The sequence below is a fragment of the Pimephales promelas genome, chromosome 5, assembly GCF_988280905.1.
Source record: "Pimephales promelas chromosome 5, fPimPro1.hap1.1, whole genome shotgun sequence".
Lineage (NCBI taxonomy): Eukaryota > Metazoa > Chordata > Actinopteri > Cypriniformes > Leuciscidae > Pimephales > Pimephales promelas.
The window spans coordinates 6,821,472-7,049,837 of NC_142773.1; the positions used below are offsets into that span (position 1 = coordinate 6,821,472).

Genomic DNA, 228,366 nt, shown 5'->3' on the forward strand with positions numbered 1-228,366 from the left:
GCAGTAATCAATAATAACGAATATGTATTGGTTTTGGTGGTCAGTCTTCACCAATTTACCCATAAAGTCTATTCCAACCATTTCAAATGGACATTTGGTCTGTCAACGGACAAGAACAAAAATCAGTTCAAAAACAAATATATAGCACTTCACAATACATAAAGACGTGGTTTTCACAGACAGGGCTTATACTAATGTAGAGAATGAACACATGAATGTATACTGACTCGACCTTTATGGCCTTCTTGTTTTTCTGGCAGACTGAACACTCGGATACCTGGAAATGTATATGAATTGATTGTACAACTTATAACAGTTAAGCAATTACTTTGGAAATGTAAAGAAAAAGGAATTGGCCCAAAATGCTCAAAGCAGTTAATTGCCTACACTTATGCTACGTTCACACCGGACGCAAATCGCGCGTCAAATTCGCGCCTGACGTGTCTAGTTTGACGCTTGACCACTTTGTGTCAAGAGCGAAACTGGCGTGCGTAAAAACAAGATTGAAGTGAAATTTACACGCGTCAGAATCGAAATCCGTTGGCGGCCATTGTTTTTATGTCGACCGAGCATTCATCAAGAGAGTTACCGCTCTGTATTTACTCTGGAGAGCAGAACAGCGGCGTGGGGATCATAGTCGCCGTATATTTGTCCACCGGACCCTTCGGAGCCGAACCGTTTGGCGAGTTTCACCATTTGCTCGCTCCAGGAGCAGCGCTGGATGACGGCCGCTGTCAGTGGTACTTCCGCCTATCAGCCAACTATTTCTATAATAATAAAAAAGTCCTGAGTGTTATTAAATAAGTCATTCATGTGTGCATATATATGTATGATCTATAAGTTATACTCCTCATTTTTCCAAACTTGACGCATGTCCTGTCAGGTCATACCCAGGGGTGTGTTTCCCGAAAGCATCGTTAGCCAACTATGGTCGCAAGTTCCGTCGTTATCAGCATAGTTTAACGAGTCTGTGTTTCCCAAAACCATCGTTCCAACAAACATGCAAACAGCATCGCAAAGTTGTGTGGTTTGAACGACAGCTCTCGACCTGTGGTTAGAGGCATCGTTTCGATATTGCATGACATTTGTAAGTAATAAATCCTTATCTTGAGCAAAATAAGCAAGCTGACATTCATTACAACCGGTGCCTTTTATTTAGAATACATAGAAATGTAATTTACGTCTTTCAGTCAAAAGATTTAAAGTACAGATTTTGAAGAGTGCGCATGTACGAACGTGCTCTACTATGTAAGAACGAGCCAAATATTGAGTCTGGTAATAAAGCAAAATAACTGAGAACAATTTGAAATAGTCCTCAGTTGATATGTCTGTAATTTATATTAACAAATCTACCATTAATTGGATCTCAAACAGTTTAATTAAAAGTAGTTATTACTCCACCATGTGCGAAACCAACGTGGTTGAACGATACGGTTTCAGGAAACAGTCGCAACTAGCTAGTTTATTTCTCCAATGATGCAACGATGTTTGGTGCCCAGTAAAGTGCATTATATGGAGAAAAATCCTGGAATGTTTTCATCAAAAATCTTAAAGGGGGGAGTTGACTGTTTTTTTTCTTTGCATGATTGTGTTTATGGGGTGCAATATAACATGTATTCGTGGTTTTTCTTTTTTAAAAAGTCTTATTTTTCATAAACTTCACCTTTATTGTAAGCCACGCTCTCCTCTGTCCTCGAACGACTGGTTGACTTCCTGAGTCTATGAAACCACTCCCTCAGAAACAGGCAGTGGGCTCAGATTGGTTAGTTTGGGCTGGTGTGTGGTGATTGGCTAAACTGTCGGTCACGTTGTCCGGAAGGTTAACGCCCATTACTTTTATGGGTGAAATGTGCCTGTGCTCCATTCCAGAAAATCAGACCAAGAAAGCGGCAATCAAGAGAGGCAAGCAGAACCTCACTACACACGGCTCTTACTAAACGTTTCTGAATGATAATTTGCTAGATTTTTTTACTTTATACACGTTTAATAGCATCTGACTGGCAACAATAGCAACTGACTGGCTACTAATGTTATACTCAAACAGCATTGGCATTAGTTGATGTTCTTGATCAAATCGAAAATAACGTCATAAAGCATATATACATGAAAAATACGTTTACAACATTATTACTTATACAAAATTCAGGTCCAAGTCAAGTCAAGTCACATTTATTTATATAGCGCTTTTTACAATACAGATTGTATCAAAGCAGCTTCACAGTGATAACATGAAAGTAATACAACACAGATCAATAATATTGTTGAATTTTAAATGTCCCCAACTAAGCAAGCCAAAAGCAAGGCAACAGTGGCAAGGAACCAAAACTCCATCAGGTGATTGGATGGAGAAAAAAAAAACCTTGGGAGAACCCAGGCTCAGTCGGGGGCCAGTTCTCCTCTGGCTAACATACATATTGTTTCAAAGCAGCTTTACAGTAAGCGCATGTCAGAAAAGTAGATGGAAAAAATACATTTAGTTAATCATGTAATATCAAGGGCATAACATATCGCCGGCGTTGAGTCGTCTCTTCACAGGTGTTGAGTCGTCTCTTCACAGGCGTTGGTCTTCTCATCACAGTCGTTGGGGCATCTGAAGTCTCTGTGAGAGGCTGGATACCAAACTGGAGCTGAACGCCATTTTTCTCGGGACAAGCATCCCGAGATAACAGCAGAAAGGCAGATGGGAAATAATTAGCACAGCTGATGTTCATAATGATTTCATGAGATCCATAATGTTTGTACGCGTTTGTCGTTGTTACGTGTTTAAAGATGTAAAAGGGGATGATTACATAACATTTATGCCAGACACTGTTGCTGTGTGTGGACGCAGGAAAGACTACTAGAAAACATCATTTAAACATTAAGGAAAATGTTTATTCTCTTGAATGAATGGCTTAAACATGTTCACTTAAATTATATAACAAATTCGTTAGAAGAAAAATAAATAAAATACACGAGAGAGAAAAGAAATTAGGAAAAACAAGAGTGTCGCCAAATTAATAATAAGCAAAACATAACTGATATCTAATTTTAAGAATACCCACTAACTGCCACAAAAGGAAAATGTAGAAAGAAAATCGAATTCTTCAGCGGAATAACGCCGCCTTAATTAAACTACACTAAAAAAAAACGAAAATACAATAATGGCGAACACTCCACGCATAACTAACACACAATGATTCCTACCTCCTGTTCTATGATTTCGCAACAGAGAGCTCAATGCTTAAAGGATTAGTTCACTTTTGAAAAAACCTTTGCTGATAATTTACTCACCCCCATGTCATCCAAGATGTCCATGTCTTTCTTTCCTCAGTCGAAAAGAAATTAAGGTTTTTAATGAAAACATTCCAGGATTTTTCTCCTTATAATGGACTTCCATGGGAACCAGGTCCAACCGCGGTCCAAACGACAGTTAATAACAGTTTCAGATGCAGCTTCAATTGTCTTTAAACGACACCAGACGATGAATAAGGGTCTTGGTTGCGCAGATGGTGACACCACCCACAATCACGTCATGTACCCGCAAACAGCCAATGTTCGGTCACCACCTGAAATCAATGAATGGAGACAGAACAGAAGCACAAACAAAAAAAATACACGTGGAACGTAACAGTCCTAGACACAAAATACCATAACTAGTAGCTTAGTGGCTATAAAGCCAGCGCTGGCATTTGAAAAAAATAAGTCTATATATAATATGTCTGCAATTATACATGCAAATACATTTAAAATGATTAAGTCTTAGCCTACTTACAGGTTGTGGCCCAACAACTGCTGCCTCTTGTTTTAAAGTTGGAACTGCTTCATGTTTTAGTTACAGTTTCTTGTTGAATCCGGTGTTGAACTCGTGGAGATTCTGGAAGCTGTCTTCCGTAAAATGCGCAGCACAGAGAGCTAGATTACGATCGTCATTTTCAGGAACATAATCAAAAATAAATTGTATCCATTGTTGACGAAGTACAGCGTCCGTGGGAAGATCGAAAACAGAAGACCTGGTAGCTGTGTGAACACAACTCACTCGACGAGCCGCAGAAATATGTGCATGCCCTTTTTTGCATATTCCGGAGGGAGTGGTTGATGTAAATGTATGGGTTAGTGACATCTAAAACCCAGCTGTAGTCCCAATCGAGTCGTTTTTGTAGGCAATACTTCCTGATTTTTAAAAGACGATATCTCTGCTTACAATAACTTTGCAGATACTGTTCATGCACCAACAGCAACATTACACACTATTTAAAATCAAAAAAGTGACATCGCAATCAACCCCCCCCTTTAATTTCTTTTCGACTGAAGAAAGAAAGACATGGACATCTTGGATGACAGGGGGGTGAGTAAATTATCAGCAAAAGTTTTTTTTAAAAGTGAACTACTCCTTTAAGAGTCTGTTTTCTTTTATAAATTGCAGCTGAACAGTAATATCTGCAAAGTGCTAAATTTTAAAAGGTTCTTGTGCACACCCTACCACCCACAGACAAACAGCCTTGTGGAACGGATGAATGCGACAATACAGAGGTAACAATAATTTAATTCTAGTTCTCTTCACACTAACAAAAATTTTGCAAAGAACTAGCCATTTATGTATTGAATTACAGCATGATGATAGAAATGCTAAATTCCTTGGTTCAGTTCCTATAAAACGCACGTAATGAATATGTAGACACTGAATACACTATTATTTAAATGCGATACAGATGATTGTAAATGCTCCTTCCTGACTGCTTTGAACCTGAAAATAATTATATTACCAGATCCCTTTGAAAGCTTGTCAAGACAAGCCCAATGAATGGGACAAACACCTAGATGCCGTAATGTTTGGGCTTTGGACAAAGCAGGTGACAACTAAGTACTCACCGTACTTTTTAATGTTTGGAAGAGAGGCCCGTTACCCATCCGAAATACCTGAGCACTTTCGGGTAACTTCAGATTGTTATAATTTTCAATTAAAAATCATTAATTACAAACAGGTAGCACTTTTTTAACAGTATGTCCTGCACTTTTTGATAGATTGACAAGAGTGTGGAGGACACAATGTCAGTTGAAGAATTGACGGAATCGACTATTGCCATGAGTGAGGTTTTAACCGAGGCTCATATGAATACTAGAGCGTCACAAGAAAGGGTTAGGCGCCAAACAAAACAAAAGAAAGCCTTGAACAAGTTCAAAGTGAGGGACAGAGTGTGGAGGCAAAATATAAGGAATCAACAAAGAAAGGGTGGCAAACTGGAGGCAAACTTTCTTGGCCCCTATACTATCACTTTATTGGAAGGGAAAAGTGCAGACCTGGAAGGTGGAATTCATTTTCCCAAGAATAAATGTAGATCATTTGAGGCTAAATGTTGAGGAGCAACCCCGCATCCCACATAAAATAAAGTCTTCATCACCATCAGCTTCAGTTCCTGTGGTCTTTGCATCACCCTTCTCACCAGCATCTCCACCCCCAGTGCCATCACCGGCATCTCCTCCACCAGTCCATGTGGTCTCTTCAGGCCCCTCACCGACATCTCCACCACCAGTCCATGCCACAGCATCCCCAGGAGTTGTGATTTTGTCAGATATAGAATCACGTATGTACTTAAACATCAATTTAGACAGTTATAATAATAATACATATTACAGTAGTAACACTTGGATTCACCAGTTGTGATTAAAACCATTGTATAATTTAAGATAGACATGTAACCTCAATTGTGATTTTGTGTGATGTATATGGCTTTCCACTTTTATCTTTCATAACTAAGTACATAAGTAATATATATGTCACAGCTTGGCAGATGAAACAGACAGATGAAGGTCATGAGGAGATAAGTTTTAATGTTTGTGTGTGCATGTCATTGCTGTTTCAGTCTGTTAACCTGCTTGTTACATTAACCTAAAAGAGCCCAAACTGAGTTGGAGGAAGATAAACTAATTAAAGGGACTAACAAGAACAGGTGCTGACTTGACAGAACATAATTGTGACAATATACACAATTAATATTTAAAAGAAAACTTTTAAAGTCAAGAGAAAAAATTCAAACATGTTCAAAAGTTAGCATTGAGAATTGGTTTAGCTTTATTTATGTTTATCTGAGTTCAGACTGAATTCACCATTATGTTGTTTAGTATTTATTTTAAATTGGCCTCTTGTCTCTTGAGTTTTTTTTTTTTATCTAGCCAGTATAATAATGTGTTTCCCGAAATGGTTTGGGTTTTCTTATTGGTTTCCACAGTGTACAGAACACATCTCATAAGTGTGTTAATGAAATCCAACAGTTTGTGAATGAAGCCACTTCATTTCAAACTGTTTCAACATTTCATTAGTTTTCAAAAATAATGTAAAAAAATAAAAATAAATAAATAAATGTAAAAACACATTATGTCCAAAGAAAAACTCCAAAGTTCAAAATGAAATTGTCCATCTAAAGTAGACATTAGACATTATTAAACGGATGAACTCTGTGAATATTTTTTCTTATGGGAATCTAATATGCCTTCATTCATTCCTGTCAGGTCATGAATGCTAAATATGTACCTTTTGGTCAAGAAATACAACAAGTATTCAATGAACAAGGCTGTGTGCATTGATTCATACGAAATGAGTGACATCTGGAAGCATAAAAAACCAAAGGTCAAGGTTAGTACACAATTTTTTGTACACTGCAATATAAATGTAATTAACATGGATGTAACTGATCTTCACACAGTCATCAGTTGTGTATTATATCATACAACAGACAATGGAGGTAATGCAAGTTTTGGTCCCACGTACGCTTGTGTGTGTCTGTGTGTGGGTCAAGTAATATCTCCCTGCTTTTACCTTGGGTCACCAGTCATGGAGTCGCCTTGACAATATAAATGATCCAATTTGTAGAGCCTCTTACTGCATTGTCAACACAAGGAAGACACAGTTGTAACAAAATATAATTGATTTAAAAAATATATACAAGAAAACTAACAACACTATTAAAAGATTGTAAAATGCTAAAGGTCAGTGTAATTTAAAGTAAAGTGGAGAGAATAGGGGATTATCACGCTGATACGTAGTACTTCTGGATTCTGTGATCTTTGTGCACTGCCACTTCCGTTGAATCACCGATCTCGCGCTGGCGAACTGATGAAGGACGACACTAAGTTTATTTATACGGCATCCCTGGTAAATTAGTCTGATTCACTAAAGTGCTGCAAACAAACGTGCTACCTTGTTTTATTTTAAAGTTTTAATCCACTTCTTCCTTATAGTCAATTCAGTCGGGAATCCATGAAAACTTACGTAGGGTTGGCGTTGTTGGTTAGATTTACAAAGTGGAACAGAGCAGTGACATAAATAGCCTTCGTCTCAGGCATTGTTGAACTGCGTCGGAAGTGACTATATGTAATATAGTGCACATATTTAGCAAAATACTCACTATTTATCTAGTTTGCTAATGTGCTGGTCATTAAATAGCTTTTCTGAGGTAAATGTACCGTTCTGTGACACAATTCGGTAAGTTGTACTGTATCTTTAAATAAAAAGTAACAGATGATTTTTTTATTTGAACTGAGGCGCAGCAGTGATCTTTCACAATGCACAGAATATAAGAGCTGATTTTTTTTTTGTCATATCAAAAGTAATCTGCTCTGTCTAGTATGTTGGTGTCAGTGCCCTCTTTGCTCTGCGATTTTTCTCTGCGTTAGAGCATGTGAAAAGTGTCAATTGCATAAAGCGCCTTCCAGACAGGACGCGGAACGGGCGGTGCTGGCCGTTGGGTTCAATGCTATCCTTCAGATACAACGCGATTTGCTATTTTGCAAATAAAAAGTTGAACTATTTTGAACATTGACCCCGGCCTGCTATGGTCGACGCAGCAACAAAACGTGTCGTCAGCGTTCCTCCTTCCGCCATGCTTCTACTTTTAAGTGTGGATTGTTTACATTAGAGTGCGCACGTGTTTTGCGCATACGCATTGTTTAAGCGGTTGATGGAAAATAAGCTAATGCATGTTCTAAAAGTCTAAATTCTAATCTATGATTTTTCACGGTATTTTGAAGTGCCCGCAATAACATGATCGAGCATATTCATTACCGCGATTTATCGCATTACCGAATACCGGCACATGTATAGTTTCCAGACATGATAACAGTAGTTTTATACTTGTGATTATGCGATATAACGATTTTTGATCGTGGATGATTTATGTCTCCACGATCTTCTTTTGAAGAAATATGGTAGTATAGTATCCTGCTATAGTGCACATTCTATCAGCTGCAGTTCTGGCTCCTTAAGCTTGGTTTAAAGGGGTGGTAAAGTAGGATTTCACTTTTCTAACTTAGTTAGTGTGTAATGTTGCTATTTGAGCATAAACAACATTATCAAAGTTACAACGCTCAAAGTTCAAAGCAAAGGAAGATATTTGCTTTTAAAGAAAAGGACTACAACAAACGGCTGGTAGGGACGACATTCCTCCTGGGTTAGTGACATCAACTGCCCCAAAATGTACATAAACCCCGCACCCAGGAACACACAGTCCATGTTGAGAAGAGGAAAAGTTGTTGTATAAGACAAAGAGTACATTTTTGAGTCATTTTTTCACATGCAATGGAAAGTCACTCTGTGTGCATCTCACAACAGGTCCTAAATGAGCGATTTATATATTATCCTGACAGAATAACCTAATTGAAGATAGTTAACTCCAATCAGCAACAAATTCATCAACTAACCATTCAGAGACATCCTGTTGCATTCTACTCTACTATGTTCTATGTTGTCACTTCTTCTTGAATATCTCCATCTTTGACTCACTCCTTTATAACATTAAAGGGAGAACATTTTCTGTTATTTTAGTGTGTCTGTTGCAGCAGCTAACACACACAAGCTCTTTAAACCCCACCCACTGCAGCAGCTCATTTGCATTTAAAGCAGTGTTGCCAACTCCTCAGTAAGGAAAGTAGCTATTGGCTGTCTTAAAATTAGCTAGAAGGCGCTAGATGACGTCATCGTCTAATTTTCATAACTGACCGTGGATATGAGGGACGTTTGTAGAGAGAAATAACCATAACCTCTGTGGGAGTAATGTCACTGGAGAGACAAAAGGTTAGTAAAAACCACCCTGGATGTGTTTAGAACCACAAATTAACTTTCTAATTCTTGATTTCTTTTTTCTTTTTTTTTCTTCTTTTTTACAATTCCTCTTTGTTTTTAACCTGGTCTAGAGGTGTGCGATACCACTAGATTTGGTATCGATCCGATACCAAGTAAATACAGAGCCAGTATCGCCGATACCGATACCAATACCAATACTTTTTAATAACTAAGGTGGATACCTCTTCAACCTAATGCCTTGTCCACACGGACACAGGTATTTTTATAACCGGAGTTTTTCCCTCCTGCGTTTAAAAAAAAAACCTCTGTCCACATGAAAACGCAAAAACACGCTTTCAAGCGCTGTCAAGAGCATGCAACACCAGCAGGTGGCGATATAAACCTAACCGTAAAGCCACGTTAGCCAATCAGAACCCGTCAGCGCTGCAAAAACTCCGGTTTCACTGTCTACACGACAACGCAGCAACCGGCGTTTCAGAAAATACTCACCCTGGCAGGGGTTTTCAAAAATGTTCGGTTTCAGTATCCTGATACTGCGTTTCCGTGTGGACGAACGGCCGAACCGCGTAAAAAAGTCACGGTTATAAAAATACCCGTGTGGACATGGCCTGAATCTAAATGAATTTTCATGACTTTTGTTTTTGTGATTTGCATTTTGGGTTATTAATCAGTTATCATTAATCAATTCAAATATACCTACCTTTGAATATCAAAACAAACTCGGTTGAAGCACTGAAAAAATGTTTACATGAAGTAAAAGACTGGATGTCATTGAATTTTTTAAACCTAAATGACAAAAAAACTGAAGTTGTAATTTTTGGGGAGTCCGATGTCTCTGGTTTTAACAGGAGTCTTGAACAAATACTCCCAAACTGCTGTCCGTTAGTAAAAAGTCTTGGTGTTTTTATTGACAGTTCTTTTAAACTTGATAAACAAATTAGCTCTGTGGTTAAAACAAGCTTCTTTCAGCTTAGACTGCTGGGGAAGGTCAAGCCCTACCTGCCCCACAGCCAACTGGAAAAAGTTGTGCTCTGATCACAAATCGCCTAGACTATTGTAATTCGCTGTACTATGGCCTTGATCAGTCTTCGGTTCGCCGATTACAACTAGTTCAAAATGCGGCTGCACGCATGTTGACAGGGAAAAGGCGCAGAAACCACATCACCCCGGTATTGTCATCTCTCCACTGGCTGCCTGTCATTTTTAGAATCCATTTTAAGATCTTATTGTTTGTTTTTAAATCTTTAAATGGGTTGGCTCCGTCATATTTATCTGACATGTTGACTTTGCACGCTCCAGTTAGAGCACTTAGGTCCTCTGACCAGCTACTTTTAGACTGTCCACGGTCCAGACTGAAAACTAGAGGGGACAGAGCTTTTTCTGTAGCAGGCCCTAAGCTCTGGAACGCTCTTCCTCTCAATATTAGAGCAGCTACCTCTACGGAGAGTTTTAAATCGCTTTTAAAAACACATCTTTTTGCACTGGCTTTTAATACAAGCTGAGCTGTGTCATATTTTTGGTTACTTATTTATGCTTTATTGTATGTTGTTTATGTTTCTGTACAGCAGAAACAGTCTTTTCTGTATCTGTACAGCACTTTGGGGCAGTAGTGACTGTTTGTAAACGTGCTTTTATAAATAAACTTGACCTAGTTAAAATCAGTACTACAAAAGCTTTTGTTCAGAAACAACTTTTGGTTACTTCTGTTAAGCAAAGTTACAAAATTATTACTTCACAAATATAAAAAAATGTAAAAACAAATTCTCTTTTCAAGTAGCATGTCAACAAAAAAAAATGTTTCTCTTCTTTAGTGCACTTCATTTCAGGATTTTTTTCTTAAATAAACAAAGTCACAAGTTCTCCGTCTCTGGTTGTGCTGCTGTAGAGTAGAAATGCGCGGCTGCGCGCGCCTGACTGGTGGTAGTCCTGGAGCGCGCTAGTGGTGAGTCACGTGACGGTACAACACAGGAGAGGGGGACGAGAGCACCCCTAGGATTACAGAGAGCTTGCTCTGCTCTGTGACCGCTGCAGCATTTTGACAAACACGGTCAGGTCGCAAAACGAGAGAAACTGAAACTTAAGTATCGATATTTTCACGTTGGTATCGATATTATCGATATTAGTATCGATCTGCCCACCTCTGGTAGAGGTGTGCAATACCGCTAGATTTGGTATCGATCCGATACCAAGTAAATACAGGGTCAGTATCGCCGATACCGATACTTTCTAATAATTAAGGTGGATGCGTCTTCAGCCTAAATCTAAATTAAATTTCATGACTTTTAATTTGTTTTTGTGATTTGCATTTTGGGTTATTAATAAGTTACAAAAACAGTACTACAAAAGCTTTTGTTCAGAAACAACTTTTGGTTCTGTTTTATTTAAATAAACAAAGTTACAAAATTATTACTTCACAAATAGAACTATAAAACTCAACAAATAAACAAATAAAACTCTTTTCAACTATCATATTAACAAAATGTTTCTCCTCTTTAGTGCACTTTTCTGGATTTTTTTTTCGTAAATAAACAAAGTCACAAAGATCTACTTCAAAATAAATATAAAAAATGTAAAACAAATTCTCCTTGTAATAAGATATAATGAGAATAAAACAAAGTTTCTCCTCTTTAGTGCACTTCTTTTCGGGATTTGAAAAAAAAAACATAAATAAAAACAATTACTGTAAATATAAAATGTAAAAATTAAACGACACTCAAAGCCTTCAGTTCAAAGAAATACTCCCAGAATCCCCTGTGATCCCTGTTCCCCTGTGCAGAAAAGAGGTTTTGGTTAGAGGTGTGAACAGAATCATGTTCACATTTTTTGCTTTTATTGCACATCGCCTGTGACTAATTAACTGTCCTGCTTTTGAAAAAATCCTCTCAGCTGGCACTGATGTTTCAACCACTCCCAGGCTTTTCTTCGCAAGTTTGCTAAAAGAGGGGAATGTTTGTGTGTTGTTTTTCCACCAAAGTAGTGCATCCTGATTACGAGGAATTGGCCTCTCTTCTGAGTACCTGCGCAGTTCAATTAGTGCATCTGTGCTAGTTGTCCGATGCCGCTGAGATGCAAGGACCTGAGAGTCAAAATTTTCCCATATCACAGCTTTTGCTGCAGGTGGGGATGCAGCAGCCCCTGCAGACAAGCTTGAACTAGTTGTAGAGGCTGAAGCAGAGCTGGTGGCAGAGCTTAATCCAGATGTTGAAGGTGCTGAGATCTCACTCATTGACTGCATTTCTGTAATGAGTCGAGCTTTTACAGACTCAAGATTTGCAGAGTCACGGAATCCCAGGTTTTTAAATCGAATGTCCAGATAGGTGCTGACAGCAAGACCATAAAATGTCTCAATAGCCCTGAAACGATGTTGGCATTGTGCTGATAGCTCAGCAGCTAGCTTGCTACCTTGTCGCTCAGAAGCTGAAGCAGATCTCAGGAGCACTGAAACCAGGGGAATCACCTTCGAAACTGAAACATGTTTTTCAGTAGATACCTCCCTGGTTGCTTCTTCAAATGGTCTCAGTGCGTCAATAGAGAGACTGAGAGCTTGAATGAGAGAGCTCCTCATTCAAGCAAAACGAGCTCTTGCCAAGTAGACAGAGGGCTGTGGTAACTGCCTCTTTTTGCTCCAACAATCTCTCCCACATGTAGAAGATAGAGTTCCACCTTGTCTCAACTGCTTGAAGAAGTTTATGTTCAGGGAACTTCTGCTGCTTTTGGATTTCTTTTAGCTTGTCTGCAGCTCTAGTGCTGTGGTGAAAGTAACTAACTATAGCACTACTTCTCTCTCGGAGTTCTAGTATGTCAGGGTGAGCCTTGATAGAGTCTTTCACCACCAAATTTAAAGTGTGTGCAAAACATGGGTAGTGTGACCAACCTGCTTTACGCACAGCAGCAACCATGTTGGCGCCATTGTCTGTTACTACAGCCTGAATCTTTTCTGAAATGCTCCATTCTTCCGCAATTCTGGTTAACTGTGAACAGTGTGTCTGCAGTGTGTTGTCCAGAAACAGAGCACGTTTCAAGCACGTATGCCAGCATTTGCCAGTTTTCATCTATGATGTGGCATGAGACCGTTAAATATGCCTCTGTCGCTGTTGATGTCCACATGTCAGTTGTCAGCACAACATTGTCCACACTGCTTAATGCCTTTCTGACCTTAGAGGAGCAGTCTTCGTAAAGTGCAGGTAGTTTCCCCTCCATCAGAGTTTTTCTACTTGGAATTTTGTACCGTGGCTCAAGTGTCTTTACAAAATTCCTGAAGCCGACATCTTCCACTATGGAAAGAGGCTGCAGGTCCTTTACAATCATTTCTGCTAGGCGCCTTGTAATCTCCACTGCTCTTGGAGAATCAGCTTAGAGAAATAATAAAAATAATTAAGTCTGGTGCCCATCTATGTGTAGTTTAAATATAGAAACTAGTATCCCTTTCACAGATAACACAAAACGGGTAATTATATTCAAATATCAAATATGACCTACATTATATTCAGTGTTCAGGGATTTCTCTCCTCCTCTCTCCGTTTCTGCAGCTCTGCATTCTCTGGTCTGTGATTTTTCATATGCTTGTACAAATTAGTTGTATTGCCACTGTATTTTATAGACTTTCGACAAATAGTACAAGTCGCTGTTGTCTCATTTTCGGCCTGAAAATACAGCCATACAACACTCCTTTTTCTCTCTGCTGCCATTCTCCGTCTCTGACTGTGCTGTGGAAATGCGCGCGCCTGACTGACGTAGCGGTAGGGGTGGGATTAGTCATGAGTAGCGCGCTAGTGGTGAGTCACGTGACGGCACAACACAGGAGAGGGGGACGAGAGCAGCACCAAAGGCAGCACTATGGGAGGAGGATTACAGAGAGCTTGCGCTGCTCTGTGACAGCAGCAGCATTTTGACAAACACAGTCAGGTCGCAAAACGAGAGAAACTGAAACTTAAGTATCGATGTTTTCACGTTGGTATCGATCAATACCGATACCAACATTGGTATCGATATTATCGATATTAGTATCGATCTGCCCACATTAGGAATCTACAACAATTCACAGTAAAACATTAACATCTTTAACCATAATATATATATATATATATATATATATATATATACAATATAGATTAACAATTTAAATGGACCAACAAAAAAATGTGAAAGAAAATAAGAGATACCTATTTCTCTTATAAGAACTAGTCTGGCACTTTTTTGTAAAGTGTTTTATTTTGATTTTTTTTTTTAAACATACCTGAGGGAGCTGACTTAAGTGAGTAAGCAGCTGATGTGCCAAAAAGCTGCAAAACATGATCAGGGAGCTGGTGCTCATACCAAGCCTTACCTGACAGCTTCAGTACATATCGGATGTACAGGACGGAGTTAAGGGTCTGCAAGGACATCCGATTTCTGAGCTTGCTTTTTACCAAACTCATCTGGCTGAATACTCTCTCGACTTCAGCATTCGAGTGTGGTAAGGACAACACAGACACAGCAGCCATGACAAGTTCTTGAAATGGGTTGATGTCAGCTGCACCTCTGAACTTCCTAATCTCACTCCAGAAACTCAGTGTGTTTTTTGTCTCATTCCATTTACTAAGGTGGATGGCACGCCTTTGCTGGACAATCTTATCTATGTCTGCAGGGGAGTAGCTGAGGAGCTTGGCTATTTTTTCAATTTCTCCAGGGCTCTTATTGTGTTTTAAAGTTTCCTCCACATTAAAAACTGACATGTACTGCAATGCTTCGATGTTGTCTGGCAGTCTCACCCTCAACTCATTAGTGAGAGAGAAGGCTACACACCGCTTTCGGACATTGATTTCATCCTCTGGCACAAGATGGAGCTCAGCTGCCTTTGACTCAAAAAGTTAACCAAGGTACGGTTTGGGACTGATGTATCCATCTATTGGCCCTTTAAGAGCATCAATATTTGCCAGTGGATTCAGGACCCTGCTGCTCACAGACTTGATCAGGCTAACCAAGCTGTCAAGTAGCTTAAGAGGATCTACTTGCTCACCCTCAAAAGCCTTAATGGCCAACTGTACCTCACCCAGCACTGACTTCAAAAACGTCAGATACAAAATGTTTTGAGGATCACTATACATGGAATATAACACCTCAGCCATGTAGCAGTGTTCACTGGACTTGGTGACTGAGAAATGCAGCCTAAGCTCCTCCCACTGGTCCAAAATGCGTGAAACCGCAGGGGGATGGTGTCATTGGAAGCATGACTTACAGCAAGCTGCAGAGAGTGGCACACACAGCGAATAAGAACAAGCTCTTTAAAGCCATACTCTTCCTTCAGAACTTTATGGACCCCATTGTTAATCCCCGTCATCACAGAGGCATTGTCAGTCCCTATCCCCAGGAGTTTCTCTTTTTTTTTAGACCACACTTCTCGAGGAAAGCCACAACAGCACAGGCTATAGATCTTGCATCTCCTCCCTCCAATTCGACAAGCCCCAGAAATGTTGAAACAATTGCCTGCTTGGTGTCATTAAAGTACCTTATCACAACCCCCAGGTATTTAGAAACACTTATATCTCATCGAGGAGGAGGCTGAAACGTTGGTGACCCACATCTGCAACCAACTTTTTTAGAAAGTATGGTGCTAGAACACCATTAATCATCTCTGTGCACTTTGTCCTGTGCATTTTGAAATGGGTAGCAGCATTTGAGTCTGAGAAAGCAGCTCTACATGCTTCTCCAATATGATCACACGCCAGCATGGAACAGTGTTCAGCGATAGCTAATGCCATGGTTGCCTCAGCCTTTTTAGCAGTCAATTTCTTGAACCATAAATGACAGTTTTTTTTTTTTGGGTGGATCTATCATAAGGCTTTGCCTTTTGAGTGTGTTTTTGAGTTGTCATGTGTTTTTTGACATCACTAAGTTTGGCATAGAAATCAGCCTTACAATACGACCTTGTATTATCTCCAATAAATGGCTTTAACCATCCTTTGAATTCGGGGTTTGATTCCCACTCCTTCCTTTATTTTTGTGTGTACAGTTTTGACATTATGAGCTAGCCAGCTAGTTTAGCTTATATCACGGAGAGGCACAAACACACAGTGGACTAGAGTAAGTGACTGAGGCTGTGTGAGTCAAAAGAAATACAGCGATTTATTTTTGTTAAGTGATTTAATTATTTTAGACAAAGTACATTTTCCATTTTGAATCCCGTGCCGAATGGGCGGGATCAGCCAGCGCCGCGCTTCACGCACATGATAAGCGATTCATTTACAGTCAGGACGCGGAGAGGTGAACATCTCTCAGTCTCCGCGGCGCGCTACTGCAGCTGGGGGAGGGGCTGGCGCGCGAGGCTGCCTGTGAGTGCTTTGCAAGGGGGGTGGTGGGTCAAGCAGGGCGCTTGTTGAGAAGAGTAAGAGCAAATGTGGTTTCATGTCAGAGTCTCCAAAAGTCTCCAATAACACCAGAAAAAGTCGTTAGATTTGTCGCTAGTCGCTTTTTTGAAAATGTGTCGCTAGAGGGGTCTGAATACTCGCTAAATATAGCGACAAAAGCACTAAGTTGGCAACACTGATTTAAAGGGCCATGCGCTAGTGTTGCACGGTGCACCGATACTTCAAAAGTGTCGCGATACTCGGAAATGAAAAACCTCATGATACCTACATTTATTAGTATCAATACTTTTATGAATGACCGCGTTCCAGATTTGTAAGAGACGTATTTCATGTGTGTGTGTGTGTGTGTGTGTGCAACGCACGCTTCCAGTCCCTCCCTATGGACATCTGTGTTTGTCCTCACGCATGCAGCAAAGAAGCGGCATCTGTCATGAGACAAACACTACAGCTAGACGGCTGCATGTGCGATCACAAGTGATACTGTGGCCGCCGGTCAGTAGCAGAGTGGCAATCCGGAGAGTTTTCCTGGTGGGCCACGAGTGTTTCGAGGCCGCGAGGGCCGGGCAACCTCGACATCGCTTTGAAAGCCCTTTTCCCTCATAAGACCCTTCCATCTGGGAAAAGTCACACCGATGTAGATTCGCAATTTTTGTCTACGATTCTGCCTTATTTTTCTAGCTTCATCATACTTTCTCTTCTTTGAAGCAGATTTACCCGATTTCGGATCTTTACCTGAACAAATAGTGCTCCATCATTCTTCCGTAAATTCTGCCGCGTCTTTTTCTGCTGCTTCCTATTCCGGTTAGATACGAAACGCGCTCTGTAACGATGTTTGTCCGCTGTCGGCTACTGTAGAAATATGACGTCACAACATGGCTACCTTCATAGAAGGGGATTCCCACACCTATGTAGATATAAATGACTCATTCTAAGGTAATACAAACTTTACGGTTCATTAAGTAAGGTCTTTATACACCACTTAACACATAGTTATGGATTTTATATTGCATTTCTGTCAATAGATCCACAGAAATATTACACATTGCACCTTTAGATTAAGAAATTAGTAGGCTATATTCAGAGACTCACTGTTCCACAGAATCCCTCAACCTGCTCTCCCGCAAGAAGTTTGTTGCTGCTACCACCATATCATATCTGTCTTCTAAGGTCTGTATACCGCAGTGACCCCAACATTGCCAGTTCGTCAGCAGCTCCCGTGATGGCCTTCTGTGTGTCAGCAACATTCTGTGCCAATTAGATCTAAATCATAAGGCATTTAAGATAGAGTAAGTGTATGGATTCACACAATGGTCCCTAGGAATGGAGTTAAGAAACTGCTTACTTCTTTGTCAAGCTATCAGAGTTCTCTCTTCATCATAGTTTAAACAAAGCTATATTGTCGACATAATTCTGCAATTACTGAAACACTATTTGGTACTAACAAATAGGGTGTATGGGTGAACATGATATGTATGTGAGGAAAAAAGTGCAGAAAAGAAAGACAATGGGCAGGTTGGGTGTGGATATTTAAATCAGAGAAATCTGTAGGTGCATGGGGTTTGCAGGTGGTGGACGATTTATTTTTAACAGCAAATTCAGGTGATGTTACAGCTGATCTCCGCATCTTTACAGTGCAATGACTACTGAAACAACTTCTTGACACAGAAACAAAATTATGAATTTACACGACAAATAGCACAAAATGCCTTTGATATGAGCATTGTGGCAGGAGGCCCTCTAGGGGAGCGAGCTCCACATATGCACGACTACGCCACCCTGCTGAACAGGGAACTATTGATACTCATGAATTTAATATTTCCACAAAAAGGACACAGGAACGTTCTTTTCGAGGAAGGGCCGGAGACATGGATATGAAAATAATTTTATTATAGTCAACAACAGTCATAATACAACATGAAAAGACCAGGGGCCTGATGTATAAACGTTGCGTACGCACAAAATGGGCATAGAAATATGCGTACGCATTTTTCCACGGACATATCGGGATTTATAAAAAATAAACTTGGCGTAAATAAGTGCGCACCGTAAGGATGCTTTTGACCGTGCGTACGCATTCTTTTAGAAGAGTCTGTGTTTTGGCAACACTGATAGTGAGCTGTAGTTAAATGTCTTTTTGGTCACTATTAGACAGAGAACCTAAAGAAAATTATACATCTACAGAAATATAATTTAAATATAATTTCACAAACCTATCATCACTTGAAGCAAACATCCATCCCTTCTTAAATGACCGCGCCAGCACGCGCGTTGGGCCGTTTACTGAAACTGACGCACATATAGCCTATAATCTAACGGCAGATGGAGTAAAACCATAAATCTTCATTATGAGTCCTAATCATAAATAGAGTGCATGTTCTCAATAACAGTTTAAATAAATAAAAGAATGATTTAAACTATGTTTTACTTCTGATATAAACATTTAGATTAAGTATGCCATTCTCATTAAAGCAGTTAAACACTTAAACTACATGAAATCATTACTGAGAAGTTACAAAAAAATTATATTCAATAAATAGAAATAGACCTATTTGTTGTTGATGCAATGCTTTTGAACACTTTTCCTCTGTCATGCTGTGTTTTTATGTTTTACCTGATAGCAGATTGTCAGAGAAAATTGTTTTGTTCAAATAATGCACAACCATGTCTGTTTCCATTTTTGAGGCTTAAAAACGCAAAAAAAGTGAAACCACCCTCCAGAGTGGAAATCTTAAAAACGCTCCACCGCCGCGTTCCCGTGTAAAGGGTAAAAATGCAAAAGTCTGCTTGACAGTAAAGGTTGTACGCAGGCGGGCGTACTTGGTGTTGTTGTAGTATTCGCACGCGGATTTCCCACACAAAACGCTCGTCTAAACGCAGAATAAAAAGTGATGACGCAACACCACTTTTGCGTTCTCTCTTCAGAATGGTTTCCGTGTAAACATAGCCTAATGCTAAGTTCACACTACAGGATTTTAAGCCCGAATTATGCCCGATTTGCAAATCGTTGAGCTCGCCGACAGGTCAGGATGTTATCACATGCAAATCGCGGGGGATTCGATGAACGCTTGCCAATCTGTTAGTATGAAAGAGCCAACAACACAGCGGAAACGCTCGCAGATGCATCGCCGAACCCAGAAAAATATCTAGCCTGCTAGATATCCAGAGCCGCCGCGCGACTCAAACAGAGTGATGTCATGAATACAGCCAATCATAGCAACGCATGTGTTGAGGACACCAGGTAAATCTTAGTTTTTCTTTTTTTTTTTTCTTTTTTTTTCCTCAGAGCAAATCGTCACGCAAACAGTGTGCAGCACTAGTTTCTGTCTGATGTCCATATTCACGTGTTGTGTTCTCTTCTTCGCTGGGTATTGGCGCAATATTTATTTATTTATTTATTGCGTGTTTTTTCATGACAAAACGTGGTTTGTAGACAAGATAGAATCGTTGGGTGACAGAGTTGTTGTCAACTAGTTATTTATTTGATTATTTTCAGGATTTATACCGTATTATAGTACTGAAACAGCTCTCATTGAGTCACAAATGATTTGCTCTTATCAGCCGATCGTGGTTGTATCTCCATGTAGTGCGTTGTCAACTCGTGTAGTGAGTTACCTCCTGTTGTGGATCAATCACGTTGTGTCGTGTGTGTGAACAGCTAAAGAACTTGAACACTCCTGATTTCACTGCGAGCAAGTCATGTAGTGTGAACCGCACAGTTCAGCCCGACGTTTTAAAATCATGTAGTGTGAACAAGGCTTAAGTTGGAGTAACAGCCCGAGTGCTGATTGAACTGGTAATTACCTAATTCAATTCAGGTGCACTATAGGTGCGGGAGCACGCTTAAAGATTTCTGTGTTTAGGAAGCGTGTTGGCTGTTGTAAGCTCTGTTGCACCTTTCCCGAGCTGCTCTCGTATGGGGATTCTGAAGCTGAGTCGCGCATCCATTTGGGTACGTTATCAGAGATAGAGAAATATTGTTATTCGTGGTGAGCTGTTGGCTGTATATATGCGCTTTGTGCTTTTAGTATGCATGACGGGCTGTGTTTCGCGGCTTGACAGTGGGAAGACTGATTTGCGGAAAATCAGGTGGGTAAACTAGTATTGACTTCATGGGAGAATATTCGCGAAAAGACATCGTTTATGTTGTGTTCCTCCTCTGTTCTAGTGGACGAGCGAGTAATGTCGGCATGGGTGCAGCGAGCTGATTGGGACCGTGACCTGGCTTCCTCTTCTCTTTTCCTTATTTATTTCTTCCCCTTGGGGTTTCGTTGTTCTTCGTCCCGTCCCCTTGCCGTGTGCTGCTTTGCCTTGCTTTTTCTGTGCCTGTGACTGGACCGTATCCAGTGGACTCGACGCTGGGGAGCGCAAGACTTGTGCAGCCTATTCTCATTGGTTGCTGCTGACCACCCTGCACTGTTTCAACTGGACGAGCGTTTGTGGAATTCGTGTGGTGTGTGAATGAACCCATAAGATGGTGCGAGTTGGGTGAGTGTTTGTCGGTTGTGTGTGTGCATGTGTGCAAGTGCCCTTGCGAGAAACACGTATTGGCGCTGGTGCTCTTAAGGAATGAGTGGTGCGTGTGTATGTATGTATGTGTGCATGTGTATGGTTTATGGATCAAGAGTAATCTGACTTATATTTGTTATTTTGGTGTTGAAATTTGTATTTTTCTTTTGAGTTGAAATACAAATTGATTGTATTTTCTTTCTTTTGTTTGATTGATCTATGATGTGATTGTATTTTCTTTTCATTTTTTTGTTTACTTGTGATTAATCTGTGAGTTTTGTTGGATTGGTTGCTGACTGCTCAGGTCCAAACTAATGGGTACCCTTGTTCACTAAGTGATTTAATTTTTTGAAGTTGTTTGTCACTGAAATGCACGTGTGATTGTGATGAAATGGGTACATTAAACATACGGTTGAAGTGCTTGTAGTGAAGTGGAATTGAATAAGTTTGTTACCTCTGTTGCCATCTGACCTGTCGCCTCGGATTGCTTGATTGGTTTAGTTGATGTTCTTTATTTTGATTTGAAGTCATATTAATCTGTGTGTAGCTTTGATTCTAGCATAATAAAGTATTATTATTTTACAAGTTCACGTCTCTGCTCTATCTTGTGGAAACGAACCTGTGTCTTTATCGGACCATTATTTCCCTGGGTGAAATTCCCAGGGCGGCGTAGTCGGTGCTGTAATTATAGTTGAGTCCGTAGCAATGAAATCCATGTAGCGTTGTGGCATACGAAGAGAGACTCAATAGAACTAACAATGGTTTGACCACACTTCTAACAGAAGTGACAATATAATACGATCGACTACGCCACCCCGGAAAACCAGGGAAATAGCCCTAAGGGCACACAGGTTCGTTTTGCATGGATGGGTGAAAAGACATGAGTCGTATCAAATGGAAAAGTTTATATTTGTTTGTCGATATCTCCGCAACTCCATGCTACTGCCAGAGAGAACGCCGGCTCCCGGGGGAAGCGCCGCCCCACAGCTTCTCCCAGAGGAACACCGCATCTAACTGTCTCTTTACTTCTCTTTTATGTGGTCCAGTTGTCTGCAAATCCTCCACACCTGTCACTGATCTCTAATCAGCATCCGCTGCCATGGAGACAGACAACTGCTCCAATTTGTCACCTGGTGACACTTACTTCTGTTGATAGTGATCACAAAAGAAAATAAACACAATAAAGCAAAGAAAAAGAAAAAAAACAAATAATCAACCATCCACACTTATGGATCAATGGGATTCATGACGACAGTCAGTTTAGACAAAGCTCGCAAAAATGCTTAGATGCACCGTTAGCTCCGATCGGCGGCGACCAGTAGAGACAGGCCTTCCACAAAGTCAAACAAATGCACAATCTTCGCAAACGGCATGCGATAGAATTACAACAGTAAAAATAGTTTCCATCACTTGGGTTGAGGCAAAACAGCGACGCAGGGTCAATGCGAGCACTTTAATCAAATGAAAAGGTAATCCAGGTAAACAAAGAAACTCAAATTAACAGGTAATCCAGGGTAGACAAAGAAACTAAGAACAAAAACTCAAAAAGGTTATCCAGGGTAAAACAAAGAAACTCAGAACAAGAACTAAGAATAAAGCTACATGCAACAACAACCGACACCCAACAACTGAAGCACAGAGGTTTAAATACACAGACAAACAAGGGAACAAGGGGGCGTGGCTAATCAGAAACACCTGGGGGAACTCATCAACAAGAAAAACTACAAAGGACTACAAAACATGGCACGAAACAGGAAATAACTAAAGTCCACACAATACAAGGAAAACACAAGACAGGAATCGTGACACTCATCAGCTGCCCCCTCTGCAGTATCATCAGCATGTCTAAAAACGACATCGAGTTTCTTCTTCGGGTCAAACCGCTGACGCCGAAAAGCACGAATGGCACTTCCCAGGATGTTGTCTCGTGTGGCATTGATTTAATTCGATATTGGTGTTGATGTGAAGTCCAGTCTTTTCTGCATGTTACGCAGCAATGAATTGAGGTCAATGCTGAAAAGAGAAAATAAAAAAATATGACAATTTTGTTTTACTGCATGTAAATTAAAAAAATATTTAAATCAAGTAAGTTCATCTAAAATATATTCATTCTCCACTGACTCTGGTGTGGAGACTAATGCAGCTGATGGTGATGCCACGGGAGAAGGCAGAGGTGAAGGCTCTGCATAAGACAAAGTTGAATGTTCTGGAGAAGACGGCGTTGAATGTTCTGGAGAATGCGGCGTTGAATGTTCTGGAGAAGCTAAGCGGCGTTGAACGTTCTGGAGAAGCTAGGCGGCGTTGAATGTTCTGGAGAAGACGGCGTGGAATGTTCTGGAGAAGACGGCGTTGAATGTTCTGGAGAAGCTAGGCGGCGTTGAATGTTCTGGAGAAGACGGCGTGGAATATTCTGGAGAAGACGGCGTGGAATGTTCTGGAGAAGACGGCGTTGAATGTTCTGGAGAATGCGGCGTGGAATGTTCTGGAGAATGCGGCGTGGAATGTTCTGGAGAAGCTAGGCGGCGTTGAATGTTCTGGAGAAGACGGCGTGGAATGTTCTGGAGAAGACGGAGTGGAATGTTTTGGAGAAGCTAGGCGGCGTTTAATGTTCTGGAGAAGCTAGGTGGGGTTGAATGTTCTGGAGAAGCTAGGCGGCGTTGAATGTTCTGGAGAAGACAGCGTGGAATGTTCTGGAGAGGCTAGGCGGCGTTGAATGTTCTGGAGAGGACGGCGTGGAATGTTCTGGAGAAGCTAGGCGGCGTTGAATGTTCTGGAGAAGACGGCGTGGAATGTTCTGGAGAAGACGGCGTTGAATGTTCTGGAGAAGCTAGGCGGCGTTGAATGTTCTGGAGAAGACGGCGTGGAATATTCTGGAGAAGACGGCGTGGAATGTTCTGGAGAAGACGGCGTTGAATGTTCTGGAGAATGCGGCGTGGAATGTTCTGGAGAATGCGGCGTGGAATGTTCTGGAGAAGCTAGGCGGCGTTGAATGTTTTGGAGAATGCGGCGTTGAATGTTCTGGAGAAGCTAGGCGGCGTTGAATGTTCTGGAGAAGACGGCGTGGAATGTTCTGGAGAAGACGGAGTGGAATGTTTTGGAGAAGCTAGGCGGCGTTTAATGTTCTGGAGAAGCTAGGTGGGGTTGAATGTTCTGGAGAAGCTAGGCGGCGTTGAATGTTCTGGAGAAGACAGCGTGGAATGTTCTGGAGAGGCTAGGCGGCGTTGAATGTTCTGGAGAGGACGGCGTGGAATGTTCTGGAGAAGCTAGGCGGCGTTGAATGTTCTGGAGAAGCTAGGCGGCGTTGAATGTTCTGGAGAAGACGGCGTGGAATGTTCTGGAGAAGCTAGGCGGCGTTGAATGTTCTGGAGAAGCTAGGTGGCGTTGAATGTTCTGGAGAAGCTAGGCGGCGTTGAATGTTCTGGAGAAGACGGCGTTGAATGTTCTGAATGCTTTAGTGAGTAGAAGAGACTTCTTTTAAAAACATAAAAAAATCTTTGGACATCATCAAAAATGTATGGACCGGTAGTGTAAACTACTGTACTATATAACATGTTATTTAATGGTACCTTATTGTACAGTGTTACCCAAGTACTTTTTGACCCATTTAATGTGCTTCTTAAATGCATTCAAAACGAAGCTGACAGTCAGAAATATGAATGAGGCTATTTTCACCTGAATATCTTCCATGTGCATCCATTGAACATGAATATTCAATGGATAAGTTATGTTGTGGTCCAGAAGTGTTCCTGTGGCAGTGTTCATAACTGACAGGGCTGATGTAATTTTTCTGTTGCACAGGTATGGGATCCAACATAGTCAAAGAGGACCTGAAAACCCAAAAACGTTTACCTCTAAAAATATGGAAATGTACCGGTCATAGAAAATAAATTTCACACTAATACAACAATGTTGCATAAGGTTTTATCTGGTTTACTGCATTGAATAAATGTCAATTATACCACGCTCTGAATCGCTACATTATATTTCTCAGCAACTAGGGGGTTATATTGCTATTTCTATTTCTATGCTGAACAGACACAGGTACGCATCTCTCATCTCTATACATTCATTCAAATAAATTTAATCTAACGCTAGACCTAACGTTCTGTAACTGACAAAAATAACCATAAAGCCGTGGATTATCCCTTACGTATTAAACCGTTCTTACCTGCATAAGATCAGATCGTTGAAGTCTTCTAATTTTGATGGAATCATATGGAAAATTGAACCTGAAAAGTCCCCCTGTGTTGAAAATCATTTTCTAATGTTGTGTATGTCTAGTAGTGTTTTTAATATACTTTAAGACAAACCATGTTCAAAATTCAACATCAACACAATTGCTATTTAAACTGGAATCTGAAAAATACAACATTATGATAAAGCTAATACAAAAGTCCTACCTTTAAACGTTTCTGTTCATTTTCTTCTTCTTCATGGATCCTCTGATCCCGTTGTTATAGGGAAAATGACACTGGATTTAAGAAACATGTAATGAATGTTTAGAGACCTGTTTCAAAAGAGTGTTGCTTGTAATGACACCTCTTATGAGCAATTATGGAGACTATTATAATAAATGAATAAATAAGTAACAAACTCAGTGTTTTATGATCACTTTTGATGCAATTGTTTGGATGCAAACATTACCGAGGTCAAGAAATAAATTAAAAAGTCATGTCGTACATTCAATACTAATTAATCAATAATGATTGAGTTGTTAATATTACATTAAATGCCCTCTAAAAAATAAACATACCTTCTCTTGAACAGTTCTCAGGGACAGAGCATATTCTTCATCTTGTTGTTGTCGTAAATCCCTCCATTCCTAAAACAATTCCAAAAGCATTCAAAGTAATATCAAAAGAACTTCATGTTTTAACATTTTAACAAAGTGTACGGGACATGACAACAACCTGTAAGGCATCACTGTCCTCATGGCTCACCGTCTGGTCCTCCTTAAAAGAGAAAGTTGCATGTTCGACAGAATGTTTCACAATATTGAACCTTTTAAAAATCACTACCATTTAATTGTACCTTAAAGGGATAGTTCACACGCAGCCTCACTATTGGCCAACGCTGGTCATGTGTATGATTCATGTGATGTTCAACACACAAGCACTACGCTGTTACACTACGTGAACTATCACAAGGCCAAGAGAGAAGGAAATGAATACACATTGTGAAATTTATAAAACAAACCTGCAACATTGCTCTCTGGTTCTGAATCAATGTCCTCAAGGTCAACCTTAAATCACAATAACGGTTTGTAAAATAAACAACACTTTATTACCTGTTTGATTACATATTCAATCCAATATTATGTGTGTAATCATGACATACTACATTGTATATGATGCAGAAGAGTGATGCAGAAAACACATTATCATTTTGATATATGGACTTGTAGACAAGCCTATAGGAGAAATATACTGTATGTTTCAATTCTCATGGTCAGAAAATTTAACAAATGCTGTATGATACTACGCCAACAACAACTTAAATCACAAACCATGATACAGTAACCTAACAAAGTGATACAATCCAACTGTAAAACAACAATAGGCCTACATGATCAAGTGCCTTCGTCACAATTCTCACTTAGTCACATTTATTATATAGTACTTTTTACAATACAGATTGTTTCAAAAAATAATTCAACAATCAGGCGCGCTTTCATGATCTCCGTGAACTGAAGCGCGAGAACTAGAGCTGTCGCGATAGTCAATATATTGACTTATCGCACGATATATGTAAATGAGCGCGATCATTTTTGGTGCCGCGATATATTGCAACAGATAATTTGTTTTATTATTAAAATTAGATTCATTTTTACATTAAAATGAATGTCATCAACATTTTAGTTGATCGCGCTGCCTCTGTCATCTTGTCTGCACTCTGTGTCGGAGGCAGGACTCAGGCAGCGTCTCGAGAGAGGGAGAGCGGACACCGTCAGGTGAAGAGAAGGCGTGAACCAACTGCATTTTAAAGTGTTCTATTTCGTGACATCTACATCGAGCCAGTTAGGAAGAACGAGTCCAACATGGAATTCTTCAGCTCCGGTGTGGGAACATAACATAGAGATAGATAATTAACGTGAACGAGCCGGTATGTCGACTGTGTTTTAAAACTGTAGCAACGAAACGAGGCAACACAACAAACTTAAAATCGCACCTAAAGCATAACCATCCCACCCAGTTTTTCAACCTGGGAACAACAACTGCAGCTGGAGTTGAGAGGGGCCTTCTTCCAGACAGTTATCTGTTGCAGATGCTTTTTCCCGAAAGTGCAAATAACGTGACAGCGCGAAATGGCGCACACTCACAGATAGCGTAACTCAGGGTTGGGAAAGTTTACTTTCTACACGAACTAGTTCAAAGTTCAGTTCACACATTTTAAAATTAACTAGTTCAGTTTATAGCTCATACTTCAAAAACTTAACTAGTTCATTTATAGTTATTTTTGTCCATATGTTGTGAGTTTTTTTTTATTAGGCTACTAATTGCCACAGCCCATATACAACCACAGACAACAATTATTTTATCAACGGGCAGTTTGCACAGAAATGTAAGATTTTTCCCATCCTCACCGACCTCGTCATAAAATCCGTTTGAATGATCAATACATCTCACGCGCTGCTTTGTTGACGGCGGCCGCGGCACGACACTGCTGGCTGGTGTTGCCAGATTGGGTGTTTTTTCGCAACATATTAAGGCCTGTTTACGTGTGTTTTATCCGTTTTTTCGCCTGGATAAAAGGCTCTTTACAAATCTGGCACCCTATTGTACACAGTTAAGAGATAAACTGAGAGAGCGTGCGTTCACAGACACCAGAAGGAACGCGTTCACAGTAACGTTCATCAGGCAGTAATATAGTACGTTCAGTTCACCCAAATATGAACGCGTTCATGAAAGCCACAATATGTATTTTTTCTGCTTTAAAAATAGCAAAAATAACTGTATCTATGTTATATATTTCTATTAGATGTGTACTTACATTATCCCGACAGTTTCCACCAACTTTCAAATACGGAGAAATTTATAGTTTAATTCGAAGACACGGGACGTTTCTTTATTTCCGTTTCGTCGCCCATCTATGGCGTCATATAACCTTTGACTCCTCTATTTTCTCTAACTTCCTCGCGGAACCCGGCGAAACCACCAAACACAAAGGGGAACACTGGACTACCGCCAATAAAGCAAAGAAAATGACGAAGTAAAAAAAGTAAGTACGTATTTTTATGTGTGTAAATCACGTGCCCGCTCACGAGCGCTCACTCTTAACAGACACCCCGGTGCTGCTCGCGCATATAAAGCGCTCCCCGTTCACATTAACTGGGTAGTCTCATTCAAATCAGCCAACTGTTGCAGTTAGCGAGCCGCACACATTGAATACTCATATGAGTCAGGCTGCGAAAGTTACGTGCCCGCTTCAGCTCTCTCATGCTTACTAAATAAACGCCTCACCTCCGGCGCCGCGCACTCGCTACATTCCCTTTAGCCTTTAGCACATCTAGTGGATGCATAACGCGAACTCAGTCAAACGTTTGACTTTATCTTATGTGCTTTATAATCCGGTATGACCTATTTAGAACATTTTTTATATATAGGGCGTTCATTGAAGGAGCGTAATATAAATATTTATATCCGTCTGTATTATAGTTATGGACCACGATTACGCTTTGCCTGCACGTTCTGCTGCTACAGCCAGCTCAGTAAAGCTCAAACGTATAGGTGAAAAATTTGACCTAAGCAGGGTTTGGGACAGGAGAAGCATGACACAGGTAAACATTGGGGTTGCATTTAAAGCTTCTTGACAAGCTAAATCTACAGAGAGATGCTGTATATCCGTATATTTATTGAAACGATGATGTCATGTCATGAGCTGAGCTGGTTGTCATTGACAGCGACAACAACTCCCGTGAGCCCATGCTCTTTCCCGACGTCATCAAAGTACGTCTTTTGTTATTATTTTAAATAAGTGACCCCTGGTGGCCAAAAATCGCATACTGTACGTTGAACTACCGTTCATTGAACGCGTTCAGGCACAACAGATGCAGCCATTATGCACGGTCGAAAAACCAGCATTTAAAAATATGAAATGTCCTGTTGATGCATCTGTGCCTTTGTGTGAGACACTTTAAAAGTTTAAATTGACATATTAGCCTACTTTGTTTTGATCTAGTTCTTGATACCTTGCACTTTTTTGTTAACGAATGTGTATTTATTTACTTGTTTTATTTATTTTGGATATATTTTTTCACATTTCACAATGTCTAAATATTGAATAGAAATAAGAATAAATGTTCTTAGTTCTTTGAAACAGTGTACTTGCATTATTATGCTATTATATTGTCATTAGGTAATCAGTGGCATAAAATGGTCTGAAAATTACAATAATATCGTTTATCGCAATTAATTTTGGTGCAATATATCGCACAACAAAAAGTAGTTATCGTGACAGCTCTAGCGAGAACCGAAACAAAATATAGCCCATGTAGGCAAAACCTTGAAATGTCCACTTTAAAATGAACAAATTAGAATTGAAAACTAATATCTTCTGATTATGTAATCCGTATGAAAGGTGCATTTCTCTCTATAAAGGTGCATCCGCCTTATATGGCCCACTTCTGGCATCAGACTGGCGCTGTCACTGCACACTGCTATGACGTATGTGTTACGGAAGCAGACGGACAACAAGGTAAGTAGTGAAGATATCGTCTTTAATTAAACAGCAGAGTATCAGCAACACTCAATGGATAGAAATGGATGAGTAGCAGAGTTCAGATCAGGATAATTCTTGAAAGCAGTCCGTGAATGAATAAGAGATATTTTCCTTTTGTAGAATCGGCAGGACGAGATTCCCAGAGCGGATACACACCGTTGCATGAGACTGACAGACTAATGGCACACACTCACGCACCACTTGAAAGGACTGAATGGCTTACGGCTTGCACACCACTGAAGAGTAGTTCTGGTCAGACTGGAATAGGCACAGAGATCTGGTAAGTGAGCCTTATCGCACGGACTCTGTGCAAGATCAAGGAGGACGAGGAGCCCAATATTGGCCCACCAAGACCTGGTTCTCCGAACTGATACACCTCGCGACAGCACCTCCTTGGCAGGAAGGACCTCCTTGAGGAAGGACCTCCTCTCTCAGAGACGGGGCACCCTCTGGCACACGTATGGCTCCTGGACGGGACGAGGCAGGTTTGAGTACCCTGCCACCTGCGGTGGTGGCTACCATCACTTCCGCTAGAGCGTCATCCACTAGACACATCTATGCGTTGAAGTGGAATCTCTTCGTCAACTGGTGCTCTTCTCGCTGAGAAGCCCCCGGAGATGCTTGTTTCCTTCTTGCAAAAAGGGTTGGAGCGAAGGCTGTCTCCCTCCACCCTGAAGGTCTATGTGGCTGCCATTGCCGCATATCATGAAGCAGTTGAAGGTAAGTCCTTGGGAAAGCACAACCTGATCATCAGGTTCCTGAGGGGAGCGAGGAGACTAAATCCTCCTCGCCCTCCTCTCGTACCCTCTTGGGACCTCTCAGTGGTTTTAAGTGCCTTGCAGAGGCCTCCCTTCGAGCCTCTGCAGTCAGTTGAGATTAAATTCCTGTCAATGAAGACAGCGCTCCTGGTTGCACTGGCCTCCATCAAGAGGGTAGGGGACCTGCACGCATTCTCCGTTGACGAAGAGTGCCTGGAGTTCGGGCCGGCTTACTCTCACGTGATCCTGAGACCCCGGCCTGGACACGTGCCCAAGGTTCCTACCACTCCCTTCTGGGATCAGGTAGTGAACCTGCAAGCGCTGCCCCTGGAGGAGGCAGACCCAGCCTTGGCACTGCTCTGTCCAGTACGTGCCCTCCGGGCTTACGTTGACAGAACGCGGTGTTTCAGGACCTCAGATCAGCTCTTTGTTTGTTATGGTGGGAGACAGAAGGGAAGGGCTCTCTCAAAGCAGAGATTGTCTCACTGGATAGTGGACACCATCGCTTTGGCTTACCAGCAGCAAGGTCGACCGTGCCCCCTTGGTGTGACAGCCCACTCCACCCGGAGTGTGGCTTCCTCTTGGGCTCTAGCGCATAGCGCCTCCCTAGCAGACATCTGCAGAGCTGCAGGCTGGGCGACACCCAACACATTCACCAGATTTTATAATCTCCGAGTGGAGCCTGTGTCCTCTCTTGTTCTCGCTCACCCGGCCAGTACTGGACCCGCTCAGGTGTCTTCGCTTGCTCGCTATTGTACTCCACGTACTGGATAAGTGCAATTATTCCTCAGCTGAGCCTTCTATTGAAGCCCTGAGTTCCTCCAGCACTGTTGATGCTGGCGCCAGTGTCTGTTGCCTGGACGTCGGCTAGGTGCCTCCGTGTGCATGGTTCCTGCTAGTAACCTCCACATGTGTATTTTCCACTGTAAGCCTCTCTGAGCATGTGTCTTCCCTCGGCAAGCCACCTTGCCACCCCTGGAGTTAAATTTCTAGCCACCCTATGGGTTGGTGACTCCAGTGTTCCTTCATATGAAGCCCCTTGGGCCATATGTGTATTCTTAGTCCTCCCTACGGGTAGGCATACTGCGGCATATTTCCTCTGAGATATGCTCCCCAGTGTACCTTGGTATTCCTGTGCTAAGTAGGACTCCTCGTCCGTGCTAAGTTTTCAGACTTTCGCAGGGCACTGGAAGACAGCTGTGAAGGTGGCGTGATTACACGGGGGACCCCCATTCTCCGTCATCCAATGTAACTCGGAGTGACTACGAAAGGGAACGTCTCGGTTACGTATGTAACCCTCGTCCCCTGAGTAGGGAACGGAGACATTGCATCTCCCTGCCACTTCCGCTGTACCGCTGGGTAGACGCCTGAGTTCAGTCTCGGCTCCTCAGCGAAGACATAATGCAGTTGCGTCCGCTTCCTCCTTTTATACTCACGGAGTGAGGCGGAGTTACGCTATGCAAATTCCGCAGACCCATGGCATTTTCTTGCCATTGGCTCGTTTTTTAATACTCAAAGAGGATTGGCTTTCTAGGCGAAACCACCATTCTCCGTCATCCGACGTAACGTCTCTGTTCCCTACTCAGGGAACGAGGGTTACATACGTAACCGAGAAGTTTTATACTTGTGCTTATGCGCTATCATGGTTTTTGATTGTGGATGATTTAGGTCTCCACGATCTGCTTTTGAAGAAATATAGTAGTATAGTATCCTGCTACAGCGCACATTCTATCAGCTGCAGTTCTGGCGCCTCAAGCTTGGTTTAAAGGGGTGGTAAAGTAGGATTTCACTTTTCTAACTTAGTGTGTAATGTTGCTGTTTGAGCATAAACAACATTATCAATGTTGCAATGCTCAAAGTTCAAAGCAAAGGAAGATATTTGCTTTTAAAGAAAAGGACTACCATAAACGGCTGGGAGGGACGATATTCCTCCCGGGTTAATGACATCACCTGCCCCAAAATGTACATAAACCCCGCACCCAGGGAACATGCAGTCCATGTTGAGAAGAGGAAAAGTTGTTGTATAAGAGTAAATTTTTGAGTCAGCTCAAACTTTAGCATCCATTTTTTCACATGCAATGGAAAGTCACTCTGTGTGCATCTCACAACAGTTCCTATACGAGCGATTTACAGATTATCCTGACAGAATATCCTAATTGAAGATAGTTAACTCCACATCAGCAACAAATTCATAAACTAACCATTCAGAGACGTCCTGTTGCATTCTACATGTTGTCACTTCTTCTTGAGTCTCTCCATCTTTGACTGACTCCATTTTAACATCAAAGGGAGAACAGTTTCTGTCATTTTAATTTGTCTGTCCAGCTCTTGAAACCCCGCCCACTGCAGCAGCTCACTTGCATTTAAAGGACCATGCACTAGTGTTGCACGGTGCACTGATACTTCAAAAGTATCGTGATACTCGGAAATTAAAAACCTCACAATACCTACATTTATTAGTATCTATATTTTTTTGAATGACCAGATTTCCAGATTGTCCAGATTTTTAAGAGACGTATTTCATGTTGGTGTGTGTGCAACGCACGCTTCCAGTCCCTCCCTGTGGACATCTGTGTTTCTCCTCACACAGCAAAGAAGTGGCACCTGTCATGAGACAAACACTACAGCGAGATGACTGCATGTGCGATCACAAGTGATACTGTGGCCGCCGGTCAGTAGCAGAGTGTCAATCTGGAGAGTCAGGACTTTTCCCTGTGGGCCGGTAGTGTTTCGAGGCCGCGAGGGCCGGTCGGATAGCTGTACTTTGAAGCGCCCGTCCGAGTGAAGATGCTGCGCGACTGCGCGAGCCGCAGAAGATACTGTATCCATGCAACTGATAGCAGCGAAAAACAGCGCTCCGCTTTATTTAAAAAAAACAACAGATTTTAGCGCTAGATCTCTTATATAATAACAAACTAAATGAATACTCTGCTAATTGGAAATGTTTTATTTATTTTTGTATTAGGTGTACAACTTTCCCCCCAACTTTCATAGATAGCATAAATAATTTGCAAGTTAAAATAAAGCATACAAAACATCAGCTAAAATTATCTATAGGCTATATGATTATAATCAGAGCATGTGCATGTTTGTCAGTGATTTATTGAGGTTATTACAGCATTAATAAGAGCACAGACCTACGCAAAGGAAGTGCATGTGAAACGACCTTATAAGAAATACTTTCCTTTTCAGGAAAAGTATCGAAATCGCACTTCTTGACTTGGTATCGGTATTGAAACAATAATTTTGGTATCGTGACAACACTACCATGTACAAAACAGTGTGTTTTTGCAAACCCTCAAATTTTTACCACCCCTTTAAACAAAAAATGTTTAAAAGAAGAAATATTGATTTGAATAATACTTAGGCAATTTAATTTAATTAATTTATTTTTATTCAAAAAAGACCACCGCCACACCCATGCAATGGAGTGTTACAATCAGCATTTAGATGAGATGCATCCTTTCAATAACAACACTACTGTTTCCAATACCAACATTTGAATTGTATTCTTTTACAATGGTTTTTGAATCAATTATGGCACCATGATATTAAGCACTACAACAGATATGCAATTAAAATGTTTTAATTATGAAAATAACAACAGCGCAGTAGACGGTTAAAGTAGCTTGATAGCTGACAAAATAACAGCGCTGGTTCCAAATATCTCCCAGTAAAATGTGTGTCTCAGGTACTCTTCATCTCTGGACACAAAAAAAAAAATACAAAACAGAACACTGAGTTTGCTGTTAAGACAAAACAATGTTTTAATGCCGTTTTAATGGTGATAAAAATTAACCAACCTACTAACAGCTACGCCATGATTTGGAGCTGCTACATATTTTGTGTGGCACTGCATGAGCTCAACAGCACGTCTCCTGTGGAAGAGTAAGTACTCAGGTCCTCTGCTCTGTAAAGAGATTCAGGTCTGCAAACACACACACACATACAAATAAACATAAGAGCTGACACATTACACATTTTTCCTGATTTAAACCCAGAGATAATGTAATGTTTATGCAAGTGAATTTAGAAAGAAATTTAGGCAAGGGTTGAAATTTTCCAGTGCAGAAATAATAGATAGGTTCAATAAGTGTTAGAAATAGTGACCTCCTAAGATAAAGGTTGGAGATGCAGCCCTCAAAGGTGTCCTTGCCCAGGAGTACGCTAGAGGAATACTGGACGAGCGAAGGGTCCCTCTCTCTCTGTCCAACATCCTCTTCATCAACACGAAGTTCAAGTCTAAAACAAAGGTGAATATTAATATATATATATATATATATATATATATTTTAAGAGACTCATGTTTATCAGTATTTACTGTATATCTACACATGAACCATTCATTTGGCACACTTCTCATAGCTGAGGTGTCAGAATATAATTTATAGAAAGCGAACCCTCCTTACAAAAGTTACAATAGCTAAGTTTCCATACCGATTTTGGTATATCACAAAAATTGATGTCAAAACCAAATGAATCTTACCGTTGACCCTGCCCGAAAACAGTGAGATAATGCCATTCACCATCCTGGTACTGTTTAGTAGATTTCCACATGTTGCCTTGGAATTTCAGGACCACATATCCCTTCTCCATGGAAAGTTCAATGTTATTATTCTGCAGAAAAATCACAGTGACAATGTTAATTCATAATGAGAAGTTCTGTGTGATTTCATACAGTTTGTAAATTGCGAATGAAAAGTAAGACTGATTGCCCACTTAGTCAGACTAGTTCTTAAGACACATATTGGCTTGGTTTATACAACTGGCCAAAGTTTTGTTCGTGTCAGATTTAGTACCGCAGGTTTCGGAGAATAAATCAAATGCTAAGCCATTCTGAAATTCAAGTGAATTTTTTTTACATAAAATCATAATTAATTGTATGACATTGCATAAATTACTTGAATAGCCAAAACCATTAAACGGATAATTCAGGATTTAGCATTAAGCTTTGTATTAGTAGGAAACCTGTAGTATTTTACTATAGGTTTATTTTACTGAGACAAGATATTTATGTATTTTTTGTCTGGAAAAAATCCTCCGATGACGCAAAAATCGCCATTTTGTGTCATCGGAGGATTTTTTGGCCAGAGGCTAAAGACTACAGTCAGTAGTAGGGGCTGTCCCGCATGTTCTCAACCCGCCCATAGAGGGTGGGATCTCAGCCATCTTTTTTTGGAAGCTAAGCTAGCAGGCTCTTGTTCTGTGGAGAAAGCTGAGTAGTAGCGGTTACCATCCTCTTTTTCCATGACATGTCCAGCTGTCCAGCTTTCTGCAGTCGCTATTCATTGTTCACACCTTTTGTTTCAATCTAACTGAATTTATTCTGATTGGTGAATCTGAATGTAGTGTTTACATGAACACTAAACAAGTGATCGGTTGATGTGCGTTTTAACATCGCTAAGAAAATTCCCGCTCCTCCGTGAGAGATATGAGACCGGTGCGTCTCACAGCTGTCGCTCATCGGTAATCACGCCACCGGCCTCACGCCATTCTCCCACGGCCCTCACTTGTCCTGCTCGCCACAGTAAACATAATGAATGATGACTGTAGAACGCAAAAGCAGAATCCCGGACAATTTTGGGCGATCTTGCAACACATTTTCGGGCAGACTCATCGCGGAGACTCACTAGTAGCTTAGACTTGTTGTTTAACTAGTGCGCTCTATTACCGGTAGGCGTGGCCTCCTAGGGCAGCGAAGCAAGTGCATTCTGGGAGTTGTTGTCTTTCATCCACATAAGCCAAAAATACATTTTCTAGCTTTTCTCAGTCTAAAAAGCTCCAAATTCAAAAAATAATGTCACATTTCTTCTACATAAATGACCCATTTTAAATACACATTCATCTTTCCAGAAGTGAAGTATCCCTTTAATCAGAAGAGTGTACACATGCATTTGACCATATAGTGTGTGTAATTGTAGAGGGGATGTACATTTTTGCTGTTCTGCAGCAGGACACCATCTGGTTTTGTACTCTTGAAGCCGAGTGAAAGGTTCACATCGTCTAAGCTGAAGTCTTCACGGAGTTTCCCCAATGCACTGCCTAGACTGAACTCAGCTTTCCTGATCATCTGGAAAAGAGCATGATGGTTAAGAAATGATTTATTTTTGCCCATTTGGGTCATGTTGATCAAATCAAGCAAGCGTATCTCATTTAAATGCACTATGCAAATAATGAAATATGAACTTGATTACCAGTAAGTCATCAGAGCATCCTCTGCCAATCCCCACTCTCTCCAGAACGTCTGGCACTATATTACCAGCAGTGCCGATTTTCACACACCCTTGCAGAGGAGGGGTAGTGATATTGTATCTAGAGTACAATAATTCAGAATTAGTAAACCATTAGCAATAGTTTAGCTGAATCACTTGGTTAATCACAATAGGTTAAAGGGAAGACATGAAGACACCGACCTCTCACGCAAAACATTAGGTATGCCACCGATGTAGAAGTGCTTGAACTTTTGTGGAATGACGTCCGTCCTTTTGACCTCGGTGTCCCCTATTCGGACCTTAAACTCCTTCCCTGCAATAATGTAGACTTTCACATCTATCACCTGAAATACGGAAGAAAAAAGGGCAAGTTCATTTTCACTGCCATGATTATGACGTACAGTATATTAGAGAAACAGTTAGCCTCATTCTTTCTTACCGGAAAAAGGCTTGGTTTATCCACACTTATGACGGGCTCAAAAATAGTATCTTTGTCCCGGCCACGTAGAACAATGTAACCTCTCTCAAGAGAGACACTGTAGTAAAAGTCCTAATAGGGTATGAAGCAAATAAATAAATGAAAGGTCTCAAAAACGGTATACAAGACACAACAGAAAAAGGTTCAATAGGTGTGAACAAATTCTCACATCATTCTCATCTCCTAAAAAGAGCAAAAGAGCATCCTTAGCTCGGGTTTGCACTTTCTGCTGGATCAGTAGATTGTTGATGAATCTTTCAAGCAGGACTTTGGCGTAACCAGTGCCTTGAAAGTAATCTGTCTCTGACACTGTGAGTTGTCTGAGCAAACAAAAAGGGAAGCAAAGTTTTTTTTTTTGTTGATACGTTATTAATTAGTACATAAGCGTCAAACCATTCACACGTTGAGAGCTTACCTCTTGCAAGGGGTTTCTGTGTTGATGTTAACCGCATTCTGAAAGTTGTACAGACTAACAAATCTGTCATTAAAGGTGGAGAACTCAATGCAGCCATTGTATTTGGGATAGTTGAGTGAGACTGGTGGCTAAAAAAGGAAAATACAAATGAAATTAATAAATATGTAAATGAACCAAGAATTAAAGAGCTCATCACACAAAATCCAATGACACTAGGAGAAAAAAAAGGCATATTTACTGTGAAGTCATCTGGATAACCTCCTACATAGAAGACCACATTATCTGGACTGAGATCCAGCAGGTTACGCGTCAGCTGTCCCATCTTTCCCATCGTCTGCGGAGGCTTCGGATTGATGGACGTGAACTGCTGTGTGTGAACGACTTGTGCATCTTGATAAATTCTAGGTGGGCAACAAATAAAAAAGAAGTGGACATAGTAGATAAAAAATAATGGAAAACTTGTACAATGAGATTAACTACTTTAGTAAAAAATAACTGGAAAATGGTTCCAACGCATAATAGTCATAGTCTAGTTATTAAAATCAAAAATATACCTGTTAATATTATGCAATGGACCATGAACTAGCAATGAACAGTTGTATTTTATCAACTAACATTAAAAAAGATGAATAAATATTGTAAAAAATGTACTTTTTAGTGTTAGTTAATGCTTATTAACTAATGGGATCCCATTGAATCAACCAATATAATGCAAGTTCAACATTTCAGCTGTGATAGTATTTGTAGTTCTAACTTGTATAAACATATGAACATATGAAAGGACAAATCAACATATTTTATTTATTTAGAGCATTCTTAATGGCAGCTATTTGTGACTCAACATCAAACTCTTTTATATTTGCTACTCTTTTAAACTTGCTATATTTGTATTGGATTTTTTCTTTGGAGATGTGTAAGTAAAACCTGATAGACACTGCAGGAGATAATAACAGATACCTCTTGGGTCCCCCAAAAACTAAATTTTCCCCTATGGCTGTTTTCCTGGTTGCATTCGCACTGCTAGTAGGACCTCTGAAGTGGCGTTAGCTTGCCGACAATGACGTCATTTAACAATCGGAGTTGTGTTTTTGATGTGCGTCGTGGGTTTAATAATAAACCACAATGGAATGCGACTGAAAGAGCAAAAAGGAGGGCTAAGAGACGAAATCGCACAGTACATATCATCGAGGCTGAGAAAGGAACACCATGCCACAGACAAAGGAGTTAATATTAGCTTTCTTTATATTTCTATGCCGACAACTGTCTATATGTTAGTTTGGGGAGTAAGAAAACTGTGTGTTTACGAAAAAACGTCTTTTTAAAAAAGGCGGTGCCGATGTTCCCTATGGCATGCTTTCGGCCTTGTAGTTCCTATTACGCCGGGTTAGACACGACTCTGAAGTAGGAGCTAAATTAGTTCCTCCAAAAGGCGTTCCTAGAACTAAAATCCTTCCCAGTTCCTGTGATCGAACACGAAAACGGGCACTTCCACCAATAGTTACAGGAACTATTAAAGTGTTCCTCTGCTGCGGAAGCCCATTTACATCCGGAACTTTAAAAAGTACTGCATTTTTTTCAGACGTAGTACAAATATGTTATACTGGACGTGTTAATACTGCAGCGATTTTTACAGCATCACAATGTCTCACTTACTCTGCAAATCTAAAAACTGAAGATTTATAGACGGTAATAAAATCGATAGCTTTCAGGAACTAACGTGGCTACACTGGGATTGAGTTACAGCGTTGACTGGATTTAAACCAAACCACATGAATAACTGTTTCTGCCTATATGAAACAAACTGAATATATACCAATGGTTCTTTTTTAATTGGTGCCGCATGTTACTATACCTGTAAAGGTCGATTTTGTCAAAGAAAGCCAGGCTAGATGAGGACTCGGTGATCTTGGTTGTCTCAACATCATACTCCTGTCCATTGAGTTTATAAATGACATGCAGGGTATTAGCTCGAAGAGCCATGCCGATGAAGTCTCCGGATGCCTGTGAGAACGTTCAGTTAATGCAGTAATGAGAGTAACAATTAGTAGCCTCGAGCTAATATGAGCTTGTATCCGGACACAATTGACAGGACAGGTAGGCTAATCACACTCACGTCTTTTTTCCCGAGGTATAGCACAAACAGATCGTCTTCGCCCTTCTGGGTCTGGCGACGACGCCGCCTGGTGCCGTCCCCTCGAACGGGGGGTTTCTCGGGTCTCTGGAGGGAGAGGGTGAGAGAGGTGTACGCCCGCAGGTCATCCAAATCTCTCGGGGGACGCATCTCCACATAACCATTGCCAGTGAATTTCATAGGGACGACGATCTGCAACAGATTTAAAACGTCAAGAGGACCATGCAACATTATGCAAAAGCTTTCAATAGGTAAAAGAGTTATGGGTCATGAAAACTAGACCGGTCTTATAACCTTTAGAAAGTACAACCTTTCAAAGACAGACTCCTTTTCATTTTTTGTCGAATTACATTAGATGTATTATCTACCCTGACAATAGTGAAAAATTCTTTACCATACTGAACAACACTCCATGAGTTGGTCAACCACATGAGGTTTTCCTGATGTATTGCTAAAGGCAGTTGAAATTCAGGGAGATTAAACTCTGGTCCTGTATAACTTTCTGAACCATTGAAGAAATAACTGCATTCATAGAGCAAACAAGGTTCAATTTTAAAAGGAGTGTATATATACGCTAAGGAGGAGAAGAAAAAAATGACTTTGTTTCTTTGTTTCAATCTATTTATCTTGTCATTTGGTAACACTTTATTGTGATGCTCCCCAATATACATTCTACTGAAAACAAGTAACTTTGTTACTACATGTCAACCAGAGATGTTCACAAGTCATTTTATGGAAGTCCAAGTCAAGTCTCAAGTCTTTGAGGGGCAAGCTCAAGTTAAGTCTCAAGTCTTTTGCCACGTGTCCAAGTCAAGTCTCAGGTCTTATATTATTAGGCATTGTCTAATTAAATATGTGCGAATTTGCATATATATATATATATATATAAAAAAGAAATCTGAGTAGCCTATTACGTAGATAAAGCCAGGTTTAAAATATTTTTTTCATTGTGTTCACATAATAGATGGGGGAAAAATAGATATTTATGGATATCTATATATCAAGCTAGGAATAATGTATTTACAAATCCATCTGTAATTAGAATAAAATATAGAATTCAATAGAATAGAATTAAATTTATTGTCATTGCATGCGCAACTTGAGACTTTTGGTGATGGAACTTGGTGATGGTTTTGAATTACTTGACATTTGGAATCGCTTCAAAAGTAGAACGCAAGTCCGTCAAATAGACTACATAAAACTATACTGAGAACATTATAGTTGTGTGCTTGGGACATGGCTTTTAATGGTGAGACTTTTTTGTAATCAGGCTCTAAAAATTTATATAAAAATTCAGATTTAGATTTATCGGGCAATATCGGCTATTGGCTTTTTCCAAAAATAAAGAATTATCGGTTATCGGCCAAAATGTTCATATCGGTGCATCCCTACTATCAGTTGTTAGAGCATTAGTAGACTGTTTGCTCAAAGTCTAAAGAATTTCTCGACTAATTCAATTCAGATGTGGTTGGAAAATACCTATTTTATGCCAATGTTCTATTTCAATGAGTAGGATATAAAAATTAATTTTCTTACTCTGTTAGCAGCCTCACGCGCTTGCTCAATCAGTTCCTTTATCTTATTGATATTTTCAGACACATTGTTCCCGGAGCCAATCTGAGAATTCAGCTCTTCTATTTTATCCAGCAGGGACGGGACGGAGCCGCTCAGGTTTTTGACTGTGAGATGGAAAGCGTGGAGAAAGTGAGAAAACAATACAAAAGCTGGTGAAGAAAATGATTGAAAACAACACCTACACCCCATTAAAGGTGCAGTACTTACCAGTCATCTCCACATTATTGAGAACACTGTCAATATTGGAAACTGAAGGACTAATCGAGATGTTGGTAATTTCCGCTTTGATGTCATTAAGCTGGTCCATTGTGTCACTTGTGCTGCGATTGGCTTCCGCCGCCGCTTTCTTAGCAGCGTCGATGATCTTACCAATGTCATCTGTGATCAGACAAAATGAAAACATATTTTGCAAGCATATTCATAACCCAAATAGTCTCAAAAGCTCTAAGTTGACAGCTAATCTGCACCCATTGATCAGACTAAGCTGGGATGCGTTTCCCGGAAGCATCGTGGTCGCAAGTTTCGTCGTTATCAGCAGTTCAACGAGTCGGTGTTTCCCGAAACAATCGTTCCAACGAACATTCGCAAACAGCATCGCAGAGTTGTGTGTTTGAGCGACAGCTCTCGAGCTGCAGTTAGAAGCAGTTTCTAGATTCCATGACATGTGGATTTAATAAATCCTTATCTTGAGCATAATAAGCAAGCTGACATTCAGTAAAATCTGTCTTTTATTTAGAATACATATAAAAATGTAATTTACATCTTTTAGTTTGTAAAGAGATTTAAAGTACCGTTTTTGAGGAGTGCGCATGTGCGAACATGCTCTACTATGTAAGAACGAGTCTATGATTGAATCTGGAAATAAAGCGAAATAAGTGAGAACATTTTTAAATATTCCTCAGATGCCATATCTATAATTTAAATCAAAACATCTATCATTAATTCGATCTCAAACAGTTTCATTAAAATAAGTGATTACTCCACCATCCACGTGACTTCATAAACCAACATGGTTGAACGACCACTTTGCGACAATATAGTTTCGGGAACAACTAGCTAGTGGATTTCTTCAACAATGCACCGTACTATGGTAGTAAAGCAGCGAGTTACATCATTGTACGGGAAACACCCCTCAGGTTTGGACTAGTTGTCCATTTTGTCCCCAGCAAAGAAAACTACATAAGATACAATGAGTGGAAATCAAACATGCCAGTACCCGTCCTTTCATAAAGCCTCTGTAAACAAACGTCTCAATGAACTCCGCTACCAAAAGCATCGGGTTATATGAAGGCGTCTCGTGTAGGGAATGGGCTTAATTGTTTCAAACAATGGTCTTTTTCTTACCTCGCTGAATTCCTCTCAACCCATCCTGGGCTGTGAGCAGATCCTTCTCTAGTGCTTTCTTTTTCTCCTCAGCATCTCGCAAACGGTCCCTCTGATTATTGAGGTCTTTGGTTGCTCCTGAGAAAGACGTAATAACAGTTAAGCAACCAATGATTGATTAAATGAAATCAAGTTCGATATGTAGATTGATCTTTGTAGTTAAGTTTTTATTTTAAATTCACCTTTTAGATCTTTAGCTGCGTTTTTGGCATCTTTAAGTAGGTTAGTGCCATTGTTTTTCAGATTTTTTGCCCTGTTGATTAAGTCCCCTTGAATGACATCCTGAAAAGAAAAATCAACAAAAGTCGCTCTTAAAAATATATTACTGACAAAATATCGAAATTAAGTCAGTTCCCATAGATGTAATTGATCACACTATGGACATGTTCAGCTATTATTTCACAAATACACTTTTTGTCATTTTACAACACTAAATCTTTTGTTTTAATCATTTTTAACTTTACAAGACAACAATGTATTAAAATAAAAACTAATTTTTTCCTTTGTGTTTTTCATGTATAGACGACAATGTTGAAAAACGTCAAAACGATCTCCATTCACACGAATTCGCAAAAACAACCAAAAACGCTGTATTCTGCTGCCCGGCCAGTAGTTGGCGATGTCACAAGAAACGCTACGCGCCTATAGACTGAACACGTAATACACATACATTGCTTTTTAAGGTACCCAAAACACTGTTGTCATGTAAATAAACAGCCAAAACGCTTGACGTTTTCCGTTCTTAGTTAAAAATGGTGTGGTGAAAGTTAAAAATCCAGCTTTTAATGTTGTTATATGTCTATGTGGTGTTTTTAATATGCTTTAAGACAAACCATGTGTAAAATTTCTGACGTCGCAAACAACGTTGTAACCAATCAGATCAACGTGTGATCGTCAGCGACTGGATCTCTGAGCTGAGTGAGTGAGTGGCTCATTTGCATATTCATAGACCACATATACTAAATAAGGCAAGGGTGTCGAGTTACATTCAAGCTATTTTAAGGCATGAATAAGTTTTTGTCAAGAAAAAAAATGTAAATATGTAATTTTGGTGGTCAAAAATGAGTTTTAATGTATAAAATGTTTGACTACAGGGGGAGTTTAAACTTCTTTTTGTGAAATGCTTGGCTTGAAAAGTGCGTTTCCTTTTATGTTTTATATAAATCATTGGCATTCTGAAGTGTCCAAATACTTTTTGGGGCAATGTATGTATCCTAACTTTGAGATGTATGTTAATTAGAGAAGGTCTCCTACAATGAGTGCTTTGTCTGCCGCCTCTTTGGCCTTCTTTGCAGCCTCCTCTGCAGCATTGATAGCGTCTGTGATGTTTTTGTACGCCTCTATCCCAGAGAGAGCAGTCTGCACACCAGAGCGCCCACTCACATTCTGCACAGCCCTGTCCGAGAGAAAAGATCACTGCTATTCACATCAACAAGGAGAAAAATCACGTGGAAGATATACATGTATGAGGAAACATGCCATTAAAATAAAAAAAATGACTGAGAAGGGGTGTGAAGGTTAGGCATGATTTATCTGATTGAGTGACACGGGAAGATTTGTGGTAACACGAGAGGCACTCATGATCTCAGGTGTCAGTAAACTCATAAAACCTCTTACTCTTGGAGGTCTTTGGCCAGTTTGTACATGTTCTCCGCATGTTCTTCTGCCTGTTTCACAATTTTCTCTTTGGCTGCAGCTTGTGAGATAACTTGGACTTTATCCTTGAGTTCAGTCTTTGCGCCATTAAGTTGCGCGGCAAGCTGTTCGTACTCCTGTGGGAAAATAAGAGGATGTGTCACCAGTGAAATCACTGAAACTGTAACTGATAAATAACTGATCTGTAACTGGAAGCTATTAGAAAAAGCCAATTAATGAATTCATTCTAAAACATATTAGCCTAAATATAAATATTCATGAAAAAATATATATTGGTATAGGCAGCATACATTTATGGAAGCTTGTTTCCACGACAGATTGCAAAATAAAAAGGGTAATTGCGACTTTTTTATCTCACAGTTGTTTTTTTCTCTCACAATTGCGAGTTTACATCTCGCAATTCTGACTTTATTTCCCAGAATTGCAAGATATAAAGTCAGACTTGTGTGATATAAGGTCGCAGCTGCATGTTATGACGTCAGAATTGAGTGATATAAACTTGAGGGGAAAAAAAAGTTGTCCTTGTGAGTTTATATCTCACAATTCTGAGAAAAGATGTCAGAATTTTGAGATATAAACTCGCAATTATGTGTTTTAAAGTCAGAATTGTGAGATAAAAAGTCTCAATTCTGAATTTTTTTCTCACAATTGCGACTTTATTTCTCATAATTGCGACTTTATCTCGCAATTGCGACTTTATTTCTCACAATTCTGACTTCACATCTTGCAATTGTGAGATAAAAAGTCACAATTATTTATTTATTTTATTCAGTGGCGGAAACAAGCTTCCATATAAATTTAATCCAAAAACAATAATACTATGAAATATTATTACAGTTTCAAATAACTGTTTTCTATATTTTAATCGAATGTGTTTCTGTGATCAAAGCTGAATTTCAGCATCATTCCTCCAGTCTTCAGTGTCACATGATCCTTCAGAAATCATTCTAATATGATGATTTGATGCTCAAGAAACATTTATGATAATTATCAATGTTGAAAACAGTTTATTTTGCATAATTTATTTTTGCTGGAATCTTTAAATAATAGAAAGTTCTAAAGAACAGCATTTATCTCAAATAGAAGCTTTAGTGCAATTATACACTACTATTCGAATGTTAGTTGTCAGTAAGATGTTTTCTTTTAATAAGAAATTAATACTTAGTAAGGAGGATGCATTAAATTGATCAAAAGTTACAGTAAAGGCATGTATAATGTTACAAAATGTTCTATTTCAGATCAATTCTGTTCTTTTAAACCTTCAATTATAATTATTATATGTAGAGTTTTTTTTTTTTTAGCATTGTGTTATTACGGGGGAAATGCACACTGCAAAAAAACAACAACAAAGCTTTAAATAATAGTTTCTAAAAATGTTTTTTAATCTGTCCAAATCCTCTGTAGTTTCTTAAACTAAGCAGTGTTGGGAACATTACTTTAAAAAAGTAATTAGTTATAGTTACTCACTACTTGTTCCAAAAAGTAACTGAGTAGTAACTAAATTATTCTATAATAAAAGTAACTCGTTACCAGGGAAAGTAACTATTTGCGTTACTGTAAAAAAAAAAAAAAGTTGCAATATGTCAAAGAATTTGGATTTTTTTTTTAGCAGTTTCACAAGTTAACCTAACTCCGTTATTTTAAACTGCGTTATTCCAAACACAAATATTAAGCACATTTTTCTGAAAAGTTTACCGTTTTACTGTCGTTGAACATATTCAAGAGGTCCTTGGTGTCTTTGAGCTGGTTCACTGCAAGAGCAATCTGATTCCCAACAATGTTTCTCTCGCGCTCCAAATCTTTCACTCGATTCTAAAACAAAAAAAAGGAAAAACCTTATAGACCTTAAAACCTTAACCTAAAATCATTCCCTCTTGATAGAACGTGTTTTGAGGATTTTAAAGCACTTGATGCTTACCAGAATGTCTTTAAGGCCTTCAGCATTGATGTCATTCTGATTGCTGGCTTTCTTCACAGTGCTATCAGCCTGTTTAAGCAAACCCTCCAACTCTTTCAGCTTGGCCTCATAGTTGCTCAGCAGGCTATCAACACGCTTGGCTGCCACTTCATTCTCATCGCATTGCTTTATGATGTTTTTAACATCCTCTAAAACTGTATGGAAAACATAAAAGTCATACAACCACACATTAATGTAGCCAGTGCCTATAACTATTAGCCTACATGTTAGCATAGGCAGCTTAGACGTTCACAGACTAAATCAATAGTTTGATTAGGGAATAAATACATTTGTTTGCTTCCGCTTGCTCTTTCTTGGCTGAATCTTTCTGTGTTGTGAAGCTTCGCATCTCCATTTCCTTCACCATGTTCTCGGACTGTTCCAGAAGTTTGGCTAGATCCGCGGAGGGAAGAGATGCTCCACTGCTGTTGGAGTCCGCGAGCTGTTTCAGGAGCTCTGAACAACACATCGAGGATTTAGAATTCAAATACATCACATAAATTGTTACTTTAAGTGAAAATCCAGCTTTTAATGTTGTTTATGTGTCTATCTGGTGTTTTTAAAATGCTTTAAAACAAACCATGTGTAAATTCATAAGCAGCTAAGTATTTTCTCCTTAAAACTGCAGTAAACCAAAGACGGTCTCAAAAACACGGTTTGAAATCGCTGGTGTTTCTGACGTCACCAACGACCTTGTGACCCAATCTGGGCTGCGTTTCCCAAAACCATAGTTGCTAACCTGTTAGCAACCTAGTTGGTTGGCAATGGGAAACACAAAGTTGCTAACTAGTTAGCAACTATGGTTTTGGGAAACGCACCCCAGATCAAGGTGTGATCGTCAACTAGTGGATCTCGCTGTGCGAGTGAGTGGAGGCGGGGCAAATTTGCATATTCATTGAACCACACATACTAAATGAGGCAAGGGTGTTGAGTTCAAGATATTTTAAGGCATGAAGACATTTTTTTCAAGGAAAAAACTAAAATATGTCATTATGTCAGATTTAAGGGATACAATTATTGACTACGGGGGACTCTAATCACTTTTGTGCACTTAGAAGATTTTTTTTTAAAATGTATATTCTAAACTTTCTTCAAAAAATTCTTAAAATTTTAATAAAAAAAAAAGACAACCCATGTACTGTGGGGTGTTTAAAATAAAGGAGCTGTGGCTGGGAACATTCATAGGGTCAGTGCATTATGGGATTGTTTACAGGATCTGTCAGCACAGGCCTAGTACACAAGAGGATTGATTCGGCATACAAACTGCACACCTGGGGGGACTTTTCAACTCAGGACACAAAAGGAGCGCTGCTAATGCAGTTTGCCAAGTTAACTCCATGTGAACTTTTATGTTTTTTTTTTAACCTTTTGGTTTATTAACCAATTCGCTGTCCTCATTCTCAAATAGAATTACAGGTCGATTCTTATTAGCAAAACACCCTTTGCGTGTTTACCTTTTATTTTTGCAAGGAGATTCTGTGCCTCAGTGTCCAGATCTTTTGCCCTTTGGTGGCTGTTTTCAGCATTAGCAAGAGCTTTCTGAGAGTCGTCTGATCGCTTCTGGACCTGGAGATATAAAGACTTGGTGGATTATTTGATTCCTGCAGCAGGTTCAATGAAAATAGACAGATTTAGACACACTAAATTTACAACTATTCATTTATCTGACGCTTTTATCCAAAGCGACTTACAATTGCTATATATGTCAGAGGTCACACGCCTCTGGAGCAACTAGGGGTTAAGTGTCTTGCTCAGGGACACAGTGGATTCGAACCCAGGTCTCTCACTCCATGAGAGTGCCATCACCACCTTAAATCAATTCTAACTTGCTGAAACGCAGTCTTCTCCATGAAATCTGCATTTGTTTATCAGAGAAAAGTCTCCGTACCTGTTCTTTTAGATTGTCCATATCATCGCCCATACTGATCACATCTTGTTCCAGTTGGTTAACTTTAGGCTTCTGATTGTTGACTGTGAAGCTGAATGTATCCACCAGATTCTGAAAAAAAGGCATTAATATTAAGAGTTTGTGTTTATTAGCCTATTCATGTTATTATTCATTTATGTTATTTGAAACGTATTGTTATATATCGTTTAGTTAATGTGTATTGAGTTTGGGAAAGGTTTTAAAACATTAACCCTCAGGTGCTCTTCGGTCATTTCTGACCGAAAAATTTTCTGTTTTGAAATTTTAAAAATCACAGCTTCATCGGAATGTTACGAAACTTGGTGACTTTTATGGCATTGGGTATGTGAACACAAAAAAAATTGAGGTCATGATCCGAGCAGGCTAAGTGGTGGTAAAAAAATAGTCACACTTGTGCTCTTCGGTCAAAAATGACCGACCATAGGAAATGAATGGGAAATTGACAAAAACTTTGAGAATTTTTGTGTGTACAATCTACAAATCGGCCACGATGCAGAAAAAAAGTGCTCAGCATTGAAGGGCTGACACTCTAAAACATCAAGAGTCCAAAACAAACATACTGAGCATGCTAAGTGGTCTTAATAGTCACACTTGTGGTCTTTGGTCAAAAATGACCCCCATAGGAAATGAATGGGAAATTGTAAAAAAAAAAAAAAAATAGTCAATTTTTGTTTTTTGTCATTTTTTTAAAAAAATAAGAAATAGTTTTTGAGATTGTTTCAACTATATATTCAAATCCACCAACAAAAAAAAAAATGTGTTCATAAACAGCTGGGGAATTCACATGCCTCTCCATAGAGAGCTGTACATGCCTTCTAGTGGTTACACTATGATTCTACGCTTTTTCTCTATACTGTAACAAGATGGTGCTAATTTTCTTAAAAAGATATTTTTTTTCCGAAGGCCTTGACTCTATATTAAACTAAAATACTGCATTAATATTTTTTTGAAAAAAATAATATATATATAGAAAAATATTTTTTTTTTCCATGGCAAAAATAAACCATAAATATTGCATAAATATGAATAAATTCAATTAAATTGTCTCAAAATACTAAATTAAAAAGAATAAATATTATAGAACAAAAATAAATTGCATTGGTTTTACTGGGATGGAGAAAGTTTCATTTTTAGGTGTCCGGTCACTTTTTTTACCGGGAAGATAACAAGTGTGACTCCGAAACGATGAGCACCTGATGGTTAAAGTGTAGTCATTCACTACATTGTCTAAAGGGCAGTTCAAAGGGGTTTTTAAATAAGAATAAATCTTTACTATTAAAATTACTATTAAAGAGATTACGGAAATTTGTCAATTGGGGCAGATTTATGAAATACAAATATGTTACACTTGCACATTTGTTTTCATCAAGTTATTGGAATTTTCTGACTGTCAGCTAGTTTGATTTAAAAATTCCCAAAAAGTCATAAAATGTAAGAAAAAAATGCTTTTGCAAAAAATTTGCTTTGCTTTTGCCTTAGTGGTTGAAACACGTTTCCAAGTACAATGACTGTTCTGTCATGTCTGAAATTTTAGCTGAATCACCAAATTACCCACTGAATGTTCCAGAACACATGTTCCTTATGATCATTAGATGGATGTGGGTTCTGAGGTAAATAATAATCACTATGATCTTTGAGGCACCCACTTATTTTAATGCAATAACCTTTCCGAAAAAGAACAGCAGTGTGTGTGATAGACTATTCACGTTAACATGATCACACTTGTTCTCTGTGCAATTTGCCTTTACTAGGAAGAAAAAAGGACAGAACACTGAGGAATAAAAAGGGAAACTACAGAAGGAGATACCGTTGTGGCGGTTATGGCGTCTTCAAGTTTTCTCAGATGTTCTTTAGATGAAGGTCTGAGAGAGTCTGAATCCATTTGATCTTTGATTCTTCTCAGCTCAACATCAAGCTTTTCCAGATCGCTCAGCAATGTCTGAGCACAGTTATCACACTCTGAAAAATGACATACGGCGTTACAAAAGAACATAAGGAAATACTGAAAATAATGGATTTCCAGTAATATCCTTTACCTTCACACTGTTCTTCTGTGTTTGTGTCTTGGAGCTCTAGAGAATTCCTGCACACTGTGAAAGAACAAGACATGTTGAGAGTATTTCAACACACAATTTCAATATTAGTATAAACAACTATTGTGTTACTACATTACAAATCTACAGCAGACAAACATATATTTTTGTAGTACAGTAATGAGAAAATGAGTTAGTTTGAGGGTGAAATGGGAAAGGTTAAAAAACTTTATGGTGCTATGTTTGTATTATTTTAAGTTGAAATGTGACATTCACCCTTGAAATGCACAAACTAAACCAATAAATCCAAACCTCCAGTCTTCGAGTCGCACAAGTTTCCAGCACAGTTGCACAGACGACAGCGCCCACCGTAAACCAGAGGATCACCGTAATATCCTGAGGAACATCTGAGGAAACATGGCCAGAAACGCTTCATTACAGATACTTCTCCAATATATCAGCAGACCGATGTCACGAGATGATCGTATGTGGTAATTCACAATGTGTTGACTTCTCTGAACATCCAGCTTCAGTAGAAAAAACAGGTTAATACCAGTGTCTAATCAGCATAAAGCAGCCTGGAAAAGCTAGTCTTTTCATGAGTAGTCATAGATGATATGAGTTTGAGTTTTTACATAAACACTGCATATGTAAAGCACACAGGGATAATTTATGGAAAGATCACTCACCGCTCACATCTTTCGCCTGTGTGACCCTCTTTACACACACACTGGAATCTGCCGCGTGTTTCAGAGCAGCTCACTGCAAAACTGCAGAAAGATATGCCACATCATAAATGCATCATTTCATTGGGTACAATTGAAATAAAAAGATTTACAACATGGCACAATATCCTTTAAAACTGTCAGTGAACTTAAAGAGGACCTATTATGCTCTTTACAAAGTCTTGATGTGGTTTTTGGGCTATGGAGGCGTTTCAGGAGTTCAGAAACACTGACGCTGATATAGAGAATAACTCCCGCTGGAGGGACTTTGCAGAGCTTTTTCATGCCCGAACAGCAAAAAAATTACACACTAAAAAGCAAAATAGGTCCTCTTTAAATGTACAACAATTGTACATTTGTTGTGAAAATCTATTTGCACATGCCTTTGGTAATTATAAAACGCTATAGTCAAGATTGGTTAAATTTCTTAAAAAGTACCATTTTGTCAAGAAAAAAAGTCAATATGTTGACAAATTGTCCGTAAATATGACATTTTTCGTACATGCTTGAATTCTCCAAGATGTCTGAACTACTTTCAAGTTGTCAAACTGAGTAACGAATACTCTCAATTTCTGGCTACCAATACTAACACACAACCTATTTATACAAAGATTGTATGTAATCTACCCAAAAAGGATGATTTTTGTTTTCTAAGTAAACTCAACGTACATTGTATTTTTTTCCTCACACATGTGAGACTTACTTGTTGGCTCCATTGCTGAGAGGACATTGGCACTCCATGCATTTCCTCTGAGCTGCGTTAAAGTAATATCCCTCTCTACAGCGCTCACAACGCTCGCCCGCAGTGTCATCTTGGCAGTTCTGTTCAACAGAGTGTTTGGGTTAAAGATGAATGTGCACATGCTAACAGAATGCATTATTGCAGGTCAGTGCAGCACTCACTAGACATCGGCCGGTGGTCTGCTCACACTCATTCGAGTGGCCGTTGCAGGAACAGGGAACACAGCGAGAAAACTGACCTCTTCTGTCCAGATACTGACCCGCTCCACATCTCTGATAAGAGACAAACACACATGCACTGTAGAACAAGGAGTGTCGGAAAAGAAATAAAAAGACTGCACTTTATTTTAAAGGGTTATTTCACCCAAAAATGAAAATTCTGTCAGTATTGACTCACCCTCTTGTTATTCCAAACCTCAAACAGATCTCATTCCCCATTGACTACCATAGTAGGAAAAATACATACTATGGTAGTCAATGGGGAATGAGATCTGTTTGATTAAAACATTCTTCCAAATATCTTCCTTTATGTTCAGCAGAACAAATAAACACATGAGAGTGAGTAAATACTGACAGAATTTTCATTTTTGGGTGAACTAACCCTTTAAGGAGTCATTGTTACAGTGTATTTCCATATTTAAGTACTAAGTTGTATTAATTACATGTACTGTAGGGTTACAGTTAGGGTTTGGTTGAGGGTTGCATGTAATAATGCGTAATTTACTGTTATTACTATGGCAAGTATACATGTAGCGTGTGTAACAAGGACACTGTAAAATAAATGGTTACCAATACAACTGATCCCTTTTCAAAGCTTTTAATTGCAGGGTAAAACAAAACACAAAATAAAAAAGTGAAAAAATTAGGCAAATGAGAAGCATATGTCACCCCGAAAAGATTGTAGACTCAAAGCAGAGACATGTTCCATTTAACTCATATTTTACTGATGTCATTCACCATTATCCTTCTTTTTTTTAAGTGGACATTGTTACAGTGCTTCACAAAAGAAATATATAGAGTTGGTGAAAAAGTCTCACCAAGTTATCTTTAATGACAAATGGATTTCAATTTACAAGTTTTTGCTTTACAGGTTAAACAAAGCAAAACCGCAAGGAAACAAGGAAAGCACACACCCCTGCTTGCGAATCACTGCATTATAAGGCATTAACACAAACTGCAAACAAATGCCGTTCAGAATTGTGAAACTCGCAATTGTGAGAAAAAAGTACAAATTGCGAGGAAAAAATTATCTTTTCAGTGGCTATCTCACGGTTCTGACCTTTTTGCGAGTTACAAAGTCACAGTTGCGAGATGAAATTCTGTTAGTCATTTTTCCCTTCAGAAATGGACTTTATAAGTCACAATTTTGAGTTTATATCTCACAATTTAGAGAAAATAAGTCGGAATTTTGAAATATAAACTTGTAATTGCAAGAAAAAAAATAAGAATTGTAAGGGAAAAAAAGTCAGAATTGCAAGCGGAAAAAAGTCAGAAAAAAGGCACAATTATATTTTAAATAGTTTTATTACGTGGCTTTTTACATCACAGTTCTGGTCATTTTGTCGCAATTGTGTGCTATAAACTTGCAATTGCTAGGTTTCAACAACCCAATTATACTAAATGCGTCCCTATAGCACGCAATGTGTTTATCGTGCAATTTATACGCGAAAATGATTAGTAGTGGTGTCCGTGTGTATTATACGTTTGGCGTTTGGGTAGAATTAGTGGTGTGGGGTGCGTGTGTATTACACGCAAATGAACTGCGAATGAAATGCACATGAAAACTGCGTATCATGTGCACATAAAAACTAATTTTCGCGTATAAATTGCACAATAATACACAATGGATGCTATAGAGACGCATTTACGTGAGAACAGGCTGGCTTCAAAGTCAAAATTGCGAGATTGACTTTATAACAAGTTTATGTCCCACAATTCAGAGAAAAGAATTGAGAATTGCAAGATAAAAATGCAATTGTGAATATAAAAGCTAACTGCGAGAAAAAAAGTCAGTATTGTGAGATAAAAAGCCGCAATTTTCTTTTAAATGCATTCAGCAACATCTACAACTAACATATTGCTTTAGTATCTCTTTACTATCACAACTTATGCTGAAAAAATGTCACGGGCTATAAAAGTGCTGAGTATAATTTGATTTAAAACTCAGAGTAAAAATTTGGATATATTTCATGTCATGACTTTGGTTCTCTGTAATTCTAAATTGAAGAGTAGCAAGTATCGCTCATGTAATAAGTACTTCACACCCCTGGATACACTATAGAAATTAAACAATTCTGTCCTGGCAATTCTGAAAAAACACTATCATAAACAAATTTCAATGACAAAGCAATACTTGTGAATAATAATATTCCTCTTTACCTGATATGCATCCTCCACTGAGGGGAACTGGACCCGCTGTGTGTCATGGATGGAAGGGTATTGGACTCGCTGAGCATCATGTAATGCTGGATACTGAACTCTTTGAGTCCACTCTGCCTGTTCTCTCTGAGGACGGTCTGGGTTCCTGCGTTCGGGTCGGGGCCCTCCAGACCCCAGCGCTAGCAGGGCCGCGAACACAACGGCCCTCAGTGCTGCACTCCTCCATGCCGTCGACTCTGACATTCCTCTCCGGCTGATGTGTGTATAATAATCGTATCGCTCTCAGGTACGGTCTTCTTAAAGAGGAGTAAAACGCCCCAGACAAACTCTCATACGTGAATCAGTCGTGGACACGCTGCCGCAAATGAACCAGGAAACTGAGTCACACTTAGGTATGTGAGTGAGGAGAGATGTGTCCTGTACTCAACACCTGGAGAAATAACGTTCACTCAAAAGTAAACAAGACAGGAACTAAAAGACCCAGAAAAAATGCCCCGGCACTTCATCAGTACATGGGATAGCTGTTGTGGTATTCATTTATTTTTAATATCTTTCCTCAAGAACCTCTTATGTTTGCTATTGTGTTGCTATTCCACTATTTCTTCATTGTCTGTGTTTTATCATTGTTTGTAACTATGACAAGTCATGAGTGTTTAAGACACATCTCCACATTAATCAGAATGACTCACAGCAACAGTTTGTTTTGTCAGCTCTTCCACACCCAGTCTAGAGAAGTCCACACACGCCCTGTACCTGTGAGAAAACAGGCCCTCCGGTTACAGACTTCACAGGTCTTCCCTTGCCTTTATAGGCATGTCCCGAAAACAAAATGTATTTAGGGTGTGGTGGGAAAGATATGGCTAGAGAAAGGATTCTGGAAATGTAATGGGAAAGAGTTTTATTCTTTAACAATCCAGCTAATTCGATAGTCCACTTTAGACATTCTATTAACTATATAGTCCAGTCATTTTATGAAAAAAGGTTGAACAAATTGCAACAGAAGCAAACTCAACTCATTTTGTATCCTTAATATGTCCTGAGTAAGGAAAAGAGTAATAAATTTTTTGTTTGTCTTGATGTAAGTAATCAACCCAGATAGCAAACTGACATTGAATCAACGTGGAAACGACGTCTCTCATGACATTGAAACAACGTTGATTTGCTCATCGAATTAACGTTGAACCAACGTCAGACGCGGCATTCTTCAAAGCTAAATGAAATCGAAAATTGGTTTGCTTTCATAACGTTGAAACAACGCGTTGATTTCAAGTTGATTTTCCGTTAGTTTTGAAAGAATGACGTTGGTTCAACGTTAATTCGATGAGCAAAACAATGTCAGATCAACGTTGTTTCGATGTCATATTTCCACGATGATTCAATGTCAGTTTGCTATCTGGGAACTCAGTGATTTTCATGATGATATCTAAAGGTTAAAATTTTTACCCTATTCACATGAGAAAAAGAATTAATATGCGTATGAATGGGATATATTTGGGTCTTTTTCTAAACTTTCCCCTAATGGGATTCTTCGGGGCTTTTTTTCCTTACTCAGGACATATTGAGGATACAAAATCTGTTGAGTTTGCTTCTGTTGCAATTTGTTCCCCCATTTTGGCTTAAAATGACTGGACTAATAAGTACTGTAACTTTTCAACTGCATGTCAACTAACTGTCATTAGAGTATTAGTAGACTGTCAGCTTAATATCTGCTAACACTTTTGTTAGTTGGTCCCCCAACAGACATTCAACTGACTATAAGTAACTTGTTGACTACAGGTCAACTTATTCTCCTAACCTAAAGCCTAACACCTAACTATAACCTAACAGTCTACTGACAGTCTACTCTAATATACTAATACTCTAATGACAGTTTCTTGACATGTAGTTGAAAAGTTACTTATAATTAGTAGAATGTCTAAAGTGACTATCGAAATAAAGTGTAACCAAAAATACACATTCTGCTGTGTTGCAAAGTCAATTTAAAGCATATCAAAATGAGATTGTTCCACTCCAATATTATGCATGGAATGATATAAATTATCTTCAAAGGTACATGAATTAATCATGTTAAACAAATTGTTGGTCTTTTATTCTCTAAAAATAAAATGGGTAAAAATAAGATTCATGTGTGCATTCATTTTTTAAAAGCATGATTCATATAGGTGTAACATGACCATGATGAGGTAAATCCTTCCTGAAGGCAGTATAGCAAAGTTTAAATCAATAGTTCCACAAAATTAAGCATGTGTAACCCCCCTTTATTTGATTAGACATGAAAATGCACATTTCAAACTTAAATGGCTGCAATTTAAGAGTGCTTTGGTCTTGTTTTAAAGAAGACATTTGTCAGATTTTTGTAGAAATGAAAGAAATTAAGAAAATGAAACAGAAAAGTTAGTAAAAGTTATAGAAGTTTGAGTTTATGGAAATGTACAATGTAAAAAAAATATTCATATGTTATATAAAATATATATTTTCAAAACCTGGGCTACTCTAAAATTGCTGAAAAATCGAAGCCAAAAATCTGAACAAGTTTCAAATATTAGGTTGATATCTTTTAGCCCATATTTACCCCTTCCGGCAATTTTAAGGATGCTCTAATTATCGCATATAATGATCTGATCAAATATTCCTGCCATGTGTGGTTTGTTAAGACTGCTCTCATCTGCTTGGAAGGACATCAGGAGCGCTCTGATCTCAAATCGGGGATATTATATATATATATATATATATCGGGGATATATATTTTTAGCACGATTTCTCCTTGTGTGTGGTGTCCCCTGGGGACAACTGAGCACTCAGCCTGTGGATTGTGGCGTGTAACCAATCAGAAAGCGAGATGACGAGGCGCAGGGGAAGCACCGGGAAACTAAATCAAAACAGCAGGCTGTCTCCACTCCAATGTAAGGGTATTAGGTCCCCCTGTGTTAGGCGGCCCATCCCAGGCAAAAGACTTCCCACAGGTCCCCGTTCAGTTCAGGTAGCTGGGGATTTTATTATTGTAAACAGGCTCGCAACAGTGACCACGTCATTACAAACAAACACTGTTTACACGGCGAATCAAATAAAGTACAAAAAAAGAGTATGTTTCACAAGCACAACACAGGGTCCCCCTTCACTAGGCAGCCCCTACCCTGTTGTAACACTGATGTAACCCGTTTGCCTGTACAGTCAGTCAAACACTCAATGTATGCACAAATCACATTATAAGGGTATCAGGTCCCCCTATGTTAGGCAGCCCCCAATCAGTACGTCAATCCCTAGCCACACAGGATCTAGCGATGTGTCGAGTTGGGTCATAAACACTAAAACTGGGGCTACTCGCTCCAATTCCTACGCAGACCCCCAAAGTTTCAGGTGGTTATCGGGACCCCGGTGAGAAGCGTCGTGGGTCACGTTCTTCACACCAAAGAGCAGACTTTATTAGCAAAAGGTGCGATAGAATTAGTCCCCCCTGCAGTAAAACAGGGTTTTCACAGCCGTTATTTTCTGATTCTAAAAAGAGACGTCGAAAAACAACACCGTCTGGCCCAACCGTCCCCTGTATGCTTTGCCCCATCTTGATGATTCCTCAAGTCATCAAACGGGTCAGAGAGAGCGAGTGCCCAGTCCTTCTGGTGGCTCCTCTCTGGAAATCCAGACCGTGGTTTCCGGAGCTGGTTCAGTTATCGGACACAGCTCCATGGTCTATCCCGATGAGGAAAGACCTCCTCACTCAGGCAAAGGGAACGATGTGGCATCCACGGCCCAATTTATTGGCCCTCCATGTGTGGCCCCTAAACTGCTATCCTGGGGCCTTTCCTGTGAAGGTGTTGAACACTATATCTCAGGGGTTCTCAACTGGTGGGTCGCGACTCAAGAGTGGGTCGCAGACCTGTTTTAGATGGGTCTCGGTAAGCTGGTAAAAAAAAAAATATGCGCGTCTTTATAATTTGTTTTTTACTATGGTAGCCATGGTAACAATCGCCACGGTAACATCCTGTCTTTACGTTGTTTTGACATTCAGATTTGAGATGGGGAAGCACAAATATGACCCAGACTAAAAGGGATAAAAAGGGACCGAAACCGCAGACAGAAACAGCAGTGTGTGCTTTGTAGTGAAGTGCTTGCCAATGAGAGCATGAAACCGTCCAAACTGAAGCGCCATTTAGAAACCAAACATCGATCCCGCATCGAGAAACAAGCCGGTGGATTTTTTCAAAGACACCTCCAGGAGCTGAGGATATTACAAAAGTGTCTGACAGCGTCTTGCTCTTGCTCAAGAACAAGCTCTTTGGGCATCTTACCTAGTAGCTCACCACATTGCAAAGGCCAAGAAACCCCACACAGTAGAGAGGTGCTGGATCAGTCGGCAGCAGATAAACTGAAAACCATATCACTTTCCAATGATACCGTAGCTCGGCGGATTGAAGACATGTCTGTTAACATAAAACAACAAACCACAGCCCGCATCTAGGAAAGCCTTTACTACGCCTTACAGATGGACGAATCGACAAATAACCATGCCAGTTTATTGGTTTATGTGAGGGATGTGTAGGACGGTGATTTTCAAGAACAATTTCTCTGTGGCAGAGACCTCCCTACCATTGTATTTGTGCTCACTGGGCCTCAGTTGGGAATATTGTGTGGGAATCACCACTGATGGAGCTGCCTCTATGAAAGGGAAACATTTGGGTGTGGTGAAGCGAATTCTGGAGAGGGCACCTAACGCGACATGGAACCACTACTTTTTGCACCGAGAAGCGCTGGCGGCTAAGAATATGGTACCTTTACTTGATGAAGCTTTAACAAATGTCATCAAAGTGGTGAACCACATAAAAGTGCAAAAAGTAGCCGTTGCTTTTCACATCTGTGTAAAGACCTGGGCTCTGAGCACATGCAGGTGCTGTATCACTCAGAAGTCCGCTGGCTGTCGAGGGGCAAGGTGTTGTCACGCTTTTATGAACTTAAAACAGAAATCGCCATATTCCTCTCAGAGACTAACTCAGAACTGTTTGACAACGAAATGTGGCTTGCAAGAGTTGCATGTCTTGCTGATATTTTTGAGCACCTCAACACATTAAATGTATCGATGCAAGGGAGAGGGCACAATATATTTGAACAGTCAGACAAAATTGCTGCATTTAAGAATAAGATCTCACTGTGGCTAAATCATCTATCCAAAGACAGACTGGACATGTTTCCCAACTCTTGCCATGAAGCACAGCAGCTGGACAGTGCGTCCAAAAATAACTTGAAACAAACATCTCAATAAACTTCAAGCGCGACCCCTTTGGTATCAATGTGGAAAACATCACGTTGCCAAGCAACGAAGAGCATCAGCTGGTTGACCTGTCATGTGACCTGACGCTGAAAAAGAGATTTGGTGAGGTAAGCCTTTCCCACTTCTGGTGCAGCGATGTGATGACTCAGTTTCCATCCCTCGCCACTTTAGCAGTCAAAACGATCTTACCATTCAGCACAACCTATTTGTGTGAAAGTGGCTTCTCTACCTTGGTCCAGCTCAAGTCAAAGCTGAGAAACAGGTTGGACACTGAGCATGATCTGAGAGTAGCTCTGTCTACTGTCACCCCAGACTTTGAAACTCTTATCAAGAGTAGAGCACATCCCCAATTGTCTCATTAACTTCCACACATGACCTGGTGAAAACTTTATTTTGAGTGATTTTGACTTTGATTTTATTCACTTTTGTGCATGCAGTTTTCATGGTCCTCCTTAGTTTCTTAATAATTTGCTCATAATGCAGTGAAAATATCTTGTTTTGTGGGCTTATTTATTTTGAGTGATTTTGACATTGATTTTATTCACTTTTGACCATGGGAAATGACCATGGGAAAATGTGGGTCCCAGGGTGGGACCAGTTGAGAACCCCTGCTATATCTGAAGCTAGGACCCCGTGGACTCGGCGCCTCTATGCTTCGAAATTGGTGGGTTTTTTTCCAGCTGGTGCTCAAAAAACCATATAGACCCAGACTCACGTGAAATATCAGTGGTTCTCTCAGTCCTACTGAAGCTGTAGAACTCGGGCCGCTCCCCGTCCACGCTCAACGTGTATATGGCAGCCATTGCAGCACTCCATGTTCTGGTGGCTGGCCAATCAATGGGAAGAAATGACCTGGTCGTGAGATTTCTGAAGGGTGCTAGAAGGATCAACCCCTCCAGATCTCCCTCTGTGCCACCATGGGACCTCTCCACGGTCCTGGGGGGCTTTGAGGGGTCCACCTTTTGAACCACTCCTGTCGGTTGATCTTAAATCTCTCTCGCTGAAGACCGCACTCCTGTTGGTATTGGCATCTATCAAGTGGGGGGGGGGGGGGGTTTGGCATGTCTGGAGTTTGCTCAGGATAACTCTAAGGTTATCCTCAAGCCAAGAAGTGACCGTTCGAAAGGGAACTGGCTACTCACGTAACCTCAGTTCCCTGAGTTAGGGAACAAAGTATTGCGTAGCCGGCTGCACTGTACTAATTGGTTAGTTGCTTCTGTCGTATAAACCTGCTGTAATTGTGAATTCAGCGACTAGGCTGAGGCCACGCCCCTTGATGGGCCCTGACGTGTAATGACAAAAAGTGATCTCATTGGTCGAACGTCAGAGGCGCCCGCGCCATTGGATGTGAAGCTGCTGCAGCACTGAGTGAGCCAAACGCTCAATGGGCTAGCTATGCAGCATATATATATACACAGCTGTGCAGCTGCAAATGTGTTTTACATAAGTTTCAGTAAATCGAGAAAAGGATTTTTCCCACTGCGTATAGCTACGCAATACTTCATTCCCTAACTCAGGGAACTGAGGTTATGTGAATAAACAATTCGTTTTTTTTCCCAGTTAAAAACAAACTACAAACTATCGCCACTGCATCCTCTTCGTCCGCCATGATTTTTTACTCTGCAGTCACGTTTGATATCGAGGGATTTTGCGGTTCATTTGTGATGAGTTGATTTTGCTGTGTGGCTGCGCACCACACACTGTACAAACAAAAGTTAAACCAGTGGTTTTTTATCGCCGTGTGTGGAGTCTCGCAGGATTGAAAAAATTTGCCGACAATTTCAAAATCGTCCCGTGTGAACCAGGCTTAAGATTTTGTTTGAGCACAGTACCAAACTTTTTCACTAGGTCACAACCATACTCCATTACTGAAAATATAAGGGAGCCACCTAACCTGGGTTTCCCCATTCTGCCTTGCCGCAGCGTGATTTAATTCACTCTACTAGGGAGTCTGGATACCATGTACCAAATTTTCCCCTGAAAAAGGGAACCAATCACAGAACGGGGAGGGAGCACAGGCGCATTTGATAGACATACAGGCGCATTTGATAGACATTTGAAGCACCCAATAATACAGCTCTGGGCATTCGTAAACCACGCCTCAAATACGAGAAATGGAACGTGTGGTTTCCAGACCACGTTTCATTCTCAATGATACGTGGTCAGGCGTTAGCCAGGCTAGGAGCCACCATTTCCATATGTGTTTTGAGAGATCTGAACCATTATTTCCACAATTTTCATAGAGGTTTCAAGTAGAGGTTTAGCAGATTTTGAAGTAGATTGATGAAGTAGAAGTTTGGCAGATTTTGATATGAATTTGAACCTCTAAGAAACACAAACAAACACGCATGTGTCATAGCTCGCTGCCACATCACAAATGGTGAATTTATAATGTTTTTCTTTATATTTAAATCATTTTACCTTTTTTTATATTTCGGACCTTTTTTTTCTAAAATAATTGAATGGATGCTATCTTTTGAACTCTTGGCATTAAAACTGAGGTTTCTACCATTCTTTTATGATTTTTTTATGTTCATTGCTATTTCAAAATAAAGGTCTGCACACGCCTTAGGAGTATGAACATATTCTTGTTGCAAATTGATAAATTACTGCTCCTCTGTAATTTATTTTGAAAACCAAATATGGAAACTAGAGACTATAAGCTTTCAAATGATATATAGTTTGTCCACATTACTTATTTTTACTGAGATATTGTTTTATAAATTGAATGGCAAACGTCCCTTCTGTGGGACAGTGACAGTTAAATTAATATGATGGATCTATTTCATATTATGTTATTATGAAAAAAAAAATCACAAGCATTTGCTGTTATTTAGATTGTGATATGGGCAGTTTTAGATGAGATGGGTTTGGGAAAGATGGGTTTGTGGAAAGTGGATTATTTCATAAAATCCATATTTATTTTATTGTAAGTACTGTACATACACAATTGGAGGCCTGGACCTCATTTTGTATGTTACTACTTTCTTCTAACTTGAATGTATGTCCATTTGAGTGTATTCGGGTTAATGTTGTACTCGATATCTTAAAATGACGAGGTGATATTAGTGCTCTTGGGTGTGATTGGGCATGTCAGTACAGCGGACCATAATTACCAAACCATACCCGGCAATTTCATACAAAAATTCAATGTGTTTTGATCTTATCACTCTATTTACCATTCCCAAAAAAAATCATATACAAAAAAATATTCAGACATATCTTTCAGGTAATAAGTATCCTATTATCTGATTTATGGATAATATAAAATAGCACAACCAAAGGTCCAATGGAAGTCTTAAACTTGGGAAAAGAGTGTTACAAGTTGCTTAATAAAATTTTGACTTATGGGTAACCACAGAAGTTTGACCACCAACTACTGTTTACTACCTTTATGAGCAGACAGCAATCTGATCCGCTGCAGTGTAAGAAGGTTGATAAATGCTGCCTCCGCAGGGTATATTGTGTAGATGCAGAAAGGTAGCATTATATTTAGATGTACTCCCATGGCATAAAAAGTTGTAAATCACACCTTCAATTCTGATTAAATAGGCTACCATAGCTTTCATAGTATGTGATACAGCTGCAACAGTCTAACGTGTTTCATATCTGAAAAGCTTTGCAAAAATGTAGCGAGCATTAGACATGTTCCTTGTAAAATCGTGTATGAATTACATAGTACCTGTGTATAATGTTAAGCCAATTGTTTGTTGGGATCGGTCATTATAGGAATTTGTATGTTTCAGACAACCAGTTTACTGTAAACAAAATATAAAAGTATACCTTCAAAGTACTTTTTGAACATGAATGAATTAATACTTTTGCGTATAAAGTAAATTATTGTGTGCCTGTATTTATACTGAACAAAAGATATTGGTGGCAATTATCATTCCTTTAGGCCATATAGCATATCAATGCTGAAAGAGAAAGACAGCATTTGCTAAAATAATATGTCCTAAAATAATTAAATAAATCAATGAATTTGATTATATGTAATTATGGTCAACTTTGTACAATAACTAATAATGATATCCTAGCTTTTACTATCCTTTTGAATGGGCTGACAAGACTAAATTGTCAATTATTCTGAATCCTGATGACACCAGGAATATAATTCTTCTGCCAGATGAATTTCAAGAAACAATGGAGTCAGGAAAGTGTGTGGTTTAAATGGGAAAAATTAAGACTGCAGTACCATGAAAGAGATTACTAAACGCTAAATCTGACTGTTTGTGATAGATTTGTGTCTGTTTAACTTACAGATCAATGCTGAATTTCTGAGAATTACACCCATTCCAGTTAAACCACGATTTTTGGCTTCCTTGGACGGACACTACAGCAAGCAGATCGAGATCCTCAGAAACAAGGGGGGAGCTGCACTATTTTAACAGGGAAAATTAAGCGTAGGCCAGCCAACATGCATGCTGTTTGATCATAGTTATAAAACCTCACAATTCTCACAATTCCCCCAGCAACCAACAGATGTCCTCGTTACTCTGGTTGATTCAGTTATCATTTAATGCTTGGTTTCCAAGGTAAAAAAAAAAACCCAAAAAACACTGGTCTTAAACTGTACATACTTGGTTGAATCTGTTTGTTAGGCTAAGAATCTGTCTTAATTACAGATTGTATTGAGAATGTCTAGTTCTGAATGTCTAGTTCAGTCTGCATTTTAATAGATCAAATCACACAGTGAACAGCATGCACTCTAAATGCGCACACAGAGTAGGCATGTTTTTGTTTGTATTTTTGCTAACATACTCGATAATATCAGATTGCACATCATTAGACTATATATCACAAACCCCTATAGCACTTGCTGTAAACATGTAAAGTGATGTATTGACAAAAAATGTATAGAGAGACAAGAGGAATAATGACAAAATAGATACATTAAATGAAAATGGAAGCCACAAGATGTATAATACATATTAAGACAATTCATGTTTGAAAATGAATGTTGCATACAACAAAGAATGCAGAAAGTAGGAACATCACTCTAAATAGACCTTATTCAGAGCAGCGCCATGACAGGTATGAAAGTGAGGCTGTGAGGGATAGACTTACCGTGTTTCCAATGGCATCCGCTGTAAAAAGCTGAATAAAGCGGCTAGATTACTTACAATTTTCCACAGCTTACATTGTCAACGTTATGAAAGCAAACCAATTTTCGATTTTCATTTAGCTTTGAAGAATGCCGCGTCTGACGTTGGTTCAACGTTAATTCGATGAGCAAAATCAACGTTGTTTCAATGTCATGAGAGACGTCGTTTCCACGTTGATTCAATGTCAGTTTGCTGTCTTGGCTGCTAATGCTCATCATATAAAATGGACCAACTTTTTTTTTTTTTTTTTTTTTATAACTCCAGTCCTGACACAAATTAAGACATAACTGCCACTATAAGATTTTCAGAAAAAAAATAGGTCAAATACTGAAGCTTGAGTCTTAGAGCTTTTTAATGATGTATAGTTTGTTAATTACAATCGTTTCCATCAATACTTAAAGCTAATATAAACAAAGAATTCTTCAGTGCGCCATTGTCCTCGAGAAGCTTGAGACAAACACTCAGGCATAGCCTTGTCTAATTCATTTGATTTGAATTCAATGAGGAGGTCACACAACTTGTTACTATCTCCAAGCATGTCTCTTTCAGAATAACACAAACCTAGAACTCAGATTTGAGCCTGTCTGAATCAAAATACTGACCTTAGACCGTGATTAGAGAATGAAATGCTTCAACTGGAAATTCGTTGCGCATCCGCTCATGCAATGCATTGTTTCAGCAACCGAAGACACTTTATTTACACTGATTTTAGTTATCTAAATCAGCAAATTTCTGTTTGATCTGCATCATCTGGTTGCTAATTACAGACACATAAATACTAGTACCCTTTCACAACCTCGAAGCACAAATATCATAGAGATGAGCAGCACTGTCATAAACCTGTGTAAAATTTTCTTCAGAGCCAAGGTTCTCCAGTGTTGAAAAAATATAGTCGATTTTCTGTCTACAAAATGCATCAAAATTTCGAAATCAACAGCATCGGTCAGAGAAAATTATTGCTTTAAATGTAAAAAAAACCCCAAGAACTCAAAGTCTTCTAAAAAGAGTGATGTACTGTAGATATTACATCACTTTGTAGGCCAAACCACGGAAGCGAGTTAACATTTTAGGTCTTCTGGTTCCATCATTCCGAAGTCAATGGGTTTTTTGAATGGGGATTTGGTTAAATGGTCTGTGGTGAACACAAGCTCAAGACACTTTCATTAGTGTTGTAGTCAAGACCACCTAACCCGAGACCAAGACAAGACCAAAACCAAAGTGTATTAAGACCAAGACAAGACCAAGACTTTTAGGGGCCGAGACCGAGTCAAGACCAAGACCAGCGCGGCACACTACATGACACAATAAAATGGGAAACATGATCAAGAGATTGATCTGCATCTTCTCAGAGTGATCTGAAAGATCCACTTTCCCATAAAAACTGAGATATCAAAGCTGAAACACTCAAAGCTGAAATAAACCATCTTTTTTCAATACTCCTGGGTGTCTTCCATCATTTAGTACAGAATGTAAAACAAGTCTTCACTTATCTCCGGTCGTGTCCATAGCTGTCAACATTGAACATTGAGATTTCCCAGAATCCATCCCCAAAATAAGGGACTTTTTTTTCTTTTACACGATTCTTACCCTCAAACTTTAAAAAATAAAGCACTAACCATTAAAAGTTAGGGTAAAATATATCATAGAGAATGTTTAAATAGTCTAATTTCAGATTATGAGTGAAACCGACAGGCTTTGGGTAAACGGTGGTGGAGTTAGTGGTGCAGAGCACGCGCTGACACGGAGTAAAGCCTTTATACTCAGCGCGTCTGCATGAGCGCGGCAAAAATGACGCGTTGGGTGCGTAAGAACGACAAGACCTCATTTCGCATGGCTATGTACAGCTTTTTTTGTGACAGCGCGTGGTGCCGAGTACGAGGATGAATGACTTCAAGCCGAATCTGTTCGAGCTTGTACGTCTCACACAGTCAGAGCATAAAAATACGGTATATTTTACGGGAAAGTACTAAAATGGGAAGACAGCGGGAAAAGAGCTAAAATACGTGAGAAGCCCGGAAAACCCGGGTTGACAGCTATACTTGTCTGGTCTTCCCGAGCCCTCAATGTCCGAGACCGAGACGAGACCGAGACAAGCCCGAGACCAAAAGCGGTGGAGTCCGAGACGAGACTGAAACCATCAAAAGACCAAGACCGGTCTCGAGTACTACAACACTAACTTTCATGTTTTATTCTACAACATAAAATACATAAGTATACACCACTTGTGAAGCTGTTGCATGTCTTGATATCATTATTCTTATAATTGTGCTCTTACATTCTATTCTTAAATATTTTTAGATCAAAAACTGAAAGAGTTGTCGGAAACTTAGTGATGGTGACGTTGAATTCGAGAGACCGAGCTGTAGTTTGTTTATAGCCTACCTTTAGCTTTTTACTTCTGGCGACAGTTGTGACACTGCCACAGTAAAGCCCAACTATTAATATTTTTTTTTTTTGTTAATATTCCTGTGTGTTTGATTTTCAGCATTTGTTTACACTTGTTTTTGGTTGGGGGAAACTTTTGTTGGGATCTTAGGACTCTTATTATGTTGAGCCTAGGATAAAAAAAAAAGAGGAAGGGTGGCCATTTTGAAAGTATATTGTTTGGTGAGGTGGCATAGTTTTTTTGGCTAACCTAGCTCAGAGAAAATTGTTCAAAATGAACTCTGGGAATAGAGACATGAGCTGTGTCCCAATGTGAAGGCTGCGTCCTTCGAAGTCCGTATTTGAAGGCAGATTGGCCGCGTTTGAAGGCTGATTGCGTCACAGCGGCGCCACAGAACGAAGGCTGCTCAACTTTGGTATGTCATTCAAATACGACCCCAAATTCGCACTTCGTTTCTCAGACAAACGAAGTGTGCAAAAATGGACACTTCGCAGCCTACGCTTTGTCCGAGAAACAAAGTGCGCAAAAATGGACACTTCGCGGCCTACGCTTACCCAGAATTCACAGCGTGCCGGTAACGAGCAGGTGACGACGTGCAAATGGCAGGTGTCGAGGAATTCAGTTATAAATGTAAGTATTGTGAATTCATTTATTAAAATAGCTAGCGATAAATATAAGGCATAAATATGGACCATGCCCTGAACCCCTATAGTTAAATGAAGCAAATACTAAATTATAAAATGCTGTTCTTGCTTAGTTTTTTTTCGTCTTGTTTCTAGTATAAATTTAAAAAAAAAAATTAAGAAGATTTTAGGCTACTAGACAAGCAAAAGTTATTAGTTTTAGTGTTGAGCTTTTTCTTAAAATAGTGGTGTAAGTAAAATAATTGTATATAATTTTATTGTATGCAAAAATTAGCCCTCACCCTGTACAAAGCCCACAGCAATGAGACAAGAATAAGTTAAGGCAATAAGGTCTTTCACTTAGTTTTTAAGCAAACTTGAGGATCCAGGAATATTATTTCTGGGGTACTTTGTATGCATTTACTGCTGTGTGATTTTTCTAATGTTAAGATTGCACCCCTGTCTTAATATTTTTCGTAAGTCTTTCCTTTTTCTCCTTTTTTAGGAGAATTCGGGAGGAAATGGACCTGCTACAGAAGGTCACCCCCTTGCAGGCCAAAAGAAAATGGGACAACTTAAAAAAAGTACAAAGTAAGCAAGTTAATTGACACATCTTTGCTGTAATGTATTGTGGTGTTCTTGTTGTCAACAACAGGTATGGTGTATGTGCTCTGCCTTATAGGATTGCAAGTGTCCTGGGACTGGTGAGGGGGTGAGCGGGAAATCCACTGCTGCAACTTGGCCCTGGTTTGTCCACATGGATGAGGTCTTGGGACAGCAACCCCCCTGGTTGGCCTTCCAACAACCCCCCTGTCCTAATTGCCTCCATCCCTGACGACAAGCCTGGGCCAAGTTCAGCAGTGGCTGACCAAGTTAAAGGGCCAGCCCCAGCCGCAACCCCAGCCGCACCAGCCCCAGCAGCCAACAGAAGGAGAGGCAATGAACAGGTAGACCCTGATAGTGCTGCTGGGCCAGGATGGGCTCCACAATAGAGACCCTGGTAAGACCTCCTCCTGGTGGAACATCATCTGGGATGGGCTCCAGAGTGTTTGAGTGCATATTTCCACTATCCACTAAGTTGTTTCAATAGGTTTGCAGGGCTGACTCAATCGACGGCTGCCATCTCACTGAGATAATTTTAAATAAGAGGGAAGAATAAAATAAATTAACTTGTGTCTTCAATTCAAAGCGTAAAATATTTCAACATTTAAACCCATTCTATGGACCTTCATTTGAGCTTTTGGCCATTATACTGTAGCTTTACAGTTCTCTGACTTGCCTGTTACAAGTAGTCGTGGTTGATGGGAACCTCCTCCAGGGCAGACACCTCTGCAGTCAGCCTTGCCAGGGAGCACCACTGACAGTCTCCAAACCATGCTCCCCCTCATCCTCTGCATCATCCTCCTCATGCTCATCCTCTGGGGGCATGATGTCACCAAACCCAAGGCAGATGTAGTGGCATATAAATTCAATATGCATGAGAATTTAATGGTTTCACGCATTTGTTTTTGTTTATGTACACTAATGTTAATGTATGTTTTGGAAACAGATCAATGAAGAGCTCTGTAGGTTCCTCAATGTGGAGAGAAGCCTCTGTGCTCCATATCATCCACAAACAAACGGGCTCGTGGAAAAATTAAATGGAACCATTCAGAGGTGAACCTTCATTTATGGGTTGCTTTATGGGAATGCAATATTCAGGGAAAGATTTGTCTTTGAAAATTGGTTACTCATTTTTTCATGACTCCAGAGCCTTGTGCAAACTCGTGGATACAAGACCAGAAAAATGGGACGAGTACCTAGATGCAGTAATGTTTGGTCTTAGAACCAAGACCCAACTGACAACTTGGTTCTCACCATTCTTTTTAATGTTCGGTATGGAGGCACGATATCCTTGTGAGGTGCCAGAGACATATGAGGTATGTGATTTTTTTTTTTTTTTTTTTTTTTTTTTTTTACATTGTTCCAAATAAATCTCATGCATCAATTTAGTGAAATAATTTCAATCTTCAATGTTTCTAAAGGTCAACAGCACAGTGGAATCTGTAATAGCAGAGGACACGATTTCAAAGGCCATTTCTCTGAAGGAGAAAATGGACGACATTGTGAAAAAAAATGTAAGACAAAAACAGGACAGGAGACAGAGGGTGGCTGCGGTGGTAAATCAGGCACCACTTTTTTTAGGCCAGAAAGTTTTAAGAAAAAACATACGGACCCAACAGAGGAAAGGGAGCAAGCTTAAGCGCAGCTAGTTGGGACCATATGAAGTTGTTCATTTGCAAGAAAACAGTGCAGATTTGAGGGATGAAAATGGCAAGATATTCCCCAAAATCAACACTGACCACCTCAAACCCTTTAAAGAAGAGACACCCCGGATACCCCATAGAATTACCCAAGAACCAAAACAGAGCAAAAGAGCACATCAAGAAACGTCACGCCCTTCACTCGCACCAGTAGACCTCACCATCACCAAATCACATGAACACCAGCCCCCACCACCATCACCTCCATCCTTACCAATTGACATGTCTACTAGATCTAAATCTACAAGGTCCTCTCCCCTGTCTCCGTTGAATTCTTCAACCACAATGCCACTTTCCTCTCCTGTGTCCCACACCCCTACACGGATTTCAGAGGTACCCAATACCACAGACGCAGTGCATCGCTGTAAGTGTTGATTCACAGATCTCATAATAGATCAATATTAGTCTGATTTGTAATATATTTGTGAGGTGGTAAGTGCACTACTTTTTTTTTTGGTTTTCCTCTGTAGATATCAAAAGTGCTTGGGCTGGTAACGACAGTTATGTACTGCTGTCCAGAGTGGGACCCTATAAATTGTTTTACAAAGACTTGAGGATCGGCCCCGGAAGGGAGTTGGAGAGTGAGGTACACATTTCATTGGTTTTGACAGATAAGCCTTTCATCTGCTATGTTAATATTTTGCATTTATGTTTGTCAAGGTTATAAATGCATATCTGTCTCTGAAAGTGAGGGAGCACAACTTACCTTCACCAGGCAAGGCATTCCACATGGACACATTTGCCATGACCGACATGTGGAAAGGAAAACATGAAAGGCTCAAGGTGTCCTGCAAAAGTGCAAAAAAAAAATTACTTTTTTTTTTTTTTTTTACTTGTGCTAATTTTTTATTTATATTTAGTTGGACCCAGCAAACTATGAGGTCATAGTGGGTATTGTAAATGAAGGCCACCACTGGTTCCTAGTTGTAAGTATTTGTGGTATAGAACAGTTTCACTTAAATTTTCCCTTAATCCTGACTAGCAATTATATAACCTTATCAAGTTGTCTTTTTGCATGTTACTTAGGCTATATACCCATCCCAACAAAAAAAACATTCTGCTTGATTCAATTGGAGAATCCGATATCAAGAAGAAAAAGTGTTTGGAGACAACAAGGTATTTTTCATGCACCATATGTAGTGTTATTGTGTAAAACTGTACTGTATGCTTGAAATAATACTATCTTGTTTGTAGAGCCCTGATGATGTCAAAGGGTATTTCGGTTTCAAACTGGGTGTGCGAAACCTTGCCTCACCCACTTCAGAGGGATGCCATATCATGTGGTGTGTTTGCTTTGAAGGTGTGTGATTTATAGTATTGTAGCAAATATTAAGTGTCCATTAAAATTGGATGATGCTTAAGTTCATCTTTCTTGTTTCTTCCTCAGTTTGCAGAACACATTCTGCAAAATACCACTATAAACTTCTCCAGTGATCTGCAATATTTAACACAATGCAGAATGGAGATTCCTTTAACTCTGCTCCGGCAATCTGGTATGGCTTTATAAACTCATGAATGTTATTGATGTGTTTTTTGATGTACAGTAAATCACTTTCATCAGCATTGTACTGTACCTCATAGATGACCTAAGTGACCTGTGCCATTTTTGCGGAGAGGCAGAAACTTTTGACGACTCTGAAGGAGAGGCAGAAACATTGACTGCATGTGCAGATGATTGCAGTGCAGATGTTCTTTGGGTAAATATGGTTAAGCATTTTTGGTTGGTGTAGCATACTCAAAAGTAATCATGAATGCTTTGCTTTCATGACTAATGCTTTAAAACCCCCTTTAAAAAAATTGGTTATCTTATATTTTTATTTATTTTTTTATAGATTGCCTGTGATGACTGTGGGAGATGGTTTCACTTAAAGTGTGTTGGCAATCCATCGACGGAAGATGACTACAAATGTGCTTCTTGTAATAAATAACTAAATATGAAACCATTGTTTTTGCAGTTTTTTTTCCTTTGGTTGATAGCCTACTGGTTTTGAAAGACTGATTTTCGAGTAGGTTTATTTATTTTATAAAGTGACATTAAATTGTTAAGCTATTGTGGTTCAAATTGTCTTTTTCTAGACGAGTATAGGCTACTAATCAAAGCCTTGATAAACATTATATTGTAATCGCAAACAATGGTTTAAATAAAAAAAAAATAGCTTGATTGAAATGACAGAGCAGGAAAAACTTGCTTATAATAACAACTTTTTTTAAGTAAAAAAAAAAAAATACTTTTTTAACCTTTTGGCTTCCCGTACATCCAGTTGTGCTTGTCGTATTCAATTCTGATGGTGCGTATGGTAACCTCATGGTAAAGTGGGCAACTACGCACGATTTGTAGTATGATTGCATAAAGGGAACAGGAATTCCTGAAGGGAACAGAATCGACTGCTACACCGGTCTTCATCAAGCCGGAGATACATCACTCGACGGCGCCGGGGATGAAAGATCCCCACCATCTCCTCCAGTAAAACATAAAAGATAAAAATAATATATTCCTGCTCAATTTCAACAAGTAGCGTCCCAGATAGCAAACTGACATTGAATCAATGTGGAAATATGACATCGAAACAACGTTGATCTGACATTGTTTTGCTCATCGAATTAACGTTGAACCAACGTCAGACGCGTCATTCTTTCAAAACTAATGGAAAATCAACTTGAAATCAACGCGTTGTTTCAACGTTATGAAAGCAAACCAATTTTCGATTTTCATTTAGCTTTGAAGAATGCCGCGTCTGACGTTGGTTCAACGTTAATTCGATGAGCAAAATCGACGTTGTTTCAATGTCATGAGAGACGTCGTTTCCACGTTGATTCAATGTCAGTTTGCTATCTGGGGTTAGTGTTCTGCCGTGTAGAATGGTAGCTGTCCTATCACCTGGTGGAACACCTGGTGGCGCAATTACAAATCCTACGAAGGCTACATGGTGCATCCTTGGAAGTACGAATAGGCTGCATCCTTCGAAGTCCGCGGCCTTTTGAGGGACCTCGGACCAGTGGATTTATTTATTTTTTCTCTTTTTGGGGACATTATTTTCCATCCAGACTTTGGATTGCCTACCTACCCCAAAGCAGAAAAGGACTAAGACAGGACTGTTGAGTATCTTTGTTATTCATATTTTGTTTGTTTTTGCTTTGTTTGAGTTTTAAACAAAGTCAACAGATTTGTTATGTTTGACAAATGTATAATTACGTAATTCCAACACGCTATTCTTTGGTGAATGTGCCGTTTTTTGTAATCATGCTGTTTTTGTGTAGTAGCTACTTTTGAGGAAAAGGAATTGATAGACCACTCCCCTTGTTATAATAATTTTACACTTTTATGAAAGGTTGAAGTTGTTATACAGTCTCATAGCTTGCTAACTTGGCCTTTTTGAGCAGAGCCCTATAGCTTTCCATGTGACAGACTGTCCACTTTGCAGCCATGATCTCCTTTCCTGTCAGTGCTCAGGCTGGCTCTGTACTGGGTCTTGTTTTTTATAACAACACTGAAAACCCTTTCACAATCAGCAGGGATATGGAAGACAACCAATACCCCAAGCATTTCTACTGAAAGGTTGAGAAGACCTCCTTGCCTCCCCTCTCCAACAGGCCAATGTCTCACCAGGCCTCATCAATACGCTTGTTGATGATGCTGTCATAAAAGCTGGTGGTTTGATGCATCCGGAAATCATTTCCACTCGATCCACAGTGACCTCTTCAGGCAGAATAGAAGGAAAGCGACAGATAAAGAATCGGAGGGAATAGAATTTCACAAAGTGCCTCTTTGCTATGTCTACCACAACAGCATATGTAAGCAGCTCATCACCAAATGAATATTTGGATACCATGTTGTCAGCAGCAGATGAAAAGAACTTCCTAACGTCTCTGAAGAATGGCTCCAGCTCTAGGTTGTCTTGGCTCTGAGTCATGTCCAGTTGAGAGTTCCTCATCAGGTTGCTGATTTTCCCTTGTTATGGTTGGCATGATACCTCTACCAATGGGCTCTATGCACGGCGTTATTTCCGGTGAAGGATTAAGGATGCTCGATAACTTCCGCCGATCGTAGAGTCCAATGCAATACCGAGAATTTATATTGAATTTTATACTCCATGGTTATACTAAATAAACGTAAGTCACAAAAACAGATAAAACAGACACCCCGCGTTGTGTTTATACTTCTTTTTAAAATTATATTAAATAAATATAACTATATATAAAATTACATCTAAACGTATGTACGTTTCATTTCAAAGACTGGAGGACAGTAAATTTTGAAGACTCTGCCATAATCCCGTTGCCATAATCCCGACAATGTATAGTTTGTCCAATTTTAATTTGGCATTAGGCTAACAGTTTTACTGATATTACTAAGTTCCTAAATTATTGTTCTTTCCCATATGATTTAGTAAAACTATATTGAGACCTCTGTCCTTCTAGGGGGGTTCGGGGGCATGCTCCCCCGGAAGAAAATTTTGTACATTTTAAGGTTAAATGCATCAATCTGGTGCACTTTGAGAGCTCAAAATTAAGAGTTTTAACCGGCTTCAAATCATGAACTGTGACATTCAACAAAGCAAAAGCCTCGACTTGTACCTGGACATTAAAGAGGGATCAAACATCTTTTTAGTTATGATATAAAGTCTATGATATAAAGACTTTATGATATAAAGTCTCAGTCTCTTTTAGGATGCCAAACGATTATTATAATAATGTAATAACGATTTATATAATTATTCCTATTACGTAAAACCCATATAGGCCTAGTCTATAAATGTAGGCTGCTGTATAAATGAAAATGAATATTTCAAAAGTATATTTTACTTACACTATTGTATAGGAAAATTACAATAGTTTTGTCCTAATTTCTTCACTTGCAAGAAATAAACCCTTGAGCTTTTATTTTGGAGAAAACACCAGATGAGAAGAGAAAGTAAAAGGCAAAAGCCGGATTCGAACTCGGGTCGAACGCGTCAAAGTTTGCTATCAGCACCTCACGCCCCCGGCCTACGCCACTGTAGATATTTAGTGAAAGATATCTTTTTTGCTAAAAAGACAGGCACGTAGTGCAAATGTACGCTCTCAACTCACGTTCAAGGTCATAGGCAGTGCAGCGTCTCTCTGTGCATCGCAAAAGCCCGTGTTGACAGTTTGTTAATATAAAGCGGGAGATTACCAGATACACAGTGTTTTGCTCGTGCCCTGTGGGTGTTGTAGCCTAGGCAACTGTATCACGTGTCGTTTGAACTGACGCGCTACTGTGTTCTTCTGTCACATTTAAAAGCGCCAAAACGCTCCATATCAGGAGTAAACTTCTCTGTAGTCTGTCGGTGTCAGTGTACTCTTTTTCCGCGATTTTTCTCTGCGTCCAATCAGTAGTTAAGAGCCTGAACTTGCTTATTGTAATACAAAAAAAAATACAGCCCAGAAGAATGTCTAATTTAGCGTGAGATTTCTATGTTGAGCGTGAGACCGTGAGATTGAGGCTGAATGCGTGAGTGTCACGCCAGATGCGTGAGAGTTGGCAACCCTGGAGCATCCTTGCGTCAAATGCGGAATTTATGCGTGCATATAGCCCATTTCATTCATCATCACATGCTCAGGTGTGTGAAAGAAAAACCTTTTCCAGTTGCAGCTCCAAAGCTGGAAGCAAGATATGTATGCGCGGCTCTTCTTTTCGAACATAACAAACACTCATGTGCATAACAAAGACAGGTCAGACATGTGACAATAACTCCTGACGGATACCGCTTTATGTATGACAGGGATTCCCATTCAGTCACGTTTGACGTTATGTCGATAATGACGTATTGGTGGCTCGCCTGGGAGCCTAATCACCTTTGAATGGTAACTAAACAGGCGAATGGATATTGGCCAGTGAGATTTGCATGCAGAGCCACTCTTACAGACATACAGGGATATTAAATCACTCATTCATGCTTTGCTAAAGGATCCTGGACATTCAGCAGTGGTTCAGGGTTGTGGCAGGAGGGACATAACATCTCTGTTCCCTCCTTCAGGGAATGAGGGTTACATCAGTAACCAAGATGTTTCCAGCTCACCTTGAGTTAAAAAACTCCTCAGACTCACAGAATGTGTTAGCAAAACATTGAATTGTTAATTTTGTCTGTATCTGTGAATATACCAATAATGGGCACTTTTCATCAGAGTTTTTCTCTTCTGTTTGTGTCTATAAGAAAATTATTGAGTAGCCTACGCGTGACACAGCTTTTATAAAATATGGTGTAGGAGATAAATGTTCAGGGACTCCTTGCCAAAGCAAGGTCAGTCTTTAAAATCTTTTGAAAGTCTTCAGTGATGACTCAGAGGAAACTTACTGTTATAAAGGATAGGCCCACACTAAACATGATATAAGCAAAATATGAGGAAGAACTCTTTCAACTCATCAGTAATGAAACACAGCATTTCAGCTTGCACAGGGTGACACCATTTATCACAAATAAACAAAAAAACAAGAAAGAAGACCAATTATGCTATCTTCAGCTTCCTTTAGTAATATTGCTGTTTGAGCATGAAAAAGGCTCAATGCATTTTATAAATACTCTGCAATTGTACTTTTGTGCTAAATTGGAACAACTAATTTTGTACTTAATTCACTTATCCAGAAATAGTTCTGAGGTCCAACTAAAGATATACTTAAGTTTACTGTGCTAAAATGAAACTATTGCAAGTATACTTTAGGTACACTTTAAACATCTTACATTTAAATCTGATATTATACACAGTGTTCATTACTAATAGTGACATTAAAAACATTTTAGACTTAATATTAAGAAATGTTTAATTATCATCTTTTAATCCGAAAAGTCTCAAGCAATATGTCTGTAAATATGGTTATGAATTGTACTATATAAATGTATTTTAAATACATTTTGGTACAGGTCTTTTTCACTAGGGAAGTCTCACTGATTTCAAATCTGAGAAGGATGAAATAATTTTTAGAGGATGCTTTGTAATTTTTTTTTAGGTGAGACTTTATTGTTGTGCAAGTTTTGCCCACAGTGCAGCTCTAACAATGAGCAATTTGCAAATCAAATTATTAATTTAGTTAAATATTTAAGTACTACTTCAGTCATTTAATTATGTTGAATCCCCTGAGTACCTGTTATGATTAAATGTGCAATACAGCTCTATTTGAGTTCAGTTTGTTGAATATAAAAATTTTTTTTTATAATAATACATTTTTTATGATAAAAAGTATTCATAATCATGATGTCACGGTGACAACGAAGATGATTAGTTCCGATACAAAGTTTTAATTCACAACCCAGAAGAAAGGCAAACAGGCTAAACATTTACACATAACAGTGACAAGAGGTAAATGGAACAGGTACACCTATAAAGAAAGCACAGAGGAGATAATGAAGGATACACAGCTGATCTAGATGAGCTCATAATCACCATGAACATAGTAACGGAAATGTGAAAACACAAGGAAAATAGGAACTGAAGAAATACAAACTAAAAACTAAACAGAAAATACCTTAACCACACTTTGAATATCAGGAAATGTTTCATTTATTTATTTAATTTATTTCTATAGCACTTTTCAAAATGTTGCATGGTTGCAAAGCAGCTGTAGATACATATAGAAAGTAGTTACAAAAGTAAATTTATGTAATTATTAAACAAATTATTAAAATCATCCTAAACAGTTCTTAAAAATTACACAAAAAGTTAAAATGTGACATAATGTTAACTGCATGAAATGTAACAACGTAAAATGTATAAAAAGAATTTAAATCCATGCGTCACAATTAAATCCGCAGCATATAATGCGAGACCGTGAGACCAAATCATTTAATGCGTTCTACATCAGGACCAGACAGTTCTGTAGTAGATTGAGAGTTGCAGCGTATAAAGATAATCATCCGAAAAATTTTATGAATGGTTTTATTCCATAAAATAAAATGAGTGAAACAAGCAGTTGAACAAGCAGTTTTGTGCGTTCGCATTCTTCCACCAATGTGAAGAATAAAACTAATGTTATGCCAGTTTATGCCGGTTCCTTAATGACAGATCATGTCAGGTAAAAGCAGAGCAAACTTTCGATGTCCACGATGACAAAATCAACAGGAGTGATATTTGTGTCAGGAATGTCTGGCTCACTTCTACTGGAATAAACAAAGACCCCTGGTTTCACAGACAAGGCTTAAAATATTCCCAGACTAAAATGCATGTTTTAGCTGTCTTAATCGAAAGCAACTTGTACCGATATATCTTAAGATATGTCAGTGCCACTGTTTTGTCTCAATATGCACACTAGTAATGTTTCTTTCTAAGGCACGTTTATAAAAGCTACTTAAATGCCCTAATTGGAGTAAAGGCGGGCATACACTGTGCGATTTTCATCCGATTTTGAGCCGAATTCTGACTCGCGCGACTCTTTTTCGTGTCGGACCGATTTTTCTGCTTTGTCGTGCATCGTTTGTCGTGCAGTGTACACGGAGAAACGAGAGGCGATTAACCTCTCACGATCGACAATTGGATGGTCAGATGAATTTCTGGCATGTCAGAAATTTTGGTCGCTCCTCGTGACTATATCGCACAGTTGAAGCAAAGCTACGAACCGATTACCCTAAACTCAGTGTTTTTTTCCCTCACTGCACCTGCGCGAAAACAGAAGTTTAACCATTTCATCTGCAGCAAAAATTAAATTAAAATAAAAACGAAAAGAGGGAGAGCTTTAAGTTCTGTAGTTCAAACTAGCTACAAATTACTGTTGCTTACCTCCAGTTCGTGTTGCAAAATGGATAATATTACCCACCGTCTTCAAGCCACCTGCGATGTAACACTAATTTGTCAAACAATGTTTTTGAAATAAACCTGTTTTTAATTTTCATTGATGATTAATTATGGCAATGTTCGGACATATTATAGACTGTAAATAGTTATTTTATATGCCTATAATTCATTGAAATCGACCGAAATGTTTTAGACAATTTTTAATGAGGAGTAAGATTATGTAATATTTTATTATCCTCACAGCACGTTGGTTATGTGCTGTGAAAATATTGTGTGGCAAATTAATTATAATAGCGGATCAATTTAATAATAAAATTAGCCTATAGGCCTCCCCTAATAATGATAATACAATAATACTAATAATAATTAAATGCATAAATTGAAAATGCTAAATCATCTTGATACTAGCAGATGCTTGTTTTGACAATATCTCTGGATACATACACGTAAATAGGCGCAATCCAGGGGGTTATCGCAGATATTACACGTATAGTGTGAGCAGTAAAGTCGCAGCTCGACGATCGGACCGTACAGTGTGAGCACATAAATCCTGAACTTTGGCTTTGCATCGCATGCGATTTACTCGTTGAGTTTGAGTAGTTACCTTGCTGAAATCGCACAGACATTGCACAGTATATGCCCGCCTTAAGCCATGTCTGTGAAACCGGGGCAGAGGGTCAAAATGTAAGTTTAACTTGCGTTACTAAAACTAGACATTTATATTTCCTGCTAACAATGTAAAATAAGTCTTTGATGTCCCTAGAGTGTGTATGTGAAGTTTTAGCTGAAAATGGCCAACAATATTTTTTTTACAGCATGTTTAAATTGTCACTTTTTGTGAAAAAAAGCACCGTTTTAGTGTGTATCCCTTTAAATGCAAATAAGCTGCTGCTGCTCGTGTTCTGAACACTATACCCATCAGAATGGGATACCTTCGGTTAATGCGCATTCGCAGTTGTTAAATTTGTGGAATTGCGCATACGTTAAATTTAAACAATTTAAACCATTTCAGCATACCTAAGATTACAAGCGGTAAGTGTTGGTGTATATTATATTGCATATAACATGCACATTGCCTATTGCATGCCTTGTACAATCACAAGAAATATTGACTGGCATTTTCAATACATTATTCTTAGATAGTGGAGTCGTAAAGTCGCATAATGTTGTGTTAAAACATTAAATCTGGTGTTAATTACACGTTCTAGCGTGTGGCGCCATCTGACTGAGATTAAACACATCGACTAATGTTTTGCTTTTAAATGATTAATACTTATTTTTCTGCTAACTGTAGTTTAACCATGGACAATAAGTGGGAGGAAATAGGGTTCATACCCTGCAAAGCTAAATAAAGGGTAAAAGCAAAGCCTAAGGAAATACTCCTCGAAATTTAGGATTCACGGTCAGTATTTACCATCAAAGCACGTCTATAATACTGAGAGGAATATGCACAAGTTCATATTTTGTATTATTTGTTATTGGTTATGTCAATATTACTTAAAGAGGGAGAACTACTCTTTAGTAGTCACAAAAGAGTCATAAAGACAAAGGAGGAGGCTATGAATTTATTTTAAGAATTTCATGCTTCACCTATTGGAGGACATACACGAACCTTAAAAACACAAGCTGCCATGTGTTCATGGTTCTACTGGTATGGCATGACAATGGACATTGACAAATGGGAATGTATTTTATCTGTTCATCCATAAGCCAAAATGTTTATTTTTATACGTCTATATCTACATATTAATAGCTATGTGAAACTTACTGTTTGTAATTTTCCTTTTTTCAAGACATCTGAATGTGACCAATGTCAATGGGTGGGACCACGTGGTCCTCTGTCTTTCATCGTGGCCATTTCAGAGTTGTTCAAAAGGTAATATGGTTTTATTACAGACTATGTTACCTTATACACATTCATATTGGAACTTTGGATATTAAGTGCTCTCTTCGATTTTTAGATGAAGTTACCCACAGCCTCAACTTGGATTAATCCTGTAAACGTTGGAGGTCACTGGACTTAAGTGGTATTTTTCTTGATTCTGTATTTATCACAAACTTTATTGGTAGTTGTTGGTGCGTCTATAAAATCTTAAGGGATTGTTTTAGGATTAACTAATAAATTTTATTTCAACAGATTGTCAAAGTGGATGAAAAATCCCTCCTTGTGATAGACGTCCTCGGTAATGAAAATATGTACCAGAGAAAAATTCTTCAGAATTGGAGGTGATGTAAAACAAGCCTTTCTCGTTGTGTTTGTAGACTTATGTATTTGAATATGTTTCTGAACTAATGACTTGTACAATAACAGACATTTTTGGAAGACAAGAAATGTCAGTGAAGGCCCGTGGACGATCCAAACTGCAAAACACAATCTGCAGCAGGACGGCTCTAGTTGTGGAGTCTTAATCTTGATGGTATGGATATTATTGATATATGTACTTGGGGTGAATGTGTGTTACTTTACACCTATGCTGACTCTTTGTAGGTTGCAGAGCTCATTCTCCAAGGTAGAAGTATCTATGTTGCTCAGACACAGAGGAGGTCTCAGCCGCAATAGTCAAAATTGCAGCCACTCTTCTGGAACGCAAAGGTATCCATTAATTATCCATGTCTGACTTGTCCTTTGACAAGAGACTATATTCGGGATAAATTGTGCTAAAGTCTTGCAGCAAATGTCTTTAAATTAGCATTGCTTGTGTAGCACAATTTTTGTTTTTCATTTAAGATGGTGTGGAAGATCTGTGTTTCCTGCAACATGTTGCAGTTTGATGCTGAGGAGGATTTCACAGAGATGGTAATAAGATAATAGGTTATATACTGACAAACTGACAACTTTCACTATCCATCTACTCAGCTTTTTGTCTTTATTTGATGTAAATTAATTCTGATACACCCGACAATTGCAGAGTCATCTGAGAATTTCTGCAGATGACAGGTCTCTGGCTTAAACTGGAAGTCTGAGGTGTACCGAGTGAAAAGGATTGGTGAGAGTATAGTCCACTGTGGTGCTCTTGTGCTGCTGACCACCTGGTTTGACACACAATCCTTCAGTCTCACAAACAGGTAGTCATTGATCCAGGCGATTTTTGAGGGCTCCACCTGTGTCTTCTGGAGTTTCCGACAAAGCAAATCAGGCTGAATTATGTTAACCCTTAGGTGCTCTTCGTTTCGGAGTCACACTTGTTATCTTCCCGGTCAAAAGTGACCGGACACCTAAAAATGAAACTTTCTCCATCCCAGTAAAACCAATGCAATTTAGTTTTGTTCTATAATATTTATTCTATTTAATTTAGTATTTTGAGACAATTTAATTCAATTTATTAATATTTATGCAATATTTATGGTTTATTTTTGCCATGGAATATATATATTTTTCTATATATATATATATATATATATATATATATTATTTTTTTCAAAACAATATTAATGCAGTATTTTAGTTTAATATAGAGTCTAGGCCTTCAGAAAAAAATATTTTTTGAAGAAAATTAGCACCAATCATGCATGCATTACACCATGGTGTAACCTAGATGCCATTTACAGCTCTCTATGGAGAGGCATGTGAACACATTTTTTTTGTTGTTGTTGGTGGATTTGTATATATAGTTGAAACAATCTCAAAAACTATTTCTTATAAAAAAAAATGACAAAAAACAAATATTCACAATTTTTTTTTTTTTTTTTACAATTTCCCATTCATTTCCTATGGGGTCATTTTTGACCAAAGACCACAAGTGAGACTATTTTTTTAAGACCACTTAGCATGCTCAGATCATGACCTAAAATTTTTGTGTGTTCACATACATAATGCCATAATAGTCACCAAGTTTCGTAACATTGCGATGAAGCTGTGATTTTTAAAAATTCAAAACATACTTGTTGTAATCAAAATGTATTGGTGTGTATGTGTATAAAAGTGTGTTTGTATGTGTGTGTGTGTTGGTGGGTGTGTCTGTTTTGCACTCTAGATGTTGTAGAGTGTCACCCCTTTCCTGCGGTGTACTTTTTTTTTTTTTTTTAAGAATTGTGGCCGATTTGTAGATTGTACATACAAAAATTCAGAATTTTTTTTTTTTGTCAATTTCCCATTCATTTCCTATGGGTCGTCATTTTTGACAGAAGAGCAAAAGTGTGACTCATTTTTTTACGACCACTTAAATTGCTCGAATCATGACCTCATTTTTTTTGTGTCTGTTCACATACACAATGCCATTAAAGTCCCCAAGTTTTGTAATTTTCTGAAGAAGCTGTGATTTTAAATATTCAAAACAGATTTTTCTAATCACAATTTATTGGTGTTTTTGTGTATAAAAGTCCCTTCAATGCTGAGCACTTTTTTTCTGCATCGTGGCCGATTTGTAGATTGTACACACAAAAATTCTCAAAGTTTTTGTGTTTTTGTCAATTTCCCATTCATTTCATATGGTCGGTCATTTTTGACCGAAGAGCACAAGTGTGACTATTTTTTTTACGACCACTTAGCCTGCTCGGATCATGACCTCAATTTTTGTTTGTGTTCACATACCCAATGCCATAAAAGTCACCAAGTTTCGTAACATTCCGATGAAGCTGTGATTTTTAAAATTTCAAAACAGAAAATTTTTCGGTCAGAAATGACCGAAGAGCACCTGAGGGTTAAATGCACTGGAGAAACCAAAGAACATGAACCTCACAGAGCTGCCTGATTTGTCCAGATGACAGTGGGTTGGTTGATCCACTATGATAAGCAAACTGCAGGGGTTCCTGATATGTTCTAGTTTGCTTACTCAGGTGGGGAAACAGGAGTCTCTCCAGGACCTTCATGATGAGGGATGTCAGGGCAACAGGTCTATAGTCGTTGATGACTTATGGGTGACATTTCTTTTTACTGGAACAAGGCAGGATGTCTTCCACAACACTGGAACCTTCTGGGTTAGGCTAAGGTTAAAGAGGAGCTGTAGCCATCCATCTGGACCTGCGGCCTTGTTCCGGTGTTGTGCCGAATTTCGACCCCCTACCAAATTATTACCTCCCTAGTTGAAATCAGTACCTGAATGCCTAATCCTAATCCCTAACTCCTAAACATATCAATACTAGGTGGATAATAATTTGGCAGGGGTCGAAATTCGGCACAAATCTAGCAGCAGAGTTTTGTACACATATTACCCCTATCCTTCAGATCTCTTCCATCTCAGGTAGGGGTATTACTTAATTTTATTTTTTACTCTTAACTGTTTTTATTTATATTGATAGTTTTAATTACTTTTATGTAAAGCACTTTGAATTTCCATTGTGTATGAAATGTGCTATATAAATAAACTTGCCTTGCCTTGCCATTTGAAGGCGATGTATTGCTTTGGTGGGTAGGTCGCTGTATAAAGGATTACAGTAGTCCAATCTGGAAGTTATGAAAGCATGAATAACAGTTTAAGCTAAGAGAAGGACATATACGAACAATAGCAGGTGAAAGAAGCTTGATTTAACAGTCTGACTGATGTGTGAATGAAAGCATAACGTGGGGTCAAACAAAACTCCCAGGTTCCGCACAGTTTTTGAAGGCCTAATCTGAACACCATTAACATCAATAAAAATGTCATGCAATTGACAGGACAGTTTTCCCAGCATTAAGCTGTAAGAAGTTATCAGACATCCATGTTTTAACAATCAGCTAGGAAGAATCCAAGGGGCTCTATGCACGGCGGTATTTCCGGTGAAGGTTTAAGGATGCTCGATAACTTCCGCCAATCGTAGAGTCCAATGCAATACCGAGAATTTATATTGAATTTTATACTCCATGGTTATAATAAAGAAACGTTAGTCACAAAAACAGATAAAACAGACACCCCTCGTTGTGTTTATGCTTCTTTTTAAAATTATATTAAATAAACATAACTATATGTAAAATTACATCTAAACGTATGTACGTTTCATTTCAAAGACGGGAGGACAGTAAATTTTGAAGACTCTGCCATAATCCCGTTTTCCTCGGTTTTCCTCCGCTTAAATCTCCACAATCGAAATGGACGAGCATCCTTGTGTCAAATGCGGAACTTGTGCGTGCATATAGCCCATTGGTCAATGCAATACTAGGAAGAAGGTTAATAAAGACATTCCACTGAAGTAAGAAACATGCTTTATTACATGGATGCAAGTGTGCCAACATTTTACACAATGTAATTTTACACGTTTCGAACTTTAACCTTTAGAAAAACGGCCAAAACATTGTGCAACATTGAACAAGGCTGGTTAAATCTTCCCTTCCTGTTACTTCTTTCTGCCACTGTCACCCATCCTCTCTGGTGTCACGGGTTTGGGTGCAGACAGAAGAACAGGCAGATTCCAAAAGGCTCCAATGCAAGGGTTTAATCGTAAATAAACAGGATACAGGCAGGCGGAACACCGGGTAACATTTACATAACAACAACATCGACCGACAAGGACAGAATGAAACAGAGGAAACTAAATACACTGAGGAATCAAACATAATGAGGTGAAGACAGGTGAAACAGATGACGATGACGAGGAACAGGTGGCTGATGAGGGAGTGAACACGGGATAGGGTGACGAGAGGATCCTGGGAAGTGTAGTGCTGAAGACAAGACAGGATGGTGCAGACGAAGACTGTGACAGAACTCCCCCCTCCCGGGAGGCGTGACCTCACGCCGCAGAACAGAGGAAGGAGGGGGGACGAACTGGGGCCTGAGAGGGGTGTGGCCAGGGCGGAGCAGGCTGAGGGCGTGGCCAGGGCGGAGCAGGCTGAGGGCGAGACCAGGGCGGAGCAGATGGAGGGCGAGACCAGGGCGGAGCAGGCTGAGGGCGAGACCAAGGCGGAGCAGATGGAGGGCGAGACCAGGGCGGAGCAGGCTGAGGGCGAGACCAAGGCGGAGCAGATGGAGGGTGAGACCAGGGCGGAGCAGATGGAGGGAGGACCCCTGGTGGAGCCGATGGAAGCGGGGCTGACAACACCAGGGGGCCGACAGACAGGGGCGGAGCAGATGGTAGAGGAGACCAGGGTGAAGCAGAGGGACAGACGACATCGGATGCTGACGAGGGACCGAGGGACCATGGGGACACCGTAGGCTCAGGTGACAGAAGTGACGACAGGGGCACAGAGGGACACGGTGAGGCCAGAGGGAGTGGGGGCTGACGGGTGACTGGAGGGAGTGAGGAGTCCGACAGAACCGGGGGGGTGACCTGACGGTGCGGAGCAAAGGGAAGGAAGTCCAAAGGTGAAGGGAGGATGACGAGGGAACGAAGGGAGTCCGGAGGGTCGAGGGAGCCTGGTCGAGCTGGTGGACTGAGGGGCCATGGAGGAGCTGAGGGAGGTAGGAGCCACGGGGGAGCTGATGGGACAGAGGGCCGAGGAAGTGTCTCTGAGGAGGAGGTGTGAGGCGAAGACCGGGGATCCAAGGACCAGGCTGGTTTAGGGGAGCTGAAGGGCAGGAGAGCAGAGCAAGGACAGATGAGAGGAGGCGGGCGAGGGAGGCTGGGTGGGATCCTGGTCTCTGGCGCCGGCTGGACGGTCTCTGGCGCTGGCTGGACGGTCTCCGGCGCTGGCTGGACGGTCTCCGGCGCTGGCTGGACGGTCTCCGGCGCTGGCTGGACGGTCTCCGGCGCAGGCTGGACGGTCTCTGGCGCTGGCTGGACGATCTCTGGCGCAGGCTGGACGATCTCTGGAGAGCTGGACGGAACCAGCAGTGAAGAGCATACAGACTCTGGAGGGCTGGACGGAACCAGCAGTGAAGAGCATACAGTCTCTGGAGGGCTGGACGGAACCAGCTGTGAAGAGCGTACAGTCTCTGGAGGGCTGGACGGAACCAGCTGTGAAGAGCGTACAGTCTCTGGAGGGCTGGACGGAACCAGCAGTGAAGAGCATACAGTCTCTGGAGGGCTGGACGGAACCAGCTGTGAAGAGCGTACAGTCTCTGGAGGGCTGGACGGAACCAGCAGTGAAGAGCATACAGTCTCTGGAGGGCTGGACGGAACCAGCAATGAAAAGCACACAGTCTCTGGAGGGCTGGACGGAACCAGCTGTGAAGAGCATACAGACTCTGGAAGGAGGGACGGAACCAGCAGCGAAGAGCATACAGTCTCTGGAGAGCTGGACGGAACCAGCAGCGAAGAGCATACAGTCTCTGGAGAGCTGGACGGAACCAGCAGCGAAGAGCATACAGTCTCTGGAGAGCTGGACGGAACCAGCGGGGAAGAGCATTCAAACTCTGGAGAGCTGGACGGAACCAGCGGTGAAGAGCAATCAATCTCTGGAGAGCTGGACGGAACCAGCGGTGAAGAGCATTCAATCTCTGGAGAGCTGGACGGAACCAGCGGCGAAGAGCATTCAATCTCTGGAGAGCTGGACGGAACCAGCGGGGAAGAGCATTTAGTCTCTGGAGAGCTGGACGGAACCAGCGGAGAAGAGCATTCAATCTCTGGAGAGCTGGACGGAACCAGCGGTGAAGAGCATTCAATCTCTGGAGAGCTGGACGGAACCAGCGGTGAAGACTCGGGCTCGGCAGGGCTGACTGTGAGCGCAGGCTCGGCAGGGCTGACTGTGAGCGCAGGCTCGGCAGGACTGACGGTGCGCGCAGGCTCGGCAGGGCTGACGGTGAGCGCAGGCTCGGCAGGGCTGTCGGTGAGCGCAGGCTCGGCAGGGCTGACGGTGAGCGCAGGCTTTCTGGGGACAAGTATCCAACGGGGCCGGCGGATCGGGGGTAGAATCCCCTGGAAGCTCCCGGCGTCCATGTTGCTTTAGGTGGTCGGTCGATCTGTCACGGGTTTGGGTGCAGACAGAAGAACAGGCAGATTCCAAAAGGCTCCAATGCAAGGGTTTAATCGTAAATAAACAGGATACAGGCAGGCGGAACACCGGGTAACATTTACATAACAACAACATCGACCGACAAGGACAGAATGAAACAGAGGAAACTAAATACACTGAGGAATCAAACATAATGAGGTGAAGACAGGTGAAACAGATGACGATGACGAGGAACAGGTGGCTGATGAGGGAGTGAACACGGGATAGGGTGACAAGAGGATCCTGGGAAGTGTAGTGCTGAAGACAAGACAGGATGGTGCAGACGAAGACTGTGACATCTGGTGCATATTTCAAGTATTTGGCCATGTATTTGTATACTTTTGTTGTAGTTGTATCAAATGAGCTCAATGCAGCATCTGATGAGGAAAAAAAAAAAACAGATCAGTATTAGCAAACTCTAACCTCTCAAATTAAAATATTTTGCAAATATCGACTTGTGGCATTGCCAATGTTTAAAGATTAGTATATAAAAAGTATATAAATTAGTATTTATCAATGTGCAAGGTCAATGATAATCTTGTGCTTGGGCGAGCAAATGCTGCCAGTAGAGAAGTTAGTCTAGAGCCCAGAATGGAGTATTATGTATAATATTAGAGCATGCTCTGTAGAGTCCTCCAACTAAAATGATTTTTCTTATGAATTATTATTCTGCTTAGTAAATTCAATTATTTAAAACACTGTTACAAAACTACTTTGTTAAAGCAAACTCACCACAGATTATCTTGTAGAGACGGGTCTTCATGAAGGCAACCTTCCCACTTCTTCCTCTGAGGCTCATTATGGCCATCATTGTATTTGTCATGGTTCTGCCATGGTAAAACAGATTTATATTAGAATATTATATTGCAATCAAGTTCATTTATGAAAATGTAGCAGAGAGCGAGTAAGTGGGTGTGTGGGAGTGCATGCAGTTTATGACAGGGAACACAATAGGGGTGTAACAAAACAAATATTTGTATTGAACCATTCGGTACGTGGCTTTTGGTTCGGCTTTGTTTTTTTTTATAACTGAACTATTAAATGAACTATTCAGTGTTACTGGATCAGCAACGTTAACCATGGACTTACTGTAGTAACACTACTAACTAACCATGGAAGTTTGGCAGGAATAGTAGGCTATAATGGTTTCAAATCTGAAACAGTAACTCTGAAAAGGAGCAACAAGAAATTGAAAATATAACCAGAAAAAAGAGGTCAGTAGAGTCCAGACCTCCACAAACCTACATTTATTTTTTTGTGATACATCTGGGAGTGAAAATAAAAACTAAATATTTTTAAGCCTAGATGTTTTATAAAGAAAATCAGTCAATTTGAAAATAAGCCATACAGACATTAAAACAAATGAGGTAGGCTTCGCTCATCATTTTTTAAATAATATATTCCACATCAACCTGTATTTCAATTTTACAAAAATGTAAATGATTTTTTGTTGTTGTTGTTGTAAGGGTTACAGTTGCTTTCAGATTCAAATAGATGGTTGGGTTAGGTATGGACGACTTTCAGGTCGTGTTTTTCCAAATCTCTGGAAAAGAGACGGAAGAAGAATCTCAACCTTTTTTTAAAGTTTGTGGATGGAAAGTGTGTCAGCCACGTTCGACCAACAGAGACATCCCTAACACCCTAGCGCGCACACACACACACACCCTCCCTAGCACACAATGGCAGTTCGTGGTTAAACTAGTCTGCCCATACACACAATATAAATTAACACAATATACATATTAACATATGGGCCAGAGTCAAGCACACTCAATTTATTTAGTAACTTTCTAGTTATAAAATATGACTTCAAACACATTGCATACCATTTGAGTTGTTACCCCAAATTCAGTCCGAACCAGTCCAGGTCAGATTCTGCTAGCCTCACGATGACGATACAGACCCACTTTGCGCATATGCGCAAGTGAGTGTTAATTGTCTGGAACTGTCAGAGCCAATAGAATCCAGTTCTAGTCACCGCCTTTGTGTGATGGATAACCGCCATCCTCCTCCAAGACCTTGTAATTAACAATGTTCCTAAATGATCAATCCAGGGCTTTTTAAGTGTCACGCACTAAGCATGATTGTCACTCATTTCGGTCTTTTGTCACACACTCCCACTACACATTGTATTTCTCACGCTGAGTTTTTGTTAAGAATATATTTAAAATGCTGCAGCAGCCAAAATGTCTCTGGCCGCTTCTCTCACTTTGGACCGGAAGGAATCAAGCGCGTCCCCCCTGGAGTTCTTACTCGAGCTGCCACTTATCAGCCAATCAAAAAAAAGAAAGAAAGGGGTTACACAATAGCCAATCAGAAAATAGCACTATTGTATCTGGGTAAGATTCAAGAAAAGTCATGATCTGCTGTTTTAATGATACAAAAAATTCACAACTTGTTTGACACAAACAATGACAACTTGACTGCTGTTAGAGAATGTTTCCCAGATAATTAGCATCAGTTTTTCATAAATGTCATCCAGTTTGACAGCCTGTTCACTGACAACACCTGCTCAGAAGTAATGTGCCTAGTCACACGATGACTGACATATTGTCACATTGTAAACATCTCTCTCTCCAAATAAGCTTATTTGTATAAGCACTAAATTAAATAAAGTTTATTGCATAGTCGATGTTATAGGTCACTTTTAAAATCATGTCATATTTTATAATTATATTGCGTCTGTCTTTCAAAGATGTCAGGTAAAAAGCAATTAAGCATCCTTTCATCCGCCCTGAGAGGAAAGTCCCCTAAAAAGGCCAGGTTAGAGGATGCTGGGCCAGAGAACGTGGCGAAAAGGGTCGGCCCATTAGAGGAGGAGACGGTGCTGGTAGAAGAGAAAGAGAATAAATTCTTTGTATTTGGTTGAACTGTCAGTGCCATGTGTCAAATATTTTCTTCTGCAAGTCTGAGCAATTAATAACAAAAACACTGATAATAATATTATGCCTGTCTTTAAAACTTGTCAGACTGGAGTTGCTCTCATAGTACACTGTAAAAAATATTTTGTTGACTTATTAGTATTTTTTTTTTTTTTTTTTTTTTTAAATAACTTATAAAGTACAATGAACTGATTTAGTTTAGTTAAGTAAACTTTGAATCTAAGTTTGGCCAACTTAGGCTATGTTTACACAGAAATGATTCTGAAGAGAAAACGCAACAGTGGCATTGCGTTATCACTTTTTATTCTGCGTTTAGACGAGCATTTTGTGTGGGAAATCCGCGTGCAAATGGTGACGCAAAAGTGTGTGAAATTCAATATAGTATGCACTCCAGGCGGCTAGGAGTGCATACTACAACAACACCAAGTCCGCGCGCCTGCGTACAACCTTCGCTGTCTAGCAGACTTTTGCGTTTTTACCGTTTACACGGGAATGCGGCGGTGGAGCGTTTTTAAGATTTCCACTCTGGAGGGTGGTTTCATTTTTTTGCGTTTTTAAGCCCCAAAAACGCTGTCGCCGTGTAAACGAAAGACACATCCGATAAAATATTTTTACGTTTTCACCCGCGAGCGTTCTCGTGTAAACAGGGCCTAAAGATAAGTTTTCTAAACTACATCCAATTAGTTCAGCCAACTAAAGTGCCATTTAGAAAGTTTAAAACCTGCACCAGTACCAAATAATTACTACTAGAACATTAAATTTTGTAAAATACATTTGATTTAAACAAAAATGAATGGCAACTTAACAATCACTGATACAATTTTCAAGACAAAATTTATTGCATTGAACTCCTTTCCATGAGGTTGTTTTCTGTTTTTTTTTTTTTTTGGCATTTTACATGTTAATGCATGTCGTGTGAATTAATCTGTTACATAACATTAAACAAGATTACCCCTCAGCATTTAACATTGAAACATCCTTTGTTCCAAAAGAAACCGTTAACACATTGTTAAACACATTCAATAACTATGATAGCATAAATAATTGAATTATCACAGTTGAAGTTTAAACTTCAAAAAATTCATCAATTAAACTAAACACTCTAAAATACCACTCCTACAACATACAATATATAAACATGCTGTTTTCAACATTCTTTCAAAAAGAAACTCTGAAAAGCATTTAAGTGTTGTGTTAATCTTAACTAAGCTGTGATGCTTTAAATTTACCAATTAAATTGATCTCTCTAACAAATTCATCAATTAAATTGATCTCTAACAAATTCATCAATGAAATGAATCTCTAACAAATTCATCAATGAAATTGATCACTAACAAATTAATCAATTAAACTGATCTCTAACAAATTCATCAATGAAATTGATCTCTAACAAATTCATCAATGTAATTGATCACTCTAAAAAAATAAGAAAAAAAGATGAAAAGGTTGCAAAGTTGCATGCACTTCACTGCATTAGTTTGTTTTTCAGTCCATTAACTTTTGCGGAGCAGCTTTCCCCATCAATCATCATGAAGATCCACTGGATCACCTCAAAGGTGTATCGCAGCTCTTTGGGATAGTTGATATTTAAAATGTAAAGCAGTCCAAACAATGTGAAAAAGGCATTTGGAATGTCTTGGAGATCCACAATGACAATCTCCACCTCCAGTATCACAGCCATATTCACGACGTTGTCTGGGAAGGCACAATCTTGTCTAGTGTCCTCGCTCACTGACAAGATGCCCACCTTAACACTCTTAATAACATCACTCTCATTGTCAGTCGGCTAGAAAAGAAAGAGAGAGAGATTAAAGATTCAGCGGTGGACTAGAACTTTCATTACCACATTAAACATACATTATCAAAATGTTAACCGGCATTTCAAATGCATTTATTTCCAAGAGAGAATACTGATTTGTATAGGGTATGCGCGTGACGCCACCGTCGGCCTGAGAGACTGCGGTTACACACAAACACACACACACACACTGAGTGGCAAAAAGGTGGTAGCAGTGTGAATTCCGCAAAAAAACACAAAACATCCAAAATGGGAAAGAGCTTTGAGATTGACTAAACATACCTCAGATTTCTTGTCAAATCTATTTGTTCACAGACTGACAAAAGATACAGAAAATCAAATAGATACCAGCAAAATTAAATACCCTACATATATTTTAGGGGTGGCACAGTACATGAAAAAACATACTAAAGGCCTATTCACACCGGGACGAATTTCACAAACGTTATTCGCCGACGTTTAACGCCTTGTTACTAAACAATGGGCGCCAATGTGAGTGTGCACACCGACGCGTAAAACGCCACAAATAAAAACCTTCTTTTTTTTAAAAAAATGCCTCGCGCTGTGTCAAAAACTATCCGATCAATGAGATTGGCGCTTTTGCTCACGTGTTTGGAGCTTCTGAAGTTACAGTAAAACACAACTTGGGGGTGCTCAAACACAAAATGGTCTTGCAACGGTTAAGAAGATCTACACCAAGTAGCGTCGCCGTCTACACAGCCAGGAAGAAATAAGACAAGGAAGATGCAAGGCAAGATGAATGTAGAGCTGTTCTTGTTGGTTTTAGAACAAACAATTATATGACAAGGGAATAAGAACATCTTGATAAAAGAAAACTGTTATCGAGTGGTATTGCAGAGCAAATTGGCACCATCTTATGTCAGGGAATTAATTTGCATGTTTACTCGGCTCATCGTCAGTGAAAATCGCTTGGGTGTGAACACAAAAAACGCATTGAAAAACACTGACGAATAACGCACGCTGATATTCGTCCCGGTGTGTACGGGCCTTAACCGTTCGGTTCGCTTGTCTCAGTTCGGTGCGTGTGTGCATCGCACGGTTTGTTCGAAGGATGCACAATGTAACCTCGTGCCCGTGACCTCAGACTGTATTTACTTTTCGAGCGAAAAAAGAGATGTGTGGACATACTTGTTCGAATTGAACCGGCACCGCACAGACTGATCGATGAATAACTTCAAAGTATACGTTTATAAATATATATATTTTTAAAGATATTGTATTAAAAACTGCATTTATGTTCTTGTTCTGTAAGTTAGCCATCTTCTCACATTTGCCACAGAAGCACAGAGACAAGTAATGTAAAGATGACGCAACAGGTCCCTCGCATAAATGTAATTTCGCTTGTACGTAGCAAACTTTACCACAGAATGTGAACGTAGTTTCAAAAAATTGCGCCAACGTTAGTGTTTGTGTGTGTCTGTGTGTTTCACATCCATAATTTCAAAGGGAATGCGATTACAACTCTATAAGTGCATAAATGTATCAAATAAACAAATCGGGACGTACTGGTCCATTCTCATTTGTGTTTATTCTTCCGAAGTCTCTTCGTCATCTGGGTCTGATCAGAGACTATTTACATATTCTGATTCAAACATGTTTGGCTAAATAACATTCAAAACAGCAGCCCTTCTGCTTACCGACTGCCATAGGTATCAAGTTACGCCCTCATCTAAAGGCAGGGTGGGGATATGCAGCTCATTTTCATTTAAGGTTGTATACACCAAAACAGCTCATTTTTAAACAGGCCCCAAAAATGACATTTTCAAATGGTTATAATAAATTAACTGTGGGGTATTTTGAGCTGAAACTTCACAAATACATTCTGGGGACACCCAAGACCAATATTACATCTTGTAAAAAGGGGCATAATAGGTGCCCTTTAAATAAATGGTATCGGTGCATCCTCACTTTAGACTTGTCAGTTAAAGTTCATGGTTCTGCTTATCGTTTCATTGTTTTACAGTTTGAAACACTGAGGACTCATTATCAGCTAAATCTGCCAATCAAACACAGTGTAAATGGTGTAGATATAGCTTCATGCAACCAAACAGTTCGCAAACATGTAAAAGCAGCCAATCACAGTTCATTTAGTTTTAAGAAGACATTTAGTAACAGGCACAAGTGTACAAACCAAAGTACATAGACCAAAAATAATTCTGATTAGTAAACAGACATAACATTGAGAAACGGGTGTATTGTTTGTGCTTCAAATATATAGTAATTCTGAAGTGCAAATGTCCTCTGCAGGTTGTCACACTATATAAGTATAAATGTTGTGAGAATCATCAGTTCTAAAATGAGGGAAAGGCATTATTACACATTTAAGCTTGGACTTTGAGGAAAGACTGTCACAGGATGATGCAAGACACTGGAAAAGTACAAGCTGCGCAAATGTTAATATTGGCGAAAGCCTGAATTTAACCTACGTTATTGTAGACTGTTTCAATCTCGTGTTCACTACGAAGTCATTGCCAAGCTACTGTGACACTTACAGCTGTTCCCGGGTAAGACGGGCAAAAATAAAAGCTCACTTCTCCATATTTATTTATGTATTCTGTGAATCAAATCAGACATTGTTGGACAAACATTTACAAGGTTCCTCTTACCTCTTCAGATAATCTAGCTGATTCTCCTTTTATACATGCAATACTGTATGTTAAAATCAGTTTGTTGTTTTACAGTAATTACCAATGCTTGGAAAGTGAATTATTGTGGAATGATATGAACAAATGAGAGAGATTTATTTATTATTGAGGTTTGAGCTAACTCTGTGTAGACTAGAATCTGTTTCAGTTCATCATCTGACAAACTAAATGATAAGCCACTCACACAATCACATTAAAAAATGTAAAATACATTTCCATGGTAACCAGTTTTCCTATGTCCTGATTTCCCATTGCGTGTGTATGAGTGTGTGTGTGTGTGGGAGGGGGAGCACTGGGGCAGAGAGAGAGAGCGAGAGAGAGCGAGAAATGGGGGCGGGTGAGTGCGAGAGATGAGGCAATATGTGATGGTAAAAGACCACATTCACTGTTATAGATCACAGTACCAGTGTAACAGGTATTACAAACTGCACTGCATTACACTGTTCATCTGCGCATCGAGTCTTTGACTGGCATTGGAGAATAAATGGGCTTGACAGAATTTCATGTTTAAAGCCTGAGAAGTATCAGTGGGGATTCAAAAGTGTCATTTTTTAAAAGGATTTCATGAGTTTTGACAAGACATAAATGGCAGTTTTTCCAACAGGCCACTCATAAGAAATGGATACAATGCTTTGAAAAAGACTTCTGATAAACCGGACTGTATTTTTTTTTGCATCTTCAACAAAAAGTTTCTTTACGGAGTGCAACAGGCAGAACTGAGCAAGCCTCGCGCCAAATTCTCCAAGCTGATTTGCCGTTTGAAGAATGGAGTAAAGCTGGGATCTTCTATGAAAGCTGGGATTGATTATTCCAGATCTTGAGACATGGCTCAGTCTGAAGACGCGCCTATGGAGATGAGCGCCGAGGCGAAGGCAGAGAGCGAGTCCGCAGGGGCGATAAAACGGGCTCGGACCATGGCTCTCTACAACCCCATCCCAGCCAAACACAACTGTCTCACCGTCAACAGGTCTCTCTTTATCTTCGCTGAGAATAACTGCATAAGAAAATACGCAAAGAGGATTATAGAGTGGCCATATCCTTTAACAAGCTTGTCTTATTTTACCAATGATAGAATGACAAATTGCATGCAATTATCACAGCTTTACTTACCTGTGTTTTCTTTTTTTACTTAATGTTTTTGATAGAAGTTGGCTGTCCTTTTACTGTCAGACATTTGGTGAAATAAGTTCAGACACGTTTAGTAAAGCTAGAAAAAAAAACAAATAATGAATAATAATCTGCTGGCAAAACGGCAAGTTCTGTATTAAAAGGCGGAATCAGTTTAAGACTGTCATCTCATATTTCATTGGTTTGCATTGGTTTGCATTTCTACCATAAAGAAATGTAAGACTTTGTGATACTAGACACTCTTTATAGGGAGTAACAGTGTAATACAAAACTGTTGCCATAGTTCAGTCAGATCTGCTTGAGATTTATGTATCTAGGCTACGTACAGTAAGAAATGTTAAAAATATTTGGTACGTAATTACTACATTACAACTGGTTTTAAAATTGGTTTCATTTTCCTTCCATTACACAAGACCAAGGTCAATTTAGCCAATATGAGATTAATACAATGAGTTCAATAGAAAGCATGTGGAGGCTTTTCTCACATGTAATCTCACACGTGTCTCCCCTAGAGTGATATTTACCAAGACACCAAAGCCTGCAATGAAAAGGTTGAAAATTCAATACAAATGTACACATTTCAACGCACGCAGCTCATTCTCCCAAAACCAAATAACCCTCTAATGTGGAAAACGTATCTAAAAACATTCAAGAAATACAGATCGTATGTGCTTGTATAGTTCTTTGTCATGGATTGGATGTATTGATGTCCAATAAAAACACTATTCAACAAGACCGAGGGACTAACCAAGACTAGTTAACCAATGACAAAACACACCTGAATACAATTCAGTGCCAAAGAACAGAACTTAAAGTTCTATACAAAAAAGACATGACAAATAGTACAACAAAAATAAGAGCATGAAAGCATCAACCAAACGGTGTGGATTTAATATGGCCAAAAGATTGCATAACATCCTAAATTTTATACGACTAAATAATTGCAAGTAAGACTCAATAATGGCTCAATGTTATAGTATGATAACAGCTATAATCTGGGTTTGTTGCAACTGGGCTGTGACGATGATGCTAAATTGGACCTGATCACAGTGGCTGTTGGATTGTGGTTGACTTGTGTAGGGTTCCCCACTGGCTGGAGACACTGACTCTTCATGGTCAGGAGAGATACACTTGGGAACAAGGCTTGGTTTGGCTGATAGAGAAGCATGGGTGGACATGGAAGGCGCATGAGAATAGGTGGATGTTGCTGGCATTGGAGCCAAGGCTGCTCTTACTTCACTTGAGACAAGAGCCGTGAACATGGATCCCAGGGACATAACCAGTCTAAGGGAACTCATAAACGTCCTGCGGAACAGAGAATCCAGTGGATTCTGGACTGGCTGCCATAACATGACCTGGGACATGGGTGGTCTCCATGACAGGGAACTAAATAACTAAGTCCTGCCATAAACTCTGGAGGGGGGGTATTCAGCAGAAATACGAAGCTCCTGGTTTGAGACGGGGGGTGTAAGTGCCTGCTTCCGGTTTGTGGAGATATGAGCACCTTGGGTAATGGTAGTACACAGGATTGGTCTTGGATGGGCATGACATCGTATGTAGCAGATATGGGTGCTGATTCGGGTTCATGGTAGGCATGAGTATGGAGTCGTGGCTGTGAACGTGAAGAAAGCTGGCATATTTGGGCAAAACTAAGAGGGAAAATTGATCACCATCCACCTCTTCACAGTATATGGTGTGGAAGCTTGTTTTTGCAAGAGAATAACAAATAAAAAAGGTAATTGCGACTTTTATCTCACAATTCTGACTTTATAACTCTCAATTGCGAGATATAAACTCGTGATTCGAGAAATAAACTCGCAATTCTGACTTTTTTTCTTGCAGTTGCGAGTATCTCACAATTCTGACTTTATAACTCTGAATTGCGACTTTATATCAAGCAATTCTGACTTTATAACCCCCAATTGCGACTTTATATCTCGCAATTCTGACTTTATAACTGTCAATTACGACTTTATATCACGCAATTCTGACTTTATAACCGCCAATTGCGACTTTATATCTCGCAATTCTGACTTTAAAACTCTCAATTGCGACTTTATATCTTGCAATTCTGACTTTATAACTGTCAATTGCGACTTTATATCATGCAATTCTGACTTTAAAACTCTCAATTGCGACTTTATATCTTGCAATTCTGACTTTATAACTGTCAATTGCGACTTTATATCATGCAATTCTGACTTTAAAACTCTCAATTGCGACTTTATATCTCGCAATTCTGACTTTATAACTGTCAATTGCGATTTTATATCATGCAATTCTGACTTTAAAACTCTCAATTGCGACTTTATATTTCGCAATTCTGACTTTATAACTGTCAATTGCGACTTTATATCATGCAATTCTAACTTTAAAACTCTCAATTGTGACTTTACATCACGCAATTCTGAGATGTAAACTTGGAATTCAGGAAAAAAATTGTCTTTATATAATGACAGATATAATGACACAATTTTGAGAAAAGATTTCAGAATTGCGAGATATAAACTCGTAATTGCATGTTATAAAGTCAGACTTAAGAGATTGTATCTAGCAATTCTGACTTTATGACACACAGTTCTGACTTTATATCTCACAATTCTGAGAAATGTAAACTATAAAAAGTCGCAATTATTTAAAAAAATGTTTTATTCTGTGGCGGAAACAAGCATCCATAACATGGTGAACCACTCAGGAACAAAGCAAAATGAACATATCCCAGAAGATTCCAATTGACTTTGCCTGAAATTGGACTGGCACATTTAATGAATCCATGTGCATAATAAAAATTTAAATAAAAACCACAAAGACAACTCCATAAGGTCCTCTAGAAAGATCATGTTCTGACAGTGAATAAAGGCTTTTCTCCGGGCTATAGTCAGAATGACATAAAGATTGTAACAAAGCCTCGGAGATGGGAAAATAAATGGCAAATGTCTTTTCCTAGCAATGCAATGGTAGTACCCAAGACACTATATTGATTTAAAGGGGGGGTTGACTGCTTTTTTTCTTTGCATGATTGTGTTTATGGGGTGCAATATAACATGTATTCGTGGTTTTTTATTTTTAAAGTCTTATTTTTCATAAATTTCACCTTTATTGTCAGCTGCGTTCTCCTCTGTCCTCGAACGAGCGGTTGACTTCCTCCCTCAGAAACAGGCAGTGGCCTCAGATTGGTTAGTTTGGGCCGGTGTGTTGTGATTGGCTAAACTGTTGCTCACGTTGTCCGGATACTTAAAGAGCATATTGCAGGTAAAAAAAAAAATCGAAATTAATAGATAAACCTTGTATGAAAATACCATATGAAAAGTTAATGCAGGATTTAACATGTTTTAAAACAACATAAGGACACTAATTTAGAAGATAAAGTGAGCGTTTCTTGGACTGCTAGTAAAAACGGCTTTTTTTTCAACATCGCGTCATTTGACGTCATATCAGGGAGCCGCAGCCTCGGCTCAGTGAGAGCAGGCTGGTGTTCAGTGAGAGCGCTCGTCAGTCGGTGTGCTATCGTTAGTTTTTGCATTTTAATTTATCATCGTCATGGTAAATATTGTGTTTGTGGAGATTGCAAAAACTCCAGCCTGTCAGGACTTCAAGATCGAGTCCACAAGTTTCCATTACAATAAAAGTGACGGTGCTATATAGCCTATCTTTCGTTCCTGGTGCGGGTTGAGCAGGTGAAGAGACGGGATTTCTCTTGTGCATCGGCTCGGAAAACGCGGTCGTGTGTAGCGTTCACTTAGATCAAATGATTATCATCCCGGCGATATGATGGAGTTCAACATGGTATGCCGAAGCAAGAATATTGATCGTCGTAAACTACCAATGGCATCAAATAGTGTGATATAGGTAACTTAGTCATGTCATGCCCTAAATAGAACTTATTATTGAAAAACAAAATTGGTTGTTTAAATACTCAAATCTTTAATGTTCTGTTTATGTTATAACCTAGGTGAAAAATATGTATTAAAAATTTACCCGAGTATAGCCTATGCTTTTAGTATAGAAATATACTCAAGTAAAGTTTTTATACATTTAATAGTATATAAATCTACCCTAAACATACTAATGTCTGCTGGCCTGTTATAGGATCATAATAATCTGTACAATATTGTGAGCACAGTGTATATCGTTAGCGAACGTGTATACTATAAGTACGTCTCTCACCTAAAAGGCACCTGTCCTGTTCTCCACTGGTTCTCCTCACATCACAGCTCAATTTGTCTCTGACCGTTCTGTCTGACATTATCCTGGCCTGTCCCTGATCTCTTTAGCATAGCAGGCTCATAACTTTATGGCTTGATCCGTCATACGAGTATTTCCTCAGCGTCCGAAATGTCATGCGATTCATTGTTTTCCTGTTGTGTGAATCGACGGCTCTCCCGCTCATTGCGTCACGCCCGCCACGCCCATTTTCAGACGCGGAAGTAAAATTTTCTCACAAAAACGACTGCAGAAGCTTCTGTAGCGTGTTTATACGTATATTTTAAAGAAAATCTAGTTCCTACATTGTTTTTCTATGCATTGACTCGTTGGGTCCTCTAACCTGCAATATGCCCTTTAACGCCTGTGGCGAGGGGGGCGTGGTTCAGCGAAGTCTGTAGTGGGACTGTGGGAGAGCGAGGACGGACTGACGGAGCCGAGCGGTGAATAAGTGGGTCAAGTTCAAATGGCAAACACCTGTCTGTAATTTCAGTGATTGGCGTGAGGAGGGGGCATATAAGCGGGCACAGTTTGAGAGACAGGCTGGCAGCTCGTGCACGTATCCTATGGAGTCCTGTTACCGAACGGGTGACATTTGAAAGCTGCATTCAGTGGGAAGAGTTTTCACTGCAACCGAATTCGGCAAAGCTGTGAAGAGTATTGTCACCTATTATTTATTTTTGCCTTTGACATTCTGAGTTAACTTTATTTGAGTGCGACCTCTGTAAATAAAAGTGCACGAGTCCCAGTATTCGCCGACCCTGTGTCTCCTTTCATCACCCACACATAACGAACCTGTTCTTACATCACAAAGTGATGATAAAGTACATATACATGAAAAATACATTAAAAAAATGAGTACATATACAAATTTAGGTCCAAAATGTTTGTACATGTTTGTCGTAGACACAAAATAGCATAATTTATGCTAATAGCAAATGTGTGGGTTAGTGACGTCTAAAACCCAGCTGTAGTCCCAATCGAGTCGTTTTTGTAGGCATTCAACTTCCTGATTTTTAAAAGACGATATCTCTGCTTACATTGAACTTTCAGCGCTGCAACTTTGCAGATACTGTTCATCAACAGCAACATTACACACTATTTAAAATCAAAAAAGTGAAATCGCAGTCAACCCCCATTTAACACTTAAATCCAAACTATTCTGTAAAGTTGATGTGTATTGCGGTTTGTCTGCATTTATTGGGGTCTATATGTTTGTTTTTCATGTTATCCATTTGTTTTTGTTTGTTTTTTTTACAGTGAAGGATCAAGTGAATACATAGGCTTCAATTTTCATGTAACAGCCAATTATCCAAGGAAGAAGCAGACATGTGGGTATGAGAAAATTATACGGTTAATTAGACTTGCTGACTACTATTTTTCTACTGCTAATGGTAGTAACCCTGATTTAGTCCTGGATGCTTGTTCATGTATAAGCCCATCCTCTCAGTGTACTCTACAGCATGGCTTTCATTACTTGTACTTTTCAACACAATTAACCACTATGTCACACAATAAACAATATATTTCACGTTTCCGAAAAATCCTTTAACTTCGATAAAATTCAGGAACTTGTCACTGCACATACTGCACCCGTTTTCCATATTTGAGCCTGAAAGTGCATTACAAGCAGCGTTTGAATGTTTCTCAGGTGAGCAAAACTCAGTCAACTCTCCCTGGAGGAGGTTAAGTGTTGAATTCTGGTTGCCATGGCAATCCTCGCTGCTAGAGAGTTGCCAAAAATAAAAAAGCTGAAGATTCTTGGTTAGTGCACCTGATTGAGATGACATTACTATGCGTATTATTTTATAATGCATTTGTGTGTGAATGGTGAAATGTGGTGCTCTGGTTGCTTAGATAGTATTAGCACATACGAGCTGCACGATTTGAGCTATCATTCATGTCCGTAGAACAGTCAGTGCAGGTGATTTACTGTAAGTTTTTAATTGTTTTAATGAATAAATATGATCAACAGGAAAAGTGATGTTTGCCCCAGTACACACACACTAATAAAACCATTCTTTGTTCGCTTTTGAAGCGGGTTTATTTGGGGATGATGTCATTGGGCTCATGTATTGTATATGCCATTGAGAATTACCCTTTGATCACCCCCTCAGACAAGCTTTAGAGAACATGAATGAATTTGGATTTCCATTCATTTAGATTTGCAGTGAAATGCTCATTAAGTGTAAAAAAAAAACAATAGATATTCTCAAACAAGTTAGATATTTTTTTCCTCCCATCGTATACAATAAAAAAAAACAGTTTTTTTTTGTTTAGTTTTACAAAAACCAAGGCCATGTGGCAATTTAAGGGTCGTTTACAAGAATCAATCAATTCAAAATTTTGTGAATCCGTTTTTGACCTCTGCCAAGCACATGCATTTTAAAATATAGTCTTTTATTTCTGAAATATGGTAAACGGTTTAAAAGAACAATATTAGGTCATCGCTTCACTCAGTTCGCAAGAATAAAAAGAAATGTTTTGAAACTTAAAAAGGCTCATTTTTATGTCAGCACCAATTGACAAAAAATAATTATAATTATATACATTTATCTAAAATAGGACACTTAAATGTTAAACAAGTTGAAACAAAAAGAGCAAGATCTAATTGGAGCAATCGTTAGTTTATTGACAAACTCAAATTAGCAAAAAGAAAAAAAAATACTCAGGTGTCACAGAAATCTGTCACAGATGAAATTTAAACAAAGACTAACATAAAACATGATTAATGATGCCTCGATGTGAAAATTGTGACCGATGTTAACTAATAGTTAACAAGACTTTAATAAATGGAACTTTATTGTAAAGTGTTTCCGATTTATGTATCTTGAGTTTCATCACTAGATAGATTATTCTTTTTTTTTGTTAATTGAAAGTGTGGTTTATGTCATCTGAATGTGTGGAAAGCTTTTCAGAGAAGAGAAGGCAACGATATTTTAGCACAATTCACAACCAGTGGTAGTTCAGGTAATTAACTTCGGTCTTCCAACCTTTACCATCGTGTATTCTCAAAGATAATCAGTTAACTCAATTCATTAATATGCATGAGGGAGAGAGAGAGAGAGAGCAAGACAGTTTAAAGACGGCGAGAGTGCACAACCAGCTTTCACTCTCTCTGCTCGTTCTCTCAGTTAAACAAGTGTAGTCAGTCAGTTAGACTTGTAGTCAAGACCGCTTCATCTAAGACCAAGACGCTACCAAAACCAGAGGGAATCGAGACCAAGACAAGACCAAGAGCACCAAAAGCAATGAACATACCACAGTAGAGGATGAAGCCGGAGAGAAGGAAGAGCCCGTGGAGTCAAAGGGGTGGAGGGACGAGGTGTAGCCAGAGGACCTAAAGTCCATGGCAAAACCAAGGTGATGACTGTCCAAGGCAGAGCCAGAGGAACGAGGGAGCATGGCGAAGTCTGAGGGATAGTGGACCAAGGTGGAGCTGATGGGTCAACAGCCCGAAGTGGAGTACAGGGCTCGGACTGGAGACCTGAAATCCCAAGACGGATCCGAGCTGCTGGTAGAAGCCTAGTGAAGGTGGAACCAAAGGACTGAAGGGAGCCAACAGAGATGGGGCCAAAGAACTGGATGGCATAGGTAGAGGAGGTGGGAGTGGGGGGCTGGGTGGGTGGGATCATCAAAACAAGGCGTTACAGAATTATCAAAACCATGGACAGAATAACCACACCAAACATAGACAAAATTGGAACAACGACTATCGTCTCAATATATACTAACAAAAACTAAGGGAGGGAACAAGAAAAACAATGAATAACCATAGGAAACAAAGGAAACAGAACAGGAAACAATGATACAAGAAAAACATCTAAGAGTCAAACTCAAATACAGTCAGAAGGTGAAATAACGTGACACTGACTGTGTGAAAGGGGCGTCTTTCCGGGTTCATGGGATCACAAAACTCGCTCCTCAACCACAAAAATTTCTCTGATTGCTGATATAGTATTATCACAACACCTCTTGAGAATTTTTATCTGAAATACTACTTGTGTTTCTCAGATGCATCTTTCTATATACTGTAGATTCTACATAATTTCTACAATTTTAAATAAAATAAATAGGGAAATCCAATGGTGGACACTGCTAAGACTGTCCATTTTGATATTTGCTTAATTTCTCTGCTCAATTACATGTGTTTATTATAAGCAGCCACTATAAGCGGGAAACGGATAAATCAAATAATTCATCATTCATGATGCAAGCAACCACAGCACATAACCTTCAGTAACACCCACATCTGTAACACACAGTCCCAATTCTACAATGAACACAGAGATGTTAGTCCAGTCCTTGGCAGTACATGATAAGAATTGTAACCCACAACAGTGTTTGGAAAACTTGTCCCGAATAGAGATTTAGTGTTTAACATATTTGCAAGGTTTTGCTAGGGAGTTTTCTTACAATTCTGTGTGGTCTATGGATATTGTCTGTATTGTTTTGATCTCATGGCTGGTCTCTGTCAATTAAATTCCCACCAACTGGAGGTTTTGGAGTTATCTTCTATGTTGGCTTGTGTTTTGGATGTGATGTGTTATCTCTGGATGCTTTGTTTTCTGCCTGGTATGTTACTCATAATTCTGCAAGTGGGATCTCAGCTGTTGCACGCTCTTCTTTGTCCAACCTGACAACTCCATTTGACATTTCTGTTGTATACTGTTTTTGTTACAATTTCCTTTGGAAGAACAATCTGAGACTATAAGACAGACTGGTGCAAACTAAACCAAAACGCAGAACCCTAATGTTTTTTTTTATCACTTAGAGATTTGCATTGAGGGTTATTTAGTTAAGTGACCCAAAGTATATGGCAAAAATTATGGAATGGCTTGGAAAAATAATTTTACTATGGCCTCAAAAATGTTTTAAGACCTGAAAATTGTCTTTGACACTGTTGGACCAAAGTTCATTGAAGTATCGGTAGGTACCATCTTCCAAGTTTTAGTTTAACTGTTCTCACAATGAAGACCCACACTTGTTTCCTTAACTACAATATATCTACCGGCAGTTTCAGATGGTGCTTACAAAATTGTTCAAATTGCTTCGGATTTGTTTGCTGTTCATGGATGCACAATGATTTTCAGTGACAATCCATTTTACAGCCCATCATTCTTTCTGCAATCCAACTGTAAAGTCAAAAGTAACATGTTCTCATTTCCTTACTTATCAATACAATTTTAGATTGGGCAACCAGGGTTTAAGAATCTGAGAAATAAGAACTAAATTATTTCAGGTAAAACAAGGAATGATATCTGCAGCTGAAGTTAGAACAGTACTGAAATGGATTAAATATCGCTCTCCACTATTAGCGCTTGCTTGGAAAAATGAATTCAAATAGAAAAACTTGTCAATATCCAGCACTAGAAAAAGTTATTCACTTTTATTGGGGCACATTTTGCTTGCCTTTAATGGCGGCCTATATTTTAAAATTGATTTTTTTGGTTACAATTTAATTGAATGTTAATTAAATACATGTGTTTACTATAGAGTTATATTTAGGGTTAGTTACTTATAATTATGCATAATGTACTGTAATTTCTATCCTTGTGTAAATACGTCACCTTAAAATAAAGTGTTACTAATTTTCTTTTTTAAATTAATAACTTTTGGCAGTGGGTTTGTAGTTCCCTGCATCCTTTGCATAGATTGAGAGTATAAGGAGAGTTAACTGTTGAATTTGAATTTAAATGTTGAAATCAAGTGTTTTTTTAAAAATGTTTTTATGTGTTTAATGCTGTTATGGTTGACTAAGAGTTTCTGTTGTTGAGTTCTTTTTCTGGTTAGTGGTTATCATTGTGCTGAAGAGTAATGTGTGGGTGGCTTAGGTTGTGGTTGGCTATTTCAAAGAATACATTACTTTATGCTATACCAGTAGTGGCAAGCAGTGTTGTGCAAGTTACTTCCAAACTGTAATACATTAGGTATTACTTGTTACTGTTATTTAAAAGTAATTCATTACCTTACAATATTACTGTCCCAGAATTGTAATGCGTTACATTACTCATGTATTACTTTTGAGTTACTTTCACCAAAATAACTAAGTAGAACTTAACTTTTGGGCTGTAACAATATGCAATATGAAACCGAAATCGCGATTCGCCACACGACTCAGATCCACGAACCTACAGAATCGCGACACACCTCTTCCAACTCCCAGCGTTATTCTCCTTACCGTCCATATCCAATGCTGCCTTATCTTTAAATTAGGCTATTAGTATTATTTGAAGTTAACATTATAAAATACGTAGACCTACACCACAAAACTAGTTGAGGAAAAATTATTTAAAATTGGGGAAGTCCAGCATTATGGACATGACATTTGCAGTCAAAACGTGAAATAAAAATTCTCAGAAAATACATAATGTATTGAAACGTATATAGGCTACTTCCTTAAAGGACTCCAGAGATTAGACAAATATCAGTGTATGTTTTATTTTTAGTGTTAGGGAAAAGACACACATTCATGCGTGACAAAAAAATAGGAGGCAAAATATATTTTTTGTAATTCTGTTAATTACACTGCGCAAATCGGATGAGGAAGGGTTGGCTCTCCAGTCTCCATAGAACTTAAAATATTCATTTTATTTTAGTTTTCGTGTTCGCATTTATGAGGAAAAAACAATGTTACAGACGCGACCGCTCTGAACTGGCACTAAAAGACTGCTTTAAAACTTTCACATAGTCTGTTGCCTTTAAGAAGTAAAAGCAGACAATACACTGTAATACAACTGTAATACAAGCCTCACTAAACATGTAAAGAGTAAAATATTACTGAAAATTGATTAGTAATGCCTTACACTACTGCGTTACAGCAAAAAGTAATATGTTACTGTAATGTATTACTTTTGTAATGCGTTACTCCCAACACTGGTGGCAAGTAATATTTTACCTACTAATTTAACATGGTTTTCTATATGTTTATTTTTTACCAAAATACATATGAAGAGTTCAGATGCAAAAGCCTCTAAATGCCATTTGAAATTTTCTTCTTAAATTATGATTTTTATCAAACTTGTATATTTAAGTTCAGTAATTTCACTTAAATAACAATTAATAGGTAAATATCATAGCCATTTAAGTGAAATCACTGAACTTAAATATATAAGCTTGATAAAAATCATCCTTAAAGAAGAAAATTTTAAATGGCATTTAGAGGCTTTTGCATCTGAACTCTTCATATAAAGAATTTGTTCCAATGACACCACTCAAGCAGTTGGAACAACTTAGTTTCATTAGATGTTGTCATATCTCTGAATATTAATGCAAACTGTTGGATGATATTCATTCATTCATTCATTCATTTATTCACAATCAAAATGTGTGTTAGAGTGTGTCAGACTACATTTAATGCATGTGAATGTGCTATTATGGGCTGCACCAATGATCCATTTCAATCTACAATTCTACCACTTGTAGACATGTTGGGTTTGAGTCGACTAGTTGTGGATAAACCACAACGAAGCTAATCAAGGCTGACAGGAGCAGCAGTCACTGTGAATCTGTCAATGAAGATATGCATGCTTCTCACCTGCATCATCCACTCAAACACTGCAGCACTGAGCCGGAATTTACTGGATGACAGGTCAACTAATGAGTAGTCATGCATTTATTTAAACAAGTCCATATGCTACTGATACATTGGGTCATTCCATGTCAAATCAACCAAATACTTTTTATGAAGAAGGAAAAAAATAAATGAAAATGGGTAAAATTTAACAGTTCAACATGAAGTCGCATTTGAATTAACTGATTGAACCATATTAAAATGAAAACTAAGATAAGATATAGTTAATACTTTTGATAATACTTTTACTTTTTTAATACTTTTTAAATACTTTTTTCAATATTTTTTTAATGCAGAAATACATACAGATTTTTTTTCAAAATACATATATAGACCAACGAAGGGAAAAAAAACACAGACAAACAACAATAGAAGAATAGACGATAACAGTATTTGTTTTTCAGATATTCCTCTTTAAAATAAAAAAATATGTAAAAAAATTCTTTGATGTTCCCAAAGTGTGTATGTGAAGTTTTAGCTCAAAATACCACACAGATATTTTAATGTAGCATGTTAAAATTGTCACTCTTTGAGGGTGAGCAAAAACTCACCGTTTTTGTGTCTGTCCCTTTAAATGCAAATGAGCTGCTGCTCCCGACACAGAGGGCGGAGCTTCAAGAGCTGAAGTCATTTTACCGCACACAGACATGCACTGAAAATTTCAAAAACTTGTAGCCTTTTATGTTCAAACCGAAGTCAGAAAGATGGAGAGACTCAAGAAAGTATAAAGACAGTGAGTCTTTCATTGTTTAGATGCGAGCTGGAATGTTTAAATTGAATATTGTTCTAATTTTGTTAGAAATGTACTATGTATTTTCCTCTGATTTAATATTTGCCTTGACTTCTTTTGCCATTACTCCATTTGAGTATATGATCCTGGCCACCATCATAGCCAACTGTATTGTTTTATCCCTGGAGCAACATCTTCCTGGTGAGGACAAGACACCTATGTCCAAAAGGCTGGTAAGCATTAAAAACACAAATATCTAGAGAAACATAACAAAACTTTCAAAAAGTTTGCTACTACTTATACTACTTATTATTTAGATTGTTTGACTCCCAGAGTCCAAAATAAACTAATGTCAACCAACAGCATTTCCTAATGAACATGGCAACCAAATCTTCAATTACACCACCACAGCACATACACTTTCTAGTTTTTCAACCTTCACTATCACTATCAAACCCGGCCAATTTCCTTGGCACAAATTTAGCAAATCTCAAACAATGCATCCCAACACTGTACTTATAGTTTCCCTGGGCTGGGTTAGAGAGTATGTCCCTACAAAAGAAACTTGCTAACAATACTAACTCTGAAAATTAAATCTGATCATTTGTTTTGTTTAATCATTTTATCTGTTTGTTTATCATTGGGTCCATTAGGAGAAGACAGAGCCTTATTTCATTGGGATCTTCTGTTTTGAGGCTGGTATCAAGCTGGTGGCACTTGGTTTTGTTTTTCACAAGGGTTCCTATCTCAGGAATGGCTGGAATGTAATGGACTTCATTGTTGTGCTAAGTGGGTAAGTGATTTTTTTCAATACTTCAAAGTCATGAAAAGTTTAATTGAACAGGTGAGAGCTATAGACCATTTCACAAGATGTAAACACTGGTCCAGAAGCACTTCCTGTTTCAATTTTTTAACACCACATAAAAGCTGGGATAAAATACAACCAACAGACCATTTAAAACTGAATCAAAAAGTTAATCAAACAAGATGTTTTCTTTACATGTGAAATAAAGAAAACAGTTACAAACTGAAACAGGAAGTGCTTCTGGACCAGTGTTGTTTACATCTTGTGAAATCGTCTATACAACCATTAAAACGTTTTTAAAAATCTGATAGGATTGTAAACAGGTAGTAGGTGTCTGGCCTAAGAGTTCTCCCATGTTTAATACCGGATAGGCGCGCACCATTATCCGAAATAAAAACAGGCACTCTCAGGTACAGGAGGATTCTCACATGGTGGCTTGATGTCCTATGCTGTCTTAAACTACACTTTAAAGCACTTCTTCATTGGGGCATTTTCAAAGCTTACTTAATTCAGTGAGGGAAGTTTCAGTGGATCTCAACTTCATCAATTCTGCCTGAGGGACCTATTCATATAGCTTCAGGCATGCTGTCATAATCAAACTGAATCAAACTTTAGTTCTGAGTTCATGATGGAAGACGCACAATCCGAAGTAGCACAGCACCAAATGAGCCAATAAGCATGTCCAGATGCGTTATGAAACCAAAGAACAGTTTTGAAATGAAGGAGTAAAAGAGAACCGAATGAGCCAGTTCTGTCAAAGTTGGTTATCCTTGGAAAACGTTGACAGATAGAACTGGTTCTTTTTAAATCGGAACAAAAAGCTGACTTTTTTAACTCTACCTCAGTCAATAGAGTAATTTGGTTTAGTAAACTATCTGGACATGCTTATTGGTTTATTTGGTGCTGTGCGCTACTTCAGATGTGTGTGTTGCGTCATCAACCCGGAACTAGAGTCTGATCCAGTTAGATTCTGAACTGGCTCGACTGATTAAGGCTTAATCGCTACTCCATACCACACAATGCAGCTATTTGTAGTTTTGTTACACAATGTTACAAGTACCCATAGGTCTATAGAGTGCTACATAAATATTCATATAAAACATAACTGTAAATAATAAATCAGCTCCACAGAAGGTTCCAAGTGATCAAGGGCTTAAGGCATTCCGCTTAAACCCATTGCACAGGCTCCGTCAGTAGTGGGCACTCATGCAACGTAAGCAATGTCCATGAGTTGGAAGGAAGTTACAGAAAGAAGGAACACATTCCTAAATTAGAACACAGTCGCTACTGGATTATCTGCCCTACAGGCTAAATACATTTCTTGGCTGCTGGGCTGAGTTTATGAGTAGGTTGTGAACAGCAGGCCACCTCCTCAATGAACTGTTTCTGTTCACCTCTGTTCCTTCTTGCCTTCACAGTAGTGCATTGCATCTACTACATTAGAGTACAAAAGACATTACACAAGTTAGTAGATGCCAAAAGACTCAATAGTTTGACCTAATGTTTGTCTGATGAGGATATGGTGAAATTAACTACTTACATATGTTACATGCATTAAATAATTAGGGTGGAAACAGATTGTGTGGCAAAAACTGGACTGTAGAATCCAAACAAAAAAAAAGTTCTGATTATGATTGTGAAGACCAAATGCACGTATATGCACACAAATATACACACAGAATACATCTCATTTGTTTAACAACTGATTATATTGGCACCATCACACCAGCAAATTCTTCATTCAACATGATACATGCTAGATAATAACGTGTGTAATTTAGGCCAAGTTAAAGAAACATTCAGTTTAACAGGTCACACACAATTTTTAAATACATTTGTCCTTCGGTTAAAGAAAACTGTTGAATGTTTTGGCTTCCTCTCATTTTAGTGTTTTGAAAATTAACATAAAAGTGAATCCAGTTTAAAGGAAAAGGGAAGCTAATGTGCAGGGAGAGAGGGGAGCCAAGAGAGTGTCGACTAGACAGCCCAGGAAGTCTTTGAAATGTCTGGAGACCAGACATATGATCAGGGAGGGACTGGACGGTTGCACCAGGGAGGCTCTGGGGACCCAGCTAACGGCCATAGCAGAGCCATGGAAATGGACCAGGGGGGCTCTGGTGGGTCTGGAGACCCAGCTGAGGGCCAGAGTAGAGCCAGTGGGATGGACCAGGGGGGCTCTGGTGGGTCTGGAGACCCGGCTGAGGGCCAGAGTAGAGCCAGCGGGATGGACCAGGGGGGCTCTGGTGGGTCTAGAGACTCGGCTGAGGGCCAGAGTAGAGCCAGCGGGATGGACCAGGGGGGCTCTGGTGGGTCTGGAGACCCGGCTGAGGGGTCAGAGTAGAGCCAGCGGGATGGACCAGGGGGGCTCTGGTGGGTCTGGAGACCCGGCTGAGGGCCAGAGTAGAGCCAGTGGGATGGACCAAGGGAACTCTGGTGAGTCTGGAGACCCGGCTGACGGCCAGAGTAGAACCAGCGGGATGGACCAGGGGGACTCTGGTGGGTCTGGAGACCCGGCTGAGGGCCAGAGTAGAGCCAGCGGGATGGACCAGGGGGGCTCTGGTGGGTCTGGAGACCCAGCTGAGGGCCAGAGTAGAGCCAGTGGGATGGACCAAGGGAGCTCTAGTGAGTCTGGAGACCCGGCTGACGGCCAGAGTAGAGGCAGCGGGATGGACCAGGGGGGCTCTGGTGGGTCTGGAGACCCGGCTGAGGGCCAGAGTAGAGCCAGCGGGAGGGACCAGGGGGGCTCTGGTGAGTCTGGAGACCCGGGAGAACTTTGGGAGCTTTGGCGTCCCGGCTTAGGGTAAGGATGGTGCAGGGAGCTTGGTTGGAGCCAGAAGAGCAGGGGAATTGGGCGGCTTTGGCATGACCTCTTTGGCCGTGACAGGGAGAGTGGCCAACTCAGGGGAGGCAGCAGGGAAGTGTGTGCAGCTCAGAAACACATAACTACGGAGGCATTATGGGAGAGGACGGCTGGCTAGGATTGCCTCCATGGCTGTGACAGGAAAAGCGGGCTGCTCTGGGGCCATGTCTTCCATGGGGCTCTGTTACTGGGGCTCTGTTAACTCCAGGACAACCAGACTTGGGATCACAAGACTTGGGAGTTCTGGGACCACAAGACTAGGTGAGACGGAGAGGCATGTTGGAGCGACCACCTCTGGGGGGGGGGGGGGGGGGGGGGTTGCAGGAGTCACAGGCACCTGAAGAAAAACTGCATTGAGTGAATAAAAGATTTGTTCCTTTCCATTTCCCAACGCACTTTTAATGCGCCAACTCCTTGCAGCAAAGAAAACTTGTTTTAAATAGATCGTCTATTTCACGCTATTAAAAGTCCTCTAAAATCTATCACTGGAAGAACATCCACTAAAATATAATAAAAAATATTAACATTTTATCCAAATGCATAACTACGTTTGAATTGCTGTCAATGGTGTAGTTGCAGTCTGTGCTAGCCAGCCAAACCTTGACCCTGTTGTCAAGGTAATGTGGGTGTCTACAACAAGAAATCAATTTGCACCATAGATTTTAATCCATTTAATAAATGAAATTATGACAAATCATGCCAGATCTTTTTTTCCCACATTTGAATAGATGTTCTTAAAAGGTTGGAAACGGTCTGACATTGATTTTAACACACATCACATCAAGGAAAAGTGTAATTTCTTTCTGGTTGTAGGCATATTACAGTGCATCGACTGGACCTAATTCATAAAACATTAGCAGAACATATTTCTGTGTAAATTGTTCTGAAATCCAGTCTTACTAATTATTAAGTTAAATGCAAAATGGTTTTACAGAGAAATTAGTTTTTGCTCGTTTTATGTTGATTTTGATATCTAAATGCTCATAGGAACTGTTCTTAGTTTTGCCTGCAAAGATCCACATGACTGTATATTTGTATACACCCTTAAAAGAATTTCAATTTTTCTCTTGAAATGCCAGTTTGTCTTTCAAAATTCTGATCTTGAAATGGTGGTTAAAATCTGAAATCAGACCGATTATCCCTGCTACATATCTGACACACTTTTGGCTCCAACATACCTGACCTCTTTAAAAACAGTGAAAGTAAGTCAGACTTAAAAGAAAACTACATGTGTCATTTCACTCATCTGGGAACTGAAACAAGGCCAGTAGGCCATTGCTTGTGGCTTTCATTTCATCTGAAATTAATGATTAGCTGCGAGTGAATCTGCTGGGACAGAGCCAATTTGATATTTTTTTTCTTCACAGGTCTGCTGGGAACATATGGAGAAACTTTGCATTTGACATGATAAAACAAATATGAGTATAATAATGTTGAACTGACAGCTCACTGCTGTACTCTCCCGCAGTAGCTCACATGTGTCCTCCACTATTTTCCATAGCAATGGGTTATTCTCTACTGTAAAGCGACGTCTGGCTGATGGTATTTGAGCACAGTGATAATTTAATTAATAATAATAAAATTTGTTGCTGATTAGTTTCATCACTGATAACAATCCGCAACAAACAATAAGGTTCATTCTTGTTTGTTACGCAGCAACTGACTTCAGCTGAACATCAACCGATATGCATTATTTATCACTGTAAAGCTGCTTTGAAACAATCTGTATTGTATAAAGCGCTATATAAATAAAGATGCCGTTTGAGCTTCAGCAAGAACCAATGAGGTTCATTCCTGTGTTAAGGCCCAGACACACTGGGACGAATATAAGCGTGCGTTATTCGTCAGCGTTTTTCAAAGTGTTTTTTGTGTTCTCACCCAAGCAATTTTCGCTGACGATGAGCTGAGTGAACATGCAAATTCATCCCCTGACATTAGATGGCGCCCATTTGCTCTGCAATACCACTCCATAACAGTTCTCTTTTATCAAGATGTTTTAGTCGCTGTCGCGTTTTTCATGTAGTTTTTGTTCTGACACCAACGAGACCAGCAGCTCTACATTCATCTTGCCTTGCATCTTTCTCGTCTTATTTCGCGACGCTACTTGGTGTAGATCTTCTTCACCGTTGCATATGTGTCCTTGGCAAGACCGTTTTGTGTTTGAGTGCCCCCAAGTTGTGTTTTACTGTAACTTCAGAAGAGCCAATCTCAGTGGCCAGATAGTTTTTGACGCAGTGCGTCAAACTAAAAAACCGAATCCGAGGCTTTTTTTTTTTAAATGACGCTTTTACACGTGGCGTTTTACGCATCGGTGTGCACACTCATATTGGCGCCCTTTGTTTAATCACGAGGCGTTAAACGTCAGAGAATAACGCGCGTGAAATTCGTCCCGGTGTGAACAGGCCTTTACGCAGCTCGATTGAGCTTCAGTAATAGCAAATAAGATTCATTCCCGTGTTACGCCGCACGTTTGAGCTTCAGCAAGAACCCATGAGGTTCATTCTCGTGTTACGCATCACGTTTGAGCATCTGCTTGAACCAATGAGGTTCATTCTCGCGTTACGCAGCACGTTTGAGCTTCAGCAAGAACCAATGAGGTTCATTCTCGCGTTACGCAGCACGTTTGAGCTTCAGCAAGAACCAATGAGGTTCATTCTCATGTAACGCATCACGTTTGAGCATCCGCTTGAACCAATGAGGTTCATTCTCGCGTTACGCAGCACGTTTGAGCTTCAGCAAGAACCAATGAGGTTCCTTCTCGTGTTACGCCTCACCTTTGAGCTTCAGCAAGAACCAATGAGATTCATTCTCGTGTTACGCAACACGTTTGAGCTTCAGCAAGAGCCGATGAGGTTCATTCTCGTGTTACGCATCATGTTTGAGCTTCAGCAAGAACCAATGAGGTTCATTCTCGTGTTACGCATCACGTTTGAGCTTCAGCAAGAACCAATGAGGTTCATTCTCGTGTTACGCATCACGTTTGAGCTTCAGCAAGAACCAATGAGGTTCATTCTTGTGTTACTCATCACGTTTGAGCTTCAGCAAGAACCAATGAGGTTCATTCTCGTGTTACGCATCACGTTTGAGCTTCAGCAAGAACCAATGAGGTTCATTCTCGTGTTACGCATCACGTTTGAGCTTCAGCAAGAACCAATGAGGTTCATTCTCGTGTTACGCAGCATGTTTGAGCTTCAGCAAGAACCAATGAGGTTCATTCTTGCGTTACGCATCACGTTTGAGCTTCAGCAAGAGCCAATGAGGTTCATTCTCGCGTTACGCATCACGTTTGAGCTTCAGCAAGAGCCGATGAGGTTCCTTCTCGTGTTACGCCTCACCTTTGAGCTTCAGCAAGAACCAATGAGATTCATTCTCGTGTTACGCAACACGTTTGAGCTTCAGCAAGAGCCGATGAGGTTCATTCCCGTGTTACGCATCACGTTTGAGCTTCAGCAAGAACCAATGAGGTTCATTCTTGTGTTACGCAGCACGTTTGAGCTTCAGCAAGAACCAATGAGGTTCATTCTTGTGTTACTCATCATGTTTGAGCTTCAGCAAGAACCAATGAGGTTCATTCTTGTGTTACTCATCATGTTTGAGCTTCAGCAAGAACCAATGAGGTTCATTCTTGTGTTACTCATCACGTTTGAGCTTCAGCAAGAACCAATGAGGTTCATTCTCGTGTTACGCATCACGTTTGAGCTTCAGCAAGAACCAATGAGGTTCATTTTCGCGTTACGCAGCACGTTTGAGCTTCAGCAAGAACCAATGAGGTTCATTCTTGCGTTACGCATCACGTTTGAGCTTCAGCAAGAGCCAATGAGGTTCATTCTCGCGTTACGCATCACGTTTGAGCTTCAGCAAGAGCCGATGAGGTTCCTTCTCGTGTTACGCCTCACCTTTGAGCTTCAGCAAGAACCAATGAGATTCATTCTCGTGTTACGCAACACGTTTGAGCTTCAGCAAGAGCCGATGAGGTTCATTCCCGTGTTACGCATCACGTTTGAGCTTCAGCAAGAACCAATGAGGTTCATTCTTGTGTTACGCAGCACGTTTGAGCTTCAGCAAGAACCAATGAGGTTCATTCTTGTGTTACTCATCATGTTTGAGCTTCAGCAAGAACCAATGAGGTTCATTCTTGTGTTACTCATCATGTTTGAGCTTCAGCAAGAACCAATGAGGTTCATTCTTGTGTTACTCATCACGTTTGAGCTTCAGCAAGAACCAATGAGGTTCATTCTCGTGTTACTCATCACGTTTGAGCTTCAGCAAGAACCAATGAGCTTCATTCTCGTGTATGAGCTTCAAGAACCAATGAGCTTCATTCTCGTGTATGAGCTTCAAGAACTAATGAGGTTCATTCTTGTGTTACGAAGCATGTTTGAGCTTCAAGAACCAATGAGGTTCATTCTTGTGTTACGAAGCATGTTTGAGCTTCAAGAACCAATGAGGTTCATTCTCGTGTTACGCAGCACGTTTGAGCTTCAGCAAGAACCAATGAGGTTCATTCTTGTGTTACGCATCACGTTTGAGCTTCAGCAAGAACCAATGAGGTTCCTTCTCGTTTTACGCATCACAATTGAGCTTCAGCAAGAACCAGTGAGGTTCATTCTTGTGTTACACATCACGTTTGAGCATCCGCTTGAACCATTGAGGTTCATTCTCTTGTAACACAGCACGTTTGAGCTTCAGCAAAAACCAATGAGGTTCATTCTCGCGTTACGCATCACGTTTGAGCTTCAGCAAGAACCAATGAGGTTCATTCTCGTGTTACGCATCACGTTTGAGCTTCAGCAAGAACCAATGAGGTTCATTTTCGCGTTACGCATCACGTTTGAGCATGCGCTTGGACCAATGAGGTTCATTCTCGCGTTACGCATCACGTTTGAGCTTCTGCAGATCCAATCAGGTTCATTCTCATGTTACGCAGCATGTTTGAGCTTCTGCAAGAACCAATTAGGTTTGTTCTTGTCAAACAGGTTTCTGTTTATGACCGTTGATCAATGTTTATATGTGAATAAAGCCTAAATTCAATCTGCTCATCATATAAAGCAATCGTATCTAAATATTTTGACTAAATCGCTCAGTTCATATGGATTAGAACTTCTTGAAGCGTCAAAGTGTTAGTTGCGTGGATTGTCAATGGAGGGACATAAATCTCTCTGATTTGATTAAAAATGTCTTCATTAGCGTTTCGAAGATGAACGAAAGTGTTACGGTTTGTAATGACTTGATGGTGAGTAAATGATGACAGAATTTTCATGTTTGGGTGAACTACAGTAACCCTTTATGGTTCCCCATCTTCCCCTGTATCTTGTGGATGTGGACAACAAAGTTGCGTGAGCATATAGTGCGATCAGATGTTCAGAACACAGCATAGACTCGGCATGAAGCCTTTTCTTTCATAGTGTGTGAAAGATGAAGCATTTGCTGCAGATATGCTGATGATTCACCACTAAGTGTTGATAATGTTATTCCTCCATCTTCCTCCATCCCCTCCCCCTTCACTGCCTCTCAGAGCTCAGTTCAGTGTTGTGTGTAGGTGTTCATGTGTGGGTGAGCCCATATTCATTTCATGTTTGCATTTCAGCTTTTTCACTGGCAGGTACAAAGAAGCCTAATTGTGAAATAATTAATAGTGTTTGGTCATGTTACACTAATTGATAGAAATGTAAGCCCCAAAACATATTTGCTTGTTGTAACACATTGTTTTAAAAAAAAAACCTCCGTTAAAGACGTTCTCATACACTACAGTAAATTTGTGAAATGTTGTTAAATCTAAAGACACAAATTATTCCTATTTTTTTTAATTCCCCAAATGCTCTAAACATAGTACATATAGCCTACTGTAAATTCTCCATTGATTGATCAGGAAGCATTACATAAGTTCTTTCGAATCACAGATTGAAAGCTCTTCTAAGAAACCGCTGTTTATAAAAATGGATAATGAAACAGGCTCCTCTCTGTTCCTGTGGCAGATATGAAGGATTTGTTGATTCAAATCATGATGTATATAATAGTACGGACGTGGTGCAGTTCTTGAGGCTACAGAAAGATTCACAACCTTGAATTTTCACACCATTTACACCCCCGAGCAATGCTTTCATCCACTCACCCACTCACTCGCTCCATGGCTCGCTCTCTTTCTGACGCTCGCTTTTTCCTCTTGCCTCTTCCATACTGTAATTATTATTCTCTTATTCAAATCTATCCTAGAGCTCATGACTTTAAGTTCCTCCTGAATATTAACAATGGTCTCAGTGCTCACAGATATTTTTGTCAAATGTATTTATCACTGTGACATTTCTGGGAAGTGCACATACTGCTAAAACAGCTCTCACCAATGTTCCCACCGCATGCCATAGTTGGTGCCCACTTCCCATTTCTTTTGTCAGGTTGTTCACACCTACTTCATTAACATAATGCATTTGGTGAGGCATTTTCACAGCATTTACTAATTTAGTGTTTAATTCATGTTGCAATACATGCATGTTAATGAATGCCAATTATACCTAATGACGAACCTTATTGCAAAGTCTTATTCATTAAATCAAATTTTGTTTATATATATATTAATATGGTAGCACTTTATTTTACAGGTCTGTTCCGCGTGTACATATATGTACTTATCATAATTAAAATAACTGGGCAATAACTAGTAACCCTGAACCCCTAAACCTAACCTTGACCTAGTACTTTTTTTGGGGTACTTTAACCCCATTTTTACATCTGAACTGCTATTATCACTGTAGAGAATCACAACATTTGATACTGTAAATAAATAAATAAATCACCTTGAAGGGTTTTATGATTTAAGGTCAAATCAAGCATGCAGTTTTGACAAACGTAATGTTAGATGTGAAAACTATTGCATAAATTATGTCATTTATTTCTGTGTAATTTTTTTTTATATTTAGGACACATTTAACTGTTTTGATGAAGCCTTATTTCCCCTTTTCTTTTTTCCTCAGGATTCTGGCCACTGCTGGCTCTCATATGAATATTCCTGTGGATCTGAGAACCCTTAGGGCTGTGCGTGTGTTAAGACCCCTCAAACTAGTTTCGGGAATCCCCAGTAAGTTACTCATCCCATTCCCCACTACATATAACAATCAAAATCAAGGCTGAATCTGCTCCTGCACACCTGTCTGGAAGTTTCCAGTATACCTAGTACATTGATTAGCTGTTTCAGGTGTGTTTAGTTGGAGTTGGACTTGAACTCTGTAGGACAGTGGCCCTCCAGGAGCAGGATTAGGCAAAAGCAATGTCGTCTTGTTACTATAAACACATATAAAACACACTAGTTGGTATTAAAAGTAAAACCACTTATTGACAATAAGATCGTTGCACTAATCCATTTTGATTCCGCCAGGTTTACAGATAGTTCTGAAGTCCATTATGAAAGCCATGGTTCCCCTTCTGCAAATCGGCCTTCTGCTCTTCTTTGCCATCCTGATGTTCGCTATCATCGGTCTGGAGTTTTACAGTGGCAAATTACACCACACTTGCCTGCCGTATCCAGATATACTCGGTATGGAGAATCTTTTTGCTATTTAACTCAAGTGAAGTCGTAATATGGCAAACACAATACATCTGCCATACAGTATGTATTGATCTTGGGTGGTTTTTAAAGGTTTTTAAATGGTGCGATCAGGTCCTCCTGGGAAGTTTGTTTTTAGGAGTTTGTAATTGGTAATCACGATGTGAAGTCCCAGACAGCAAACTGACATTGAATCAACGTGGAAACGACGTCTCTCATGACATTGAAACAACGTTGATTTTGCTCATCGAATTAACGTTGAACCAACGTCAGACTTTTAAAGACTTTTTAGCATTCTTCAAAGCTAAATGAAGATCGAAAATTGGTTTGCTTTCATAATGTTGAAACAACGTTGATTTCAAGTTGATTTTCCGTTAGTTTTGAAAGAATGACGCGTCTGACGTTGGTTCAACGTTAATTCGATGAGCAAAACAATGTCAGATCAACGTTGTTTCGATGTCATATTTCCACGTTGATTCAATATCAGTTTGCTATCTGGGGTGTGTTCAAGTAACTTTGGTCGAAGCAAGATGGCTACGTACACTGTGGCTGCGTTCGAAATCGCGTACTATGAGTAGGTACTATATTTAAATAAGAACGTACTTCGCGACCATTAAAAAAGTATGTTCTATAGAGTATGAGGGTAGTATGAATGAGTTCGGACGTACTACATGCGCCATGTTGTTGTCGCGTCACATACGCTGTCACAACAATGCAAAGATTTAAAGAGCCCATTCCAGTGACTGCACCAGCTTCACGCTGTTTTTAGTTCTGCTTTCTGTTTTCATCTGCGTTTTTACGTCGTCCAAGCCGACAATCAAGTGGAGGCATCGGTCAGCTGCTCGCAGATCACGCCTTTTGTGGAATTTGTGGAATTAAATAACATTTATTTACCTAATAAATTTTACCTCATAAAACACACACACAAACACACATGTTGATTTTTGGCAAGGAAAAGCCATTTATTTGCTTGTGATATTACCGTCATTAAAGGATTAGTTCACTTTTGAAAAAACTTTTGCTGATAATTTACTCACCCCCATGTCATCCAAGATGTCCATGTCTTTCTTTCTTCAGTCGAAAAGAAATTAAGGTTTTTGATGAAAACGTTCCAGGATTTTTCTCCATATAATGGACTTCAGTGGAAACCAGACGGTTCAAGTTCCAAAAGAAACTTTCAGTACAAACTGCAAACTTGTTCAAAGGGCTTTAAACGATTCCAGACGATAAATAAGGGTCTTATCAAGCGAAACGATCACTCGTTTTTTTAAAAAAATAACAAAGTTTAAGTTTTATAAGATCAAACGCTCGCCTTGGTGTGTTCTGTGGTGCACGTTCGTGACTCTCCTGTTCGGACTCGTTCAACAAAATGAACAAATCTTTTTCCGAATCAATTCGTTCTTTCGCCGAATGAACCAAATGACTCGGAAAAAGATTTGTTCATTTTGATGAACGAGTTCGAACAGGAGTGCGTTACAGAACAGAGCAAGGCGAGCGTTTGAGCTTATAAAACTTAAACTTTGTTATTTATTTATAAAAAGAGTGATCGTTTCGCTTGATAAGGCCCTTATTCATCGTCTGGAATCGTTTAAAGCCCTTTGAACAGTTTGCACTGAAACTGTCTTTTGGACCTTGAACCGTTTGGTTCCCACTGAAGTCCATTATATGGAGAAAAATCCTGGAATGTTTTCATCAAAAACCTTAATTTCTTTTCGACTGAAGAAAGAAAGACATGGACATCTTGGATGACATGGGGGTGAGTAAATTATCAGCAAAAGTTTTTTCAAAAGTGAACTACTCCTTTAAATAAACATGAATAAATCAATAGAGATACGCATGTGTGTCTGTGTTTATCTCCTACCGTTACAGCCACGTCTCGGGTTACCGCCATATTCAAAGATGATGACAACAACTCCTCTCTCGTAGCATCATGGGATAGTAAAGTGTCCATCATATTCGCACTTCAGAATCTCGCCGGAAGTAGTAGGTCATCCGGGTACTTTTCGCCTACTGTTTTTCGCATTCTATGATTTCGGACATACTACTCTGCTCGCGTACTGTTTTTCGCACTATATAGTAGGGAAGTATTCGATTTTGGACGCAGCTTGTCATCAACCTTACTGCGCATGCGTAAAACCTCATAAAAGCTCTGTGAGATGATACAGATGGAACAGACGTCATAAAGTTCTCATGTTATTCTTCTGGCAGGATCATTTAATTTAGCAAAATATCTCAGCATTCACTGATGTGTCCAGGTCGCACTCACTCACCATTATATGTTTGGTCTAAAACGCTAGAACTGCTCTCAAGTTTTGCCGCAGGACAGCAATTTGTGAGTAAATTTAAATCATCTTTGCAGAACTGTGATATGAAGAGTGTAACATCAGTGTGAAAGTAAATAGCACATGACAGGCACAATAGCAATATAAATATACATATATATCAGTTAAATATGACTAAACATGCGTCATTATCGTTTTCAAATATCTCCGTTTTCATAATCCACACCACAACACGAAAATTGCATTTACAAATTTGCCCACTTTTTCTGCGTTTTCAAAAAGCTCAATTTTCGCAGGAGGGAAAACTGTCTCAGTGTGAACAGAAGGCCAAAACGGAGAGAAAAGGTGCGTTTTCAAATGAAAACTCGGTAACACTTTACAATACGTGTGCACTAATAAGCATTAATTCATGCCTTTACTAATGCACAGATAATACTGAATTAATTTGTAACTAATGATTATCTAAGCTATTCATTAATGATTACCACATTAGGAACTAATTAAGAGTCTGTAAGGTTAATGTATTAGTTCATGAATTGTTATTAATTCAATATGTAATTGTGGATTCATTCCATAATAACTCATTTTTTTAACTAATAGTGTTAATTACCAGAATGAGCCAAAGCCTTGTATTTCAACTTCCAGGTAATATGACAGGTACACTAATATGCATGAATACATGATTAATTACTTCATTGTTAGTGCAAATTCATGTGCAAATTACTACAATTACTAAATGACTAGTTAATAATGATGTGCCCCATCAAGTAAAGTCATAGCATAATAATACCTTTGCAAATCATTAGCTAATGATTAATTAAAGCAGACAACTGGAAGTTGAAATGCATAGCTTTGACTACTTGTGATAATTAACACATTAATTTACACTATTAGTTAAGAAAATATGTTATTAAGGAATTAATACACAATGATGCATTGAATTAATAGCAATTCATGTATTACTTAATCTATTAATCATATTGACTCTTTCGTAGTTGCTGATGCAGTAATCATCAATTAATGGTTTAGTTCTTCATTAGTTATACATTAACTCATGATTATCTGTGCATTAGTTAAGGATGAATTAATGCACATTAGTGCACCTGTATTGTAAAGTGTTACCGAAAACTCATTATTGTGGACAAGACCTGAGTCTGAACCAAGCAGGAGAAAGAAAAAAAAATCAAAAACATGGATGTTTACAATAAGTTCATCGAATCAAACGGTTAATTTAAATGTTAGTACATAGTAGTTAAAGACACATAAAGAAGTTAAAGACCTTCACTGTATAAATGAAATATAGATATAATGCTTTTAAAAGAATTCAGTCAAGAGCAGTGAGTGATTTTCTCTTTGCCATTTGTTGTTTGATTAACATTAATGACAAGGCAGCGAAAGGATTTATAGGCTGTTGCCACTTTAAGACCTGCATGGATCCAATATAATGTAACTGTGCACAAGCGTTTTCTTTCTCAACTATTTATGTTCACTTAAAGACTAGGGGTCGCTTACTCAAAACCAAAGTGTAGCTTGATGTCACCGTGAATGAGCATGGAATCATGGGAATTGTTGTCTTCACATCCACAGCTGATGGAAAGAAATCCCACAGACTCAGGCAGAAATCATATTCATGGATGAGCAAACGCGTTCAAGTTTTATTTGTTTTACGGTGGTATGAAGCAGGGTGGGCCAAGAACTGTGGGAGCAAATGCTAATGAGAGAGACCTGTGATCCTCGAGTCCAGCGGAGCTTTTATTTTGCTTATGCTGCAGTCGGCCATACATACAATCATTTGAGTCTGTTGAAAGTTATGTTTATTCCCAAAAGAGTTCATATTATGCCCTGGTTGAGGATTCTCAAGGCTGGCCCATACCTGTTCCCTCTCTTGCATTGATAGGCACTTCAAGTCCTTAAAGGGTTAGTTCACCCAAAAATGAAAATGAAGTCATTAATTACTAACCCCCATGCTGTACCAACCCCGTAAGACCTTCGTTCATCTTCGGAACACAAATGAAGATATTTTTGATTAAATTTGAGAGCTGTATAACTACCACATAGACTTCCGGGACTGGCTCTTGACGGCCCAGAAAGTCAATGAAGAAAATGTTTAAATATTCCATGTGCCTACAGTGGCTCAACTATAAGTTTATCAAGCGACGAGAATACTTTTTGTGCGAAAAAACAAACAAAAATAACGACTTTATTCAACTTTTCCTTTTTTTTCCTTGTTGGCCTGAAATGAGACTTCCATACGATTTCCACGACGCATGAGCGAGAACTGAACTGAAGTAGTGTAAGGAGATCGCAATTCTCGCGCATGCGTCGTGGAAATCTAAGGAAGTCTCGTTTCAGGCCTACAAGGAAGAAAAGGAAAAGTCGAATAAAGTCGTTATTTTTGTTTGCTTTTTCGCACAAAAAGTATTCTCGTCGCTTGATAAACTTATAGTTGAGCCACTGTAGTCACATGGGATATTTAAACATTTTCTTCATTGACTTTCTGGGCCGTCAAGAGCCAGTCCCGGAAGTCTATGTGGTGGTTATACAGCTCTCAAATTTAATAAAAAATATCTTCATTTGTGTTCCGAAGATGAACGAAGGTAATTAATGACTTGGTATTTTATTTATTAATGACTAATTTTTGGGTGAACTAACCCTTTAAAATCTGGTTCAAGAGCTGAAGCCAGTTTCAGCCACTCATTGTTCATGTCAGCTTGCCGTTCAGCAAGATCTTTCTTGAAGGTAGTCTTGAACCTTACACAGAAACACAAAAGGCTGGGTCCTCATCAGAGACCGTCATTATGACGCAGCATCACAGTGCATGAGATATAAGCCTCGAAGAGTTTAGTTACATACCTGAAGTAGAAGATAATGAAATATGAACACTAAATCAAATTGATGGTTAAAAAAATAAAATAAAGAAATAAATGGTTCTATGGATCTGGATGAGTTTTAAATTGTAGATTTATACTGCCCTACAAAGCAAAAAGGCAGTAACTACGCAGAGCGCAGAACTGAGAAAAATGACTTTTGCTTGGGCTTTTTGCAGTTACTGTACAAACGACTACCATTTTTCTCTAAAACGACACACATTTAACATAAGATGTTTTGTCACATAACAAAGGATGCCTTGAACGTCATGAAAATTGTAATAATTAATGCTTTACCAAAACTGCAGTTACTGCCTTTTTGCTTTGTAGGGCAGTATAAATATCTTCCATATTTTCTAACCGACACGCCGCCAACTGGGAATCTCAGGGCTCAATGAAATATTAGTTTCCACACTTGTAATTACAACTTTGTAGTTTGGTTCATGTGTGTTTAACTTGTTAAACCAATCTTTATGACCTGACTTCAGCTAAATCTAACAGCCAGCGTTTTTGATGATTTTCACAAAATTGCATTTGTTTTATTTTTTGTATGAATATCTGAACATGCAATGTATGAAAAAAAAAAAAACAGAGCCTCTGCTTTTAATTATTTTGCTTTTTAGTTAATGCATTATTTGTTTTATCTCCACTTGAATGTGGGTAAATTTAAAAAAAGCAACATTTGGAAGTTTGTCTTATAAATTACGGAAATTTCTGTCAGTGGAGGGGAAAGAGTTAAGGGCCTCTGGAAAATTATATCAGGACAACTGTGATTGGCTGAAGGCACAAGCAGAATGCTTACAATCCCAAGCCCTTCATTAGCATTTATCCTGAGCTGTGACATCGAAGGCAGTAGATAAGGACATAGATCTATTTCACACTCCAAAGAAGAACCAGAATGAGGACAAGATCTAATCTTATTAGCAATATTATTGTGTGAGAATACTCAGACATTTCTGAAAGGCCTTCAATGGAGAAAGATGCCAGCAGAGACTAACAAGGCCATGATTAACAGTATACTGTTTGACTGTAATTGAGGTGTTTCTCAATGGGAAAGCTGCGTCCTAGTAAGGCTGCAAAACTACTGTAGGCTTCCACGTCATCAAGCTCCTTCGAAGGCAGTCTCAACTTTAAGCATCCTAGGAAGTACATGGGAAAGCAAAGTAACTTGCATTACTTGGATATTTAAAAGTTACTAGTTACTTTATAAAAGTCATTTTGATTAACTTGCGTTACTTGTAATGCGTTACCTCAAATATAGAACCTGATTTTACAAAGTCAAACACGTTCCTGGGTCAACATCTTTGTTGATCCTGGAACAAAATTCCAATCAACCCGATTTAAGGGACAAGTTTACAGTTTATGTCACGTTTAGGCAGGTTTAGGTGCTTCTACATCAGTGATAATCACCTATCCTTTCCCAGATAGCAAACTGACATTGAATCAACGTGGAAAAATGGCATCGAAACAACGTTGAACCGACATTGTTTTGCTCATCGAATTAACGTTGAACCAACGTCAGATGCGTCATTTTTTCAAAACTAACGGAAAATCAACGTTGTTTCAACGTTATGAAATCAAACCAATTTTCGATTTTCATTTAGCTTTGAAGAATGCCACGTCTGACGTTGGCTCAACGTTAATTCGATGAGCAAAATCAACGTTGTTTCGATGTCATGAGAGACGTTGTTTCCACGTTGATTCAATGTCAGTTTGCTGTCTGGGTTCCCTCTGATTCCAGGAATAAGTTATGAGTAGGGGTAGGATTAGGGGTAGGGATGCGGTCTAAATTTTCAGACAGGATCAACAAAAATATGTCGAACCAGGAACGCATCTAAAGCCTAGTTCACATTACATGATTTTAAGCCTGATTTGCAATTCGTTGAGCTCACCGACAGGTCAGAGAGTTATCGCGTGCAAACCTCGGGGGATAAGCGGGCGATAAATGCTCGCCAATCTGTTAGTGTGAAAGAGCCAACAACGCACCAAAGACGCTTGCAGACGCCAGAAAAATATCTAGCATGCTAGATATCCAGAGATGTTGCATGACTCAACCTCACGTGATGTTACGCACTACAGCCAATCAAAGCAAAGTTGAGGTCACCGGGTAAATCTTATTTTTTCTTTTTTTGCATTTTTTTCTCAGAGCAAATCATTGTGCAAACAGTTTGCAGCACTAGTTTCTGTCTGACGTCCATATTCGCTTGTTGTGTTCTTCGCCTTCTTCGCTGGGTATTGGCGCGCGTGCTGTTTTGCGTCATATCCGGTTTGTCTTATCGCGTGATTTTTCTTAACAAAATGTGGTTTGTCGACAGTACAACTCGTGTAGTGTGTTACCTCCTGTTGTGGATCAATCACGTTGTGTCATGTGGTGTGAACAGCTCAACAACTTGAACACTCCTGATTTCACTGAGAGCAAGTCATGTAGTGTGAACCACACAGTTCAGCCCGACGTTTTAAAATCATGTAGTGTGAACTAGGCTTAACTCAGCAAAATCAGGATGTGCACTGAACTGATTGCATTGTACTGTATTATAAAGTCAGTTAATCCAAAGATTTTATGGAAAGATTAAGTTTCCTTGGTGGAATTTGAGATATGCTTGGGATCATTAGCCATGTTTCCATCCACTTTCCATCCACTCTGAAGTTCCGGTTAAAAAAACTCATGCGAATAAAGCTGGTGAAAGTGTGTTTCCATCCAACGGCTTTAAAGCGAATAAAAACCTGTACGTAATGACGTCACCTGCTGTTTTGCGATCAAATTGGTATATCGAATTGATTTTACGGTGTTTCCATTAATTTTCGCACTGAATCGAACAACATTCAAGCAAACTTTTGCGAACAAAGTTTTGTTAGACAAAACGGTTCGCCATCTACCAACAAATGATCAATATTTCACAAGTTGTAGCCTAATAATGCTTATGTGCCAGCTGATATGGATGGGATAATGTATGCGAGGCGGTTGTTCAGGCTAACAACCGCCTCGCTATACATTATCCTTCTTATTACATATAAATCAACCAAATAAATAAATCAATCAATAATTTGACACAACATATTGACTTAAAAACGAGTTTATTGATTTAAAAACGAGTATTGCTTCTGCTAAAGAAAATAGTCTGTTCCGTCTCTGAACTGCGTCCATGGCAACGGTGTTATGCTTAGCAGCGCAGCGGTCTGAACAAGAAATAACAGACCACATTATACATTACAATTCAACCAAGCCACGTAAAAACAAGCAAAACTAACCTAAGAAAACAACAACGCTATAAACATTGCTATGATGGTGCCGATGCACGTAAATGCCCGACGACAGCGGAGGTGACTGTGGTGTGGGAACGACAGCGCTACATCAGTTCTGGGAGATCGTGGTTCACGGAAACCCTTTGGTTGAAGCATTTTCTTACTTTGTCCACTTACATCTGTCTTTGTTGACATCCGCCATGTGTGCGCAAACAAAGCTGGACTGGCCGGAAATGAACCCGTCTTCTGGCGTGTTGCAACCATAAAAGGGCCTAAAACTTAATCGCAATGCAATATTTATTAGGTAAATAACGTTTCCATCAGCTTTTATCGCATTAGCAGTATATCGATCAAGAGAAAATCCGATGAGACCGAACGTATTTCATTTAAGCCGATATTCATGAAATTTCATCGAATTTTACGGTTTCCATAAGGTATTTTTCATTCGATATCAATTAATTCGGATAAAAAACGTGTCGATGGAAACATGGCTAGTGTCTAAGAGACGGAAACATTTTTGGTTTTGCCCTTTCACATGCCATTGGACAGTCTCATTCTACCTTTTAATGCTGAGGAGGATTCTTGTATAGAAGCCTCAAAAGAACTCATCTATTAAAGTCCCCGTGAACCGAAAGTTGCAAACGATTTTTCTCCAGTGCTGTGACGTATTTCCAAGTGAAACGGAATATTGAAAAGAGGGCAGGGTTTTACTCTAGCGCTCCTCCTCTCCATCTCTCTCTCATAGCAAACTACAGTTTTAGGGGAGTGGTTAAGCGTTTCCCCACCCAAACTGTGAAACCTACGTCATCAGAAAAAGAAACCGTTCCAGACCGGAAGTAACTTTACAGATTTTGATTAAAGATTGCTAAGGTAAAACATTTTTTTTATATATATTCACTTGCACAGATTAATTGTTCACCACAAGACTAGTAATATACGCTAACAAAGTAAATAGGTTCAATTTTGATTTCACGGGGACTTTAAGGGCTGTTTCACTAGGATGCAAGCCTGGCTCCGCCCTCCTACGTACTTCCGCTCAATTTTTCATTTTCCTTTACGACTACGTCTGGGATTGTGGTATATTCTTTGGTTTTCTCCGGTCAATTTTTTACCGGTCCAATCAGCGAAGAGAGGGAGTGGCTGAGAATGCTGCACAGAGGGAGTGCGCTAGTTTGAGTAGTCATACATCATGACCAAACATTAGCGATGATTGGTTATGCAGATCCAGAGTGACTCTGGGCAGATCCAATAGTTTTAGGGCCCTATTTTAATGATCTGAAACGCAACTATGAAGCGCGAAGCGCAAGTAACTTTGTAGGCGGATCTCGGCACTATTGCTATATAACTGGCGGGATAAATGACTCAAATCTAAAAGGGGTTGGTCTGAAGTAGCTTCATTGTTCATAGGTGTGGTTTGGGCATAACGGGAAACAACCCAATAATAACATCATATCACATTCAGAGCGTGCCATTGTTCCATGGCGCAATTCTATTATAACGGCGCATTTACCGACGAGCTTCACAATCCGTTCACAGCCAAAGAGATTGATGTTCTCATCAGGACCGTAAAAGAAACATTGGGAATGGAAGTGACATTGGGGATGGAACAAACCCACCCAAACTAGCTTTGGTTAAACATGCATATAATAATTTGGGTAAATGGGTAAGCTTTATGCCTATTTTTCCCATCCTGATGGACACAGCAATGATTTGCACAATTCTAAAGCTCTAACTTTAAAGTCTGCGTTAGTGATTTGAATGTACAGTAAACGTATTTATTTTGAACTGGAAAGCAAACAAAGTGAGCATATATTGTGTTCAGCTAATGTTTGTTTGAAAAAAAAACATACTGTTGTTTATCAAAAAGACTACAGGGCCACGTTTCTGCAATCTTTAGATTTGCTATATCTGTGTAGTCACTGAATGCATCATTGAATGTTCCCCTCACTATTCTTTCAGATAATGAGACCGTGGACTCTTCTGAGGTGGACTTTGCGTGTGGAGTGAGGAAGTGCCCTGATAAATACACCTGCATTGGCTCATGGATTGGGCCCAATGATGGCATCACTCAGTTTGATAACATCTTGTTTGCAGTACTAACGGTATTTCAGTGCATTACCATGGAGGGATGGACTGCAGTCCTCTACAATGTGAGTTCATGCAGTTTTATAGTTGACTGATTGGATTTATGTTTACATTGATAAAATACTCAACGTTTATCTAAACTCATCCTCATTAACCTATACCATATATAACATACGGAGCTGCAGTGCTTGCAGTGATTTCTATATACAAATATGACAGGAACTGAAAATCTTTGCTTATTAAAGTAACTCATTTATGCAGGATTTTGCTCCTTATAAGGCGAAATGGTGGTGAAATCATATCTATATCTCTATATCGCAATATCTGTCTATATTGCATTTATTCAAACATAATGTTTACTGTGCAGACAGCAATAATTTATTGGATTTTACATAAAAATAATAAAAAAATATAGCTGCGAGCAGCGATGGCGGGCCCAAGCCGGTGGCACCGCAACCCCGGTTCCTTTAGTTACCTAAAGGCACCCGGGTAGCGGTGCCGAAGGCTTTGGCCCTTTTATGATTAAATGTTAAAACGGCTTGCCATACTCTGTCATTTCGACTAGTCACAATTATGTTACAGATGTCTTAAATGATAATACAAACTATCCAAAATGTAATTACGAATAGACAGAAAGACGTTGTTGATATCTACAATGTTAATTCCGGACAGGCAAACTTAGCTTTTAAATGTTAAAAGGGCTTGCCATACAGGGACGTAGGCTCAGAGAGAGGCTCACCATATTCAAACCAAAATATCTGACTTCCTCTTGGTCCGAGCTAATGACTATGTATTAGAAAGTTGTCCGGCTTGAGGAGTAAAATGTATATACCGATTTTTGTAACTGTAGATAAAACTAACAACCCCACTTTTGTCAAAAGGTGGCGCTATTTAGTCCTTGCACATTGCCCGTTTCTGAAACTTTGCACATGTCTACTGGCTAATAAATGTGATGTATCTGTTGAGTTTCAAGCAATTTCAATTTCAATTTGACTGTTGAAAAGAAGTGCGCCGATTAGATACTCAGGATCGGTATCGGCTCTGACACTGCCATCTTTGACGAGGCTGATTCAAATTCTATATTGTGCATATACTATTCTGTTAGGCACAAAGGCACAAAAACTTTCTAAAGTACCATAAAGTTTTTGTGTACTGTATTATTAGTGTTCTGAAGCTATTATGTGATATAGAAATTAATATTTAAGTAATTAAATTCAAGAACACAAACTTTTCCCTCTCTGCGCCTGTCAGTCATTCTCCATTCAGCATTCAAACAGCACGTCACATTCGGTTACAGTCAATGATGAAACGATCTTCAATGATTCAATGTTAATCCTATTATACTGGATCTTTAAGATAAAGGTCTAAAGGTCTATATTTTCGAATGAAGAAACTTTTTCTTGCTGGACTTTATTGCTGTAACTTAATCGTGTTACTTTCTACCGGGTGTCGGACGCTGTCGGTTAGATCACAACACTAGAGTCAGAGCACTATAATTGTTCTTCACGCACACAGTAACTGAAATTTAAAACCTTTAAAAGAAAAGGCTCAATAAACTATTGCATAGATAGATAATGTATAATACACTGTTCATAAATATGTATTTCCTTTGTGCTTTGAACTTTTCAATACGGACTCAATGCGCTGTAACTTCACGTGGCTTCAAGCACATCATTCTCCGCTCGGGATGCACATAAGTGCTTTGTGCTGCACCGTATTGGAGCCGTAATATCATAATGCAGTGACGTAATGACAGATTATTAATTGCCTTTCAATTATATGTTGCTTTATAGCAGCCATGGCTATATTTTTTTTATGATTTTTGTTATCTTGTTTTTCATGAATGTATTTTTCAAAAATAAGAGCAATGTGTATTATCTATTATTAATATGGTTTATAATAGCATTTTTGTCATAGATTATGACAAAGTAATCATATGATCCACCAGCGAGGAACCAGCAGAACAGAGTGAACATTCTTTCTGTTTAGTTCAATCCTACTTAATAGGAATTTATTTAAAATGCACGCTCTACTCCACACCATTAATGTCTTGTGCGGACATCCGTATTTTGACTTTCGGTTTTAAGTAAGCGATTTAAAAGCTCCCAAGTCCCAGCGGAGTCACACGTTGATTAACCGGTGGGAATATACACAATAGGCCTACCTGATATTGAACACAAGAGGGCAGTATAGCACTACGTATGACTCAGATTATTATTTTTTCATGAATTTTACAACAATTCTGGCTGTTTTTGAACGTAAACACAATTCTTAAATGAAAAAAAAGGAAAAATTGGGGAAGTTATAATATTTGTATAATTTAATTTAGAAACAAATGATGTATAATTACATTTTTAGAAGATATGAGGCTTTTAGTGTTTACTTTTTTGACATTACTTTAATCTTTTGCCATAGTTGCACATGTCTATTGGCTAATAAATGTGATGTATCTGTTGAGTTTCAAGCAATTTCAAGCATGCTAAGAGTCCCAAAAGCATCAAAAAATAATGTTAAAGTTTGTTTCGTTGCCACGGCAACAGTATCAAAGATATCAAAAATTCATTCACAGGTCTACATCTGCCGTGTATTTACATTATACAGATGAAGTTTAAAGCAAATCGGTTAAAAATAAGAGAGTGATTTCAAAGCATTTTGAAAGTGACACACTTCCTGCTGCCAGTTGGTGGCGCTATAACTTTGACTCACAATAGTCACATCCATGTGATCGGTCTCTTACAGCGAAAACACTGCTGAAGTTTCATCAAGATCAGTTAATGTATGCTGAAGTTATAACACACATCCTGTTCCATGTTTCTCGCCATAATTTCGTTTCCTCGCCACGGCCAAACCGTTCGAGATATCAAAAATCCCGTGGCACTTTTTCATCCTTAATGTCTTGACTTCACGCTGATCGAGTTTCGTCGAATTTGGTTCAGTGCTCTAGGAGCAATAATTTAAATTACATTGCATGTGTTTTAAACACAACCCTAAATAGCCAACTTCCTGTTGGGCTGGGGTAAAAAGTAAGAGTGTGAAGTATATATGAAACGATGAGATCTATATGTGTACCAAGTTTCATATTATTACATGCAAGTGTGTTTGATTTATGGACCAAATTTTCAGACCAAGTTTATTGACCAAGTTAATCTGATTAATAAACTAATTATATAAAACTATTGTCAATTCACTACAATTAAACTAGTTATATGCCTTTACTTATAAAAAATAAAAATAAAAACTTATTTAAAAAATACCAGGCTTGAGAAATGTATTTTCTTTATGCAGGTCATACACACAGCAGTGAAATGGTTAAGCCCCCTCCCCCTGCACACACACACACACACACACAGACAGCCAGCCAGCCAGCCAGCCAGCCAAAGACACAGAGACACAGAGACATGTAGGCTCAGAGTGGCCATATTCAAACAAAAATATCTGACTTTCTGTGGGTCCTAGCTAATAAGTGTCAATTAGAAAGTTGTCCGGCTCGAGGAGTACAATATACATACCAATTTTGTAACTCTAGTTAAAACTAACCACCCCACTTTTGTCAAAAGGTGGCGCTACTGAGCCCTCACCACGCCCGTTTCTGAAACTTTGCACATGTCTACTGGCTAATAAATGTGATGTGTCTGTCGAGTTTCATGCAATTTGAAGCATGCTAAGGGTCTCAAAAGCATCCTAAAAGCATCCTAAAAGAAGGGTAAAGTTTGATGCGTCGCCACGGCAACAGTTTCAAAGATATCAAGAATCCATTCACAGGTCTACATCTGCCGTATGTTTACATTATACATATGAAGTTTGAAGCAAATCGGGTAAAAATAAAAGGGTGATATCTAAGCATTTTGAAAGTGACACACTTCCTGCTGCCAGTTGGTGGCGCTATACCTTTGACTCACAATAGTCACATCCATGTGATCGTCCTCTTACAGCGAACACACTGCTGAAGTTTCATCAAGATCAGTTAATGCATGCTGAAGTTATAACACACTTCCTGTTTCACATTTCTCGCCATGATTTCGTTTCCTCGCCACGGACAAACCGTTCGAGATATCAAAAATCCCCTCGCAAACTTTCATCCTCAATGTCTTGACTTCACGCTGACCGAGTTTCGTCGAATGTGGATCAAAGCTCTAGGAGGAGTATTTGACATTCCATTGCGAGCGTTTTACAAACAAACCTCAATAGCCAAATTCCTGTTGGGCTGGGGTAAAAAGTAAGAGCGCGAGGTATAGATGAAACGATGAGATCAACGTGTGTACCGAGTTTCATATTATTACATACAAGCGTGTTTGAGTTATGGACCAAGTGTTCGGACCCCGTTCCAGGGGGCGCTGACGAGCTGCCCTGCCACGCCCGGGTACCATCTTCAGCCCGGCTCTGATGGCCGCGGGTTCTGACCCGTGTGCAAAGTTTCAAGAGTTTTCGAGCACGTTAAGGGCCCCAAAAGTGCCCAAAAGGTAGCAAAATAATAATAATACTAAAGAAGAATAATAATCCCAAGGAAAACAATAGGGCCTTCGCCCTTTCAGGGCTTGGGCCCTAAATAATCTTCAGGGCCCGGTTTTTCAAAAGTAATCCACTAGGATTTTGGATAACGGATTGGATCAATTCTTGAAAATGGGTTTTTCAAAAGAAAAAACGGATTACATAATCGGATTAGATCATGTATGTAATCCAATCTTGGATTGAATCCAGAACACACCTTTAGGTTGTTTTTTTCATAACTTTTTTTGTAGGATTTGGATCACTTTGATCCAAAAAATGTGGATTAAACTGAACCCATCAGAAGGGTGGATTCAGCGTGGATTTCATGCCCAAAATGTAATGACAACTTTAAAAATGTATCAAATAATACTATATTTGGATCATGCAGTATCTTTCAAGATATCCTATTTATTCATAAGGTTTTGATTTTATTTGTTCATCCGTCAGGCTACAGTGGCTTTGGCCTCATAAAATAATCCCTCAAACAGCTGTCAAAATTGATCAAAAACAATAAATTGTATTCTGTCACTAATTGATTTCACAATCAAAAATATTTTTGTTTTTAGAATATTTATTAGTGATATATATTTGAATTGTGTTATAAATATCCTCAATGTACAGTGTTTGTTACTTGTTGTGTCTACTTGTTGCTCTTTACATATAGTTCTACATTGTGATTTCCTATCCTGTTTGAGCACTGGTTATCTTGGTGATCCTGAAAAGTTCCTATCCGGATCAGATTGATCCAATCCGATGTTGCTTTGAAAAACTGTCTCAAAAAAGTAAGCTGGATTACGTGATCACCGATCGCAAAAATTTTCGGATCAATTTTATCTGGATTAAACCTTTTGAAAAACCGGGCCCAGAGGTGATTATTTTCTACTCAGGTTTTACTTTATTCATTGATTATTGATATTTTTCCACAGACTAATGATGCTTTAGGATCCACATGGAATTGGGTATATTTCATTCCTCTCATCATTATCGGCTCGTTTTTTGTGCTCAACCTTGTTTTGGGTGTCCTTTCTGGGTAAGAAACTTACAAATACATCCCAAACATTGGAATTCTGTTATTATCTGTTCATGCTCATGATTTCATTTTTACCATCAAACACAAAAGGACTGTAACTTTCAAGCATCAAAAGAATGCAAAAACACATCTACTTATTAAAGGAGTAGTTCACTTTTTAAAAAAAACTTTTGCTGGTAATTTACTCACCCCCATGTCATCCAAGATGTCAATGTCATTCTTTCTTTAGTCGAAAAGAAATTAAAGTTTTTGATGAAAACATTCCAGGAATTTTCTCTATATAGTGGACTTTATTGGGAACCAAACAGTTCAAGGTCCAAAAGACAGTTTCAGTGCAAACTGTTCAAAGGGCTTTAAAAGGTTCCAGACAATGAATAAGGGTCTTATCTAGCGATATGATCGCCCATTTAAAAAAAATAAAACAAAGTTTAAGTTTTATAAGCTCAAATGGTCGCCTTGCTCTGTTCTGTGATGCGTGTTTGTGACTCTCCTGTTTGAACTCGTTCATCAAAATGAACAAATCTTTTCTAGAGTCAACTCATTCATTTTGTTTGTTTAATGAACCAAATAACACGAAAAAAAATTTTCCGACCATTTGAGCTTATAAAACTTTGAGCTTATAAAACTTTTTTTTTTTAAATGAGTGATCGTTTCGCTTGATAAGGCCCTTATTCATCATCTGGAATCGTTTTAAGCCCTTTGAACAGTTAGCAGTTTGCACTGAAAGTGTCTTTTGGACCTTGAACCGTTTGGTTCCCATTGAAGTCCATTATATGGAGAAAAATGCTGGAATGTTTTCATCAAAAACTTTAATTTCTTTTCAACTGAAGAAAGAAAGACATGGACATCTTGGATGACATGGGGGTGCGTAAATCACCAGCAAATGTTTTTTTTAAAAGTGAACTACTCCTTTAAATAATTCTCTTCTGGAATCCTACAGTATGTGTGTGCCGGATCAGTCTGATTTGTGATTAATGTTGTGAAATGGATCAAATTTATTCATTAATCAACATCACTATTTCTTTTATGAATAATCAAATATGTATAGCTATAGTGGATGTCAGGATTTTTTGTGAATAAAGTCTAATTTATAGCTTCTTATAAATGCACAAGTCATGTTTTTATTATACGTTTTATGATTTTTTGAGTCTTGAAAGCTCCAGTCCCATAGTTTCATAGTAATTGCATGGAAAAACGTATTGTGTACAACCGAAAGAAATCCAAGTAGGGCTAAACGTTGATTGATTTTTCATTATTTTGTCAACTAATCTTTAATCTTATCCAATAATTTCAGGGTTTGATATACACAAACTAATGATTATTAGTTTTGTAATGTTCACTGAATGAGAGAATCGTTGCCTTCTGAGCCTGCAGTCGTGGGTGGCCTGAAAACCACACACTCTGGATGATTGGTTCACTAGGGATTGATTACTGTACTCGTTCAGCCTCCACAGTGTTTCTTAACTGTTCATGCCCTTTATAGATTGTAAAAGGTCAGAACTTATAAAGCACTCAATTGACGTCCAATCAATTGATCACTTACTGAATTATTGTGTGAATGTCTGTAATGACACTTAATCCCCTAAATATTTCTGAAGGGAATTTGCTAAAGAGAGAGAGAGGGTGGAGAACAGACGTGCCTTCATGAAGCTTAGACGACAGCAACAGGTGGAGAGAGAACTCAACGGCTACCGGGCCTGGATCGACAGAGCAGGTACACGTCAGAAGCGTGCATTCATTTATGCACAAAATATTGCTGGCTTTGCTATTCTACAAATGCTGTCAAAAAGTGGATTTGAGGACTTGGTTGCTGCTTCCAAGATACTTTGCAATTGTACAATGTTTACAGTGGAACAACTGTTGTCAGTTAAATGAATCAGGATGGACACTGGTGTCAGTTTGTATGCTTTGTTAAGCTCATCTCATTCATGTTGATCACTGATGTGTATTTATTCATGTCAGGAAATTGGGAAATTGTGTCATCTATACAGTTTGTATGTTTAACACTCATGTTTTTTGTCATATGTTGTTTATACCCAGACAGCAAACTGACATTGAATCAACGTGGAAACGACGTCTCTCATGACATCGAAACAACGTTGATTTTGCTCATCGAATTAACGTTGAACAAACGTCAGACGCGGCATTCTTCAAAGCTAAATGAAAATCGAAAATTGGTTTGCTTTCATAACGTTGAAACAACGTTGATTTCAAGTTGATTTTCCGTTAGTTTTGAAAGAATGACGCGTCTGACGTTGGTTCAACGTTAATTCGATGAGCAAAACTATGTCAGATCAACGTTGTTTCGATGTCATATTTCCACGTTGATTCAATGTCAGTTTGCTATCTGGGTATGTAAGGGGTGGGAAACAAGCATTGGAATTCATCAAAGCATTGATTTATTTTAATAATTTGATTTGTGGCAACATGTTCTCACAACTCACTTCACATATGGATGCTCGGCCAGGACCCCATTGGTATCACAGTATTGCACAGGGTAACCCTTTAAGAGTCATTCTGTTTAAGGGATCCTGAACAAGCATGGAGTGGGAACGTGTTGCTAAGAGAGACAGAGCTTAAAAGAGACAAAAGGCTTGCCAACAATGCATTGATGACAAAAGAAAACGTTTTCAATAAAGTGTGGGTGAAATTGAATGGAGGAGTTGTGGGGAGACAGAGAGGAAATGTGGTTATATTTCCTACGAGACCCCATGGAAACAAGACGTCGAGTGATTTTTAGATGCCTCATATCTGCTAGCGGGACACCGTAGATGTGACAGTAGCTTCATTCATGATGCTTCACTAGCTAATTATTTACTAGCAAAGCTAAATGTTTAAATTTGCAGAACGTTCCCCTAACGTTTCCGAATGGTCCCATGAGGTTCTTTTTTTGGGGAACCCAAACAAGAACGTTATAGGAACGTTCCATGTAGGGTTTTTTTTAGGTTCCATTTTTATAATGTAAGGAGAATGTTCCTGGAATGTTCCTGTAAGGGAAAGTTCTAGGAACGTTCTGGGAACCAAAAACTAACGTTTCCAGAACCTAAATTTGTTTGCTGGTATATACAGTACGCCAATTTCACGCAGCCCCCATTTTTAAATCGAAAGCGAGGCTCCGGTGGGAAGAACCCCGGAAGTATAGATAGACAACAATGACTTGGACTACCAACCTGAAGCTGCTGCCGCGATTTACTGTACACTATTAGATGTTAATATGCAATATAGGATATGTATTTAGTTTGTTCCTGCTTCATTTTTAACGTTCTGAATTATATATATAAATGATATTTACTGTATATAGTCTAAAGTATGAGAGAAATGTATGTACATTTTTAGAATAACTGATTTCTATATTAAACTCAACAATACGCCATCGCATTTGTGACTCTTTTATGATTAAAGGCGACACTTCCGGTTTTTTCCCCACTGGAGCCTTTTTTAAAATGGCGGCTGCGTGAAATCAGTGTATTATGCTACTAAAATATTTCCAGTACACTCTTAAAGGGTCATGAAACCCCCCTCTTTCAGCTCAAGTCTAGGTCAAAATCTTTTTGAAAAATGCAACTGAAATGGGCGTGGCTAGCTGTGAGAAGAAGGGAGGGAGTGGGTGTTGTATGACCATCACTGTCACTGTCCCATGCATTTCGACTGTCACTAAAAAGCAATGGTAAAATGTGAGGAAATGCTAGATTTTTATATAGCTGGCAAAGTTAAAGTCTTATGAAGTACACTGACACTTTATTATCATCCTTTCAAAAGTAACTGAATGTCCTACTACAAATATTAGCCTACAGTAATCGTAATTCTATTTAAAACATATTAATGTAGGCTACATGTATATTTATAATGTCATTATAAAATATATAGTGGTTTATATAGACACTACTGTATAAATACATTTCAGAAAAAAATGATTAATTTTCCACTTAAAAAAATCGTTCCGTGCATAGTCATAGAGTCAGACAGTAAAAGAAAGTGCATAGTCTACGTGCCCTCTGAACCCTCATAATAAATGACTTCTCATTTTACATGCGCGCACACACACACACACACACACACACACGCACACACACACACACACACCTCTGAAGGGATAGAAAGTCCTCGGGATAACGCATCACTCGCAAGACGCACTTGGATTAGTTGTCAACAAGGCGAAGTCCATCATTCTCCACTTGCCGCAGCTCTCTCGCGAAAATGTTCGCGGCACACACTATAGTTTGGATCAGGTTTAGATGTGTCCGTGTTTGATGGCAAACCAACCGTCCAGAGCCAGAGTCTAGCCCTGGCAGCATCGCGGGGAACATATTCAACGCACTTGGACTTTGCACCATGAAAACAAATAGTTTGCGTCCCATGATTGCCTCTCTCATCTAACGTTACTACGCGATATCACAGTTTGTCATGTCTGTCGTTGGAAAGATCCACGTGGTGTCATGAATAATTAAGAGGCCGTGTCTTCTCATAGGATAACACCGATGAGTCATCAACGCACTGTGCAGTGCACTGCCACGTCAGCCGCTACAATGAAGATTTTAAACCCGGAAGACGAAAAAAGCGGAAAAAAACTCAAATTTAACCATTTTAACCTTATTATTATCTAACAGATGCTAACATTGTCTTCAATGGTGTTCAACATACATACCTCTGTTACAATCTCAGAAAATTTGGTTTGGGGTTTCATGACCCTTTAAAATACTAAGACTACTGTGGTATTGCTTGTTTTGAATGCAGTTTTATTCATATATTTTTGCTTTTTTAAACCATTTCAGCCAGGCTAGCAAAGTTTCATGTCTTTGCCCAGGTTCAGTGACAGACAGTGCTCTGATTGTGTACTACACCTACACCACTCTTTTCACATTTCACCCTGCCACCCACCACCTGAACACAACATTCAGGTGAACATGAGTGTGTGAAGCTGCTCATTCTCCCACGCAGTGAAGGGTCAACCCAAAGGTGACACTGACTCACTGACTGGAGTGTTTGTGTGTGTGCCTGTCTGTGCTCAGAATAGTTGATGCTTCTACAGTACAGCAGATCACTTTTAAGAGGCCTACAAATTGTCATTTGTGTTTCACAAAGCAAACTGATTTGACCAATAATCGATTTAATTATGTAAATTTAATGTTAACAAGTTATATTGACTCTCTCTCTCTCTCTCTCTCTCTCTCTCTCTCTCTCTCTCTCTCTCTCTCAAAGAGGAAGTAATGCTCGCAGAAGAAAACAAGAATTCTGGGAGGTCAGCATTAGATGGTATGAATTTCATTTTAACAGAGCTACAAAAAAATGTGTTGTCTTGTGTGTCTTGCGAGTTTGGTTTTTAAACCAGTTTTAATCCTAAAATGCAAGACTTTTACATGAAATTCCCAAAACTCTACTTTGAAAGCTCAGATTTAAAGCGGTGGTATAATGCCCTTTTCACAGGATGTAAAATAAATCTCTGATGTCTCTGATGAGTGTGTATGTGAAGGTTTAGCTCAAAATACCCCGCAGATGTTTTTATATAGCATGTTAAAGTTGTCAGTTTTTGAGGGTTAGCACAAACGCACAAACGCTTTTGTGTCTGGCCCTTTAAATGCAAATGAGCTGCTGCTTCCGACACAGTGGGCGGAGCTTCAAGAGTGTGTTCAACAGTGCAGCTCCGATTACCTCACGCAGATACACGCTAACGCTGCCTTCACACTGGCAGTTGAAATCAGCTCCGTAATACGCAATACGTTCCCAACGGATGTCGTACTACACAGTGAAAAGCGTCGGACGCGGGTAGAACAAAAATGGCGGAGAGATTAAAGTTTGATTCTGTCAGTTCTGTATGATCTCTCTGATTAGGGTTATGCTGCGTGAGGAAAGTTGCTCAGGACGTAAACATGTCAGGTCGGCTGTGATATAGTGGTCAATAGTTCAATGTCTACCTTCAATTTAATTGTATTAACTGCCCTTATAAACGTTAGAAAGTCATGAAAATAAAAAATGACATCACAAATTATCGTTATAAAATCAAAATTTATTTTATTAAAAGTTAATAATTCAGGTTTGTTTATCAGTACCATAGCAACGCTCAACTTCCGCTGGAATTGTCGGATAGGAACCGTCCGTAGCTTTTCGCAAGAGTTAAAATTTTTGAACGCATCCGGATGACCAACGGACACGATTTTCTTCGCACCGCACTCGGTCGGACCCGTTTCGGACCCATTCGCATGCGGTCTGCGAATCTCCATAGGAAATGAATGACTTCCGGTCGTTTCGCAGCCGCATCGGAGCTGATTTCAACTGCCAGTGTGAAGGCGGCGTAAAATGTCAGAAACTGTTCTGCCTTTTACGTTTAAACCGGAGCCAGACAAAGATGGAGAGACTAAGAAGAAGTGACAACATGTAGAATGCAACAGGACGTCTCGGAATGGTTAGTTTAGAATTTATGTTGCTGATGTGGAGTTAACTATCTTCAATTAGCATATTCTGTCAGGATAAGTTAGATTAAACGATTTCTTTAAAAGCAAATATCTCCTTTTGCTTTGAATTTTAAGCATTGTAACTTTGCAGATGTTGTTTATGCTCAAACAGCAACATTACACACTAACTAAAGTTAGAAAAGTGAAATCATAATTAACCACCCCTTTAAAGACTGTTGTTATTGATTAAATGTGATATTAATAATCATACTGTATATGGAAAAGTTCATTTTTCTTGTGACTTCTCTGCAGAGCCTAATAAAAATAAATAATACATATTTTCAGACAGAAATAATTTGGAATGGAGATGTGTTAAGGTTAAAAATGTATTTTTGCAATTGGAAGGCTAATGGCAGCCACAATAAATGTTTCCATCCAGACACGAACAACATATTTATGTGTACTTGGATTGCTATACCTTCATGATAAGAAACATAAAGCCAACAAATGGTGTCATTTAACCCTTTTAATTTTAGTTTTGAAACGGGCCACTAGCAAGAAAAATGCGAGGCGTCGAGGACCAGGGGAGGAGAAATATTCTGAAATCTCTACAGTTGGTAAGTAAAGTATAAATGTCATCTCTTTTTTTCCCATCCATATTAAGACTTGTTTTGCGTTTTGTAATCCGCTTTTATGTTTGAGGTACCATTAAGAATTGATCTGTCTGAAGGGAAAGAAACATCTTTAATTAACACACATTCCATAAATTCATCTCCATTTTTCAAGCTTTTGGCATACCACCATTAGTACTCTCATAGAAAACAAACATTGAATTCTGTGGGACCATGGATTTCTTTTTTCTTTTGCGCGTCAGGTGGGCCCCGACCAAGGGTTGGTATACGAACAGCAAGACGAGGTCCTGCTGCTTACATGCGGCGCAAGGAACGCATGTTGCGAATCTCTATTCGACGCATGGTTAAAACCGACAGCTTCTATTGGATAGTCCTCAGTCTGGTGGGTCTCAACACCATCTGTGTTTCCATCGTTCATCACAATCAACCGGAATGGCTCACTGTCATTCAATGTAAGTGTCTATTTCCCCCTAATACTGCTTCTACTGAAAGTAATAATAATAATCCTGATAAAGTTTCTGAGACTGTGCAGGCAATTTTATTAACTTTATTAATACGATAAAGGTGTATATTTGAAATATTTAAAAGGGTTTAAGTATTGCTGATCAAAGTTCTTAAGTCTAATAATCATAATTATTCTCATTTTCACCAGGTTAGCATGTGAGGACATAAATAATAATACATCTAAGTATTAGTTATAATAGTTATGACCTCCAAAATAGTAATGGGGTATTTTCACTCATGTTTATAAAGTGTTACAGCTCTATACGAAGTACGTAAATTGACTTTATCGACTGGATTATCCCAAAACCTGAAACACTAGTTGATCAGCTACACAGCAATGGGCTCACAAGTTCTGCTATGTTGAAATATCCATTGAATTGTGTTTGGCTGACAACATTCCCGACTTCAGACAGGAATGCCTTCTTCCCCTTTGGACTAAAACAAATTGTCTAGTAAAAAGAAAGAGGGTGTGTGTATGCGTCCAACAAAGTTCAGTCTACAAACTGCAACCCTTTTGAATATTTTCAACCCATCTCAATCAGCACAATATTTATCAGTTAGGTGTCAAACTACTGCTGAGAGAGTAGTTAGATACTTCACTGTCGGCACGACACAGGACTGGTGGTAGCATTCACCTTTACTTCACCGGACAATTCATTTTTCAGATGTCCCCAACAGTTCGGGGAAAGTAACTTTTCTGCTGTCCAATCCTTGTACTTCCTGCAGAATTTCAGTTTGTCCTTGATGTTTTCCTCGAAGAGAAGTTGTTTCATTGCTGCCCTTCCTGACATCAGGCTGTTGTCCAAAAGTCTTGTCCTCACTGTGCGTGTGTCACACAAGGTTGAAGGAAGTACAAGAAGGTGATCAAGTTTCAAAAGCCTTTAATAATTCGAAGGCAATCCAAACAGGCAGGCACACAAAACACAACCTCTAACATATACGTGACCAGAAAAATGAACACTGAAAAGGCTGCAACTTAAAGGTCATGGGGTTATTTTTAGGGGTGGGGGAAAAAATCGATTCTCGATGCATCGCGATGCGGACGTGGACGATCCTGAATCGATTCACAAATGTCAAAAAATCGATTTCAAAAAAATGTTTTTTATATGTATTTATAATAACGTAATATTGACGGAACGCGAAAGACGGAACTCTGAAGCGCGGAAGTGCAGTGGCCGGACCGTCTGTGGCGTGCACATAACAGAGATGAGATGGCACGTGAGATCCAAACACTTTCCTTGTTAGGTTAAAAGCTGACGTGTGGAAATATTTTGGCTTCTGAAGTTGAAGGGGGAAAGGAGCTGGACAAGAGCCGCACTAGTTGTACGCTTTGTGGAATAAAACCAATGACGGAAACACGACAAATATGATAAGCCATATGACACCTTTCCAGCCAGAGGAGGAAAAACACTCGGCTGCACCAGTCGTTATATTATTTATTTACTACAAGTATGCTCCTAGTTCAAGCACACATTTATTTTCCTGGTCGTTCTTTGTAATGTTAATAAAATATATTGTGCATTAATTCTTTATGGGTCATTAATTTGTACTTTTAAAGCAAATTATTTATAGTCACACACAAAAGATTCAGATAATCGATTTGTAACATTATAAATGTCTTTTACTTTAACTTTTGATCAACTTAATTTATCCTTGATGAATAAAAGTATAGATTTCTTTTTTCTTTTGCCCAAAAAATTAAATAAAAATTCTTACCGACTCCAAACATTTGAACGGTATTGTTTAATGTTACAAAAGCTTTCTATTTCAGATAAATGCTGTTCTTTTGAATTTAGGTGATTCTCTGAATCGGGTGCCCTTCAAGTACCCCAAACTTGCTTCAAATATTTTCAATTGAAGGAAATCACAAAATACATTTTAATGCTGTCAATTAATAGAACCAGGTGCATTTTATAATGCAACAAAATTGCTTTTGAAAAAAAAATTAAAGTTAATAAATGTAAAGATAATGAGTTGCCTAAGTAGTAGACAACAAGCATGTTTGCATGTCCTCACTAACCATCATTATATTTTCAATGAATATCAAACAAATAAAAAGTGCAATTAATACCAAAATGTTGCTGCTGCTAATATAATCACATGTTGATCTTGTGTATTTTCGTTTACTGTTGTGAAATGGAAAATCAATAATCAGTAATCGAGAATCGTTAATAATCGAAAATCGACTGTAATCGAATTGGGACTTCAATAATCGTAAATCGGGAAATCAGACAGATTAACCACCCCTAGTTATTTTATTATTTTATAATGTTTCCTGGGTTGCCCTTATAGTGTTAATGTGTTTTTAGATAAAAAATAGTCATAATTTAGTATTAAAAGGCATTTTTCCTAGCCTGATTTTAGCCTCTGATTTAAACGCTCTGTTTGAAGGGGCGTGTCTGTGTGGGATTCAGTGTAACCGCCCACTGCTGTGACTGGCTGACATGCTTTTATATGAAATATGGTGCGTTCTATTATTCATCCGTCTCAGAGATCCGAATCGGACGACAGACGTTGCCTAGCAACACGCCCCCTTTCCTCTGATTTCTCCTCTCGGACGTCGGACAACCGAGCAAGAATTCCGTTTCGGAATTCAAGATGGCTGCGCGCTGTGACTTGTAAAAATGAATTGTTTTCATTGTTTTTTAACCGCTTTGGTATTTTAAATGACGATTATAATCACTCGTATTACTGCGTCCCCCGTAGGTATGGGAATCGGTTGTTGTGAGTGCAATTACTAACGTTGCTAGCGTTGCTAACAGAAGATTAACATGAAAAACTTTAAATAAAGTGAACATTTTCAAGTTCAAATGGCTGCATTTTGATAAGGTGAAGTTATAATATTTTTATTTTAATGTAAGTGCCTGGTACTCCGCCAGTGCTACCATTACAACAGCTTTCTCCGACTCGGATAAGCAAAACATAATAGAACGCTTAAAGTGTGGACGTGACGTCAAATCCGAGGTCCGAGTCGGTTCGTTGGGTATAATAGAACGCACCAATAGCTATGTATTACATGCGAAACTTTCTCGAAAACTTTTACTACAGCTATTATAGGTTTTTACTATTACAGCTATCGAGATTAACGAATTGTAAGAAGTTTTTAAAGTATTTAGATCTATTCCCATCACAATAAAATGTTGCCGTGATGAGCATTGAGCAAGCAGAGGACAGTCTGTCAATCGCGAGAATGAAGATCTTATCATTGTAACGCAGTTTCTGCACTGTGTCTAATGCTTTCACCAATGCAGACACGATCATGTACATACAGTAAGAGCTTCGTTGTGTAATGTGCGCCATTGATTTCATAACGAGTTGGCCAGATAAACTCGCGCTGTGTGGAAAGATTGTTCTTTGATCGCTTTCTGTATAATTTGTTCAGAATTTAAATAAGATTATTTTCATCCTACTAAAAGAAACGATGTGAAGTTGATATTTTAGTCACTGGCTTGATTTACTGATGCATAAACAGTATATCGAATGATTTTGAGAGAGAGATTAACTTACCTGTCTGAACTTGAACAATTAGCCTACACATCAGAAATTGATGCTTGGCAACGTTAGCTCGATCGATTTACTTTCAGACGTTCATCGAGTTGAGGAAATAGTCGTAGGTGAAATGTTTGGACCATACAAAACTTTCGGAAGTTGTGTTGGCACATTTCCAGAGAAAATAAAAATTAACGTGTTCGTTTGTACATCCGAACTCTGATCTACTGCCATGCTTCGCTCATTTGCAAGACATGATATCTCTTGAGGAAAAACTAAAATCGCGCCTGCGGGTTCGTACTTCCTGTTCCTAGCTCATTTTCTCATGGGCGAGCCAAATTCTCCATGTGGGCAAAGCAGAGAAAGGCTTTGAGAGAAAAGAGAAAGGCTTTCAGAGAAAGGTCTTTCCTCATTATGACGTAATAACGAGGAGATTCAAGATCAGCGCCTCTGAGCTGCAGAGAAGAGAAAAATAGCCAAAGCTTGGTTTACACCGATTGAAAATTCTAGACACGAGGGGACCAAACGCACGCTAGGAGAACTAATATTAATGTTAAAAAACTTCAGAAAGTGAAAATTTCATGTCAGGGGACCTTTAAATACAAAGCAAATAAGGGAAAAAAGGACAAACACCTGTGATGATAAATGAATCTCCATGACAACTAAAGAGTGGTTGGAAACTGAACAAAGGAATACATGTGACTGAAAATAACAAACTAAAAGTCCATGAAAACGAAACAGAACCATGACAGCATGCAGATGAGCTGCCAATATTGAGTAGCTCTGCACCGGTGGAGACATGATTCAGTAGATGACTTCTCAGGAAGAGGCAGTCCTGGTGCTTGGTGGACACTCTGGGATGCCCTGAACCCTCTTCATTGCAGTGGAACCTCTCTCCTTGAAGTTAATCCAGTAAATGGTTCTTTCATGTGTAATATTATTTGAAGCAATTTCTTTGCATGTGAAGCCATTTTGACGCAAAGCGAATATGGTTGCATGTCATTTTTGGAGGTAACCTTTGAGAACACAATGACTGGAAGCACTTATTCCCCTTTTTATAGCAATGGGTTTGCTTTTATAATCCAATGACTGATTACTGAATGATACTACTCGTTCACACTTTCCCATGTGCTGATGAGATGATTGGTGAAATTATGTTAGCTAATCAGTTTGTGCCCGGGCCAAAAAAAAAAAAAAGAAAAGAAATTTGGGATTTTGTGATTGTTTGTAAGTGTTTGCCTTGTTTTTGCAGTCATTTAAATGCATCTGATCACCCTGCACAATAATCTAGAAACGATATGAATAAACGCCATAACAACTGAAGCAGCAAATTTAGCAAGATGTTGCTACAAACGTTTACTGCCATGACTGTAAATGTTGTTGTTCCTGCACCATAACCTTATAACCTAACTGGAAACTATGAATAAACACTAAGGTTCTCTCTTCAACTACTTACTTAATGACTATTTTACAGTTTTCAGATCTAGTGACGAAAAAATCATTACTCCTGGCATCAAAAAGTTAATGGTACTGTATAGACAAAAGGTCCCTTTGCACGATGATGAGGAACCACTCATCGACTGATGTGATATCACACACCAACTGGATGTTTAATCTCATTCAAGAAAACGGTGGTGGGGTCATTTCACACAATGCCAAGACAGCATAGAGAACACCTCCTTCTTGGTAAAGAAGGTCAAATAGTGACTACACTTCCTCAAGAGACTCAGAAAGCCTGACATGAGCACACTTATCCTCAAATACCTCTACAGATGTGTTATGGGGAGAATCATGACCAATAAAATCTCCTGTCTGGTTCGGCAACTATTCCACTACTAACAGAAACGCATTACAGTCTACAGTATGTTAAGGACTCAGCATAAACAGATCCAGCTTTCCTAAGTCTGAACGCCCGCACACACCGGGACGAATATCAGCGCCGAGTGAACATGCAAATTCATTCCCTGACATTAGATGGTGCCCATTTGCTCTGCAATCCCACTACATAAAAGTTCTCTTTTATCAAGATGTTTGTATTTGTAGTCGTAGTCGCGTTTGTCATGTAGTTCTTTATGTTCTACATTCATCTTGCCTTGCATCTTCCTCGTCTTATTTCTTCCTGGCAGTGTAGACGGCGATGCGATCTTCTTCTCCGTTCCGTTTGTGTGCTCGGCATGACCGTTTTGTGTTTGAGCGCCCCCAAGTTGTGTTTTACTGTAACTTCAGAAGCTCCAAACATATGAGCAAAAGCACCAATCTCATTGTTCGGATAGTTTTTGACGCGGCGCGTCAAAGTAAAAAATCGAACCCGAGGCGTTTATTTAAAAATGTCGCTTTTACGCGTTGGTGTGCACACTCACATTGGCGCCCTTTGTTTAGTCACGGGGCGTTAAACGACGGCGAATATCGTGCACGAAATTCGTCCCGGTGTGAACAGGACTTAAGACATTCACTCGGTCCCCAAAGATCAAATAATCTCCAAAACACTTGTGCCCATATACATAATACTTTGGGAAACACTCTGGACCAGTGGTCAGTCCATCACAAAACTAATACACACTCACACATTCATGCTCACAATCAAACATACAGGCAATTTTATTATCTCCAACTAACAATACCAATACCTACATATATTTGGACTGTGGGGGTAAACTCTAATGCCCAGAGAAAACCTAAACCAACCTGACCATTCCTGTTACTGTCTTGGTGTTATTTAGGATTGCATTTTATCAGATACAGTAGACCAATGTAATTCAATTCCTAATTATTATCATTGTTTGAAATTAGGTTTTATGGAAAGTTCAGAAGGTAATAAGTACAAAGCCTTAGGGCTTGTCTAATGCAAGTCAAACAGCCCATGGCATATGTAGAGTGCAATCTGTTACCCAGAAAGAAAGCACTGTTTAGTGCAAACTGTGAGCCAAGACTGGTCGTCCACTGAAGCTTCACTGAAGGTTCAGTCTGGGGTGCGTTTCCCGTACAACTATGTGGTTCGCTGCTTCACTACCATAGTACGATGCATCGTTGGAGAAATCAACTAGCTAGTCACGACTGTTTCCCGAAACCCATTGTATCGTAACGCAAAGTATCGTTCAACCACGTTGGTTTCTCACGTGGTGGAGTAATAACTACTTTTAATGAAACTGTTTGAGATCCAATTAACGCTAGATTTGTTAATATAAATTACAGACATGTCATGTGAGGACTATTTCAAATTGTTCTCAGTTATTTTGCTTTATTATCAGACTCAATATTTGGCTCGTTCTTACATAGTAGAGCACGTTCGCACATGTGCACTCTTCAAGCACGGTACTTCAAATCTTTTGACAAACTAAAAGACGTAAATTACATTTGTATGTATTCTAAATAAAAGGCACTGGTTGTATTGAATGTCAGCTTGCTTATTTTGCTCAAGATAAGGATTTATTACCTCCAAATGTAATGCAATATAGAAACTATACCTCTAACCACAGGTCGAGAGCTGTTGTTCAAACCACACAACTTTGCAATGCTGTTTGCGAATGTTCGCTGGAACGATGGTTTTGGGAAACACAGACTCGTTAAACTATGCTGATAACGACGGAACTTGCAACCAGTGGGCTAACGATGCTTTCGGTAAACGCACCCCAGGTTAGTACCTGGATTGACGACCTCCTGGGAAAACCAGGTTGCAGCTGGAAGAGGTGTTATTATGGCCAACAGGGGGCGCTCACCCTGGGGTTTGTGTGGTTTCTTAATACCCCAGTTTTGTGACAGTGACACTATACTGTAACAAGCACCATCCTTCGGATGAGACGTTAAACCGAGGTCCTGACTCTCTGTGTCCCAGGATTTTCTTGCCCAGTGGCCTCTGTCCATCCGCATGGCATCCTAATAATCCCCATATACTGTATAATGATTGGCTTCATCACTGTCTCCTCTCCACCAGTAAGCTGGTGTGTGGTGGCCGTTCTGGCACACTATGGCTGTCAAGTGTGCAAGTGCATTCTGGGAGTTGTTGTCTTTCATCCACATAAGCCAAAAATACATTTTCTGGCTTTTCTCAGTCTAGAAAGCTCCAAACACATTTCTTCTACATAAATGACCAATTTTAAATACACATTCATCTTTCCAGAGGTGAAGGATACCTTTCATACTTTACAGCTTTGAGAGCAGCATTATGTTTTCCACTGAAACTGCTGCTAATAAAATGACCACACAAAATAGACCTGTCAGGCAGAAAAATGCCCCAGTGCCTGCTCAACATGACAGAACTGCTCTGTGTATGGATGACGGACATTCGCTTAATGGTCCCTAGTGTTCTAGAGTTGCTGAAATTACCCCACACTGCACAACAGGGCATCCAGCACTCTGTAGCTCAAGGCAGGTCGTGTTGTCATGAAGCTGCTGTGAAGCTGTCAGTGTTCCTATATTTTTATTTCAAAAGAACAAGCGGACACTTTTTGTCAGAGTAGACACCATATTTAATTAAGGCGAGACACGGCAGGCAAAAACTTTTAGGTTTTTTTTCACTGGTCAGTGTTGAGATTTTGAGCTATTTGTATTTAATAACATGTCATCTTTCAGACTTGAGCTTTATTTTACTACACTTTGTCTGTTTGCGTGTGCAGATTTCGCCTAAATTCCTCAAAAGTTGGCATTCTAAATCATGCCACTGCTCTGTCATCGCACACACCGTTAGAAAGCTCTCTCTCTCCTCTTCAATGCTGTCGGATTCAAATATGGTCCTTTCCTGTTTATCAGCAACCAATCATAAAAAAGTAAAATGGGCCATTTAACTAGAAATGCGCAATCCCATACAAATCTTTAAAGGCTGTTTTTTTCTCACACTTACAGTGACGATTTTCCACTTCTATAGCACATACACACACCAAACTTTACAGCCGTATTCCTACCTATATTGTGAAGGTTTGTTCAAAGGGATTTGTCGATATATCATTCTTTGCCTGATTTATATGACATTTTATGCCCAAACATAGGGCAGAAATCTATTTTTTAAGCCTATTGGCAGTATTTTCTGAATAACAGGGTAACAAAAGGAGATATTCATAATCCCCTCTGAAAATGTCTTTTCATTGAATATATCAACAAAATGCAAACATAATTTTGAACCCTGTTTTTTTCAATGGTCAGATTCGTCACTTCAAAAATATATGAAAATTAGTGCATTTTTAATTAGATATAGCCTGATTAGCATATTTAAACATAAAATTATAGAAAACTTGCAATGCATTTTTTCTCCTATTTATGTGAGTAATCAACTGATAAAGTTTCATGGTGATATCTGTAAGTTAAAATTTTTATCCTATTCACCTGCAGTGTCTCGCCTTAACTATAAATATTTATTTGCAGTACAAATGTACTTTAATATGATGCTTAGCGCACTGGTGTAACTAAATGATTTACATCTGGAATATACTTTTTAGGAGCATAAACGAGAGAAACCATAAGTAGAAGCACAAGCACGTAAACCCCATTTACACCTGTATTAAAATGCGATCTGTATCCAGATGAGTTATCCGGATAATAAGTACCGATTCCATTTACACCTGTTTTTGCAAAACGGATATAAATCCGATCTTCAACTCCCGCGTTATATGCAGATTTAATGGATTGCACGCCACCAAAAGCAACAGATATGAGCTGCATTTTATTGATCATCAGCTAATTTCCAAATCAAAGACATCAATAAGAGAGTGGCAACAGCGCTGGTAAGATAATTTCGTTTCTTTACTTGAAGATGATTGTGTGTTAAGCGTCTGTGACTCACTTTCACTTTTATTTGCGATGTTTGCACATTGGCTTGATGAACAGACGCTCATCTGCGGTGATGCGTGTCGCAGTAGCGCCGTCATATCTGACTATAACGTGACATATAGCCTATATAACACGCTCTCACTCGTTTATTTTTTTTTGCATTTTTGGGAGGAGTAAAATATACATATGTGGTTTCAACAACCAGATTGCGTTTACACCTAGTAAAGATCCGGACACAATGCGAGCCAGACTACCACCAGATGTGGTCAGGCAGATCCGATCACGATCCGATCACAACGCATTTACACTAGGGCTGGGTAATAAATATCGATTTCTCGATATTAATCGATTCTCATTTTTACGAACCGATATCGATTCTTAAGTCTCAAGAATCGATTAGTCATCCTGTTTCATTTGAATGAATGGGACATTGTATCGCGGCTGCGCGCATCAAAAAATCGCAATAATCTTTGTCCTTTGTTACTATTGATATGAAACAAAGTCTCAATTTTCAAATTATGTCCATTTTCTTTAGAAAATCAAAAACATAAATAGAGTTTTGGCGCTGTGGCGTGAGATCGCTCTGGCGCAGCTCTGGAGCAGCAGCGCTGATCTCTCTTCCGGCTTAATAATACCAGTTACAGCGCCAAATAAACATGAATGAGCATCTGAAAGTGTGTTAAAAGATACAGTACAACTTATCGAAATCCGTATCATGCCACATTGATTCGCTCAATCAGCGTTTCAACCGTGGAAAGATGTCAGTTAAACAGCTTGTAATCAATGTCTTGTCATGTATCGTCATATTTACCTCAGATGACCCACATCAACTCGTTAGTCAGATAGAAAAAAATAACTCTAGAGAGGAGCATTTTGCTAAATATATACACTATATTACATATGCATTATAATCTTAAAGTTCTTCAATATTTAATGCATATTTTAATAAATCTGGCAAGTTTTTATGACAGCCACCATTTAAATGTTTATATTTCATATAATCTTCTTATAATGAAAATAAATAAAAGTGTAATTTAAGTGATTCATTCATTATTACCTTCATATTAGGTTAATGAAGCCTAGTAGGCTACAACTAGTCTCCCATAGTTTACAGTATTAGTTAAGAGATTTAATTCCCTTGAAAAAAATTGCCATTTATTGTAACTGATATCCAAAATAATCGATATTGAATCGAATCGTAATCGAAATCGAATCGAATTGAAAGCTTGTGAATCGAAATCGAATCGAATTGTGAAATTTGTCTCAATACCCAGCCCTAATTTACACCTTGCATTAACATGCGTTTTTTATTATCCGGATAACTTATCTGGATACAGATCGCATTTTAATACCAGGTGTAAATGGGGTCTTACTTGTGACTGACCAGTACAGTGACTGTGGCGTACAGTACAGAAACAGCAGATTTTCACACAGACAGTGACTTGTAGAGACAAACCAACCAGACATCAATCCTTTTCAGTAAGAATTTACAACTCCATGTGACACTTTCGGCGACAATGCAATGGAATAGTACAATCGAGTAGAAACAAAAGCACCCCACTGAACAGAAAGTGCTTTAATCACTGTTATTGTGAATGGATGTAGACAGCTTCAATGATTTTAATGGGAGCAATTTAGGTTTCATGCTCATAGAGTAGGCTAATACAGTAGGACTTACCACTGAGAATATTGTTTCACAATTTGCAGACTACGCAGAATTCGTGTTTCTTGGACTTTTTCTTGCCGAGATGTTTCTGAAAATGTATGGCCTTGGTTTCCGTCTGTACTTCCATTCATCCTTTAACTGCTTTGATTGTGGGGTAAGTGCTTCTTTTACATGTTTAAGTTGAAGCTGAGGTTATTTATTATTATTTTTTTTTTATTTAGTCTGATAAATCCTAGCACTGATCGAAGCATAATGCTACGTGTTTTGTGCAGGTTATTGTAGGAAGTATTTTTGAAGTGGTTTGGGGATTCTTCAGGCCAGGAGTGTCTTTTGGCATCAGTGTCCTCAGAGCCTTACGTCTGCTACGAATCTTTAAGATAACAAAGTAAGTTTATAACATTTATGCAAGGGATCAATTCAAGGGATTTTTGGTATGATGGCCAACAGCAAATGCAACTTTAAACTACATAAAGGCATCAGTGGGCATATAAAACAGACGTAAAGAACATGTGTTATGTTTTATCAGGTACTGGACTTCCTTGCGGAACTTGGTGGTGTCCCTCATGAGCTCCATGAAGTCAATCATCAGTTTGCTCTTCCTCCTCTTTCTGTTTATCGTAGTCTTTGCTTTGCTTGGCATGCAGCTGTTTGGTGGCAGGTGAGATATTGACCATGGTATTAAAGCACCGACCTCTTTCAGTCATTCTTACAAACAAACATGAAACAATTCAACGACAGATACACTGTATTTAAAACAAAACATTAATTTGTTAAAACATTTTCTGCAAAATAATGTAAAGGGGGAAAAACATTTAAATTGATCCTCAAGACTGACTTAGCTTCTCGAACACCACACAGTCTTCACATGAATGCATGTGTGTGTGTGTTAGCTAGTCGATCAGATAACGTCATTTGAGCTTGTTCAATGCATGGCGGCAAGAGAAAGATCATTCCTCTTTGCACACACTTGTTTTAGAGTAACTGAGAATTGACATAAATTTGAAGTTACAGGTAAACAGAAATAAAGCAAACCCAGAGTGCTTTCACTAAGTATGTGATTTAGTTGTGCAAGCTCTTGCATATACAAATATAAAATGCTTTTGTCTCACAAAAGCATAATATCTGTGCTTCATGCAAGAACAAAGGGAATGTAATGCAGTCAAATGGTTCAATTATATGAAAGCTTACAAGGAATAAAAAAAATACAAACACAAATTTAATTTTTGCAAAATCAGTTGAAATACTTTCTCTTCTACAGGTTCATTTTTGAAGATTACACTCCAACTAATTTTGACACGTTTCCAGCCGCCATCATGACCGTCTTTCAGGTATGACTCTTCAGATTACTATATTTTGTGTTGTTCTTCAATTGATTCAAACGGCTTATACCTATCATAGTCAACCTAATTAGCAGCAAAACTTTTAAACTAGTGCTGTAGTCGATGACGACGATGATTCGATGTCCAAGCTTCTTTATTTATTTATTTTTTGCATGTTCCCGGCGGTACAGCTTGCCACACACACGTGGGAGACCGAAACATTGCAGAATAGAGGACGAAGACAACTAGAAGTGAATGTGCTATCCATTAAATGAATCACACACAGTAAACAAACCCTTAAGAAAAAAAAGTGCAATTTAGATGTGCAAACTGGGTGCCGGTGTGGTGAGACGTACAAGCTCGGGCAGATTCGGCTTGAAGTCGTTCCCGGACGCGGCACCGGGCGCGCTGTTACAAAAAAAGGCGTACACACACAGCCAGCCACAGTCTTCCTGGTCTTGCGCACCCAACGCGTCATTTTTGCCGTGCGCACATTCGCGCTCGTGCGGACGTGTCGAGTACAAACAAGGCTTTACTCCGTGTCAGCACGCGCTCTGATCAGTAGGTGCACAAACCTCTCCCGATTCATCTCCAGTAGTAGCAGCCTCCGATCGCACCACTAACTCCGCCTCTGTTTCCCTCCTCAGCTGATATTAATATTTAAACATTCTCTATGATAAAAAATGTTTGTAAAAAATATTTTAATAACACGGTTTTGGCGGTTGTAGAATTATAATCATGGTGTTCAAATACATAACATTAGACTAACGTTAGCCAGCTTATAGTATCTTGATTCAGTATGCCAGTATTTATTTGAGATATTGTTTTTTTTATTAATTGAGCAGCAGAAAAAAATATTCTTTATATTAGTCGTCCAATTAGTCATTAGATTAGTCGACTAATCGATAAAATAATCGCCCAACTAATCGTTTAGTTAATAATCGTTTACCCCAGCCCTATTTTAAACAGTTGGTAACCATATTCTCTGTTGGGAAAGTTCACTTTCTACATGAACTAGTTTTTTTTTATTATTGCCACAGCCAATATACGTACAACCACAAATATTTTATCGGCGGGAAATATTTGCACAAAAATGTAAGATTTTTCTCATCCTCACCGACCTTGTCATAAAACTCGTTTAAATGAGCACACGATGCGACGCCTCATCGACGCTTTGTTGTCTACACACTGCTTTTTGTTTTGATGACACATGCGGAGGCCATGGTGAGACACTGGTGGTTTGAGTTGCCAGATTGGATGGTTTTTTTTTTTGCTACATATTAAGGCTTGTTTATGGGGTGTTTTATCTGGGTTTTCGCCTTGAAGTCTCTGTAGAAATCTGGCATCCTATAGGGATCTTCGCCCGTGACATCACGACACGGGTTGGCAGAAAAGTAATAGCCGTTAGCCGTGCAGCAAGTTAACCCAAAGATTGGGTACTGTACTGTGTATCATCTGTGTACATACCCTTATAAATTAAGGGGCAAATTATTGTATTATCTTCTATACATTTTTACGTACAGTATATGTTAACCAATGCTATATATCAGAGGTAAGATAATTTTGATTCAAAATATAGCCCATGGACAAATTGTCCTAGTTGTAACACATTTACCAGTTATCCTTATCTAAAACAAGTAATAATCGTGATTATGACTTATTGGCATCTAAAGATTTGTACGCTTTCATTGACTCTCTGGAAAACATATATGGCGTGTCGATGAGATACAGGTAGATGACGCCGAATGTCAAATCTGGCCATGTGTTTGGGCTTTTGCTCCAATTCTCACTCAGGTGATATGGATCAGGCAGAGAGCATGAACCCTGGTTATATAAAAGCTTTACCTTATATCTCCTTTTAGCTTCTTCATTTAAAGAATTATCATATGCTGACAAAACACAGGTAGACTGCTGCGTATGTTTTGGTACTCTCTGCCAACCAGTTCGCACCCACGCCCATATCGTGACGTCACGTTTGGCTCCGGCGAACATCGCTATTGAACGAAGTTAAACTGAGAGAGCGTGCGTTCACAGACACCAGAATGAGCGCTTTCACAGTATCGTTCATCAGGCAGTAATACAGTACGTTTAGTTCACGTTCGCCCAAAATATGATACTATCGTTCAATGAACACGTTCAGGCACAACCCAGATTTATTATTTTTCTTGCTTATCCCCTCATTGTGGCTGCCATTTTGAAATTACCATCTGTTTGCAATCTGTTTCGATTGAGGTTTACTTCTGTAACGTGCCGGAGAAGTGGAGGATCTAAAAGCAGTTTTTTTAAAAAAGAATTATAAAGTAGCACAAGGTAAATAAAGTTGGTTAAAACAGATAACATAGAACTCAAGGAACAAAACCAAGAGGATCACACATGTAAAACAACTAACAAAGTACCAAGTGAAACACAGGGAATGTAAATAAACAGGGCCAAACAAGGTAATGAGGAAACAAGATACACATGGGGAGACTTGTCAACATGAAAAACTACAAAGAACTACAAAAGATGGCACAAGACAGGAAATAACAAAAGTCCTCACACAAGACAAGTGAAAACAGGCTGAGATCGTGACAACCCAGACAGCAAACTGACATTGAATCAATGTGGAAACGACGTCTCTCATGACATCGAAACAACGTTGATTTTGCTCATCGAATTAACGTTGAACCAACGTCAGACGCGGCATTCTTCAAAGCTAAATGAAAATCGAAAATTGGTTTGCTTTCATAACGTTAAACAACGTTGATTTCAAGTTGATTTTCCGTTAGTTTTGAACGAATGACGTGCCTGACGTTGGTTCAACGTTAATTCGATGAGCAAAACAATGTCAGATCAGATGTTTCCACGTTGATTCAATGTCAGTTTGCTATCTGGGAACTCCAACATTTAATTGCTCTTTTTGAATTTCTTAATTGAACATAGATTCTTACTGGAGAAGACTGGAATGAGGTGATGTACAATGGGATACGCTCCCAAGGAGGAGTGCAGTATGGAATGTGGTCCTCCATCTACTTTATTGTTTTAACCTTGTTTGGGAACTGTATCCTTTTTAGTCATGACTATATTCTATGTGAAAACATACACATTTTTTAGAGGAAAACCCTCTAAATTTTGTTGTTGCACATGAAAACCGTGTTGCAAGTTTGAAACAAAATTCTTGACGATGCTTTTAACAGACACATTGCTCAATGTATTCTTGGCTATTGCCGTGGATAATCTAGCCAACGCACAGGAACTAACTAAGGTAAGACCATGAAACTTAACACTTTGCATAACAGATTCCTTTTTCTTTTCTTTAAATTGAATTGCAATGATACAATAGAAGCAAAAATGACTAGAAAAGTCAATTGAAAAGACTTTTTGAAAAATGCATCCATGCCAATTACATTATTATTCAAAAATACAGAAGTTAATATCTAAAATATGAAGTCATGCCTTAGCGTGTGTATCTATATTATAAATACATAAAAATATGTATTTTAAGGAAATACAATAGCATAACAGCTCTCTAATAAACATGTAAATAATGGGACTCTGACTTTGTCCTAGAAAAGTATCCATAAAATAGTAACATATTATGTATGCTTCTCATTAGTATATCTTTAATTATGTATCATGCATTTATGTAATATTAAAGTTCATAGTGTATTGTGTTATATTGAAGAGGTATATTTCGTGTTAGGAAGAAGAGGAGGAGGAAGAAGAGTTCTTCAATCAGCGTTATAAAAGCAGAGAATTTGGCCTCTCAGAGTAAGTTTTTTTGTCTTTTTTTTCTCTGACACAAGCTATTTTTCAAATTAAGGATGCTGTTTCGTAGCATGTATTAAGAAAATGGTAAGAGAAAGTATCTAGCAAGAATTTGATGTTGACTGACGCAAATCTTCTTGTGCTTCAGACATGCTTTTAAACCACTGACACTACTCTACTATGTAATTTTTCAGACCCATCAAACACATGAACAGAAGTGTCATATATGAATGTACCATTTGTCTGTCATGCTTTTTGATCAGTATTGGTTCTGGTCAAATTAAATAGAGAAGGACTCATAAATTGGTGAATTGGAATGACAATCATGTTCTCTTTTGTCTTTAAGTCTAGATTATTGAGGGTGTAAGAATTTAATTGTTTTCCTCTTTTAATGTTGAGTTGCTAGGAAACTCAGATACCTACACCACAGGGGGGGGAGAGGGGGGGGGGGGGTTTATTTTAAAGAGAAAAAAAATCAGCATGTTATTAGAGCTTGAGTGATTGGAAGCTTTAAATTTAATATGGCAGACAGTGGAGTTTAAGTCCAAGTCCCCAAAATCCTTTGGATTCTTTCTATGGTTTTGCATCTATGCTCACAATGGCTTTTGGCAAGATAGTTGCATGCTCTGTGTCTTTTTCCTATGATACGTTATAACCAAGACTTGGGCAGTGTCAGGTATTTAAAATCAGTCCAAGCTCTTTTGCTCGTACGCTTTTATGGCATTGTGATCATAGTTGGCATGTCAATTGCAGCATTCGTTTCTGTCCTCCTACTGGATCTTCTGTAGACTGGCATCAAATACAGTAAGTAGTCACATTTTAGGACTGCTACCCAAAATTTTTGACTGCCAGAAGTCGGAGGCTGAAATTCGTTGCAATTGATGAGCATGTCATAATCCATGAGCATGGCATACTAGGCAGTGTAAGACTGTTGATTTGCTTATTATAAATATTTATGATTGCCAACATTTGACAGAAATGTTGTATGGTGTACACAAGTTTGGAAAGTGGCAGTGAGGTAAAATTCTAGTGACAAAGCCAGTGTCACCACTTTCAGCGTTAGATTTGCAAAAGCTAAGAATACCCGAAGCTCCTTCTCTATTTTAGGTTTTGGCTTTTAGACCTTTAAGGGATCGATTTTTAACCACGATTGTTACCTAGCAAGAACTGGGAGTAGGGTTTTTTTTCCAAAGGAAATTCTCCTGGAGTACCATGGTGTTTAGTCTTTGAGCAGATATATACTCAGGCATTTTAATGTCAGAAAATATCTGTGAAATGTTTGTGTAACACGTCAATGGAATTGACTTTGAGCTTTTATAGCCTATATCTTGATGTCCCACAGGCGCATTGACAGGTCTTTTTTCTTCAGACCATACTGTGTGTGACTAAAGCTAGTGTGTGACTCTGTCTCTCTTTTAGGAGAGTTTCACTAGGCAGTGTGCAGAAAATTCTCTCTTTCTCTTCTCACTCTTTTCAACAAGTGAAAAATGACCTGAAAAGAAAATATGAGTGATGGGCAAACGTTGTGTGCCTCATGCCTGAATGCGACACACACCAGTTTTGCTTTGACAATGTTAATAATTGTGTAAAGAAATGGTAAGTTTTTGTAAGAAATAGGTAATGGGTGGTGGCAGTGAAAAATGCTAAACAATTGCTGATAGTCATCAGAAATATACTTTTGTTGATATCATATTTAAAAAGTAATTCAAATGTAACTAAAACATTAACTTTGATTGGATGCAACCACAGCAAGACCGTTATACCTTTGCTCAACTGCATGGATCTAGTCAAGTTTTTTTTCTTCTCCTCAATGCTATCAAAACCAAAATGAACTTTGAGTATTGTTGTCAACTATGTTTCTCTGGTGCTCAGGATATTTACTTACTCCACCCAAGAAGCTTCATCAGTTGTTGGTGGCAATGGCATCACAGTATTGCATCCTTACTCCCTAAGTGTTGCAAAGGCCATGTGTGTTTGATGAGGGTTTGAGCTAAACTCTGTGAGGGATAGAGTTGTCCAGCATATGATGTCTTCCGTGTGCACCAGCTTCACTCTGAGTGTGTTGGCCAATTAGTGTAGGAATACACTGCCCTCGTCGTTTTAATGACATGGTCCCTACTACCGTGAAACTGGAGCAGGCTCATTCGCTGTCACAAGAGAATCTCTTCTGGACAAAGGGGCCATAAACATGTTCCCAGGCAACTACAGTCCAAAAAGTTTGTTGTCCAAAAAGGCTAGTCAGTTGTCCCATACATACTCCTTTGCTTGTGTCTGATACTCTTGTTAAAGGATAATTCCGGTATTTAAAACCATGAGTCTGTTTTGTAGTTTGTTTTGAATGAAATAGAGTGGTGGACTTAGAAATTTTGATTTCTGTCTCGACTTTTTGACTGTTTTGAATCGCCTGTGACAGCGTTAGACTGACTGTCTATGGGCATGCACAAACATGTCCTTAAAACAACCCTTAACGTTCATTTTTAAAACTGCGCAACTCACCGAGTGGTTGGTGGTGTTCGTTGATGATTAAAAACAAATATATCGGCGCAATGTATGCTTTCAATCCGTGTTGTTTGCTATTAGTGGAACTATTTTTTTTAGATACCTCACAACCGCGTATAAACTTCCGCTCGATATTTGAGTCTGAAGCGTTAGCACACTCCCGACCACTTGATGGCGACAACCAGGACGCTGTACGGAACACGGTGTCTAGCGCACCGTAAAAAAAAGTCACAGACACAGTCGAATATGGCAAGACGGAGAACCGAGCGAAAAGACTACAACCAAATGTAAACAGACCCCTTTCCTTTTCCGGTAGCTAGCGCAGTAATATCAACGAGCACTGAGTCCTCCAGCAGACATCAATGCGATTTTAAAAAATGACAAATAAAACACGACTGAAATGGTATTTCGCTACGCTACTTGTTTCGGAACATCAAGGAACACCACCAACCACTCTGTGAGTTGCACAGTTTTGAAAATGAACGTTAAGGGTTGTTTTAAGGACATGTTTGTGCATGCCCATAGACAGCCAGTCTAACGCTGTCATAGGCGATTCTAAAATAGTCAATAAGTCGAGACAGGACCCATTCTCAAAATTTCTCCACCACTCTATTTCATTCAAAGCAAACTACAAAATAGCCTCAAGGTGTTAAATACTGGAATTATCCTTTAATTTGTTCTGTGAACATGGTGACGGTCAAACGATCGTGTCCTTAGATGTCTGACAAATCTGAACTTTTTTTTCATTGAATGGTTGGTAGAGCTTACCTTTTCAATCCTGTCCATTTGTCATCAGTATTGCCAACACAACTCTAAGGCTGTGTCTCATTTCTCTGTCTCACCCCTTACTCTTACCCCTTCCCCTCGGTTTTGCGTGGTCATGTGAGGGGAAGTGGTGTCCCAATTCTCATTTTGATTAAGGGCTAGGGCCAAGGCGTAGGGCTACATAGCTCTTGAAACGAAGTTTGCAGAGGACCACACTTGAAAGTGAGGGGTAACAAAAGTGCCGGCATCAAGTTTTTTATTATGGCCAAACGTCGAACTGTTAAGCAGTCGCACAAATGTAAGAACTATGACACTCGAGTTTTTATGAAACTTTTAATAAAATGTTGAATAAAATGTTGTTCAAGCGGTTTTAATTGTAATATTTTTGTTTTGAATCGGTAGAAACCACTAGCAGCTATGCGCTATTTGTCGAGCTGAGCTATCTGACAATCCTTATTATTCCGATAAATAATACGTACCATTTCATCCGTAAGCAGTCGTATGCATCTGAGAAACAATTTTCTTCGGATGGTACCCAAGCGTGCAAAGAGAGAGCCCAGGCAATTAATAACGGCGGCATCTTCGTTTGGCGTGATGTTTGCTGGAAAGAAGCGATCGATGTCATTTTCGCGCGAAAAAAACGACATAGTAAACGACAATGGATGAACAATAAAACAAAATATGTTATAAAAAACACCACTCTGCTTCTTTTCGATTTCATTTCAATACATTTTAAACATTATAAGCACAAATGTGGTTCAGGCAATGTATAGCCTATTGATTATATTCACTGCATGTTCAGTATGTAACGTTATATTTATAACAAAACTAAATTTAAAACACAACCCTGCCTCTTTTCGTTTAAATTTAAAAATATTAAACATATTCCAGGCAATATGTAATGTATTGCATATTGCATTGGAACAAATGGTGCAATAAATAACATTACAGATGATGTTGTAATAAAATAAAAAATGACAAAACTATCTTGTTTTGTTAAATTTCAGTTTTATCAATAATAGCCATTATAAAAGTATAAGTAAAAGGTACAAAAAGCTATACAGTAAAGCTTTAATAACATAAAGCAAACAATTCAGTCAAATATACAAATTCAGCACTCAAAGATATGAAACTTTGCTTAGCCCTCTGCCAAAACTATTGACCAGGGAACGAATTATAGATTCACAAGACCAAAGATCGCCTGTTAGGTCTATGCAAGACGAATTATATATCATGTTTAACCACTACAGTGACCTCAGAGTCAGCGCCAAACATCAGAATGACTAGCTGAGGAAAGGCTGTTCCAGGCAGGGTGCACGAGCGCATGAGCGTCTGGTGATTGTTTGGAATGGATCTCAGTCAAATGATCATAAATCTATAAATAAACCTCAAAAAAACTACATTCTCGCCTGAAAATTGTTATACTGTAGATATTATGGTTATTATTTCCTCCATGGTGCTTTGAGGCTGAGGCCTTAAACATACACAAGGGTATCGGCTTTGTATTTGGCCTTGGTATTAGATGTTTTTTTTTCTCACTCTGAAGACTGTTTCTTCTGGCTTTGACATCTCTTAAGAGAATTGACTCAGCATCTCGTTCCCTGCTCAGGGGACAATAGTTACAGTCACAGCCTGAGAAGTTTTTAATATTGGATATTAGTTTACAGAAGCTTGGCTGTTAAGGATAACTTTTGTCAGTAGAGAAGAAACTGATGCTGAATGACATCCGGACTAAAATGTAAAATCTTTTGAGCAACAGAGAAACACATCCAGTTGACAAATAATTATCGTTTTCATTTCAAGTGCAGTTAAATTGTTTGACTAGATTCTCTCTTCTCTAAGATGCTTGCATCATGGCACGTACAGCTTTAAGTTTTGTAACAGTTAAGCCTGTCCTGTAGCTGGTTACCAATCTAGTCTGAAGCTTGTAGGTTTTGAGTAGAAATGTTCATTCTCATCCCAGGGCGTCATCTAACTGACGCTTTTGACCATGCGTCTAAATCCGACACACATGGCAACCTTTAGCCTCAGTTAGATGACGCGGGTAGGGTTAGGGTTAGACCACTAAAGGGTGCCATGTGCGTCGGATGTTGACGCATGGTTCAAATGACTACTTGGGATGAGAACGGGCTGAAATGTTAGTTGTTTTGGGTTGTTTGAGTTGTTCAGGGCATAGAGAGAAAAGTATGAGATTTAGGGCACATGATAATCAACCTACAATTAATCTAGTTATTGTAATATCAAGACATATAGAATTATATTTCCAAAACCACTAACATTGATTACAGTTTGTGCATTTCACACAAATTAAGTGCCAAAGAACCCTTTAACATTTAACTCAACTCTGGCCCTCGAGTTTAGCTCAAACCTTAATCAAACTTGCCTGTCTAAGGCTACGTCCACATTAATCCGGATACATTTGAAAACGGGGTTTTCGTTTAAAAACGCTCTCCGTCCACACTAGCGTTTACAGCGGTTTAAAGGCATTTCCGACGTTTCAGTGTGGATGAGAAACTTCTAAATTCACTTTACTGCGGTATCACTACCACATAGACTGCCTAAGGGACTGGCTCTTGATGGCCCAGAAAGTCAATGAAGAAAATGTTTAAATATTCCATGTGACTACAGTGGCTCAACTATAAGTTTATCAAGCGACGAGAATACTTTTTGTGCGACAAAACAAACAAAAATAACGACTTTATTCGACTATTCCATTACTTCCTTGTTGGCCTGAAACGAGACTTCCTTAGACTTCCTTAGACTTCCACGACGCATGCACGAGAAGATCGAAGCTCTCAAATTTAATCAAAAATATCTTCATTTGTGTTCCAAAGATGAAAGGTCTTACGTTGGAACAGCATGGGGGTGAGTAATTAATGACTTAATTTACATTTTTGGGTGAACTAACCCTTTAAGTAACATAGAAAGTAACATATTTTAGCAATAGTGTAAAAATGAATAACACATAACAGGCACAATACCGATAAACATGAATATCTATTGGTACTACATGGAACACATAACTAAACTTACGTCATCGTTTTGAAATACCTCCGGTTTCACTATCCACACTACAACGCGAAAACGGCGTTTTCAAATTTATCCACTTTGGAGAGCGTTTTCCAAACGATACGTTTTTGTTGACTTAAAACGGCGTCTCAAGGCCAAAACAGAGAGAAAAATATTAGTGTGGACATGGCCTAATGCTTTCTAGTAATACTAAAGACCTTAATTAGCGTGTTCAGTTGAGTTTGATTCAGGTTGGAGTTAAGCTGTAGGACGGGTCCACGGGGGTCAGGGTTTTTCTATCCATCTATATGAATTATGAGTTGACTAGTGTGCAGTCTGGCAATATGCATTGTTTCGTTTGTCTTATCTACAAATACACTAATGGCATATTTTCAATTAATCATTTATTTGATTTCATGGACAACAAAAGAATACACGTAATTGTAAGTACAACTGTCTATGCATCTTTTTATCTGTTGTGTCTGCCATTGTCATTGCATTGTCAATCTCATTTACACTCCAAATTACTTGCTGACATGTAGATCCTTGCACTCTGTTTCTCTTATTGTTTCTTCTCTATTTATTTTTGTTCAAGAATGTTCCCCTGGTTTTCTCTTGAATTCCGTTTTATTTAGCCTGAATGGATAGCCATTGTTTTTATTCTGATTTCCAGAGTTTTATCACACACCCTCGTGAATTGTGATTGTGCATGCTGCAAATGATACAACTCTTGTGTCTGAGATATGCCGTGTCCACGCAGAAGGAGACGGAGGCCGTACTTGTACAGGAAGCGGGCCATCCACCGAGGACGACCATCTCCAGCAGAGGCAGAGGAGGAACCTGCTTGCAAGGCAGCGGAAGAGCAGCCCGTGAACGCTTTTGCTGGCCGCCGTGAGAGACGCAAAAAGATTAACATGTCCGTCTGGGAGCAAAGGACAAACCAGCTGCGGAAACGGCGCAAGATGGCCAGTCGTGAGGTACTGTTTGGCAGTCCCACTGAGGATCAGTTGGACACTCCAGTGAGTGATCATCACCAACAGAGCTGCATGTCCCCCGAGGCAAGCCCCTTACACTTGCCAGAATCACCAATGTCTGTGGGGATTCCCCTGCCAGAGCCACCCATGTCTATCACTATTCCTCTCCCCGAACCTCCAGAGTCTGAGCCGTTGCCCCTGATGGGATCGGGGCTGGAGGAGAGGCCGGGCGTTAATAACCACCATTCAAACACAGAAAGGAAGCATCGTGTGGCAAGAAAGTTTCGGGCTGCTGCCATGGCGGGGGTAGTGGAGGGTGGGCGACACAAACGGCACAGACATCGTGAGCCCAGAACAGAGAGCCGAAATGCGGAGAATCACCAGCAATTTGGGTGCGGTGAGAAACAGGCTGAAGAGGGTGAGGGTAAAATGGAGGAAACACAGTCTAAAACCACTGAAACTGAAACGTCTGGCATGCAAATTGAGAACCAGGAGGAATGCACAAGGTAAGAATACCATCGCAACCCATTTTATTTAGCGAGTTGCTAAGTTCGCATGCTAGTTTACCTTAAAGGGGTTGGACAATGAAACTGAAACACCTGGATTTACAACACAATAATTTGTTAGAATGGTGAGGGCCTCATTTTGCATCCAAATACAGCACCAATTGACAGATAGAAGTCCTTCACAGTGACCAGAGGGATTATGAGCCGTTCCTCTTCCAGAACAGTGTCCAGGTCACTATATGATGCTGGTGGACTCGCTCCTCCAAAACACCTCAATAATATTTAGATCTGGTGACTGTGCATGTTCAACGTCACTTTCAACTTCACCAAGCCCTTCTGTCAAACCCCTCTTGCTGTGTGTGTTGGTGCATGATCATGGTTTGAGCATCAGGTGCTCATGATCCTCCAGAAGGGTTTGGTAGTCCTCGACAGTGTCGTGTCCATCAAATACAATCAGGATTGTCATGATATTGGAGCTCAAACCATCACTGATCCACCCGTGCTTCACTCTGAAGATTGGCCGCCAGGCATATAGATGTGAAACCTCCAATTGGCCAGTGTTTCAGTTTCATTGTCCAACCCCTGTACGTCACTGTTGAGCTTTGGTCAAGAACTATGAATTCAGAAATGCTAGTGGTACAATTATAGTTGAACGACTCCCAGTTTGGTTTTCTTTTTATAGAAGTTGTTCTGCAAGGCACAGAACAGAGCAAAGTCATGTGAAATTATTTTTCACGATCAAACATTCACACCTGTGCATTTGTATTTAAGGGAGTTTGTGGGAGACGTGACTGGACTTTCCCAAGCGTCTGGCCTTCAGGAGCTTCAGTCTGTCTGTACTGGAATGGAGGATCAAGCTGAAAGCCAGAGGCACAAAGAAGACTTTACATCAGAATCGAAATATATCTCGGGGGAAGTCTCAGACATGGAGAACAACGGCAGCTATCTTAACCAGGATGCGTGTATAACAGAAACCTGCATTAAACGAGAGACGTCAACCCAGCCTTTGTTGGAAATGGCACCAATGAGTGGTATTTAAGCTGTTTGTCTCTTACATCCATCCATCCATCCATCCTGCTTCTGTTTTTGTTGTTTTAATTGCATCTTTACTGTCCAGAATATCATTCCCCTAGATTGGTCTTCTTGTACAGTTTTTTTTCTGTTATATCATACCAATTTCTAGAGTATCAGATGCTTTGGAAATGAAGCAACAAACCAAAACAGTTTGATAGTAAAACAAAAATCTTAGTGAAAAATGTTAGTGAAATCAATATAATTTTGATATTATAATATAAAGTCTAGCTTCTTACTGTAAGTGACAGGTATGCAACAAATACTATGAAGATTGGTTCGCATAGTCTTTAATGTTAATGTTTTCTCTTCCCTTTGAAAGACAAGAATTTCATGATTTGCCACGACTGTTTTAAATCCTGTCATGTGGTTGAAAATGCATTTTAAAAATGACTAATTCTCCATTATGTCTCTTCATTAAAGATCATAAAAGTTGGGTGCATAACGAACTACCTATTTGCATTTAGTTACTCTTTAACTTTATCAGAAAAATACATGTGTGAGAACCATTACTATAATACAATGTGCATTGAATGGCGTACGAGTTTGAAATAAGCATTTTTCCGTAATGAAGTGGTGTTTGGTGTTTTTCAGTGATTAAAGTGCAACAGTGAAGTAGTTTAGTGGCTGAGTCCTGAAGGATGGGTGGACTGCAGCCATTGATTCTGTTTGCAAAGCGGATAATTTGCTAAAGTGAGGACAGATTCATTTATAGAGACAGAGAAGTGGGTCATCAATGCCTGTGGCAATCTCAGAAAATAAAGAGCGGTTTGTCTTTAGAGTATTCCCTTCCATTGCTGTAGTAGTCTTGGTGCTGGGTGGTGTGTGAAAGCTCGGTTAGTGTTCACTCAGGCAAATCTACAGTAAAATAGTGAAATGTCACACAATGGGCTTAGGTGTGTGTATATATATATATATTATAAGTGGAATTACCCAACTGCATCTCAGATAAGCAAAATCACAAGAAATTGTGGTCAGGAGATCCAGAGCCCACAGAGAGTCCAATGAGTTGTACCAAGAAGATTATAGGCACACCAATTCGGAAATAAAGTTTTATACAGTTCAATGCAAGTTTAATGAGAGCCCAAACATATGTACTTTGAGACCAGAAGCACAGCTTGCCAGCTATTTGCAGTTATAGATTTGCCCTGAAATATATTTACCCTGGCAATCACACTCTATTCACAGAGCCAAAGCCACTCAATAATCTTATTGCAGCATATGACATCGCTACATTTGATGAAGAACTTTTGCAAACATTAAAGGGTTAGTTCACCCAAAAATGAAAATTCTGTCAGTATTTACTCACCCTCATGTTTTTCCAAACCTCCACGTGTTTATTTGTTCTGCTGAACACAAAGGAAGATATTTGGAAGAATGTTTTAATCAAACAGATCTCAATCCCCATTGACTTCCATAGTACTATTAAAATCCATTTATCAAAATGTTAACTATTTGGTATAATTGTGATTTCTTTGTCAAGTGAAATATAAATTTTGAAATATCAAAAAATAAATTCCATTTTAGCCACGGTAAATTTGCCTTAAATTAACGACACAACTATATATCTGTATATATGTGTATTATGTATGTATATCTGTATTTCTAATCTATATATGTATGTATATCTACTATATGAATTGTTTTTTAGATATTCTTGTGCATGGGTCGGGTAGCAGACCTTTACTTACAATTAATAAAAAAGCCATAATGATATATATGGTGCATTACTTGAAAGTTCAAGAATAGTAATTTTGATGTTTAGATGTAAACCTGTTGTGAATGAAGTGCTGAAATATTTGTTTTGTTCTCTTCATTTAACCCGTCACAGTAAGTTTCAAGGATGTGGAAGCCGGTCACTCAGATAAAGCTGGCGATGATGACGATGACGATGATGATGATGAGAATGGAGGTGAACAGTCAACTGTACCCAAACCTGACATACCAGACAGCATGTTCATATTCAAGAGCACAAATCCGTGAGTGTTTACACAGTCTCACACATATAGTTGTTTGTAAAATATACCATGGGACAAAATGGGACAAATATATCATCTAAACTGATTTTCCTTCTGTAACTTCAGCATAAGAAGGATCTGCCACTATGTGGTGACCCTGCGGTACTTTGAGATGACCATTCTCCTGGTGATTGTGGCCAGCAGTATTGCACTAGCAGCTGAGGACCCTGTGTGCGCCAGTTCAGAGAGGAATAAAGTAAAATATTGGATTTCAACATATTGAATTATTAAGGACTTGTATAATAAATAATGTCACGAGTATTTTGATTTTAAAGTGCCCCTATTATGCTATTTTAATTGTTCCTTATATTGTTATAACAATAGGCTTACATGCATCCATGGTGAAAAAAAAGCTAATCAGCTAATTTCTCACAAGAGTCTGAAAACATTTTGTTTAAATATTCAGTCTCTCTAAAACCCTCCTTTCTGCAAGCCTTCTTGGCTCTGATTGGTCAGCTGGCTCAGTCTGTTGTGATTTGTCTACTCTGCTCTGATTGGTCAGATGGCTCTGTCTGTTGTGATTCGTCTACTCTGCTCTGATTGGTCAGATGCTCAGTCTGTTGTGATTGGTCAACTCTGCTCTGATTGGTCAGATGCTCAGTCTGTTGTGATTGGTCTACTCTGCTCTGATTGGTCAGATGCTCAGTCTGTTGTGATTTGTCTATTCTGCTCTGATTGGTCAGATGCTCAGTCTGTTGTGATTTGTCTACTCTGCTCTGATTGGTCAGCTGGCTCAGTCTGTTGTGATTGGTCTACTCTGCTCTGATTGGTCAGATGGCTCTGTCTGTTGTGATTCGTCTACTCTGCTCTGATTGGTCAGCTGGCTCAGTCTGTTGTGATTGGTCTACTCTGCTCTGATTGGTCAGATGCTCAGTCTGTTGTAATTGGTCAACTCTGCTCTGATTGGTCAGATGCCCAGTCTGTTGTGATTGGTCTACTCTGCTCTGATTGGTCAGATGCTTAGTCTGTTGTGATTGGTCTATTCTGCTCTGATTGGTCAGATGGCTCAGTCTGTTGTGATTTGTCTACTCTGCTCTGATTGGTCAGATGCTCAGTCTGTTGTGATTGGTCTACTCTGCTCTGATTGGTCAGATGCTCAGTCTGTTGTGATTTGTCTATTCTGCTCTGATTGGTCAGATGCTCAGTCTGTTGTGATTGGTCTACTCTGCTCTGATTGGTCAGATGGCTCAGTCTGTTGTGATTTGTCTACTCTGCTCTGATTGGTCAGATGCTCAGTCTGTTGTGATTGGTCTACTCTGCTCTGATTGGTCAGATGCTCAGTCTGTTATGATTTGTCTATTCTGCTTTGATTGGTCAGATGCTCAGTCTGTTGTAATTGGTCAACTCTGCTCTGATTGGTCAGATGCTCAGTCTGTTGTGATTGGTCAACTCTGCTTTGATTGGTCAGATGCTCAGTCTGTTGTGATTGGTCAACTCTGCTCTAAATGGTCAGATGCTCAGTCTGTGGTGATTCGTCTACTCTGCTCTGATTGGTCAGATGGCCCAGTCTGTTGTGATTGGTCAACTCTGCTTTGATTGGTCAGATGCTCAGTCTGTTGTAATTGGTCAACTCTGCTCTGATTGGTCAGATGCTCAGTCTGTGGTGATTCGTCTACTCTGCTCTGATTGGTCAGATGCTCAGTCTGTTGTGATTGGTCAACTCTGCTCTGATTGGTCAGATGCTCAGTCTGTGGTGATTCGTCTACTCTGCTCTGATTGGTCAGATGGCTCAGTCTGTTGTGATTGGTCAACTCTGCTCTGATTGGTCAGATGGCTCAGTCTGTTGTGATCGGTCAACTCTGCTCTGATTGGTCAGATGCTCAGTCTGTTGTAATTGGTCAACTCTGCTCTGATTGGTCAGATGCTCAGTCTGTTGTAATTGGTCAACTCTGCTCTGATTGGTCAGATGCTCAGTCTGTTGTAATTGGTCAACTCTGCTCTGATTGGTCACATGGCTCAGTCTGTTTTGATTGGTCATAAATTAAACGTCTATTACCATAGTTTTTACCGTAGTATTATTTGAATTTCAGTTCCAGAGGCTTCCTCAGTGCTTGATAGACCGTGATACAAACATTAATGATGGAAGTGATACTGGAATTGCTGACGACTTGTTTCGGCAGTTCAAATGCGATTCTTTCTTTTAGGAGACAATAACTTTATTTGTTGTGCACTAATCTTTAAAAGTTTTTTCAGACCTCTACATTCACAAACAGTTTAATTACAAATTGCATGAAAGGTAATTTTCAAAAAGCATAAAAGGGGCACATCAAATCAGCATGTCCTGACTTTTGACACAAAAATGCAAATAATGCAAATAAACTTGACAGGGTTGTTTACTGTGTTTGCAGGTTCTCCGTTACTTTGATTATGTTTTCACTGGCGTTTTCACATTTGAGATGATTATAAAGGTATCTGCTTTCTTACTTCAAACATGATTTAAATAACTGTCATTAAAGGTGGTGTTAGGAATTTATATAACTTGCCCTCCAAAAACATTTCACCTTACCCGATTTCAGTAAACTCCAAATCATTGACTGGCAGTGAGCCTTTAGGATTAGCTAAAAAAGTGTGGGCTTCTCCCTTAATACTTTTTCAATTCTAGGGACAGCACAGAGACAGATGTGATATGTCATTTCAATTATTATTTTTTGTATATATATATATATATATATATATATATATATAAAAATGATATACTCTATATTCTCTATAATATTGTAATATGCTATTTTATACAGATGATTGACCAGGGCCTCATTCTTCATGATGGATCATATTTCCGGGACTTGTGGAACATTCTAGACTTTATTGTGGTGGTTGGAGCTCTAATTGCCTTTGCATTGACGTAAGTATTTCAAGTGATATCCATCTATCTTCCTTGTGTGACAAGTTGTTGCATAAAATCAGATTTCTGATGATAATATTAACCTGTAATCGTTTTGCTTTAGAGACATCTGGGGATAACTCCAGATTCCAGACCGGATAACATTGGATAACTTTAAACAAATATGTTCCCCTTCCTACGTTTTTGCAAAACTCCAAAAATGTACCTATACATACAATTCATGGCAGTTTCCAGATTAAATGGTTCACCCAAAGATGAAAAAAAGTATTCACTCACCCTCATGTCGTTCCAAACCCGTAAGACTTTCGTTTGTCTTCAAAACACAAGTGAAGATATGAAGAGCTCTTTTCCAAAAAGCTATAAATCCATTTCAATAGTTTTCAGGAAAACTACATTTTTTACCTAGACCCACACATTTTGTGAATATTCAAATTATCCTGTTTAAATGTTTTATTGGTTCAGTCTGAACATTTTGAACAATAATTATTAAATCAAACAACAATATTGTTAATGATAATTTAAAAGTTAATTTTATTTTTTCCCAAAACGCTATAAATCGAAATAAACCTCAAACAAATAGTACCAATTTCAACATATGCATGAAAAAAACAAATTATTAATACCAATTTCAACATATGCATGAAAAAAACGAATTATTAAAAATGATCAATATATGATAACGATATTCAAAAAAGGGATGGGCACCCCTCCAGCACATGCACACACACACACAGGCTACATAACATGTGAGCAAAGCGGAGCAGCATGACGCTTAAATATAAGTTAACAAAAAAACAAAATGCACATTTCACATTTGTTTTTAATAATATTACATTAGTTATTTTTATTATTTCATCTATGTTGAGTAGGCTATGAAAAGGGAACCGCATGAGATGAGTAAGATAGGATCAAAATTCAAAAGCTGCCCAATATCGGAAAATATTTGGAGTGCGTCAGACATGATTTTGACCACTTATTAAGTTTTGTTTTGTAGAAAGCTTGTAAATTTCGTTTCATATAAATTGTATCTTCATTTTAATAAATGTTTCATCGACAAATTGACTGGATTAATACATTAGAAGTAAATATCAGACAATATAATCAGGACACAGAGGCGCGCAGGTGAACCGGAGCGCGTCTCATAATATGAACCGAAACACCGCGATGCTTGCCTCACACAGGCCTGAGAACTAAGCTACAGAAAGCTTTAAATATCTACTTTTAAACAAAACAATTAAAAACTAAAATAAATTGGCAACTCTCTGCGTATGTAGGCTAATTCGAAGTATGCGTTTCTCTATGCGCGTTCACTGCGAAGATGGCGAGTAAGCATCATCAACTTTATCTTTGTTGCTGACACTGACAGAAAACACTAGTTTATTAATAAACAATTCAAATGTTTCATGCATAATCATTACTTTTGCCGGTTCTTTGTGGCAAGCTTTATGCATACGTTGAGATGCGGAATATGCAATTAAAAACGCTCATATGGTTTCTCTCCCATTTAATTAAATCAATATATGTGATTACTGATAATACAAATGGCTTAAATGATCTACTACTAGTCGACTAGAAAACTAGGACTCATTTTGAGGAATGAATGAACATAATTAACCTCTGTTCAGAGTGCCGCCGTGCTGGATTGTGTAGAGCGCTCATTGAATTTGAGGATTTATCGTGTTTAGGCTAAAAACAGGGCTGGCGCTTATCGTGGTTTGGAAAGAAACTGTATCTTGCAGTACATTTTAAACAAGGAAATATAGCGATTCGGCATGAAACGTTGATGGAGCAGTGAAAGGGTTCTGTCCACAGCAGAATGACACGACAAACTCATTTTTTTTTAAAAATGTCGTTTAACGCGTTTTGGAAAAGAGCTCTTCATATTTTCATTAAATCTGAGAGATTTCTGTCCCTCCATTGACAGTCCACGCAACTAACACTTTGTCGCTTGAATTGGGGCTGTACGATACAGCAAATGATCACAAATGTACATATTGTGATCGCAACGGCTTGCGAAAGCTGCATGATTTTAACACTCCCAAAAAAATTTAAAATTTCAAGTTTTAGGTTTACGCAGAGTAGACTCGACACATGACTGTTACATAAGTGTGAAATGCTTAATGTTGTTAAATGCAATAAGCGAAGTACTCTTGCACACAGAAAGCCGCGTCTAGGACAGCGAGTAACCCCTAATTCAGTTCTTTTCCGCAGATTATATGGCCAAATACACACAAATTATTAATTAATTACGAAAGTCTTACCGATATAGGGAACTGTATCACTGCTATAATTGGATATTAATTGTGAGTGAATGTGGTTGATTAGTCGTTTTATTTTCAGGTCTCAGTGGATAACCAGGCCATTATTTTTCTGCCTAGAAGTCAATCATAGGGACAGAGGTCGTTTTTTTATATGTTAGAAAACTTAGAAAGTTGCGAAAAAGCAGGATGTAAGTTTAGTTATACTAATATTCTGCCTAGATTAGGCCACTCTAGTCATTCATGACCATCAGCATCAATGTTTTTAAAGTGCAGTCACATTAGCAAAAGGTTCATTTTCTACGGTTAATAATAAAAACAAACAGCTTTACGTTGGTCTACTACATGACCAAAATCTTTTGCCCTCATCTAAAATTCACATTTGTTGGATTCTGAAACTACTGAATTTTCCCCATGAAAATTCGAAACAAAGTTAAATGTGCCCACACAGTACTAGACCGAGAACAGCAATTAAAGACTGGCCTGTGGGTTTATGTATTAGTTGATAGACTGGGAAGGTTGGACTCCAGAGGATCACACTTACTAACTTTTGTAGTTAAAGGATTAGTTCACTTTTGAAAAAACATTTGCTGATAATTTACTCACCCCCATGTCATCCAAGATGTCCATGTCTTTCTTTCCTCAGTCGAAAAGAAATTAAGGTTTTTGATGAAAACATTCCAGGATTTTTCTCCATATAATGGACTTCAATGGGAACCGGGATGGTTCAAGGTCCAAAAGACAGTTAATAACAGTTTCAGATGCAGCTTCAAATGTCTTTAAACGACACCAGACGATGAATAAGGGTCTTATCATGCGAAACGATCGGTTATTTCAAAACTTATTCCAAAAATTTAACTTTTCTAAGGACAAATGCTAGCCTTGCTCTATTCAGTGAGGTGCGTTTGTAACGTCACGTAATCAGGGCCGTATTAAGAGCTCACTGGGCCCCGGGGCTATGAGTTACTGCAGGGCCCCCCCACCACTTTAGGTCACCAACTAAATGTTATATTATTATACGAGTCATATACGTTATACGATATTATTATTTATCCATCTATGATATACTTCACAGTTAAGTTATGTTACTTTTAACACGATTTTTTTTATCATATCAAAATGTATTGACTAAAATTTCATAATTATTGTGACCAATTTCAATATCACCAAAAAATAATAGTAGCTTAAGAAAATAATCTCAAGCTTATGATGACAAGAGTCACAAATTAAAATAGAACAAAGGCACAATAAATCGACCTATGAAAAACTTAAAGCACTGAATAATATTATATAAAGTAATCAAATATACAATACATGGTTTTCACTATAAATTCAACATTCATTCTTGTTAATTTTACAAAAGTAATTCAGTCAAATGCAGTAAATTACTTTCTTTCTGAACATTATTGACACACATGGCGACAGCAGCTTTATTAGCAGCGTCTGTCACATTGAGACCTCAGAGTCGGATTCAAGTGTGCTGTGCAAAACCGTCTCAAGTTCACCACAGTCTGGTTCACCTTGGTCTCAAAACCAGCATTTACAAAATGAATTCTCCCGCTGCTCACTGTGCCTGAGTAGTTTGAAATAATTTGTATCCAAACCACAACGTTTAAAAACGCGTTTAAATGATAAACCTACATCATGATGGCGCAGCAAAATTTAAATATTTCTACCGGATATATTATCGCCAGTCCTTTAGGCGAATATAGAGTTTAATCAAACACAAAAAGCAAAATTATACATCCATCAAGTTAATATTCAAACTTACCGAAAGTTTGTGGGGTCGATGATGACGCTGTAGCGCATATAGCGCATACCCACTTTTTGCGCCACTGCCTATTCTAATAAGGCGCAGGCAGCAATCATCTATAGGCCTACGTGCAGCAGCAGGTCGGTCGTTCACAAGTTAAATATAGAATAAATATATTTGTCATATCAAATTAAAACCTGACGTTTCAATTTACCATGCCCTGCTCAGAGCCGTTGGCCCTGCATGCCCCCACAGCCAATCACGGGCCCCCTCCTTGCTTGGGCCCTGGGGCTTAAGCCCCGCCTAGCCCTATGGTTAATGCGGCCGTGCACGTAATACGTAATTACGTTCAAAAGGTCACGGGCGACGTAGCCAGAAGTACAGAGTCAGTGTTTACAAGTTGAACGCATAGGTTGAACGTGCAAACTAACTCAAACGCCGTTTACAAAAAAAGGAATTAAAAGGTAAAACAACGATGTCGGACGATTTTGATTCTGTACCTCCGGCTACGTCGCCCGTGACCTTTTGAACGTAATTACGTATTACGTGACGTTACAAACGCGCCTCACTGAATAGAGCAAGGCTAGCATTTGTCCTTAGAAAAGTTACATTTTTGGAATAAGTTTTGAAATAACCGATCGTTTCGCATGATAAGACCCTTATTCATCATCTGGTGTCGTTTAAAGACATTTGAAGCTGCATCTGAAACTGTTATTAACTGTCTTTTGGACCTTGGACCGTCTGGTTCCCATTGAAGTCCATTATATGGAGAAAAATCCTGGAATGTTTTCATCAAAAACCTAAATTTCTTTTCGACTGAGGAAAGAAATACATGGACATCTTGGATGACATGGGGGTGAGTAAATTATCAGCGAAAGATTTTTCAAAAGTGAACTAATCCTTTAATGCAGGCTAAACGGGTATAGTGATCATTTAATACCAAATTCTCTATGCTACTTCTAGGGTATAGTATGTAAAAAAAATAAGAGTACTGTATATGTATGATAAGCCATACAGTCTCTTCATTCTTTTTGTTTGCAACTTCATCAGTGTTCCTCGGAAGCTGGTGGCAACTGCACTAGTGGAGGTGGTGTGTTAAGAGATTTGGCTATATGAGATATCAACATCCAAATGCAGTCTATAGATTTCATATGCTTTCTTAATAGCAGGCCAAATCCTGTTCTATTTATAAAGCGTCTTGCGGGCTGATTCAGAGAAGGCTATGGGCCCGTGGGCTGTGCTTTGGATACCCTTCATTTAAGTTATATAAGTCCATAGTGGTTGGTTACTGCTCTTGTATGCTTGTTGTTTGCTAATATATTCTATTATGGTACACATCCAAATTTCACACATATATAGTTACTTTCTGATTTATGATAGCCATTTTGAAGAATGCATGTGAAATGTGATCTTAAATATATACACAAAAATGATATGTTGGCTTTAATTAGCTTTTTTATGTCAACAGGTTCCACATATCTGGGTTACGTTAAACATAATTAGTTAATGTATGTAACTTCATAATGGAATTAAGTCTTTTTTGAGTTTTTAAAGTTAATGAGATAATGAAGTGAATAGTTGAGGGATGATTGATCGTTTTTGAAGACACCTGACGGAATTTGCAAGTCACCATTGTGGAGATCAATGTTTTAGTTGGGCACATAATCAACTTTAACACTGCTTCAGTGTTCATTTAACACTCTGCTCAGAGCTTAATTGGGTCGCTTAAAATGAATTATTTCTTGATGTTGAAGTCACAAGAACAAACTATGTTTGTTTAACGTAACCCAGTTATGTGGAACCTGTTAACATAAAATAGTCAATTAAAGCCAACATATCATTTTTTTGAGTGAGAGACTACATGGGAAACAAGTCCTAAATTCATCAGATATAATTCCAGGTAATATCTTATTAATATAAGCATTAGACATACTGTATGTACAAAAACATTTATTAGCAGATAATAAGATTTCTCACAATTCATTTTACCTTAAAAAGCATATTTGTTTGTGTTATTTAAGGAAATATGTCTGTAAAAGGATATTCCAGACTCTAGTTGAGCTCAGGCACTTCAGCTTGATGATTTAATGGCTTTACACACACTTGAGATGTTCATGTGTTCTTTCTCTTTTAATGCTTCTCTGTTATTGTTTTGGATTGTGTCTCTGTGGCTGCCAGGAATTTAATGGGGTAACAGCAAATGCTTCTCATTCGTCTCATTGTCTGTCCATTTAAATATACATTCGGATGCCACCGATCATTTATTTGTGTGTGTGTGGGTGTGTGTTAATATAGTGATGTCTGATCCATGTTTGCAATTACTAATGAAAGAAAAATGTCATTCATTCTCTCAGTATATTCGCCATACATAGATATTCTTAGGTAATGCATTGTGTATTACGGCTGTCGATTTAACTCGTTAATTTAGTGTGATTCATTATTTAAAAACAACGTATGCACTTAATCATGACCTCTTGCCCTTTAGTAAATTTCACAATAAGAAATGTTTCTCTTTTATGGTTTTGTTTGAACATTTTTCAAACACTGATTTTAATATGGCGCCATTGATGCAGAAACCTTTCAGTTGCCAGTTCAACTTTCATTATGCAATTCACAGCAAAGAAATATGACTTTTAGGCAAGATATAGTGAGCAGTATTCAGCCTTTGACCCACTCCATCCAAAATAAAAACACTTTTTTTTTCTTTTTTGCGTTACTGATATTAATTTTCATAATTTTTAAAAAGAGCTCTTACTTATACTGTATAAATTTTTTATTTTTGATTTGGGGTCTAATATATGTGATTAATTGCAATACGTTTTATATAAATGTTTTATTTATTGACAGCCGTAATACTTGTTTTGTGGGCATTTTCCGTTTTTTTAAAAATGTTTTAAATAACAAATATTAAAATATTTTAATATGTTTTGTTAATCACAGAAACAACAAAGGCAGAGACATAAAGACCATTAAGTCCTTGAGGGTTCTCCGAGTTCTCCGCCCTCTCAAGACCATCAAAAGACTTCCAAAGCTCAAGGTATCTGCTCTGTCACATTTTATAAATGTTTAGATCATGCTTTCCATCACTTCCAATATCTGTAGTTATTTCTTTTAAAGGAGTAGTTCACTTTTAAAAAAACTTTTGCTGATAATTTACTCACCCCCATGTCATCCAAGATGTCCATGTCTTTCTTTCTTCAGTTGAAAAGAAATTAAGGTTTTTGATGATTTTTCTCCATATAATGGACTTCATTGGGAACCAAACGGTTCAAGGTCCAAAAGACAGTTTCATTGCAGCTTCAAAGGGCTTTAAACGATTCCAGACGATGAATAAGGGTCTTATCTAGCGAAACGATCACTCATTTAATAAATGAATAACAAAGTTTAAGTTTTATACGCTCAAATGCTCGCCTTGCTCTGTTCTGTGATGCTCATTCGTGACTCTCCAGTTCTACCTCATTCATCAAAATGAACGAATCTTTTTTTAGAGTCATTTGGTTCATTCAACGAACGAAATAAACAAAATGACTCAAAAAGATTTGTACATCAAAATTAAATTTGAAGAACGAGTTTGAACAGGAGAGTCACGATAGCTCATCACTGAACAGAGCAAGGCGAGCATTTGTGCTTATAAAACTTAAACCTTTTTATTTATTTTTGAAATGATGGATCGTTTCGCTAGATAAGACCCTTATTCATCGTCTGATGTCGTTTAAAGCCCTTTGAAGCTGCACTGAAACTCTCATTTGGACCTTGAACCGTTTGGTTCCCAATGAAGTCCATTATATGGAGAATATGGGGGTGAGTAAATTATCAGCAAACGTTTTTTTAAAAGTGAACTACTCCTTTAAGTCTGTTTATTCTACACTCTAATTTTGCTAAACTAATGTTTAGTATATAGACTACATGTTATGGATTTCAAACACTTATACACTCTAGTAGTCAAGAAATATTCCAAGACTATTCCTTCTCACAAAAACACTCCATTTAATGAATTAATTCATTAGAGCGCTCTGCTGTCCAAATATGAGTAATCCCTCTGTGAATAATTAAAAGTAGACTAAATATAACATGCAGCACTTGACATTTTTCATTTCAAATCAATATGCAGTGATATACAGAGCCAGAATTATTAGAATTATCATCAGACCATTTAACTAAACCATAATTGAATTAGTGATGGGAGATCTTTGGGGATAGGGATGACAGAGACATATGCAGTTACATGTCATGTGCACTTAATTCATTTCCCCATATCTGATGCAATTCACATTAGCTGTATTTATATTAACCAGATTAAATTTGAATAAAAAAATAAAGAAAAGAAATTGGTTCTGACTGAAAAAAAGTATTACTTGAAAATAAAAGTGCAGGCAATGCTGTGTGCAGTGTTCATCATGATACACGTTATACTAACTGAACAACTCTACATATATTCAAAGGCTTTAGTAAGACATTTGTAATATATATATATATATATATATATATATATATATATATATATATATATTCATATATAAGTGGCATATGAAACTCGCCTCATTTGCATTCCTGTTTAAAGACCTGTTTAGGAAGGGAGATGTAATATAATTATTTCTTCTGCTTGAATGTTTTGTGTCATGCAGGCTGTGTTCGATTGCGTGGTCACATCCCTGAAGAACGTCCTCAACATTCTCATCGTGTACAAGCTCTTCATGTTCATCTTTGCTGTCATTGCAGTGCAGCTCTTTAAGGGAAAGTTCTTCTACTGTACTGATGGTTCAATGGGCACCCAGAAAGAATGCCAGTAAGTGCACACATACGCCATATATTTTAAGAGAGCGGGTGGAAAATGTTCACAACAAGTTAATTTATAACTATTTTAGTGCAAGATATCCTAACTACTACTAACATTGTAGGTAGACTGTAGGAGAAACAGTGATAGTTGGCTAACAGTGATAAATATTTACCTTCTATTCCCTAAATAGTTGTATGAGTGTGGGATTAAAATTATATAACACTTACAGTTAATTTGGATATAAGGCTAATATACTGTACAGTTGTAATTGAAATTATTCAACCCCCATTCAATACATTGGCTGTATGTTACCAGTAATGTACCAATAATTTTGAAACCAGACATTTTTGCAGCTTAAAGGGTAACTAAAGCCTTGGTCAGAGCCTGACTCCACCCACTGGCAATATTTGAAAATGCTGAAAAAGTGGGCAGACCCCAGCGGAGATAGAGGGGACGAAATAGATGCTAAAACACTCTATCCTGGTCATTTTCAATACTCACAATTCCAATTCCTGACCCCCTACAGTGTTTTTGACAACACAAGATGGTTTTTATACTGCCGCTCGTACCAAGAGCGTGGTGAGCTGAAACGTGTGTACGTCACGAAGAACCGCTAACATCCAATAGGAAAATTCAACTGCAGTAGCCACCTTTCAACCTGAAGAGGGCAGCACTAAGACGTTTTTACACCATATATTGTAGAAATAGAACACTTTATAAACAAATGTCAAAAAAGTTACTCGAATCAATGACTGGTATTAATAAAGATCCATTCTTACAAATCATTAACTAAAAAAAGTTGGTTTAGGGTTTAGTTACTCTTTAAAATTTTTTTCTGGATTGGGAACCCAGACAGCAAACTGACATTGAATCAACGTGGAAACGACGTCTCTCATGACATTGAAACAACATTGATTTTGCTCATCGAATTAACGTTGAACCAACGTCAGACGCGGCAATCTTCAAAGCTAAATGAAAATCGAAAATTGGTTTGCTTTCATAACGTTGAAACAACACGTTGATTTCAAGTTGATTTTCCGTTAGTTTTGAAAGAATGACGCGTCTGACGTTGGTTCAACGTTAATTCGATGAGCAAAACAATGTCAGATCAACGTTGTTTCGATGTCATATTTCCACGTTGATTCAATGTCAGTTTGCTATCTGGGAAGTTTTTATTTACAATATTTCTGCAGCGTAAATCAAATTATTGTATTTCAAAAGCACAGAAAATACAGGAAAATGCTGGTCAAGCTGTACAATGGTCTGTACCTTTTCAGTTACATTTTCTTGGTTTGCCCCTGTTTTTGATAGTTTTGTGTTGTGTAGGGGCTACTACATTGACTATGCGAGGGACCGCAAGGAGGTGAAGAAGAGGGAGTGGAGGAGACACGAGTTCCACTATGATAATGTCCTCTGGGCTCTACTTACACTCTTCACTGTGTCTACGGGAGAGGGCTGGCCACAGTAAGTCCATTTATTTCTATATTGCAATTGATTGTTTTATGTTTTACATAAAATCTTCACCCTTTTCACCCAATTAAAATATACGTAGACTCACGGTATTCAGGACACTAGATTGTTTCCCGCGAATTCTATAAATAAACACTTCACGGTCATCGCATCTATGGAAGAGGTGGTCTTGGTACGCTTTCAAACCTTTGTTTGTGGTGAGAACATGATCTGACCTCGAACAGACCCAACTGCCAAATAACTGCACATTTTTGGACTAAACCAGCTGCCGTAGTAAAACAAAATGATTATTTATATAGCCAATAGCACTCCCTTTAAGCATTGACTGATTTACCGCGTTCTGCACTCTCACTAAAACACTGAAGTTGTCCACACTGCACAGTGAACCTTTTATTTATATTGCGTCTATACGTTGTTGTTTATGAGGGGATTTGCGAAAGGATAAAGCTCTTGCTGATTCTGAACATACATTGTGAGTGAATTCTCCCCATGTCAGCCGGATTTTTCTCCTCTTTGTTTACTTCCACGAGTTCTGTTCGAATTTTCACGCACGTTAATTCTGACCAATCGAAGTGCAGTTATGGAAATATGTTCAAGACATATCTGGATGTCATGTGGATGTTGTCACGTGACTATATTTTGGTTCGTTTCATCAACTGATTTGGACCAGAGCAATCAGTGTGATGTGAAAACGAACCAAAACCCCCGAAAAATGCTACAAAGTATAATTTTTCGCCCTTGGTCCGGACCAAATGAACCGAACTACAGATGTGAAAGCACCCTAAAAGTAAACTTTCCAGTCAGAATCTCGGCATCCATTTCGGCGTCTCGACCTCGTCATCCTCTCAAAACGTATCGTTAACCAACTATTTGGCCAGCTCGCAAGTCCAAACAAGTGTCAACACAAGTTCTTTGGTCGACGAATAACTAGGACTGGGTACCGAATTTGGTACTTTTTAGGTACTGATCGAATTGCCTCGGTACTACCGAGTATCGAAAAATATCTTGTTTTTCGGTACCAAATTTCAGTACCCAAGGGGTCGTCAATGTCAGTGAAACAATAAGCATGCTGCATGATTAGCTGTGGCGGAAAACACTAGTCTACGCGGCTGCTCAGTGTTGTAGCTCGTCGCACGTGAGTGTGTGTGTGCGTGTGTGTTAGCGTCCCGACCCAGATGGATAGAAAATATGTGCAAATGATCCAAAGTGTATCCAAACTCGATGCCAGAACCACGCGATGCATTATTTTCGACAAGATAATTGCCGCCAAGACCGGTAAAACACGGTAAATCTGATAAGCGCACAGACACTTTTTATTCAAAGTTTCAAAGTTTATCCGTCTTCGACTGCAAGAACTGGAGCGCATCACAGATGAACCGACACTCAACATATAGGATACTTGCCTCATAGAGATGAGAAATAGGCCAATAGACGGTCAAAATATGTCTACTTTTAAACAAAACAATTAGAAATAATTAGTTTGATTGCCTAATCCATATAGGTGCGCGCGTTCACTACTGCAGGAATGACGAGTCAGCATCGCAATAATCATATTTGTTGCCAGCAGACTTATTAAACACTTGTTCATTAATAAACAATTAAAATATATCCTTGCTGTTGTTTCCCGACTCATCCATAATCATTACAACATGACATCATGACTTTTGCGTAAACATACACGCCACTTTCGAGTCAGGTGGCGTGTTATCTCTACGCATTTTGAGCTATCCGCGTGTTTCCGTGTGTATGCGTGTATGTCTACGCCATTAACGTCCGCGTCATTCCGCGTGTCCGTACACGCAGTCAAATCTCCAGTCATAAATGCCATTAACCTCAGTGACGGTTAAGTTTAGGGACGGGGTTGAGGTAAGTCATATATTTATATAACGTTAAGTCAACGGCGTTCATAAACACGCTGAAAGGCGATTATGCGTCTTGATAGCACGCCAAAAATGGAAATACGAATTGGCGTGGCATACTTCATGAGATCAGTCTGATCATTAGGCTACTGTTGCCAGTGCTTTGCGGCAAGCTTCATGTGTGCTGAGTGCAAGGCATAAATCCCGCCCCCAGTAGCCTATATTTAATTTAATTCACATTTATTTGTATAGCATTTTTCACAATACATATCGTTTCAAAGCAGCTTTACAGAAAATGCATGTTTCTAAATTACAATTTAGTGTGATGATCTGTTATCAGAGGTGAGAGTCTAATGCATTTCAATTAATTTTCATTCAGTTTCATTAAACAATGCATTAAGATGTTGTTAAATTGTTAGGAAACAGAAAACTTTAGCATTGGGGCTTTTTACATACTCAAAATATGAGTGTGAAAAAGTCAACAAATTGAACTGAATTGAAAAATAAAATAAAAATGTAGGTAATATAATATTGTTTAAACTGGTTACATAAAATTGGTATCAAAAATTGGTATCAATTGGTATTGTTCAGGAACCGGTATCGAAGTCAAGGTATCGGTATCAAACATTTTGTTACAATACTCAGCCCTACGAATAACAAAACGTCCTTTCATAGCTTTCATAGTTTCATAGCGCATGCTGCATCCTGTTGCAAAAGCATGTGAAAAACACTACAAAGTTTGCTAGGCCAAAAAGACTGTTAATCGTGATATAAAAAAATTAACGCCATTGAAATGGGTTTGCGTTAACGCAATTAATAACGCGTTAAACTGACAGCCCTAATGTTGATATATCAGGTCACACTCAATGGTTTGGTGAAGTAGGGTTGTGGGAAGCTCTGGATGTTTCTTAATGAATGTTACAGAGCATCAAGACTGAGAATTAGGCAACATGTAATGCATTTTTGGTCAGCTCCCAAGATTGTTCGGCGCCTGTGAGGAGATCAGAAAAGCATGGGGACTTCTCTGGAAGGAAGAGTCCTGTCAGTGCTGGGCTATTTTGTTGCCTTCTCGAGTACTAGTAACACATCTGCCAAGGAAATTTGTGTCAGTATAGATTTAGCTCTCTATGTTTTGGTGTCAGACAGGTTGGCCTATAAATTCTGTTACAGTAGAGCTGGAGAATGGGGATGTACGTATGAATATAGTTGAATATGTAAGAGATTTGCATGAGATGCTAAATACGTTTTTTTGTTGTTTTTTTCTAGTTTAGTTATACATATAGACGATGCATTTCTTTATGCATCACTGCCTGCTTAAAGACATGATGGTGAAAAAAAAAAACCTTATTCTAATTACTGAAACAGTTCAAATTCATTTAAAATAAATTAATATGTTAATATAACAAGGTTTTACTGCTCATTAAACAATCCGAAATCAGAGGACTTAAATCCATAACAATGAAGCACTGGGCTTTGAGAGAACTTTCTGTGTAAGAGCAAATTGAATCCAAAAATGTCAAACATGAAAGACCTGGGCTTCTCTTCAAACATAATAGATGTCACATTGTGAAAGCTTTGGCAGTGTTTAATGGAAAAAAAAAAATCTCTTAACAGTTACCAGGACTTATCGAGATTTCAGAAAACTGCTGGACAAGTACAGGGGTTGGACAAAAAAACTGAAACACCTGGTTTTACTACACAATAATTTGTTAGAATGGTGAGGGCCTCATTTTGCATCCAAATACAGCACCAATTGACAGATAGAAGTCCTTCACAGTGACCAGAGGGATTATGAGCGGTTCCTCTTCCAGAACAGTGTCCAGGTCACTATATGATGCTGGTGGACTCGCTCCTCCAAAACACCTCAATAATATTCAGATCTGGTGACTGTCAGACCATGGGAGATGTTCAACGTCACTTTCATCTTCATCAAACCCTTCTGTCACAAGTCTTGCTGTGTGTGTTGGTGCATGATCATGCTGATACACGGTTTGAGCATCAGGTGCTCATGATCCTCCAGAAGGGTTTGGTAGTCCTCGGCAGTGTCGTGTCCATCAAATACAATCAGGATTGTCTTGATATTGGAGCTCAAACCATCACTGATCCACCCTTGCATCACTCTGAAGATTGGCCGCCAGGCATATAGATGTGAAACCTCCAACATTGGCCAGTGTTTCAGTTTCATTGTCCAACCCCTGTATATGTGCTGTGCGAAAAGTCTAAAAAGATTTATTTTAAGATTATAAGTGAAATGTTTGTATAAAGAAAAGTAGAAATACAACAGATGGCATGGCCCACACAGAGATATGATATCATCATCATCATCATCACCATCAAATCAGTCCAGAGTTACATGAAGAGACAGAAAATCCAAGAGGAACTGAGGAAATCTCACTGGAAAGAATAACTGTTATGAGGTCATGATTTCGCACAAATTCGAATGAATGTGAATCGTACAGAAATGTACGATTATCAGAAAATAGTAAGCATGAAGTTCCACCACATCCCGACCTTCAAACCTACCATCACTGGGACGCAAGCAGATCATACAAAAACATACGGATGAGATTGTTAGAAATCATATCATTCATCAAAACAAAAAATGGTTATGAATTGCCATGAGGTTGTGTTGGCAAACTACTTTAAATAGAAGAAATCTCGAGGAGAACATCTGATCGACTCAAAGAACAGTTTGATTCTACTATTTAATTTTTTAAAGATTTTGGATGTGGGTAATAGAGAACTGTAGTTGCAGCAAAATCAAGCAAGATCACATCTGAATTTAAGATTCGTCTGTTTTTTAAATGGCATTTATGAAGTAGATTCAGAGAGCTCAGAAACATTGGCCTCCGAAAGAAACACGTCTTCAAGGTCGTGCAGTTATGAGAGCCGTGATGCTGTTAATTGTCCAATAATACACTGTGTGTAGTTTGAATAAATGCTCTCAGATCTCCTAAAACCTTTGCAAATTCTGCAAGACCCCTCTTTGAGTGGATTTCAAAACAGATCTTATTTAAATACAACAATTTTCTCTAATTATGGTAATTATTGATGTGCAAATTGGTCCCTGTGATCAGCCTGCCAACTTGTTTAGTCGTGTTCAGATATTATGGGAGGCTTGAAGATTTTGTGTCAGATAGGAGTTCACAGTTAACTTCTCAAGTATAGTCTGCGTTTTTGACCTGCATGACACCTGTTTTTTACGATTCATATGTTAAGAAAAGAAATTGTAAAGAAAATGTAAAGAATTGGTGTTTGAAAAGACCAGGAAAACAATGTGTCATTGATAAATTCACTTTGGGTTGAGTAGCATGTCTATGAAGAAGCAAGAAGCTGCAGATTTGACTTACTAAAATCTGACCTCTATTAAAGACTGTGATTTATACAATAGAGCTTTACAGTGATAAACATGGAAGTAATGATCAACGATGCAAACAGAATTAAATTCTGTAGTAAAATAGCTCTAAAAAGACAATAGTGCCATTTCTTTAACCCTTGTGCATCAATTAAAAAAAGTTACACATAGGTAAAAAGAGGACAAAAATGTCCATGTCAAAAAACTGTCATAAAAATGTGACGCTTTGGAGCACAGACTTAATTTTGGTATCATTTTAAAGAAGACCCTTTGCAGATTATTGCTGAAGTAAAAAAAATAATAATAAGTAAATCCAAAAAAAAGTTATATAGGTATAAGTTTATGAAAATTATTTATAAAAAATATTTTATATAAAATATATATTTTATAAATCAGGTTGAACTCAAAACTGCAATAAAATCAAAGCCATAAATCTAAATAGGTTGTGTTCCAAATTTGAGGTTGATATCTCAAAAAATGAGCTTTCAGTAACAGTTTGTTTGGGCGTAGTAACATATTTTCAGCAAAACCCCACTGGAGCTCACAGTGATTGGATTTGAATTTGCAGTTTTTCTCTCTCAGTATTACAAACACACACATGCGCACACACACACACACACATATTTTTTATAACACACATACTAACCACACTCTGACATCCATACCAACACACCCACACAAATATTGTTGCATAATTTATCCAGTTGGCTCTGTAGTATGCCGAACCAGAAAACAGGAATAAAGCCATATTTGTTTTATAGGCCAAACTTAAAAAAAAATGGCACCATCTGATAAAAAATAGTAAAAAAAAAAAATACAAATTTGAAGCCTTGCCATCAGAATGAAAGCCTCTTAACAAAGATTGCATAATTTTATAGTTAACTGAACCGGGGATTAAAAATGGCAGTTTTAATGGGTTTCAATGGGGACATTTTTGTCCAAAAGGTGCTGAGAGGGAGTATTTTTTGTACCTAATGCAAAAAATATTTTTTTAAGAAAATGACGGTGAAATAGTAAAATTCCAATAAAAATACACACCTGTGCCAAGTTTTTTGCTGTTAGCTTTAACACAGGCAAAGTGATCAAAAAAACAAAACTAAAAAAAGGACAAAAATGTCCACAAGGATGCACAAGGGTTTAACTGAAGCCAGTTCAGGGTAGATTAGTTTGGTTCAAGAATGGTGTAAGTTTTCTCAATTATGGAATTGAGTTGAGTTCAATTCAGCTCAGTTCTCATCCGATAGTGTCGGATCAGTCAAATCAATAATACTGCTGCAATTATGAATGGTCAAAGATGACTTTCATTATTGGCTGAATTCATTGGATTCATGCATTATTTGTTCATATCCCTGCTTTCTACAGAGTTCTTCAACACTCGGTGGATGTCACTGAAGAAAACCACGGCCCAAGCAGAGGAAACCGAATGGAGATGTCCATTTTCTATGTCGTATACTTTGTGGTTTTTCCGTTCTTTTTTGTCAACATCTTTGTTGCCCTCATCATAATCACATTCCAGGAGCAGGGTGACAAAATGATGGAGGAGTGCAACTTGGAGAAAAATGAGGTGAATATACATTCATATGCAATGAATGTATGCAACATGCAGTGAGTAAAAAGCCAAATATATGACCTCAATATCCAATAGATTGAATTATGCATCAAGCTTTTTTATATACACTCACCTAAAGGATTATTAGGAACACCTGTTCAATTTCTCATTAATGCAATTATCTAATCAACCAATCATATGGCAGTTGCTTCAATGCATTTAGGGGTGTGGTCCTGGTCAAGAAAATCTCCTGAACTCCAAACTGAATGTCAGAATGGGAAAGAAAGGTGATTTAAGCAATTTTGAGCGTGGCATGGTTGTTGGTGCCAGACGGGCCGGTCTGAGTATTTCACAATCTGCTCAGTTACTGGGATTTTCACGCACAACCATTTCTAGGGTTTACAAAGAATGGTGTGAAAAGGGAAAAACATCCAGTATGCGGCAGTCCTGTGGGCGAAAATGCCTTGTTGATGCTAGAGGTCAGAGGAGAATGGGCCGACTGATTCAAGCTGATAGAAGAGCAACTTTGACTGAAATAACTGAGGTATGCAGCAAAGCATTTGTGAAGCCACAACACACACAATCTTGAGGCGGATGGGCTACAACAGCAGAAGACCCCACCGGGTACCACTCATCTCCACTACAAATAGGAAAAAGAGGCTACAATTTGTAAGAGCTCACCAAAATTGGACAGTTGAAGACTGGAAAAATGTTGCCTGGTCTGATGAGTCTCGATTTCTGTTGAGACATTCAGATGGTAGAGGCAGAATTTGGCGTAAACAGAATGAGAACATGGATCCATCATGCCTTGTTACCACTGTGCAGGCTGGTGGTGGTGGTGTGATGGTGTGGGGGATGTTTTCTTGGAACACTTTAGGCCTCTTAGTGCCAATTGGGCATCATTTAAATGCCATGGCCTACCTGAGCATTGTTTCTGACCATGTCCATCCCTTTATGGCCACCATGTACCCATCCTCTGATGGCTACTTCCAGCAGGATAACACACCATGTCACAAAGCGCAAATCATTTCAAATTGGTTTCTTGAACACTACAATGAGTTCACTGTACTAAAATGGCCCCCACAGTCACCAGATCTCAACCCAATAGAGCATCTTTGGGATGTGGTGGAACGGGAGCTTCGTGCCCTGGATGTTGCATCCCACAAATCTCCATCAACTGCAAGATGCTATGCTATCAATATGGGCCAACATTTCTAAAGAATGCTTTCAGCACCTTGTTGAATCAATGCCATGTAGAATGAAGGAAGTTCTGAAGGCGAAATTGGGTCAAACACAGTATTAGTGTGGTGTTCCTAATAATCCTTTAGGTGAGTGTATACGTATATTCCATGTTGTGAGTGTATACGTATATTCCATACTAACCTGCATATTCCTTCACTGCTTTCTTATCTCACTCTTCCAGCGGGCATGCATTGACTTTACTATCAGCGCAAAACCCCTAACAAGATATATGCCTCAGAACAGGCAGACCCTCCAGTACCGATTGTGGCACTTTGTGGTGTCGCCATCATTCGAGTACACGGTTCTAGTCATGATTGCACTCAACACAGTAGTGCTCATGATGAAGGTATAACTTTCCAAATGCAATGACTTGGAAAGAATTATGTTCATTTAAATGTAATTCTAAAATTTTATGTTGCTGTTAATGCCCATTAATTGGTCTTGAACTTGCTGAAATATCTGAAATATAATCCTTTGAGGTGTATACAGCATATCTGATCTGATAACCTTCACACTTCTCAGTACCACTCTGCGCCAGCTGCCTACGACGTTGTCCTGAAGCACCTCAACACAGCGTTCACTGTGCTCTTCTCTCTGGAATGCATCTTAAAGATCATGGCCTTTGGATTCATAGTGAGTTTAATCACATCACATTGATGTTAATGAGTGTCCTTCAAAGGAGAATACATCTATAATGTATTTGAATTGATTTACTTGTTCATTGTTTTCACTCACAGAACTATTTCCGTGATACATGGAACATCTTTGATTTTATCACAGTGCTGGGGAGTATAACTGAAATTGTGGTAGATTTACAGGTAGGAATATTTCACATGTATGGGTCTGAATATGAATTAAAGAGTGTGTAACACTGCTGTCGCTAGGGTTTGCTAGCTCTGGACCCCCTCTTTTTAACTACTTTTCTAAAAATATATATTTATTTTTTAAAAATCATTAAAAAAAGATAAATTGACTTATCAAGTAACCTTTGGCACAAGTACACAATTGTTTTCTTCTCTCTTTCGATTTAGTCTGTGAACACCATCAATATGAGTTTTCTAAAGCTCTTCCGGGCAGCTAGACTCATTAAACTGTTGAGACAAGGCTACACAATACGGATTCTGCTGTGGACGTTTGTTCAGTCCTTCAAGGTAAAATTACTTTTGCACTAAATGCATCACTGTCCTTCATGCTCATGAAAAACCTGAAGAAAATAAACCCAAGTAATTTTACAAATGTTATTTACAGGTCTGGAAAATGTATAGAAATTTCCAACATTTTAGTCATAGAAGTCTTAGAAAAGTCATGAAAAAAATAAAATAAATTATATATATATATATATATAATTTATTTTATTTTTTTCATGACTTTTATATATATAGTTTGGTTCAGCTCAACAACAACAACTACAACAACAAAATGGACTAAAAATTGTTTGTGTAGGATAAAATATATTCTCACAATCCAGTGCCTGTCCATCATAATGTGGATTTTTACAAAAATCATTTAAATCAGTCAAGACAACTACAAATCCACCCAGCTATCTACAGTGCCCTCCACAATTATTGGCACCCCTGTTTAAGATGTGGTCGAGGACTTTTAAAAATTCTCCCTTTTTTTTTAAACAACATAGAATCCAAATGCAAAAAAAGAGAAAAATCCAACCTTTTATTTAAGTACATTACTTTGGTGGTAAAAAAAAAATTAAAATTTAAAAAAATAAAAACTTCAAATCATGTGTCCCACAATTATTGGCACCCCTGATGTTAATACTTTTTACAACCCCCTTTTGCCAACAAGACAGCACTTAATCTCCTCCTATAACATTTCACAAGATTGAAGAACACAGAGAGAGGGATCTTTGACCATTCTTCTTTGCAAAATCTTTCTAGATCATCCAGTATCCTGGGCCCTCTCTTGTGCACTCTCCTCTTTAGCTCACCCCACAGGTTTTCGATTGGATTGAGGTCTGGGGACTGAGATGGCCATGGGAGGACCTTGAGTTTGTGACTGAACCATTTTTGTGTAGATTTTGCCACACGTTTTGGATCATTATCCTGCTGAAAGACCCAATGACGACCCATCTTCAGCTTTCTGGCAGAGGCCATCAGGTTTTTATTTAAAATGTCCTGGTAGTTCAAAGCGTTCATAATGCCATGCACCCTAACAAGGTTCCCAGGGCCTTTGGAAGAGAAACAGGCCCACAGCATCACAGATCCTCCACCATACTTCACAGTGGGCATGAGGTACTTTTCGGCATACACATCTTTTGTTCTACACCAGATCCACTTAGAGTGTTTGTTGCCAAAAAGCTCAATCTTAGTCTCATCCGACCAAAGCACACGATCCCAGATAAAGTCCCAGTACCGCTTGGCAAACTCCAGACGTTTACGTTTGTCAGTGTTAGTGAGAAAAGGCTTTTTCCTAGCATGCCTCCCAAACATCTTGTTGGCATGTAGAAAGCATCTGATGGTTGTTTTGGAGATTTTGTGACCCCAAGATGCCACTATTTGATGCAATTCTGTGACAGTGAGCTTAGGACTTTTTTTTACTTTTCTTAGCATCCTCCTCACAGTGCGTTGTGGCAAGATAAACTTGGGACCTCTTTCAGCCTTGTTTGTCACTGTTCCTGTTGTTTTAAACTTCTTAATGATTCCTCTAACTTTAGATACGGGCAAGATAAGGTGAGTGGCTATTTTCTTGTAGCCATTGCCTGACTTATAAAGGTCATCACACATCTGGCTTACTTGAATGGTGTGTTCTCTTGTCTTTGCCATGTTGACAAATGGGTAAGAGAATTAGGCCTCTGTGTCATGTCATATTTATACCCCAGGGAAATAGGAAGTCATGAATTACTAATTAAAAGTTCCTAGATATCCTGACCAACATTAGCAACTACAGAAAATATATATTTTTTAAAAAATCAATTACATTTTTCAGCGGAATTGTTAGGGGTGCCAATAATTGTGGGACACAGGATTTGAAGTTTTTATTTTTCTAAATTTTTACATTTTTTTTTACCACCAAAGTAATGTACTTAAATAAAAGGTTGGATTTTTCTCTTTTTTTTGCATTTGGGTTCTATGTTGTTTAAAAAAAAGGGAGAATTTTTAAAAGTCCTCAACCACATCTTAAACAGGGGTGCCAATAATTGTGGAGGGCACTGTATGTAAAATTATTTGTAAAGGTAAAAAAAATTTCCAGGTGTCATAAATGACTAGAAAGGAAGTAATTGACTGTTTTGTCTGTATAGAATCTGAATCTTTATGTGATGTTTAACATGTTGAATCTCTTCTTGTTTCAGGCTCTTCCATATGTTTGCCTCCTCATTGCCATGCTTTTCTTCATTTACGCCATTATTGGCATGCAGGTACGTTTTTCACACCAATATGCATGGCTGTTGTCGAAAATGTAAACTTTACAAATGTCATTTCTTGCCTGTGTTTTTTGTGTCCTAAGACTCTTATTTTGAATTTTATTTCATTTCGTAGTTCCTGTTTTCTTTGCTTCTAATCAGTCTGTATACTCAGTACAACACCGTAATCCCATCGACCAAAACGTACCAATAGAGGGGTCTTTAGTTTTTCACACAAGAGTGTGATGTCCCATAATCATGATGTACTTTGTTTTCCTCCTTCTGGGAATAGCTGTTACATGCATAACTCAGTCCTTTGTCTGTTCTCATCTATTGACAAGTAATCAATTCATCATAGTGGTAGAGATGGAATTCCACTTGAGGCGCCCAAAGAGGTGCTAATAGTGAGCTGTGGCAAGGTTATTGCTGCTATTGCAGTTCCTCGTGTAAAAAGATCATAGCATTTTCATGATCCAACAATTGTTAGTAGACAGAGGTCAGACAGGTCTCGCTTGGTCAGACTTGACATGATCACTGGGTGGTGTTGAATCAGTGCGGTGGTGTCAGTCATTAACTTAATTGAAAACTTAAAACGTTGTCTGGGGACCAGGATTTTCCAATCTTCAACTTAAATCTTATATCAACCCGCTACTATGGATACATCAAGGATGGTAAGCTTATGGCCATCATCTACCATAAAGTCATCGGCTAATCCTCAATATGCTGCTTGTAAAGTTCCAAACTTTCCATCGCCTTTTCCAACATTTTCTTGGTTGTAGTCTGTAACTCTTCCACTCTTCTCTCAGATGTAGACTCAACCACTGGAGAGCCATTCATTTGATCTTTCAGCCTATATGGTGATTTAAAAATTGTTGCCTCAGAGGTGATTGGAGCAGTTTCCTAATCAACTCAATCGTTCTTCCTGTTACTACCTCGCTCAGTGCTTTATCAGATCTTTTTTCAGCATTCCTGTAACCCATATCTTTCCAGTCTGCTCTAGCAGATCTTCAGACTCTCGCACTTTGAAATTCATTCGTCCTTACTCTTTCCAGAAATGGAGATTCCTTCGTAGGCTAACCTGGAGAATGGCTTGATTGCTTTTGCCTTTTTGACAGTGATGATTGGACAGAGAGATGTTCATTCAGAAGTGAGTCCATTGGCACCACTTGGGGAGAGGATGTCTGACTCCTCATACGTTGACTGTGCTTAGGAGGTGTCCACTCTAACAGTTGCAGTCTCTTTTTGGAGTCGATTGAGTGGTGAGAGAGCATTGACTGAAGAATCCTCAAATGCTCCTTTTTTAGCATGTTCTTCCTCCATTCAGCATTTACAAGTTCAATTAGGTGGTCTGCTTCCTGTGTTGTCCACGCCTTCCTCTGCTTTTGAAGGAGTTTTATCCATCTTTAATAAAGTCTTTAATAATCAACTTAGAAGGAAATCCAAACAGGCAGGCAAACAAAACACAACCACAAATATAGACGTGACCAGACAAAGAGTGACTGTAAGGGTACAACTATTAAAGCAAACACAAACAAGATGATAAATCAAACACAGCTGAAACACAGAACTCATAATCACGGTAATAAAGGAGACAAATGAGTGGCGGGAAACTAAGACAAAGAAGGAAAAACTAACTAAAAGTCCATGAAAATGAAACTAACTGAACAGAACCATGACACTGTAATATCTTCTTCATTCTTTAGGTGTTTGGGAATATTAAATTGACTGATGAAAGCCACATTAATCAACACAACAATTTCAAGACATTCTTTGGTGCCTTGATGCTGCTCTTTAGGTAAGATCACAAAACACTGAGAGAAAATGTATTTAAAAATATGGACATTTGACATTGGTTAAACTTTAGGGTACAGTTCTCACTATTAACTAGTTGCTTTTTAGCATGCATATTACTAGAATATTGGCTGTTTATTAGTAAAGGACATATGAATGCCTTATTCTGCATGACCATATTCTAGATCCCTTGACTCTGCCCAACACCTAAACTTAACTTACTAACCATTAATAAGCAGTAATTATTAGTTTATTGAGGCAAAAGTCATAACTAATAGTTAGTTATTGAGAATTGAATTGAATTGATAATCTACTGTAAAGTGTGACCAATAAAACAATTTTAAAATGTTTATGATGTAGAAATTTCAATTGTATATTGAATTAGACTGAATATGGCATAATGAAACGATAAATGAAGCCATTGGGGGCACATTATTATATTGTATTCTTCTTTAGTGAAATTTAGCGTTAAAAATACCATGGTTCCCAAATATGATATAAGCTGTAAGGTTGACTTTTCATTTTAGTTCACCCCAAAATTATAATACTTTTCACTGAAACATACTAAAAAGTACCATTAAAGGATTATGGAAAGGGATAAAAAAAAAAATAGTTCTTCACACAAAGAACAAGACCACATTTTTTTTTACTTTTACGATATATTTTGTCCTTTTGGACAATTGTGGGCACTATGAACTGTTTTCGAACAGTATAAAAACTGTATGAAGACTTAAAAATTCTTCTTTGGAACATCAGGAGGGTGAGTAAATAAAGGCAGAATTGTCATTTTTGGGTGAACTAATCCTTTAATTAAGAGGTGTTTCATTCTAATGTTTGGCTTTATTCCTGGGTAAATATAATACTTTGCTTCTTGCAGAAGTGCCACTGGAGAGTCTTGGCAAGAGATCATGCTCTCATGTCTTGAAGGGAAGGAGTGTGAACCGGACCCTTCAATAGTACCACCTTTCACTTCTCCAGACCATGAAGGGGGCTGTGGCACTGACTTTGCCTATTTCTATTTTGTCTCCTTCATCTTTTTCAGCTCATTTTTGGTAAGAGTTCATCAACATGTTATCCAGCAGTGGCCAGTTGCATAAACTGCTTAGACTAGTCTTAAAAGTTAGTCATCTAAATGTTTGCTTCAAGATAGGTAGTAAAGTCAGTTACATAAGAAGGTAGATTGTATCCTTGTAAGATGGATTACACATCGGTTCACTGCTAGTTGGTCAAACTAAGTTGTAAAGACACAGTGGCCGTTTATGCAAAGTAAAGGCTAACCCCTTAACTGTCATATTACATATTTTAGTAGTTATCATAAATTAGGGATCATTTGAAAGCTTATAAACTTAGAATTCATTGTGTGAAAACTGTTTTATAATTGAACGTTGCGTTACCATAGAAACCATCAGGCTCTTACCATCAGGCTCCTCCCCTTTTGGCCATCATTATATTTCATAATTTATGATCAAAACCTTTTCTAATCTTGACAAAACACATCGTCAGAAAGGTCTGAGTCTCAAGATTCCAAATTTTGTGACAAAATTGATATTTGGACAGAAATGTATTAATTTTAGGCAGGATGTATACAACTAAATTAAATGGAATTCAATGGCTCCCGGTGGCTGTTTTTGGTACTACGCCTAAACAAAATCTCATGGGAACTTCAATTTTTGTGATATCAACTTCAAATTTGGAACGAACAGCACTTGGTTAGATTTATGGCTTTGATTTTATAGTAATTTTAGAGTAAAAAATATTTTGTACAATATATATTTTATATAAAAAAATATATATACTACAGTATATTTGATTTACTGTAAATTTAAACTTCCATAATCTTTTCACAAATTCATTTTTTGAAGTGTTTTTACTTCAGCAATAATCTGCTGAGAGTTTTCTTTAAAACAAGACCAAATTTATATATATATATATATATATATATATATATATATATATATATATATATTCCAAAATATATTCCAAAGCATTCCTGAATTACAAAGTTTGTATAGTGCATTTTAACCCCAATTTTCAAAAAGGGGGGTGACAGCTAGGGGCTAAAATGTAAATGGGAAAGTGGGGTAGACTGAGCCATTTTTACTCAAGTTCAAAGTACTCAAAAATAAGGGTAAAACTAATAAACCTAATGATATTTTGGGATGTCTACTATCTTCTGAAATTAGAAGAAAGCAATTAGTCATAAAAGCCAACAATATTTGTAGTAAACAACCTCTTTTTTAAGAGGTTATAATAAGTGCCTTGATTTGTGGGTGTGAATTAGTTAAGTGCGAAAAAAGAGTGTCACGTAGAACATTCGAAATGCTTCATCATTTTCTCATGTGCATCTCTCAGTCACATGAGTTCTTTATAAATATATCTTTACACAACGAAAGCACATGTGGCTAGATTAAGGGGTGGCAGAGCTTATCCACTGAAACATCTTAACATACTCATCCTTATACTTAGTATTAAACCTAATATTAGTTACTTGGTTATATTTTCACTTTTTTTAAAGTTAATACAAATTTATAACACTGTACTTTGTGTTATATTACCTTGGCATTACATTTCAGAAAACTAGATAATGCTGCTGCATGAGTGTTTCTAATTCTGCGACTGATATAAAACTGTAATATTATCCCTTTTTGGAAAGTTATTGAATCACTTTCTTTGATTTTATCTTTTGCTATTGGACAAATGGGCCAAAATTATTTGCTGTGGACCTCCGCTTCAGAGAGCCCTGGAAATGTGAAAGGGTCCATAGATATTTTAATAATAAATTACTGACATTTTTTCACTTGGCCTACATCTAAAATTTTGCACCTTTATTTGTCCTTTAGATGCTGAATCTGTTTGTGGCTGTGATTATGGACAACTTTGAGTATTTGACACGAGACTCGTCCATTCTTGGACCTCACCACCTGGACGAGTTTGTGCGCATCTGGGGGGAATATGACCGAGCAGCATGGTAAGCACAAACAGATCACCTGTAACTGTAACTACTGGAATACTATAATAAAAAATGTTAATGATTGTCACTGTTCTTACTGCCATACGCATAGAGGCACATCACTAGGAACCGCTGCTCATTAACATCCACAATCATGTTCCCATTTAATTTCACTTTGGTTTATTCATTCAGATGTGACTCAGTTCAGTAGTTTTAACAGTAGTTAGGAATATGCAAAGGTTCTAGGTCTCTAAGTCCTGGGCAAGGAAAACGTACATAAAAAAGAATAAAACTTGCATGAAAAGGAGATATAGGATGAAACCTCAAGCAGAACCCATGGAGGAGTGGATCTGTAGTTTTATTTTGGTATTTGTTCAGCTTCAATGGTTGTTTGCGACTGTTGTGACGGCTTAATTTTTTGTGCTTGAATCAAATTAAGTTGATTAGTATGCAAAGAACATTTGGCTACATTGCTCACTCACTGCTTTGGACACGGGCAGATGTTTTCAGTTTTGTGGTGGTGAAATTTGTTGAAATTCTCAGATGGGGACTTCTATGCGCTGCCGGAACACAAATTAAGCTGTATTGCTTTGTGCAATCAGGACTTGCTTGTGCTGTTTATTCAGACTGGCCTCAAGTGAAAAATTATTAGACATCAGAATGCCGATGCTTAGAAAGTCTAAAATTATTTTAGGCAAATGAAAGAAGATCTGGCAGTTATAGTTGCATTCTGCAAGACTGGAATTTAAATGGAATTTCTCAAATTTAGCGAAGCCAGTGGATGACTTTGATTAAAAAAAAGGAGTGTCCCCTTTAAGTAAAGCTGAAGGCCACATCCTTCTGTTTACAGGCTTTCAAGGGAAGGATGATGTCATGTCAGATGAAAAGGCGCATTAAGGAAGACAGGGCCTCGATTGTTCAAAGAAAGGTGGGTTTGTACGTGCCTACCCTAACATCCTTCTTTGTGGTGTTAGCATGTATCAAACAACGTGTTTTAATGTTAGGGCTGCAACTAAGGATTTATATTTTTCTGATAATCCTGTTGATTACTTGTTTGTTTGATTAATTGGACAATATGAACTGGATAATTTTTTTATCTATTTGTATTTGAAATACTTTATCCAGCATCCTGCCTTATGTTTTCTTCCAACTGCAAACTGAGGGCTATTAAAACTATGAATCTGTAAATGTAGGCTATGCTATACATTACATTATGTGGAAAAAGGGAAGATAATATAAAATCTCTGGTAAGAACTAGAGATGTTATGCAGAAACGTCCCACTGAACTGACTAATTGTGGATTGAAATCTAAACTAGGCAGTTCCTCAATCCTCAAACTAAATCTGTCTGACAGAATTTGTTTTCAGAACTTAAGCTGCATTTACACCAAGGACGATAACAATAGCGATAAAGATATCATTTTAAAAATTGTTCTAAAAATAAAAGAAAAGCAGAGTCCACACCACAACTATAATAATAGTGACACAGATAAACCATACCTTTTTCAGCTGATGAACAATACAAACATTGACAGCCAATCAGAATCCATCCTGCTAGAGCTTGAGCATTAAAAGTGGTTTGACACCAATACAGTGCCTTGCAAAAGCATTTGTACCCCTTAATTTGTTTCACATCAATCTACACTCCATACACCATAATGGCAAAGCAAAATACAGATTTGTGATAACTTTACAAATTTAACAAAATAAGAAACTGAAACAATTACATTGCATAAGTATTCATACCCTTATCTGGGACACTTGAAATATAGCTCCTGAGCATTCACTGGATCATCTTTGAAATGTTTCTACACTTTGACTTGAGTTACCCTATGACAAATTCAATTGAATGGACATGATTTGGAAAGGCACACACCTGTCAATAACAGCTAATGGCCCTTTTCCACTGCATGGACTGGTTCGGTACAGCTCTCTTTTGGAAAAGAAAACTGAGTCAAAGTAAAGCGAGCCGAGCCGTACCAGGCAGTAGAAAAGCGTAAAAACCAAGCCATCCGGTCAAAGGAATGGCTTACAGAGCTCAAACACAGAATTTTGTCAATACACACATCTGGAGACGACTATAAAATAAATGTTTAATGCTTATCCTTAATGGAAGAAGTTCTGAACAAACAGGACTCTTCCTAAAGCTGGACAAACTGAGCAATCGATTGAGAAGGGTCTTTGGTAAAAGTGGTGACCAAGGTGGTCACTCTGGTTGAACTCCATGATCATATATTGAGACGGGAGAAAGATGGACAAATGTCAATGTGACACTTGGAATTTGCAAAAAAAACACCTAAAGGACTGTGTGAACCAATAATATCTTGTCTGATGAACCTCAGTTCCAAGTGTCATGTCTGGAGGAAACCAGGCACTGCTCATCATCTGCACAATTCCATCCCAATGGTTAAGTGTGGTGGCAGCATCATGCTGTGGGGGTGTTTTTCAGCGACTGGGACTGGATGACTCGTCAGGGTAGACGGAAAGCTCAACAGAGCAAGATATAGAGATAACCTTAATGAAAACCTGGTCCAGAGCATTCAGAAACTCGGACTGGCCAGAAGTTCCACCTTACAAAAGGACTATGACCCTAAGCACACAACTAAGACAATGCAAGAGTGGCTTTTTGACTACTCTGTGAATGTCCTTGAGTGACCCAGCCCAGAGCTTGGACTTGAACCCAATCATAAATAATCTTTAGGAGAAACCTTATAAGGGCTGTCCACCAACAGTCCCCATCCAACCTGCCAGATCTTCAGATAACATGCAGAGAATAATGGCAAAAAATAGTATTTTTTTTAACAAAAACAAACAAAAACTACCCCGTAGGAAAAACAAGACAGGTGGCAAGACTTCAGCATGGACAGGAAACATGAGGCAACACCAGACAAGATTTAGACGATGAACCAGCCCTGGAATGAAAACACAAGCAGAATAAATAGGGAGAGCAAACAAAGCAGGTAACGAGAGAGGAGAGGTGGGGCAAATGAATCAATAATCAGATAACAAGATGGGAGGGGCTAGACTATCGACAGGAGAGCACATGGCACAAGGAAACACATGATAAGCCATGTGTAAACACAAGCTGCCCAAGACAAAACATGACATGAAACTAAACGAAACAAGGCACACAGAGCCCTGACACTCCTGTTTTGTCGTATCTGTCACAACAAAACTGATCCCTGATACTACCCCTCCTCTAAAGGGACACCACCTGGCATCCCCAAGGAGGAACACAAAAAACAAGATATGAACATGACAACTCACCAACAGAAAACACAAGACGGCCATCATGACAATCCATGATGCAGAGACCAGGGAGGGATGGGAGGGCTTAGCCAGAAAGGCTCAGGCAGGGCTAGAGTCCTGGAAGAGGGCCAGGGCAGTACCGGAGGGACGAACCAGGGGGACTCCGATGGGTCTGGATTCCTGGATGAGGGCCACGGCGGTGATGGAGGAACAGACCAGGTAGACTTCGACAGGTTTGGATTCCTGCCTGAGAGCCATGTTGGTGCAGGGAATTTTGTTGGAGCAGGCAGTGCAAGACACTCTGGAATGGCCTCCTTGGCTGTTTCTGTGAGAGCAGACAGCTCTGGGACGTCCTCCATAGCAGTTTCTGATAGAGCGGACGGCTCTGGGACAACAGCGGCTGCTTTAGGATGGCCTCCTCGGCTCTGAAACAACAGCAGGCAGCTCAGGGATGGCATCCGGGGTGCCATAAGGACTGGAGGCGGCCATTTTTGAGCTGTGTGCTGCCCAGACACAGGATAGCAACTGCATAAAAAGTGAAAATCACCCTCTTGGCCAAGGCAGGCCTGACAGGAACAGCCTCAGTGGCTGAGACAGGGAAAGTTGGTCGCCCTGGGATAGGCTTCTCAGGAACGGCGTCCTTCCCTTTTCTCAGGGTTGGTACCAAAAGGGCTGGAGGAAGCTGCCCAGTCTTAAGGTGTGTGCTGCCCAGGCACGCAGGACAGCAACTAAAAGTTGCTAAAAGTGAAATAAAAAGTGAAAAACACCCTCTTGGCCAAGGCAGGACTGACGGCAACAGCTTCAGTGTCTCAGACTGGAAGAGTTAGCGGCTCTGGGACGGCATCCTGGCCTTGTGATGCGGAGGAAAATTTCTTCCTCTTTCTCCATTTATGAGAGTAAGGCAGTAACAAGGAACTTAGTGCCTCAGGGGGCACTTAGGTCACCACTGGGGGCGCTACAGCACTTAACTCAGCAAAGGGTAGCGGATGAAGCGGAGGCGTTCTTCCTCCTCCTCTCTTTAGGGGTCATTGGAGGGCTGGGGCTTCCACTGACTGCAGTGGACTGGAAGGGGTGAACAGTCAGTTTGGTGGAAATTCATGCTACTAAGGGACTCTGCCCTCTTACACTGGTGTAACTGACACACGAATTTCCAGAATGGCAGGTACCCCAGCCTTACCATCTTCCAAGGGATGAGAGCATTGTGAGGCAGGTGTTAAAAACCTCTTTGAGGTCCACATTATTGCTGTAATCCAAGTCATCCACCAAAGCCAGAAAGTCATAGACAAAGTCTTTGATTTTACGACCCTTTTGACAAATCGAGCTGTACCGGACAAGCTGGACCATCTGATCCTCCAATGAGGCCCCATTGGAGGGAGATAGAAAGAGGAAGGTACCCATTTTCTGCCGAGTCCTCTGATGGCTGATTCGTTCTGTCAGGGTTTGGGTAGGTGAAAGTAGCGAGGACATAAGTGCAGGTCGATGGGTGTTTATTAGGTAAAAAATTAAAACAACCGAAGACAGTTGGCAAGACTTCAACAAGACTCTGCATGGACAGGAAACATGAGGCAATATCAGACAAGGTTTAGACAACGAACCAGCACAGTACTGAAAACACTGAAACCACTCATAAGCCACGTGTTCACACAAAACATGACAACACTAACAATATTTTCTTTTTAGAGCTGTTTTACAGCAGAATTGAACTTTGTTGGCATCATTTAATCCTTATTTTCCTATTTATTCCTGCAAAGCTGCTTTGAAACAATATCTACTGTATAAAGCACTATATAAATTAAGATGACTTGACACCCTTATTACCCTTGTCCAGCAATAATTATTTATTTCTCAGTTACGTTCCGTCTGGCTGACTCTTAACAATCTCTTGACCTTGAAAATCATTGTTAACATATGTATATTGAGGACGCTTTGGCCATTTTTCAAACTTTTTTTTCATAGAGATGGGTTTTCAATGCAAAGCACATCAAGTATGTTTTTATCCACCTATTTTTACGAGCATTTTGTAATATTGCACATAAATTCTAAGAATGCACATAAAAAACCCGTATGCACTCAATTGAGGCAGATACATTTTTTATCTGATAAGAAGACCTGAACTACGATGGAAACACATTTACCAGATAATCCCTCAATTCCCTGTCTTAAACAGAGAATGTTATGGGATAATGGACTAACCAGCAGACCAATCTCATCACAGTGTTCACTTCAATTTTGCGCATAAGTTAAATTTGCAACTTTGGATGGAAACATGACAAAGGTTCAGCATGCACATCAATAAGACTTGACAAATGAATAATAAAAACATTGTTGACTGTTTCATTATCGAGTAGTCATTGAATTAATTAATCAAGTCTTGAAAACACATAGAGAGTAGTTAACTCTAAGTTTGTGTTTACAGTCAGAGACTTGAACTTTGTTGCAGCTTGCTTAGTTAGTCATTGATAGGTAAAGACCGATAGCCAGCCTTTTGTTGTTGTCTTATTCTGATGGTTTTAGTTTAATGTGAATTTCTCTACACTTCACACAAAGGGCAATTGAAGGTAATAAATGTAATATGTCAAAAAATGACATAGCTGAGTTTACTGATTTTAAAGAGAATTTTACTTACTGAGCTTGTCTCACTTTTATTATAATAGTACAGTAGGAAGAAGGAATTCACTCATCTATTTTACAGTACTGTAATTACTGTAGTTTTGAACTCTAATTTAGTTTTTTTTTCCATTTGTCATTTCAGTTTATTTTTGTATTCATTAATTGTATGTTTATTTATTTTAGTATTCTATTCTAGGCTGCCAAAATGTTTATTGATATTGTGTTTGTTTAGGCGAACATATAAAGAACAGTCGTATTAGTGGTAAAAGAAGATTATAAAACTGGATATATGGTAGGGATGTGCCCAAAGCCAAATACTCAGCCCATTCTCACCCCCAAGGCGTCACCTAACTGATGCCTTGGGAAGCATTTTGACCATGGTTCAATATCTGACGCTTTAGGCGCCCTTTAGCGTCAGTTAGATGACGCCCTAGGATCGCGTGTAACCCTACCCCAGACCTAAACCTACTCGCGTTATCTAAAGCCCCTTTTCCACCAGAGCATTTTGAGACCCGGTTCGGAGCCGGTGCCTCCGCGCAAACCAGTTCTTTGTGTTTCGACAGCCAAAGAACCGGTTCTCGGCCAGGAGAACTGGTTCCAAAGCGGCACCAACTCTTTGCTGGACTAGAACCGTTCTTTTACCACGTCATCCTTACGTCGGGGGCTGGGGCGGGTTTAGATGTGTTCTAAACATCTTTTCTGACCATAATAAAGGATCGCAAAGCCAAGAGAAACATTTGCAGAAACACGATGGAGTCCGCCTTTGTAATTGTTATGCTTGAAGTTAACGCAAGCGTTTCTATTTTTGTAATTTTTTATTGAAGACATTATAAGCAAAGAAGAAAAGTCACAATATAGAAGAAATAAATGGAAAGAAAAAAGACACAAGACTGGGGTACATAAATTATCAGAAAAAATTACATATCAAACGAAAAGATTAAAAGATTTACATATTTCAATTGTTTTTAAAGCTTACTTGGTATACGAGTTTGAGATAATCCGAAAGTAATGTACTTGCAAGCGTTTCTAGCTAAGACGTATGGCGACGTACACAGTGACGTAACGACGTCGTTCCCTGGGCGCTCTAGTCAGTGGAAAAACAAATAGGTTCTGAAGCGGTTCGCAAGTTGAACCAACTCGGAACCAACTTTGAACCAGCACCAGTTCCCAACCAGTTCTTTTTTTGGTGGAAAAGGGGTATAACTGACGCTTTTCCTTTAGCGTCAGTTAGATGACGGCGTAGGATCGCGTCATGTAACTGACACTAAAGAGCGCCTAAAGTGTTAAATATTGAAGCATGGTCAAAAAGTGACGCCTTGGGGTGAGAATGCGTTGAAATACCATGTTTAGAAAAGAAATGACACATTCTGTGGAGCTTCTAAAAGTACATAGTACATGAAAAAAAATATTTTAATGTTTTTGTAATTTACAATGATCGCAATTATATAGGCACTTTTCCCTAGTATAGGGAAAAGTTTTTTCCTCTTGATATTCTCCAAATATACAGGTGTGCAAATAATCAAAAAGAATATGCTCTGAATAAGCATTAATGTTAAGAGTGTATTTTATATGGACATTTCTGGGAATCTTTTTTTTTGTGGAAGTCTATAAAACAGTGATAGAGTAGAAAAGGTATTTATTGATTTTAAACTTGATATTTTGCTGTGCATTTTAGATTGTATTGAAAAAAAAATTCTGAACAGTAGAAAAATATTTTCAATTTTTATTGTGTATACAAATATGAATGTTCTATTGCTGTAAACATACCCCTCATATTTCACTTTCATAATGATCACACTATTTTCCATGAACTCATTTAACTTCATATGTAGCATTGGCTGAATTTAACTCATTCCTGCAGTTTTACAGTATAAGAGGAAAAGTGTATAATCCAGTAAAAGTAATGCTGCTCTTTGGCACCAAATGAATAGAGTCCAAAACACAGCTATCACCATCCACACAGTCATATATGGTGGTGTGGCAGCATTGGTTTCTTTTCAGCAAGAGGAACTGAAGAGCTTTTTGAAACCAGGTTCAAGATTACTTTAAAATCACAAAATGTATTGGGAAAAAATTGTTGGTGCATTAGAGATTACATTCTGTAAATTAAATGCAAACCAGTTTTGTAGGAACACAAAAGTATTCGTCAGATTTTTTTTTTTTGCTTCCAACATTAATTTTCTGTGATTCTCACATGATTTAACTCTGCTTTATTACCCTCCAGTGGCCGTATTCACTACACTGCCATGTATGAGATGCTAACCCACATGTCTCCACCTCTTGGATTGGGAAAGAAGTGTCCTGCCAAAGTTGCCTACAAGGTATAAAAGTTTTATCTTGACAAATTCATTGCATTGTTTAATAGTTGTAATTGTTGAGTGCTACTGAAATTCAGAGAAAAACTAATTATATTTAAAGGAGTAGTTCACTTTTAAAATGAACTTTTGCTGATAATTTACTCACCCCCATGTCATCCAAGATGTCCATGTCTTTCTTTCTTCAGTCGAAAAGAAATTAAGGTTTTTGATGAAAACATTCCAGGATTTTCTCCATATAATGGACTTTAATGGGAACCAAACGGGTCAAGGTCCAAAAGACAGTTTCAGTGCAATTTGCTCAAAGGGCTTTAAACGACACCAGATGATGAATAAGGGTCTTATCAAGCAAAACGATCGCTCATTTAAAAAAAACGCTCGTCTTGCTCTGTTCTGTGATGCGCGTTCGTGACTCTCCTGTTCGAACTCATTCATCAAAATGAACGAAAATTTTTTTGAATCATTTCGTTCGCTGAATGAACCAAATGACTTGAAAAAAGATTTGTTCATTTTGATGAATCACAGAACAGAGCAAGCCGAGCATTTGTGCTTATAAAACTAAAACTTTTTTATTTATTTTTGAAATGATGGGTCATTTCGCTAGATAAGACCCTTATTCATCGTCTGGTGTCGTTTAAAGCCCTTTGAAGCTGCACTGAAACTCTCATTTGGACCTTGAACCGTTTGGTTCCCATGTAAGTCCATTATATGGAGAAAATCCTGGAATGTTTTCATCAAAAACTTTAATTTCTTTTCAACTGAAGAAAGAACGACATGGACATCTTGGATGACATGGGGGTGAGTAAATTATAACCAACATTTTTATAAAAAAAAAAAGTGAACTACTCCTTTAAGGATGCATACTTAAAAAAAAAAAAATTAAATATCTGAGCATTTTAGATCATTAAGATTTGCAACCCTGCTGTGTTGCTATTGGCAGAGACTGGTGCTGATGAATATGCCAGTTGATGAGGACATGACGGTTCACTTCACATCCACACTGATGTCTCTGATCCGCACTGCACTGGAGATCAAAATTGCTAGAGGTCAGAATGCGAATTTATGATTAAAAAGTACAGTATTCCCAAAAATATTCCCTTTACTCACACTCATACTGTTCCACACCTGTATGGGTGCGTCTCAACCCGTTCTCTAGGTGTGCACAAATCCGGGCACTGGTAAGGACCCTGTCTCACTAAACATTGGTACACTGATGACTATTTCCGGCAACATGACAACACATTCCTGCTATATGGCGAGCCGGTTTAGCTTAAATTGTACCCAGCCTTACTCATCGTAATTTCATTTTTTACAAGCAACAATTCAATTAGAGAGCTTTACAATTCAATTCGTACTAGTAACAACTCAATTGCAGAGCTCTTTAATTCAATTATAGAGCTCTGCAATTATACATATCTTTAATTCATTTCTTTACTAGAAATAATTTAATTAGAAAGCTCTGTAATTGTAATTATTGCTAGTCAAAATTCAATTATAGAGCTCTGTAGTTAAAAATGAATGAAAGTCAATGGAGACATGACTATTAAAGATTATTTGTAAATTTTCGCTAAAGCTTTCTAATTGAATTCTTACTAGTAAAAATGAAATTACCATAAGTAAGGCTGGGTACAATTTAAGCTAAAACGGCTTGCCATAGCGCTATTAAGTGGCACCATTGTTGTAATAGTATATTTTCTTTTAATTGGAATAGTTAAAAAAATGTGTATATGTATATATATATATATGTATATATATATATTAGGGCTGTCAAACGATTAATCGCGATTAATCACATCCAAAATAAAAGTTTGTGTTTATATAATATATGTGGGTGCACTATGTATAATTATCTAAATACACACACATGCTTGTATATATTTAAGAAATATTTTCATGTATATACTGTATATAGATTTATATATAATTTATATCATATATAAATATTTTTATATATAATTAATATTTTTTTTCTTAAATACAGTATACATGCATGTGTGTGTGTGTATATATATACTGTATATATATATATATATATATATATATATATATATATATATATATATATATATATATATATATACACAAAAAATAATTATACACAGTGCACCCACATAAAACAGTGCACCCACATAAACACAAACTTTTATTTTGGATGCGATTAATCGCTTGACAGCCCTAATATATGTGTATGTATATATATACATATATATATATATATATATATATATATATTATTCAATATTAAATGTACAAATAAATGTAAGATTTAAGGTCGGTGAGCTAATTAATACAAAGAAAAAAAATGTAGATCAAAAATCATTTTGGAATCGGATTGTAACTTCAAAAATTGGATTTAGATTGGATCATGAGGTGCCTTACGATTCCCACCCTACTGACCACTGAACTGGGGCACAGAACGAGACGCATCTGTCAAACACAAGAATATTTGAATATTTGTAGAATATTCTGGCCACTCTTTTATATAAAATGCTCCATAATAACAAAATAGCACCACAGAAGTATCAAGAAGTAATCTATATCAGTGGCAATCCAGCAGGCTAGTTCATGGAGAACGAGAGAGATGGATAAACGGTCCATGGTCGGAGCCAGGAGAACAGGCAAGAAAGTAAACAGATAAGAACAAAAAGAAAAACAAGAAAAACAAAGAAAACAAAATAATGCTGAAAAGAGAAGAGGCTGGGTTTCTTGCAGACAACAATCTGACAACAAGAGGAATAGGGGAGATATCCCAGCACTACCTAAGTGCCCGGAAGATTTAACTTACCTCTATATTTAATGAGGATACAGTCAATGCAGGTTCTCAAAAGATTTTCAATAATCTATTATATTAATCTCTTATTTGAGACCATATGTTTCCTATTAGGGGGCGAGGACCGGCTACAGTTGGACACGGAATTGCAGAAGGAGATAAGTTGCACCTGGCCACACCTGTCCCAAAAGACTCTGGACCTGCTGGTACCCATCAACAAAGGTGAGACTCAGATGCAAAGTGAAATAGAGGGGTCAGAGAGTGTATTTCAGTAATTCAAATTAAAAGGTGAAACTAATGTATTTAGCAAATATAACTATAAACAGTACATAGGCATGATTATACTTTTCAGAAGGCTGACATTTCTGTATTTATTTTTTTATTGATTTCTTGTAATGTAATTTTCGGAGATTTTGAATTTGGGGTTTCATAAGCTGTAAGCCATAGTCATCAAAATTATAACTTTTCGAGTTTCACCTGTACACACACACACACTTATAATAATAATACAAATAGAATAATACAAATAGAAACTGCAGACCATCAATACCCTTCACAGAAACTAGCATCAGTAGCTTCACAGTCTTCAAAGAGAGTGTGCAAGCTAACCAACTTCAGATAGTCAAAAGGAGTCAGACATGCATCCAAACGTTCCTAAAGAAACCAAAAGAACAATTTGGACCAAGCGACAGACAGTGTAAACACAGAGTGTAATTGAGGATCTGACGTGTTCAGAGATGTGTACTTGGTCTTTAGCTGGTATTCTCCAGATTGGGTCTTAACCATCTTGGACTACCTTCTAACTTTTGTTTGAAGGGTATTTTTGCACTCCACTGTTTGTCTCCAGTAAAAGAATCTTTTTTTTTTTTTTTTAATGATTAAAAATAAAACGCAGCTGTGCTATATGACAGAGAACTGCATGCAAGCTTATTGCTCTGCCCCCACTAAACATGATCAATTCCAGCTACTGAAACCTTGGAGTCAGTGTCTTGAAACTTCCTTTGCCAGCTGCCAAGATTTATGTGCCTTCTGATGTGCATTCTGTTTAGTTTTTAAAATGGCTGAATAATTCATGTCTGTCTGCATTTGTGCCAAGAACTACCTTGTTCACAACCAAACTATAGCAGCTATACTTCCATATAGAGGAATTACATGACACCTTTCCATTTTAAAACAGTGTCATGAGCATGAAACTGGTGTATCTGCTCAAAGGTTGGTTTGGTTAATGTAAATTAATCTGTTAATTAATCTAGAGGTGTGTGTGTATTTCCAGACACAGACATGACCGTTGGAAAGATCTATGCATCTATGATGATCATGGATTACTTTAAGCAGAGCAAAGCTAAGAAGCTGAGGCTGCAGATAGAGGCCCAGGTATGCTGACATGACTTCATTATTATTATTATGTTTTTTGCACATTTCACATTTAGACTAATTTGTATTACTCATCATATCATGCTTAATAAGGCAATGACAAAGGCCAGGAGGATCCATTTTAGTGATTGCTAGAATACATTATTTTTCTCTAAACATATTTTGATGTTATATGTTTTGTCTAGTTTGTGTATATGCAAAGGCTTTGCATTTTTTCATAATTTCTCAATAATATGTTTTGCTTTTCTACAGAGAAGTTCCACCCTGCCCCTGATAGCTCACAGCGCAGGATCAGCCCTGTAAGTTTTCTTTGTTTAAAATAACACAATTGAACCATACCAGTGTATACCAGTGGCAGGGCCAGACATTTCAAAGTGAGTGGACCATTTTAATGAATGGGATGAAAATGATTGGTTAAATATGATTTGTTGTCAGCCAACAGTTTCATGAAAACAACAAAATCCCTTTATAAGTAAAACAACCAATGAACAGAATAAGAATAAGCTAAACGAAAACTAAAAATAATAGGCAGAGCATGTGTACGGCCTTACCCTGGCCACAGACTTTCTCAAACCACTGCCTGAAAAAAATGGGAACGAGATGCTGCGCTGATTTACGCACTATGGGAAACCATCTTTGTTTGAACGGTTGTTAACACGTGTGGCAAACGCTAGGGCTGGGTATTAAGACAAATTTCAATAACGTGATTTCGATTAGATTTCGATTCACAAGCTTGCAATTCGATTCGATTTCAATTACGATTCGATTCAATGTTTATTATTTTGGATATCAGTTACAATAAATGCCCATTTTTCTCAAGGGAATTAAATCTCTAAACTAATACTGTAAACTATGGGAGTCTAGTTGTAGCCTATAGACTTCATTAGCCTAAAATGAAGGTAATAATTAACTGTTTTGTAGCTATACAAACACTTAAATTACACTTTTATTTATTTTTATAATAAGAAGATTATATGAAATATAAACATTTAAATGGTGGCTGTCATAAAAACTTGCCAGATTTATTTAATATGCATTAAATATTGAAGAACATTAAGATTATAATGCATATCGTTAGCCTCATAGCATAATTGCCTAAGTCATTTTTTTGCCAAATTGTGATATCTGCCTATCTTTACTGTCCTTCCACTGCTGCATCATCCTGCATTTCTGCCAATGTCCTTAGCCAATCACAACACTTATTAGGATCCAAAAACACTACCTGCCTTAGTCATCTCTTTGACTTAGGCAGTTTTGATACAAACAAAATGGCAAAAAACGTGGAAAGACAGATGTCCAGAAGTGATGTATTAGCTCTTCTGTTTGATTCGTTTTCATCTGGTAAGAGTTAATATTTCTTAAATTTTCTAGACACTAAATGTAATTTCAGTAAATCAAAGGGATTATAAACTGTATTTAAACTTGAAATCACATTTTTTTGCTACAAGCTAAGTAGCTAGCAAACACTAGCTAAATCAGATCATCACCATAAAAAGACATTTAGGTAATTTTAGGCAAGTGAAGTAATTTTTCAAGCATTTACTTTATATTTTGAGGGCAAATAGATTTGTTTTAGAAATTAGACATTTAGAAATGAGACATTTTGACTAGACATAAGAAGTATTTGGTAAGATTTAGATTTTTTTGGGTAACACTTTACAATAAGGTTCATTAGTTAACATTAACATTAATTAACATTAACTAATAATGAACTGCACTTATGCAGCATTTGTTCATGTTTGTCAATGTTAATTTCCACATTTAGTAATACTTTATTAAAATCTTGTTAATATTAGTTAATGCACTGTGAACTAACATGAACAAACAATGAACAGCTTTATTTCTATTAAATAACATTTACAAAGATTAATAAATACTGTAAAAAATGTATTACTCATTGCAAGTTCATGTTAGTTAATACATAATGTTTATTAAATTAACCTTTTTGTAAAGTGTTACCTTTTTGTTGCAGTGAACATATGAATTGTGTTAAAATATTCAACTGCACTTTATGTTCTGCTTCATTGTCAGGAAATGTAGTGGAGTTAGAGGATTTAGATGAGAGTAGACCTGAGAAAGAATGTAATGACATAGACATGAGGCAACAGATAGAAGAGGAAACAGCCAGTAAAGCCTCCAGAGCTGAATCAGATCCTGATGTATCATCAAATAGTGAAATCGATGACACTGTCTTGGATGAGGACTATAGACCTGAGAAAGATGACAGCCCAGATTATGGTAGTGATACAGACACAGCTCAACACAGTGAAGGACATGCAGGAGCTGCTGCTGTTCAACGTCATAGGCGTCCACGGCCAGATACGTGGAAGCGAGAGGTGATAAAGGAGAAACGTCTTAAGGGGGAGAGTTACAAAAATATAATGGGAAAGGAGAGACCACCAAAGACCATGGGTCCACCCTGCACATCACAGCACTGCCTAAAGTCGGAGAAACGAAGTTGTGAACTACTGACTGAAGAGGAGAGAACCAATATCTTCAACAATTTCTGGTCCATGCCCTCCTGGGAGACACGCAAGCTGTATATCCAGACTCTAGTTGAAAATGTGCCCATAAAACAGAAGAAAGGTGGTGTTGCATCAAGGAGAACAACATCCCTACTTTACCACCTGCAACAGGCAGATAGATGTAAACTACCTGTGTGTAAGAATCTTTTCTGTTCAACACTTGGCATCGCCCCCAGAACCATCGGATCATGGTTAAATGTGGACATGTAATCCAAAACTGATGTGTGTAAACCCAAGAACAACAAGACTGGCCCACATGTGCCCATTTCAGATGTTGACCAGACCTTCCTGAAAGAATGGCTCTCTGGATTGCCTACAGTCCCATCTCATTACTGCCGTCAGGTTCCCTCCTATCAGGAAAAGAAGTTCCTGGAGACAGGAACAGTTCTGAGTGATCTTCACAAGGAATATCAGAAAGCTGCTGGTGAAAATGGAGCACGTGCTGTAAGTGAGACATATTTTCGAAAAGTGTTCAGAGAGCAGAATTACTCTGTGTTCATACCAAAAAAAGACCAGTGTGATGTATGTGTCAGCGCCAAGGTAGGAAATACAGATCAGGATACCCTTACTACTCACTTGAAATTAAAGGCTCAGGCTCAAGCTGAAAAAGCTAAGGATAAAAAGGAGTCCAGTGACAAACTTTCAGTGTGGACAATGGACCTTCAATGCGTTCTTTTGTGCCCCCAGACGAAAGCGAGTACCATGTATTACAAAACTAAATTACAGATGCACAACTTTACTTGCTTCAACATGAACAACAAAGATGGATATTGTTACGCTTGGGAAGAGCATGAAGGCTCCCTTAGCAGTGAGGTTTTTGCCCATCTGCAGTTCAAACACTTCGAATCAATCCTAGAGGCCAACAGAAACATTGAGAAAGTTATTGTCTGGAGTGATGGCTGTGGGTATCAAAATCGGTGTGGTGCCATCAGCAACACCTACCTTCATCTGGCCATGACGCATGGTGTCACCATAGAGCAGAAGTTTCTGGTTGCTGGGCACACGCAAATGGAGTGTGACTCCATGCATAGCCTCATTGAGCGGCGCATCGTCAAAGAAATTCACACTCCGCGTGATTACATTGTCATCTTTCAGACTGCACGAATGCATCCATCCCCATACAAGGTGACTCAACTATACCACAATGACTTCATGAAGTTATCTGGGACCTATGTCACCAATATTCGACCAGGTAAAAAGGTTGGTGACCCCACAGTCCATGGCCTCCGGGCTCTCCAGTACTTGGCTGATGGTCAAATCCGGTACAAGTTGGAATTTGAGTCTGAATGGGAGGACCTGCCTCAGCGAATCAGCATCCCCAAAGAACCATTCCACTGGGTCCCACTCTTTCCTGCCCAATTGCCAATTACTCTCAGGAAATTCAACGACTTGCAGGCAATGAAACCAGTACTACCAAGAGTGGCCCACCAGTACTATGACAACCTCCCTCATCAATAGACAGTGTCAAAATGAGTGTGCACAGCACCTGAGTAGAACTTGGTAGGAAAGGAAAAGTGGTTAAGGTTAGACATTAAGAAACATCTTGGTTAGAGTTAAGTTACACATCTTGGTTAAATTTAGGAGAATAAAAAAAACAAACAACTATGGTTATGTTATGTTTGCACAACACCTGAATTGAACTTCGATTAATAGTGGAAAAGGAAAACAATAGGCTAGTTACGGTTAGACATTAAGAAACAACTTTGTTAAGGTTGGCAAGTTACACATGGTTATAATTAGGAGAGAAAAACAACTTTTGTTATGTTATGTTTGCATTTATATGTAAGAGAAAAAATGCCTAAGTCATGGCATGTTCTGCCTAAGTCACTTTTATTTGTCAGGCAATTGGTGATGGATCTATTTCTTTTTGCATACTTGTTCACACATCTGGTTGAATGTACTGTTATAATATCAATAAAAAAATCACAATGTGATTTCTAAATATTGTGTTTTTTTGTGTTTTCCAAAAACGTTGAAATATGACTTAGGCAATTATGCTATGAGGCTAACGATATGTAATATGGTGTATATATTTAGCAAAATGCTCCTCTCTGGAGTTATTTTTTTTCTAGCTGACTAACGAGTTTATGTGGGTTTTCTGAGGTAAATATGACGGTACATTACATTGATTACAAGCTGTTTAACTGACGTCTTTCCACGGTTGAAACGCTGATTGAGCGAATCAATGTGACATGATACGAATTTCGATAAGTTGTACTCACTTTCAGATGCTCGTTCATGTTTATTTCGCGCTGTAACTGGTATTATTAAGCCGGAAGAGAGATCAGCGCTGCTGCTTCTCTGGAGCTGCGCCAGAGCGATCTCACGCCACAGCGCCAAAACGTTATTTATGTTTTTGAATTTCTAAAGAAAATGGACGTAATTTGAAAATTGATACTTTGTTTCATATCAATAGTAACAAAGGACAAAGATTTTGCGATTTTTTTTTTTGGATGCGCGCAGCCGTGATACAATGTTCCATTCATTCAAATGAAACAGGATGACTAATCGATTCTTGAGATTTAAGAATCAATATCGGTTTGTAAAAATGAGAATCGATAAATATCGAGAAATCGATATTTATTACCCAGCCCTAGCAAACGTGCCAAGAATGTCCTAAACACGCCCCCAGAACGGCTCAATCTCGCTTTTTCAGGGAAAAGGGTTACAGTCCAATTAACCAGAGACGTCCCTTTTCAAAAGCTACTCCCAATGCTGCACTGATTCAAGTGCTATGGGAATGAGAATACCAACGTCGCCTCACTGGAAGTGTCTGGACCCCTCATGCTTGTGTGCGCACAAACACAAGAAAGGCCTCTTTCCAACTCTTTCCAACAAGAAAGGGAGTTTGTGATGTCAACTCAAGGACGTGTGAGCCTGGAGTAACATTAACATCCAAACTATAGAATGTAATGAATGTGTGTGGAGAGAACCCACCTGCCACATCACATACTTTCTGCAGCTTAAGGATGCAACCCACTTGCTGGATTGAGCCCTAACAACTACAGGCGAATCCTCAATTAATCAGATTGGCTTGGGTGATGACAATTCTTGCCTAATACAACAGTCTACTTTGTGGCTACAGCCCCTGTGAGAAACGAACAGCTGCTCTGACTTACGCCACTGGCTAGTGTGGTGGAGAGAATGAACTGGACACAATAAGTGGACTTCATCCAAGTCTTCTGTCCTACAGAGGATAGAAGGCTTTAAAAATTACAGAATGCACGTTGGAAAAAGGAACTTTTGAAGATTGTCGGGTCGAGGGTGCAAAATAGACTTTGCCCCTGGACTGGTCAAGGCTAAACAATATGCCGAAACCAACAGAGTCCGCAAATCCCCAATTCTTTCGCCCTACCTCTCGATCTCAACAAGAATCGTGACACCCTATCCCTAAACGTGAACGTGCAAAAGGGGCCAAGGGGTAGGGGCAAGGGGTGAATTGGGATTGAGCCTAAGTGGTTGGGCTCCCTCCTCTTAAGAGCAGATTGTCATTTGTTGTCATGGAGAAATCCTGTAAAAACTCTATAATGGCAGAGCCATCGCCGATGACTGATGACGTATATCGGGTTCATGAAGGGTTGTTCCATTTCGTAGGGGAATATTTCAACCCCTTGGCCCTTGTAACTCTGTTTTAAGGGCCAAGGGGTACACTCGAAAACAAGGGGTAGGGCCAAGGGGTGAATTGGGATTGAGCCTTAGAGTAGTCTGTATTACAAGTCCAACTTCACTTAGCTGGTCCCCCTCAGTGGCCAAACATGAAGGTTTCAAAAGCTCGGGCCAGGGATGGAATATCGTCCCCTGCACCTGAGAGAGAAGGTCCCTCCTGTTCGGTATCGCCTAGGGAGAGCTTTCAAGGAGGGATATTATTTCCGAGAACCAAATTCTGGTCGGCCAACGAGGCCAGCAAAAGGCAAGACCCTTGTTGACAGACCTTGGCCAGGACTCTCGGGAGGTTTCAAGCTATTTAACTTACACCATTGTGTATGTAATAAAGATGTGGTTCTGTGTTGTAGGACCAGTGGAGGGTTTGTGGCTTTGAGCCCAATTTCACCACAGGATCTGTTATTGCACCCCATGACCCAGCGCACAGACAGCAGTGAAGACTACGATGCCTCTCAGGTACAAGAAAAAAAAGTCTTGTTTCTTGAAATAGTTAATAGTGATACAGTCTGTGTCAACTTGTACACAGTAAAATACTGAACAATGAGTGAATGATTTATAAACTGACGAGATATTGACTAATGAGATGCTGATTCACAGGTTGATGAATCAGGGTTGAATGGCGTGTGGGGGGAAGATCGCCCACCTGAACATGCATTCAGAACCAGACACAAGAGCTACAAAGCTGCAGGTTGGTTACCGCATTTCCCGCATAGAGTGAGAAGACGCTGCATAACTCCAGAATACACCAGCCAACGCTTGACCAATGAGTCACCATGCAAGAGACAAGCTTTTAAAACGCACGCTTGTACGTCAAGCACTGTAGGTGACGAGGAGGAAGTTCTGAGAGCGCATTCGAATATATTATACCTCATGATATGAGCCATTTAAATTTTCTCTCGCACTTACTGTATAATAGCACGTTAATGAGAATACATTCAGTGTCAGATATCAAATCCGATGTGAAAATCCTTGCTTTAAGTCTTTGAGTGCTGTAGTTAACCTGTGTGGACTATGTGATGTACAACATCTATTTTGCAATTTGCAGTGTCCCACTCAGACCAGACACAGTACATGGAAAAGGTGCGGGGACGACCAAAAGAACAACGGTTCTTACTGTCCCCTGATAACACCAACTCAAAATCCCGCTCCCGCTCTCCAAGTGAGGAGCGCATACATGGGGTCACCAGACAGGTAAACAAGCAGCTCAAAACCTCTATTTGTAAAGGTTCTTTCGTGTGACTCGCATCACAGTTGATGTTTACTTAAAGGACCTTGTTATACCTTTACGAAACATGGAAACAAGAATACAAGGAAAACCTGTGATTTTCAAGAATGTTGTAATCAACACTATTCTACAAATGCTGTCCCCTGCTGGCCAGATGAAATAAAGATAATGTGTTTAACTGATAGAAACCAGTCACCACATTTCAGAGTCAAGATCAAATCTTCCAAGACACAGATCCAGACTGCAAAAGTTAATTTTCAGATAGACTGATATACAAGAATGGGTAAACTTATGTGGACTTCCCCTTCTATTTAATGGTTTGGTTATTTCAATAATTTCTTAGAGGACTTAATTCAAACTACAGTATATAATAAATTTTTACAAAATCGTGTGCAACATCTTTTCCCCTCCTGCTTGACAGTATCAATGTGCACAAAGCAAGGTCCATACAGATGTGATGTCAAACAGGCAGTTTAGTCTGAAACAGAGCACGGTTCCCATGAAAAATGAAATGTAATGCGAAAGCTTGTCTCAGCCTCAGACATCACGTCCACGCACCGTTGGCTGAACGTCTGATGCGTTTGGCACACACTTCGGGAGTTTTGAAGTTGTCATCCAATTAGTTGAATTCTCCAGGATTTCAAGGAGACATGCATGTCTTTATTTGAAGTTTGCTGCGCCGTTGTTGCAGTAAACTCGCACAACATTTTTGAACGGATCATTAATTGATCATACACAGATGTACGCTGGTAGTCTGGTTGGCGTAGGCACATCGACTTTACATTTCCATGCCCTTTAAACATGCAGCAGAACAAAAAGAACTGTAATTGGTTGCTTCTTTACATGTCGGTCAGATATGTAAGTTCCTTGCCCAATGAAAGTTGTGATGTTAATAAATTTCATAAATTTCAATTTTATATATACTGTAATGTAACGTTAAGTTACAATTAAACACGCTGAAAAGCGATCTTTGCAGCGATTTTTGTGTGAGCATATCAGTGAACCCCCCAGACCACTATGTGAGTTTCACGTCTTTGTAAACTAAAGTTTTATGCATTTTTATGAAGGATTGTTCCAAGTTCTCGTGACAGCAGCATTTGTCTAAAAAACAATCCTAACCATTCTATTTCATCAGAAACAATCTTAAAACAGGGCTTTAATAGTAAAATACCGAACTTGTCCTTTAAAGGGCCATGCCTCTTGTAATTGTTTTAAATGATCTGGCAATTCATTCTAGGCAACTGCACTCGAGTACAAAAACGAATTCTTCCCAACTACACTTTTAAACCGGTACAGATATATATTATTTATCCTTGCTCTTGTAGAAATACCATGAACATCTCTCACAAAAACATAGTAGTCGTACAAGTATTTAGGAAGAGTTCTCTGAATTATTTTGTACACAATCATAATTTTAATAAAAAACCCTTTTATCCACTTTTAAAATACCCAATTCCCTAAAATGGTTATCATTTAGTTGCGTACGAGGATGCAACCTCAGAACGATTCAACACAACCTGTTCTGAGCAGTCTGTAATTTATTTTTAACATGTTTCTTACAGCCACTATACCAAAAAGTTACTGCATAGTTGAAATGTGGTTGCACTAATGCACCAGCTAACATTATCATTGTTTGTTTATCTAAATAAGCAGCCTGTCTTGCTAAAAATTTTATTCGATTACTTATTTTCGATAAAGCTACAACTGCCATGTTATCATTTTGTTATCAAAAATACATCCCAAAAATTGTACTTCTTGCTTAAAAGTAAAATACTCATCTCCCACCCTTATTTCTGAATTGGGACGATCTTCAATTTCGGAGCAGAACCAAATAAAATAGCCTCAGTTTTCCGTAAGTGCAAAAATAGCTTATTTTGAAAACACCAATTGGATACTTCTACAATTTCTCTTCTTAAATTGTTTTCATCAGTAACTATTATGGCATCGTCCACATATAATCATTAATATAAATTTAAAAAAGTAAGGGCCCTAATACACTACCTTGCGGTACTCCACAAGAAATCGGCATTTGAATGACCTCCGCCTTGTTAAAACTGATGATGAATCTGAGCATACCAAAACTTTGTTCTGTCCCGTCCTTTATACCCATCTTAAAGGGTTAGTTCACCCAAAAATGAAAATTAAGTCATTAATTACTCACCCCCATGCTGTACCAACCCCATAAGTTCCAATCTTCGGAACACAAATAAAGATATTTTTGATTGAATCTGAGAGCTGGATCAGTCCTAGAATGCTTAAGGGACTGGACTTGACGGCCCATAAAGTCATTAAAGAAAATGTTTAAATATTCCATGTGCCTACAGCGGCTCAATTATAAGTTTATCAAGCGACGAGACTACTTTTTGTGCGAAAAAAAAAACACAAATAACGACTTTATTCGACTATTCCATTACTTCCTTATGGGCACATGCGCGAGAACTGAGACGAGGACGTTCTCATTCGACTACTTTTTGTTACCGGCTGCTCACCGCTTAGGAGTATTACCGCCCCCTACCGTATACACACACACTAAAACAGCACGTTTTTCTGAGCCCCCCAAAAATGACAATTTAAACATGCTGTAAAAAATGACCTGTTGGGTATTTTGAGCTGAAACTTCACATACACATTCTGGGGACATCAGAGACTTTTAACATCTTGTGAAAAGGGGCATAATACGGGACTAACCCAGCTTTAAAGGGTTAGTTCACCCAAAAATGAAAATTCTGTCAGTATTTACTCACCCTCAAGTTGTCAATGCTATGACTACCATAGCTATGGTAGTCATTGGGGAATGAGATCTGTTTGATTAAAACATTCTTCCAAATATCTTCCTTTGTGTTCAGCAGAACAAATAAACGCATAGAGGTTTGGAACAACATGAGGGTGAGGAAATACTGACAGAATTTTCATTTTTGGGTGAACTAACCCTTTAAATTTGATTGTGTTGATGTTATGATCTCTAAACTTGTAGTGGTCTGGCAACATCTTCAAATGTGATTTAAATTGGATCATAGTCCTAAATACTTGCCCTCTGATTTCTCCTCAGGGAAACAGCTCAGAAAGCCCCGTCCCCTCCACCTCAGAGTCCAGCACGCCAAGCGGCAAGCGTCGCCTGTCCCAGATCTCCACCTGCTCACGCCCTCACATCTCCTACTCACCCTTAGTGTTACACACGCAACCTTCATCACAAGCTGATGATGATGACGACGATGACCCAACCGTCCAGCAGATGTTAGGGTGCTGTAGCACTGCTTTATGGGATGACAGCGCTGAAGACCAGGAAGGTAGAGTGAGACAACAGGAAAGCCCCCGTTTTGATTATTTGAGTTCATCCGCCCGGCGCTATCCTTCTGAATCCTTCCTTAACCTACAAGATGAAGAGCATAGCCCGGATTCTGCCACCCATATGGAAACTCTCACCTTTGAGGCAGCGGTGGCCACCAGCCTAGGCCGCGCGAACACGGTCAGCGCCTCGATGCGCACGAGGTCACGGGTAGGCTGGCAGGTGCCCAACGGACACTTCCGGAAGAGATTGGCACAGAGCGTATCTCTCGCTGGCGGCGAAGCTCTCAGCGATGCAGACGACGACAAATACTAGATCGGTTAGTAGAACAGAGACACAACGGGACAAATGTAGATTTCGAGAAGAGCACTAAGGTGGATGCTGATCTTCACAATATTCATGCAGTGTTTTATAGATATACTAATTAAATGTGTTCAATGAAACGAGGAACATAATTTATAAAACAACCCCACGCATTAACATTTAAGGCCGAATTCAGGTATTAAGCGCTTTATTTACAGTTGGGGAGAGTGAGATGATGGTTTAAAGCGTTTAAATGTTTATTACATTTAATGTCTTTTTTTTTTTCTACAAAAATTCCATTGTTTCTAATTCATCTTTGTGCCACATTATTGAAATTTCTTAATAATGCAAATACTTTGTTTGAAGTTTAAATTCAATTTCTAAATTGAATAGGCCAGTGCAACGAAATCAATGAAACATGACTTTCAAAGTTCAGTTCATAATATGTCAAAAATAAATGGAAAAAAATCATGTTTCTTTAAAACATTGTTAAAAAGAAAATACTAAACGATTTTACAGCTGAGGCTTTAATTATTAAAAGTTGAAATTTAGTTTAGCTGATTGTCTTATACAGGGGTTCTGAGAAAGGGGAAAGGTTACATCTGATGTCACAGTGATGTTAATTCAGGAATTGTTTTTAAAAAACAAAAGATTTCTTCTCTGAAAATATGTAATATTGAATTTTTCTTTCAGGCTACTTGGAATTTGGATATTTGTTACTGAATTTGAATGGATAAGCATCCTGATAACTGTATGTTTAAACTAATAAAATATTGTCTTTTTACCCTGTTTTAGATATCTGCTGTTTTTTATTTATTTTTTTTGTTAGCATTTATCTTATGTAAAGGGGTCATGAACTGTCTGAGGTCAACTTATGACGTTTGTTTGGTTTTTACATTAAAAAGCATAAAAATTAATTAGTATAGGCTATTTTCTACCCTAGTTTTGAGCCTAGCTCAAAAATGTTTTTTATGGGCATCTCGCACCGAAGACTTGGATGTAAACGCCCACTGCTGTGAGTGGATAACAGTTTTGCATATTATAATGAGTTTCGACTCACCCGTTGATGCACTTGGGGGAAATTGTTTTCAAAACATCCAATGTTGTAAAATGGCAACCAGAATGATTCGACCCAGAGTGTGTGTGTTGCACAATTCTTGTCAGATCCAATATAGACGTCACAGCCAGTCTTTTTTACAAAACAATCCTCAGTGAAATGAAGCAAACAGACGGAAGATGTTTTACCTCATCAGCTGGAACATCATTAAAAATAAAGTTTATCCATGAAGTCCTATTGGAATACAGAGGAAGCTTATGCAGCGACTGTCTTCTTCCACAACCAGGCGCTGCACAATATTTTGTATTGTTCGGTAGCTCGATCCGGTTTGTCATCACGAGGTAGGCCTATGTTATTTAGCTATGCGTGTAATGCGGCTAAAGGCTATTTTTAGTAATCCCGCTCACCATTACTCCAATATTTTACCCTTACCAAGCTAGCAGATGTCATGTTGTCACTGACCTGTTTTAACAACTTTACTTTTGAAGTGCATCGTGGGTATTTCCTAGCTGTTGAATGTACATCAGTTGCACATTTGTTATTGTGATGCTTTATGGTAATGAATGAGTGCACTCGATAGCATCCACTGGTTTCAGACACCACAACAGATGTCTGTTCCCTCAAATAGGGGGCGATTTCAGATAGCCACCATCTTGTGAGCCAATCTGAGCTGTTGCCATTCTCATGGAGAATTTTGGGCCAAACCACTCACAATAGCTGATAGAGGGAAAAGGGTTTTCAAAATAACACAGTCTCATCCCAAAAAGTCATATAACTGACGTCTTGGGACGTCTTTTGACCATACGTCAATATCCGCCTTTTTAGGGCCCCCTTAAACGTCGGTAGATGGCGATCCCGGGCCGTCATGCAACTGACACTTTACCTTTAACGTCAGTTAGGTGACGGGTTTGGTTTAGGGTTAAGTTTAGGTCTGGGGTAGAGTTAGGATCCCATAACCTCATCTACCGTCGTTTAAGGGGGCCCTAAAAAGGCGAATATTGACGTATGGTCAAAAGACGTCCCAAAACGTCAGTTATGTGACGTCTTGGGATGAGACCGGGTTGTTCAAAACAAGTTTGTTACATTTGGTTATTTCCTGGCTGATGTGCTGCAGGAGATTAATCAGACTGTTCAGATGGCAGACTTGTTGATGTAATGGAGACCAGTCATGACAACATGAAAACCAAACACTCTCCAAGACAGTATTCTGGAGATTTTCATCACAAAGTGTCTGAAAACAAACTCCTGGTGCTCATGCTACAATGTTTTTTAGGGCATTGACTTGAGAGGGGAAAGAGACCATCTAAGAACATAGGCTACATGGTCAACCTGTGTGAAACATCTTCATGCTAAAGTGGATATCCTGCTTGGAGTCAAAACGGGTCACACTACACAAGCTGTGATGTCAGCTGTCATGGCTAGGGAAAAGAGGCATGACAATTTTGCAAACGGAGCTTGAGGTAAGAACGTGTAAGTTTTAGCGCCATGTCCCGTTGATCAATGCACCATTTTATGTTGCTTTTTTTCTAGTCAGTAGATGTAGGCCTAGGTCGTAGCAGCAAACACACTGTGAGATGATTATGCTAAATTTATGGCACTGTCGAAGGCTATCTTTGACAACAATGTTAACCAGGCATTAGACCATGCTAATAATCACTCACACCAGGGTCATATAATGGTACATGCACTTTTACAAGTTGATTGTACTGAAATGTGTGTTGGCAGTGCCTGTACACAACCATCATATAATGATAATGATAAAAATCCATCCAGGGTTTTTGTTTTAATCTCCTTATATGTTTTCCCCTGCCTCAAATTGAGCCATTCGTTTTTGTGACGTCAACAAGACGGACGCCTCTCCCACGGTTGTTGATTGACAGCAGCGGTTCAATACAGACCCTTCCTGAGCGATCTGTCATCATAGTCAGTCATTGTTGATACGCTGGAGCAGAATGGCGTCTAAGCGATTGTGGTGTTCTGTTCTTGGGTGTTATAACGAACAGTCATTTTGATGTTCCTAAATCCGAACCGCTGAAGACACAGTGGTTGAGGGTTTTTTTTCGAAGGGAATATTCCCCACGATCAACGTCAATGCGAAATGTTTGCACTAATCATTTCTCACCAGACTTCTTTATAAACGAGGGTCAGTTTAAAGCTGGTTTTGCTAAGAAGCTGCTCCTGAAAAATAATTGGTGGCTACTCTTTATGTTCCCTCTGCACCTCCAGAAGAAGTGTAAAGTTTTATTAAAGGGATAGTTCACTTTAAAATTAATTTTTGATATGTTTTAGCTTACCTCAATGGCATCCAAGATGTAGGTGTCTTTATTTCCGCAGTAGTTTCAATTTTGATATTTTTAGGTCAAACAGTTCTTGTCTATTAGTCATATAATGCAGGTCTATTGTCACCACCTCAAAGAGCAGCACAGAGAAGTCCAAATTAAACAAGATTTAATGACTCGTAAATGCAAGTACACATTGATGGCCTAAGACGAGTGAGTGGTTTGTGTGACAAAAAAGAACAGCATTTATATCGTTTTTACCTCTTGTAACCACAGCCATGTCCAACTGATCTGAGGGCATGGGTGCTTCTGTCTGTGAAAGCGCCGGAAGTGATCTCTCGCACGTGTACGTCACTCATTGTTTACACAGAGATTTCAGAAGTGTTACCTTTCACTGTGAAGATCTAAACAGATTTAGATATACCAGAAATCGCAATGGAAGACGATTTTGATATATCAACAGACAATTTTTAAAGGAGTGATGAACTGAGAAATCTAATTTTTTGACATCTAAGAGGTCATCATTTTATAAGAATATCCTGTAAGTTTCAGAACTGAAAACGTCCTTGTTAGTCCAATAAAAGACTTTATTGACACCAGCCTCTACAAACGACTCGTTTTTAAAAGTGGGGAACTATGACGACAATGAGGATAAAACACAACGCCTGCAGAAGAAGATCAACGCCTGCTTCAACACGGCCGGTTTAGCCCCGCCCACCGATTCACGCATTACACGCATAGCTAAGTAACATGCCTACCTCATGATGACAAACCGGATCGAGCTACCGAGCAATACAGAATATTGTGCAGTGCCTGGTTGTGGAAGACAATGTGGATTCCAATAGGACTGCATGGATAAACTTTATTTTTAATGACGTTCCAGCTGATGAGGTAAAACATCGTCGTCTATTCGCTTCATTTCACTGAGGATTGTTTTGTCAACAAGACTGGATTTGCAGACCAATTAAGAGTAAAGAACGGTGCTGTGCTGTCTATATTGGATCTGACAGGAATTGTGCAACACACGGACTCTGGGTTAAACATGTATGGGCGAATCATTCTGGTCGCCATTTTACAACATTGGACGTTTTCCCCCACGTACACTGACGGGTGAGTTAAACTCATTATAATATGCAAAACTGTCATCCACTCACCGCAGTGGGCGTTTACTTCCAAGTCTTCAGTGCGACACGCCCATAAAAACCAACCGTTTTTCAGCTAGGCTCACAACTTGGGTACAAAATAGCCTATTACTTATTCATTTTGATGTTTTTTAATGCAAAAACCAAGCTAACGTCATAAGTTGACCTCAGACAACAAGATAATAAAATTTTAAAATTTGCCCTCAGATCACTTGGACGTGGTGGTCCAGGCCCTTGCAGGGGAACAGGGCTAGGACTGTGGCGTGGGCGGACCAGGATTATGGCATGGCGGGCCTGGTCCGTGGAGTGTGGGTAGACGTGGAGCATGGGTGTGGCCCCCTTGGCAGAGGGCTCTGGTGTGGCAGTTTCTATGTTGGCAGGAGACTGTGAAGAGGGCGTCCATCTTGGCAGGAGACTGTGGAACGGTGGCCATGGAGTTGATGTGTGTGGGAAGCACACATAGCCGTGGCCATGATGATCAGTGGCGCATTGTCCGGAGCTGACACAGGCACGGCAGACATTGCATGAACAGTCTCTGGCTCGGCAAGGATGACGTGAACAGTCTCTGGCACGGTAGGTACTGTGGAATTACAGGGCTCCTCATCCGCAAATCCCACACTAAATGAGCCGCTCAACTGAAGGTTATGGTGAATATATTGAATTAATGAGTCCAGTGAGGGGTATTGTCAGGTATGAGTTTAATCCATCGTTGAAGACCACAGTCCACAAAATTCCTCAATATTTCGGTCACTGTGATGAAGGAACAAGAGACAAACTGATGGGTCCACTGTTGAGGACTAAGGAGCACTCATTTTCTGAGCTGGCACTTGTCAAGAACAGGTACTGGTAATCTGACAATGCTCAACACAATTGATCAGAGCCCTGTTAATGCTTGGTAATGTAAAGCCATTTAACCATGCCAGAAAATAAACCTACTTGAATGATTTTCAAACAGGGGGAAGACCACATCTCTATTCATGGCGTGTAAACACTCAATTATAAATTCTGAAATATAGCCCTGGTTGTCAGTGTTCTTGTTACTTTCGTGTGACTGATCAAGCTATTATATCTAGCTATGAGTTACAAAATGCCAGAGAAATCTCTGAGCCTAGGGCCCTGTGTAAACCTTAATCCAAACCGCCCCTGCATTGCAATTATTTAAATTTTCAGCGTTAAGGGGTGATATGGAATCATATTACACAGTAGGCTGCATTTAAATGAACATTCATTTAAACTAAAAGTTCTTCTTTTGCAAAATTGCATTTCCTTAATAGCCCCAACAAAGGCTCCATCTAAACAAAGATGTACCTCTTTGTACCTTCCTTCAAACTTTCATGGGAATGTCACTGGAACTTCTTGAAAACACACACACAAAAGAAATGAAATATGTTCAGCCCAAGCACAGGCTGGATTGGCTTTTTTTTTTTTACATGCATAGTTGTTGAAAACTTAAAAAATAACAGAGTGACGCATTTTCATTGTGTTAATGTCACATCTGGGCTCACTTTCATGTCTGCTACGCTCCCGTTTGCCTGTGTTCTTATTAGTCTCCCAGGTTACTCATTTTATTCTTGTTTGTTACTATGGTTACTCATCATTTCTCGTTCCCCTCTCCTGTGTTTATCAAATAATCTT

General features: G+C 38.8%; 4 protein-coding genes and 1 long non-coding RNA gene across 5 annotated transcripts; 4 read left to right on the forward strand and 1 right to left on the reverse strand.

Annotated features, from left to right (window-relative positions):
- Window positions 1-33,769: 33,769 nt before the first annotated feature.
- Window positions 33,770-54,265, reverse strand: LOC120492828 (laminin subunit alpha-3). Its single transcript, XM_039691108.2, has 31 exons — window positions 53,999-54,265; window positions 51,782-51,892; window positions 51,582-51,700; window positions 50,843-50,923; window positions 50,466-50,560; window positions 50,157-50,210; window positions 49,928-50,079; window positions 48,082-48,192; window positions 47,648-47,759; window positions 46,482-46,649; window positions 46,155-46,348; window positions 45,932-46,048; window positions 44,198-44,352; window positions 43,835-43,976; window positions 42,763-42,862; window positions 42,542-42,658; window positions 41,405-41,575; window positions 41,159-41,301; window positions 39,605-39,814; window positions 39,344-39,492; window positions 37,730-37,892; window positions 37,492-37,619; window positions 37,246-37,396; window positions 37,038-37,148; window positions 36,800-36,942; window positions 36,581-36,698; window positions 36,319-36,456; window positions 34,873-35,003; window positions 34,497-34,628; window positions 34,190-34,314; window positions 33,770-34,090 (listed from the first exon to the last, which is right to left on the reverse strand). Exons 1-30 carry the CDS (start codon window positions 54,239-54,241, stop codon window positions 34,221-34,223), a joined length of 4,053 nt encoding a protein of 1,350 aa, XP_039547042.2. The 5' UTR covers window positions 54,242-54,265; the 3' UTR covers window positions 33,770-34,090; window positions 34,190-34,220.
- A 13,798-nt stretch (window positions 54,266-68,063) lies between these two features.
- Window positions 68,064-70,677, forward strand: LOC148981332 (uncharacterized). Its single transcript, XR_016168617.1, has 6 exons — window positions 68,064-69,031; window positions 69,126-69,294; window positions 69,400-70,042; window positions 70,149-70,264; window positions 70,339-70,461; window positions 70,539-70,677. It is a non-coding gene; the product is annotated as an uncharacterized LOC148981332 (long non-coding RNA).
- A 16-nt stretch (window positions 70,678-70,693) lies between these two features.
- LOC120492840 (uncharacterized) lies at window positions 70,694-71,618 on the forward strand. Its single transcript, XM_089130715.1, has 5 exons — window positions 70,694-70,794; window positions 70,873-70,978; window positions 71,066-71,171; window positions 71,260-71,375; window positions 71,511-71,618. Exons 1-5 carry the CDS (start codon window positions 70,694-70,696, stop codon window positions 71,604-71,606), a joined length of 525 nt encoding a protein of 174 aa, XP_088986841.1. The 3' UTR covers window positions 71,607-71,618.
- Window positions 71,619-94,924: 23,306 nt separating this feature from the next.
- On the forward strand, window positions 94,925-223,042 carry cacna1eb (calcium voltage-gated channel subunit alpha1 Eb). The gene is made up of 45 exons (XM_089130865.1): window positions 94,925-95,583; window positions 108,312-108,418; window positions 108,839-108,978; window positions 118,819-118,922; window positions 119,220-119,378; window positions 129,739-129,929; window positions 135,279-135,382; window positions 136,981-137,096; window positions 140,582-140,635; window positions 142,308-142,388; window positions 142,646-142,855; window positions 153,864-153,976; window positions 154,095-154,207; window positions 154,349-154,480; window positions 155,081-155,150; window positions 158,064-158,181; window positions 158,318-158,385; window positions 158,824-158,891; window positions 165,922-166,641; window positions 167,413-167,672; window positions 169,544-169,691; window positions 169,797-169,926; window positions 172,079-172,138; window positions 172,469-172,575; window positions 179,527-179,623; window positions 181,212-181,372; window positions 182,690-182,827; window positions 189,410-189,611; window positions 191,020-191,184; window positions 191,361-191,471; window positions 191,576-191,656; window positions 191,870-191,989; window positions 194,143-194,208; window positions 195,897-195,988; window positions 196,862-197,036; window positions 198,825-198,952; window positions 207,017-207,113; window positions 208,048-208,153; window positions 209,992-210,099; window positions 211,151-211,251; window positions 211,504-211,550; window positions 217,790-217,895; window positions 218,037-218,127; window positions 218,485-218,630; window positions 221,714-223,042. The coding sequence occupies exons 1-45, from the start codon at window positions 95,376-95,378 to the stop codon at window positions 222,263-222,265; spliced, it is 6,471 nt and encodes a 2,156-aa protein (XP_088986991.1). The 5' UTR covers window positions 94,925-95,375; the 3' UTR covers window positions 222,266-223,042.
- Window positions 114,545-117,916, forward strand: LOC148981333 (uncharacterized). Its single transcript, XM_089130716.1, has 3 exons — window positions 114,545-115,365; window positions 115,519-115,977; window positions 117,826-117,916. The coding sequence occupies exons 1-3, from the start codon at window positions 114,545-114,547 to the stop codon at window positions 117,914-117,916; spliced, it is 1,371 nt and encodes a 456-aa protein (XP_088986842.1).
- Window positions 223,043-228,366: the final 5,324 nt, after the last annotated feature.

Coding starts and splice junctions, on each gene's coding strand:
- LOC120492828 (XM_039691108.2), bottom strand. CDS start 54,241: ATGTCAGAGTCGACGGCATGGAGGAGTGCAGCACTGAGGGCCGTTGTG. Junction 48,193..49,927: donor ACGCCATAACCGCCACAACG/GTATCTCCTTCT, acceptor CCTTTTTTTCAG/AATCTGGTGGATACATTCAG. Junction 47,760..48,081: donor TGGACAATCTAAAAGAACAG/GTACGGAGACTT, acceptor TTATATCTCCAG/GTCCAGAAGCGATCAGACGA.
- LOC120492840 (XM_089130715.1), top strand. CDS start 70,694: ATGTTACTTAGGCTATATACCCATCCCAACAAAAAAAACATTCTGCTT. Junction 71,172..71,259: donor AACTCTGCTCCGGCAATCTG/GTATGGCTTTAT, acceptor TGTACCTCATAG/ATGACCTAAGTGACCTGTGC. Junction 71,376..71,510: donor GCAGTGCAGATGTTCTTTGG/GTAAATATGGTT, acceptor ATTTTTTTATAG/ATTGCCTGTGATGACTGTGG.
- cacna1eb (XM_089130865.1), top strand. CDS start 95,376: ATGGCTCAGTCTGAAGACGCGCCTATGGAGATGAGCGCCGAGGCGAAG. Junction 197,037..198,824: donor TCTTTTTCAGCTCATTTTTG/GTAAGAGTTCAT, acceptor TTTGTCCTTTAG/ATGCTGAATCTGTTTGTGGC. Junction 210,100..211,150: donor GCTGGTACCCATCAACAAAG/GTGAGACTCAGA, acceptor GTGTATTTCCAG/ACACAGACATGACCGTTGGA.
- LOC148981333 (XM_089130716.1), top strand. CDS start 114,545: ATGAGGTTCATTCTCGCGTTACGCAGCACGTTTGAGCTTCAGCAAGAA. Junction 115,366..115,518: donor CTTCAGCAAGAACCAATGAG/GTTCATTCTTGT, acceptor AGAACCAATGAG/GTTCATTCTCGTGTTACGCA. Junction 115,978..117,825: donor CTTCAGCAAGAACCAATGAG/GTTCATTCTTGT, acceptor TTCCTGTGGCAG/ATATGAAGGATTTGTTGATT.